We start from the raw sequence: 243,793 nt of genomic DNA, 5'->3' as shown, positions 1-243,793 counted from the left end.
AGCACCACCCCTCCAAGTTGTGAGAACCAGAAGTGACTTCAGACATTGCCCCAGGTCCCCTGCAGGCCACAGTCACCTCTGGCTGAGAATCACCGGATTAGATGAATAAAATACCATGTCCTCTGTATCCTATACAATAGATTAAAAACCTCTTTTCCCTAAAACTTAAGTGACGGGGTTCCTAAATCTTCTATCACTTGATTATAAAAAAAAAATCTATACAAAGCAATCAAAGACTGGGTGTATAAATACAATATGAATCATAAAATATGTTCATTTTTATATAGATCACTTTTTGAAATTCTAACATACCTGGAATAGACAACAGTACAGAATAATAAATTATGCATGGGTTTGGGGTTTTTTTTTTGCTGAAATTAAAATATTCTTTACCTGGAGAAAAAGCTATTTACATTTTATGTACCATGAGATACATACAACATAGCATTATAATAACAAGCTCTCATTGTGACACCAGAGTTTCATGTCCCTGCACAAATTAAAATGATCCCCAAAGGCAGAAAGTACACAAGCTTTATTGGGCAACAGCAACGGGCCACGCTGGCAGACAATGAAAATAGAACCGCTCAGAGTCTCGCAGGATCACATGTGTGTCATCACAGGATCAAGAATTTAAATCATCTGGGAGCTCCTGCTAAATTAAAGCTCTGTACTATCACTTCCCTCTAATCAAAAAACGCTGTCCTGGTGAGTATTTGCCATGAGGATTACAGATAATCTACTAATGAGGAAGTCAAGGAGTCCCAGAGGAATTCACAGTCAGCCCCATTGCAACAAAATAATGAGCCACAATTTTTGTTTTTTGCAAATACCACGCCCCCCTCCCCACCTGCCCCCCAGCAAACACACTATTCACTGACATCGCCCAGCGACACCAAGAGACCGTGTCGCCAACCATACTGTGACGGAGAAGACAGATTCCCAGGAACGCCGCGCTGGTGTGAGAAGATGCTGAGCATCTCCAAGTACTGCAGTGCTGCTCACATGCTTATCGGTTCCATCCAAGAGCATAATATATATATTTTTTTCCAAGACACAATGGACTTAATTAATGGAAATATTTCCTAAGACATATGTATAAATGACCAAATAAAAAGCTTTATGTTAAAAGAAGGGGGGAGAAATAAAGTCTGTTGTCTTTGCAAAGCTCCTGGTATATTTCTTAATGAAAAACAAAACTGTGAGTGATAGGATTTTAACGCAGTGAAAACCAAGTATGTCTTCAAAACACTTGAGGTGACATCATATACTCACACATACACACATTGCAAACACACCAAAAGGATCCAAATAAAAATGGCTGATAGGTGTTGGCCTTAAGTACGATGGAGCAGAAGAAGATGCAGGTCCCATCTGCAATTTTGGCACAGGTTTAATATGCTGCCCCACGAAGGCGCAAGGGCATTCCCACCCCCACCCCGGGAAAAACAAAACAAAGAGTAAAAGCAAAAGTCTAGAGAAAGAAAAATAGGCATGATCGTGTCCATTTCCAATGAGCACAAAAGCCCAAAATACATTCAAAAGTACTGTCAGCATAACCTAAATTTTCAGTGGAAAACATACGGAGGAAAGGGTAAGCAGATGTTGGTATTTAAGATCACTGCTACGAAAAAGGGTTTCACTTAAGGGAAGCGAGTCTGGGATCTGGCTATAATAAAGCTAAAAGTGGGAGGAATCCCAGCTCTGGGCCTCCCAGCTCCAGGTGGCTGTAAACAGATGGTTTGCTCCGATCTCAAGATGCTCCTTGGGATGACCTTCAGCGCTTTAGGGTGAAGTCCTCCACCCCAAGGAACCCAAATAAGTGCAGCCAGTCTCATGGAGCACCATAAGCAACACACACATGCACGTGCACACTCTCAAATTAGCATTGAAACGGGCAGATACAAGAAATCACTCAAGATGGAGACACTTGTCTCGTCATTTTCCTAGAGAAAGGGAGGGAAAAAGAGACACCAAACACATTCCTCGCTTTCCCCCACACACACCATCACCAAAAAATATAATAAAAAGAATCATCAAATAATAAAATTAAGTTACTCTGACAGAAACACCTAATGTTGTCAACGGGCAGGGGGAGGTGTAATTTTTACTTTGAGGAAAGTATTTAAACAGTGCTGATTGTGGGCCAGGGGCCTCTGGCTGTCGGAGTCTTGGGGCCACTGAATTCCAAGGCGAGGGGACCTCCAAGGTGTCAACGGTGTTTCCTAAGTTCCTTCCAGACTGGTGAACGGAATCCTTATGCTTTTTGTAAATTCAGCAGTTTCCTTAAAATGGCTTGGATTTCTCGTCTGTGTCTTTGTCTTCTCCCCACAGCTAAGCTAACACGGGAAGTGCCTGTGTACGCAGATCCTCTGTCGGGATTATGGGCTGATGTGTGCACGTCAGGATCGTGTACACTCAGCTGACTTGTGGCTCCCGCCACGTGGGTCTCTAGAGTTTGAGAAGCACACGTGTGTTTTCCTAGACACTCCGGACCCCGGAAGGCGGTGGGAGCAGGCTGCCCCCTGGCAGGGTGGCTCTACAACACGGTCACGGTCCCCATTTGCATTTTAGTCCCTCTCACCCTTGGCTGCCTCCACCAGGGTACGGTCGAAAGGCAGAACGAGGGGGTCTGTTGATGGCACAAATGCACCTGCAACCTCCAGGCGCAGCTTCTTCTGCTCCTCTGGGACGCTTTCTCCCTCCCAGATGCCAAGCAAGAGTTTAGGTGTTGACTTTCAAAGTCAACCCAAGCACCTCGATCAAAACTGGGAATTAAGGAAAAGACCAAAGAGCCTATCTTCATTCCCTGTCACTGCTGGAAACACCTAAAAATTGCCATGAGACCTACCTGGAGGAGCCATCACCTGTCTGTGAACAAGGTCAAGTTCAGGGTTTGAGAACTGGGAGTAGAAATACCTTTAGACTTCCGGTTATACAGGCTGACTTCCAAGAAGACAGACAGGAACCAAAACGCTGAGCACAACGTCCTCTCACTCCGCCTCTGAAATCACATAAAATCACCCAGCAAAGATGTCAGACCTGCTCGCCCCTTCTCAAAGTTTTGGACAAGGATCCTCTTCCTGAATAACCATCCATTCAATACAACATTTACGTCCTGTAAATGTTTTCTGTGGGGCAGAAATGGCCGGGACAGAATGGGGAAAATCCTGCGAAACTGCAGAATCTTAAAACTAAAATAGAAGTGATGTCATAGCCAATTTCTCAGTGCCTGCAACTTAACTGTCCTTCTATAAAGTTTTAAAAGGGCAACAGAAATACGCGAGCGTATCAAGTGCTCCAAAGTCAAGGGCCTCGTGTCCCCAGCTGTCCAAGAGCAGGCCGACCCTGGGGTGGCAGCCGTAACTTACATCTCTGAAGCACATGAAGAAGAACCAGGCTGAAGGACTGGAGGGTCTGGACTCATAAAGAATTCATCACAGATCTAAGATCTCGAGCACGATCAGCTCTTGCAGACCCACCAACCTAATCCTCTGGCACACACATGTGGCTTCTGCCAGGAGAGACTTGAAAACCCAAGAAAGCTTTGCCGGGCCACATCCAGCACTTGAAAATTCTCTTCTTCCCCTGAAACAAGAAGCCACAGCTTTATAGGAAACACACATGCGTGGGCCCCACCCTGGTGGGGAGAGGAATCTCTACTCCTGGCTGCCTTCCAGCGAGTTCCCCTTGAAATCTGTAGGCAGCGCAACGGAGCCCAGACCCCAGAGCTGCAACCCGGGCCTCCTTCCACTGGGGCTCCTCGCTCAAGGCTGCCACCCATGGATGGCAGCGGGCTAAGACGCCTCTGCCTTTGTCACTGTGTCCTCAGTAATTCCTCCTAACAGGAAACAGATTTCTGTGGACGTAAAGAGCCCCAGTCCCTGACCTTTCCACTTTAGACTCAGAGGGTCTGAGTCACATGTGCTACGGTGCCTAAAGAATTAGCTGAGTCTCCTGTCACACTGTCGACACATTTAGGGGCCGTTTGGTGGCACGTTTCCTGCTAAAACAACTCTGCTGAAAATGTCTCAGGGTGTCCTCAGATAGCCAGCCACAGGCTTTGTAATTGTTACCAGATCCGAACAAAGCAAGATAACACCTTTGAAATTCTTTTACGAGGTGACAGGTGATGTTAACTCCAGGCCACAGATGCTGAATTGCAGGAAGGATAACGGACCGGATTTACGGTTCTCTCTCTCTTCTGCTCGCTTCTCATGTGGTTTTCTGTAATCCTAGGAATCCAGTGCCGCTTCGATAAGCAGGGCTGCCTTAGAGAGGATATTTAGCATTTCCAAATTGAGATTATTGTCTGGTTAACTTTTTACCAAATGTCACCGTCTTTTCCCCAAAACCTATACTGAGAGCTTTATCTTTCTCTGAAACCAGTTTAAGAGCAGAACGACGTAAAAGTGCACACACACTAGGATTGTTTAAAACAACAACCAAAAAACCCTCTACAGTCTTCGACCAGACAGAAACTTTTATCACATGACAACAAAATTCAAGTCATAAGGAAGCCTGCACAGTGACCCACGAATAAATCTCTCGGCTGAGTCACTGGTTTTCACACAGTCACATTCACTCGACTGTGAATCACCAGGGGCTTAGACAGGCCCACGTGGGGCCCTCTTAGGCGCCTCCCTCCAGTTTATTCGGTGTCGGGCTCCGTGGAAGCGCAGAGCCTCTTCATATCAGAACCGCACGTGGGAGCCACCACTGCACAATCCACGGGTGGTGGTTAATAGAAATGCAACTTGATCTCTGTCCGCCAGGAGAGTGCAGAGACCGGGGTCCTCTCCCGAGCGCACGGCCTAGGACGTGAGCTTCGAGTAGCTGGGAGGGGAGAACCGCCTTCGCAGGTACTTGAGGACATAGAGGGGCAGACAGCTCACCAGAGTGATGACAGACACTTTCCACAAGAAGGACAATGTGGCAATGAAGTACACGTCTGCAAGCAAACAGAAGACAGCGGTGAGCGGGCGGGAACGTGCCGCCCAGAGCCGGCGGGGCGGCAGGGCCATCGGAGGGGACGCGGGCTTCTCTCCCGCAGGGGATGTGCTGATGGCACCCAGGCTGCCAGCCTGACTTCCCTTCCCTGTCTCTCTCCTCCTCTCCTGACCCGCTTCTGGAGCTCCCGGACCTTCCATGAAATGCTGTTTTCAACAACTCGGAAAAGAAAACTATGGGCAAAAAAATGCCCCTTCCAAGTGTTTTTGATTTGGAATCTGACAGCTGGAGCTTTTCCTTCTAAACCCAGCAGAAAGCGACGCTCAAACACACAGTTCTTCCCAGCAACGTTTCCCCCCTTCGCCTCAGCAATGGTCACAGAAGCCAGAGCCGGGTCTGAGGGTGGTGCAAAGCGGGGCGGAGACCCCTCGTCAGGAAGAGTGTGACCTGGAGGGACGGGGAACTCCCTTTCCTGCCGCCACACAGTCAGGCCTGCAGTTCCGAGGGTTTTGCAAACGAGGAGCGACAGCTAATGACTTTCAACAGTACCGGGAGTGGATGCCGGGCAGCCGCCTTCCCTGCCTCTTGAGCACAGGCTGGGGGAAATGCAGTGGGCACTGAGTAAGCACCTACTAAGTGCCAAGCCCAGGGCCCCAACCATGGGCCTAGTCCTGACTGGTCCACATCTAAGGTGACGACCAAAGCTTCTTGAGGGCAGAGCTTGCATCTTCTAAGCCTCTGTGACTCCCTGGCCTCAAGCCACTGAGCGCACAGTAGGTGCTCACAAAACCTATTCAGAGAGACTTTTCAAACAAGTGTGAAACTGTTCTAAGACTTCACTTTTCACGGGAATGCTCCTTTTTCCTTTATCAAAACCTTCTTAAAGAGCGTTTACTGATACAGAAGAGGCGTGATAGAAGATGCTTTCATGACAAGGCAGAGTTTCTCAAGCTAATAACACTGCTAAGTCCTGCTAGACTGTCATTTACTCTCTGGATTCTCACCATCTCCATAGCTCCACGGAGCCCAGCACAGTGACCAGCTCCCTGGAGAAGCCCACTAGGTCCTTGCAGGACTGAACGAATCCGCTTCTAAGCCAGCAGGCACGGCGTGGTTTTAAAGAAAACACTCTACATTAAGATCATGCCCGCGAGCCTCAGTTCCAAGAGGCTGATTCTCAACTGCCACTTGTCCCAAGGGACGCCAGTGAGAAAAGGGCGGGCAGCTGAGTACAAAGGCCTGCTGGTGAGACCCCTGGACCTGATGGGCGGACCCTAAGTGCAGGGGGGGTCTTACCGATAAACTCGTGGAGGAAGACCAGGGAGGCGATGTAGCAGGCCAGGCTGAGCAGCTCGGCCACCGTCATAAGCCAGTGCCAGGTCTGGATGGTCAGGGCCACCATTAGCAGCTCCGTGAGGATCAGCGACGTGAAGGAAATCGCCACAATGTGCACGAATTCCGACTCAAACAGCAGCAGCGCCCCGTACATGATGGTGCTCCCTGCAAAGGCGGAGGGAAGTCTGGGTGGGGAGGGGCTTCTGCTGGCCACGCAGCCCTCCCTGCTGGGAGCCGATGCTTCCTCCTCCTTCCCCACCGAAGGCTCACTCTGCTCACTCTCATCTTGTCCTTTTGTTTTCCCCATTCAGACATGAAAGGTACCATTTGTTAAAGGAGGTTAATGAGTGGTACTTTATGGAGGTTTGAAAGAGGCATCACATCCTAGTTTTCCTATGTTCCCTTTTGGCTGTATATAAGAGAGTTTATTTTTATTTTTATTTTTTTTAACATCTTTATTGGAGTATAATTGCTTTACAATGGTGTGTTAGTTTCTGCTGTATAACAAAGTGAATCAGCTATACATATACATATGTCCCCTTATCCCCTCCCTCTTGTGTCTCCCTCCCACCCTCCCTATCCCACCCCTCTAGGTGGTCACAAAGCACCGAGCTGATCTCCCTGTGCTATGCGGCTGCTTCCCACTAGCTATCTATTTTACACTTGGTAATGTATATATGTCCATGTCACTCTCTCACTTCGTCCCAGCTTACCCTTCCCCCTCCCTGTGTCCTCAAGTCCATTCTCTAGGTCTGTGTCTTTATTAATAGAGAGTTTATAACTGGATAGAGAGGAAGAGGAAGAGATAGAGAGGAAAACAAGGAAAAGAGGCAGAGAGAGCAACTATCTGGATTGGGTGGAACAAGAAATAGACGTTTTTGTGTATTATTTTAAATGACAGACGCAGTCAGCCACAGAAGAACAAATACTGTACAATCCCATGTATACGAGGGATCTAAGTAGTCACATTCATAGAGACAAAGTAGAATGGTGATTACCAGGAAATGTAGGGAGGAAGGAAAGAGGCGTTTGTTGTTGAATGGATACAGAGTTTCAGTTTTGCAAGATGAAAAAGTTCTGTTTCACAACAACGTGAACATACGGGACACTACTGAACTGCGCATTTAAGAAGAGTTAGATGGTAAATGTTATGCTTTGTCTCCTTTACCCCCGTCCCTGCCCCCGAACACAAAAAATGACAGGGGCAACCAAGAGAGACCCTCAAGGAATTACGCACCTGCAACTGAGGAGAGAAAGGGAAGTGGGGGAGGGTCCAGGTAAGTGCATTTTCATCCAGAATCGCAGGAACTCAATGGGGAATGGCTCACGTTGATCAAAAACACTAGCTACATGAGATTCCTGCTCAAGAGCAGGGCCAGGAGACCCTAAACCCCCAAACTCCTCAAATGACTGCCTGTTACAACAGTACTGGGGATGCAGGGGGTGCAGTGAAGCACCACTGCTTGTTATTATGAACTTCCATGCAGGATTTGCTTTCTTCGACCAGCTACATACATGTCACTTCGCTATACTTCTCAAAAAAAAAACAAAAAACCCTCAAATTGTTTCAATGATAATTTAGCCTCCTAACAAATTCAACGGTCTACACTTTTTGACCACACATCCCATCAGAAAAAAACACTAAGAATGAATCCCTAATGGACGATGTGGATTTGTAAATATCCATGTGTGCCTCTGCAGACAGACACAGAGAAGTAGCAGGACCACTGTGCCAATGTATCAGGTGCATTATAAAACATACATGACAAGAGAAGTTCTAAAAAGAGGAAAAAACGAATACGAAGAGAGGTTCTGACATTTCCTTTTCATATTCCAGTAAATCATCTTACAAAGCCTGTACAGTCTGAGGGACCCTCTCTGGAGGCCACAGAAGTAAATATGTTGTTCAAGAACTACAACTTGACTTCAGAAAAAGTATCAGAACATTCCAGAAAGCGACCACTTTTTGTCATGTCTTGAACACCCCAGCAGGGTTTGATTAGTATTAGTTGTACTTTTCTCTGACTTTGTCTCAGTTAAGCGGACGGCACCACCTCACATGTGTGACTCTGTGCCTGATGGGCAAGGCCTGAGAACCCGAGGAGGGGGGCCCCCTCGGACACAGCGCCACACTCCTTACTGCAATCTCAGGATTCCAGCTGCTTCTCTTTGTGTTCTACAGACAATAGAATGGTGAAGTTGACCCTGGGGCCAAGGCCAGAGCATAAGACAACAGGTGGTTTCACCCGTCCTTACCTTGATAGATGCTGATCAAAACCCATATCAAGAATGTCTTGTAGGACAACGGCCGCCCCTGAATGAGAGAGAGGAAGACAGAGAGGGCTAGCGTGCGGGGCTCATCCAGGGCACGAGCCACCGTCAGGCTACCCTCCACCAACCAGACAAGGCAACCTGCCTGTTTTCATCAAAACAGTGGCTCACACACATCAAAATACATTAAAGAAATGACATTTTTAAAAGAGAATTGATATTAGATGGAAATATTGGGTTGTCCCAAAAGTTCGTTCGGGTTTTTCCGTAAGATGTTACAGAATAACCTGAACGAACTTTTGGCCCAACCCAATAAATCTGCTCTTTATCAAAAATCCCCTGAGGACCAACAAATGCAATTACACACACACATTTTTCAGGAGTGTACACAAAAGCATTTCCAGGAACAGACACAAGTTGCAGCTACAAAATGGAACTGTCAGGGGCTTTTTAAAAAGGCATTAGAAGGTTTGTTTTAAAAGTTGACATATCACTGTACAGTTTAATATTCTTTACATGTGCATATCGTACTTTGAGAAAAGACATATACTCCCACGCCTTCCTCTCAAAAGAAAGCCACCAGTTCAAGTGCGTTCACATCAGACATGGAGGGTCTGTGTGAAATATGTTAAAAGAGGGAGGGAGGGAGGGAGGGAAGAAGGAAGAAACAATGGATAAGGAGGAAGGAAGGAAGGAAAGAGGAAGGGGCTCAGTGAACCTTGAGGAGATCCTTGTAGAGCTCAGGGTACAGCATGGCAACTTCTGACTTGACATCTTTGTCCAGGACCAGAGAAAACACAGGAAACATGGTATAGATGGTGGAGTACCTTGGAGAAAAAAAATCACCACAGGTAATATCCAGCCAGTGGAGTACGAGCCATGTGCTGCCCCAGCCTCTGGAGCCCAATTTCCATTCCTTCGTTCAACTACTACGTACTGAGCACCTGGTATGTGCCAAAGCCAGTTCGAGCAGTTGGAGATTCAAGATGAAAAGCAGACCACAACGCCTGCCTTCGGAGAGTTTCCGTGCTGGTCGGTGAGTCAAAAAACAAATTCAGTAAACTATACCGTGTGCTGTGTGCTGGAGGTAAAGTGCTGAGGAGGGAAATACAACGGGGAAGAGGGAATGAGGCATGGGGTGGGGTGGTGCAATTTTAGAGAGGGTGGACAGGAGACGGGGCATTTGAGAAAACACCCGCAAGAGGTGAGAGGGAGGCCATGCCAATATCCGAGGGAAGAGCATTCCAGGCAGAGAGAACAGCAAGTGCAAAGGCCCTGAGGTGGAGGCGTGTCTGTCCTGTTTGAAGAACAGCGAGGCTGCCAGTCTGGGTGGAGCTGAGCGGGTGAGGGGGAAAGCGAAGAGATGAGAACCAAGAGGGAAAAGGGGACCAGATCATGGGGGGGGGGGGCACATGGAGCACAGTTCAGGGAACCCCTGGTTCTATTCAGGCATGTTCTGCCTCTCTTCCAGGACCTGACAAAGGACAGGCCATTTTTCCAATTAGAAGCAGGCAGAATTCCAGTGCCTACTTTCAGGCTGAACATAAGAAGATGGAAGGCATACTTTTTAATAAAGACTCCACTGGGACCAGTCAGCCTCTCTGTGCTTCCCACCTTGGTAACCAGGGGAGCGCCCTGCCAGCATCTCTATCTAGGGCATGTGGTAACCAAACTCCACCTACCTGGGGAATTCAGAGACTGAGCACATCCTCTCAAAAGGTCAAAAGGAACGTCCTAAATTCCAGGTCAGGAACGGGGGGTGGGTTTGATAGCAAATGTAGCAAACATCCAAGGGACAGCATGCCTCACAGGTCAGTGGCACGCAGTGGCCAAGCTCTATCGGGGTAACCTGGAGAGAGCACGGCTCTGGCCGCCTTAGAGACCCACCAGCAGGATGGTCCACTATGGGCGGCCATGGCAGAGAGGGTACTTTCCAGATGTCCCTTCCACTCTTTCTAAGACCCCTCAGTGATTTCCTAAGAAATCACCGTCTGTGAAGCTTCACTCTTGCCTGGTCTATCAATCAGCTAACAACCTCAGGCTCTCGTGGGCGAGCATTCTTCAACCATCAGGTATGAGTGGACCACAAACAGATCGGACTCTGCATCCGCAATTTGGCTAAGGGCTTACCAGTTCAAAAACGTATTCATTCAAGAAGGTTCTACACCAGACTGCCAGACCTGCCTTGACCTGGGGACTGAAGGGTCTTCACATGATGCTTCCTCCTTCTTCTGTGGCATGTTAGGGAGGTTTCATTAAAAATTAATACCTTGCCTGGACTTCCTTACCCAATGATGAGGAATCCTTGATAGAGAGGAACGGAGGCAAAGTAAAACACGGAGGAAAAGACAGCCTGTGCCGAGGAAAAAGGAGGATGTTACCAAAAACCATGACCAAAGCCCTTGTGTTTGTATCAGAAAAATAACAGCCAACGCTTACAGAGCACTTATTTTACACCCACACGGTTACGGTGCGTTAAGTACATTAGCTCATTTAACTACTATAGCAACCCTCTGAAGGAGGTACTGTTATCATCATCCCCATTTTACAGATGAGGGAAGTAAGGCACAGAGAGGTTAAGTGACTTGCCCAAGATAGCACAGCTCATAAGGGACAGAGCCAGGAGTCACACCGGAGAGTTTAGCTCCAGGGTCCACTCTCAGCTCTGCTGTGAACATTTATTAAGTTACACAAGCTGGACCCGGAAATACTTTGTATCTGATCTCAGTGAATCTCCAGAAGATCAAGTCCTAATACCCCCTACATTTTACAGAAGGGGAAACTGAGCACCTAAATGGCCCTGCGGGACTCAAGCCCAGTTCTGTCTCCAGAGCCCACACTCCTGACGGCTCAGAATTACCACCTCTCTGGGTGTACAATCGATAAACGAGTTGGTGTATGTATTGGAAACAGGTAGGGAAAAATGGCCTCCACTGTGAGGATATGCACCAGTTAGTTACCCTGGAGGGTAGGACCGCAGAGAAGGCTTCACTTCTCAGATTACATGTTTCACTCTTCTTGGAAATTTTTACAAAGAGCCCACAACCTGCTACTTTTGCAATTAGACAAAAGCAATAAAGATATTTACGAACCCCTACTGAAATGTCTGCTTCCGGATTTGGAAAATATTAGCTACTGGCAGTGAGAAGTAGGCTAGGGAGATAAAATCAGGCTTGATGCTCTGTGACTTCCTTCTCTGAACATCTAGGGGCCAACAGAAGCAAAGTGACCTCAAAGCTAATTTCTATCAGTATAAAACGTACGGGAGGCCAGGGATAACTGTTGCCTAAAGGCTTTTTAAAAACCGAACGTGGAGGAAAAGGCTGGGCCAGGCTAGTGGTTAAAAAGAGCGTGGGACAGAGACCCCTTCCCCTCATCACCCGCTGTGGGTGTTCGCTTGGCACAGAGCTCAGAACACAGGTGGCACCTAGAGGCATGGTCATGGGCAGCCCTGGCCACACCCGGTCGTGATTTCAGAACTGAAAGGTGAAATCTGTTTTTCAAATGACTTCTCACCCAGGCTGGGCCACTGCACAGGAAGGATGGTTATAAAGACGTCAAGAATCTGGTGTTCAGTTTTACAGAGCAACACCAGGAGCCTCTTTCTCTAAAAGGGCCAGACTGACCATAAAGCTTTCACCCCGGAAAGAGCACTGTGGTATGTCTTCATCTCCCTAAGAGCCCACTACTCTCAAGGTGCAATTCGAACGGGACTTGCTCTCAGCCAGTCACTTTCAGCACAGTGGACAGGGTTAAGGGCGTTTTTTTGGCTTTTTTTTTTTTTTCCTACAGCACAAAGAACAATTCCTCATGCTAGAATTTTTTTTCTGAATCGATGTTCATGGTAACATACAGGCATTACAGAAGTCAGCTCACCCAGGCCAGCTTTTGTGTGTTTGCCCAGGGACAAGCTGATTAATCTCCCAGTGATTAAAACCATGACATTATCCAGGTCAGTTGATGAGCTAACATAAAATAAAAGTACAGATGTGGTCCGATGAACCGTAGCAGCTGTTAGCGTTTAGACTGTGTTGATGAAAATCACTGTAAGGCTCCTTCACTCATAAATGCAATAGATCCTGAAAACATAAACCCCCCACCCCACCAAAGGCACGGATGAGCCAGTGGAGGGTGAATTCTCATGTACACCAGGAAGCACCACTCAACCCTTTAAGGCAGGGTGTCTTTCACGTATGGTTAAACACCTTTCCCACAAATTAAAACATCACCTTAGGTTTATACATTAGCCTGTTTTGTTTTTATTAATAATGGTAAGGACGCCTTCAGCACTTGATGCCTTATAAAACTCTCTGCTTTTCAAAGTAGCCCTGTCTGAGGGGCAAGGGCCAAGATGCTTGGATGGAGTGATGGCGAAGTCTGATGCCCACTTTACAGGTGGAAAGACTAAAGCCCAGAGTGGTAACGTGACTTGCTCAAGGTCTCAGAGATACCTGATGATATGGGTTCCAAGATGTCCCATTCCTATGGTTCTCACCACTTAACTGGGGGTATTTTTCACCTAAACGCCCAAGGAGGAAAGTCAGCCAATAGTTTTTCAACACCCAAAATGCTTCCTTTCCCTCCCTTTGGCCTCCTTCCTAATACAACTTCATTGCCACAGCCTGATGACAGACTTTGAAGGAGCTGGGGAGAGAGAAGATGGGAAAATACCTTACACAGTCTAGAATCCTTTTGTGAAAAAGCAAGATGTAACTCCCTGAGAGGACTGACAATTGGGATAACTACACTGGACTCCCAGCCAGGCTGCACTGGAGGCAGAAGCGAGACGCCCTGGGCTGCGCCGCCCTCGCTAAGCGCCCCCCTGCATGTGGAAGCAGCAGCTGGCCCTGTGGATGGAGGGCTGAGGGGCACACCTGCATTAAGAGCACAGGTACCGGAATCCCCTGCCTGGGTAGACTAAATCCCTGAGAGATACTGCATCGATTTCTTGCCCACACTGACCCTCAGCCTCCCCATCTGCAGAATGGGCACAGGCTACAGTGAGGACTGCAGGTGAGCCCGCATTGTGAACACTTAGCCTGACGCCCAGGGTACAGGAGGCACTCAAGAAAAGCAAGTCATTCTTCTTTTGTGGCTGCTCTCTGTAGGTCCTTGCTTCTGCGTGTGGAAAACTCAGGGCCAGAGTATTCACTCGGCATTTAACTCTGCATCTTTGCCTCTGGCCAACTAAGGATAACAACTCACCCCAATATGAGCACCCGGGTCATTTACACTACCGCCCGCTTCGTGCCAAGCCCTGGCAAGGCACCACTGCTAATGCTCACATCGGCTCCACACAGCAAGCACAGCCTTCGCCCCCAACACAGGAAGGCTTCGGGGCGGCCACTCCAAGCTCTATCGCCCAGAATGTGGCGGGGGGCGGGTTGGGGGGGTTGGGGGAGGGGCATTAAACCAGCCAGGCTGGGGCAACAGCTCCAAGGTGGAGACTAATTCTCAGGTCCATGGCAACCACACAGCCGTGTGCACCTGCCCACCCACCTGCATGGTGCTGATGCAGAGGCTCCTGTGGATCACAAACTGGCTGAGGGCGGCCGAGCGCTTGTAGCTATTCCGGCCATGCACCATGAGTAACCGGCCAAGGTGCTTGAACTGGGTGATGGAGAAGTCTGCAGCCAGCGAAGCCTGTTTTCCTTCCTAAAATCCGACAACATTGGGCACAGTCAGGAGCACAAGAGGTCAAGACACTTTTTTTTCTTTTAATTGAAAAAGCAAGAAACTGTAAGGAGATTTTTGAAGAACTTCAATATAGAGGTTCTTTGGTTTCCAGCTATACACGGTTGGTGGTCTGAGTCTAAATTTAATTTTAAAAGAGGAATTTATTTAAATAAAAAACATTCATAAGCACAGATACTCATAATTGGGAGGTCAAACGGATCTAGTATTAAGCCTTGGGGGTTAGGCCCAACCCATAATGTGTATCAGAAGCAAAGAATCATTCTAAGATAGGCATTTAGCACTCAGCTCCGTTCAGAGTTAAACATATGGGGGAGGGGGCACAGCTCATGCTACCAACAATACTAAACTGAACATTCCCGAACATACAGCTCTGCATGTTCATAGAACTGGAAATAATTTATAGTGCAGCCATATTATGGGATTCTCCTTTTTTTTTTTTTTTTTTTTGCAGTACGCGGGCCTCTCGCTGTTGTGGCCTCTCCTGTTACGGAGCACAGGCTCCGGACGCGCAGGCTCAGCGGCCATGGCTCACGGGCCCAGCCGCTCTGCGGCATGTGGGATCTTCCCGGACCGGGGCACGAACCCGCGTCCCCTGCATCGGCAGGCGGACTCTCAACCACTGCGCCACCAGGGAAGCCCTGGGATTCTCTAATTTTAAAAGGTACATGACGGATGCCTCTGATGGGACACATGGACATCACAGCCTCCTGGTGTGACGCGACAGGAAGACAAAAACTCCCCTTATGTGCTCCGCACACCCAAAACGCAGAACCTGAATCAGATCCATCCGACCCGCAGACGTCCTGGGATGTTCCACAGCTGCCCCAAACACCTCCAAAACATCAAAGTCGTGAGATACACCGCCTCCCCCGACAAAAGAGGTGAAGAGAAGTGTTCTCCATTAAAGAAGAGGGAAAAGACATGAAGACACGGGAATAAATGCAGTGCCGCGATCCTTCACTGCTTCACGGAGATTTCTTTTTAAACACCTTGAGGACAACTAGGGAAATGAGACCATGAATATTACATAATATTATCATATCAATGTTACGCTTGGGGTGATGCTGTTATTTTGCTTATGCAGAAGAATACACCTGTTCTTAAAAGAGATCCAAGCTGAAGTATTTAGGGGTAACATATCCGCAACTTACTTTCAGCTGATTCTGAGGAAGCAGGGAGAGTGAGGGGGAGGAAGAGCAGAGGGAGAATCCTGCAACTGTTTACAACTGGTAAATTACAGCAAAGAGTAGACAGGTGCTCACTGTTCTATTTCAACTTTTCTGAAGGAGTTACATTTTTCAAAATACAAAAGGTGGAGGCAACGTACAAAATGGTGGATCTACATGTTCTGATGTATAAAGAAATCTAAGATAGAACAGATTTAGGCAAGCTGCATTTTAAAAAAAGCATAGTATAACGTTTTAAATTTTACATTCTACGTGGAAATAATGTATACACATGTGTAAGATGTGTGTATGCATATATATGTATTTATGTGTGTATATATATAATATTATATATATATACCCATAACTACTAGTATAGAAATAGACAAAAATTCTGGAAGAATAACCAATGTTACTAGTTTTATACCTCCATCTAAAAGAAAGGATGCACTTTATCCATTTCTAAATTGTTTCAGGGTTTTTTTTTTACAGTGAGCACTTTTTACTTTTAGACTCCAAAAACCAAAGGAATCAGAATATAATTCTGAACAGAAGGGAAAATAGTACTAATATCAGCATTGTGTGAAGAATTCCATCTATTAAACTCAAGTGTGCTTCTTAAAACCTGCATTAAAGGAATCCATACAGATTTCAGACATAACAACTCCTTCAAGGATCACTTAACTCTGCAATTTCAAGTAACTGTCAACTGGATGAGAACCAGGAAACCAGGAAAAAAAAAAAGGGGGTGGAAAAGAAAAAACATTTTTGGAAATTCCAAATGCAGCAATGTATGGAATGAAACACATAAGGGAGCATCTCCAGCCCTCACTCACGGCCTCTGTACTCTTACTCTACACACTGTGCTAACAAACGTGGTGACCAGCCTCCTTGCCTACAGTCACCGCAAGATCACAAACGAGAGAGGGCAAGGTAAACTATACACAGCTGGCACACAGTTGACAGGGAAGGAAAGAGGAAAACTACTATACTGTAACACACAAACTTAGCCTTTTAATGATGGGCAGGACTTCCCTGGTGGCACAGTGGTTGGGAGTCCGCCTGCCAATGCAGGGGACGTGGGTTCAATCTCTGGTCTGGGAGGATCCCACATGCCACGGAGCAACAAAGCCCGTGCGCCGCAGCTACCGAGCCTGCGTGCTAGAGTCCGCAAGCCACAACTGCTGAGCCCGCGTGCTACAGCTACTGAGGCCCGTGGGCCTAGAGCCCGTGCTCCGCAACAGGAAAGGCCGCCGTGGTGGGAAGCCCGTGCACCGCAACGAAGAGTAGCCCCTGCTCACCTCAGCTGGAGAGGGCCCACACGCAGCAAGGAAGAGCCAACACAGCCAAAAATAAATAAATTTTAAAAAATAATAAATTTAATGAGGGGCAAACCACGCCACATTCTTCCATAATCCCAAGAGATCACCCCACAGTGTGATAACTAATGCTTTTACTGACAACACTCCCAGGAAAGTGTTTGAAGTACATTCGCTGCACCCTAAGAATGTAGCAAAACACTTAAAAAAATTCGGTTTTGGCAAGCAAAGACTCAGCATTTGTCTGTAAGAAAACAGTGATAGGGATCTGTGACTTGCAGATAGTAATACTAGGTAATTATGATACATGATTCCTTATGCTCTGTAATTGTAATCTAGAATTTCCAGAAGCATTAAAAGCTGTGTCTTGGAGGGAAAATGAAACTCCAGCTGGTGGAGCAACTCCCAGCTAACGACACAACCACTTCACATCCTCACGACAACCACTGGGCAGAAATCAGCACACACGCCCCCCACCCCACGGGCTCACCTTTCCCTCGACACCCACACCGCAGTCCGATTCTTGGATCATACTGACGTCGTTGCCTCCATCACCTGCGGGTCACCCAGACCAGAGAGAAGAGCCAGGAAATTAGGGAGAGGCAAGAAACATAAGCTTGCTTTCCACTGTTACTTTAAATAACCACACACGTGCTGCCTTTCACGCACGCTAAGTGGCTTTTCTGTTCTGCTCCGTAATCGCTCCAGCAACCTGCAGCAACAGGTTCTTATTTTACAGGCAGAGGAGCTGAGAGTCAGAGGAACCAGGTGACTGGCTGAGGGTCCTAGCCATTGAGTCACTGAGCAAGGAAACTGTGTCCATGCCACGTGGGCACCTACAACACCGCACGCCCTGCCTCCAAGGCGTGGGTGTCTCGTCATTATCAGCAATGACAGACGTTGCACGTAGGGCACGCTTACTGTGAGGGCAGCAAGCACTTCTTAAAAGCTACCGCCCCTCGGAATCCTCATAAGCACCATCTGAGAGAACCACTGTTACTCTCCCCTTCTACCAATGAGCAGACAGGCTCAGCTGGGGGAAGGAAGCCCTCCGGGACCCTCAGCTAGGAAAAACCAGCAGTTTGGACCCAGATTCCTCTCCGCAGTGTGGTCTTAGCCCCCAGGCATTGCTGTGTCCCATGTCACTGGCAAAGGAAGCGCAAGCTAAGGAGGAAAGCCCTCAGCATGCTTCTCGACTCTTTCTCAAAGCAAAATACTTAAAAATAATAATAATAATAACAAAAATAGGGTCAAAGGGGGAGGGGGTGTCAATGTCACGGCCTGAATAAAGTGGCCTGGGAACCTGACCACCAGGGCAGCAGGACCCAATCACCCCTTGGGAAGGTCGCTCTGCGCAGGCGCGGCAGCCCCTACCTACTGCACACGTGAGCTTGCCCGTGCGCTCCTGGAGCAGGCGAACGATCTGGGCCTTCTGGGTGGGCGCGCAGCGGCAGCAGACCACGGCCGGGCACTGGCAGGCCAGCTCCATGAACTCGTACTCGTAGTACTTGAGGCAAACCTGGCGGGGTCAGGGAGAGGTGGTGCGTCGGCCAAGGCCCCTCCCACACGGCAGCTCCCGGGAGGAGCCTGCTGGCGGGGTTGCCCGTGCCCACCTCCAGGGAGTCTCCGGAGATGACCAGGGCACAGTCGTGCTTCCTGCGGAAGGCGTTCAGCTCGAGGTGGGCCTCGCCGCGGTTGGTCACCTGGAAGGAAAGACAGGAGGAAGGAGGCCTTGCTCTCCGGAGCTGGTGGAACAACAAACAGCGGCTTCCTGCAGGCTCGTGAAGACCATGGCCGCCGGCCCGGGACCCCACCCCTCCCCTGCCCCCAGAGCCAGAGCCGAAGTAGATCCTGTTTGCTGTGACTCTGTGGGAATCCGGAGGGCCTGTACGCCAACCATCCCCTCGCACTTCCCTCAGGATGGCTGTGACCCACATAATAAAAATAAGAGCACAAAGCCACTGTGCTTTCATTCTGTGCCAGGCACTGTGCAAATAAGCACTTTTCAAGCATTTTCACCCCATTTGTTTCTCACAAGGACTCTTCGAGGTGCATGATGATAATAGTTCTACTTTACATCTAAGGAAACTGACACAGGGCAATATTTGTTAGCCTGGCTACCATGTCACAGCCCATCCACTGCAGAGCAGGCCTTGGAAGCCAGGCATCAGGCAGGGGCTTTTCTAAGAAGGACCAGGTGTTAAATATGACACGCTTTGTGGACCATACAGTGCCAAAGCAGCCACAGACAATACGTAAACAGATGGGTAGATCTTGTGTTTAAATAAAACTTTATTTACAAAAACAGGTGGCCGGCACACGGGCTATAGTTTGCAACCCCTGAATTCTAGAGCATACAGTGTGTTCTCACTATGTGCAATAGTTATGTCCGGGAAAGTTGCTGTGAATACTGAAGTAGTGATTTTTAAACCACTGCTCCTGGGGGAGGTACAGGGCTGGCTAGGCTCCTAGGAGCCTCTGGTCCCAATATTTTTGTCCATCAGTCAATACATAACCTCATTTTCTATGTGCCTCTGTTTAAAGACATCTTTGAAAATATGTATTGTTGAAATAAGTCAGAGAAAGACAAGTACTGCATGATATCACTTATATGTGGAATCTAAAAAATAAAACAAACTAGTGAATGTGACAAAAAAGAAACAGACCCACAGATATAGAGAACAAACTAGTGGTTACCAAGTGGGAGAGGGAAGCAGGGAGGGGCAAGATAGGGGTAGGGGATTAAGAGGTACAAACTACTATGTATAAAATAAGGGGCTGGCAGAGTCAAGATGGCGGTGTGGGAAGACACAGAGTTTGCGTCTCCCCACAGCTAGGGAACCTGCTGGACGCTGGTGGGGGATCTCAACACCCCGAGAGACAGGAGGAATGCTCAAGTGAACCGGTAAGATGTGGGGGGACTGAGTGGGGAGGAGAAGTGGAGGCCAGACAGGACCAGCACCCCTGAGGGGTGGCTGAGAGGGGGCAGGGGTTCCCACGCCTGGAGGGACCCTCAGGAGCTCAGATGGGGGTGGAGTGCACCAAGCGTTTCCCCTGCCCAATCGGCCAGGGAAGTCTGCCTTGCTCTCAGGCCGGGTCCTACGCCCTCAGAGGCCCCCTCCAGGCCCCATTGGTCCTGGGGATGTAGGAAGGAGGCTGGGGGAGAACAGGAGAGGCAGGGGGGAGAGGCCCTTGGGGACTGGAGGAGAGCAGCAGAGGGCGTTTGCCCCACCCACTCGAGCCCTGCTGGGCTCCCAAGTGGGGTCCCCCACCCTCTGAGACCACAGGCAGGAGGCACACCTGGGCCCCTTCTGTTCTGTTGAGCCTAAGCCCCACCCCCTACACCCCCAGGGCCTTTTCCAGCCCTGGGGCTCCTAAGCATAGGCCCTGCCCACCACCAAACCCCACCCCTGCTTAGGCCCCACCCTCCACAACCAAGGCCTTTTCCACCTTTTTCTTTTTCCTTCTCCTCCTCTTCTTTACTATTGTGGTTCTGTTTTACCTTTCGGTTGTTGTTTCATCTATATTTTTATTTTTATATTCTTTCTAACATATCTGTTAGTTTCCTAGTCTAATTTTATTTTTTACTTTGTTATTGTTTTCCTTTTTTTTTTTTTGGCCGCCCCACACGGCTTACAGGATCTTGGTTCATGAGCCAGGGGTTGGGCCAAAGCTCCTGTGGTGGGAGCTCCAAGTCTGAACCACTGGACTAACAGAGAACCCCAGACCCCAGGGAATACTCATCGGAATGAGGTCTCCCGAAAGTCCTCATGTTGGCACCAAGACCCAGATCTACCCAACAGCCTACAAACTCCAGTGCTGGAAGCCTCAGGCCAAACAACAAGTAAAACAGGAACACAATCCCACTCATCAAAAAAAAAAAAAAAAAAAATGAGACGGCAAAAAAAATATGTCAGAGATGAAGGAGCAAGGTAAAAACCTATAAGACCAAATAAATGAAGAGGAAACAGGCCATCTACCTGAAAAAGAATTCAGACAGTAAAGATGATCCTGAATCTCGGAAACAGAATGGAGGCACAGACTGAGAAAACAAAAGAAATGTTTAACAAAGATCTAGAAGAACTAAAGAACAGAGTTGAACGACACAGTAACTGAAATGAAAAATACACTAGAAGGAATCAATAACAGAATAACTGAGGCAGAAGAATGAGTAAGTGAGCTGGAAGACAAAACGGTGGAAATAACTGCTGAGGAGCAGAATAAAGAATGAAAAGAACTGAAGACCATCTCAGAGACCTCTGGGATAACAATAAATGCGCCAACATTCAAATTATAGGGTCCCAGAAGAAGAAGAGAAAAAGAAAGGGTCTGGGAAAATATCTGAAGAGATTATAGTAGAAAACTTCCCTAACATGGGAAAGGAATTAGTCACCCAAGTCCAGGAAGCACAGAGAGTCCCATACAGGATAAACCCTAGGAGAAACACACCAAGACACATATTAATCAGACTAACAAAAATTAAATTCAAAGAAAAAATATTAAAAGCAGCAAGGGTAAAGCAAAAAATAACATACAAAGGAATCCCCATAAGGTTATCAGCTGATTTTTCAGCAGAAACTCTGCATGCCAGAAGGGAGTGGCAGAATATACTTAAAGTGATGAAAGAGAAAAACCTATAACCAAGATTACTCTACCCAGCAAGGATCTCATTCAGATTCAACAGAGAAATCAAAAGCTTTCAGATGAGCAAAAGCTAAGAGAATTCAGCACCACCAAGCGAGCTTTACAACAAATGCTAAGGAAACTTCTCTAGGCAGGATACACAAGAGAAGAAGCAGACCCACAAAAACAAACCCAAAACAATTAAGAAAACGGTAATAGGAACATACATATCGATAATAACCTTGAATGTAAATGGATTAAATGCCCCAACCAAAAGACACAGACTAGCTGAATGGATACAAAAACAGGACCCATATATATGCTGTCTACAAGAGACCCACTTCAGACCTAGGGACACATACACACTGAAAGTGAAGGGATGGGAAAAGATATTCCATACAAATGGAAATCAAAAGAAAGCTGGAGTAGCAATACTTGTATCAGATAAAATAGACTTTAAAATAAAGACTGTTAGAAGAGATAAGGAAGGACACTACATAATGATCAAGGGATCAATCCAAGAAAAAGCTAAAACAATTATAAATGTTTATGCACCCAAAATAGGAACACCTCAATACATAAGGCAAATGCTAACAACCATGAAAGTGGAAATTGACAGTAACACTAAAATAGTAGGGGACTTTAACGCCCCACTTACACCAATGGACAGATCATCCAAACAGAAAATAAATAAGGAAACACAAGCTTTAAATGACACAATAGGTCAGATACATTTAATTGACATTTATAGAACATTCCACATGAAAGTGGCAGAATACACTTTCTTCTCAAGTGCACACAGAACATTCTCCAGGATAGATCACATCTTGGGTCACAAATCAAGCCTCGGAAAATTTAAGAAAACTGAAATCGTATCAAGCATCTTTTCTGACCACAACATGATGAAATTGGAAATCAATTACAGGGGAAGAAAACTGTAAAAAAACATAAATACATGGAGGCTAAACAGTGCACTACTAAATAACCAAGAGATCACTGAAGAAATCAAAGAAGAAATTTAAAAAAAACATAGAAACAAATGACAACAAAAACACAACAACCCAACACCTATGGGATGCAGCAAAAGCAGTTCTAAGAGGGAAGTTTATAGCAATTCAATCTCACCTCAAGAAACAAGAAACATCTCCAATAAACCATCTAACCCTACACCTAAAGCAACTAGAGAAAGAAGAACAAAGAAAACCCAAAGTCAGCAGAAGGAAAGAAATCATAAAGATCAGAGCAGAAATAGATGAAATAGAAATGAAGAAAACAATAGCAAAGATCAATAAAATGAAAAGCTGGTTCTTTGAGAAGATAAACAAAATTGATAAACCCTTAGCCAGACTCATCAGGAAAAAAAGGGAAAGGATGCAAATCAATAAAATTAGAAATGAAAAAGGAGAAATCACAACTGACACTGCAGAAATACAAAGGATTATGAGAGACTACTACAAACAACTATATACCAATAAAATGGACAACCACGAAGAAATGGACAAATTCTTGGAAAGGTACAATTTTCCAAGACTCAATCGGGAAGAATTAGAAAATATAAACAGACCTATCACAAGTAATGAAATTGAGACTAATTAAAAATCTTCCAATAAACAAAAGTTCAGGACCAGATGGCTTCAAAGGCGAATTCTATCAAACATTTAGAGAAGAGCTAACACAGATCCTTCTCAAACTCTTCCAAAAAACTCCAGAGGGAGGAACACTCGCAAATTCATTCTACAAAGCCACCACCCTGATACCAAAACCAGAAAAAGATATCACAAAAAAAGAAAATTATAGACCACTATCACTGATGAACATAGATGCAAAAATCCTGAACAAAATACTAGCAAACAGAGTCCAACAACACATTAAAAGGATCATACACCACGATCAAGTAGGATTTATCCCAGGGATGCGAGGATTCTTCAATATACACAAATCAATCAATGTGATACACTATATTAACAAATTGAAGAATAAAAACCACATGATCATCTCAACAGATGCAGTAAAAGCTTTTGACAAAATTCAACACCCATTTATAATAAAAACTCTCCAGAAAATGGGCATAGAGGGAACCTACCTCAACATAATAAAGGCCATATATGACAAACCCACAGAAAGCATCATAATCAATGGTGAAAAACTGAAAGCATTTCCTCTAAGATCAGGAACAAGATAAGGATGTCCACTCTCGCCACTCTTATTCAACACAGTTTTGGAAGTCCTAGCCATGGAAATCAGAGAAGAAAAAGAAGTAAAAGGCATACAAATTGGAAAAGAAGAAGTAAAACTGTCACTGTTTGCAGATGACATGATACTATACATAGAAAATCCTAGATGCCACCAGAAAACTACTAGAACTAATCAATGAATCTGGTAACGTTGCAGGATACAAAATTAATGCACAGAAATCTCTAGCAATCCTATACACTAACAACGAAAAATCAGAAAGAGAAATTAAGGAAACAATCCCATTTACCATCACAACAAAAAGAATAAAATACCTAGGATAAACTGACCTAAGGAGGCAAAAGACTTGTCAGAAAACTATAAGACACTGATGAAAGAAATCAAAGATGACACAAACAGATGGAGAAATATACCATGTTCTTGGATTGGAAGAATCAATATTGTGAAAATGACTGTACTACCCAAAGCAATCTACAGATTCAATGCAATCCCTATCAAACTACCAACGGCATTCTTCACAGAATTAGAACAAAAAAATTTTACAATTCGTATGGAAACACAAAAGACCCTGAATAGCCAAAGTAATCTGGAGAAAGAAAAACAGAGCTGGAGGAATCAGGCTCTCTGACTTCAAACTATACTACAAAGCTAAAGTAATCAAGACAGTATGGTACTGGCACAAAAACAGAAACATAGATCAATGATACAGGATAGAAAGCCCAGAGATAAACCCATGCACATATGGTCACCTAATTTATGACAAAGGAGGCAAGAACATACAATGGTGGTTCTTCAATAAGTGGTGCTGGGAAAACTGGACAGTTGCATGTAAAAGAATGAAATTAGAACACTCCCCAACACCATACACAAAAATAAACTCCAAATGGATTAAAGACCTAAATGTAAGACCAGACACTATAAAACTCTCAGAGGAAAACACAGGAAGAACACTCTTTGACATAAATCACAGCAAGATCTCTTTTGACCCAACTCCTAGAGTAATGAAAATAAAAACAAAACTAAATAAATTGGACCAAATTAAACTTCAAAGCTTTTGCACAGCGAAAGAAACCATAAACAAGATGAAAAGACAACCCTCAGAATGGGAGAAAATATTTGCAAATGAAACAATGGACAAAGGATTAATCTCCTGGGCTTCCCTGGTGGCGCAGTGGTTGAGAGTCCGCCTGCCGATGCAGGGGACGCGGGTTCGTGCCCCGGTCCGGGAGAATCCCACATGCCACGGAGCGGCTGGGCCCATGAGCCATGGCCGCTGAGCCTGTGCCTCCAGAGCCTGTGCTCCGCAGCGGGAGAGGCCACAACAGTGAGAGGCCCGTGTACCACAGAAAGAAAAAAAAAAAAGATTAATCTCCAAAATATACAAACAGCTCATGGAGCTCAATATCAAAAAAAACAAACAATCCAATTAAAAAATGGGCAGAACACCTAAATAGACATTTCACCAAATACGACATACAGATGGTCAAGAGGCACATAAAAAGATGCTCAACATCACTAATTATTAGAGAAATGCAAATCAAAATTACGAGGTATCACCTCACACTGGTCAGAATGGCCATTATCAAAAAATCTAGAATCAATAAATGCTGGAAACGGTGTGGTGAAAAGGGAACCCTCCTGCACTGTTGGTGGGAATATAAATTCATACAACCACTATGGAGAACAGTATGGAAGTTCCTTAAGAAACTAAAAACAGAACTACCATATGACCCAGCAATACCACTACTGGGCATATACCCTGAGAAAACCATAATTCAAAAAAAGACATGTACCACAATGTTCACTGCAGCATTATTTACAATAGCCAGGACATGGAACCAACCTAAATGTCCATCGACAGATGAATGGGTAAAGAAGATGTGGCACATATATACAATGGAATATTATTCAGCCATAAAAAAACCCGAAATTCTTTTTAGTGAGGTGGACGGACCTAGAGTCTATCATACAGAGTGAAGTCAGAAAGAGAAAAACAAATACTGTATGCTAACACATATATATGGAATCTAAAAAAAAAATGATACTGATAAACCTAATGGCAGGGCAGAAATAAAGACGTAGACATAGAGAATGGACTTTAGGACTTGGGGTGGGAGGGAGAAGCTAGGGCAAAGTGAGAGAGTGGCATGGACATATATACACTACCAAATGTAAAACAGACAGCAGCCACATAGCACAGGGAGATCAGCTCAGTGCTTTGTGACCACCTAGAGGGGTGGGATAGGGAGGGTGGGAGGGAGGCTCAAGAGGGAGGGGATATGGGGATATATGTATGCATACATCTGATTCACTTTGTTGTACAACAGAAACTAACACAGTATTGTGAAGCAATTATACTCCAATAAAGATCTATTAAAAAATTAAAAAATTAAATAAAATAAATAAGCCACAAGATATATTGTACAGCACAGGGAATATAGACAGTATTTTATAACTATAAATGGAATATAAGTTTTAAAAACTGTGAATCAGTGTGTTGCACACCTGAAACATATAATATTGTACATCAACTACACTTCAATAAAAAAATTTTTAATTAAAAAATATATTTATTATTGATTCATTAACACTAGACTCATGGCCAACAGGACCATAACTCATGCCTGGAAGAAGCTTATCTCCAGGAGGCTCGTCACAGCCTTCCTGTACTCAGGGATATGGTCAGTACCCAGCTCTGTGCTGGGGGCCATGTTAAACAGTGAAATTGCTAACAAAAAACCCCACAAAAATGCAAAAAACGTGGCATTGAGTAGACTGAAAAGGACCCTTGCGTCCGCCTGAGAGCTGAGACAAGAAGGCAGAGGAGGCTTCCCTGGTGGTGCAGTGGTTAAGAATCCGCCTGCCAATGCAGGGGACATGGGTTCGAGCCCTGGTCCGGGAAGATCCCACATGCCGTGGAGCAACTAAGCCCGTGCGCCACAACTACTGAGCCTGCGCTCTAGAGCCCACGAGCCACAACTACTGAGCCCACGTGCCACAACTACTGAGTCTGTGCTCTAGAGCCCACGAGCCACAACTACTGAGCCCACGTGCCACAATTACTGAAGCCCACGCGCCTAGAGCCCGTGCTCTGCAACAAGAAAAGCCACCGCAATGAGAAGCCCGTGCACCGCAACGAAGAGTAGCCCCCGCTCGCCGCAACTAGAGGAAGACTGTGCGCAGCAACTCAGCCAAAAATAAATCAATAACTTTTTTTTAAAAAGGCAGAGCACCGCCCCTCTCCACCTCAGCTGGGAACTCACTCGTCAGATGACTCAGACTTTCCACTGCTGTGCGTGCAGCCATATAGGGCTCTGAAAGCACCTCGAGTATTGATTTTCGGGTTACAAACAAGTTTTAGTGAGCGGGTGAATTTGCAAATACAGCATCCATGAACAATGAGGATCCACTGTATCTGTCTCCACACGATGCTGGTTGTGCTAGTCCCGAAACTGCTGAATTTCATAAAGCTTCAACGGGCTATAGACCAAAGGCAGGGGTATGGGGGGAGACCCCCAAAACATCTAGATCCAGTTGTTTGGCTCGGTAGCTCTGATGACAGATAAGCAGGACCACCACATCTGGCCCCAGAGGGGACCTAGTGCCCCTCCCAACTCCCAACTCAATAAGGCCAATCACAGTCCTTGGCTTCGAGCCCTGCAGCAGCTCCTTGTGCCTGCACTGTTTGGGCCAAGCGCTGGCCACCAGGGCAGGGAATTCATTTGCCACCCAACACGCCTCCTTCTAAAGGTTCCTCAAGGGTTTCCTTCAGGAGGGCAGACAGGCCAGTATCTGTGATCTGGAACTGATTTCCTACCCAAGGACTTGGCTTTGAAGGGTTCAGGGAAATCCCAGACTTGTACGAACAGTTTCACGTGTATGAGCTCATCTGCATCCTTCACGCTGATCATGCCTAACTCCCGTCAGCTCCTCAAAGGGACCACAGCCAGCACCGGGTTAGGAACACAGGTTAGGGGCGGTAACCAGGTGCTCCTGCACCACCACCAGCAGGAATCGTTGAGCCTCGCCTGGGTCATTCAGTGATCCACCCAAACCAACGACGTGAGCTCCCGCCACCCCCCACCCAGGGGTCCACGCGAGGCTGTGAGGTTACAGGGCACACGGCAGCATCAGCCCACAGGGCCCCAGAGCAGAGAACGCTTTACCAGCCGAAAAACGTGGATGTCTTGGTTTCTGGTCACCAGATGTGCATTCTTTGCTGTGCATGTAGCTGTCTCCAGCTTGTCCCCCGTCAGCATCCAAACCTGAAATTACCGCATGGAAGGGGTCCCCTTGGTTAGTGTTTGAGGCTAGCCTGTCGCCTGTGTCAGCCGAGTTTCCAAACACATCGAGCTGAACTTGATACGTTCCATTTACCTCCTTGAGGCCTACAATGTCCCCAACGAACCACAGGAAAGGGCCCAGTTCAAGGGTTTCAAGACCTTGGGCGTCCACCGCTGGTGGCAGCAAAAGCTGGTGTGGCACTTCAGAAAAACTGGCCGCATGCTGCAGTAGACATCGTAAAACTCAACCTCTGCCCTCCTAATCCCCGTTCTGGAAATTTTTCTGAAAGCAATAAATAATCTCAAAGAAGGGGAAGGCTGTATGGACGAGGGGTCACTTCCATGTCCCACAGGAAACACTGGTTTGTCACGTCCCATAGGGTCTTTCTACGCGGCCGGATGGCCCCCGAGCAATCTCAGGGGGCTGAACCCTAACTAAAACGCCGACAGTAAACGTGCCAGGTTCTTCCTCGCCTCATAACTGAGCACTGTGCGTCTCACTGTTGCAGGCTCAGAGAGGGCAGGTGACTTGCCCAAAGCCACAGAGCTAGTTCCTGTCCCAACCAGGCCCAGAACCCAGGTCTTCAGAGTCTAAACGGATGTGCTTCCTACCCTGCTGATTCACCCATTAACCCTCTGTTCTCTCTGCTCCCAGTGGGGAAGTGGGGTGGGGGCCTTAGAGTCATCGGACAAAGGAAATCTTGGCAGCAGGGCAAGCGCAGGAAAGAAAATAACCACAAAGGTCCCCCGAGTGTTTACCGTGCGGGGCACCTGTTAAGTGCTGTGCATCGTTCCTTCACAGTAACTTTATGAGGTGGGAAACGGAGGCCCAGGCCTCATCCGTCCTGCTGACATCGCCCCGCTCACGGGCACTCCTGCCAGATGCGGGCCCAAGGACGCAGCCTAGAGCTGCTCTGGGCAGAGGCAGGCAGCTTAACCTACATATTTTCAGGAGCTTCTAGCCGATGAGTTTGCTAATCCCTTGCTTGGGTCCGCTGAGATGCAGCCCGCTCCCCAGACGCCCTCTACTGGCGTCTCCGGATTAAACTACTAGATATGTATTTTTTGGCCCCAAACAAAAATGTAAATATGGCAGTTTGTTGGGGCAGATGGTCACTCTGTTGGATGGTCATTCAGTTACCCAGACCAAAAGACAGACGGTTGGCCGGCCGGACACTCAACAAGAATATAACAAACACTGCATATGCGCGGGACACAGCTGGTCCTGAGAGCTAAGGAGATGCTCTCGGTCCTGTCTCCATGGAGCCCGGCATGCAGAGGGGAAGCCGGCAGCAAAAGCAGACACACAAGACGTCTTCCACAGCTGTCAAGGATGGGAGGGCTACAGGTCACTGTCCGAGCCCGGTTCCCTGTCACTACTTCCATCCTCAGCCCCGCCTCCCCCCATCTCTAATTTTCACCCTCCGCTGACGGGATCACTGGTCTAAGTCTGGAATTCACAGCCATGCGGCAACCTATTTCAGCAGTGGGTCCAGGCAGGCTCACCCTACCTTGATGCCGGCGTTCCTCAGGGTCTCCAGGGTGGGCCTCACGTCCGCCTGGAGCTGGTCCTCCACCCCTGTCAGGCACAGCAGCTCCATCTCCATCTCCAGGCTCTCGATCACTGTGGCCACTTTGAGGGAACGGTCGTGCACACTCAGCTTGGCCTGGACATAACGGGCCTGGGACACACCAGGGGACACTGTCACTGCTTAGGATGGGGAGGTGCAAGGTGGACCAACTGGCAGTGGGAGCGTCTCATCCCCCCCACACAGGGCAGGGACCCCAGCACCTGGGTGAACCTCAAAGGGGTGAAACTGAGACCTCCAGCCTCCTTCCCAGTTCATCAATCCAGACGCTGGAGCTGGACAGACCGGAGCTCCACCCTTTGCTCTACACTCACCTGCTGTGCAACTTCTAGCAGGTCACTTAACTTCTCTGAGCCTCAGTTGTTTTCCTCCCCGAAGAGGAAATAACAGCCCCAACCTCACTGGGTTTTTACAAGGATTAGTACAACTCAAGATCTCAAAAGACAGTAGGTTCTCCCCACACAGCATATGCTCTGTAACCAAGAACTCTTGACCACCAGGTTGTCTAAAGACAAAGTCTTACTTCCAAAGACCATCGACCCAACCCTTCTGTTTATCCCCTCTTTACGGTGTTAACAAAGATACAGCTGTCACAAAGCATAAGCCTTTAAAATGGAAAGAAAGGTAGAATTTTATCAGGGCTAGAACTCTCGTTAAATAAAACTTTACAAAGAACTCAAGCACATAAAAGAGACAGACCCAAGCACGGTTTCTCTGGGTGGAGCAGGACAAGGGCCGCAGAAGCCTTTCCCCGAACCTGGTCTCTTTCCCCTTCAGTCATGTGTAAATACATTCATTCAGCTTTGTGCCAGGACTGGGGTTACAACAAGGACCCTCCCCTCAAGGAACACACAACCCATGGGACGAGATGACAATTAACAAGACATATTTATACTGGAAGCCTTGGTAGTGAAAGTCAATGATTGAGTTCACATCCAACATTTTTTACAGCTTAAAAAAATTAGGGCTCCAAGAAGGTTTACAATTTCAAATTTGAAGGTTTCACTTCAAATTTTTCAGAAGGTTTACAATGACTATCCTAAGTGTTGGGGTACAAGGGCAAACCAAACTGATAAAGTCTCTGCTCTCAAAAAGATTTTAGGGCCTCCCTGGTGGTGCAGTGGTTGAGAGTCCGCCTGCCGATGCAGGGGATACGGGTTCGTGCCCCGGTCTGGGAGGATCCCATATGCCGCGGAGCGGCTGGGCCCGTGAGCCATGGCCGCTGGGCCTGCGCGTCCGGAGCCTGTGCTCCGCAACGGGAGAGGCCACAACAGTGAGAGGCCCGCATACCGCAAAAAGAAAAAAAAAAAAAAAAAAAAAAAAGATTTTATTCCAGAAAGAAGCTATCAAAAAGAATGTGAAAATACATACATAAACAAAGTCATTACAGCTGGTGATAAATGCAATGAAGAAAGTTCAACAGGGTGACGATGGGGCGTGATGAGGTGGGGCTGCTTTAGATGGGGGAATCCAGGAAGACTTCTCAGAGGAGGCGGCATTTGGGCTGAGACCCAAAGGAAGTGAGGGAGGGGGGCCTTGGAGCTCTGTGAGGGAGGAGAGGACCAGGCAGAGAGAAGAACCTGGTGTGCTCAGAAACGACGTCAGTCTGGCCAGAGCAGAATGAGGGAGGGGAAGATGGAGAGGTGAGTGGGGCTAAAAAGTAAAAGAAAAGTCACAGAACCACTGACCTCAAAGTCTTGATACTGCTCCTCTGCCAGAGATTTCTTCGCCACCACAAGCACCCGCAGCCCTTCCCGGGCCATGTTTCCACACTGAAAAGCAAACCCCGGTCAGCGGAGAGCCGCACTAAGGGCTCTGTATCCCGGACTCTCTCTGGGGAGGGCTGGAGGCTCAAGTGGATGCCCCTCCCAAGGGGACAGTGCAACGGCAAATCAGATCGCTGCTTTCCCCTAAAGCAGTCTCTCTCAGCAAACCTTCCAAAGGGGTCTCAAAACTTAAGTCAATGCAGTAAGATCTCAGAGACTAATCTGGGTTTCTGGCTCGTTGGAAAAACCGAACCTTTGACGAGAGCACTTTCCCAAATGACCACAGCCAGTGATACTGAAAGGCGGCTGTTTCTACACGGTCCCAAGAAACATAGCTGTCAAGTGAAGAATATTCCAACACGTTCAACGCACAAAGTGTGATGCTGTCAGGAAACACGTCCCGGCCCGTTTCATTCACCTCAGTTACCTGCCTGGCCCCTGTCGGCATTTGGGTTTATTACTCACTAACTGGAAATATGATATTACTGAACATAAAATGTGAATTCTGCACCTGGAGATGGGAGATGAAACAGAAATGGCCTGACAGACTGGAGAGTTCCTTCCCTCCCTGCTGCAGCCAATTCCCACGTCACAAACTGGGACAAGGCAGCCTGTGACGGGGCCCCACGATGCCCGCCTCCTGGTACCCACACCCTTGTATGTTCACCTGCCCTGAGTGTGCACTGGACCCAGTGCCTTGTTCCTAACAGACAGAATGTGGCAAAGTAAAGGGAGGTCATTTCCAAGAAGGTCACTTCTCTCTGTTTCATCTCTGTTCCCACGCTTGCTGTCTCAGATGAAGCCAGGACCACCTGTACGCTGCCTTATGGAGAGACCCACATGGCCGGGGATGTGGCTGCCTCCAGCCTAGAGGCACTGAGGAGCTGAATCCTGCCCATGACCACTAAGTGGGCTGGGAAGTGGGTCCTGCCCCAGCTGAGCCTTCAGATGAGACCCCAGCCTCGGGTGACCCCTTGACCAAAGCCTAAGAGACCCTGAGCTGAGGACCCAGCTAAGCTGTGCCTGGATTGCTGATTCGCAGAAACTGTAAGAAATAACACGCGTCCTCCTAAGCTGCTAAATTTGGGGGTGATTTGTTACATAGCCCCAGAAAACGCATGCAGGGACCCATCTCACTATTCCATGCAAGGGACCGACTCCAGGACACGCATCCGAGGCCCCGTTTCCACACCCCACGTCATGCTTACCTCTTCCTCCAGCCAGTCGTTGTACTGCACGATGCCAGCCATGACGACATCCGCTCCCTTCATGTAAAACGTAATCTCCCCAGTCGATTCATCCTAGAGGGGGGGCCGGGAGGAATGAACACCCAAGAGGAACACTTGTGTTCCGCTCCAGTGGCCGCTTCCCATGAGATGCTGCACAAAGTGTACTCAGTGGACGCCCGTGTTTTCTCACTTGGCCGAAGATGAAAAGTGAGAGGGGAGCCTCACTTTGGGGCAAAGGCCACAGACAACAAGAAAACTCAAAGCATTTGGAAAATCATTAACTGATGAAAGCAAGATCAAAAGGATTGAAGAACTCTGTTTTTACAGTTATTGCTGTTCTAAGGGGAATATCTTACAGTGTGAGGACTGACCCTCACACTGTAAGATAATTTTCAATTTATACGCGGGGCTGCTAGTGTTGCCAAAACGTGGTCTACCGGAAAGAGGTGGGAAGTAAGATAATTCTCGAGATCAGGGCTGCTCAGCCTTGGCACTGTTAATATTTGGGGCTGGAGAATTCTTTCCCATGACGGGGCTGGACTCTGCATTGCACCATCTCCTGCGGCATCCCTAGCCCACTAGATGCCAGCAGCAATCCCCATGGTGACAACCAAAATGTCTCCAGACGTTAACAAATGTCCCCTGGGGGACACATTGCCTCAGTTGACAGCTACTGCTCTAGACAACGTGGGACCCTTACGTCTACCTGAGGACTTAGCTAGAGAGCAAAGTACCCCGATTTTCTGTTCACACTGACCAGATTTTCTGGGGTGACATCACAGCACAGACATCAGATGCTTAGACCCGGCACCAGCTGCCAGCTGTGTGCACCTGGACAAGCTACTTCTTTTCTCTAGACCTCAGTCTCCTCCTCTGTAAAATCGGGATCCTAACAACTCTTACTGTATAGCTTGCTGGGGCTTAAACGAGATCATCTACATAGAGCAGGTAGCAAAGGGCCAACATCCACAGAAAATGCTCAGCCAGTGTTATTATTCCTGTTGGGGTGACAGTCACTCCTCAAGACCCTCAGTCGCACTGTTTGTAGAAAACAAGGTTTAAGCCGGGGGTCTGAATGGGGGTGGTTTTGCCCCCAGGGGACTTCCGACAATGTCTGGACACATATTTGATTGTCTCAACTGGGAGGTGCTACTGGCATCTAGTGGGTGGAGACCAAGGATGCTGCTAACCGTCCTACAATGCACAGGGCAGTCCCCGCAACAGGGAATCATCCCGCCCCAAATGTCAATGGTGCTGAGGCTGAGAAACCCTGGCTTTAAGGAATGATGGTGAAATCGTCAATTCTTATCCCATGACTCTTTCCTCACAGACCTGCATCACAGGGAGGCTGGAGGCAATGGAAATGGGCAAGGCTAACTGAGCATGGCCATCACCACCTTGGGCCTAAATTCTGCTACCCCAGGAGGCCCAGAATGCATGCCTGTAAGCTCTTCATCCAATAGGAAATAAATACCCAAGGCCAAATCAGTGGTATAGTTTCATCTACTAAAGTAACTTCTGAACGCCTCTGATCACGGACTATCTTTTAGAACAAGATGCTTACTCATAAAAGCACCCACAGGCCACGAACAGGCACCTGCACTTTAAAAGCATTAGAACTGCAGGCTGCTTCTTTGATGGATTACATCTATGCCTGCTAGTGACTCGGGCCAAAGATAGCCGTGGGGTCTGAACATGAAAGCATCCGAGGTTTCTTTTTCCTTTCGCCTTCACCCAAATGCTGCTCTGGGAAATAACGTCCCCCTCCCCAGCTTCCTCTGCTCCAGAAGGGGCTCAAGAGAACTCGGACATCTTGTCCAATATAAATACTGTACCTACTGTCTCCTCCCGTTAGTCATTTCCTCCCACCAAGTTCATCACAAGGTTACTTCGTTCCCATATTATGGCAAGATTACGCTATAAATTTACAGAGATCTGCCGGTTGTGCTGCATTGTTTTGGGGCCTCATCTTTTTCCACTGTGGTCTGACTCTGGCACCTGTTCAAAGGCCTCTTTTATTCAGACAGTGACAAGGGTATGATCTATACCAATGATCCGACTGCAGCACGCCAAGGGGGAAGGGTGAGGGGAGGGCAGGGGAACATCTTGTAACACAACAAAAACAAAACTGGCGACACAGAGACAAACACACAAGCCCCAATGAAACCGGCTTCTCTAACCTCACTGACCTTCTCAGAAGAGAGATTCACACAAAGACCAGACCTTGCTTGGTGAGGGGTAAGAAGATGCTGCACAGAACCGTCCACGAGCTCACACATGTTTAAGAGGGTTGATGAGCCAGGTGAGAACAAAACTATAACTGTCAACCGTCATTAAACCAGGTTGAGAACCATTTTATAACTGAGGGAAAACTTCCTCACATCAGGTAACTGGGCAGTTACTTTCAAACAACAGACAGAAAAGATGGCCATATCAGAACAGAGTCTCTCAGCCCTGGCACGATGAACATTTGGGGCTGGAACATTCTTTGGTATGAGGCTGTCCTGACCTCTATCCACTAGATGCCAGGGGCACCACCCTCTGAGCTGTAACAACCAAAAGTGTCCCCAGATGTGTCCCCATGTCCCCTGGGGGCAAGATGGCCCCAGGATGAGAATCACTTCGTGAAAGGAGAACAGTGAGATTCGTGCTAAGTGGAGAGCTAGCTCCACAGCCCCGGGCATGGATTTGCACCCTGCAACACCGAAGACAGAGAGGGAGACAGGTCAGAAAACAAAACTATTAGCAAAATAATATGCATCACATTAAAGACAGCCTAACAAAGATGGATGTGCACAGATTCATTGTTAGTAGTGAGAGATGGAAAACAACCTAAGTATCCAAGAAAGGAATATTTGATTAAATAATGCTACATTTTTTCAGCAAAACACCATGCCCACATTAAAATCATAAAAATCGTGTTTTGATGATATGAGAACATTTTCACTATACCTATTGTTCAGTGGAGGGGGTGGGAGTTTTAGAAAGCTTTAGGTGGAGTTGGAAGCCAGTTTTATAAAATTGTGTGTGGCTATTTACACTCATTTATGCTTAGAGGAAAAACTGAAGGGAAATTCCCTGAAAAGGCAAGAGGGGCTGTCTCTGGGTGATGGAAATACAGACGAACGGTTCTGACCCCCTTCTATACATACTTATCTGTTCCGAATGCTGATTTCTTAAAAATATAACCTGGGAAGGGTGGAGTGCTATTGTAAAGCAATGATAGATTTGCACACCCAACAGGATCCCATACTCCCAGACACAGATCCTGTTCTTGCTGTGGGAAGATACAGGGGTCACATCTCATAAAATATGATGCATGTCTGGGAATGATAGCCCTTTGCAACTAAAGGAAGGGTGACGCACTCAGCCCACTTATTCTAGAACGGCTGATATCGGGACTATTTGATGATGATTCAACCCTCAAATGACTCCAGCATAGTCCATGGCCCTAGAACTTGGAAAAATAAAGGCTGGAACAAAATGAGAGTAATTCCATCATAGATAATGACTCTAATTCCCCAGGAAACACCCACCCACAGGATTCATGTGGCTGCTTCCAGGCCATGGATGTTCTTGACATCAGACATGCACTCAAGATACAGTTTAAAAGCCACGGGGCAGGCTAGGCACAGATCAGTGGGAAAAGCAGCAGCTGCATGGGAGGAAAAGCCCCCATCCCACTCAAAAACTGCCAAGGATATATGTCTGATAGAGTCTGAAGACTACTGGCATCAGGGACATAAAAATCCCTTAAAATGTGTAATTTTCAAGGCACATTCGTACTGTGTGTCACTGGACCATCAGTACTGCAGCTCATGGAGCTGTTTCTAACTTTTACCTGGAGAAACAGCCTCTTCAGTGACTCCCACTTTCCCCACCTCCTGGTGTGTTCACACCCCTGGGTGATCCAGGCCCACCAAGTGGTGGGCTGGACCCAGGGACCTGATTCTAATAACAGAATAAGGCGAAAGTGAAGGGAGGTCGGTTCTGAGATGACGTGCCTTCTGTCTTGTTCACACTCTCACAGACTCACTTGGATGAAGCCAGCTGATGTGGGAGCTGGTGTATGGAGAGGCCTGTGGGGCAGTGGATGAGGGTGGCCTCTGGCCATCAGCTGGTATAGAACTAACGTCCTCAGCCCAACAACTGCGAGGAACTGACTCTTGCTGACAGCACTGATTTTACCTGGCAGTGAATCCTGCCCCAGCTGAACCTTGGATGACTGCAGCCTATGAGAGATCCCGAGGCACAGGGCCCGGCGAGGCTGCCCCCGGACTCCTTGGGGCCCAGAAATTGTCAGATAGCACTTCCTGTTGTTTTAAGCCATCACATGCGGGATAACCTGTCACAACGCCATATGTAATTAACACACTACCTCAACATTACCACGGGTGCTCTGTGAGCTTTTCCACATCCCTCTCATCACACCCAAACTCCCAGGGCCTGGCGAGAAACAGCATAACCTGGGAGCCAGACAGCCTCGGGTAGAGGCCCAGCTCCACCTTTTCTAACTATATGAACTTGGGGAGGTTTCTTCTTCTCTCTATACCTCAGTTTTCTCCTCTGTTAAGTGCCAACTGCAATGGTATCATGAAAATTACATGAGTTGTTTTATCAAATCATTTACAACAGTGACTAGCACCCAGTAAGCACCATTTAAATGTTACCTCTGTTATTATTATTGTTCCTAACTCTATTCCTATTACTAGTGCTGCTAGTACTATTACTAATTACTCCTATTACTAATTCTATTATTACTAATTTACTACAATAGAATCTACAACTCTGACCCCTAAGGCATGAAACATTTGTGTAGATAGGGCGGAGGGGATCCTCATTTGTTTAAACAATGAGAGAGTCTTATTCCAAAGATTCTCATGATATGGGGCAGCATTTTCTCCAGCCAAGCCAAACAATGTGAAGAACCTTTAAGAACACCAGGGAACCATCTCAATACCAAAATAGGACTGGGACTAAAGTAGTCTGCAACTTTTAAAGCTCCTATGGTTAATTCTGATGATCAGCCAGGTTTTGTTTGTTTGTTTGTTTGTTTAGATCTCATTTGACTTATTTTTGGCTGTGCTGCGTCTTCGTTGCTGCGCTCAGGCTTTCTCTAGTTGCGGCGAGCGGGCGCTGCTCTTCGCTGCCGTGCATGCGCAGGCTTCTCATTGTGTTGGCTTCTCTTGTTGCGGAGCACGGGCTCTAGGCACGCTGGCTTCAGTAGTTGTGGCACACGGGCTCAGTAGTTGTGGCACACGGGCTTAGCTGCTCTGCGGCATGTGGGATCTTCCCGGACCAGGGCTCGAACCCATGTCTCCTGCATTGGCAGGCGGATTCTTATCCACTGTGCCACCAGGGAAGTCCCTATCGGCCAGGTTTAAGAACTGCTGAGCCGAGTGGCTTATGAACACAGGGCTTCCAGGCTTCCCAGAATGGAAAGTGTGAGTAAAAGAGCAAATAGGAAAACAAGGTATTAATTCAGATTGGCAAGACTTTAAAAGTCCGACACTATCAAGCGTTGGTGAGGATGCAGAAAACAGTGGGACTGAGATTAGTATAAGCACTTTGGAGAAAAAGTTGAAAATACCTGGTAAAGTTAAAGATATATATATTCTACCACCCAGCAAGTCCACCTCTGGGTGTAGTCCACAGAAAAACACGGACATATGTACAGTGGAGACTGCAGCAGACAAGGCTACACATGGCAGCGGTCTTTCTATCGGCAAAAAAAGTGGCAATGACCTAAATGTGTATCAGGAGGGAACGGCAATAGATGGAAGGAACTGAGGTATATTTGCACAATGCAACACAAGTCAGCTAAGAGAAATAAAGTGGGATTACGTGCATCAACATAAATAAAGCTTTTTGTAAAATGTTAAACAAAAATTAGGATGTGGAATAATAATATATATACTACAATGACACTTTATAGAGAGAATAAAAACGTGAAAACCATAATACATATTATTTATACCCAATGTGTCTGATACTAGTATTTTAAAATTCATAGGAGTGATAAACCTGGGGTAGGACTGGAGAGGAAGCACATCTAGAAAGGGCAGATGGGATTTCAATTGAATGCACAATGTTTTCTTTGTTTAAAAAAAATTTTTAACTATAATACATGCAGAAGTGTGGATCAATACATAAATATAAATTTGAGCAAACGAACTCAAACAAAAAAGGGTATCTACTGTACAGTTTCCTTTATATAAAGTTCAAAAATCAGTCAGTGGTAGAAATGGGACAGTGGTTATATCCTTGTGGGAAGGAAGGATGCAGTAACCAGAAAGGGGTACGAGGGAGCTGCTGGGGTGATGGTGGGAGGGATTCTGTTCCTTGCCTGGGATGTGAGTTACACTGTGTTAACTTTGTAAACACTTGAGCTGTACACTCATGAAGTTTGCACTTTTCTCTTTGTATGCTGTACTTCAATAAAAGCTTCAAAAAATATAAAAAGAAAATCTGAAATATTAATGCCAAAATGACAATGTTGAGTGATCGCGACAATTTTTTCCAATAACTTTTGTGACTGTATGAACGAAAAACCATCGAAAATATCTAATTACAAGGGTATTAAGGCTATTCAATGGGAAAACAATAGTCTCTGCAGCAAACGGTGCTGGGACAACTCTATATCCACACACGAAAGAATGAAGTTAAAACCCCTAACTCACACCATATATGAAAATAACTCAAAATGGATCAATGATCTAAAGAGATAAAACTACAAAAACATTTAAAAGAAAATATAGGGGTAAGTTTTCATGACCTCAGGTTTAGCAATGGACTCTCAGATATGACACCAAAGTCAAGAGCAACAGAGGAAAAAAATAAATTGGATTTTCATCAAAATTAGTAACTTCTGTGCATCAAAAGAATTTTATCAGGAAAGCAAAAAGACAAGCTACAGAATGAAAGAAAGTGTTTGTATATCATATCTCTGATAAGGGTCTAGTATCCAGACTACATAAAGAACTCTTACAACACAACAATAAAAGACTACCCATTTCAAAAGTGGGCAAATGACTTGAACAGACATGTCTCCAAGGAAGAATACAAGTGGTCAATAAGTATAAGAAAAGATGCTCAACATCATTAGCTATTAGGAAAACGCAAATCAAAACCATAATGAAATACCACTTCACAGCAACTAGGATGGCTACCATGAAAAAAAAGAGGGAAATAACAAGCACTGATGAGGATATGGAGAAACCAGAAACTTCATACACTGCTGGTAGAATGTATTGGGCTGGCCAAGAAGTTTGTTCAGGTCTTTCTGTAACATCTTACAGAAAGACCTGAACGAACTTTTTCGCCAACCCTATAAATGGTGCAGCATTTTATAGAAAAGTCTGGCAACTCCTCATAAAGTTAAAAGATAGAATTATCCAGCAATTGGGAAACGGACCCAGCAATTCCACTCCTAGGTATCTACTCAAAAGAACTGAAAACAGATACTCAAATCCTTATACACGAACCTTCATAGCAACACTATTCACAACAGCCAAAAGGTGGAAACAACCCAAATGTCCACTGATGGATGAATGGATCATCAACACGAAATATTACTCAGTCATAAAAAGGAATGAAGTATGTATATATGCTACAACATGGATGAATCTCTAAAACATTATGCTAAGTGAAAGGAGCCAGGTACAGAAGGTCACATATTGTGTGGTTCCATTTATATGAAATATCCAGAATAGATAAATCCTAGAAGAGAGACTGGAGGTTTCCAGGGACTACGGGGAAGAAGGTAGGGAAAGTGACCGCTTAATGGATACAAGGTTCCCTTTTGCAGTGATGCCAGTGTTTCAAAACTTGAGGAAAGTGGTGGATGCAAGACACTGTGAATGTACTAAATGCCAATGAATTACACATTTAAATGATTGATTTATGTCACGTGAATGCCACCTCAATAGAAAATAACATTTAATTAAACGAAAGAGTATACAGTGAGAAATGTACTATTACCAAGAAATGCTCAATCTACACTCATTAGACCTTTCACACTGGAAGTGAGTTAACCAAAAGCTGAGCAGCTATCTGAGATCTGTCCAACTGATGACCTAATTCTTTCTTCTGAGGGAATTATATCCTCTTGTTAGTCTGAACGACAGGCAATAATACAATAAAGAAAGGGGTAAGAAAGAATGTCCAGACACAGGGACATACACAGCAGACTTAGGCAGGTTTTTTTTTTTTTTTAACCATTTTAAATCATAAATAAAAGACAACTCACCCTCACGATGATGCCCATGCGTTTGCTTTCGTAGGTGAAAGGGAAGATCTGCAAGATGGTGAAGTTCAGGATCTGGTCACCAGGGGTCCTCAGCTGCATGGAAGACTGGTCACGGCCCACCAGTGTTAAGCCCACACTTTCGGTCCACTGCACCAGGGCCACCTAAATGTGACAAGGGTCGAAGGTCAGATACACAGCCGAGGATCCTGGTTCACAGGTCAAGCAAATGAACGTAAAGGTGGACGGGGGAGCAGAGACAGGTGAGGTTGAGCAGGGCCTGCATCCCTGGGGGAGGTCTTGCTGGCCGCACCCGCCTCTCTAGGCCTGCGGGGGCTCTGCGCTCACAGCTGCCCTCACAGCTGCCGTCTCTTCTGGGCCCTAAAGCAGGCCACGCGCCAGAGCTGTGGCAGAGAGAACCGCACAGGCTTCAGGATCAGCACAACCAGAGATGACGTCTGGAAGGAGCTGCATCAGGCAAACCACAAACACGGGGAAGCCAGGAGCACGGCGCCAGGGTGGTGACTCACTCACCTCCAGGCTCCCTGTGAAACTCACACACGCTCAACCGGGAGGGGATCTACGGCAGTTCTCGACTGGTCAGCTCTGCCCCCCAAGGGGCACATGGCAACGTCTGGGGACAGTTTTGGTTGTCACAACTGAGGAGGGGGTGGATATTTTCTACTGGCATCTCGTGGGTGGAGGCCAGGGATTCTGCTAAACATCCCACAACACACAGGACAGCCCCCATGACAGAGAATCACCCCACCCCACATGGCAGGCGGTACTGACAGGGGGAGGACGCTGGTCTGCACAGATGAGGAAACTGAGGCTTGCGGAAGCTCATTAAGTTGCCTGAGGTGATGCTCCGGGGCAACGGCCGGCTAGGCAGGAACCTGGATCTACCTGGTGCACAGCCAAGCCTTCCACCACCCGCTACACTTCCCAGGGCCACCAGCTGGAATCGTCTCACAGCCCGAGCAAGGCTTGCTTCACTTCCAGTCAAAGGCATGGAGGATGCAAATTCCAAGACAGGGGCCAGACCAGTGGGAGCTGCGGCGGGCAGGAGCCAGTGCCCCCTCTGAAGGAGGCTGCCCCGCGGGAATGTGGACCCAGGGTGGCCAGAGCTTCCAGTTTCTCAAGAAAAACCAGAAATCTGACCTTGTCCCTGAGATCTCTCACTTTTCAATGTAAGCCACTAAGCTGCATGTTCTAAACGCCCATGAAGAAAATAAAACACGTCTACAGATGAATCTGGTCTGGGGTCTTCAGGGAAGGAAGGAAATAGGAGTGGAAAGGGCGGGGACAAAGGGGGGAGCTGGGGAGGGGAGACCACCAAGACCTCACCGCCACTGCCACAGGAAGGGGGCCGCACCATGGGTGGGGGGGGAGACAGGGCTAAGTACGAAGAGCCTACGGCGTACGGACCACAAGGTCATCGTGTTTACCTGTCAGCACAGCCCATGGAGGCAGGAAGTGCCAAGCAGCTCTACCCGAGGGACGAAGAAACAGAGTCAGAGAGGCCAGGTGAGCTGCTCTCGGCAGGCAGCTGCCATGGGCTGAGAGGAGATCGAATCCTGTGTCTAGCTGACCCAAGTAGCCCAAAGGAAAGTGCCAATCCCGGGCCATCCAAATGCCTGTTCTCTAAACACGGGTGCACACACATCAGTGCATCCTTAGTGGGTGTGCCCAGTCACCCCTGACTCACTGTCACCGTTAAAGAGTTGATGGGGGGCGTGGTAGGCATAGTAACAGCCCCCAAAGGTGCCCACCTCCTAATTCCCACTGATCTCCACCTCCAAAAGAAAGAGCTAATCAAGTTTGGTTTTGTTTGTTTGTTTGTTTTGCTATCAACCTGCATAAGTCTTTGGAAACTCATTCATAGAGTTGTTTCACCTAATCACTCTGAATTTCAATATGGCCTGTCCTATCTTCTAACCATCTTCTTCCCAAGTTTAAAATGAACAAATCAGTAAACACTGATATAAATTTAAAAATCCCATCCATATAAATATTAAAAACCTTGGGGGCTTCCCTGGTGGCGCAGTGGTTGAGAGTCGGCCTGCCGATGCAGGGGACACAGGTTCGTGCCCCGGTCCGGGAAGATCCCACATGCCACAGAGCGGCTGGGCCCGTGAGCCATGGCCGCTGAGCCTGCGCGTCCAAAGCCTGTGCTCCGCAACGGGAGAGGCCACAGCAGTGAGAGGCCCGCGTACCACAAAAAAAACCAACCAAACAATAAAAACAAACCTTGCGTACATGCACTAAAATGCTTATAGGATGATACACATGAAGAGAAATCACTTCACTCTTCTCTCTAAATACTACTGAAATAGTTTAGTGTGTACACGTACTTCTTTAATTTTTAATATTTTTAATTTTAATTAAGTAAATAAATATCCCAACACAATACGAGATTATTACAAATACGTGCTTGACTACATTTACATCCTCCTTTACATAACAGTTTAGTAACAAAGAAAAAGGAAATTCTTCTTCGGATGCTTTCCAACATGACTGCTAGGGAAAAGCTTTTTTCATCCTTGCTTTTAAACAGCCGTTGGTTCACCCCTTAAAAACATATTTAATTGCTCTGAAAAGATGTGAAGAGTCTGTGATACTGGGCTTCAAGGAGATACACGAATTCCCCCAAAGTCTGTTCTTAACTTCAATCAAGAAAAGGATCTGAAACTCCAGAAGGGGAAGTGGCTTTCAGGGCCGTAGAGGCGGTTCTGGCCTTGGCCAGCCTGGGTCCCCCTGCCGCGGACCCCACAGGACTGTGCTGGAGGGAAAGTTGAACCATGAATCTGAAATGATCAACAGTGACAAGTGTTCCCGGGGAAGCATGAATTACAGCTAATAGAAACATCTTCTAACCATGCTTTCTTCTACAGCAAACCCCTCGAGGGAGTTAAGGAACCTACTCTGACTGTGCTGGTTGCCCCGCCTCCCATCTCCCACCCCTTGGGTCCAAGGTCCTAATCAAAACCTCACAAGTCCCCTTGGGGGCTGATTCCAACAGGATATGAGCCCTGCAGGGGGGCCTTTCTTTCTCACCTTACAATCCCACTCCCTTATTCCGACTTGAACATTAAGTCAGCTTTAATTTAAAGCTGCTTTCTACCAGAACATATAAAATCGCCCAGGTCCTACTGAGAAGAGAGCAGTTTAGAACTGGGGAGCTCACTAACCCTTCTCAACAGCAGCAGGGACAAACATTTCAGCGGTCAGGTGGGACGACTCCATCCCTTCCTAAAACAAGATGATGTAAAGGAGGCTACTTCTGCTAGAGGGTCTGAGCTTCAATTCAAAAGAATCATCCTGTATTGCCAAATCAGAAAGGCTTTCAGGGTCTTTTTTTTTTTCTTTTCTACGCCGCACGTGGGATCTTAGTTCCCTGACCAGGGATCAAACCCGCAGCCCCCAGTAGTGGAAGCATGGAGTCTTAACCACTGGACCGCCAGGGAAGTCCCAATCTCAGGGTCTTGAGTCTCACTGTCCTTAACAGCTGGAGCTGGGGTCTCAGGGGGCCTCGGGTCAGACTATCCGGAGGTCAGAGAGCAGCAGAAAAAGAAACCTCGTAAGGTAAATGAATGAACAAGTAAATGAGAGGCAAAAGCAAATGCTGGAAACCAAGAAAGGGCCAGAGCGGGGGATCTGGGCTCCACGAGTCAGCTGTGTGTCTGGTTTGGGTCAGGAAATTAAAAAAACAGAGCCTCCTACTCCACCCTTCCGCCTCCAAAAAAAAAAAAAAAGCCTATCTGAAGAATTCTTGTCAGAGCTGTCCATGAAAGGGCTTTTTCATCATTTGTTGGTCAGCAATGAACCACCTGTGACAAGCTTTAATAATCTTCCCTTTGTACCTGGGAATGTGTGCTTGGGAATTACGCCAGACAGGCTAAAGAGCCTTGAATTCCTGTCAAAAGCAGGATGCATATGAAATACAAGAACATGCATGAATCTGCTATCTGATTAAAACGGTTCTTTGGGGGCATTCAATCAGATAAACACCCAGGCTTACAAAGAATGGCCAGTCTGCCCGAAGCCAGCCTTTCAAGCTTATAAATATCCACAGACCTAGGTATTCTTTACTTTCTTAAGAAATAGGTTCCAAAATGTGCCACATGGTGGTTGCAGGTTTGAATGACAACAGGAGCAGGGCAGGCAGCAGACAGGGGCAGGGCCGGCCACCTAGGGACAGGGTTTGGGGGAGGGGGTAACTGCTGCCAGGTTGAAACTGGGCCCAGTCTTTCCAGATCTGATCTTTCTCAGGAGAAGCTGATTTTTGTAGAACACTGAGTGATTTTTAAATATTGCTGTTTTTCTTTTAAACACAGCATGGGGCAAACAAAACACAGCCTGCTACTTTTAAGAATCAGTGGACAAGGTGGTAGAATAAAAGGCCACTCCCTGATCCAAATTTCCTGATCCTATACTTGAAATTCAGCCTCTGATAAAAACAAGTATTTGAAAAGGAAGAATGGCATCATCTCTATAAAAATTTAGCCACTTACAAACGACTATTTACTTAAGTCTATTCTGGATCAATACTAATGTGATATGGGACAGGACTTTTGCATGTATGGCCGCGGATGAGCTAATACCAAGGAAGGCTCATTTGACAGTTTTCTACAGTGCCCCCCAAATCCCATAGTTCTGCCTGACACAGGACCCCTATCTTCTGAGCAACCAAAATCTTATTTCAAAATTCTACCCCAGTGGTTAATACATAACATTGATGGTGGATTTCTTCCTTAAGTTCCCGACCGCTGTTCTTTGACCTCACCCTCAGGTCCAAGGGCCTGGCAACGTGATGGTGGAGCCCCACCAGCCTCCTAAGTCTCTCTGGGTCAACACTCCACACTCCATCGTGCACACATCTGAATGCTGGCATTGTCCGAGGCCTGGAGCTGAGGCTCAGACACGAGGAGGCATTCAGGGGACCGACAGGGATGTGGTTATGGAGGAAAAAGAAACCCCAAGGCTGCAAAGGGACGGGAGATTGCCGGCTCCCGCTCAAGGCCACGGGCTTACCTTTCCCCAACGGTTTTTATCCTCACTCTTTGCAACAGGGTTAAGAAAATGCAAAATGAGACAACTGGGACCTTCCATGCATGCTGAGAGATGTACAGAGAGACTGAATGAGCGAGGCTCTCCATCATGACATTATTTATGACAGCCACAAGTGGGGGACCACCTAAACGTTACACTTGGGAGACAGAGGAAATAATCTGTGGTGTATCTAAGCAGCAGAATAGAGCAGCCACTAAGAATATTCTTACTATAGATAGTTACCGGAAAGGGATAATGCAAGGGAACAAATCAAGTTCATAGAACATATATTGTATATATACAGAAGAGAAAGAGGTAGGAAAAACACCAAAACATTTTTGGCTTTTTTTTCCTGGAATTTTTTTTCTTTTTCTATAACAAGCTAATGTCACTCTTATAATTAGTGCGGGGGGGGGACTAAAAATAAAATCTGCTTCTAGATTAGCTGTACCTTCACTGTATACCCCTTTTTCTTATATCACCCCTGTCTGCATTACTCCCAGCTTCTGACACTCTAATGGATGCAGGAATGCTCTCCATCTACAGACTCTGATGTCTGGAGGAGAGACCCACTCCCTCTTTGCCCATCTCTCACAGCCCCTTGCGAGCGGGCCATTTCAAGGGTACTGTGGACTAGAGGAGAAACACATCCTTTTTTGGTTTTCCCTTCTAAGGGCCGGATCTGAAGAGATGGTCGGTGAAGGCAAGACACTCAGAAGGTAGGCTTCCGGGGGCTGTGCCAGAAGGTGATTATTATCACCAAGCTTGGAAGCTTATAAGATGAGAAAAGAGGGAAGGGACACACACGGAAGGTGCCACTGAGTTTTGGAGCTCCCAGACACAACGCTGGCTCAGTGCAGGTGTCCCAAGGGGACCGGAATAGGTAAAAATAATTGGACACTCTGGAACTTCACCCAGTATCCGCCCTGAGCTCCCCAAACGCAAGGGCTTTCACTCTCTGCAACACTTGTGAGTTGACAAAGCACTTTCAAGCCATCATGCCATGGGTAGGGACGTGGTCCTGTGGGGTTACGAGCCCCACCCCTGGACATGGGCTGCCGGTTTTAATCTCGCCAGCTGTGTGACCTTGGGAATATTCCTTAGCCCATCTATACCTCATTTGCAAACAGCACGATGACAGTAATTCTGGGTGGTAAGGGACGCCCCTGACGCAGTGGCTGGCACAGAGCAGGTGACCCCTCCTAACCACTGGCAGCATCACCGCTACCCTCACTGCTCCCTCTCTTCTCTAAGGGCCATGAGCTCCGTGTGATGTATCAGCCCCTCTTTACCTACGAGGAGGCTGAGTGCAGCTTAAAATCACACTGCTAGTCAAGTCCGCCCTGGCAGTGACCCACGACCCGCAGCGCCACCGCGGGGTAAGGAGGGGTAGTGCGATGCCCCCATCTTTCAGAAAAATTAGTGGAAACGAAGGTCTTGAAATGCCATTGTGAGAAGACAGAACACACAGCAGCCCAACATTTTAGCAAAACTCAGCTGACGTCCCACACAGCGACACCACACACACGGACATGCTTTAGAAGGACGAGTAATGCAAAGCAAGGTGCAAAACTTTACCTATAATTTACAGTTGTGCTCTTAAATTTTTAAAATAGGTTAATAATTAAAGGGTGAGGAAAATTCTAACGTATGCAAAGAATTATCTCTGCAAAGGTACTCAGAAATTGAGAACAGTGGGCGGCTCCGAGGCAGAGGTCAGGGGAGGGGCCCGGTGTAGAGATGGTGAGAAAGGAGGGGGCGGGGTGCCTCAGGGGAAGATGGAGATAGACTTCTCGCTCTGCGCCCTGAGCAGGGGTGGCCACACAGAACATTCTACACATTACCCAGAACTTGTAACTAAGGGCTCTGAAATCACTGAGGTACTCAGGGCACAGCTACATACAGCAGGCCACTTTCATTCACACACACACACACGCACACACATCCATGCACGTCCACACGCCACATACGCTCAAACAGCAGCCGTGCACACAACACGTGCACATGTGTTCACACCCACACTCGTGCACATATGTACACGTGCCCACATGCACACGCACACATAAACCCTACAGGACCATGAAAACCATCTGGCTTTCTCAAGGATGTGACTTAACCCACTTCACCCTCCTTCCTTCCTTGTACTATCGTGTGATTCTGTACCAGAGAAACATACAACTGTAATTCTACATATATGCCCACATTTAGGAAAAATCTGGGTAACTCTACACCCGAACATAAACAGTGGTTATCACTACCTAGTGAGAATTACAGGTTATGTTTATCAACTTCTTTAGACAAATGAACGAGTCCCAGGGTGGATTCTATCTGCTCCGAGGAGAGCACTTCCTTGACCACTCACGCCAAGAAGGACGCGTTGAAAGTTGTATCACAGTGACCCCTCCTCCACTGCACCCCCCTCCAACACTGTCAAATCTCCTGCAAACGATGGGATGCTGTCAGGGCTGAAGCCTGCTCGCCCGAGCATCTTAGGACCACTTCTCTCTGGCCAGATTACATCTGTCTCATTTCCCCTGGGAGTTTACTGTACAGGCGGGGGGTCGGGGGTGGGGGCAGTGCCCCCCAGGCTGTAATCAATAGCTGAATAAAGACACTTCAAGGCTTCCCAGGCGGAATGTGCACAGGAAACAAATTTAGGAAATCCTGCTTTCTGTTACAGGAAATGAATCCTAGGCCAACTGGTAAAAATTACTCCAGGAGCTCCAAAGTAAAGAGGACACTGGCTTCTGTATGTATTCCATCAACTGACCTTGCCCGCACCAGCCAGGTTTTATTGATATAGAATTTCAAAGGTAGGATTCTAGACCCAGCCACTCCTACGTGGAATCCCACAGGGATCTGGAAACAGTATAGCTTTCTGAAAGATTTCACTGGAACTAGATTTAACCTATTTTCGGTCAGACGGTATATTTCCATAAACAGATTTATATTTTGAGGTACGTATCTTTTGAAGTAGTTTAAAAGGCTAGTGAGTAAAATATTAACAGTGGTTACACCTTCGGTTAGTAGGATTATGGTTTACTTCTTTTTCTTCTCTACATTTTCATATATTCTATCATAAACACAAAATGACTGTGTAATAAAAAAAATAAAGCTGTGGAGAAAAGGAAACCAAGAAAGTAACACCGACCTCTGTGAAGACACCAAAGACCAAAAGAAAATACCTTTTTAAAAAAAAAAGCAAACTGCTATTCAGAATCTTAGAAAAACAAAACAAATCTGAATCCAAAGGCAATTAATGGACAGCAGAGATAAAGGGCTCTTCTCTTTAACAGAGGAGCTGAAAAGCACAAAGCATTCCATGGAAGATTTACCTTCATGGAAAAATCTTTGCACAGCCCTAAAACAAATATATCAAAGCTCAGTGGGAACCAGGGGTGTGGGACAGGCAATAAAGACCGTCACATATGCATGTCAACAGCCAATCGGAGCCCAGAGGCACAAGTGCTGATCGGCTCAGCAACATTTAATTTAAATTCTATGAAATACCCACAAGCTACTAGTCCCCAGTCCGTAACTACCAAGAATCTGGTCCTTTCTCACATGGACCATTCAATGGTATCCTCCTCCCATTCCGAAACCGAAAGGCAAGATCAAGCAGACTAACCCTGGTTAAGACACGGTGACAAATATGACAAGCTTCTGGTTCCAGGGCACAAGTCTCAGTAGGGCTCCTCCATACCTATCCCCCACCTCCCCCTTCTCTCTGCACACAATTCCCATCTCAGAATTTGGCCAAGGGTTACCATGTTTTTACCCCTAAAAAGCCTGGTTCAAATATCAATGGTCAACAGATGAACTGGGCTTCACAGCTTAAGCTCTTCCACAAACACCAAGCAGGTGAGAAGGAGTCGTCTCCCAGGGGACACATTCCATTGCCCCAGAAAAGGACAGAAAAGGAGGAAGAAGACACTGGGCAGGGAAAGACACACCCAAGTGTCCTGCCATTTCTGATCTTTCGAAAAGTTTCTTATTGTGCCACCCTCCCCCCGCCCGCACGATCACATCAACCACTGGTTCACGGATATTCTCAGATGAGTCCAGACCTCCAAAACACTTCACGTACCAAAGAAGCCCCTCCCTCCTTCTTAAAGTGAACAAAAATCATCATCATCATCATCATCCTAACTGGGAGTCCTTGCAACATTGGTGGAAGAGTAAAATGGTTAAAAAAAAAAAAAAAAAATCCCAGGAAGCACTCTGGTAATTTACGTCATAAGCCTTAAACATACTCATTCAGTTTGACCCACAGGATTTACTGACCACATACGAAGGGCCTCACAACACCCTCCTGTGGGTCCCCTGTCACAGACACACAGTGAGGATAAGGAACCCGCTCAGGTAACTGTCTCACTCCTGCCGCCCCAAGGGGTGTGAGCTGCTGCCTTGTTTAACGTAGACTCCACAGTGCCTGGCCCATGGGAGGCACTCACAAGTACCTGGTGAATTAATGAACCCCATCACACCATTTCTAGAAATAGCAAGTGTAAGGATACTCACTGCAAATGTTTATAAATACTGTTGCTCAAAAATAGAAATAACCTAAATTCCAATAATATGAGAACAGTTGAAGATATTAGGGTCCATACCGTAGGCAGTGAGTCTGAAAAACTGTGTTTTAATAACGTTCAAGAAAATTGAGAAACAGGTATGATAAAATATTAGTGAAAAAAGAACAAATATAGGCAAAACCCATAACTATAGTAAAATGCTCATTTTTTTACCAAAAAAATACATGAAAACCTAGTGGAGGGGCTATATATCAAATTAATAAAAATTAATATTTAGTTGTTTCTGAAAAATGGTTTAGTAAAAGGATTAAGAGTTTGGGCTCTGAAAACAAACTCCCTGGGTTAAAGCCCTGACCCTGTCACTTAGGGGACTGGTGCTGTAACGTTAAGTCAGCCACAGAAAACGGCAACTTTAGCAGGAGGAAACCTGGGAGATACCACCTTAGCCAAGAAACCTAAGTTAGCATCTCCGAGACCTACACACGCCAACATCATGAGTCTCCGGATACCCTGCACCGAGGACAGTGCCAGAAATGCATAACCTGAGTCAACATCATAAGAAAATGTCAGACAAATACAAACTGAGGGACATTCTACAAAACAGATAACCCGTATTCTTCAACAGAGTCAAGGCTGTGACGGTCAAGGAAAGCTGAGGAACTGTTCCAGGTTAATAGAAACGCCAGGTGGTCCAGTGGTTATGACTCCGAGCTTCCACTGCAGGGGGACGTAGGCTCGACCCCTGGTTGGGGAACTAAGATCCCACATGCTGCACAGCTTGGCCAAAAAGAAAAAATTAATTTAAAAAATAAATATAAAAGAGACACCAGAGGCGGTACAACTGAATGTGGTGTGTACTCCTGGATTGGTTACTGATCTGGGGAAAATATTTTTTTCTTTTTTTGTAAAAAAAAGTGAGTGGGACAGTTGATGCACTTTTAATAAGATCTGCAAGTTAGATAACAGTACTGTATCAACGTTAATTTCCTGATTCTGATAAATGATCTTGTTTTGTAGGGAGATATTTAGGAAAGTATTTTTAGGAAATATTTAGGAATAATAAAAGGGGATCATGCCTGAAGCTTACTCTTCAAAGGTAAAGATAAAGCAAAAGCAGAAAAGTGTTCACATCTGAAGAATCTAAGTTTTGGTAAAGGGGACTTTTCTTTGTGTTAATTTTACAACTTTTCCAAAAATCTGAAAGTATTTCAAAATTAAAAAGTCTAAAAAAAACATCCAGGGAAGATATAAAAATGTAATGTACAGCACAGGGAATATAGCCAATATTTTATCATAACTTTATATGGAGTATAATCTCGAAAAATATCAAATCACTCTGTTGTACTCCTGAAACTAATATAATATTGTAAATCAACTATACTTCAATTTAAAAATAATAAGAGAAAAGAAAAGCCACTATACTTTGAACTCTTAAAAAAAACCCAAAAAACTAGGAACTTCAGGCTAAATATTTAATCTCTCTGTCCTTGACTTTTCTCTTCTGAAAATGGGGATAATCATAGTACCTCTTAGTTGCTGGGAAGATTTAATGAATAATACACAGTACGTCAAATGGGACCTGATGTGTACCAAGTACTCAAGGGAAGTTACCTATTGTTATCTTTTATGAGTGAAGTTGCAAATAACCCATTTCCCTCTTTATATTCTTCTGAAATTTCCAAATTTTCCACACTACAAAAAATTGCTTCCATAATCAGAATAAAAGTTTTTTTTAAGGAAAGAAAAAAGAAAGGAAGGAAGACTGGAAAGGAAAAAAACCCCAAATGTTAACAGACTAGTAAAACACGGACTGTGTCTTAACTACACTCAAGTCAGGGGGCAAAGGATATGATACCATTTTCATGCTGGGCGAGGGAGTTCTCTGCCTACACCTACACAAAAGGCGTTCCTATCATACGGCACCCTAAGAGAAAAAGCAGTTAGGGGCTTCTTACAGAAAACACTACACAGGCAACTGTATTACCAGGTCCTATGCTCTTGAACACAGAATTAAGGGAATCCTTTCAGCTTTAGCAAGAGTTGATGCTTAGATACAAAAATATGTGGCTTACTAGACTTCATCAAAATTTAAAACTTCCACGTTTCAAAGGACACCATCAAGAACATAAAAGATAGAATAGGAGAAAATATTTGGAAATCATATATCTGATAGGAGGCTTTTATCTCAAATACATAAAGAACTCTTACAACTCAATAACAAAAAGACACATAACACAATTAAAAGTGGGCAGAGGACCTGGATAGACATTTCTCCAAGGAAGATACATAAAGGGGCCAATAAGCACATAAAAAGATGCTCAATGTTATTAACCTTTGGTATCAGAAACACAAATCAAAACCACAACGAGATTTCACTTCACACTCACTAGATCGGCAAGAATCAAAAGGAGGGACGATGACAAGTGTCGGCTAAGATGCAGAGAAACTGGAGCCCTCATACCTTGCAGGTGGGAATTTAAAACGGTGCAGCCACTTTAGAAAACAGTGTGGCGGTTTCTCAAAAGGCTAAACGTAAATTTAACATGACCCAGCAATCTCTCTCCTATACGTACACCAAGAGAAATGAACACATATGTCTGCGCAAAAACCTGGACACGTGTTCATAGCACAATAGCCCCCACCAAAGAAAATACACACATATATATATATTATATACATAGAAAATATATAAACAGTCCAAACGTTCATCAACCAAAGACTGGATAAACAAAACACAGTATTATCCATTCAATGGAATATTGTTCATCCGTAAAAAGGCATGAAGTATTGATACATGCTACTACATGGATGAATCTTGAAAATACATGCTAAGTGAAAGAAGTGAGACACAGAATGTGTGTGTATGTTTCCATTTGTATGAAATGCCCAGAATAAGCAAATCTACAGAGATAGAAAGTAGGTCAGTGGTTGCCAGGGGCTGGAGGGAGGGAGGCTGGGAGTCTGTGGGAATACAGGCACGGAGTGCTTCCTTTTGGGTCGACAAAAGTGTCACAAAAATCGATTCTAAAATCGACTGTGGTAATGGTTGCATAACTCCGTGAATATACTATTTAAAAAACCCACTGACCTGTATGTATCTGTCACACAGGCGATTGTATGGTATGTGGATTATATCCTAATTAAGCTGTTTTTCAAAAAAAGGAATGTGGTTTTATGGGACCTGTGCCCCTTATGTGCTGGCCGTCTGAACCACAAACAAGATCTCTTGCTGCTTCCTAACTCAGGATGTATCTCAAGTCCAAGGCTACTCCTTCTAGAGGAAGATCAAGGGCTGCAGGCATTTGCCAGGCTGTTTCCCTAGCGGCCCAGCGTCACCCTGGATCCTGCTGCCCTGACAGGTGGCCCCACCTGGAGCGGGTGGGGAATGGGCAGGGCATCCCGCATGCCCGGGGCTTACCTCGTCCGGGCTGGACGCCTGGTACACGCGGCAGGAGTCCTCGTACTGCTTCTCCGCCTCGGCCTGGTCGGTGACACCGTTGGACTCGTATACGGGGGTGACGTTGTGGCACAGCGCGATGGCCTTGACGGCTTCGTGCACGCGGCTGCTCATGGTCCGCCGCACTTTAGTGGTGAGCGCGGGGCCCTTCTGAGCGGGCGGGTCCTGGGATTGCTATGAGAAGAGGAAACCAACGAGGAAGATGACCAGAGACACGGAAGGACCTCGAGAGGGAAGAAGAACGACCTGCGGAGTCGCTGCTTCTCTTTCAGCTGCTCTAACACACGTCACTCTGGGGGTGCCTCCAGTAACACTGCCACGAGGGCGTGCAGGTCAGGGATCCGGTCACGGGCGCTCAGGCAAAAACAAAAATGCAAAATAAACAGAGGAAAAAAATGACAGTTTAGTGAATGTGGGTGATGCTACCTGGGAACCTGGGAACGTGCCTTCCTTTGGGTGGTGCTGGGGGCCTCTGACCGAGTGGGGGCCCCATTACACTTCAAGTGACGCTGCTACTTCAGACCAGGGCTTCCGGACCTCGGCACTGCTGACATTTGAGGGAGATAATTCTCCGTTGGGGCTGGAGGCAGGGGGAGAGTCCTGTGCATAGTGGGATGGCTAGCAGCTTCTCTGGCCTCCATCTACCAGATGCCAGACGCAACCCCCAGGTGCAACAGGAGAACAAAACTGTCTTCAGATGTTGCCAATTGCCCGTGGAGACCAAAATCATGCCCGGTTTAGAACTGCTGTTTTAAATGTACATTCCTCTCAGTTTAAAATTGAAGACAGGGGACTTCCCTGGTGGCGCAGTGGTTAAGAATCCGCCTGCCAATGCAGGGGACACGGGTTCGATCTCAGGTCCAGGAAGATCCCACATGCCGCAGAGCAACCAAGCCCATGCACCACAGCTACTAAAGCCCACGCGCCTAGAGCCCATAATCTGCAACAAGAGAAGCCACCGCAAGGAGAAGCTCACGCACCGCAACGAAGAGTAGCCCCCGCCCGCTGCAACTAGAGAGAAAAGCCCACATGCAGCAATGAAGACCCAACACAGCCAAAAATAAACTTTTTTTTTTTAAATGAAGACAACAGTATGGATGGGGGCTCTAGGGGGTAACAAGCAACCAAGGGCAGGTCCGGCGAGAATATCAGTAACAGCCAGAAAGAAGCCTGGCTGGCTGAACACACTGCAAAATGGTACCTAGAAGTCCACTTAGGGTAGATTTTCAAGAGTAAACTTAAATGTGCTCAAGCTGTGCCTTCCACACTGGCCACGGACCCTAACTCTTGTCTAAGAAGCGGTTCTGTTACTTACACAGCCCTCATCCGTTCCTTCATTCATACCTTTCAACACACGGCTTGGCCTCCTAATGGGTTAAGTTGGGGAAAAGGTTTTGAGCAACATGGTAAAAAGAGTACTGAAGGCTGAGAAATCTGAGCCTGATTCTTGGGTGGGTGTGAACAGCTGTGTAACTTTGAGCAAATGCCATCTGCCCTCTGGGCCTCGGTTTCCTGCAAATGAGAGGAGTGGGCTAGGGGGTGGTTTTCACCCCACGAACCGAGTAGAGAAATCCTGAGAAACCCACTCAGCACCATCAAATGTGGAGGACAAGCAACCCCATACCCATCTGTGTTACACACTGGGTACCATGAAGGCCTAGCTTGGAATAAAGGGGTTCTACTGCCTTAACATACAATAAAAAATTAAGACTACTACAAAGAGACCACTTGTCAACAGTCTATGAGTTAGTGTTCAATAAAAAACACTCAGGTGCCCTGCCATGACCCACCTGATTAGCCTCTCTCTCCAACCTCCTTCCTGCCTCAGGGCCTTTGCACGTACGGAACCCACTTCCTAGAACACTGTTTCCCACATCTCTGCAGAGCTAGCTCACTCCACCTCATCATTCAGGTCTCCATTCAATGTTTCCTCCTCAAAGACACCTCCCTTGAGCCCCCTAATCCACGCTGCCCCCTGTGCCCACCCCACTGGGAGCCACGCTTCGACGTTACCATGTGTGTTATTGTCTCCAATGGCTAAAACTGGATTCTTTACCTGATAATTCTCCCGTTAGACCATGAGAACAGAGAGCTTGTCTACTGCATTCTAGTACCAAGGGCAGTAGTAACTAGCAACAGATATTTGTTGAACAAATGAACAACTTAATATTCCTAAGATACTGGTTAGAAGTCCTCATTTGTCATGAACTTTTTTTCCATCTCTAAGAAGAAATAAATATCACATTGACCAACATCAGTTCCAGATTTTAAGTCACAGTTTAGGACAAAAGACCTACAATAGTCTTCCTGCCTCTACAACTGAGTCTCGGAAGCTGGAGATGTTTGTGAAGTTACTGAATGCTGTGTTCCATTAAAAACATATTTTATCCAACAGAGCAGAAGCCTTCCGATCTTTTAGAATGAATCACGTTTCATACCCATGAACACATGGTTGCCCAAAATAGAGAACAGATGGGTTATGAGCAACAAGAAAATGACTTTCATTTAATTTTTTAATACTATTTTTAGCAGTGGCATTATACTCTTCAGGTAATTAGACAATTACTAAATTATTCTGGTCATGCAGGCATACACACTGCTCTGGCTTCCTGCTCTGTTAACCTTTGGTGTCAAGAGGACACGAGTTTCACTTCCAGGCCAAAGGGCACGGCATGGTAACAATAATTAGAGTAATATATCAGAACTACAGTTTAAATGAATCATTATTTGCCAAGTGCTTTTAATCATAAAGAATTTAACTTTAAAATTATAACGAGGACTGAAGATTTACAGAAAGGTTCCCTGTCCGGGAGAGACTAAATCAAGAACATTTTTTCTAAACTCTATAATTTATGTTCTAGCCATGGACGCATGTCTTCATTTTTTTGCCCACATTCCCCAGCACCTGGACCAAATTATTACTTAACATTAGGAGCAATAACAAGACCTTTGACAAAGTAATTGCTCTGGCTGGCAAGTTTTAGTAACAGTGGATTTGAATGAAAGGCTGAGTTCAGGGCATCTTCCACAAACCTTCGGATTTTATAAGCAATCTGATTCTGTCTACAGAAGTCAAATATTTCCAGTCGTATTTCAAATGTGGGATAACACAGAGCTTTGGGGTTTTGCATTCCAGGTGAAACCACACTAGGGCAAGGCAAAAAAGAGAAACACAGCCCAGATTTTTGCAAAGACCTCACTCTCAGATCAGGGAACCATTTGACAACAAACTAGAAAATGACGGTGATTGAACTGGACCAACATCACAGGCAGACACTGGTTTACTATCTCCACGTTCATTTCTCTCTCTCTTAAACTGATACTTATCCCACTTTCCTACTGTTTCAGGGAAGAGGGGTCATAACCACTGATTCTGAAATTCTCTATTAATTTGCAAATAAAAGGCTCATCCACACACCAAATGGCAATCCACATATATCATGAAGGCACCGGTAATTACCAGGAGCTCAGCTAGTATTCGTATTGAGGCCCAGTCCTCAAACATCCTCACATTCCCCATATGGAAGAGTTTCACATTGTACAGTGTTTATCTCTAGCCTCCTCCCCATAGGCCCTTTAACCTACACACATTTCTTCTTACTTAAAAAATACCAGGGGAAAATAAAAACAGATGTGGTAACCACAGAGACAGGTTACAACTTTTTGCCCTGGGGGGGAACCACTGGCCCTCTTAAGGAAGGAGGGCAAAATAGCCTCACGTGAGGTCAGAAGTTGGGTGAGGAATCAAGATCTCCGTACACAAAGGCCTCTGACTTGGGCCCTTCGGTGGATATCTCACACCTTGTGATGTTTTGGTCATTCTAGGGCAGCCCAGCCAACAAATGAGACACGGAGATACAGTGAAAAAACAGGCCTCCATTTCTCATTAATAATCCATGGCGGGGACATTTGCCAGTGAGAACTCCAGCCTGTATTTCAGGAAACAGTAATACAGAAATTAAATGCCGAGCCACCATGAATATCAATTTTCTTTCCAAATGCAATGAAAACATCACCACTTATGAACATTCATAATATTACCAGATACGATGGATGGGTTGCAACTGGTAAAAATACACTATTGAAGAGAAGGAATTCCTGTTTCAATAGGCCCCCTTCACTCTCCAAATTGAGCTCAGAGCTGGTAACTCATTAACCTCAAAGGTCCACCTCCACAGAGACAGGCTTAGAGCTACCACTTCCAAGTGAATCAACTGCCTTACACGCTAAGTGACTGCATAAACACGACGTTTACTGCTTAACAGTACACATCTTTCCGCATGACAGAGGCAACAAATTTCAATTCGTTGAAACTGAACCACATATTACACAGGGGTTCTCAACTTGGGAGGGTTTGCCCCCCACTGGGCAGTGTCTGGAGATACTTGAGGGTGTGACAAAGCAGGTGCCGGAGGCGTGTGCTACAGGCATGGAGATGGCAGAGGGCAAGGATGCTGCTAAACACCCTACAGTGCACAGGGTGGTCCCCACAGCAAAAAATTATCCAGCCCGGATGTCAACATGCCAAGGCTGGGAACCAGACATGAAGCCACTGCCACCGTAAAACCGGGGTTAGGATGCTGAGGCCAAATTATGTGAATGCTGAATTGGATACTGTCAATTTAAGATTTGGATTTTTCCCATTCATTTTGAGTTTTGTAAGTACTGCACTACAGTGTGATTTGTCTTGATGACGGCGTTTTCTTGCCATGTCAATAAATTTTGCTCCCTGGGTGCATGCCTCACTCTCCTTAACCCTACCTAGTCCTAGCCCTATTATAAAACCATTAAAAAGGATCATAATCATGATATATGTGAAAAGAAAGAAGCTGGACAGTGTTATTCCAATAGTGGTTCTTAACTAGAAATGACTCTCTGAATAACCAGTAAAGATTTTAAGAAGTATATATACATGCTTGGGCCCCTGACACTTAAAGAATAGAGTAGGGCCCAGGCATATATACATATTTTTAAACTTCACAGTTTTTTTTTTTTTTTTTTTTTTTTTTTTGCGGTACATGGGCCTCTCACTGTTGTGGCCTCTCCCGTTGCGGAGCACAGGCTCCGGACGCATAGGCCCAGCGGCCATGGCTCACGGGCCCAGCCTCACGGGCCCAGCCGCTCCGCGGCATGTGGGATCCTCCCGGACCAGGGCACGAACCCGTGTCCCCTGCATCGGCAGGTGGACTCCCAACCACTGCGCCACCAGGGAAGCCCTAAACTTCACAGTTTTGATGCTCAACTCTAGTTTAAAAGAATTACAAAAATACGATGCCTTCTTGTTGAAAAGAAAAAAAGGAACAGAGAGAGAGAGAAAGTACACATCTCCACAGACACACAAAGGCAGAGAAAAAGCTTGGCATTTTATACACCCAGGTGTTAACACTGGCTATCACTGAGTGATGTGAATACAGGTGATTTCAGTGTTTTTTATTTGTACTTATCCATGTTGTTTATTTTTTCTGCAGAAAAAAAAATGTATCCTAAGAAAGTATTAGGAATTTTTTAAATCAGTAAAAAACAAAGTAAGCTCTGTGTCCCAGAGAAAAACACACAGATGAAAAATTCTTCCTCGAGAAAACATAACCTTGTCTGTTTCCTATGGATGCAGAAAGCAAGAGGTACACTATCTGGGACACAGCAAGCACTGACAACCGAATGCATCCTGTGTGTATATATCTTGTGCAGGAAAGTAAACCACAAACTCACACATTCACCAACATACTCATTAAAAAGAAAAGGAAAAAAATGCTCAGTAAATTCCAACTCTAACAAATACTAAAACAATATCAGAGACAAAACGTTAAGTGAAAAATCACAGTTCACAGATCAAAATACGTGAAATAATGTGAACTATGTTTTTTTGAAAAATAAGAATTCACATGTACAAAACAGCCTAGAAGAGCGCTCTTGGTCTTGGTCTTCTCTGACACAGGACACCACGAGCCCCCCACTTCCCACAGTCATCCATTTTTTTTCAGATACATATATTAATAAAAGTTAAAGATATTTCCACCTTTTGAGGGGAGTAAAATAAAATAGATGACTACATATTCCAGGTACTAAAGAATAGTCATCTCAAAATACTTTGAACGTGTTGAGAAGAAATTTAAGTACCTTCCATACATGTATATTTAAATTGTATAAATATTGTATTGTGCATTATGAAACAACAAAAAAAATTCTAAAATGATATGATAAAAATGAAAAGAGCATATTTCACAGAATTAGCTAATACCTCAAAATAACATATACTCAGGGTAAGGGGCACTGAGAATTATAAATTTTAAATGATAATGATGTAAATTATTTAAAATTATAGATTCAAACTGTCATATCTGTTATAAGGGGCATGAAGCGCTGGCATGTGCTGCAACCTTGGGGATGCCATGCCAAGTGAAATAAGCCAGGTGCAAAAGGTACTGATTGATTCCCTTCATCTGAAATGTCCAGAACAGGCAAACCACAGAGACAAAAGTAGATGGGTGGTTGCCAGGGGCTGGGGGAGGGGTGGGCGTCTAAGAGATAGGGGGTCCCTCTTGGGGTTGGTGAAAACCTTCTGAAACGAGATAGCAGTGACGACCGCACACTGTTGAGAATATACTAGACAACGCCGACCTGTACACTTAATGGGTAAATGTTATGGTTTGTGAATTCTCTCTCAGTTTTGTAAAGGTGCCAATAAGTGAATGAATAAGCCAGAGGAAAAATCATCACACCTCCTTAGCCTGTCATGGGTTTATCTCATAATGTGTTGGCCATTTCCTTGTGGTTTACTTGGGCTTGTATTGATCATCTGGAGTTTCCCTGCAGGAATCTTGTAAAGCCACCTGCCCTCTTTCCTCTTCACGAGATTACTTTAGTTAAATAACGTCCCTAAAACCAGTCACCTGGACACTCATGAAACACAATCTGAATTTCAAGGTTCTGAAAATAAACAATCGTAGAATTCCAACTCCTTTCACAGGACACCTCAAGGACTGTGCCTGATAAAAGTTCATCTGATATGTGGAGTGGGGGTCCCAGGGTCAATCTTAAAGCTATTAGTAAAGTTTAAATTTTGCTTTAATTTTGAAGATGAAAATGAAATGTGAATAGACATTCTAATCTTTTCCTCTTGCACCTCAATGGGTCTCCTTGCAAACTCTGTTTTGGAGTCCACAGATTTAGACACTGACATTCTGAAAAATAAGGACGCACCTCAGATGTGCGGTAGCTGTTCTCAAACTCTGTTTTACTTTGGAATCACCTGGTTCACCTGTTAAAACTGTAGGTCCACGCACCACTCCTAGAGATTCTGACTCTGTCCCTAGAGATCTGAGCCAGGAGTTCCAAATACTCTACCTTAGGAGACACTGTTATAACATCCTATTATTAAACTCTAAAAGTCAGATGAATGGCTATAATGGGCTCGGGAGAATCATCTGGGGTGGTGGTCTAATACTGGATTGTGGGGATGGTTCCACAACTTTGTAAATTCACCTAAAAAAATCATTGAATACTACAGTTAACATGGCTGAATTTTATGTATGTTATACCTCAATAAAACCAAAGGAAAGCCTTTGTACTTGTCATCACAAAAGTAGTCATGTGTTTACCGCAGGGCTTTTCGATGTCCCGAGAGAAGGATGCACGTGGCCCCAGGGGGTGGAGTGTGCACACCAGCCTCGGTCTTTCCCCATCACACTCAGCTACTTTAAACCCAAGGCCGGGACGGGCAAATCAATTTATGAGCTTCCGCTGAGGAAGGGTGATGAGTTAAGAGTCCATGGTAAGGATTTCCTCAGTGGCGCAGTGGTTAAGAATCTGCCTGCCGATGCAGGGGACACAGGTTTGATCCCTGGTCAGGGAAGATCCCACATGCCGCGGAGCAACTAAGCCCGTGCGCCACAACTACTGAGCCTGCGCTCTACAGCCCAAGAGCCACAACTACTGAGCCCACGTGCCACAACTACTCAACCCCGCAAGCCTAGAGCACGTGCTCTGCAGCAAGAGAAGGCACCGCAATAAGAAGCCCGCACACCACAACGAAGAGTAGCCCCGGCTCGCCACAACTAGAGAAAGCCCATGCAGCCAAAAATTAATAAATAAAAAATTTTTTTAAAAAGGAGTTCACGGTAAGAACTTTTAAGACTTTACACAGTGTTATCTGTGCTAAACCAAAAATGGGCTACAAAAGCTGAACTACACAAATATCCTGAGAAAGGATGGCTTCTGTCAATACCACAAGCTCTTAAAAATACCACCAGCAGTGGGCTTCCCTGGCGGCGCAGTGGTTTGAGAGTCCGCCTGCCGATGCAGGGGACACAGGTTCATGCCCTGGTCCGGGAAGATCCCACATGCCGCGGAGTGGCTGAGCCCATGAGCCATGGCCGCTGAGCCTGCACGTCCGAAGCCTGTGCTCCACAACGCGAGAGGCCACAGCAGTGAGAGGCCCGCGTACCACAAAAAAAAACCCACCAGCGTGGGCAGGGGTGTGCTTCCTGCCAGGGTGCACCCCAAGGTCTACGAAGCTGTCTAACAGGACCGTCGGCAGCCGGCACCACTGAGACAGGGCTGAGAGGCAGGCGGGACTCGGCCAGGTGCTGAGAAGCACAACTATCCACACAGTGGCCCCTCAAGAGGGGCCCGGGAGGCATTGGGACCGATGGTTCAGAGGGAAGAATATTCCAAGACACAGAAACGAGGCTGCTCACCTTGCCCTGAATGCTGCAGGCAGTGGCGTAACGGGGTGAGCGGGAGGGGAGAGTGAACAGCGGGAGAGGTGGCAGCAGGGGATGCAGGCCTTGCTGGACCACGTGGAAGCCTCAGACCCTGCGAGGGACCTGCCAGTACGAGGGCGACCCTGTGCTCCCGGGAGGGAAACAGGGAAAGCCTGCAGGGGGGTCACTGCAGACAGCCAGGCAAGGGAGAGTGTAGTTCCTGCCTAGTGAGCGAGAGGGGATGAAGACAAAAGGCCAAACAGGTGATCTGGGGGGAGCAGGGCCACGACTGAAGGCAGGTGGTCACGGGGCAGGAAGCGGGGGCACTTCCCAAATCCCTGGACGGAGCTAACAGGGTAAATGGGAGTGGCTCTTACTAAAACAAGAACAGCTTAGAGAAGCAAGTGTACGGGATACAGGAAAAATGTCGGGATGGTGGGTGCACCGTCCTCATGGCCCACAAGCAGTGATGCCAAGTATGCAGGTGTATTCCAGGCTAAAGCTCCTGGTCGGGCCGACACAGACATGGGAGCCATCAGCTTCAATAGGGTGACAGAAGCTGGATAAGAGTGGAACCCCCTAGAGTGTGACACAGAGAGCCCAGCACAGACACCACATCACCTCCCAGAGGAAGACGGGTCAGAGAGAGAGAAAGGAACCAGGGGCTGACTGCGGCTTTTCCTCTCGGTCCAACCAAGTCCTTGTGATTTTTTAATAGTCTTCAAGTCCACCTTTGAAGAAGGACAATGGACCATTTGGGGACAAGCCACGATGCCCACACAGGGAGCCTAGACGAATGACAAGGGCTTCATGGCTGGTAGTAGGTGATGACGTGACATGGATCAAACAAACTGTTCTCCACTTAAAATCCACCCCCACTTCCACACTATGCCCTGCCCTGCCATTTTCAAGAGATACCCCGGAAATCCAGGTGTGCAGGCTAGCGAACATTCCGGAAAATCAAATGTCGACTATAATTGTATCACAAAGCACTTAGAGTCCACCTCTAACTCTTACACAAAAATACATTTTTAATTGGCCTTCTGACTATGGAATCATTATCTATTTGGACGAACTTAAGCAAAACATGGCCTTTTTATTCTATTGCCCCCAAACAAGTGTCATAACACGTAGCTGGTCTAATGCAGGCCATCTTAGCCCTGGGTGTCTCAGAATTAACCAAGGGATTTGTTTGTTTTGTCATCTTTCTTTTAAAACACAGGAGCCCAGACTCTCCTGTCATCTTAATGAGTCAGAATCTCTAGGGTACCAGACCCAAGTAAATGTCTTTTGTTTTTACTCTATTTTTAAAACATCACCAGTAATTCTGATGAGCAGCCAAGGTGGGGGACCCGCTGGTCTAATTTTTTAGGACACTTACAAGTAATACCTTTCTCTAAAAAAAAAAATGACCGGTTTTGAAAAACCTTGTAGGGGGCGGGAATCAGGAGCAGATAAGTTGACCATCATCTCTGATCATTTCTTCCATGAGACTGCTGAGTTGAAAAGAGATGAGGAACTAAAGCTGATTGGTTATACCGTGATTATGTCACAAGCAGCCCATTAATTATGCTGCTTTGGCTCATAACAGGGGAAAAGGAAAAAGTAAGCATGTTTGTAAACTTGAAGGAAGACCAACCATTAGGTTCTCAAAGTTCTTTCTAGCACCAGTTACTAGCAAATAATTTTTTCTTATGTTTTCCCCAGTATCCATTAGTATTTCAGTAGATTAACCCTGGGGATGAGGAAGATGGGGAAAAAAACCTCAAATGCAGCTCTATTCAAAATGTGAAGGATTAGTGGTTGCCAGGGGTTTGGAAGGAAAGGTGGGGTTGGGGGAAGTGAGGAGTAACAGACTGTCCATGGGTACAGGGCTTCCTTTTGGGGTGATGAAGATGAAATTGACTGTGGTGATGGTTACACAACTCTGAGTATACAAAAAAAAACACCGAACTGTACACTTTTAATGAGTGAATCATATGGTATTATGAATTCTTCTCAATATAGGTGTTAATAAATGTAAACCAATTGTTTGGGTATCAAAACAGAAGGCTTTACCTGGGTGTAAATACTAAAAATGTGGCTTTGTACTTCATCCATTGAGTCGAGGCCATAGGCCACGGTGCCTAGATGGAGCCGTTTGAAAACCATCTCATTCTGGGTAAGAGTTCCTGAAACATAAGACAAATCAGTAACTGCCTACATCCCGGAGCTCTTATTATTATTAACAGTAATGATAGCTATTTGGCTTTTTTTTTTTTTTTTTTTGAGAGTTTACTGTATGTCACAGACTGGTTTCAGCGCAGGATGAGACACCTGTGACCTTCTGTCAGCCCGGAATCCCAGAATTTCTTCTGAAAATAGAACCCCAGGTTTCCAGGGGGAATTATCACCCCATTCCCTGGGATGGTCCAGAGGGAGCGTCAATCAGGGTGCCTGACTCATTCCATTGGCCAAGAGGGCAGCACGTGACATACATGAGGCCAATCAGATTCTATCTTGAAGGAATCTAAACCTTGAGCAGACGGGCGTATCGACAGAGGATGAGTCGAGTCAAGTCAGGAGACCATCCCAGGGGTCCTGACGCTGATACAGCCGAAACTTTCCTGGTTCTTCTCCTTCCTGAAACCTAGTTTTGCTCTGATTTTCCGAATCTTTGCAACAGATTCCCTTTTATCCCGTTATCACTGAATGGCAGAGAGGAAGCTAAAACCCAGGTCTCCCCACTCCGCACTTGCTCTCAACTACTACGACAACCTCGTAACTTGACAGATGTTAAACTGTGGAGCAGTATTTTGAGGTGTGGTTTCAAGGTCAGGACTTGAAGCCAGACTGCCTGAGTTCAAAGCCTGCTTCTGCCACTATGTGCTCCTGACAAGTCACTTAACCACCAAGTCACTTAATACCCCCAAACTCACAACACCGGGGAAGGATTAAGTAAGTGACTATAAATACCCAGAACGGTGCTTTTGTACATAATTAGCATGAAGTAAGGCTTTGCTGCTATCATCATCATCATCATCACCATCAAATAGCCTGTCATCATCAAAAGATGAAGAAATAAAAGAGCAGCAGCATGCATCTCTAACACCTCCAGAAAGAGATTCCAAGCACCTTCCTCGACCTTGAATCCTGCGAGGGCCCCAAGAAACTCACCGGTCTTATCTGTGAGCAGGTAGGAAATCCTCCCCAGCTGCTCGGGAATCGTGCTGGAGCGAACCACGGTCCCGGGGATTTTCGAATCCCTGCGAATCACCCAGCTGTACACGATCTTGCCCATGTCCAGGTTCACACGCAGACTGTCAGAAAACCAGAGCACACAGGTTAACGGGATAAACATACGACTGCCTGTATCTCAACAAGGACTCTAAATGCACATCGTTTGTGCCATAACATCTGGAATCACCCCCTGTAGAAGCACACTGCTGGGGCTGAATCCACACATTCAACACCACTATCAAATTTCCATGAAGCGATTCTGTTACGGACCAAAATAAAATATAAAAATTTAAGATACTTTTAAAATATTGAAAAGGTAGTTGTTTTAGCCTTACTTAAAAAAAGAAAAAATAGTAGTCCTCTGAGCTGATGTATTTTTGATACCTTATTCATTTTTTACATTGTGGTAAAATATACATAACATAAAATTAACCATTTAAAGCATCTTAAGTGTACAGTTCAATGATATCAAGTACATTCACATTGTTATGGGACCATAGTCACCATCCATCTCCAGGACTTTTTCATCTTCCTACACTGAAATTTTATACCCATTAAACAGTAGTTCCCCATTTCCCCTTCTCCAGCCCCCAGCAAGCACCATTCTACTGTCTGTCTCTATGAATTTGACTGCTCTAGGGGTCTCGTACTGTGGAATCACACATGATCTGTTCTTTTGTGTCTGGCTTATTTCACTTAGCATAATGTTTTCAGGGTTCATCCATGTTGCAGCATGTGTCAGAATTCCCTTCTTTTTTTTCCCTTCCTTTTTAAGGCTGAATAATATTCCTTTTTATGTCTTATACTCATTTTTTTAAATTAATTTATTTATTTTTGGCTGTGTTGGGTCTTCATTGCTGTGCACGGGCTTTCTCTAGTCGTGGTGAGCAGGTGCTATTCTTAGTTGTGACCCACTCGCTTCTCATTGCGGTGGCTTCTCTTGTTGCAGAGCACAGGCTCTAGGCATGCAGGCTTCAGTAGTTGTGGCATGCAGGCTCAGTAGTTGCGGCACATGGGCTTAGTTGCTCCATGGCATGTGGAATCTTCCCAGACTAGGGCTCGAACCTGTGTCCCTTGCATTGGCAGGCGGATTCTTAACCACTGCGCCACCAGGGAAGTCCCTGTGTTATACTCATTTTTAAATATTTCATTGCAAACAATAAAAAGAAATCTTCAAATTCATTCATAATCCTATAAACTGATTAAATTGCTAACTATTTCACTGGCTAGCCCTGGCCCATATGCAGATTCAATGCACCGATTTTCAGTCATGTTGTAGACAGAACTTTAAAGACTACAATTATAAACAACATTACAGCACAAACACTCTTTTGTTAACAGTAAATTAGACTTATTTATTCTTTGAAACCATCATCCAGAGCACACTAGCTTGGGGTTCAATCTCCTTCTTCTAGTCATGTTGTTGTACCAAAACCACAATCTCTGTCTTCGGGAAAAGACAAGGTCTAGCTGGGATGATGTAAATACACAAAAGAGCAAGACAAAATACAGGGCAATAGATCAAGTGTAAGAGAGAGATTATAAGCACTGGAAGTCTGAGGGAAAAAGATATGGCTTCTTTTATAATTATTTACTGATCACTTATTATGGGGAAAAAGTAGAAACAAGCATCCAACAATATGGGTCTAAATAAATGATCAGGCATAGAATACATACTACAGCAGTTCTATTAAATGACGGTGTGCAAGTATATTTGATGTGAAAAGTTATTTGCAACACATCCTTTGTTAGGAAAAAAAAGTGGCGGGTGGGAGTGGATTTTTATGTAGAGCAAATTCTCCTTTTTCTAAAAAGAAAGCTGTCTAGAAAACATATATCCCAAAATATTAACAGCAATTATCACTTAGTTGTGAGATTAGAGATGATTTTTATTTTATTCTTTGGCTACTGTGAATTTTTTTCTACTATGACCATCTATTACTTTATTTTATATATATATATATATATATATATATTTTTTTTTTTTTTAACCATTTATTCAGCCTTCAAATGAGGTAGGTGAACAATTGTCTGGCATGTGCCACCAAGCTTCCACTGCTAATCAAGCACCATGAGTCCAGACTCAGGCTCAGAATCCTTCCCAACACAGCACTCCCACCAGTCACCACCAACCTCCTGGGGCTGGTAAATAAGATGAAATCTAAACGGCATGTCCAGTGTACACTGAGACTGGGCAAGGCCAGATCTTCTGAGCAGAGAGTAATTCCAGAAAGGATGGTTCAGGGAGGAATGTGCCCATCCAGTGCTCCAGCCAGAGCGCCGCCTACACTGCTGACCCTGCCTGTCCTTGGTCATCACTCTACAAAGGGCCCAGCTCCTTCTCAAAACCGCAAAACCATGACCTTTGAATGAAAAGAGAGAAGCAAATGTCGCAGCACTTAAACACAAGCTTGTTCTCTGCTTACCTGATGGGAATGATGTTGGAAAACAAAAGGAGGAAGCGGATGATTTGTAGGTACCAACGTCCGGCGAAGTGCTGGAGGGCGACCATGACCAGAGACACCACCACCAAAGCTCCAAAGAGGATCTTTGTTAAGCAGTTCACTTCCAGGTCAAACAGGCCAATCTGTGGGACAACGCACAGAGCGAAGCTTGTGATTAGCTGGTGCAACCCACAGCCTGCCCGGAGAACTGGTCCTTCCCCCACGAACACCTCCACCTCGGGCAAGACAGTGGGCTCCATGGATCCCCACATCTTTGGGTGAGAACACTGGGCTCCACAGGCTAACAGACACCCAAGGGACTTCAATGAATCCCATTTCGATTTTTGCTTAATGAATTTAGACTTAGCCTTGGAATCACGTAAGTGGGTTGCTGCTGCCTTCAGCGATGCCGCGCACCGCGTGGCCTCTACCATCCTCCACAGCGGCCTGAAAAATGACTCAGTCCTACAACTCTGCGCAGCGCACCACGCACTAATTCCCTATTGCCTGGAAATTCAGGGCACTCACCACTGGTGGCCCCTGATTTTTAGGTGCTGCATTCATGAACGTTAGTATTTTAATGACTATGTATTTATTTTAATGCATATTCTTTAACAATGGAACCAGCACATGAAACCCATCACTTTGCAGAAACACGGCCCCCGGATACAGCTGAAACATCAAACAGGTGACATTTACAGTTGTAATAACGATGGTCGTCATGGGGGTTGTAACGGCAGGGTGAAAGGACTGGCATCTGTTCACAGTATTGACAAAGAAAACCACTCTGCAATACTCTGACTCTAAGAAACTGGGGGAGGGGTGGAGCTGGGAGGGAGGGTGCTGGTGAGAAGGGAGCAGTAACAGGCCCAATCAGGCAGACCGCAGAGCTGACCCCGCTTGCCCTGCCACAGCAGCTCAGCGTGGCTTTGAAGCCAGGTCTACACAGCTTGGCCAGAGCGCGGTCCTTCTCCAGGCCATTTCTCCTCTGTAAGATGAGGCTGCAGAAGCACCTGTGCTCACAGGCTGGCGTAAGGATTAAATGAGGTGCACGTGAAGGATGCCGCACAAGACGTGGCAAACAGTAAGGACTCATCAGTTCATTCTAAAGGCTTTTAAAACGTTATGTATTCATTTACAAGCAGTCCTCGTTTAACTGCCGTGAGCTGTGCAGATACTGAGGTTTTTTACAAATTGAAGGTGTGTGGCAACCCTGTGTTGCCAGACGATAAGTTAGTATTTTTTAGCAATAAAGCATTTTTAAATTAAGGTACGTACATTGGTTTTTTTGACATAATGCTTTTACTGCACACGTAACAGACTACAGGATAGTGTAAACATAACTTTTAAACGTACTGGAAAACCGAAAAATTCGAGTCACTTGCTTTGTTGTGATACGCACTTTCCATGGTGGTCTGGAATAGAACCATCACCTCTCCAAAGGCTGCCTGTACATACGAATACATATTTATGTACTGTGCGTGGGTATCTATACATACACACATACCTATGCACATACACGTACCTGAAAAGATAGTTTGTATAAATGAAGTCACACTGTCAGGGGTTCCTGTTTTTAAATCTAGCTTCTCACCCCACCAACACCAATCATCAAACTACGTCAGGTCAGAAAGTTCTGGCAAGGAAGCACATCCTGTGACTCTGTACACACCTTACTTCGAGGATTTGAGGTATTCATGACGCTCCGGAGTTCTCTCCCCGTGTAAAGAACAACACCCACAATAGTACCTAAGGTGAGAAAAACAACCCAAAGAAATGTGAGTACAGACAGGCACGCTTACAGACAGAAGAGTCCTACCCGCTTGAGGAGGATGTTTTCTCAAACCAGTATCCACACCGTGAGATGCTGCAAAGTTTACATCGGGGCCAACCAAGACCTATGTCCGCACTGAGGGTAGGAAAGCCCCTAGACGCATGTAGCCATTCACATTTAAATACAATTAAAATTAAATAAAATACAGTCCCCCATTTTCACTAGCCACATTTCAGGTTCAACAGCCATATAAGGCCAGTGGCGGCCATACAGGGCAGTGAAGATACAGGACATTCCCACTACTGCTAAAAGTTCCAGTGGACAGCAGTGGCTTGTGGGGTCCGGCAGCCTCCGATAGCAGGAAAGGTGCTATAGACTTCCAGAGTTGCCTAGAACTTCATAAACAGTTACAGAAACTTATGAACACACCCCTCTTATTAGAGCACGTTCTTCCCAGGGAGTCTGATTCCTTTCAGATTCGGTGTGTAACTGGAACATCTGGGGGATGTCTGTCCAGATGACAGTTCTTTCCTGAGAACTTCCCCACCCGCTCTGTTCCATCCCCCCAGCATAATTTAAACTAAAAGGTATCAATTCTTGTAAACTATAGAAGAAACACAAATGACCAATTAACATCAGAAAAGATGCTTCATCTAGTGAAAAACCAAAGAAATGCCAAATAAATCATTTTTACTCCCATCCTATTAATAAAAATTCAAAAGATTGAGAACATTCAGTGTTAGCCAAGAGGTGGGGGAATGGACTCTGTCATGTACGCTGTTGGCTGAGGTGTCAACTGGAATAGCCTATTTGGGAAGGAAAATTGGCAATATCTATCAAAAATGTACATTTGTCTCCCCTTTCCAGTGTGTGCCAGGAAAACACTCCACACAGTGGGGAAGACGGACAGTCAAGAAGGAAAGCAGGACACCGGTAACCATGGAGAGAGGTGGGTGCCACGATGAAACGAGCAGAGAACAGACAGGAGGGGACCGGGGAGGCTGCCGGCGTGTGCTGCGCGGCCAGGGACGCTGTCTCTGAGCTGAGGACATCCGAGCGGAGACTTGAAACATGAGAAGGGGCGGCCCTGCCAAGCGCTCAGGAAAGACCCCAGGAATACAGACAATCTGGTCTCTGCTGGCCCCTCACTCTTGGAACACCAAAGAGGTTTAAACAGAGTTGGTAAAAGAGCCCAATGAAGCGCTGGGGCTGTGTCTCCTGGGGGGAGACACTGAGATTCCCCCCACCCCGACTTGACGCACACAGCGTTCTGCACAGTTCAATTCCCTTCCAGAGACGCACTGAGCAGATGGCGGGCCGGGGAGGGTGCCTGCCCGCTCCTGGGTGGCTGGCAGCTCCCGCGAGCGCAGGCCCATCCCCCCAGCAGATGGTCGGACGGTGCGAGCTGAGCCTGGGCGAGCTGAGCCTGGGCCGAGTAGGGACAGCCACACGGCCCTGGCACTCATCCCGGGGCAGACGTGGGTTGGTCTCAATTCCCAACATCCAGGGTTTGAGAGGGTCCTAATAGCAGGGGCCCCCAAGGGCAGTGTCCCCCACTTGGCACCGGGCAATCTCCACGCCTTCAAAGGCTACTGGAAATGCCCTTCCCTGCAACACCCTCTGTGCCCAAAAGCCAAACTGTCTCCAGGAGATGCGAACGCTGGCCTCAGCCACCCCGAGGGGGCACACCAGCAGCACAGAGCTGCGCTGCTTTGGTTTGCTCAGTGCTCTTAAGGTTTTGAATTAGGTGCCAACTTTTAAATGCAGAAACTGTCATATAAAGCATAGGGATTTCCGGCTTCTTCTGGAAAATCGGAAGACCTGCTGCCACTGACTGCTCGGTCCTCACTGGGTCACCAGCAGATGTTGAGCTTGGCCACTCCCTTTAGCCGGGCTCCTGTTCTCTGCTCATCACGGTCCCCACGTAGCCCTTGAAGACCCCCCGAGACCTCTGACCCCTCTTTCTAGGCTGTGCCCCCTGCAGTCCCCCCTCACCCTCACCACTCTCATCCTCACTCTCACCCGCTGCCGCCTGCCCACCATGGCGATCCTCTCCATCCTGCTGGCTGGGATCGCCCACCGGCCAGGCTGCTGAGGTCAGGTATTTCACCAAGTCCTTTGGAACCCTCCAGAAGAGGGTGGTGCTGGGGTCAGACCTACACTGTGACTCCTCTGACCCCATCCACAACAAGATAAACCATGAACCCCAGAGAAAGAGTGTTCGACACATTTACAGCAACTACACGCTGTTCTGACGTTCGAGCCTGCAATCCCGGGACAAGCCCCAAGGAACAGGGTACAGACCAGCTGGGCATTATCAGACCCACGTGGCATGACCTGCATGCTGATCACACAGCAGGGTCACAGATCCATATGCTACAGATTACAGGTGGGGTCAGGGGGACAAGAAACTTGTCCCCCTCCACAGAGAGTCTGAGAAGAACTGGGATCCATAATATCCAGGCTCCTTCTCTGCCAACACCCCCCCACCGGCCTCCCCCATCCCCTTCCCTATCTTCGCTCCAGTGACTCCTCAGCTTAGCAGCACAGTGTGGGGTTACCATGGCAACTGCATCCTCTACAGACTGATGCCAGCCAATGCAGCTGGACCCTTAGCATTGCCTGGCAAGCTTTTTTATTCTTTAAACTTCCAACTGATAACAGCTGAGTGACCAAGACACAGGAGTTAGATTCTAAAGGGAACAGAGAAGTGAAATCTCATATAATTAAGATTACTCTTGATGGCTGCTCCTGGAGTTGAGCCCCAGGGGGAAATGGCTTGCATATAATGCCGAGTTTACATTAGAAGCAGAGTGCAGTCAGACACCTACTTGGTGAGAAGCAGGGGAAACTGAGGCCAGCTAAGGAAATGGTAACTGCCCAGCTCCTCAGACTCACTCTAAAATATATGTTCACTGAAGGGCGTCGCAAGCAGTGCCACTGGATCAGGAATCACCACTCTCTCTCTCTTCCCACATCACCAAACACAAAGAGAAGAATTCAGACAAGTGGAAAAATGCATATTTTAACTTCACAGTACATTTCTGATGAACTGTTTGAAATCTTTTTTCCATCTTCAAGATCCCAATTTGCCTTCCATTCTCCTCCTCCCAGGAGATGATCTCTCCAAAGCTGTGTGACCTTAGGCAAGTCACTTGACCTCTCTGAGACTCAATTCTTCATTCCATTAAATGTCCTCATTTAATGTTGTGAGACCAAAACAAGAGAACAGAAGCGAAACACTTGGAAAATAAAAAGTGTCTGATAAATAAGACTTATTACTGTTAATCTCTGGAATTGAGGCTGAGAAGCCTCTTCACTCATTCCCTCCACCCTCCGAATTCCCCACGTTTTCACTAAATCACTTTCCTTCTCACTGGTTTCAGAGGAAATCCAGAGAACTCACTCCCACTTCCTCCCATCTCCTCTGCAATTTATATTAAGTTTAGAGTAAGCTATAAATCCATGAAGGTGGAGACAAGGGTCTTCTGGTATAGCACAGTACTAGGACCTAGCAATGGAGCTTGGCATTATTATAAATAAGTGCTCAATAAAGGTTTGCTGCATGGAAAGAAGGAAAGCAGGAAGGAAGGAAAGAAGAAAATTCCCAGAATGAACACCAGACATGTAAACATGTATTTCTTATCGAAAATTATCAAAACCAGTGCCTAACCAACCAAACCATCAGTCACCGCTACCCCACCCACCCAGAAGTAACCACTACCCTGAGTGCAAGAAATGAAGTGTGCACTGTTCACATTACTGCCTGGGAAGGAGGCGGGTATGTCACAGGCATCCTTGAATTTCAGTCCTGCCTCTGCCAGGTGCAACATGACACACAGCTTAAACCCACTCTGGGGCTTCGCTGGTGGTGCAGTGGTTAAGAATCCACCTGCCAATGCAGGGGACACGGGTTCGAGCCCTGGTCTGGGAAGATCCCACATGCCACACAGCAACTAAGCCCGTGCACCACAACTACTGAGCCTGCGCTCTAGAGCCCGCGAGCCACAACTACTGAGCCCGAGTGCCACAACTATTGAAGCCCGCGAACCTAGAGCCCGTGCTCCGCAACAAGAGAAGCCACCGCAATGAGCCCACGCACTGCAACAAAAGAGTAGCCCCCGCTCGCCGCAACTAGAGAAAGCCTGCGTGCAGCAACGAAGACCCAATGCAGCCGAAACTTAATTAATTTTTTAAAAAAACAAACCCAGTCTGTTCTGATTTCCATTAACACCTCTCTCTGCTCCACCTGAAGAGATGGGCGTTTGACACAGGATGTCCCCCTCCCAACATGCATGCTTTATCATGTGACGTCTCTGTTTCCCATCACACTGTCTCTTTACACAGGGCCACAAATACAACCTGGCACAAGTGTCCGGAGCTGGGGTTTGAGCTGAGGTAAGATCCCTTTGCTGGCTAGTTGTCCTAACATTACTCCTTAAACCAAGATGAATCCCAGATGGAGCAAACATTTTAATATAAAACCATATAAACACTCCAAGCAAACATTGGTGTACTATTAAATTGTTAGAGAGGGGAAGATTTTTCTCAGCATGTCACAAAAACCAGAAACCATAAGGAAAAAACATCAATAGGTCTGCCTATATAAAAATTTTAAACTTTTGTGCCAAAATACGAATGAGATCAACTGGGAAATAGTAATTGCAATTAAGATAACAAACAGAAGGACAATATCCTTATTGTCCTTATAAAGAGTTCTTAGAAATCATTTTTTCAAATGAACCTCTCAACAGAAAAATGGGCACAGGGCATAAACTGGCAGTTCGTACATATATTTTGAGAAATGCAAACAAACCATAAGCATGAAGAAAGTTGTTAAACTTTACAAATTATTTTTAAAAGGGAAATCAGTATGTTAGATATTTATTCAATGTCTATAGGTGGGCAAAAATTTTAAAGTCAAACAGAACATGGTGCTGGTTAAGGTACATTTATAAGATTATCAGAAGAGGGAAGTTTGCCCTGTGAATCAAAATGTACAATGTATACACCCTTTCACTTAGTAATCCCATTTCTATGAAAATGGTGACGACAGCAACACTGAGAAATTCTATCTGGAAAAACCAACCAAACAAAGCATATCACAGACAAAAACAAAAGACAAACAATAAACTGTGAGAAAATGTGACTGATGAGAGATGACAATTCGATACCCTTTCTTCTATAAAGTATTCTTACAAGTCAATAAAAAAAAGAACCTAGAAGGAAAGTAGATAGACCAAAATACTAAGAAAGGTCTTACATGTGAAAAGATGTTCAACCATACTCACAAAGAAATAAAAATTAAAACAACAACAAAATATCATTTATCACCTAACAGACTAGAGACAAATGAAAATAGTAACTTTTAACTCCTGCATATTAAATACACCACAAAATTTTTTTAAAGCCACATGACATATTTATGGAATCTAAAAAATAAAACTACCTAGTGAATATAACAAAAAAGAAACAGACTCACAGGTATAGAGAACCAGTGGTTACCAGTGGGGAGAAGGGAGAGGGAGGGGGAGGGGCAAGACAGGTAGAGGATTAAGAGGTACAAACTACCATGTATAAAGTAAATAAGCAACAAGGATATATTGTTCAACAAGGAATAGAGCCAATATTTTATAATTACTGTAAATGAAATATAACCTAACTGTGACTCACTACATTGTACACCTGAAACTTATATAATACTGTACATCAACTTACCTCAACTGAAAAAAGAAGAAATTTTGAAAAAGAAAAAAAAAAACAAATAATAAATTGGATGGGGGAAAAAGGATAGGAGGTTTAAGCATCAGAAATGAGAAACTCTTACAAATGATTAAGAAAAAGATAAGAACCATAACAAAAAAATGACTAAAGGACACACAAAGTAACTGACAGAGGAAGAAACAAAACAGACATACGCAAAGATGGCCAACCTTCCCGATAACCTAGAAAATGCAAATTGAAATTCTTTTTCAGTCAAATTATTAAAGATAAAAAAGAATAACTAATTACTTGTTAGCAAATGACTTCAAAGTGGAGAAAAGCTGGTGAGGAGGAGTAACAAGTTCAGAGAGACTCGGGTGGACAAGTGGCCAGGAAGAGGCACAGGTGAAAGGGCTGCTGCCTGCCTGCCCTGGGTGGCCATGGCCATGGCCTTGGTGTGGCCAGGCAGTGGGCAGTGCAGAGTACTAAGGACCAATTTCTTACATCTTTAGTCACCAGGGGAATTGAGAGACAATCTAGATTGTGCTGCAAATACAGGCTGAAAGTGGAAAAACAACACGGCAAAAAACGAAAAGGGAGAGTTCATCTCTGTCCACTGGCTTTAAGTGAGTCTGTGGATGGCAGCCTGTGTAGAGTCTGTGCTGCTCATTCCCCCTCCTTGTCATAGAGCATCCTGACTGAGCATGTTGTACTAAAGAACCACAAAACAGCATCAAGCAGAGGAAAATGGGTTGGTAGGAGAGAGAGGGGGAAAAACATGGATTCATCCCATGGTAAAGACAGAAAGCTGCCAGTAGTGGAATTACGTTATTAATAGCATATATTATTATATAACATATATAATATAATAATAACAGCTGCACACTGAGTTCTGCTTCTGGGACAAAGTGCCTAGGTTCAAGCCTCAACTTTGCCTTTCATGTGCTGTGTGACCTTGGGCAAGTTACTTAACCTCACTGAGCCTCGGTTTCCTCATCTGCAGAATGGGGACAATACTAGCACCTGCCCGCATGGTACTGTTGGGAGGATTAAGTGAACCACGTAAACACACAAGAAGGGCCCAGCCCAGTGCCTGACAGATTGGCGGCCCCACTGCTATCACCCCAGCTGCTGCAGGCCGTGCTCAGCCCCTGGAGCCCCTTCTGCTCAGCTTCATACCAGTGTTCAAATCTTTTCCTCCTGCACCTCAACAGGTCATCTTGCAAACTCTGTTTTGGAGTCCAGAGGTCCAGAGAATTTCTGTGTCATCTTGGAGTTTTCAACACTGAGGCTCCATCAGGCCCGTGGCCCTGGCGTGCGCACCAGGGCAGGACCGGCTGGGCAGCCCTCACGGACACAACGTCCAGCCCGAACACCCAGGCTGACCCAATTTCTGGTACAGATTAGGACGTCAATCTCAAGTGGCAATTAAGGGCTATTCCCAGAGCGGACGCTGTGGCCGAGTCCACAGGCCAGGGCGGCTTCTCCTCCAGACGTCTCCGATCATCCGAGGGGCAATTAGATGGCCGTTTAATTCCCCGGCGGTGCAGGAGCAAGTGGAAAACACCATTTGACCGACAGCTCATTTTCCCAACTGACAGATGATTATTCTCATTACACAACAGGATTTTCTTTCCTTTTCAAATTGTTAACACATTCCTCCGCAATCGCACCGTACCTGACGCGGTGACCGTGCCCGCCCAGAGCGCGTTCTCTATGCTCAGGCTCTCGCTGATCGGGGCGTCGCTGTCCTCCTGCAAAAGAACAAGTGGACACACGCTGACCCACCAAGGCCTGGGCAGGACCCGCTGGCTGTCTCCAGCCTGCTCTTCACAAGAAGGGAGGAGAGGATGACCCCCGTTTGGAAGCCAGCAGCCCAGCTGGGAGAGGCGGGCCAAACTCATAAACTCTTATCCTTGGCGTTTCCGCCCCGGTGAAAAACAATGGTTCACGATTTAAGAAATGCAGGCTTCTAGCACCAAAGAAACGTTTTACAAGGTAAGAACTGAAATGTAGAGGCAAATCGAACAGAAACAGCCCTTTGCTGGTCAGTCTTCGGGCTTCCAGAACAAGAGCAGGAACAATTAAATTTGGGTTCTATAAACCTATTACCCCACAGGCCTAAAATAATTCAAATCCAAATTTAATTTCTATTCTGAAAGGCTGGGACATGGCTTAAAAATTATAACCCTGGCAGACAGGACTTGGAGGAATCAAAGAGGACAGGGGCTCACGTGAAAGAGACACAAAGAGTAACTGCTTTCAGACCAGAGTTCATGTTCGTTACAGTCACACTGGCTCCAAGCTGTCAGGTGACTCAAGCTGTTCAGAGGCTGGAAGAAAATCCCAGCGGTGTTGATTTTACTGAGAAGCAATATGTCAGCTTTCCAGGTGGGACCTTCTGAAGGGATCGTCACCCCACCTGGCACAGAGCAACTCCCTGACAAACACCTGTCAGCACTGCGCAGCAGGTCCTCACCCCAGACGTGCGCCCCACCAGGCCGGATTCCACGTCCCACGAGGCTTACTTACTCTGGTGAAAGTCCCCACGAAGTTGTGAATGTCGATGTTCGGCTCCTCTGCATACACGTACGATCGAATCTGAAGAAGGTCCTGTTCAATGGGGGTGACATTTTGGAGGTAAAATGAAGTCACTGTATGATTAAAGGGATTTCAGGAAGCATCCACTGTTTTTCCAAAGCAAGTGTATTTTCCAAACAGCTCTCAAAACCACGGGGCAGGTGGAAAAAAAGAGGGAAACCTTCCAGCAAGTAAGTTTAGGAGTCACTACCTGCAATCTCCCAAGACACACTGAGACCCTAAAGGGAAGATTCTGTGTTTCTCTGTGTTTACCCAGCATTTCCAAAACTAAGTGATAGTGCAGATGCCCCTCTGCGACACTCTGGTTTACAAGAGTTGTTCATACCAATCAAAACACTCATTAGGGAGGGTAGGAGGGAGACGCAAGAGGGAGGGGACATGGGGATATATGTATAGCTGATTCACTTTGTTATAAAGCAGAAACTAACACACTGTTGTAAAGCAATTATACTCCAATAAAGATGTTAAAAAATTTTTTTTAATAAAAAAATAAAAGGAAAGAAATTCTGACACTTGCTCCAGCATGGATGAATTGTGAAGATACCATGCTAAGTGAAATAAGCCAGTCACAAAAAGACAAATACCATAGGATTCCACTTATCTGAGGCACCTACTGTAGTCATACTCATAGAGAAAGAAATAGAAGGGTGGTTGCCAGGGGCTGGGGGAAGAGGGGGAACCGGAAGCAGTATTTAGTGGGTCCAGAGCTGCAGGTTTCCATGATGGAAGTCTGGAGATGGATGGTGGTGATGGCTGCACAGCACTGTGAATGTCCTTAACACTGCGGAAGTGTCCGCTTAAAAATGATAAGATGGTCAATTTTATGTATATTCTGCCACAATAAAAAAGACGGGGGCGGGGGGAACCAAATCAAGTGGTCAGGCAAATTCAGGCCACAATGCCCCTTAGCCACAAGGGCCTGGAGTGGAGCAGAGGCTACTGGCCACGCCCTCAGCAGGCCCTGAGCTCCCTGCAAACCATCCAGGAGGCCCGTATGCACACGTGTGGGCAATGCGGCATCTATGTGCTGATAAATAAAAAAAGGCCCACAGACAGTAAGTGAAGGGAAAAACGTTTCAGAATCATAATTACAGCACAATCCCATTTATGAGAAACCGCACTCCACCAGCAAGTGTGCAGTTGTATATTTGTGAGAAACTGCACTAAAAAGGACCTGGAAAAATCACTACTGACTTCACAAGAGCCCCTGGGAGAGGGAGGTAAGATCTGGGGAGGAGGCTGTGAGCAACACTTTGCACTTGTTCCTCCAATTTGAGTTTCTTTCTAAATAGAATATACTCGCGTATTACTCAGGTAAATCTTTCCATACGATTCTTTTTTTTTCATCTATGACTTTGTCAAAACGCTGTTACCCAACTAGGCCCCTTCAGCCCACTGAGGCTGAAGGTACAGACAGTGGTACCTTATCTCTCTCTGGACGCCAACCCAGGCCTGGAGAAGACGAATGTTTATGAAACTGGGTGAAGTTTCCAAAGTGCACGTCGAGAAAGGAACTCAGAGTCGTGGAACCGGCGGGCACCTTCACGATTCTAGACTCTCCTGGACTGTCTCCTGAACAGAGTCCCTCAAAATCATGGGAGTGACGCTCGCTGGTTAGCCCCATCTCAAGGATTCCCCAGGGCTCCTGGCCACAGCTGAAAACTCACTAGAATTCCTGGTCTAAGCAAATAATAATAAGGATGGTGTTATTTCCTGTCTTACTGGCCATGAAAAATCATCAGTTCCGCGGGCACGTTTACTGTTACGTTCGCTCCACGGAGACACAGAACTGTCTCCTGCCGTCTCCCTTCCTCACGGGACGCAGTAAGGACTGGCATTAATCAACGTGGCCACAAGCCCAGGAAAAGCTTCTGCGCTCTGCTTAATCCTTTCAGACCACCCACAGGGCATGTCAGTCTCTGGGCATTTAAATTACATTTTGTGATTTGGTAACCTACTCCCCAGGCCTCATCCAGCCCAGGTGGCCTGCGTTTGAACTTCTTCTTTGGCTCCCTCCCTACCTCACTCTACAGTTTAAGGCATGAGCGACAGGGAGCTGGTGGGGAGGTATGAGGCCCCGGGGAGCTCGGAGGGCCTGTTGGCTCCAACTACTGTGGCCGCCCCCTCAGACAGGGCCTGCATGCTGCTCCAGGCACCGTTCGACACACTGTTCCATGCAGTGGGTGCACGGCAGTGAACACACCGACAGAAACCTGCTCTCGAAGACTCTGCCTTGAAGTGAGTGGGGTGGGAATGCAAGGAGAGGGTGGTCAGGAAACACCTCTCCAATCAGGGGACTCGTACACAAAAACCAAGATGGAGTCTGACTATTCTTGGTGGAGAAACTGCCAGGGCAAATGTCGGGGGGCAGAAGCATGCCTGATGGAGAGGCCTGTATGGCTGGAGCTGGTGGGCAGAGGGGAAGAGAGCCAGAAGCTGAGGTCAGGCCCTTAGCAGAGAGACGAGGACCGCAGGATCGAGTCTCAGGAAGCTGAGATGCCTGTGGAGATTCTGAGCAGAGGAATAACGTGCTCTGCGTTGGGTTTTACTTTTATGCCGGGTATCTGGTCAAGGTTTCTTAGAGCTGGAGCTTCCCTCAAAAGAGCACCCATCCCAACAGGCCAGGTCTGCGTTCACAAGGCCACACGGCCTGGAGCCAGCAAGCACTCGAGGCTCTCGAGAACCCCACACCCCCCAGGAGCCCCACCTCACACCTGACGGCCCGTGTCTGGCCCCTGAGGGGCCCGAGTTTGAGAGCCCTGAGGTGACACAGTCGCCAGTGGGGCTTCTGCAGGGACGGTTACTCACAGCAGCGGTGGGCAGCCTCTGAGTGCAGGCCACGGGGAGCCGGAGTTTCCAGTCCGTCTCCCCGTCCAGCTGATCCGTCCGCAGGAAGCAAGACCCTGTGGAGGGAAGTGAGGCACCGTCCGTTCACCTGCAATTCAAGAATCCTTCCCGTGGCAGCTCCGAGCAGCTCCGGCTCTAGTACTTGTAAAAACAGCCAATCAATGGCCAACGACCAAGAGGGAAAAATAAATACCCAATTTCCCATTTCCTCCAAAAGCTCTGGGGTCAGAAAGATCTGGGTTCAAATCCTCGCTCCACCACTCACAGTGGGAGCCTGGGCTAGTTTCGGGACCTTGCTAAGCCTCAGCGTGTCCTGTCTGCAAAATGAGGAGAAACACAGATCTCACAAGCCTGCCATAAAGGATTCAGTGGGGTGATCATACCCCCAGCACGGCGGCTGGCACGGGGTAACCAGCATTCGAGCCCATTTGGGGCAGGGGTTACGAGCACCTTCTCAGGAACCAGACCTCCTGGGTTCAGGTTCAGCCTCCATGACTCCCTAGCTGTGCCCTGAGGGAGTTACTTCTCCCCTCTGAGCCTCAGTTTCCTCCAGGGCACAAATGAGGATATCACAGTGCCGACCTCATGCTGCGAAGCCTAAAGAGCTGATCCATGAAAACTGCTCAGAACAGGGAAAGGACCACAAGGACCACGTTAACTGTCTGCCATGACTATCGACCTGCAAATCTGGTGGATACAAATTTGGTGGATTCAATCTGACCTGTACAAGTCTGAGCAATCAGCCAGCTCTGTATCTCACCAGACGGAGAATGTACTGAACTCCCTGACACCGCACTTAAGACTTCTGAGGACTTTCAGGAGATCCCTTCTAATTTTTTTTTTTTTTTTTGGCGGGGGGAACAAAGGGAGAACACATCTGGCACCCCCAATCCATAACACTCCATTTTCACGGACGAGGACACAAGAACCAATTTGAGGACACAGCTGCAGTGTTTAAAAGAAAACTGTTTTAGGGCCTTCCCTGGCAGTCCAGTGGTTAAGGCTCCATGCTTTCACTGCCGAGGGCCCGGGTTCAATCCCTGGTTGGAGAACTAAGATCCCACAAGCCGCGCAGCACAGCCAAAAGTAAATTAATTAATTAATTGATTGATTGATTAATTAATTACAAGAAGACTGTTTTAATGGAGTGCCTTCCACCCCCTCTCTGGATGATCTAACATATTATTAGTGTATCACGTCATCTGCACTTTTATCCAGTTCATCATAAAAGAGGGGATACAAATACGGACTTTTCCAGCGTTTGAAGATCTGATTATGCCTGATGGGCGAGAGAAAAACAGCCTTGTTTCCTCCAAACAGCTTAAATAACAACAAATAAAAAGAGAGGAGATTTGAGTCAACCGGCGGGGAGGGCAGGAGGCGGCGGGGGCGGCCACAGTGGGAAACGCAGCCGGGCCCCCCGAGCCTGCCCTGCGGATGCAGGACCTGCGGGTGCAGACGGCCGAGTGTCCTACGTCATTTTATATAAGGGACTTGAGCACCCGTGGATCTGGGTACCCACGGAGGTCCTGGAACCAATCCCCCTCGGACACCAAGAAACAACTGTAATCGCAAGGAATGGGATCTTGCAAGAGACTTGAGAGGTTCACTCAGGCAAATAGGCTGTAACGACAAATAAATCGATGGGCAGGGGTGACTACGGCCCCACCACTCGTGAGCCAAGGCGGGGAAAGGCCACCTACCCCTACCTCTCCCCCCAGCTTCTCTACCGCCCCGTCTCATGACGCTCTCCCAGTATTTTCTCAGAGGAGTTTCTGTTTGCTTCTGTTTGTTCGACACGCTTCCCAGTCCTGCCAACTCCTGCGGTTGAGCTTAATGCAGCCCAGCGGGGAAAAGCACAGCCACTGTGTGTGACTTTCCCAGCTGGGATTCAGCACGGGTCCGACTATCTTTGCTATGATCAAAATCTGTTGACCTGCACGCACCAAAAACCTTTTTTTTTTTTAAGGACTGCTCTATGAAAAGAAACGTTCTTGATTTGCCTCCATGGCTCCAAAATGATCATCTACTTCTGTTACATTTTCAAATGATTATTTTGCCAAATTACCACTGAAAGGTTAATGGTTATTTTCAAAATTGATCCCAGATGTTTACCGTTTTTTTCTGATGTCCTCAGGAAGATCATGTCAGCAGGGACCCGCTGGTTCTGCGTTATGAACAGAAAGACTGTTACCGTGAATGCCCCTGTGTGAGGTTTCCATCCCCAGGCCCCCGCCCCCTCGGTGGGGCGGGGAGCAACCCAAACCCACAGCCTCTTTTAAGTGTCTGCCTTTGTCAAAGACAGATCTGGGGATTTATTCCGTTTTGAATCTGAGAACTCCTGCACACTGCCGTTACGTTACTAATCTCCTATTGAGATCTTATCTCGGAAAGAGAGCTTCTAGTTTTCTGGCGAATCCAACCATTACCTCCTGAAATTGCAGCCAGAGGACCCGGGAGCCCAAAGCCTGCTCCCCTAGCTGGCGTTCTTCCAGGCTGTCTGCTGAAACTACAGACATACATACACTTGGCTCACGCTTTCCGCTTCTACCAATTTTCCGGCTTGATGTTTGGCTTCGAGTGGGATTTTAATAAGGAAGTCAAGTAGCAAGAAGCAACAAAAGCCGTTCTCAAAAAAAGAGGGAAGCCAACAGCGGGCCTCATGTAATTGTGAACAGGCAGGTATGTCATAACATAAAGCAGTTTGTGTGGGTCCTTCTGAGCTGCCACCCAGGAGAGCTTCACTTTACCCCAAATCAACTGTGAGCTCTTGGATTTAATCCTTTTAAAAGAGCATAGTTCACTTCCTGAAGAAACAAGTTAAGATGCAATCCTTTTCTAATCAAATGATTCCAAGACTCTCTAGGGCCACCCCCAAAATCCAACACCTCCCAAACATACACAGTAAGAAAAGCTATGAGTGCTGGAGTAACAAACATATCGACAGCGCTATCTTTAAAAATGCATTTGGGGCCTTTCTACTGTTCTCATGGTTCACTTAACCCCTACTCCCCATAAAATGACAGAGAAGCACAATGTTATTTAAGTCAAAAAATGTGAGCCAAAATTGTTCAAGAGGTAAATGACAAATATTTTTATGTGCTTATGCAGCCAGCAGACTTCTAGGAAAAACTTTATTATGATGGGTTTAAAAGAAGACTCCAGGACTTCCCTGGTGGCGCAGTGGTTGAGAGTCCGCCTGCCGATGCAGGGGACACGGGTTTGTGCCCCGGTCCAGGAGGATCCCACATGCCGTGGAGTGGCTGGGCCCGTGAGCCATGGCCGCTGAGCCTGCGCGTCCGGAGCCTGTGCTCCGCAACAGGAGAGGCCACAACAGTGTGAGGCCCGCATACCACACACACAAAAAAAAAAAAAAAAAAAAAGAAGACTCCAAAACAACAAGCACATCAAATAGGAAATCAAACCTTGGAATTGTGTTTGTAACTTGGATTTCTGGCTAAGAAGCACACAGAAACCATGAAAAAGATATTCTGTGTGTGTGTGTCTCATGGGAAAGAGATGTTTCTCCCCCAGGCAAAGCTTCTGGGTAGAATCCCAGAAAGCAAACGTCCAGTTCGGCCACCAGATACACGAATCACACGTCGCATCGGGATTCGTGAAGTGGGGGCAATGACGTCCCTCTCCCACGCGCCCACGCGGCAGCCGTCAGGAGCCGCGAGACCCCCTCACCTTCTCCACGATGATAAGATCTCCAACTTGGATGCTGGAGCTCTTCACTTTCACCGTCCCTGCAAAGAAACAGGCCCAGATACATCACATCTGAAGTCCTTCCAAGTCTGCGTACCTCTGCAGGGCGTCCGCGAGCCTGCGGACCCAGACGCACGTGCCCCTGAGCCCGGCAGCGGCATCTCTTGTCTCTCCAAGACAAGGTTCGCCTACCACAGAGGCCGCTCCAAAAATGAATCCCTGTTTTGCGGAGCACTGGAATGACTCACTCAAGTAAGATCTTCTGTCTTAACGGCACCTTAGAAGCTATTCTAAATCAGCACCATAAAAGATTCAACCTCACACATACCCACACACACACCCACACCCACCCACACACACACACAGAAATGGGGAAGAAAATTCAGAGTCAGATCCATGGACAGAAGGTCAACACTTAATTCCCAACACCATCAAAGAGAAAGCGGATAACCCAAAAGGACTGACGCTTCTTAAATCTGCGATTGCTCTATAGTGCAGTTTATATGATTATGATCAGATCACATAACTTTGGCTGGATGTTTATCTGGATAAACAATAACAGCTAACACTAACACCGTGCTAAGCGCTGTATAGACATTGACATCCTGATGGCTTCACCTGCTCCTCTCAAAGGCCACCAGAAAAATATATTATCTCCAGTTTTCAGACAAAGAAAGTAGGCTCAGAGAGGCCCCACCTTCCCCTAGTCTCACAGTTAAACCAGGTCAGCACCAAGATTCAAACCCTCATCTGACTCCAGAGGATGGAATAAAAAAGAGGGACTTCGGTTCAACTCAAAAAACATTTACTCAAGTGCCATGTTCTAGGAATTCGAAGATCAAAGACAGTCCCCTTGTCCTAAAAAAAAGCTCATAGTCTCATGCGGGCGTCAACAAACGTGTCCTATACAGAGCAGGAGGGTAGACAGTTTAGGTTTTGCAGCCAATGGACAATCTCAACTCTCCCAACAACTCTTCTCCCCAAAGGCAAAGAGTCTTCGTATATTTATATTTTAAAATGTAAAAATGTTCTTGGCTCCTGAGCCAAGATGGTGGGCTGAATTTGGCCCACTGACTGTAGCCTGCAAACCCATGAGCTGGTGAGAAAGACAGCAAGACAAATGCTGTTAGTGCAAAATAGTGTGTGAAAGGATGGGAGTAAGTCCAGTATGCAAAGGGAGCAGAAAAGGAGACCTCCCCCACTGAAGGAGGACCAAGAACAGTGCCCGGTACCCAGAAGGCTCGTGACTACTCACTCCGCATTCAAGCCCCCTTAACTGAATGTCTGCTGGAGGCCAGGTGTTCTAAGGGTGGGATGCATGGGACTCCCACTCCAGTGGCAGGAAGGAGGCAAGAGACAAATAATGAACGAACGGGCTGGGGTATGGGGAGGTATCAACAAATGCTTTACAGGAGAGCTGAGGTCAGAATTAACCAGGTGAAGGATACTGGTTACCAGCATCAGGAAAAAGGAAGGCATGAGATGGGAGACAGTGAAGTACATGCGTAGCACATGCATCTGTGTGGCCACAGGCTGGAACTCCTTTAACAAGGCAGAAAGCATCACACGGAACAGAAAATGAAGGGCTTGGGGGGCCAGGTGGTCCAGCGCCCCATAAATAAGCCTGTGGAGGACATGGGTCTTTATTCTGGTGACGGATCAAATTCCCACACAAGGGAGCAACCCCATAAAAATCTCCATGTTTTTGGCGTCTCGTAATAAGCCCGTTTAACTTACAAATGTTCAGCCAAGAGAGAAAATAATGATGATTCTCAGTCCTCCTCGACAAAGTATATGCCCCAGAGCAAAGGTGACCTGGGAGTTCTGAATCTGCTGTCCCCCACCGTGGACTCACTCCTCCAACAAACACCCACCACTCACCCACTAGGAACTGGTGCCCAATGCAAGTTATCTTATCATACACTTTTCACATCATTTAATGCCATGGGTCTTTTTAGTAGTTCACCACTAAATGAGATGTTTCAAAGCGTTCCAATGACTTCAACTGAAACAACTCTTTCTAAGGGGTTCCACAGGGTTTGACTTTTAACTAATGTTTGTACTTATTTAAATTTTGTCATGGTAACAGTGAGAAGACCTGGTGCTAAAAGGGAAGCTCTTGAACACGGACGACTTCTAGAAGACACGTGGCAGGTGGCTCTGAGGACGGCTAGACTCTCTCCGCCTAGGAAGGGAGCATCTGATGGGGACTTGCTTTCATAAAGCACGAATTCAACCCAATGGCCTGAGCCTGGGCATCCTCGGGACCCACTAGCCTCAAGCGTTCGTTGTGTCAATATATTGGCAGAGGGAATGGAGAACATCGGCGAGTCCTAAGAGTCAGCTCATTAGAAATGGCTGAATGAAGAGCGGGCTCCACGCAAATTCCCTTCCAACCTGAACAATTCTTCTCGCCCAATGAGGGGGCACCAGGAAAAATGCACACAGATACACTGCCCTCTCTGGACAGCTTATCAAAGCCTTCCTCGAGGGAAGATCGTGAATTCATCGTGCCCCCCACCCCATGAGCCTGTGAGCTTTTCCTTCGCCCGAGCTCGCCCCAACTTTCCCGAACATAAATTTACACGTTGTCTTTGGTTTTGTTACTGAAATTTATGCTGGTGGCCTGACCCAAACCGTCCCTGAGCCTGTGCTCTGATCTTCAAGACCTACTCACAAGTGTGCTCTTAATATCTAACCCTAGGAAGAGCACTGTTATACCTCTTATTAAATAACAGCTGCATATGGATATATGTGTGTGTTAGCGAGACAAAGGACACAATCAGGAGGATTACACTAAAAGGGTTAAGGGTGATTCCTTCTAGGGACAGAGGAGATTTATCCCTTTCTTTGGCAACAATGCTTTCTAAATTCTTCACAACAATTTTCTTATAATAAACATGAGGTGCTCTTCCAATAAGAAAAAGATATAATAAATTAAATTAGCTCAGACTTTTAAGTGACCAGGCCCAGATTTTTCCCTCCCACGGCAGGGTCCTGATTCACGATCGGTTAAGTTGAACTCTACCTCTCTGTCCATCTGCTCTAGCTCAACAAAAACCCTTTAATCCGCTGTGTTTGCAGAGCAGTTTCTGACTAAACCCAGCAGGCCGATCCCTCCGACAAGCCCTCCTACTGTAACCGGCTCCATCTCAGGAGGAGGGCAGCGGGGGCCACACCACCCTGAGGTCACTGGGGTTTCTCAGCCCCGGCCCCCTCATTAGCATTTTAGTGTTTGGCGGGGATGAGCCTCAGCTTTGCAGGTTCCACACAGGGAGACCCTCAGATTCACTCGCTCTATCGAGCCAACGCACGGTCCGGACCATACATTTGGACTTTTCGGGCCGCACGACCGTTTCTGGGTGATCAAAAATGTGTAGCTCAGGCCTGCACACAGAACACACATGTAGCATGTGTCTGTGCACCTGTGCGTTCTGAACAAGACAAGACAAATTAAAACCATAAGAATGAAAGGAGGAAAAGCGGCAGGAAAGAAAGAGAAGGGGAAGCAGAGACCAGTATTTCGATTCCAACATTTACTGGGGTTTTGGCTGCCGACGTCCAAATGAAACGCCGCCCCTCTCTAAGAAGCCCACGAGGAGGGAGGGAACGCACCGCTGGGGCAGGAGAGAAAGAGGACCAGAGTCAGAAGAGCTGAGCACGCAGTGGCTGGGATTAACTTCCAGAACGACAAGACTCTGAAGATTGTGGAAAGGGCCCAAAACACATAATTTCTAACCTTATGTGAACCACTGTTCTGAGTTTTCTACCAAGATTCTCGCAAAAAAGAGAACAAGAAACATTTGCACGGTGGCAGAGCTCCCGTCTTCCTAGCAGAAGAGTACGAGACGTGAAAAATAACACACGGACAGTGAGTATTACCTACCTGAAGCGAGAGTAGATCTCCCTGCAGTCCATTATCTGGTTAGAAGAAAATTCTCTCCCAACACCCCACTGAGAAGTTAGCAGACATACTTCCCAAGCACCCCTACTGTGTGTGTGTGTGTGTGTGTGTGTGTGTGTGTGTGTGTGTGTGTGTGTGTGTGTGTGTGTGTGTGTGTGTGTGTGTGTGTGTGTGTGTGTGTGTGTGTGTGTGTGTGTGTGTGATCTACCCTAGAGATTCCTAAAACTTCTAGAAGCAGAGTCCAACCCATGGGCATGTGACCTGTGTATTCACATAGATCCCCTCACCCTTGGGTGAATGACCTACTGTTTTCATCTTCAAATTCTTAATAACTTTTAAACAAGCGACCCCGTATTTTCATTTTGCACTGAGTCCCACAAATTACATAGCTGGTCCTGAACAGGAGTAATAATGCCCATTCGCGTTATCTTCTTTATGAAGTGCACAGGAAGATCTGGCCATGGTCTAAGATCTGAAGCCACAGAACTCCTCACTTTGCCCCCCAGACCTCTTTTTTCTTTTGGACCCTGTCACACCCAATCTCCCACCTCTAGGCTCTGGGATTCTTACTTATCTTTGCAGAAACTCTACAGAAGCTGGGTAAGAGATTTTTCACAGGTTTAAGTGGCAGATTCTCTGCCGGACACATCCTAAATCATAAAGCGCCTTCTATAAAATAAATGCATCCGTTCAGCTCCGCCGCTTCACCCAGGTCACCTCTGCGCTAGAGTTTATAACGGGGAACAAACTTCCAATTACTAGAGCTGTTTATTTCTGCAGAGATGGACCCCCGAGCCTTTCATAAGCAAACCCACTGAGCCCAAACCATGCTTTTCATGGATGAGAGCTTCAGAATAAGGGCAGTTTGTCTATACTGCAGAGAGAAACCAGATGTTTCCCTTGAGTCGAAACAAGCAAATGACAATTCAGTCACACTGCAGAACTGCCCAAAAAAAAAAAAAAGAAGTAAATTCCGGAGCACTAGTACGTGTGGGCCAATTTTTTGACCTCCGAACACCTCCAGCTATACTTCTATTTTTCATTGTGCCTGCAGGACATTGATTGCCTTTGCAGGTCTTTAGCAGCAAGCTCCATGCACTAACCCTGGTTAATGTATAACTCTTTAACTCGAACTCTAATCTGACTGTGACAGTGATGAGTTGTAAATTCTACAGCATGTGTACATTTCCTGGGCTTGACAGGAAAACGCCTTTGCAGACCCGGCAGAGTTCATAGGTTTAAAGTTGAAATCTTCATATTCCGTTCAGGTTGTCTGCATTCCCCAAAGCCTAAGAAAAGACTGTTATTTGAAAACAGGCAAAGGGTGGAAGAGTATTATTATAAATTCCACGGGCCACTTCCTGGGGCTTTTGTTTAAATTAGCGGGAACTTTAAAAAGAAAGGCTGAAGTTTAAATGTAACAAGTGTATACCCAACAGAGGCTTTTAAAATAAATACATAAATGGCCCTTCCCTGCTTCTGGTGCCCAATAATGATGAAATAGGCCAACACCCCCGGCAGGGGGGAAATACCTTTTGGGAAAGATAACAGTGCAATTTGCATGTGAGTTTTTTTTTTCAGGGTTTTTTTTTTTAATTAGACAATAGATCAGTTCACCAGCAATTTGTAATAAAGTCAAATTGAGTAGTTTGAAAGAATAAAAGGAACCTTATGGGTCTGAAATAACAAACTTCACATCTGTCAGAGAATTATGGGAAAGTGTTTGGCAAGACCTATTTTAAGACTTGTAAAAGCTAATGCTCTGAATCTTAATGAGGAAAGCCTGGGAAGGGGAATACTTTGCTTACTGAGCTGTATTTGAGATCCTCGGTAAAGACCTTTGCAGTACTTCTGCGGCAGTAATATCAAAAAGACCATCACTGAGCAGATGCAAACTATTATACATAGAATGCATAAGCAACAAGGTCCTGTTGTATAGCACAGGGAACTAGATTCAATACCCTGTAAGAAACCACAGTGGAAAAGAACATGAAAAAGAGTATATATATACATGCAACTGAATCACTTTGCTGTACACCAGAAACTAACACAACATTGTAAATCAACTATACTTCACTAAAATAAAAATTTTTTTAAAGACCATCACTGTAACCCTCATCTTTTAAAAAAGTATAAAGCAGTTTTAGTGTTATCCTAAGTCTGAAGAGAGTTCATACTTTGAAAACAAACGGTACTTGTGTTTAAGAATACAGCGTTTTCCTTTAGCTAATTATTAGCTAAACAACTCCCCATTAATGAACACATGTTCCCTGCACTATCCTACCTTCTCCTGATGAACTCCAACAGAATACAACGCCCTAAAAGAAACACATGTGTGTCCTTAGACCTCAAATTTTAGTCATATTAATTGCAATCCTAAATAATGGTGCAAAGTGGATTCTGAACTAAATTGAAAAAAAGATATCACTCTCAAATGGAAGTGAGATCCTTGAGGTTATTCTGTAACTGGGAAAGGGTGAACAGGGCAGCGCGGAGAACAATCCGAAAAGAACTGGAGAAGAGGAAAGATATCCATTCCGTTTTTTACACCACATATGTACTAAAAAGCTGAAAATAAGAGGGAGTCTCTCCACTTTGCACAGACCTTTGGCTTACAACTTACGGTTCACCATGTGCCCAGATGTCCCCAGCAGGAAAGAAGCATCAGCAATTGTGTTAATTATGCTTCTGTTTGCACTTTCCTTCAAGGCTAATTATCCACTTGCTTCATTTAGCCCTTGATCACAAGTTAGTCTGAGAAAACATTCCTGGTATGAAGACCCCTGGAATTCATCTGGTAAAAATGCAAATCCAACTGCCCTTACTACCTGTGATAAGCAAGGCAGATTCCCCCTCCAGAAGTAAAGTTTTGGTTTGGTAAGGACAAGGATAAAGAAAAATAATTCCTTGACTAATGACTCTTTCCTGACCCAATCCAAATCTTTCAAGTAACAAAACAAAGTTTTGCTGGGTCTGTTACTACTTCAAGACCCTCTCTTCTTCGGCTTTGGTGTTTGCAGTGCCACTGAATGCTATTAATTTGGAAAGACAGCTCTACAATTAAAGTCATAGAACGCATAAAAGTCCAATAAGAACCTCTCAAGTCTCTGATCAGGTTTAAATGTGGATTCCAAGTAGGAGGAGAGGGGATGCTTATTTATCTAAAAGCATCATTCCTACTTGGCTTTCAACAGTTTGTTCATCTCAGAATGAGGGGGCTGGATTGATTTCTTTGGACTCAGAAATGTGTTTTGTCCTACTGTACAGCAAAAGGAACTATGTTCAATATCCTGTAATAAACCAGAATGGAAAAGAATATGAAAAAAAATGCATATATATGTATAACTGAATCATTTTGCTATACACCAGAAACTAACACAACATTGTAAATCAACTACACTTCAATTAAGAAAGAAGTGTTTTAAAATGGACTTAAATCTAGAAGCCCTCCTGTAGCATATGTATTAAGCCTGAACGCCATGGCAATCATTGAGATATTCTATGGGAAAGTGTGAGCCTCAGCTCCAGGCACAGAGTGGAGCCTAGACTTATAGGCTAAGGTTTTACATTCAGACAAGCCGGGGTTCACATCAAGCTCTACCCCTTAACTAGCTACATCATCTCAGACACAATACTTAACCTCTACGAGCCTCAGTTCCCCATAGGTAAAAGCTACCTCCATAAGGCTGTTTAAAATAATTACAGACCAGACCTTGTCCAGCACCTGGCTGGCTTATAGTAGGTAAATCTTTCTTTTTTTCTCTCCTGCTTCCCATTCTGGACAGCGTTTTTCAAACAGTTCCAATGCCACCTTCTCCCTGTAGCATGCCTTGATTACAGATTCCTGGATCACAGAATAAACTTTCCCAGAGTCTCAGGTCTTCACTGGCCAATATGGTTTTTTCTTCTATTTTCCCAGGAAGGGGAGGCTCTGGAAACAAGGCGGAATTGGGAAGAACAAGATGGAGCCAGAACCTGGGGTTCTGTACCCCACACTTCTAGCCATCCCAGCCTGTGACCTTTGGAGAACTCTTTACCAGGAACACTTCATGGGCATGTGATTCCAGTAAAGGCACAGGGCCCTGCACTCAGAAGGGGCCATTACTTGGTTTCATGCTCTGCTGCCGCCATCTTGAATAATTTTTGAACAGGGGCCCCAAGTGTTCATTTTGCATTCAGCACCACCAATCATAAAGCCAGTGCTGCTTTCTTCCAACCTGGAAGACTCAGGATGCAGGTCACCTCTTCTGGGAAGACATCATCAGCTCCTCTCTGATGGGCTCCCGTAACCTCCCATAACCTCTGGCTCATACCTCCATTAACTCACCCACCAATATTTAATGAACCCCTGCTACAATACCACCAGCACTGCCTTTCTTGGGCACAGACCAAATCCCAGCACAGTGCTAAATTTTTCTCATGCAAGAGTTATATTTACGGCAACTCTCTAAGGTAGGCACTATTATCCCCAATTTACTGACAGATTAAGGGATCTGTCCCCACAGCAGGGGGGCAGGCAGAAGCAGGACTCTTGAATCCAGGCAGAGCACAGACGCAGAACCACTACTCTCCTCAACCACCAGGCACTGTGCTCAGAACCAGGAACGTGGTGGTCACGAAAGGGGATATTCTTTATAAGGACCACAACACTCATGCCACTAAAGTATAACTACTAGTTACATTTTGTAATCATCCACTTTACGTGCCTGGATACCTTGCTGGACTATTAATTTCCCGAAGTCCCAGCCCCTCAAGTTTATCTCTGTAATACAGAAACCTATCACAGACTTTGGAAAGTGATGGAGTTTCAAACATCCTTGAAGAATGAATAAAAGGTCATTTCTACATGTAGGCTAATTTTATTATCAATATTCAAATACTTCAAATACTTCTTATTAAACTATGACAATTACATTAAAAACTAATCCACTGATGTGTTGTTTTAGGCACACCTTGAATGATATAAGATGATCTAAACCACTGGAAGCAGCAATTAAAAAAAAAAAGATCATCCATTTTTTTCTCCCAATGGTGAATTTCTTATTTCCAGAGTTTTTAATTCACTTGTTTAAAATCAATTTTTTTCCTCCAAGTTCGAAACTTGTTCAATTCGATTAACATAATGCCTCTACAACTTGGGTAACATCCCAGGATCTGTGCCACCATTGGCATTCTTAAAACGACATAAATTCCTGCATTGTTGTGAATCTCATTTTGAGACCTCGAGCAAACAGGCATTGACGGACAAGCTACAAAGTAACTGGCCTAAAACTGGCCTGTCCTTTTCAAAAATGTCAAGGTCATAACAAAGAAATCCGGAGAACTCCGCCAAGTTAGAGGAGATTAGGGAGAAAGGACAACTAAATGCAAAAGGCAAACCTGTCCTGGCTCCTGGACAAGAAAAAGAAAAAAGCTATAAAAAAAATTTTAGGAACAAACGGCGAATTCTGGGTAAGAAGTATAGATGAGATTAATAGTAATGTAATGATAAATCTCCTGATTTTGTAATTATACTGTGATATGTAAGGAGAACATCCTACGAGGAATTCAACGCTGATGTATTTACAGGTTAAAAGGGAATCGTGTAGGCAACTTAATTCTCCAAGGGCTTAGAGAGAGTGAGGGGAAAGGATGAAAAAGGCAAAAGCTTAACAACTGATGAATCCGGGTGAAGGCGAATAGGAGTTTTCCACATGATTTCTGCAACTATTTTGCTAGTTAGAAGTTATCACCCACTCCCCCAAATATTTAACTATATTAGTACAAGTACTGCTATTATTAAACAGGAAATGATGCAGAATGCAGATAAGTATAATGGCTTATAATCTCTTGATCAAGGACTCGATATTTTGGTTTCCAAACTTTTTTGAACTCCAAAAACAGTGTTGAAAAGTACATTTTAAGATGCCATGGGGTAAAAAGAGAAAACAGTCCTGCGTGGATATACATACACGTATCTGTTTCCCTTTGCTTTTGAACTTACTAAATGAAGATCTTGGTGAAAAGCCTCACTCAAGAAAATATTATTAAATCATCGAATGGTAAGGTAAAAAAAAAAAAAAAGGCTTCTTTCTCTTCCCCTCTCTGAAATCCTCCAGTTTGGGCTTCTTACTTGTGCCCTTCCCCCCACAGTGTATCAGATAACTAACCTCCTCCCCTCCTTCACTTTCCAGGCTGACCGTTTTCTTCGGTGCCTTTTTGGGGCTTTCAAAACAAATGGCCGAGCCAGGGTCTGGGTTAATATTCAGAACTCGGCTAGGTCTTCCCCTACTGTTGGATTGGCATGACAATGGAAACCACGGGCCACAGAAGGAGACCCACAAAGGAAGACAAGTTTTTAATGCTACAGCCATCTGCCAGTTCTCCTCAGGATCTTTTCAAGAACGGAGGGAAGCTAAAGCAGGGGCTGAGAAGGGGGTCGGGTCTGCAGGGGAGGCCAGAAAAATCACTCACAGGAAAAGCAATTGCAATATGAAAAGAACCAAAGAAGGCCTGGAGCCTGGATGGCTGAATGAATGGGATCCCAGGGCCCCTCCTCCTGAGCTCTAAATAGACCCACCGCACCCTCTCGATGGGGCTTTTGTCGGTTGCCAAGCATTTTAAATGTTATCGTCAGAATATGTTATTAAGGGAGTATTTAATATACACAAACCACAAAAAAACAGACTCCGGAGGGGGCTTCTGATTACCCACATGGAAGGCCCAAGCCACCTGCCTCTCCAAAGACTACGCTGGGTTTTCTTTCTTTAGGTAGCAAAACGTCCTAAATACAGTAGTTTAGCAATAAGAAAGCATTTCTATACCAACTCTAAATCCCCTCTCCTCCCAGAGACTTGCAACTTTTTAAGACCACCAACCATGAAAATCTATTTCAATGCATTAAAACAAGACACGTTCATGCCCTCACAGGATTATACTTTTTTTAAAAAATTGGGAGCCTTAAATAAATTTCTCCAACATTTTTCCGAGAAGGAAAATTCTACTCAAACCCCTGAAACCACGGACGTGACTGCTTCCTCAGAAGACTAACGCACTTAACGTAAAGCAGTTCACAACCTGGCTGGCTGCAAGGTCCCTTGGGCATCTATCTTATCTCCTTCCGAATTCTCAATTTCCTGAAGGCAAACCACAGTTTTTATTCCCCTCGGCCACTCCTAAAACATTATTAATCCCTGAATTGGATCAGGAATCTTCGGGAACTTTAAGTAACATTCTCTCAAGTCTGAATACAACCTTACAGGAAATCTAGGTAGAATTTGTAGTTGGAAACAGAAGTCGACATTGGCTGGGTTGTTTTGTGGGTTCTCAACCGTGTGTTTGAGCAGGTTTTAAAAATTCCACCATTTCAAAAATTCAAATTAAAGGTTACCTAGTAATTTCTCTTTGGGTCAGAATTAGTCACTCTTCCGTTTTGAGGATTATAAGATGCCTTCAAAGAAACCTTCACAGATGCAGCTTTTATTATATTAAGTCTGGTGCCTTCTTAAAAACTCACATTGCAAAGCTGTAACATTAGTTTTGTAATGTTGAAAGAGTATCTTTTAAAGCTGCACTGCCTTGGAAACCTGTGTGGGAGGATGTCAAGCCCACAGAATTAAACTCCAGGTTGATGAGGCACAAGTCAGATGACAGGACTGGCTCTAAGAGGGCAGTGGCAGCCCAGGGATGGGGCTGGAGTAACCCCAGGCCCTGGGGCAGACGCTGGCCTCCCTTGTGCCGGCAACGAGTGACTGCCCTGCCACGGGGCACCCACACACCCGCCGGCCCCGGGCCTTGAACTCTGCTCCCTGACTGTCAGCGGCCCATGATTGAGTTGCAACCCTGTGGGCCACCCCCACACACACACCGGGGGCCCTGCTGCAGGAAGTGGACCCACTGGGGCCAGGAGGCTGACCTCTCGCTGTGAGCCGGCTGTAGACCTGCGAGTTGACTTCCTTGTCTCGGACGTAGCATCGGATCTCCTCCACTGCCTCCCGGATGATGGTGACGGCCAGCACAAAGCCCTGCACAGAGACAGAGAGAGGGTGAGCCCTGGTGGAAGCCACCTTCCTCTCCTGGGGCCGGGGACAGAAAAGGCCAGAGGCCACTTGAGGGCATCAGGGCAGGACCTGCTAATTATTCCAAGTGCAGAAGCCCCAGCAAGCCCACTTCTCTGAATCTCATGCGCCAGAAAAACTCTCACTGACACACACGTGTACAGGGACGTCCCCAGTCACCACCACCACAGGGTTCCTAAGAGTGAAAAACACAGAAACCCCAGAACCGTCCGTCCACAGGTGAGGGCTGAGTGATGGTGACCTCTGACGTCTGCAGCTCACTCGCCACGTGCCAGGTGCCGTTCAAAGTGCTTTCCACCCCTTAGTGCAGTTCGTGGCTGAGATCACCACACCACCCGTGAAGAAACTGAGACACACAGGTTGAATAAGCTTGCTCCTAAGTGATAATGCAGGGGATCTAGATCCAGAGTCTTAACTGCCACAATGTTCTGCCTCTGGAGAAACCTGGGTAGGTGGAACCAGTAAGATGGGCCACCAGGACCCAAAGTGAAATGCATCCCTGTTTGTATTGACTTGTCAGTAGGGAAATTAACTTTCCGGAACATAACAATGTAACACTGTTCAAATAAACACCAACAAAGATTCTCCTATACTGCTAAAGATTTTCCACCATCCTCAACTATTGGTTCAAATAAACACCAACAAAGATTCTCCTATACTGCTAAAGATTTTCCACCATCCTCAACTATTGGTTCAAATAAACACCAACAAAGATTCTCCTATACTGCTAAAGATTTTCCACCATCCTCAACTATTGGTTAGATTCCTCTGCAAGGTAAGGGGCTAAGATGGGATGGGGACTTCAGTCTTTCCTGTAATGTTTTAAACTTCTATAAAGAAAACATCTTAAAGTATTAATTGCGTATGTACACACTCATAAAAAGAAAATTTTAAACTGCCTTATCTTCCCAAGTCAGATACCCCAACTCATAAAACCTGGTACAGAGGTTATACTCACAGGTATGTGAGTCACCCATATCTAGAATCTATTTTCATCTGGATTTTTCCTCTTGTATCAATAAAGGCAAGAACCGATATTCATTTTTTCTTACAAAATACACTTGTCACCCCTCCTTTTAAAGTCTTTTTTTTTTTTTAATGCAGAGAGCACAATCGCCCCAAGGTTAGCAATAGTGAATTCTTTGAGGCTTTCATCTTCATACTGTTTATCCCATGCAATATATTAAGTTAGATTCAAAGGACTTCAAATCTCTTATGTAAATTTAGCCAGAGATGTGCTGCTCTGTGAAACTCCTCCAAAGGCCCACACATCTTTACAATCAAAGGATTACTCCTGTTTCCACTCAGATGTAAAGTACACACTGAAGCCAAAGCAAAACTGGTACATTTCAGAAAAAAAACGCATAACCAGACCACATACAGAGGTGAGAGAAAACCCATTCTGGAAAAGCACGGCCGGTTTGCAGAATCCCCACCCCCTCCCCCAGGCTGCTGTTTTGTTCTGGGCCGTAACCCACGTTTTTTGTTGTTTGTTTTTTCAAATGTTCCAGTTTCTATTTCTCTCTGCGTGGGCCTGGCTAAATCCCATTGATGTTAATGGAAAGTGTGTGCTCATCACAAAGACAGGAGGCGCTAACCTCCCAGCTACAAATAAATACCCGCTCCTAAGTCACCGTATCTATGACCCCCAAACACACACACACACACACACACACACACAAATGCGCGCGCGGTCCTCATCAATCCCAGGGGACGTGCCACGTCTTAAGCTAGAAACTGCTTTACAAAGAGCTGCAAATGTAGTCCAGAAATAAATTCCACCCGTCCAACTTCGGAGGTCCTTAAGAGCCACAGGTACTGAGAAAGAGGCTTGAATGGGAGTGGGGGGGGGGCGGTTTCTGAGCTTGTAAGGAAATCAGAGGTGGTGACGGTGAACAGACTTGAAATTCTGAAGGGGCTAAGACTCTTCTATAAAGTTGTATGTCAAAAATAGATTTACTAAAGCAAAATTATGAGAGAAATCAGAAAAGCCGTTCCCTCTGGTTGGGGAGGGGGCTGACTGGAGAGGGGCAAGAGGGAACTTTCCGGGGTGGTGGGATGGTCTTGACCAAGGTGGTGTTGACATGGGTGCTGACCAATGTCAACACACAGTGAACTGAAAACTTAGTATCTGTGCATTTTATGGCATGTAGATCGCCATCTTAATAACAACCAAAAAAACTAGGTTATTTGGTCTTCATACAATTTTATGGATTATTTCAGCAGTCACCTGAGGAATTTCTCCCTCTAACATATTACTATCAAGAAAAAAGTTACCAAAAGCTAAAACGTAATCCACAGAACAATGGCACTAGTACCAGAATTTTATTTATTTATTTTTTTTTCGGTACGCGGGCCTCTCACTGTTGTGGCCTCTCCCGTTGCGGAGCACAGGCTCTGGACGCGCAGGCTCAGCGGCCATGGCTCATGGGCCCAGCCGCTCCGTGGCATGTGGGATCTTCCCAGACCGGCGCACGAACCCGTGTCCCCTGCATTGGCAGGCGGACTCTCAACTACTGCGCCACCAGGGAAGCCCCAGAATTTTTTAATTAAAATGAGAACACTTCCCGAGAATGTTCTATGCGTCAGGAGCTGTTTGAAGCATTTTACTTGCTGTACTTCACTGAACCTCCCAACAAGCCGAGGGAGTAGACGTGATCGCCCCTATTTTATAGGTGAGGAAACTGAGGCTCAGACAAGCTTGTTCCAATTACACAGCTTCTCAGAGAAGTTGCAGCAAGAGCTCAACCATCTGGCCACACCGCCCTCATTTTGAACCACTGAGTTCACGGCTGGGTTTGAAATGAGAGGACTCTGAGGGTGGCTGGAGACATTTCAAAATGTACTTTAGCCAAGAACAGGAAATTGATTCTCTACATAAAAATCTAGGGGATTTAGGGGAAATCAGCTACAGTCTCCTAGAAACAGATGCTACCTAATTTGTCTGACCCCAAACTCCCTTCTCGGCAGCCCCTGGAAAGAGAGGAAGAACTTGTACAAGACAAGTATCCCCTCCTGTCTCTGAACCATCACAGGAAACTTCGGCTATAAAAGGGGTCACAAGCTAGTGAGAAACCTCAGGACTGGGATGTCCCTGGTGGCGCAGTGGTTAAGACTTGGTGCTCCCAATGCCGGGGGCCCAGGTTCAATCCCCGGTCAGGGAACTAGATCCCACACGCGTGCCACACTAAGAGTTCACATGCCACAACTAAGGATCCCATGTGCTGCAACTTAGAGGCCAGCAAGCTGCAACTAAGGAGACTGCCTGCCACAACTAACACCTAGCACAACTAACTAAATAAATAAATAAATAACCTCAAGACTGCCAGAGGCTGCTGGTAACCCACCTGTCTTCTCTCTACAGCCAGAGTCCCAGGGAAACCAGGTGATTCAGCTGCTTACATTGGAAGTCAGGCCTTCTGGCTTCTCCTGGAAATTCTGAGCGTCATTTCAGAGAGGAGACGTGGGCTAGGACTGGGGTCGGGGCCTCTTTTAGAAGGGTGGCAGCCCTCCAGGTCATCCCGGCCCCCATGGTTCACCCCATTGCATTTCCTGAGACCCTGGAGTCAGCATCACTGGTGCTAATGTACAGAATACATACTAGGAACAGAAAAGGGAAAAGTACCTACCATCAAGTTGCGTTCAACATTTTGATCCTCGGTCACCAGCCCCAAGAACCAATGTGGCCTCCCCCTGTGGAGGGAGCAACTCTGTTCTGAATGGTTTCAAACACCCTGAATGCACGTCTGATCTATGTAGCTTCCTATACCTTTCCAACTTCCATAGAGGCACACTGAGGTGACTTAAGACAGAGGTCTCTGCACATAAAGATAAAAAACACTTAAAAGAATAAAAGGCAACCCCCAGCTCCAAAGATAAACACTAGCTTCGGTGAAGAACCTTCCAGACCTCCATGTATTTACCTGCACAAGTGTGCAAAAATACTTCTTGTTGGGGAGAGGGTGATAAAAATGGGAGTATGCTGTCCATGTTATCCTGAAACTTACTTTTTTCACGCAAAGAAAAAGATGAGTCACACCGTGTCGTGTCAACATCACTGGAGTGACTGCATCCTTCCTGACTCCGGGGCAGCATTCCACAGTTTTGCTGGACCAGCGTTCAGGTAACCACCGATGGACATTTGCTTGCTTCCAGCGTCTGAGTAACATACACCATGCTGCAAAGAATATCCTCGTACACACACCCCACACACATCCCAAAGCCTTTTCGGATATTCCAAAGCCCAGTCCTTAGAAAAAGAAAACGGGTGTCCGTCTCTGTGGGGCTTCACATCCACTCCACACCCTAGCATGATCTCAAGCAGGCTCCTTATGCTCCTTTGCCCCATGTTCTTCTTTCTCGAGTGAAGAATCTTTTTTCTCTACCCGTCTGTTTTGCCTCCAGTCCATGGGAATCTCCAGTAACCACTGTGGAAAATTTCGATAGAGCTGATCTCATTTCCAACCCCACTATTTCTCCTGCATAATTCCGTCTTCTCTGAGTCATGCACATGACTCTTGGTTAACAGAATGAAACATTTATGCCCAAGATGGCCAACGTTCCCTCCCCAACACACGTGCCAACGCCAACGCGAACAAGGTTGTAGGGGTGCTAGGAGGTCTGCACCCCAAAAATCGTTCGGACGATGGGTTTATATGACAGGCTGGGCAGATAAATACCTTGAGGGGAGAGAGCACAGACCAGATATCATGCTTGAGATGGTAAAGGCAGGGAGAGGGGGAGACACACAGCTGCCTTCTCGAACACCTTAGGGTCCAATTGCACTTACATAATACATACTTGACTATAATGTTAAGTTCGAGTGTATGTAAAACAGGCACGTGTAAGAAGAGACTGAAAGGAAACAGATGGGCCATCTCAGGAGGTGGCTGCACAGGTAGGGATTTTTGCTGTGCTGCTTCTCCTTCAAATTTTTCTCCAAAAATAATGAGTCCCGGGTGACTTCCCTGGTGGTCCAGTGGTTAAGAATCCGCCCTTCCAATGCAGGGGACATGGATTCGATCCCTGGTTGGGGAACTAAGATCCCGCATGCCGCGGGGCAACTAAGCCCTCGTGCTGCAACGACTGAGCCCGTGCACTCTGCAGCCTGCGCCACAACTAGAGGGAAGCCCACGCGCCGCAACTAGAGAAGCCCGCATGCCGCAATGAAGATCCTGCATGCTGCAACTAAGACCCGATGCAGCCAAATAAATAAATATTTTTTTAAAAAAAGAATAAGTCCCTTTGTAGAGTCCCTTCGTAGTTGATAAAGGAAAAGAAAAAGGAACAGAGGGCGTTTTGCAGGCAGTAAAGCAGCACGATCTGGGGTTTGGGGAGAACCCAACAGACAAGATTTGAGGGGTGGGATCTGGTCATCCCACACTCCCAGTCGAGGGTTCCTGAGCCCAGAAGGCACCAATATGAGGTACCAAGGAAACCCGTACAGCCTCAAGCAGAGCAGAGACTGCAAACCGGCAGCCTGCAGACAGACCACCAAGAGAAGGGGTGTGCTCACTCCACACAGTGCTTTAACATTTTGTAAATGAGTTAGCAACATTTGAAAATCAAGGGAAAGAGATGCTGGAAATTAGAAAAAAAAGATTCGGCACTGTGTATATCTTGTAACCTTTTTTCTAAAAAGGAGCGTTGGGGAGCAGGAAAAGACAAGATTTTTAAATTTATTTTTATTTTTATTTTTATTTTTTTTTTTTGCGGCACGCGGGCCTCTCACTGCTGTGGCCTCTCCCATTGCGGAGCACAGCCTCCAGACGCGCAGGCTCACCGGCCATGGCTCACGGGCCCAGCCGCTCCGCGGCATGTGGGATCCTCCTAGACCTGGGCACAAACCCGTGTCCCCTGCATCGGCAGGCGGACTCTCAACCACTGCGCCACCAGGGAAGCCCAAGATTTTTAAATTTAATGTTGTATGTCAATTATACTTCAATTTTCAAAAATTATGGTAAATGGTAGAAGCCAGTCCAGAAAAAATTTATTCATTGTTTGTAAACTTTGGAAGAAGGAAAAAGAAATGAATGACAGTGTTCTGGGGGTGGAACTGGATAAAAGGGAGATTTTTCATGAGGTACCCTTTTACACGTTTCCTGAATCATGTGACTGTATTACCTTTCAAGTAACTATACTTTAAAAACGTAATCAGTAAAAGGCAGGGTGATAGATGGTATTTTATACACATTGCAGACTAACTTTTCTTAAATAACTGACTTACAGTTTGACTTTATATAGGTATGTAGCAAACCCCTGTGGAACTAAAAAACTAAATAAAATTAGGGTATTTCCAGTAAAACTCTGAAGTTTCTACCTCTTGGGCCTGGCAACTCTGTTTGCAGCTGATGGAACAAAGCAGCATCTTCCACTTTGAGATGGGACAAGAGCCCCCCACTTCTATCAGCCTGGCCTCTGAGTCAGCGACACTCACTGTGTAAAAGCACACACCCTGATGCAGACAGGAATGTCTGTTATCCCAACATCCTACCTCACCCACAAATGACTCAGAGCAGAAAAGAACAATTTCCGCATCCCAAAAGCACCTCCACCGCCTGTGTGGAAGAAATGAACCACCCTCCTTCCCAGGGCTGGAACTGCTGACACGACCTGTCTGATTAACGTAGCACCGATGGCGTGTGGACCCCCGCTCCCGGGGCCCTTGGCATCCACTTCCTCTGCTCCCTAAGTGCCTGTGCACCAAATCCTTACCATCCAAAAGAATGTGTGTTTTTGTTTCCTTAAGGAGGAAACATCTTTTCTACTTTAACAATCTTCTCCCAATGAAAAATTTAACGAGATTTGTGAACAGAGAATCCGAGTGTTCCTTCCGAGCCCTGCGTAATGAAAAATAATTATATAATATATATATAATTATATTTCATAATGTCTCTGGAGGAAAGGAAATGTCAGTTTCACCCTCTCTGTGCCCCAGATGTGCTGGGCTTCTTTCTGTTCTTCAAATACTCTAAGCATGTGATGAACGCAGGGCCTTTGCACTGCTGCTCCCTGAACCTGGGATCCTCCCACCCTCCTCCTTTTCTTCCCATCACCTCCTCAAGAGGCCTTTCCCGGCCACCCTGGCTAAGACTGCCCCTCCACATCTCCCACCTGCATCCACTCAACAAATACTAACTGTGCCTGGGATGCCCCATTTGCCCTACGACCTTCTACTACCTTCACAGCAGTTTCACAACTTGAAACAATTACGCTCAACTGTTTACTGTCTGTCCCCACTGTAAGTCAACTCGGCGAGGGCAGGAATTTTTCTACGTTTCAGTCACTGCTGCATCCCCAGTGCCCAGCACCGTGGCTGGCACACAGCAGGTGCTCAATAACCATTTCCAAAAAGGCAGGAAGAAAGAAAAGGCGGCACAAGAAGGATGGAGGGGCGTCGGGCCTGTCACCCTCCATACACACTGAAGCATAGAATCTGTTCCTCTGTCAACCCTGCACGCTGAAGTAGTCTACATAATAAACAGAAAACAATTCAAAGAGCACAATGCACAGAGTCGGAGGCTTTGCCTTTCTCATGACCGCTGGAACCAAGTGATTCATGATAAGCATGCAGAAACTATTTGCTGAAACAAGAAAAGACTGAACAGCTGACAGACAGAAGGAATGAGTAGCACAGGCATCACTACAGTTGACCCTGGAAGTGGGAGAAACGGAGCTTCACCATGAAGACCTCAGGGGTTCCCAGCGTGTTGGCCTGAGGGTGTCCTCTCCCTTGAGAGGCCGAGTCCCATTCCAGGTGCTTGGAGGACAAAGAACCTCTGCCGCCCAACCTCTGCTGTTACTGAACAGACGACCCAACTGACTCACCAGGGGAACCCAGTAGGTGTACAGTGCTCCCAGTCGCATTTCGGGGACGAACTGGGAGCAGGCGAGAAGTAGGAAGTAGAGGTTGAAGAAGTATTTGAACTGGTTAAACAGCACCTGGAATGGAGAGAGAGGAGAGAGAAGACACTTGAGGCTGGTCTGATGCAGATGGGCGGGCTTAGAGGGAGATGAGTGACATTTCAAAACACTCCCCCGGAAGAACAAAACTCCCATGGTACCTGCACATACGGTTTACACACCTCTACATGTTGTATAGGAAAATACACCTGGGCGATGAAAACATGATTTGTCAAAGTAAAGAAGCAAATAATACACGTGGGAATTATAAACACCAGATTCAAGACAGTGGGGACCTCCGGGCAGGGAGGGTATGCTGGAGGCTTCGGCTATAGTTGTGAGATTTTATTTCTTAAACTTTTTTTTTTTTTTTTTTTAATTTATGGCTGCGTTGGGTCTTCGTTGCTGTGCACGGGCTTTCTCTAGTTGTGGTGCACGGGCTTCTTGTTGCCGTGGGTTCTCTTGTTGCAGAGCACGGGCTCTAGAGCGCAGGCTCAGTAGTTGTGGCACACGGGCTTAGTTGCTCCGCGGCATGTGGAATCTTCCTGGACCAGGGACCGAACCCGTGCCCCCTTCACTGGCAGGCGGATTCTTAACCACTGCGCCACCAGTAAAGTCGGAAACTTTTTTTTTCCTAGTTTTTGGCCACGCAGAGCAGCACGTGGGATCTCAGCTCCCCAACCAGGGATCAAACCCACGCCCCCTGCAGTGGAAGTGCAACGTCTTAACCGGTGGACCGCCAGGGAAGTCCCTTCTTAAACTATTTTGTAAGTACAGGAAAGGGCACTCAAAATGTTGTTGAAGAGGTTTTAGTGGGAAATGCTTATGCTTAAGACTGAATCAAACGAGTGAGATAAATGGATACCTCCATTGTATGATCTCAATGCCATACAATAACTACAGCAGATGTTCATCCCATGTGGCAGGAGGGTTCTGGCAGAGTTTCAACTGCCCCCACGTGCCCTGGAAGTGACACTGATCCCCCTGGCTCGTTTGGCCATTGGGCAACGAACAGAAATGACGTGTCCCTTCGGAGCACTATCCGGCCCCTCGCTCTTGCCCTGCCATGGAGACGTGGGTGCCCACGTATTCCAGATGGTGTAGCTGTGAGATGGAGGAGAATGGCCTGATCTGCCTCAGAATTTCCATGAACGAGAAATAAAGCTTGTGACTTCCCTGGTGGCGCAGTGGTTAAGAATCCGCCTACCAATGCAGCAGACACGGGTTCGACCCCTGGTCTGGGAAGATCCCACATGCCTCGGAGCAACTAAGCCCGTGTGCCACAACTACTGAGCCCACGTACCACAACTAATGAAGCCCACACACCTAGAGCCCGTGCTCCACAAAGAGAGAAGCCACCGCAATGAGAAGCCCACGCACCACAACGAAGAGCAGCCCCTACTCGCCACAACTAGAAAAAGCCCACGCGCAGCAACAAAGATCCAACGCAGCCAAAAATTAATTAATTAATTAATTAAAATTTTTAAAAAAGATACTGAGCTTTAAGGGGCTGGGGGAGGGGGGTAAGCCAGGCAGCAATAAACGTACTCAAAATCACCCTTAAAGAAACATTCAGGGTGGGCTTCCCTGGTGGCGCAGTGGTTGAGAGTCCGCCTGCCAATGCAGGGGACACGGGTTTGTGCCCCGGTCCGGGAGGATCCCACATGCCGCAGAGCGGCTGGGCCCGTGAGCCATGGCCACTGAGCCTGAGTGTCTGGAGCCTGTGCTCCGCAACGGGAGAGGCCACAGCAGTGAGAGGCCTGCGTACCGCCCAAAATAAAAAAAAGAAACATTCAGGTTGACCTTAAGCTACAGTGTAAGGTATTTGCATTTCCATGTTCTCCCTCAATAAATCAAACAGTGATTTTTTTTTTTCTTCCAGCTTTGGAACCGATTGCTGCTGCTGCTTCTGAAGTCAGTCAGCGTATTTTGGAGGCCACAGTAGATAAAAATAGATGTTTAACTTAAGGGTGTTTTAGGGGCGAGGTTTTCAGAGTACTTGTCCATGGATTTGTGTTAGTTAACGAACAAAAGGGATGACTGCAGAGTAAAATACTACGCAAAACATTAGCAAACGGGCTTCCCTGGTGGTGCAGTGGTTGAGAGTCCGCCTGCCATTGCAGGGGACACGGGTTCGAGCCCTGGTCCGGGAAGATCCCACATGCCGCGGAGCAACTAAGCCCGTGTACCCCAACTACTGAGCCTGCGCTCTAGAGCCTGCAAGCCGCAACTACTGAAGCCCACGTGCCACAACTACTGAAGCCCGCGCGCCTAGAGCCCGTGCTCTACAACAAAAGAAGTCACTGCGGTGAGAAGCCCGTGCACCACAAGGAAGAGTAGCCTCCGCTCGCCGCAACTAGAGAAAGCCCGCGTGCAGCAATAAAGACCCAATGCAGGAAAAATAAATTAAAAAAAAAAAAGTGACTTCAATTGAAAAAAAAATTAGCAAACATGTTAATAGAAAGTCTCTCTGGATGATAGTGTTAAAATTTACCTTTAAAAAAAAAATCTCTACACTTTTATCTCCCAACTTTCCTGTTCCAAATATGTGTTTCATGATAATGAGGGGTGGGGGGAATGTAAGCACTGATTTTTTAAAAAATAAATTTATTTATTTTTGGCTGTATTGGGTCTTTGTTGCTGTGCGCAGGCTTTCTCTACTTGTGGCGAGCAGGGGCTACTCTTCGTTGCAGTGTGCGGGCTTCTCATTGTGGTGGCTTCTCTTGTGGAGCACGGGCTCCAGGCGCGTGGGCTTCAGTAGTTGTGGCTCACGGGCTCTAGAGCGCGGGCTCAGTAGTTGTGGCGCACGGGCTTAGCTGCTCCATGGCATGTGGGATCTTCCTGGACCAGGGCTCGAACCCGTGTCCCCTGCATTGGCAGGCAGATTCTTAACCACTGCGCCACCAGGGAAGTCCTCTCCTGACTTTCTTTTTTTTTGGAACAAAGCTACGTCCTCAAAATATCTTTTTCACTCTTAGGTCCAACACACCAAATAAATGTGAAGTTATTCTAACCAATCAAGTGGAGTCTCACAGCCTTGCAGACAGAAGGCAGCCCCCTTCCAGGTGCTCAGGACCAGGGAAGATGAATGGCCAGTGGCTGAGGTGACATGGAAAAGACGGAGTGTTCACAAAATCTGCCACAGGGACTTCAGTCTTCTAAGACTGGTACCACTGCATACATTTGGTGTAGGAGGAAGAAAACGATGTTGCCCCTGCCCGTACATACCCCAGGCAAAAAGGTGAAGAAGTTGTACTTCTGATTGTTGATGACATTTCGAGGGTATCTCTGGTCCCTCTTCTCGGGGTGCCCCAACCAGACCGTGCGGGGCCTGGGCTCCCCTGCACCACAGCATCTCAGCCACTCGCAGCACCTGTGGGAAAGACACACCCACACCGTCAAGGCCACGCCCACACCCACCCACTCTTCCCAGAATGTCTTTCTCTAAAGCATCTTCACTGGGTCAGAACCACAGCCCCACCTGGGGCTTCATCCTTCAATGAGAGGGGAAAACACAGCTGAGGCGTCTAAGACGCTGTGGTCCAAATCAAAGATGCTTTGTCCCCAAGCCCAAATTATTTCAAAAAGTAGGATTCGTTTTTAAAATAAGATTTAAGTTAAAAAAGTAAATACAGAGCAACAAGTACTGTTATCACTTTGCCATTCTGCAGGTGAGAGAGGAAAGCTCAGGACAGCTGAATAAAGCACCCGAGTTTGCCAAGATGTGAGAAACCGCTGAGTCTGGCTTTGAACCAGGTCCATCTTATTCTGAAACCCAGTGTCTTCCCACCCCACATGCTATCAAGGGTGCTGGTCACACCAAGATTACTATACAAAAAGAGAAGGGAAAGAATCTCCTTCCACACTCGGCTCCCCGTTTTAGCAACATGCTGGAGGAACACGCCAGGAAGATGGTGACTCGGCGCCCCGCATAACCTGGAGACAGGCCAGCGTGCCAGCTGTAGGCAAACTGACTCCCAGGGCCGCCCCCGGAGGGCAGCTCACCAGGCACGCCTGCCCTCAGGTCGCCTGTGTGAAGCCAGGGACACCTGCCCGGCTCTGGCAAAACTCAGCTGCTCTGAGACACACACGCCCATCCTCACTCGTGACAAAAAAAGGCAGCCCATCCTTCAGGAGCGGCTCTAAACAGGCATTTTGAGAATTACAAGCATTCGTTAAGGGTCTTTCGTGGAAAGACCCCAGGCTGAACTGTTCACCTCCCCGCCCCCCCCCCACAGGCTGGGAGGAAGGAACCCCCGCCCTACCAGCCCCTTGAGATGCTGCCAGCTGAAGGCAACCCATCCAGACATGGCCATGACGACTTACATAATCACTTGTCACCTGCGGACCCACCATCTCCCCCTCCTCCTACGGGCCAGGTAGGCCCTGCCCAGGTACTGGGGTGCAGAGCTGAGCACACACAGGCCCTGGGCATCGGGACTCTAAAGATTAGCAAGCCAGCAAGTTGCCTGCTCAGATGCTCAAAATTTCCAGGATGAAACACGATGCTCTTTCTTAAAAATAGCATTCTGGTTCCGGTAAACCAGTGCTAGGGCTGGGGTGGGGAGGATGGCGGTAGCTCTCCCGAGAATGGGTTTCACTTCTAATAACTCATTCCTGTTGGCGAGAGACACACACAGAAACCTTGAGGTGTCCAGCCCCATCCCTGCTCCTGGGTGTGCGTCACCCAAGCTGGCCATCCGTGGACGCAAAGCACTGAATGAGGGAGGTAGGATGCATTTGACGGAAGCACACCCTTCAATCTGCAGATACCTACCCATGGTCACTGACTTTTCTGTGAACCAGCCAGTCTCTCCCCATCCTATGTTAATCCTGTAATGACGACTCCCAGAGCTGAGTGTTTCTAATGAAAGCTGACGAATGAATTTAAGAGAGTGACATACCGTCAGGCTGTTTATGAGTTTTGTCTGTTTTGTCCTGGCAGAAGGCTCCACACAGCCAGCTACCAAGTTAAACTCTCCGTGACTGAACCGGCAGGCGTGCACGTGCACAGGGGCAGGTCATTCAGGGCAGCCCGCACGTGGTAGCAAAGACTGGAACCCCACCTAACCGGTCTTCAGAGGGCGGCTGGTCAAATAAGCAGGGAACATCCATACAATGGAATGCTCAACAGTCTTTGAAGAAGGAGATGGAGCTGTATGCGCTAAATAGCCCCATTTGCAAGATATGCTAAATCAGAAAGGAGCTGAAAGGTGTGTCCAGGATGCCATTCTTTGCATGAAATCAAGAGGATAACGTGCAGACTATGCTCGCCAACGCAGAAAACCTCCCTGACAGCTGACACCACCGGTTTCCTTTGGGAAGGAGGCAGAAGGAGCGCCCTTTCCTCCTTATTCTTCCGTCACACTGTACGTATATTACCTACGGGACTAAATGTGCATTTCTTTTTTTTTTTTTTTAGCTAAATCCATAATAGTAAGCATTTATTAAGTGCTCGTCTGGTCCAACTACGACTCCAGCTCCTGTGGGGACCTAACTTTGGAACAGGATCCTTCTCTTCTACTTCCTCACAATCTCATTGCAACAAAGGGTAATAAGCATTTGGCACAGGGTAAAATAAGGACTTTGTGTCACCTGAGCCCAGTGTCACTAGCCCCAAGCCCATCTCATTTAATCACCTTGATTGTCACCTTGTTTATTCACTTTCCACCTGCGCTGGATATAAGCTGCACACTTTCAATGACTTTTAGATCAATAGTATTTACTGAGTATCTAATAATAACAGTAATAAGACAAGTGATCATTGCTCCCTTTTTGTCACACATTCATTCACCTAGAATGTCCTGTGCACTCACAGGATGCAGGTCCTCACCTAGGGCATTCAACAGTGAGCAAGACAGACAAGGTCCTCCTCCCATGGGGAGGAAGAGAGACAGTGAACAGCTATCCAAAATAAAATAAGGCATGGGATAAGAGAAGCAGTGGGGAAGGGGTGTGGCTCAGGGAGACTGGGTGGTCAGGAAGGCTGGGGTGACAGCTGAGCTGAGTGACAAGAAGAAACATCCATGCAACCAGGCAAGGAAGTGCCATCTAGGCAGATCAGAACCGCAAGGGCAAAGATCCAGAGGTAGGAAGCAGCCTGACACACATCTGCAGGGAAAGAAGACCAGTGTGGCTGGAATGCACCGAACACGGGGGAGAAGGTAAAAGATGAGGTCGGGGCTTCCCTGGTGGCGCAGTGGTTGAGAGTCCGCCTGCCGATGCGGGGGACACGGGTTCGTGCCCCGGTCCGGGAAGATCCCACATGCCACGGAGCGGCTGGGCCCGTGAGCCATGGCCGCTGAGCCTGCGCGTCCGGAGCCTGTGCTCTGCAACGGGAGAGGCCACAACAGTGAGAGGCCCGCGTACCGTGAAAAAAAAAAAAATGAGGTCGGAAGAGAAGGAGAGGGCAGATGACACAGGGCCTTGTCACCAGGGCAAGGAGTCTGGATTTTACTCCATCCACAGTGGGGATCACTGAAGGGTTACAAGCACAGGGTGGCATGATCTGATTTAATATTTTTTGGCCATGTCTCACGGTTTGCAGGGTCTTAGTTCCCCAACCAGGGATCAAACCCATGCCCCTGCAGTGGAAGCACAGAGTCCTAACCACTGGACGGCCAGGGAATTCCCGAGTTACATTTTTTTAAAGGTCCTTCTGGCTTCTGAGCAGAGAAGACACTGCCGTGGGCAAAAGGAGAAACAGGTAACAGGTGTGAGGCTTCTTTGGGGGATGGTGAAGTGTTCTAACATTGTGGTGATGGCTGCACAACTCAATGAATATACTAAAAATTGCTGAAATTATATACTTTAAAGAGGTGAACTGCAGGGTATGTGAACTATATCTTAATCAAGCTGTACATTAACCAAAAAAATTGGAAACAGAAGGATCATTTAGAAAGCTGTTGCCGTCATCCAGGCAAGCAAAGACTAGGGTGGTGGCCGTGAGGGGTGATGAGAAAGATACAGATTCTCAAAATGTTATGGATGTAGAAGTGTATTCTCTTTAAAAAATAATGTCTTACTTCACTTAATGTTCACAACAATCCTACATAGTATGTACTAGCATCATCCCCATTTTCATGATGGATAAACTGAGGCCCAGAGAGGACTCCGTTACCTGCTCAAGATCTATTGCTACATCAGCTCCATCGACTACCGAGTGGTGGAAGCCGACTTTAAGCCCAGGTCTGCCTGATCCAGATCCTGAGCTAAGAGCCTGAGAGTACTCTGCACAGCCATTAACAGCCCCATCAGCACAATTATTTCACGGCTCTATTTTTTTTTTTCTAGTCTCTCTTCATGACATAAAATTGGAAAGATCCTTAGGGGCCATAGAGAGTGAGGGCTCTCAGGTTGCTCAAACCGGAGCTCTTCTGTGTGCACATCAGCTGCCCTGCCCCCACACTCATGCATTAATCTTCACATCAATGCGTTGGCTCCCAGCTCCCCAGTCACCGTGCTTCCATGCCCGCTCTGGGAGGTGGACAGACTCCTTTCTGCCTCTCCTTTACAGTCAGTGAAATGCTAACCCTTCTCAGTAGAGGGCGCTGGAGGGACACCACCGGAGGAAAAAGCTCACCTGTGGTTTCCAGGCTGTGGCACAGTGGGCGGGTCAGCAGTGCGCTGAGTGAGGCCATCGAATGGTGTTCTGGCCAGCCAGGCGCCCAGCACATGCTGTACCTCGAAGCTTTCAAGCCCCACTGTGGCCCAGGGGTCACCTTCCCAGGGCCCTCTTGATATGGACATCCCATGCCCCAGGCCTCCTCCACACCACTGCCTTGATCCCCTCACCCCCAGGTTTGTCTCCCAAGGTCCTCCTGTCACTGTGGCCCTTAGTGTCCCACCAGGGACACTGTGAGCTCCGGTGCCCTCACTCCCATTGTACACCCAATGTGTCAACCATCAGCTGTGCCTGCCACCCCATCGGTACCCCTGGGATTGCTTTCTGGCTTGTCCCACCTGCAGACCAACTCTGGTCCTGCCATCCAGTGGCCTGAACTATACTGTCTCCAACCAGGTCTGCACCCCAGCCTTAGGGAGGGGCCCCCGTCCAAGTGTGTCCCACCTCAGATTCAGTCCCTTAGCCTAGGCTACCATACAGTTTTCTTCTATAGCCTACAGTTAGTTACTCTTGTATCATAATTTAATAAGTCCATTTCCCTCCATCTTTCCACCTGAGGCCAACCCCACCTCTGAGCTCCAGGCATGACAAGCCCAGGATCCAGGCTTGGCCAAGCAGAGCCCTCGGCATGGTGATGGGCTCAGAGAAAGGGCCAATGAGAGGCCTGGCTGGGATTTTTGCTAGAAATTCCATAAAAGACATGCTCTTCACCCTGGGGTTGTTAAGGTAGCAGAAAACAAGGCTGGAGTTGCAGGAAGCCACCTTGCTCCTGTTTAGGGAGAGTCTGCCTGAAAATGGAGTCACAAGGAGGATGCAGAGACCATAGGAGGCTCCTGCCCACCTCGGGGGCGAGTGTAGGTCTGTCGGTTCCCTGGGCTTCTCAAGTCTTAGGCACCAGTACACTGGTTTTATTTTACTTTGCTAAAGCCCATGTTAAGTGGGTGCAGTTAACCACTGCCCCAAATCTCCTGTCTGATAGTCCTGTCTGCCACGTGGTTGGACCGTCCTTAAAGATGCATTCCTCTTGGTTTGTGTGTCTTCACTTCTAAGCTTTTAAAGCCTGCAGTCTATCATCCTGACGTCTGCACACTGATTTCTTTAGAGCTGTGATGTCCAACATGGTGGCTTTACATTTAAGTTACTTAAATAAAAGAGTTAAATTCCTCATTCTCAGCAGCCACATTCTGAGTGCTCCATGGCCACAGGTGGTCAGTGGCTATGGACTGGATGGTACGGATGCAGAACATTCCAGCATGGCAGAGGTTTTACTAGACGGTGCTGCTTTAGAGCAGCTCTTTCAAGTCATCTCCTTGAAAGGCATCTCGCTCTTGAACAAACCTCAATGCCACAGGAACATCAGCAAGTGGACCCCACAACTGAAGGCAATTTGCCTAAAGAGTTTCCCAAACTTCAGCCCTTTTCACACACACGGGATTTCTACCATATCCAACTAATTCTACTTTCTAACTTCATAAGGTTGCCTCAATTTGCATACCTTAAATCAGCGATTCTCAACAGGGAGAAGGGGGTTAGTTACTGGTATCTAGTAGGTAGAGGAGGCCAAGATTCTGCTAAACATCCTACAAAGCCCAGGACAGCACCCACCACAAAGAACAATGCAGCCTCAAATGCCATTGTGCCCTGGTTGAGGACTCCTGACTTGCATTTTATTTATCAGTACGTAAATGTGTCTTAAAAGGTAACCACTATCATAAATGGAAAATATAATTTATGGCCAGTATCACTTGCCATAAATAGAAGGTAAACATCAAAATCAACACAATGAGAAGCAAATGTTACTAAATTCCAGATACAGTGGCTCCCAGCCCCCAGCCCGCTGCCTGCTTGCCAGTTTCTTCTGCTATTCAAAACTGGGCCCTGACAGGGTTAAAAGGAAAACTGAAAAAGGAAGTGTCTCGCTATACATCTCAACGTGATTTAGTTCCTGTCCATGAGTTACTTAGGATCACTGTAGCACCTGGAGCCATCATCTGCTATTTGGGGAACTACTGTCCTGCAGTAGAAGCCTTGGGCTTGGTGGCAAATTTACAAATGACGAAGTCCTGCCCCGGCCCCCAGGTCAGTTAAAGCAGAAGAGACGGCAGCCAGGCTCCCCCGTGACATCTGGATTTATACCCACGACTCTTTTTTCTTCTATCAGCTGCCGCCACACCCCGTCTGTCCAGGGGTGGACATCAGCACCCTGGAGGTCCAAGCGGGGGAGCTGCCTGGAGCTGTGGGGTGGCAGCTGTCACCCTGCTGTTGCTTCTCAACACCAAACTGAGCTGTCACTTTCCCAGACAAATTAACTCCTATCCCACATTCTAGACAGGCTGGGGAGATGGGCTACCAGATAGAGCCCCCGAGTGCGAGAAATTAATGTAGAGGCTGAAAAAGAAGTAACAAGCAAGAGTCACAGTTTCAGAACAGCAGGACCACGTGGGCTAGAGGAATAAACACCAGCTTTTAAACCAGATGGGCCTGTGCGCAAATCCCAGCCCCGCTCCACACCAGCTGTGTGCCCCTGGACAATTCATCTTCTGTGATTCCCACTTTCCCTATCTGTAAAATGACAGCAAGACCCGCCTTGCTGAATTACTACCAAGACTACGGATTTTATATATAAAGGGTGTAAGACAATGCCTAGCACATAACAGGCATTCAATTAAAAGTAGATATTATTTCTCTTCAGTTATTTTTCCAGATTGAAAAAAGAAAACATGAAAATTTTCTCACCTGAATAGCAACAGCTATTCAACTAGGTTAAGATGTAAGGCTAGAAATAATCTAGTCTACACTGCTTCCAGCTTAGACAATTTAAACAAAAGGAAACCAAAATGGACTTCCTTATGACTTGACTCTAAAACAAACAAAGGTTTTGATAGCCAATAGCCTGCCAACCAGATGTGCAGTGTTTTCACACAATCTGGCCAAATGAAAGGAAAAGCAAATATTAGAGAGGGACACGCCAAGGGAACAATGTTTCTGGAGAACGTAACTACTGCGACAAGGAGTTGGCATCCAAAGAAATGATCGTCTCCGCCCTGGTGCCACTCAGCAGGCACTCAGTAAATATTGGCTAAATTGCCTGCATGACGTAGCCACCTTCCCTGAAGCCGGAGTCCAGGAAGCTAGAGTCTCAGTGTTGACGGCGGGAAGATCCAGGAAGAAAGTAAAGGAAAATTAAAAGCAACATAGAGAACTCACAGATACAGAGAACAAACTAGAGGGTGCCAGTGAGGAGGGGAGAGACGGGGAAGGGGATTAAGAGGTGCCAACTACTATGTATAAAATAAGTAAGCTACAAGGATGTATTATTGTACAGCACAGGGAATATAGCCAGTATTATATAATAAATACAGATGGAGCACAACCTTTAAAAGTTGTGAATCACTAGGTTGTACATTTGAAATTTATATCATAGTGTACATCAAGTATACCCCAATTTTAAAAAAAGCAATATAGAGAAAATAGTCTGCAGCAGTAGCTCTCAACGGGGGTAGGGGGTGAATTTGCCCCTGGGTACACTTGGCAACGTCTAGAGAGATGTTTGGCTGTCATGACTGCAGTTCCAGGGAAGGGAAGGGCTACTGGCATTTAGTGGGTAGAAGCCAAGGATGCTGCTAAACATCCTGCAGCGCACAAGACAGCCCCACACAGAGGATTATCTGGCCCCAAATGCCAACCGTCCCGAGTCTGAGAACGCTGCTCCAGAGCGGGACTGTCCCCGACATTTCTGTGCAGAGGGAGATGTTCTCTAGCTGCACCATCGAACACACCAGCCATTAGCCACACATGGTTGTTGAGCGCTGGAAACACACATTTTAAATTTTAGTTCATTAATTTAATGAATGAAAACAGCCACATGTGGCTAGTGGCTACCACATTGGACGGCAGGTCTAGAAGGACGTGACCCAAACTGTTAAGTACAGATGCCTGGGGGCAGGTGGCGGGGACTGGAAGGAATGGAAGGGAAGGTATGAAGGGAAACTTCTGCTCTTTGTTCTAGAAACAGGGAAGTGGCTAGATTTTTTTTTTTTAAACCGGGAGAATATAAAATCTAGGATCTGAAAGAATGCAAAGAAGGAAGTAGTTCACTGAAGTCTGAAGTATCTCTGGCCACAGGAATGCTACTGTCTGGAGAAGAAACAAGACTATAGTTGTCCCCCTTATCCAGGGGATACGGTCCAAGACCCCCCCCAGGGGATGCCTGAAACTGAGGATAGCACCGAACTCCATCGGTACGGTGTTTTTCCTATACACAAACACCTGTGATAAAGTTTCATTTATGAATCAGGCACAGTAAGAGATTAACAACAATAACCAATAATAAAACATAACAATTATAACAATATACTGTAATAAAAGTTATATGGACGTGGTCTCTCTCAAATACCTTACTGTACAAATTTAATGCCTTTTTCATCTTAACTGAAGTACTTATCACACACTGTGGCCATAAGTTTTGCAGTTTGAGGTGCACGAAAACTAGCACGGATTTCTTTTTCCCTCTTTGTAATTTCACTGATATAAGATCCATTCTTACCGTGGATCTTAGCAACCTCAGCATACGATTTTTTTTCTTTCCTTTAAGTCGAGAACTTTCACCTTTTCACTTAAAAGAAGCACTTCACAGCTTCCCTTTGACATGTCCGAACTGCCAACATCACTATTTGGGGCCATTATTAAGGAAAATACAGGTTGTTTGAACACAAGCCCTGTGATACTGGGACAGCTGATCTGATAATGGAGACCCATCCAAGTGACGACTGGCAGGAGTGACGACTGGCAGGAGTGACGACCGGCAGGATATGCGGGACAGAGGCATGATGATTCATGTCCAGGGCAGGACTAAGGAAGACACACGATTTCATCATGCTACTCGGAACAGCGGACAATGTAAAACTGATGAATTGTTTATTTCTGGAATTTTCCATTTAATATTTTCAGGTTCATTACGGGTAACTGAAACCATAGAAAGCGAAAGCGAAAGCTCAGATAAGGTGGGACTACTGTTTACCAATGAAAAAAGCCAAGTCAATGTAGCAACTTCTTCAACCGTAAAGCTCAGATCCTCTGGCCTAGCAAGTCTACCTAGAAGGACACAAATAGTGGTACTGGTGACCAACGGGAAATGCACTAGGAGGCCGGCAGCAGCAATACAGAGAGAGAGCAAAACCCTGGAAATGACCAAATGCCCATTACAGCAAGACCCCTGTACAGCGGACTGTAGTCTGGAAAGAATAAGGTAGAGATGCACACACTGGCAGGACAAGATCCAAGTGATAAAACGGAAGGAAAAAAGCAAGCAAAAGATAAGCAATTTATTGTGCTATATTTTAATAAAAATAATATATGCTGATATACGCATGGGAAAAAATACTAGGAAACACACACACACACACACACACTGTTAACTCTGGTTCTCTGGGGTAGGGGGCAGTCACGGATGATGGAAACTGTCGCCTCTCCCTATTTCTCGTGCCTTAAGTCTTCCCCTATTGGTCTCTTTCTGCTCAGAGCACATGAGACCTCTCACATTGCATCCAACCCCACGATTCAATAATTATGAACTCAAATTCACCCCGTTACCTTTTCATCCCAGGTCCTCACAGTCAAGCCACCGATTGCAGCCAAGGCAAGTGAGCTCCAGAACTCTGCACTTTTAGTTCTTCCCTGGCTGTTTCACTTTTCTCCAACTCGCAACCGCTGTGCAAGACTCATCCACACCAGACTTGCTCAGGCAAGCCCATCACCCAACTTCTACTTATCCGTCAAAACCCAACTCTGTTATTCCCGAAGAGAAGAGGAAGCAGCTCTGTTCTCCCTTAGACTTACTCACCTGTTTCTCTCTAGACCAGGACTGGCAAACTCAAATCTACAGAAGCCCAGCAAGTAACAGAAAACAATAAGTGAACAAAAATAAACACAGGATCCAGTGGGGTGGGGCACACTGAGGAGACCAGATCCCATGGGAAGGAAGTAGCTGCCCCCAGATCCTACCAGGATACAATTCTACATAAGCCCAGGAGACCATCCAATTCTTCAAGACAAAGACAAAACATAGATTGTGAGATGCAAACACTCAGTTTTTAAATGTTGGCAACTGATTCAATTTTAAAGTACTAGGCAAAACTAAAACCACACTGAGATAATTTTTTTACTTAGCACGATGATGAAGATCAAAGAGCCTAACAACACCTGTGCTTGGTCAGGATGGCCAAACAGGCAGCTTCACTGCTGGGAGGGGCCTAAATCAGTGTTACCCTGAGGGAGGGAAACCTGGCGACAGCTATCAAAATTACAAATGGACATTCATTTTGACCCAACCATTCCCCTTCGAGATGTTCCATATGTTCCAAAATGGGGATAAAGACCATTCACCATAACATTGCTAGTAACAGCAAACTAGAAATAACCTAAACCTCATCTGTAGTAAACTGCTTAAAGTACATCTATTCGATGGAATCCTATTAAGCCAGTTTAAAGAAAAAATTTAAAGGAATAAAGAAGCTTTTTATGTCCTGATATGGAACAAGCCCAGGGTGTATTGTTAAGTGAAAAAAATAGGTTGTAGTGTGTAAGGTGTACTAACAATTGAATAAAAAAGGGAAACATCCATGCATGTTTGTCTAGATAGATAGCTATAAAATACTTGTACTTTTTTTGGTAGATGGTTAGTTTCTCCAGAACCACACTGAAGAAACTGATGAGTGGTTGCCTGGGGAGGGGCACAGGGTAGGTGAACCGAGCGGGTGGGAGGGAGGCTGAGTGTGTAATGTACGCACTTCTGTACCTTTTAACACTGAACTGAGACTTCCCTGGTGGCACAGTGGTTAAGAATCTGCCTGTCAATGCAGGGGACACGGGTTCGAGCCCTAGTCCAGGAAGATCCCACATGCTGCAGAGCAACCAAGCCCGCGCGCCTAGGGCCCGTGCTCCGCAACAAGAGAAGCCACCGCAATGAGAAGCCCACGCACGGCAATGAAGGGTAGCCCCCGCTCGCCGCAACTAGAGAAAGCCCACGCGCAGCAACAAAGACCCGATGCAGCCAAAAACAAACAAATAAATAAACTTATAAAAAAAAAAAACACTGAACTATGTGACCCTGTGATTAAACTTTTTAAATTTAAAACCAAAACCAAAAAAAAAAAACAAACCCCACACTGCTACCCAAACAGCACACAGCTCTCAGTCTGCAGCCTTAAATCTCAACCACAAGCTTGTGGGTCAGAGACCAGATACTGCTCGCCTCTCACCTCAGGCCTGGTATACAGCAGGTGCTCAGTCGCTCTGCGTGGATCCCTTCACATGCCCCAGGCACCCAGCACGCAGGGACCCTACTCACACGTGGACACTTTCGCTAGGCCATCTGCCCACGGGTTCTAGAAGAGGGCTGGTGTGGCAGCACCCAGCAGCAGCCCACAGAATGCCAGAGAACTGAACAGAGCTAAATGATTACATGGAAGGCAATTCCCCAGCTATCAGAACAATAAGCAAGAACATGTATGAAGCGCTCAGTGTGTGGCGGCTGTCAATGTGAATTACTTCCCTTGACCCACACCCCCACTCCGTGGGCGCGCTCATCCTCCCCCTCCCACACTGAGAGTCCTGCAGCTGGTGGGGGGCAGGGTCAGCTGTGCGTCCAGCAGGTGGGCCCGAGAGCGATCGCTCTTAACCGGCGCCTGAAGACCTCACACTACAGCAGACTCCAAGAGCCACCTCTGAATTGTTCAGACGACCACCTAGGGAGGAACCCGATGACAGAGACACAGCAGGACACACGGAGGGTCCCCAGTGCCACCGCCCAGGCCTGCATGGCTCCTCCCTCCACCCCACTGTCGTCCTTGACAACGGCTATCACTGCTACTGTAATTCCCGGGGGGTCTCACGCTTGGGATCTAAGCACCTGACACGCATCAGCTCCTGCAGTCCTCACACCCCCCACCGAGCACTGTCATTGCACCCATTTTTTGTTTGTTTGTTTTGGTTTTTTTTGGTACACGGACCTCTCACTGTTGTGGCCTCTCCCGTTGCGGAGCACAGGCTCCGGACGCGCAGGCTCAACGGCCATGGCTCACGGGCCCAGCGGCTCCGCGGCATGTGGGATCTTCCCGGACCAGGGCACGAACCTACATGCCCCGCATTGGCAGGCAGACTCTCAACCACTGCGCCACCAGGGAAGCCCTGAACCCGTTTTTCAGAGAGCTGGACTCTCTCGCCCAAGGTCATACAGCCAGTGAGAGGAGGAGGCCAATGTAGACAGAGGCAGCCGTGCTTGAATCCAGGCTCTCAGCCCCTCAAGGTCCTCGGCAGCCAAGCCAGGCCGCGGGGAGCCAGCCCTCCACCAGGAACCCGCCTCCTAACCGGACTCAGCTCCATCCGTGCTCCCCTGGAGACCTGGGCTGCAGCCCAGCCAAGGCGCTGCCCCACCGGGTGTGGCTCTGGCACCGAGACAGCCCTGGGAAGGCCATGGGGGATGTTTCCCAGGGGACCTGTAAGATGCCAGAACTTACAACACCTGTCGCTTAGGAGGAGTTTACCTCTGGAAACAGGTGGTAGAGGGGCTGAGGGGCCGGCCCGAGGGCAGCTCAGGCGTGGCAGGGCCCTCACAGGGAGCACTTCACACCTCTCCTAAAGATGCTGCTGCAGGGGAACGTGACCCCACTACAACCCTCAACCTCCTCTGCAGGGAAGCAGACGTGCCCTTGGCCCCGCTGTCTACACACAGCTTTGTCACGAGAAACTGGATCTAGAAAGCCTTTTATTCGTTCAACAAACATTTACTGTATGCTTGCAGACTCCATTCTCTCGCATAGCCACCAAACACACACCACTGCGAGGTGTTCGGTTCCCCCAGTCCATCCACAGAGCGTGACCACGGAGTAAGCCTGTCCTCAATCGACCACAGGCCCCTTCTGCCCTCCAGCTCCACCTGGCTCACACATTAATAAACAGGAAGCCTGATTTGTGGTCGACAAAGAAAGGAAAAAAAGCATGTGTTTTTACTTCTTTCTCTTTTTTTTAAACTTTCCCAATCTCGGGGGTATGCGCTAGGCAAAAGGCAAAATTATCCTGACCCTGGAACAAGGGCCATACTGGCTTTCATGGGGTGTAAAATGGCAGAGCCCTTCCAGAAATTAATTGTCCAAGATACAGCAAAAATTTATGCATCAAGATAGCCTCTAGGGACTTCCCTGGTGGTCCAGGGGTTAAGACTTCGCACTTCCACTGCAGGGGGTGCGGGTTCCATCCTGGTCAGGGAGCTAAGATCCCACATGCCGCATGGCATGGCTAAAAAAAAAGAAAGAAGAAAGATAGCCTCTGTAGACTAAGTTCTAATTTCTTTTTTTTTTTTTTTTTTTTTTTTTTTTTGCGGTACGCGGGCCTCTCACTGTTGTGGCCTCTCCCGTTGCGGAGCACAGGCTCCGGACGCGCAGGCTCAGCGGCCATGGCTCACGGGCCCAGCCGCTCCGCGGCATGTGGGATCTTCCTGGACTGGGGCACAAACCCATGTCCCCGGCATCGGCAGGCTGACTCTCAACCACTGCGCCACCAGGGAAGCCCTAAGTTCTAATTTCTAACAGCAAAAACCAACGAAAATAATGTCACCCAACAGCCATCTGATAAAATGATAGATCAGAAGGAAACATACCTAAATGTTAATAGGAAGTCGGGCTTTAAATTCTGGCTACTGCATCTTTAACCTTTCTCTAAGAGAAATCACTAGTTTTCTTTAACAGAAATTATTACTTTTATACTAGAAAAAATAAAATGCTAGTGTTTAAAAGTCCCGTGTGGGGTGCTTCCCTGGTGGCGCAGTGGTTAAGAATCCACCTGCCGATGCAGGGGACACGGGTTCGAGCTCTGGTCTGGGAAAATCCCACACGCCGTGGAGCACCTAAGCCCGTGCGCCACAACTACTGAGCCTGTGCTCTAGAGCCCGCGAGCGCCACAACTACTGAAGGCCACGCGCCTAGAGCCTGTGCTCCGCAATGAGAAGCCCGTGCACCACAATGAAGCGCTGCAACTAGAGAAAGCCCCCGTGCAGCAATGAAGACCCAATGCAGCCAAAAAAAAAAGTCCTGTGTGGGGCCCCAGAGCTGGAGAGGGCTCTGAGCGGGTCAGGTACCTGCAGGGCCGCAGCAGCTGTCTCCGGCTTGACTGTACAGGGGCTGTTCTCTAACAAGCCCTGGTCCCCCAGGCCCCTAGTTCCATCACTGGGCACAAAACAGCCCAGTGCTGCTCAGGGGATATTAGTGACCGACAAAGGCTCAGCCCCAGTTAATGCAACAGCCTGGAAACACAAGAAACCTCAGTGATGCAGCAGGAAGCAGCTGGGAGGCAGAGAGGGCTGAAATGAGAGCATCTCCAGCCAAGGAGCAAATATGAGGTCACCATGACCCAGGCCTGGGCCTCCCTCAACTTTCCCTTTGTGTGTCTTTGGCGTGCCTCTGCTTTGCAGGGCTAGCGTCCAGAATGAATACATTATTTATCAAGTGACAATAAGAATCAACTTGTAAAAATACAGGGCCCTGGTTATGTAAATTAAAGGTGTCTTCTCAAAGAAATAATATGTTGCCACTTAAAGTGTCATTTACAGAGCACATCATGATACAAAAAAAAAGCCTTACATTAAAATGCTGAATGAAAAAAAAAAGCAGGAAATAAAAACACATGTGCTACATGGTTATAATTCATCAAACAATGTACACACGGAAACAAGACAGGAAGAAAACAGCATATGCTAAAAGGTTTGTGTTAACTGTGGTTGCCTTTGAAGGGAAAGTTACATCAGTAACTCATTCAACAGTTTTCTCTGTTCTCCAATTTTTAATACACAGGCACTCACTTTACAATTAAAAGAAAGTAAATTTTATACTTTTTTACTGTCTCCCTTATGATGAAAACTACTCAAGAAGAGGGTGTTTGGTTGTAATGTATGCAGAAATAGAAATATAATGTCATTCAGATGAAACTTACATAATGCTACAACCCAATGTTACCTCAATTAAAAAATATCAAAAATAAGAAATGCAAAAAAAAAAAGGAAAGGAAAGAAAGATCAAGCTGCAGAATATACTGGGAGGAATCAAGGTAGAAACAAGGATTTGTGTTAGGACAGAGACTGCAATCTTTGAGCTAGTGTGAGCTATGGTGCAAAGTTATCATGAGGCAAAACAAAATCAAAGTAAAAATAAAAAGAGAGTACTTGGTCAGAAAGGCAAGGCCGCTGTGATGCAATCATTTTGCCACGTTTAGGTTCAGGGTTACCATGATGTGGCTATCCTATACGTCTAAAACTTGACTTCAGAGCAAGAAAATGAAGCCTCTCTCAAGTAAATTTTTTTTCAAATAAATATTTTTAAAAAATAATTTCTTGGGCTTCCCTGGTGGCGCAGTGGTTGAGAGTCCACCTGCCAATGCAGGGGACACGGGTTCGTGCCCCGGTCCGGGAAGATCCCACATGCGGTGGAGCGGCTGGGCCCGTGAGCCATGGCCGCTGAGCCTGCGCGTCCGGAGCCTGTGCTCCGCAGCGGGAGAGGCCACAACAGTGAGAGGCCCGCGTACCGCAAAAAAAAAAAATAATAATAATAATAATAATAATAATTTCTTGTGATACTACTGTGCTCCCATGAGGATGGCTAAAATGAAAAATGACAAATACCAAGTGTGGACAAGGATGTGGAGCATCTGGCACTTTCTCGGCTGGAAAAGCATAAATTCGTACAATTTGGAAAACTATCAATTTCTACTAAAGCTAAACACAAATATCCCCAAGGGCCCAACAAAGCCACATAATACATGTCCTCAAGATAAGCTCAGGGAGGTCCACAGCAGCACCATTCATAAGACCTCAAGCTGGAAACGTCCCACTTGTCCATCAGGGAGAGATGGGATAGAGGGGTCACAGAATACAGCTGGCCCTGGAACAACATGGGTCTGAACTGCACCAGTCCACTTACTTATATGTGGATTTTTCTCAATAAATAAAGTACCTGTATTTTCATTTTACAGATCTTTAAATTAACTAAGTTTGGGGAAGTTTGTGTTTGATTAGAGATCACAATATGTAAAATCAAAAGAACTAGGGTTTGAGTCCTTATTCTATTCAAACTGTTTGAGCTTCTGCTCTTGGGTGAGTCATTTATTAATTCCTTTGTTTTTGAGGCAAAGATAGCAAGCAGTACCAGTACTTGGATTTTTGACTGGTTGGGGGTCAACACCCCTAACCCCCTCCCTCATTGTTCAAGGATCAATGACTTACTCATACTCTGACTTCATATGGCGGACAGAAGTGAACAAACTACAATAAACATGCAACACGGTCAACCCTTATGAACAAAACATGGAGCAAGAATTAACAGGCATGAGTGAGTACCTGCTACATGACTGCATTTACTTAAAGGTCAAAAACAGGCCCAGCCAATCTCTGTTAGAAGTCAGGATATAGATCAAGACGGGGGAGGAAGGAGGCAAGAGGAGGCTTCTGAGGTCAGAGCCTGTTTATCTGCTGCCAGTTACAGGAGTATGTTCACTTCATGAAAATTCATCAAGCTGTGCGTTTATGATTTGTGCACTTTCCTGTGTGTGTATATATATGTATGGATGTGTATATATGCATAGTTTTTTAAGCAGCTTATTTAGGGAAAAAAACCCTGCGAGGTGGGACAAGTGGTGTTATCTGTTTACTGCCTAGTCCTTTGATTTACCAGGACACAATTGCGTCATTCCTTGTATGAGAGCCTCTAATTGCCTTTAATCTGGAGAACAGAAAAAAGAGGGGAGAGGATGGGGGCGGGGGAGGTTCTCCAGTTTTAAATTTTCTTTGCACTTTCATGGGGACTGACTGTATAAAAGCTAAAAAGTATTCAGATTCAAATCACTTCCTTTTACAGGGTGAGTACACACATTTTAGAAATAGATGTTCTGCACTCCCCCCCTCATTAGCATGAATGTCTCTCCTACAGAAAGAGTGAATTTAAAAAAAAAAAGGATCAATATGGAAACTAACTCTGAAAACAGATATTATGCTTCTGATGGATTTACAGTGATTGGGATAATTTGAAGTTTCCAGAATTTTCCTCTGTCACATCTTTTCTGTTCTCTGCTTCTACCAGGAACAATGGAGTACACACATATTTACCTCCAAATCACTGAAGGCTCACAAACCCCCAATTCCTCTTCCCTCAACAAAAATCACTTCCTCTAAATGGCCATTACAAAAAAACTCAAATAGGAAAGAAAGGGCATAGAGACAGGTTGCAAAATACAATTTGCTGCAGAAATTCAAAGTAAAATGAGCCTTTTAAAAAAACTGAAATGAGCTTTTAAGTTTTCTAAACCAAAACCGTTTTCAGTTTGTCACCTGTAAAGTAGGGCTGTCAGGAGGATGAAATGGGATGATCCACGTAAAACTCTTAGAAGAGCACTGGACACCTCATCAGCACACAATAGGGGGTAGCAACTATTATAATTCTCATCAAATTAATCTAGCACAATCCAAGTGACAAGAACTAACAAACCAACCATCCAAAGCACAACCTGAAATGTGACCCCTGTAAACTCTTTAAGCAAAAGGAAACATCTGGGGACAGCGCGTCCACCTTATGGAGCATGTGGCATGTGTTTTAGGTTGCAGGGGGTGGGGGGTGGCATTCAGCTCTAGTGGACATGACTTTGCAACATGGAGAACGCTTTGCTTATGGAGAACTCTTGAGACCGGACTGTCTAAAGAAAAGCACTGAAGAACTCATCATCAGTTTAAAATAAAGGTTTACCAAAAACACCGAGAGATTCCTCACCTACCAAAATAACCACACGATGCTTCGTATGTTAGCCTGCTCAGGCTGCCATAAGAAAACAACACAGGCCGGGGGGCTTAAACAATGGAAATTTATTTTCTTATAGCTCTGGAGTCTGGAAACTCCAAGATCAAGGTGTCAGCAGATCTGTTACCTGCTGAGGCCTCCTCTCTTGGCGTGCAGACGGCCACCTTCTCCCTGTGTCCTCATGGGCTTTCCTCTCATGCCTGGTATCTCTCTTCGTGTCCTAATCTCCTCTTCTTAGAACACCACTCAGATTAGTTAAGGGCTCACCGTAACAGCCTCGTTTTAATTTAATCATCTCTTTAAAGGCCCTGTCTCCAAATACAGTCACTTTCTAAGGTGCTGGGTTAGGACCTCGACATGTACATTTGGAGAGGGACACACGTCAGCCCGTGACACTTCCCAAACGCTTTCTTCCAACAGCTCAAGACTTCCTTAGCGGCTAAATGAGAAGCTGAACTCAGAGTTAAGAACATAATCCAAACATGAATTTCTTGCCCAGCAGGTTTTTCTTTTTTCATTCTTTCTTTTTTTTTTTTTTTTAAAGACAGGATGAGTCACCTTAAGGACAGTAAGGGGTATGGCTTTTCATAGCATGTGCGCATTCCACTCATCCAGGGGGTCCTAACAGCTGCCCACTCCTACTCCTCCCACCCCCCGGGGGACATGGCAATGTCTGGAGACAGTTTTGGTTGTCACAACTGGGGGGAGGGTGCCACTGGCATCTAGGGGGCAGAGGCCAGGGATGCTACCCAACATCCTACAGTGCACAGGACAGGCTCCCAAGGCAGAGAACTGTCAAACCGAAAATATCAATAGCGCTGAGGCTGAGGATCCCTGAGGTCTAAACTGGCCAAACCCTACCTCATCTTGTGTCACAGCAGATGGCGCAGCAAAGAGAGGGAGAGCCTACCAGGCCCCGTTCCCTCCATAGGCCTCTTCTTCCTCAGGGAGGGCAGCCAGCAGGCTCTTCCCTGGCACTGGGCAAATGCCACAGAGATCTAATTGGAAGAAGGCAATAGTCTCCAGCCCACCCAGCTTTCCAACTCACACAAGAAGCCTTTCTTTCCACGGGGCCCCTTCCAACTGTCCTCTCCCACAAACCTCTCAAACTTTAGACAATGATTAAAGCAACGTTAAGGTCCCAGATGAACTAGGTAAACTAACCATCGTTTAAAAATCATGTTTTTCATGGACAACTTGGTAAAATAAAAAGAATTTTTAAGTCTACAAATAACAAATGCCGAGAAGGTGTGAAGAAAAAAGGAACCCTCCTACACTGTTGGTGGGAAAGTAAGTTGGTGCACCCACTATGGAAAACGGTATGGAGGTTCCTCAAAACACTAAAAATAGAACTACCATATGATCCAGCAATCCCACTCCCGGGCCATATATCCGGACAAAACCATAATTCAAAAAGATGCATGCACCCCAATGTTCATAGCAGCACTATTTACAATAGCCAAGACACGGAAGCAATCTAAATGCCCATCAACAGATGACTGGATAAAGAAGATGTGGTACATGTACACAATGTTATTATTCAGCCATAAAAAAGAATGAAATAATGCCATTTGCAATAACATGAATGGACCTAGAGATTATCATACTAAGTGAATAAGTTAGAGAAAGACAAATATCATATGACATTGCTTATATGTGGAATCTAAAACATGACCTAAATGAACTTATCCATGAAACAGAAACAGACTCACAGACATAGAAGACAGACTTGTGGTTGGTCAGGGGTTGGTGGGATGGGCAAGGGATGGAGTGGGAGTTTGGGGTTAGCAGCTGCGAACTATTATATACAGAATGGATAAACAACAAGGTCCTACTGTAGAGCACAGGGAACTGTATTGATATTCTGTAATAAATCATAATGGAAAAGAATATATATATGCATAACTGACTCACTTTGCTATATAGCAGAAACTAACAACATTGCAAATCAACTATACTTCAATAAAATAGTTTTTTTAAAAAAATAATTTTTAATCTATTAGCACAACCAGCTTATCCCTTTTCTTTCCCCTTTGTAACAATAACATTATATTTTTAGACCAACAGCACCATGTTATTAGCACAGGCCACCACCTCCTAAATGTCAGGCATGACGTGGGCACGTCTACAAACCTAACGAACTATTACTGACTTCATACTTTTAAATGAACTCTGTGTTTTTTACTGAAATGTATTCTAAAAGAAAACTTCCTGTCACTACTACAAAGAGAAAACAAGTATCACTTGGCACAAACAGAAGGAACTATAAACATATTTGCTAACCTTTCAATGTTTGGCCACGAGCCACCTAAAGTGATCTCTGGCTAAGCTTCCCGCAGGCCAAGCTCTGAATACCCAAATCAATCTTTCAAAGTCACATGAATAAAAGATGTTAGCTTTAAAAACAATCAGCACCATTCTATCTCTTTAGGTAAAAGTCATCGAAAAATATGTTACAATGAATCTTTTTCTTTCTAAATTAAACCATAGCTTTAAAAACAATCAGCACCATTCTATCTCTTTAGGTAAAAGTCATCAAAAAATATGTTACAATAAGCCTTTTTCTAAATTAAACCAAAGTCCACTCACGTTTAGGAGGGAAGCTCCAGGCACTTCATGTCTATTCCCAAAGGTGGCCATCAAGTCTGGCCAGCCCTAGTTAATGACTTTCATCACGTGCATCTGGGTAGAGATATTAAAAGAAACTTCTGTTCTGAGAAATAACAGCCCAAAGTCCAAAGACGGATCATTCGACACCCCGCCTCCTCCTTTCTACTTGTTGCATGGTTGGCCGAGGTCAAGGTCAAATGGCCACCCTGCTTTCTTAGGGACTGGCACCCAGGTGGCTCACTGGCCTTCCTCAGGGAAGCCCCGGCAAGAGTGGCGCCTGTATCCAGGCTCTACCCTTCAGCATCTCCACCTGGGTTTGTAATTTCACATCTGGTGTCACTGCCTGTGCCTGGCATGGGCAGGGAGCACCTGGTCCGGGTTTGGTCAGTACAGGCGAGGGCCCACGGCAGGGATTCTGTAACAGGAAGTGGATGGCACAAGTGCAGCTGGGCTGGCAGAGGATGCATAGAACACTTCCTGATGGGCCGCTACCAACGCCTGCTCTGACTGTACTCATCCAAGGGAGCAGAGAGCTGTTAATGCAACTCTCTACTCGTCACAGAGAGGGGACGGGCTGGGGGCCATGCATTTCAGTCACCAGCACAATCCCCCGATATGCTCCCCCCAACACACCCCACCCCCCAATATTAATACCTAATGTTAGGTATTAGGACTGCATACCTAATACCACGTCCACCGTGCCAACAGAAAGACACTGAAAACACACGCACCCCTACATACAGCCCATCCTTCTGATTTGTGATATTTGTTTTTGCCAATTCACCTACTGCCTAAAATCCGTAACCTCGAAAATCAATGCTCACGGCATTCTCGTGGTCATTCAGACATGCTCAGAGCGGAAAAAACAATCCGAGTCACCCACACACATTCCCAGCTGAGGCTGAACAGGGCGAGGATGTGCCTTCTCGTCTCCGCTCTCATACTGTACAAAAGGGTCCTCTTCATGGCCTGTTTAGTGCCATGTGTCCTGCATTTCTGTGCTTTTTGTTATCTATTTCACTGTTTAAAATGGTCCCAGCACTGTCAGCATTCCTAAGAGCAAGAAGCCTGTGTTGTGCCTCATGGAGAAAAATACATGTGTTACATATAAGCTTCCTTCAAGGCATGAGTTGCAGTGCTGTTGGTCATGAGCTCAATGTTAATGAATCAACAACATATTTAAACACCGTTTCTTTCAACAGAAATATACCTAACACAATGTTCTCTACTGATGAGTCAACTGAAATGTTGTAGCCCGAGGCTCACAGGAACCTAACCCTATATTTCCCCCTAGGAGCTGTGGTTCACTGTTCGCTAATTCAGTGCTGGCAGGGACTTCACAGAACAGAACTACTGCAAGTAATGAGAATCAACTGTATTGCATACCTAATACTACCCTCCATGATGTCAAGAGAGACAGGCATTTTAACATCACAAATCAGAAGTGACAGCTTCAATAAAAAGTTCAGAACTTCCCACTGAATAAACACATCCGTATAAAGAACTCCCTACGCGGGCACTGTTCTTCGTCCACATCAACAGCGAATTCACATCACTGATGCACCCTCGTCCTGGCATGGCATGAGCACCTCTGCAAAGGAGCACGTGGCCTGCAGCGGCCCTGCCACTACAGATTTAGTCATTTGAGGTCTGAGAGAGCTTCTGGCAGAGTCAAGTCCTCTGTGGCCATTTTCTGGCCAGAGTTCTTACTCAACCAGACTCTCTACAAAGTTCTAGAAAGAAGAGGAGATCGTGTTACCCAGTGCAAGAGTCCGCATAAGGCTTGGTCCCTCTTCCAGGCTGTGCAAAGAACAATTTCTGACGTTCTCTGAGGGCTCATATCTACTCTGCATATATTATGCCCAACCACATGGGCTCTTACTATGTCGCCACTTTACGGAAGAGGAAACTGAAGCACAGGAGGGAAAAGACAGTGGTCTGGGACTTCCCAAGTGGCACGGTAGTTAAGAATCCACCTGCCGGACTTCCCTGGTGGTGCAGTGGTTAAGAATCCGCCTGCCAATGCAGGGGACACGGGTTCCAGCCCTGGTCCAGGAAGATCCCACATGCCACGGAGCAACTAAGCCCGTGCGCCACAACTACTGAGCCTGTGCTCTAGAGCCCGCGAGCCAGAACTACTAAGTCCACGTGCCACAACTACTGAAGCCTGTGCTCTACAGCCTGTGCTCCACGACAAGAGAAGCCACGGCAATGAGAAACCCGCGCACCACAACGAAGAGTAGCCCCCGCTCGTCGCAGCTAGAGAAAGCCCATGCTCAGCAACAAAGACCCAACGCAGCCAAAAAAAAAAAAAAAAAAAAAAACCTCACAGTAGACAAGAGAAATAAAAGCATATGTCTATACAAAGACTTGAATGTTCTTAGCAGTGTTATTTACAATAGTCAAATACTGGAAATAATCCAAATGTCCATCTTGGTGAACAGATAAACAAAATATGGTATATCTACACAATGGAATTCTATTAAGCAATAAAAAGGAACTTTAAAGCTATTGTGCTAACAAAAAAGGAGACACACACATGGAGAACAAAACTAGTTGTTACCAGTGGGGGGTGGGGGGTGCTAAATAGGGGCTGGGGAGCAAAAGGTACAAACTACCGGGTGTGAGATGAGCTCAAGGATGTACTGTACAACACAGGGAATATAATCAATATTTTTTAATAACTGTAAATGGAAAGTAACCTTTAAAAATTGTATAAAAAAATTAAAAATTAAAATTAAAAAAAATATGCTGTGAAAAAAGGCAGATACAAAGACAACATATTTTATGATTCCATTTATATGAAATTTCCAGAAAGGGCAAACCTATGAAAACAGAAAGCAGATCAGTGACAGCCTGGGATGAACTGCGAACAGGCACGAGGGAACTTTTCGGACTGATGGAAATGTTCAAAAACTGGATTGTGGGGATGGCTGCACAAACTCTATAAATCTACTTTAAAAAAATCAGTTGAGTTGTACATTAACAGTGGATGTATTTTTATGTGATGTAAATTATACTTGAATAAAGTTATTTATATTTAAAAAAAGCTGAAATAGACTGTACCTAAATAGTCAGCTCTTTCTTAACCCAATTCATCCACAACTTCCTAATGCCCCAAGTCCAAATACATCAAAAATCAAAGCAGCCTTGTCCAATTTGGCCACAAAACTCCGAATTATTACTAAGAGAAGGCAAAGTCTCAGTTCTGCCAGAGCTGCTTTCGACAATATCTATCACACCAGGGCGTCTACATACCTGGATGGAATAGTTTATGTAGTTAATCATTTCCTGGATTTGATCAGGAAGGAGCAATGAAGTCAATAATATTTCTTTACTTGCTACCATCAAAGGTCCTTCCTCTCAAAGGAGCGTTCCGGAGATCCCCCAAAGCAAACCTTACACAAAGACCTAACTATCACTAACTGTCCTAGTAAAGACCCAGGATGTACTAAGCACTTCGTGTTCCAAACTTAACATGGATTAAGTCTCAAATCAATCCTAGGAGGTATACATAATTACTGTTACTCCCACTTTACAGATAAAAAAATGAGACCCAGAAAGGTAAAGTAATTTCCCCAAGTCACACAGCTAGTGAGTGGAAAACCCAGGCTCTCCAATCCTACGCCCACGCTCCTAACCAATCTCTTGTGTTTCACCAAGAAGAGAACTTCATTTAGCCAGAAGGAAAGCGCATGATGTCAGAAAAATGGCTTCCAGCAACGTGAGGTAAATGCCTTGTGTCCTAACAAAACCACTGTAATAGTTTTCTCAACATCAGGATGTGGTAACTTTCTCAAGAGAGAAAAGAGCTCTGGGTCTACGGGATTCCTCCGGCAAATAAATTGCATGTCTTGGCGACATATGCTGAGTGACCCCAGCATTAATTATACTCTGTCTCCTGGGACCTGTGGCACCTATGTTTTTGGTTTTTTAACCACAAAATCCCCCAACCATCCTACAGCTTTGAGCCATTAGGTAAAAAGAGTTGATCCACCTCCTCACACTGAGTATCCCTATGACCTCCAACAAATTATTTAGCATCACTGAATCTTAGTTTCCCTGTCTATAAAATGAGGAAACTAACTCCAAAAATTCACACAGTTGTTATGAGGATTTAAACACAGCCATTTATCTCAAGTGCCCAGCAAAGAGTCTGATCCATCACAAATATATTTCTTATTCCTTTATCTCCCCCCGCCCCGCCCCCCACCCCACCCCCGCCTTAAACTACAGGAAGCCTGTCCATCTCTCTGTGCTTCCAAAAGCGTTTTCCCAACACCAAGATCCGCAACTTGACAAGCCTACTCCTAAAAATGCAGATTAAATACTAGAACATATAGGCAAATACCTGGAATTCCAGATACATGATTTGAATTTGAATCCATGTCACTGCTTAGGAAATCAATTAGTTCCAAAGTGGCAAATTCTAAAGGAGGAGTGATCTTCCATGCCAATAACAAACAGAAATCTTTTTTTTCCAACTGTCAGCACCACTCCCTCTGGGCCCCTGTAACAACGGTGCATATTTCTATCACGGTAATCATCACTTTTAAATAATTATTTGCATTTTTTTCTCATGCACTGAGTCAGAGGTTCTCAACTATGCCAGCGCATTAAAATCATCAGGGGAGCTTATAGCCAGGTCCCACTCCCAGACTCTTATTTCAAAGGTCTAAAATGGGGCAGGGATGGTAATTGTTTAAGCTGCCCCAGGTGATTCCAATGCAGGGTCAGGAGGCGCGCACCTGTGGTCAGGGCTTGTTTAATTCGTATATGCACCCCCAGACACCTGACACAGCCCCCCCACACACACACAGTAGGCATTTTATAATTGTTTTTGGCACAAATTAATAACTAGAGGAGCTTCGAGTCCACTGATCATATTAATTCATTAAAACACTTACTGAGAAAAAAAACATTGACTGAGGGTGTATGCTTGGCATAGGGCTCAAGTTAATTGTTACCGTTCTTTAGCCTTGAGTGGTCAGGGTTACAACGCGCGCGAACAGTGAAGGAAGGGGTGGAGAGCTGTCGGTCTCTGGAGTCAGAGAGCCTGAGCGCAATCTGCATTTTGCAGCATCTTCCCAGCAGTCCTCGACCTCGCTGGGCTCGCTTCCTCCACTGTGTTCTATCAATGGGGCCTCCTCACCGGGAGATTTAAGGAAGACTTTAAGAAGACAGGGACAAAGACCTCACAAAATGGCAGCTGGCAGCATTCTTCATTTTTCTTAATTCGACGGACACCTGGGGAAGCCAGCCTACTTGTTCACCCTCCTCACCCCCTCCATCAAATATCTGACGCCGCAAAGAGCGGCCGCCACAGGGAAAAGGCCCAGAGAGAACAGGACGCCAAAGGGAAGGGCGGGTCCGAGAGGCCCGGCCCCGCCCAGCTGCGGTTCTCAGCCTTCACCCGTCAACAGCCTCACCTGGGCAGCCTCGGAAAATGCACATTTCCAGGTCCCACCCCCAAGAACTGACCGGCGGGTCTGGGCGGGGCCGCGGAATCTGCATTTTAACCAGCTCCCCTCAACCTTCCCCCCGCAGCTAACTGTCGCAGGCGATGCCACAGACCCTTAAAACCTCAACAGGTCATTGCCATCCTCCGAATAGGAAGACGGCAGGGCGCAAAACATCCGCCCGTCCTCTCTCCCCAAGTGAGGGAAACCCTCACCAGGCTGCCCAGGGGCCTGCCAATGCGGGAAGGCACAGCAGGTGGCAACCCCTACGTCTGCCAGGGGGCTCCTTCTCTCAAACTGTGGGGAACCGTGGAGGGTGGGGGTCTCCTGTCGACCAGCAGGAGCCCTTCTCGCCCTCCTGCGGCTACTAGTTCGGGCGCAGCCGGGGCCGGGAGGGGAAGGCGGCCATCTGGGGGTTGAGTCCCGGAGGCACTGATGGGGAACCCCCCAGGCGGGTCTGCGGAGGAAGCCATGCCTCCCCCGACAAATAAACTGAGCATATCCGGGCTTCCGAGGACTCCACGCGCAGAGCAAGGTTTGATACTGACCGAATCGGAATTACAACGACAAAGAGTAATCAGGAAACAAAATGGTTAAGAGGCAAGGCTGATCCCAATTCCACGCGCGTGTAAACAGCGCTGGGCAGGCCCGGCTTCTCGGGGTTTCGAAAGGAAGGTGGGCATCGGTGCGAGGCAGCCGGGCACTTGGGCCCAAAAGGGACGCGATCGCGCCGGGGGCCCGGGCGGGGGCTTGAGCTGAGCCGAATTCCCTCCTCCCCGCCCGCCCGCCTCCCAGGCCCGGCCACCGGCTCATGGCGCCGGCCAACCTGTCAGGCCCGGCCCGCCCTGCCCGAGCGCCAGGCTCCGGCCGCGCGCGGACAAAGGAAGGCGGCCAGCCCCGGGTCCCGCTCACCCGCCGCGGGGCCTGCTGTCCATCCGCTTCTTCTGGCGCACCGGCTGCAGAGGGATGTTGTCCGTCATGTCGCTCGCGCCGCCCGCCTTGGCCGCCGTGCCCCCCGCGCCGCCTGGGCCGCCGCCCGGTCCGGCCTCCGCGCCACCGCCCGCCGGCGCCGCGCCGCCCCGGGGGAGGAGGCGGCGGCAGCGGGCGGGCCGGGCCCGCAGCGAGGGGGCGAGCTCGCGAGCGCCAGGCCACGCGCGGAGCCGCCCGCGCGGCCCGACCGACGGACACGGGCGCACCATGGGCCCGAGCTACGCGCCGCGCCCTCTCGCCCCGCACCGCGCCTGCCACGGGGGGGCGGCCGGCTGTGTCCGCGCCGCCGCCGCCGCAGTGTCCCCGCCCCCGGCCCGCGCCGCGCGCCCCCCACGCGCGCCCACCCGGCCACGCGCCCCCCGCCCACGCCCCGCCGTGCGCGCGCGCGCCCGATCCCCGCCCCCAACCGACACCACTTTCACGCTCACACACTGCCACGCTCCCTCGGCCTCCATCCTCTCACGTGCTCACCCTTGCACGTTCACACGCGACCCGCACACACACACACACACGCACACTCACTCTCAACTGCTTACTCCGCACCAGCATCCGACCTTCACAATCACACACGTACACCTGCACGCACACACCCTGCTACACTCACGCCCATGAGTCACCTTCGTCCGCCCTGGATCTCAGGCCTCACACACGTGTGCCCCCAGGAATCAGTCACACCGGGGCCCACACTGCCTCACTCCGCTTTCCGGACTCCCTCACCCACCATCCTTCACCATCCCCTACCCTCACTCTCCCACCTGGACCCCTGAGATTCACAAGCACAGCATGCACTTACGCACCTGCACACCCTCGTTCTCACACACACTCCTTCACCTACCTCTGGGGCTGACACACGTACCGTCTCAGTCACCCAGACCAACATCTGCACCTACAGCCTCTCCTACAGTGTCCGGGATCCACTAACTTTCCAAGGACTCGATAAAATTTTAAGAACAGAAAGAAGATGAATAGTGGTGAAGGAAGGAGGGAGAGAAGTTAAAAGTCCATATGTAATGAAAGAGCCTCAAAATGTAACACCGTGTAAACTAACCTACTGCAACTAAAGGAAATCTTGAAGTAGCTACATCTAGTATATTTCATGCGGGATGCGGGTGCTTTTTGTTTGCGATGAACAAGGGCAAAGCCACCAAGGTCTGTGTCTGGGGCCTTGGGCGAAGTGGATCCCAAACCAAGAAGTGTGACTTATCTCATGTTCCGATGAAGTTCCTCAAGAAAAGCATGTCATTAGACGTTGCTGCATGGCACCTTTGAAGGGAAAACAGCATTCTTTGGCTAACTGACTCCGTCTGCTTTGCATCCTGTACCTAGGGCAGTGCTAGGTGCACAGCATGATACACAGTCAACTCGCAGTAAAGGCTCATTAAGTGGAGGAAATGTAAACATGCTGACCCACCAATTATGACATCAGAGGAGGCCCCACCCCCTCCCACCTGCTCCCTTAAGGTCCCCTCTCAAACCCCACCCACCTCAGACCCCTTTCTCCACTCCACTACCACACAAGGTCACAGACAAGACCGAAGAGATTCTGGCCCTTTAATCCAAGTTCCCCCACACAGCTGGTGTTCAGTAAATGTGAGCTCTTGTTTTAATCAAGCACCTAAAGCACACGTGGAGTCCCACATTTAATCCTCCCAGCCCTGCCAGCTGAGTCTAAATGGTCACACCCATTTCACAGGTGAGGAAACAGAAACTCAGAGTGGCCTGCACGAAGCAACGTGATTAGGAAGGAACTCAGCTGGGCTCCCAGGCCCGGTCTTTCCTGATCCAGAAGGCAGGAAAAATGCCCTCCAGTGACCAATGGATTCAGTTATCATGACATTTCCAGGTACCTATTAATCCTGATTCCAAATATCTTCCAGCTCCCTCTGATCCTTGTGGAGCCCACCTGTGGCCACCCTTGTCAGGCTGTGCCCTCATTGTCTAGAATATGCAGTAATAATAGTGGCTCCCTCATCTGAGATCCTGTATCCCTTCCACCATCTCCCAACTGTAGAACCAGAGGCAACTTACAAACTGCTGAGGCTCAGTTTCCTCATCTGTAAAATAGGGATAGTACCAGCCTCAGAGGATTGTTGGAAGGGTTAAATGAGCCAATCATGTACATAAAGCAATTCGAAGAGTGCATACACAGAGGGAGAAGGTGGGCAGTTCAGGATTGTTGGAAGAATTCAGGGCAATAATAGGAACATGTAAAGCACTTAGTGCAGTGCATGCCACAAGGTCAATTCTCATCAAGGTTAGCTATTAAAATTTCTTGTCCTCCTCCTACAATGAATATTATTATTTTTTTCCCAATTAAAGAAAGAACACCACAGTGTTATCAAATGGTGGTCTCTGGACAAAAAGATTCTAGGTAGATTCTTGAAATATAATTCAGTCACTAGATTATTTTTTGTAGTAGTTAGTACAGAGAGCTCCATATCCCATCCCATACCTACCTTACCTCATATCCACCCCCACCCCAAACCCAGCAGTCTCCCTTATTAACATTTTGCATTACTGTGGTACATCCAAGTGGATCTTAAAATTTTCCTTCTTTATGTTTTGTCTATACTTTCTGCTTTTTCTCTAGTGAACAGGTATCACTTTTACAATGTCTTTCTTTAAGTAAATACATTTTTAAAAGACCAAAGAGCCCCCTCAATCTCCAAAGGTAATAACATTTTCATATGAAAAGAGAGGCCATTTTTATTGCCTTTGCATTTTCCAAATTTCTTTCAGTGCACTTTTATAATCAATACAGAAGACATTTTAAAAGACTCCCTTCCAGCAAGGCAATCCCTCAGGAAAGGAGGCACTTAAAGGCTTTCATCTGTTCTTGAGAGAGATCCAGATGCTTGCGTGAGATAGCAGAGAGCCTGTGGGGAGAGCCGCAGAGCTGGGGCGGTGATGGGATGACGATGGGAGGAGGGGCACAGCATCCCTCTTCCGGGCCCAGCCCTGCCTTCTTCTCCCTGTGGTCCTAGGAATGGTCACCTCAGGGTCCTGCTTTCTGAGGAGCTGCCCCTTTTGTGGCAGTTGACAGCCATCTCCATCCAAGAGGCCCCGGGTACAAGAAGCCACTGACCCCTAGAAATCTGGAGCAGAAAGATCTTTGACAGATGAACCAACCTAGTCTAGCCTCTTCTTTCCAGAAATCAGAGAGACTGAGGGCCACAGAGGTCACCCAACCTCACCAACACATGTTGGGCCCAGACCATAATCTATCTTGAGACTCAGTCCAGCCCACGCTGAACCCTCATTTTCACAGATCCCCAAGCTGGCTGCAGCTGTTTACAGAGTGTTGGTGGTAAGAAGACAAGAAGTCAAGGGCACTAATGGGTGAAACGGAGTCAGGGTAAACAGGAACAATGACTTAAAATGTTTTGGGGAAACTCAGGCTGGGGAAAGAAGAAGTTCTTTTGGTGCCTAGAATCTTCTCTCTGAATGAATTCTCTCTGAATGAATGCATTCATTAGGTAGTCCCTAAAACAGTTTCTCAGCCTCAGCACTACTGACATCAGGGCTGAATATTTTACTGTGAGAGGCTGTCCTGTGCATTGCAAGATGTTTAGCAGCATCCCTCATCTCTATCCACTACATGCCAGTAGCAGCTCACCCCCTCCTCCCTGGTTGTGACCTCCACTGATGTCTTCAGACACCGCAAAATGTCCCTGGAGGGCAAAACTGTCCCGAGTTGAGACCCACTGGGCTAGAGTGTGATGTTAAATCATTTCTAAATCTCTAGTAAAACTGCGTCTCTAACACTAATCTTATCTCCCCACTCCCCCTTTTTGGGGAAAGAACTTTGTAAGTGCTTTCCACAAGCACCTATATCTAGCTAGGATTTAATAACATTACTTTGTTTGTATGGTACTGTTTTTACCTCCAAAAAGACACAGGAAGTTTAGGGAAAACACCACTGAACAATTCATTCAAGTCATCTTCACCAAGGACCTACAATATTCCAGGCCCTGGGGATACAGTTAACGAGACACACAATCCCTGCTGCCTAGGGCTGGGGGCTCTGCTGGCTACTAGAGGTAAGACTGGTCATCTTCAGCAAGATGACCAGATGACCTGTCTGGCACCCTCTTCCGGGTCACCTGTGTCTTTCCTTGTCTTTGAGCTCTTTTACAACTCTCTAACTTGCAGAAAACCCAATAGCAACACAAATGATTCTTCTCCATAGAAATGCAAATGAATTTTGTCCAATGGAATGCAGTTGATTCTAGCCCTGTGGATACTGACCATTTTTTGCCTCTTTATGTAAATTCACTTCAACTTTCCTGACTGCCTGAAATTGGGGAGTTCTTTCAATTCTCCTTTCAATCAGTTGTAAAACTGTTGATACAATCTTAGACACGTTCATTTTACATTTGTAGGAGTCCTGATTTCCCCCTTCTAAAGTGTTATACTTCAACAGGATAGACAGAAAATAAATAAGCAAACATTTCAGAGAGTGCAAAATGCCATGTGGATAACAGAACAGGGCAATGTGAAAGAGATATTGTGCTTTTGTTTATCATTCTTACTTGATAAAAAGTTGGCAACCCTAAGCAATTCCCTTCTATTCCAGGTATATCTACAGCACTTACCACCAGAGAAGGTCATTTGTTTCACTGTTTTTAATTTAAGGACCCACAATTATCCCTTCAGGATAAAATAAACCTTCGTATACTTTGTTCCACACCTTGTCTTTAGAACACTGGCATTTCTTTCAACTTACTTCTTTCCTTAAAACAATAGATTGTTTACAAAGGGTTGGAGAGTGCAAAATGACAGGGGAGGGGAAGAGAGGGGAAGAAATACAAGTCATTTGGGATGTTCATTCTTCTCTCAGAAAGGTCACTTTCAAATATTTAGACTTTGAAGTGCAGAGCTTGATGCTTCTTTTAAACACATTTGCGAGGTCTTACCTTAATACCGCGATTGCAACGTCCACTTTTGAGAGGTAAGTGTACTTATCCTCATTTTGGCCTAGCTTAGCTAATTCTCCATTTTCCTTTTATTTGGAAATAGTTGGATTTAAAAAAAAAAAAAGAAATAGTTGGAATTAGTCACAGAAAAGTGATAAGGAAGGACCTGGGTTTTTTTGGTGTTTTGTTTTTTTAGGCAAAAGTCTTGAATTTCCATGGATGCCAAGAGCAATAAACCCCTCAACCAAAAGCAGTTGCTTCTTTGAGCACATTACGAGACTTTAATAACTTTGAAAGTTAACTCATTTTCTTTGAAGAGAAATAAGCATTCCTTATTTAAGTAGTTAATGATTTTGTTTGGAAACAAGAAAACAAAACTGGGGGAATAGCTAGGCCTGAGAATAATTACTCCACAAGAAGTATATGCTTTCTCCTCTGGAAAAAGTGCCCCTTTAAATGATTTACATGGTTACAGAATCCATAAAATCAGTGGTGCCAAGGAGAGAAGAAAGTAAAGGTATGAATTAGCTGCTGTGGTGTTTAGGTCTCAGTCAAGACAAGGTCGGAGTCACAAGGTTAGCCAAATATAGCTCTTTGATGGATTCAACATAGGCTCCCAATACCAAGAAAGTGCCTAGAACCAGCAAGGTTCTGCCATTTTGTAACTTCCAACCACAGGCATCCAAGTGTCCTGGGGTAATTTGTCGAAGGCGGTGGTGGAGAGGGGGTAAAATGTACAGGTAGGAACCAATGAAATTGTAACTACTGCTGAAATACCATTGCTCATGTATCTATATTTGAAGAAGACACGCAGAAAACCCACCTTAGAAATTACCCCACCAGCCTACTTTTTTTTCACATTTCATTAATCAGAGAATGATGATGTATGTCATTTCATGCATGTCCCATGTGTTATGAGCTGCAAAGAACCACATCACCTTGAAGGTAAAGGAGCTGCCCACCGCCTGGGGGCTTCTGACCCACGTGACTTCCTTCCTCAGTCCCAACAGATTGAACCAGGAGACTCCGCCTGATCCAGAGTTGGGACAAATCATACCCAACTAAGTAGGATAGTGTTGATTTTCTGAACTAAATGGGAAACAGTGATGGCTAACTATTTTACACTTATTACTATGTCTCAGATTAGATGAGCATAAAAATGCATCACCTCGCCATTGTCTTATGAATCAAATATCATCCCCATTTTGCAGACAAGATATCCAAGGTTCCATGTTATCTTGTCTTAGGGCAGGCACCCCGCCAGTGTTGAGCTGGGACTTCTTGCCCAAGTGAAGAGCCAGTGTTCTCATGATGAACCCTCCTTTTCCCCAGATTTGAAATGTACCTGTTTCATCTAACTCCTGGCTAATTTTGCTTCTGGACTTTCTATGTATCCTGACATGTAAGTTTCCTGTTTGGGCTCAGGGATCTGCTGAGTTGTAAACAACAGGCGTTCCTTTTGAAACTCTATTGAAGGGCTTCCTGTAACTGTGCAGATTTTCAACACCTTCCCTGATGTTAGGGTTTAGCTAAACTGTCACCTGACTCGGTGGCTCTTGGCAAGTTCTGCCGCCATAAAGGTGCAAGTTTTCCACCTGGAGGTGGGCCTCTCCCAAGCTTTCTCCAGGCCCTCTGCAAATGCATGTTCCTCGTGCAAAGCAACAAATCCTTTCCCAGAACACTTGTCTTTAAGCAGGTTCTGGGCGTGCCAACTGAAAGCGGAGGGCCAGCAGGAAAGGTGGAAGTTCTTTTTTTTCAGCTTTACTGAGATATAACTGACAAATAACGGGAAGTTTATTCTTAAAGTCAAAAGGCTTTTGGGACTCCCTCAAATCATCCATCAAGTATCAAAAACTGTTGTGAATACACAGAACCCATAGAAGAAGACGCAACGCAGCCAGGTCTCAAGTTAAAAGAATACGTTCTATGGCCGCTGTACTGCTCACAACCTATTCTTCTGGCTTCAAAGATTAAGGCTGAGAAAACAGCCACACACACACACACACGCACGCACGCTTATGAAAACAACTGCAAACACACGTGGAAACATTCATCATCTTTGTCCTAGCAATCCTTCAAGGAGGAATTCACCCTGGAGTCAAGTGCAAGAAAAATTAGACCACAAAGATGATCAAAATCAAAGTCTGAAGGAAACATGAATACTGTCTAGCAATAGCTGATTAAACATTTTTGTATTATTGCAGATATTTAAAAAGGATTAGCCAGAAATGTGCTTTACCTTGGAAAGACGTCTCTAATATGTGAGAAGAGGAAACATATTTTTCACTTAAGTAAAATAATTCTCATACATTTGAATCTAGAAAGACATACAACTTAGCTGTAGGGTAGTATCAAGTGTGAGAAAGGATGAAAATTCTAAATACTTGGGACTAGGGCATATTAGTTTAGATCAGCGGTCCCCAACCTTTTTGGCACCAGGGACTGGTTTTGGGGAAGACAGTTTTTCCACAGACAGGGGTGGGGGAAGGGTCAGGCGGCAATGCAAGCTACGGGCAACGGCCGATGAAGCTTCGCTTGCTCGCCTGTCACTCACCTCCTGCCGTGTGGCCCGGTTCCTAACAGGCCGTGGATTGGTACCAGTCCACTGCCCAGGGATGGGGACCCCTGGTTTAGATCCTTCCATGTCAATTATCTAAATGATTGGGTTTACCTTGCTCTCAAGAGTGGCTGCTTTACCCTAAATTTAGATGAGTTGAGGTCAAAGAACATCAAACCTCGGGGAGGAGGGCATCCACCTGCAAAGGAAGTTGACACGCAGAGCTCACATCAGGTCAAAGGCGATACGGACACAACTCCTAGACTTTTCCTGGATGTCAAAAGACTCCTTTTTCCAGGATGCTGCGGTACCCACATCCATTACATCATGAGCCTGATGCTGCCGTGTCTTGCAAAGACACAACACAGCACAAGAGGGTACTGTGCCAGGAGGACATTACCATGGTCCTGCCCTTGCGTCTCTCTCAAGGAGCACTTTTCCCACCACCCTCTCTAAGATTCTTCCCTTGGAATTAAATCCCACCTCCTATGTGATTCTCAGCCCATCCCCTTCGAAGCAGCCAGCCTGTAAGTATGAGATGATTAAAATACTGTCTCTCTGGGAATTCCATGGCGGTCCAGTGGTTAGGGCTCTGCACTCCACTGCAGGGGGCACAGGTTCGATCTCTGGTCAGGGAACTAAGATCCCGCATGCTGTGTGGCATGGCCAAAAAAAACAAAAACAAAAAACCAGAACCTGTCTCTCTGCCCAGTGACGTGTAACCAGGTGTGGATGGGTTGAGATGTGGGATCGTCTAGGGCCTGATAAATTTTCCACAGTTACAAGCGAACACAAGCAAAGTTCTCTAGAAGGAGAGGACTCTAATCAAATGCCTTAAAAAAGAAAGATACCAACCAGCAAGTAGTTAGTTGTGTGTGCTTGAGTAGTGGGTCAGGCACAGATGTAACCAGATGTGCAGCTTCAATTTCAGGACTTAGAGGGTCCCAAGGGAGCTGGAAATGATTGTCAATTAAGGATTCTCAGGGGTTTTTTTAAACAATTTTTTGGCTGCGCTGCGCAGCATGTGGGATCTTAGTTCCCCCACCAGGGATCGAACCCTCATCCCCTGCATTTAAGGCGTGGAGTCTTAACCACTGGACCACCAGGGAAGTCCAGGATTCTCAAGTTTAGAGCAGAAACTACCAGAAAAACTTACATACACGCCTGGTGGTGAAAAAAAGAACCATCCAAAATTTATTCTCCAACAGACAGACAGCATCAGCAGGTAAAAACTACAGGGGTTTCTCCGTAGATCATACATTCACAAGGCATTATTAGCTTAACAAGTGAGAAAGCCTCTGGTGTATTTTCTGTAACAATATCCACTTCACAGTGTAAACACGTACTATTATGTGTTCACTTACAATTCCAGAAGGAAAGGCACAACTTGGCAAAACAAAAAAAATTTTTTTTGGATCCTAAAGTCAGGTGCAATTACCGAGAGACAGACTTGAGAACAGTCGCAATCCACTTTTCCACATAGAGGGGCAAAGACTTCACCCAGAAATGTGGGTCTTTCTTTCTCCTTCCTTGTTAAATCCTCGAGAGTAACGAACGCTTCATCGTCTGCTTAATATCACATACACAAAAGGGGGATTAAGAAAAAAAGAATCACAACAGGTTGAACATCCAGCTGCTCCCACCAATACATCAACTCTTAGGTTTACGACAGGGCCTAGGAACACTTCAGCGGTCATCAAATAAGAAAATAGAGACTATAGCTACAAAAATAACACATGAATGAGGTAGATAAATTAAAGCTTTCACATCCAGGACTTGCCTGTTCCAACTTGGTAGCCTTCATGCAATACTCAGAAAAAAAAAAAAATCTTCATAATTACTTGACAGAAGTCACAATCAAGGAACTTCTGGTACAAATTAGTATAAGAAGTTATTAGTATATAATAAGAAACGCCCTTCCGGTGAGTTTGTTTCTTCAAGAAAGGACACCCAGCTCTTCAGAGTAGGCACCGGTGGACTAAATTAAGTCACCTGAGACTCCCTGCTCAGGTGCTCACCTCTCCTGGTTTTAGGAAGAAGGGCATCTGGAAAGCATAGGGAGGACACCTTGGCACTCTTGGGGCTCCAACTGAACTGTATTTAAATAAGCAGCAACACACACACCGACTTTCTAAGGACTAAAATCTGTCCACTTGAGGGCATTCTACTTAAGGTTCCAAGGTTGAAAAAAAATTTGGAATTCTACAACCTTGGTTTAAAAAAAAAAGTACATTCAAAAAAGAAAAGAAAAATGGGTGTAGGGTTGGGAGAATACCAAACAGGTCCCTAAACAGACGACAGACCTTGTCCATTTACCCGCATACAGTCACCGCAGAAGTAAGTATACTGTACCCACCCACCCCTCCCCCCAACCCCCAACCAGGCAAAACAGTTGTCTTCTCCATGGTGGTTCAACACCTTCCAACTTGAAATCGGTGACAGTCTTTGGAAACAGTTACTCTAGGTTGTACAAAGGTTTTATGTATATAGTTTGTTGCAAGTAACAAAACTACTTTGCAAGACCCGCTTCTTTCCAAAATTAAAAAAAATACTAGTCTATATTTGTTTTAGTATGAATTTTTTTTGTTTGATTTTTCTTGTTTGTTTGTTTTTGCAAAGCAGCATAGCAACATTGTGATTGTAGGATGTGCCTGAGGTTGTGGTCACAACTGTAAACATTATTTGCACATCAGGAAGAAAACTGGAGGAGATGGGGGTCTTTAAGAAAAACAAACAAAAAAGGGACAGTTCTAGAGAGATCACTGCACTGCTCCTTCGACGTGCGTTCTCCTGTAGCTTAGCTGACGGCAATCTTGTTTTCCTCCAGGAAGTGAGGGAACTGGTGTTTGGGGACGCTGTCGGCAGCTCCTGGCTTCTCCACCTCGGCACTGATGGCCGACTGGGAGCCATCCATCTTGGAGGTAGCGGTGTTATTCACCACAGAGCTGGCCCCCAGGGACACTGGGAGGGTGGGAATGCCACCACTCTGGATCACAGAGATTTCGTTGGTCTTCATGGCCAGACCACCATTGAGCATGGTGGTGTACTGATTCCACACAACAGGGTCCACGTTCACCGAAGGGGCCAGGATTTCCTTGGGAAATATCTCGGGGACCCTCTTTCCGTCCGTTCCTAATAGAGCCATGGTGTTCTCGATGGCCAGCTTCCTGCCACGGCGTGCTGAGCTATTGTTGGCCCCATGCGTCATATAATGGACCTGTGGGAAGAGGGACAGAAAGGTTTCCACCGAAACAGAGATGGTATTGCATGTGGGCAAACCAAAGTCAAGTCTGCCTAGGGGTTTGGTCTATCTAAACGTATATTTTAAAATTAGATTTTATGTTTAAAAAATCCAGATATTGGGCTTCCCTGGTGACGCAGTGGTTAAGAATCCGCCTGCCACTGCAGGAGACACGGGTTCCAGTCCTGGTCCGGGAAGATCCCACATGCCGTGGAGCAACTAAGCCCGTGCGCCACAACTACTGAGCCTGCGCTCTGGAGCCCACGTGCCACAACTACTGAAGCCCATGTGCCTAGAGCCTGTGCTCCGCAACAAGAGACGCCACCGCAATGAGAAGCCTGCGCACCGCAACAAAGCGTAGCCCGCGCTCACCGCAACTAAAGAAAAGCCCTGGTGCAGCAACAAAGACCTAATGCACCCAAAAATAAATAAATAAATTTATTTTAAAAAAAGAAATACAGATACCTATTCTCTTACGGGAAAAAAGAATCAGATCATCTGGCAACCATGGATCTACATTCCTGCCTAGAGGCAAGTAAGGGCAACCGAGGTGGGGAATACACATTCCAATTTTCCCCATACCACTGTTCACATGTACAGTTGTTGTCAACACCTACTACATAGCAGTGTTGTTTCCAGTGCTAGGGTTACAACTTGTGAACACACAAACTTACACAGTTACCAAATGGTACGGAACTTAACACATACAGACACGGAGCACAAGTAAAATGGGAAAATCTATAAGACCAGTAGGTTACATCAGTGTCAATATCCTGGTTATTATTTATTCTATAGTTGTGCAAAATTCTATCACTGGGAGAAACTAGCAAAGTGGGTAAGCATCTCTGTATGACTTCTCCCTCTGCATGAATCGACAATTACTTGAATAAAAATTTGAGTTAAAAAAATAATCTTTGAACAAAACAGACCCTGGCCTGATGGAGCTGACATCCTAAATACATAGTGTCTCAAGAAGAGTAATCACTGCTGTAGAGAAAAATAAGCCTAGTTGGGAAAGGTTACACGAGGCCACGGGGAATGAATGTTATTCCATCTATGGTAGCAGACAAGGCAAGGACTCTTGTGAAGAGGAAAGAGACCCTACCACTTACTGCTTCTTCAACCTGGCCGGCCTCCTATCTGCGATTATTTTCCTGGTCTGGCTTTTGAGTTTTCAAATCCCTTTCTTTATAAAGAGTTGAAGAACGTGGTGGGTACTGGGTTTCAAGCGTTCTCACATCACTTCACTGACATGCTTAGAAGTTAGTAGTCATCCCAGCGGGCTCAGAAGTGACTTGATCTTCATCACTCCAAGAAATTATTAAGATGTTCCTGGCATCATGTGAAACACTAATACTACTCAATTAATCTCCAAGCAACCCTGAGGTCATTACCATGATCCCCAAGCCTGAGAAACCGAGGCACAGGAGCCACCTGCCCAAAGTCACTTATGCAGCAATAGCAGCTCCAAACCTTCCCCAGACTGATTCCAAGGCCCCTGAACAAATTTAAGCTTTATATTTCTGGAAGTTGGGATTACAGATTAAATTACTTCTATGTTCCTCCCCTGACATTTCTGCCACCTAGACTAAAAAATTCAAAGAATATAGTTTTTTTAATAAGTACTTTTAATTTCTAAAATGATATGAGGTCTTCTAGGTCAACTTTAAGATGAAGTTTCAACCTTTATTCTCACTACAAAGAATTCAACTAGTCTACTCACTGGGGAGCTAGCTAGAGAAAAGAGGTCCAGAGAAACACGCCTGGAACAAAGCAGAGGCAGGACCATGAGGGAAACCCAGGTTTCCCATCCTGTGTCCTTACACAGGCCACTTTCGATCCTTACATGGGACAGTCTCCCAGGTAATATCTTAGGTGGAACCAACTTTTCCTAACAATAGACACAGGATATTCCTTGGAAAAACCCAGCTGTTCAGTTTCAAAGAAAGGCCAATAAACCTGGAGGCTTTCTTCCTTTAACTCCAGTGGCACTACCTACATGTTTAACTCGTGGTATTTATTTCAACCTAGCAGGCCAGGAAAACAAAAACCAACGTACAGGATGGTCATCAAGGCTGAAAGCACAGGCAAATCCGTAAAGGATTTACCGACACTACATTACAATACATGACAAACATCATCTGTGTTTCTAGACTTGAACGATTTCATGCAGGCACTGACTACAATGAGCATCCCAACTTCAGAGATGTTGTAATGTGAGAAAGTCTCTTTCTTCTTTTTTCGTTTTTTTCTTTTTTGACTGCACTGCGAGGCTTGAACTCACCTTCAAGTTGCCCTTGGTGGTAAAAGCTCGCCCACAAATGTTGCACACGAAAGGCTTCTCCCCGGTGTGAGTCCGCTCGTGAATTTGAAGCGCGCTGGCAGATGAGAAGTTCTTCCCGCATCTTGTGCAGCCGTGATGCTTGGCCTGTCGTCGGGGCTGGAGGGCTAGCAAAGGTGTCATGCCTGGGGACATGGTCGCGGGACCAACAAACGCACCAGGAACTTCAACTTTGACATAGGCTGGATGGGCTCGCATAAAGGTCGGTGCGCCACTGCTCCGACCTGGTGTGCACAGAAAAAAAAAAAATCCCAAATTATCACCCTACAGTCATTCGTTCTTCAATCCAAAAAAGAAAGGAGCTTTGACCACAACTGCCCAACTGTTTGACAGCCTGGAAATAGCGTTCAGGAAATTGACACCTTGGAAGCAGCTTTCCTTTTACTTGTTTATCTGCACGGAGAATGACTCCAACACTTCAGAGAAGGTTACTGTTTTGGCTTTAAAGGTATCGGCAACAGTCACAGGCAATGCAATTCCAAGTTCAAATTCCTGCATACAGTTACCTTTATAAAGTAGGCCCTGGCACTATCTTTCTGATTCTACGATGTTGCTATTCCCCCATTTTTGCCATTAATGCCGTCAATAGGCACCCCTTTTATATGGGGTGGTTTTAAAATAGGTTAGATTCTTTTCTCTCCCTCAAGAGTTATTAGTTTGTGAACTTTACATAAGGGAGTGGGATTTCAGAATCAAGGAACTATGGCTTATCTCATTGGCCAAAAAGCAGTGCCCCACTTTCTCAAATGCTCTTTACTGGAGCATTTACTTAGGATTACCCATGTTGCCCTCACAGGGCTCAAACACGAAAATAAAAACCCACCAAAAGTAAGTACGCTGTCCACACCCAGCTTGCAAGAACCGTCGTAAATAAAAGCATGTCTCTACTACGACAGAGGTAGTTATTATTGCCCTCTATCCAGAAGTACCCACAGAAAGGCTAATCGCCCTACAGAGGAGCTACTTCACATATACCACACTCTCCATTTGTCAAGTTCAACCCAGGTTCCTTTTGGATGACTCTGTGCCCAGAATGGACCTAAGTTAAATCCAAAGCTCTATCACCTTCCGTCTCAGTGCGGCTGTTCTCGGAGCTGTCCACTTTGCCACCAGCATCAGGAGACTTGGACTTGACACTCTCTGCTTGGCTATTGGCTGGGGAGACTGCCTGGAAGGATGTGGTCTCCAGGACATCTGGACTTCGGCTCGGATACTCCTGGTCCCCCATCACTGAGGAGGAAGAGTCGTTGGTCAAGCCATCACTCTCCACTGAACCATTTTCTCGGCTGCTCTGTCGGTGCAGGACAAGACCAGCGAGACCTGCCTTCCCTGGGGCATCTAGGGAAGCCACCGAGGCCAGCCCTAGAGTAGGTGATGCCAAGTGGATGCTGGGAAGGGGCATGGGGACCTTCGAGGAGCTGCCAGGGGCCTCCTGGGAGCAGACTTCATCTACATCGATGCTTTCGACATCATCATGACAGACAACGCTTGTACTGCCATTTTCACCGACCATCATTGGCTCGGGACCCGTAAAGTCACAGGGATTCTCCGGCAGAGGCGTGTTGGGAATCTGACCGCCCATGTGCATCCGAATATGCTGCTGCAGCATGACCGCGTTGGTAAACTTCTTCTGGCAGATGGGGCACGAATGCTGCGTCTTTATGGACGTGTTTGTCCGGTGCACCCCGAGGTGCGTCTTCAGGTTGCCTTTGGTGGAGAAGGCTCGACCACAGATCTTACACTGGAACGGCCTCTCCCCGGTGTGGGTGCGGTAATGCATCTTGAGGGAACTTTGGCAGCTTAAGACACGGTGGCATATGAGACATTCGTTGGGGTCGGTGGTGGCCTTGTCGATGTTCTCCACCAGCTGCTGCAGTTTCAGGGTCTCTGACCCCGGCTCGGGTGTCCCACTCCCTTGGAAGCCACCAACCCTCGGGGAATTATGGTTGGGCCCCACCCCAGGTAGGATGGATCCATCCACACTTTCCGGAGAAGGCCCAGGCTGCAGGTCATTGGGCAATGGGCCACCCATGAGGTCCTTGGGGTTAGTCCCCGAAGAGAGATTCTGAGATAGCCCTACATTGGGGGTCCCCGTCGCAAGGACGGGTTTGTTGTCTAAGGAGAGCCCGGATTCATCTACGGGGACAGGGCCAGAGAGCGCGTAGGGAAGGCCACTGCCTGCCGCCATCTTGTCGTGGAACTCGGCAAACAGCTGGGGGTTTGCCTTCACCTGGGGATGCCGATGAAAGTGCACCTTGAGGTTGCCCTTGGTGGTGAAGCGGTGGCCGCAGACAGAGCACACGAAGGGTCTCTCTCCGGTGTGGGAGCGGAGGTGGATCTGCAAGGAGCTATCAGTCCCAAAAACCTTGCTACAGTACTTACACTTGTGCTTGTAGAGGACCTCGTCCTTGGGTTTGACATCTACCGGGGAGACACTCGGTGGCTTCCCTTTCCCTTTCTTGGACGGGTCTAACGCCACCGCGGAGAAGGGGCTCTGGAAGAGCACAGAGCCTGGGGCCTGAGGTAGCAACGCCCCCGGGAGACGCGACAGGACGCTGGGGAGCACCCGGGTCCCATCTGGCTTCAGGGCGAACGGCGTCAGCCCCGGGGACACGGAGCTGGCAGCGGAAGGGATGCTGGTGTGAGGTAGCTTGGCTGGCTTCAAGGTATCCAGGGGCAAAGCCGGGCTCCCCGCCTTCTGGCTGAGCAGAGCCACAGCCGCCGAAACCTGCTGGGACACGTGGCCGCCCAGTGTCTTCAGGGAGTCGGCTCCGGCCACGCCGCTGGAGTGGAGGGCGTGGGAGGCCCACAGGTTCACCTGCACGCGGATCTGCTCCGTGAGCTGGATTTGCTGGAGCTGCTGCTGCTGCAGACACAGGATCTGCTCGAGGACCCAGGGGATGCTGCTGGCGCCGGGCAGTGGGGCTGGGGGCGCGTCTGCGCCCCGCTGGTTCACGGCCACCTTGGTGCCCCGTAGTGCTTGAAGCGTGACGTTGGTGTTGGCCACTTTGCCTTTGGGTAAATAGCTTATGTCCTGGGGTGTGGGTGGCAGGGCGGCCTCCGTCTTTAAGTACACGACGGACTCTGCCCCCGGCTTCTCCCTCGTGTCCCCTGAGCTGCCACCGTCCTCTCTGTGACCGTCCTTCCTGCTTGGGCTGTGTGGCTGGTGGCTCAGCACAGCCCCAGAGAAGTCTTCTGAAGGCACCGGCCCCTCACTGTCGTTCATGATGAGGACAGGTGGACTTTTAGTGCAATTTTTCTTATGGTCTAAGAACTCCGAGAAACTGAAGAACTCGGCACAGCATTTCTCACAGATGTGAGTCTCCTCCCGCCGAGGCCTCTTTATCCCTGCTCCGTCCACGTTCACATCATCGCCACTCCCTGGGGGGTTCATTGGAGTACCTGCGACAAGAGAGAAAAAGCTAAGAACTCTACCCAAGAAAGGATGTGGGGCGATTTCTTGGGAAAAACCACAGCTCACAATCCACAGGTCTTCGTGATCTGTGTCCCAACACGTACAAAACTGTGTAAGGGAACAAGGCATCCAAAGAGTCTCAAGTGAACCAATCACTTAGGTAGTGGGGGTCAAATCATAACCCCCCAAAATGTCCAATCCTAACCCCTGCACCTGTGCAAGTGACCTTCTTTGGGGTAGGGGGGGAAATCTTTGCAATTGTAATTAGGGTGGGTCCCAAGCCCAGTATCTGGTGTCCTTAAGGAGAAAAGAAAGGGACCCGAGACAGAATAAGGCCATGTGAAGCCAAGGCGGGAGTTAACGTGGCTTTTATAAGCCAAGGACGGCTGGAAGCCAACAAAAGGTAGGGAGGAGGCCTGGTACAGACTCACCCTCAGAGGCTCCAAAAGGAACCCTGCAACTCCTAAATTTCAGCTGTCCACCCTCCAGAACTGTGAGAATAAATCTGTCATAAACCATCTAGTCTGTGCCAACTTATTAAGGCAGCCCTGGGAGAAACGCATACAATTCATTAAAATAACCCCCTTGGAGCTCTGGCCCTCACCCTCAGCTGAGAGCTGGCTTGAAAGGCAAATGGATCTCATGCCACCATAAAATGATGTTGGAAACCTCTTCAATTCATGGCCGCTTATCTCCATCCTGGGCCCATCGAAAGTGAAATTGCAGTAAGTCACTCATTCAGACAATGTGGTAAGTGTACCTTCCCACCAGGGACAATAAAAGTTTAAAGGTGCTAAAAAATTATGAGAGCAGTAATAAATTCACCTAAAATATGGAGAACCGTACACGGGAAGATGAAGCAGATAGTCCGAGGAGTATTTTCATATAAGAAAAAACACACTGAGAAAAAAGGAAAGATTGCATGTCCAAGAAAAAAAACTTCACTGACCTTCCTGATTATGAAAAACCTATAGAAATGCCTTAACAGGACATTAAAGGATTAATAAGCCATTAAACAAAGAAGGAAGCCCAAGAAAGGAAGGAAGGGATGGGAATGATGGACTTTATTCCTCACCTTCCATTTGCAACTTCTACTCTGTTACACAAAAATCAAACAACCATCCTATTCTGGGTAGTTCTATTCCTGAAAATGAGTGGTCCCTGGACTTCTTTTGCAGTTGGGTCCTATGTCCTTCACAGTGACTGCTAGTCTGCACGTTACAATGCCTGTCAGGGGACTGTGCTTTAGCCAGATGCCTGAGTCTTGGCGGGTGGCGAATCTCTAAGCTACTTTATTTTTCTCATTTCCTGCCTAACCTATTATATGTACACCTTACCACTGAGAAGTCATATAGGCACACCTCAGACCCAGCAACTCCAGGTGCACAGATCCAAACCACAGACGTTTGCACACGTATACAAAGATCCGTGGAGAGGACTTCCCTGGTGGCGCAGTGGTTAAGAATCCACCTGCCAGCGCAGGGGACACGGGCCAGGAAGATCCCACATGCCGCAGAGCAACGAAGCCCGTGCGCCACAACTGCTGAGCCTGCGCTAGAGCCCGTGAGCCACAACTACTGAAGGCTGCACTCCACAACAAGAGAAGCCACCACAATGAGTAGCCCCCGCTCGCCGCAACTAGAGAAAGCCTGCGCGCAGCAACAAAGACCCAACACAGCCAAATATAAATAAATAAATAAACGTATTAAAAAAAAAATCCATGGAGGAAGAAGGATATTTTTCACAGAAATGTTTAGAGCCACAAAAGAAGAAAAAAAAAAAAAAAGGTAAATTTTGGTTTACCCACGGTACAAAAATGATGCAGAATTTCCGTATGTCCTGACATGGAGACAGAAGTTAGGTGGAAGTAGGTTACAGAATAGTTTGTAAGGTGTGTCCATTTTTGTTTAAAACAAAACCTATTTGAAATGTACAAATGCATGGGGGTAAGACCAGGCAGTATCCACTTATCTTTGAAATAAAATGATCACTTTGTAAAGCCAACTAACCCATTTTGCCTCAATTCCTTGGGTAATTACATTTCCCAACAGCATGGGTTTTTGCCTGAGGAGTCAGTCAACAATTTGGGGAGGGGCTGATCTTGCAACAAAGTGTATTTCTCTTGAGAAAGATCTATGCTTTCCATCAGATTTTCAGACACTGGTTCTTTTACATTTCTGTAGCACGGCCTTAATAAATTGACTTAACTTTTCCTAATTTCAGACTAAATCATCAGAAGTTCTGCAAGGTGTATGTGGGTTGGAGGTGAGCCAAGAGAAAGCAAACAGGTCAGGATCAATCCATGGAAAACAGGTTTGATACGGTGGGCTTACCCCTCAGGATTTCTATTAAAGGTGTAAAATCATGACAACCACGTAAGTTAGATGCCTGTGTTAAGTGATGTGATTAATTTAACAAATGTTTGTTGAGTGCTGACTGTAAGCCTGGCACCATCCTATGACCTGAAAGTGCAGATACTGTACATATTCAGGGAACATCAGTTTCTCCACCTTTTCTATTTCGGTGGCTTATCTGGTTACCTGGGCAACTAGGGCTGCTGAACACAATAAGGCTTGTACCAGTCATTTAAAGCCTCACTCATTTAACAATACTTCTCGCCTCCTACTGAGTACAAGGCAGGGGCTAAGGGGGCTGATGAAAAGATGAGCAGCCCAATAGCCTCCTGTAGTCCAGACTAGAACCTCCAGGTGCCCCGTGCTCCATACTATACTCTTCCAACCCTATTAAACATCAGCCCCATTTACAGATAAGAAAAACAGACTTGGAGGTAATGTGACTTATACCCAAGGCAACACAATGAAAAATCTAGTCATAGATAAACTTTTGAGCGCTTACTATGTACCAGGTGTAATTTACATGTTATTAACCACTCGAGGTAGAGACTATTATATTTAACAGAGGGAGAAACTGAGGCACAGAGGACATTAACTTCCCCAAGGTAGGGCATGTGGTAAACTGCGGAGCCAACACTGAAACCCAGGCACGCAGGACCCAGACCCTCCCTTTGAACTCTTCCTTGATACACTTCCTCCCAAGCATATGTTTCTTCTGTTGAGACTGGCGACTATCTTTCCTCTCACAGAAACCCCAGGAGGGACAGGAAAGCTTGAGGGGTCAGGTTTGGGGGTGTGGGGAGGTTAACTTAGGACACAATACACGCCTGCTACTTCCATGTGGAGTGTAGCAGGTAGGTACCTCCTTCCTTCTGGCTCCACAACTGCTCCAAAGCAATCATATTTCCAAGAATCAAGTTAAAGATATTCGTCGGGGCTTCCTTGGTGGCACAGTGGTTGGGAGTCTGCCTGCCAATGCAGGGGACACGGGTTCGAGCCCTGGTCCGGGAAGATCCCACATGTTGCAGAGCAACTAAGCCTGTGCGCCACAGCTACTGAGCCCACACACCACAACTACTGAGACAGTGCTCTAGAGCCCGCGAGCTACAACTACTGAGCCCAAGTGCCACAACTACTGAAGCCCGCGTGCCTAGAGCCTGTGCTGCACAACAAGAGAAGCCACAAGCCCGCGCACCGCAACGAAGAGTAGCCCCCGCTCACTGCAACTACAGAAAGCCCACGCGCAACAAAGACCCAACACAGCCAAAAATAAATAAATAAATAAACCAATTAATTAATTAATTAAAGATATTGATCAATTCCCAGAATCCTTAAGATAGTATCTATTGGTACACTTTCCCAAGACTTCTAATGGGTGTTTTCTGGGGTGTGTTGTTAAACTGGCACAATCTTTCTGGAAGTGCAATTTTGGCAATTATGTGTCAAGAACTTTAGAAGTGGAACTTAAAGAGTTTCTCTTGGGAGGGAAATACACCAGTAGGCTGGTGCCTATAAATACATACAACTTCTTCAGAGCACAATCCACCATCATCATCATTTTAGTGTAATTCTCCTTCTACCCAGGAGTTTACTTTCTGTGATACCAGGATACAGGTTTCATAGAAACAAACAGCCTAAAAAAAAAAGGATGCACTCTGGTCCGTCAGTACGGTTCTGATTCAATAAATCAGGGTACACGAAAAAGATGACTACTTTGTAGCCTTCAAAAATAAAGTGGGTCTTTATTATATATGCTTGCTCTGTAAGACAACCGCCCAAGACTGATTTCAAGAGGAAAAAAAGTGTAGAGAACAGGATGTACAGATAATGTGCTCCCCCCTCTTTGTGTCTGGGGATAAAGATATAAGTATGTACGTGGGAAACTTTTGAAATAATAGATGCTGTGGCTGGTCCCTGCCTCTTGAAGCACAGGCCTGGGGTGGAAGAGAAACTTTAAAATGTATACACTTTTGGGACTTCCCTGGCGATGCAGTGGTTAAGACTCCACACTTCCAATGCAGGGGACGCAGTTTCGATCCCTGGTCAGGGAGCCACATGGCGTGCAGCCTGACCACAAAAAATAAATAAATAAATGTATACACTTTTGTACTTTGGCTTCTTTTTAATTAGCATGTTACACCCCTTTTCTCAGCCATTCTACTTCTGGAAATCTCTAACAAAGCTCATGTACAAATGCTTGTTAAGGGCCAAAGCAAAACTACTACCATCCTCCACAAACTGCAACAAAGCACTCACTTCAGACTCCTTCCTATACCTTAACTCACTTATCTTCGTAGCCACGTAAACAAGCATCTTTGTTCCCAATTTGCAAACATGGAAACTAAGGCTCAGAAATAACTGCCTCAAGGTGCCATATGGGTAAAACACAAGAGCAGGGATTATAGTCTTAAATACTATTGAAGAAGAGAACTAAAGTTAGTGGCCTAATTTATAATTGTTTCTTCTAGAGCAGTTTCTTCAACTTTTTTTCATTTTACCCCTCTAGGAAGGCTTTTAAAGCTTTTTTCCCCTAATCACCCCCTCCTCAAATTTTAATACCACCAATATACTATATTATCTGTTTATGCACTATGGTCCTTTGGAAGGCCACAAACCATTGTAACATCAATAAACATTTTTGCCCCCCCCAAAAGAAACAATTTTCACCCCCTTGGGGACAATATTCCCTTACTGACAATGCAGGTTTTAAAGGAGATAACTCTTTAAACTGGGGCCGATGAAATTAGACAGGAAAAAAAAATGGCAACCTTATTTTCACTCAGCTGAATTAAAACTTAACATTTCTTTCAATTATGAGCGTGGGGAACATACCTCAGCGGTATTTGCAGAACCCATGCCTATGTCATCAACAGAAAGCATGTATTTTCCTATGTCAGCGTGGTCGCATTACTGGAAATTCTGGTTACCTGACTGACTGCTAGATCTCCTTTATTGTGTTCATAAAGAAGCACATGTTACTATATCACAAATGTTTTCATTTTTACTAAGTGTTATCTCAATGCAATTTATTTCCTTGGTATTTCTATGTATCTTATTGTATGCATTTAAATACATTCTGTTGAGAAGGGGTGAATGTGGCACAAAAAAGGTTAAGCTCCCTGCCCGAGAAGGATCCAACAGTTCCCAAGAGTGATTTACAACCTGAATACCAGCTTGCCTGCACTGTATACACAGGCTTGCCTCTTCTGTAGCCTCCAAGCAATACCGGCAACATCCCACTTGAGTCTTCAAACAGCAGGAGCTCTGTTTGCTGGTGCAGTAAAAAGTACTTCGACATCCAGACCACCACTGGCAAATACTGAAAGCGTATTTGCCAAAGAGTAAGAGGACTCTGTTATGAACAATTGCTGGGTATGCTTAAGTTAACCCTTCCCAAAAGGAAAAAGCAAAGTTCAGAGGGATTACACAGCAACTAGATCTTCCTTCCTTCCACCCCACCCCCACTCCGAATTTTAGGAATGTTATCTCTCAGCATCTAGTTATCCAATAAGTTGGAAGAATGCAGTAAACCCAGCAGGGGGCTTAGATTCAATCACTGCCAAATGGATAGAAAATACTCTTACTATTGTATAGGAAGAAAGCTCATCTGCCAGAGGCCAATCAAATTCTGGAGCCAGTGAAAATGCTTAAGAAACAAACCTGTGTATCTTGAGAAAAGCATTATGCCTCAAGCTTATCCCCCCCCCATTCCTATATTAAAAGAACTACAATGAGCAGATTATCTAGAGTACATAAACATCTTCTACCCCACCCCCACCGGCAGGATAACTGCTTACCAAAAAACAAAAGGAAATTGAGATGTCCTTAAATGCTGAACCAGTTCAAAGAAACTGGTTTACCAGTTTAATTTTACATCTGAATTCAGCAATCCGGGAAACACTTAAGGAACAGCCCTTAACTCAATTTGTAGGTGGCAAATTAGAGCAGTAATTAACTTTCTATTTAATTAAGGTACAAAAAAAAAATTGTTCCATATGGTCTTGGATCAAAATTCAAGTCTGCTGAAAAGGAAAAAGTAAAAGAATCCAAGTTTCTTTGTGCTAAGGTGTGCGAGCTCTGCTATTTACACTATAGAGATACGTCCCATATTGCCTCAACTGGAGCTCATCTTTTAAGCAATTTGTAAAAAACTCCATGAAGGCAGGAGCTTTTGCTGCCTCCTTCCCCAGATCCCCCTGGAACAAAGCCTGACATAGACTTGAAATCTAGAAAAAAAAATAGATGGCATCGATCAGAGATGCAGTTCTTACATGGAATTAGAGCTTTTAAAATTTTTAGATGCTTTTTTAAACAATCAAAAACACAGTAGGTTAAGGATGATGAAAAAGGGAGTATCTTGAACTCTTCCCATCATTTTTTCCAGGGCAGTAAAGCCCAGAGCACCAAATGCAAACTCTGCTTTATTTTCGACTTGCAGGACCTCTTATTCTAAAGCCTGCAAAGGCACATCTCAAAAATTAAACGGGAGGAGGAGAGATAACACACAACCAGCCGAACACTCACCATACCTCCCTCATCTGATAGAAAATCCCATCCCATAACCAACTCTTCTAAAACCACGATAAACACAGCTTCTTGGATTTAGAGCAAGGCTCAAATCAAACAGGACAAGGCAACCCTGGGCAAGCCATTGCAACCAGGAGTTAAAGTTTACTCTAAAATGAGTAAAAATGAGGATTACAGATAATGTCGTTGACGTCCCCAGCCTGGTGTCTGGCACACAGTAGGCTACAGATAAAACTGCAGAATTATCTCAACTTGGCAGTTCAGTGCCATCTTGGCACAATAAAAAATAAAACATTGTTATTTTGAACAAAATTAATTACTGATCACATTTCCAGCACACAGTGGGTCTTGTATCGTTGAAACTATCTAAATAAACAGCATGCTTCATCTCCATGGTACACAGGAAGAACCCAAAAGCTCAGAAATCAAGGTTACACAGCTGAAAGTCATACAACCAGATTGGAATGTACACCTCACTCTAAAATCTTACCAAAACCTAACTTCATTTTAAAAGAGGAAGCATTAACTCTATCCCTCCCTCCCAAGATGGCTCCCCAACTCCCCACCGTGAGGAAGGCAGCAGAGGCTTGAAGGACCAACTAGCATTGACTTGTGCAATTTCTTTTTAACGGAACAAAAGCGGTGTGGGCAAGTTGCAGCCCCTTTCAGAAACTCAGATGAAAACACAGAAAGTCGGCCTGCAACATGAACTAACACTTCGATCAACAAGATTTCCCTCTCCCTCTATTAAAATATAAGCTCCCAAGTGCCCTATTCTCAGAATCCTTACCACCAATGTAGGTCATTTCAGTTTAGAAACTGGGGCTAGGCAGTTATTTGAAATTTGGGAATCTTAATCGTTGATGGCTGTAATCCAGTTTAGCACAAAGGGCATTTGAAACTCTTTTGAGAAAATGCTAATTTTCCTGTATGTAGCCTGAGTCTCCTGACCACCTGCAGATTTTCTGATCTGCTAATTTTTTGCCGGACTTCATTTTCCTCCCTCAAAAAGTACATTCTTTATAAGTGGGTCTCAAATTGGCTTTGCAAAATAAGACCAGTCTAAACTGGATTTTTAAAATGATACATACAGGCTGCTCAAATACAAAATGCATCAGTTAAAATGTACTGCTTGGGAAAACTACCTTCTGTCCTATGGTGGCAACTGGGGGACTGTGCAAACACATTCGAGGATCGAAGAATTCTTTCCAAGAATTCCAAAGACTTGGCAAAGAAAACCCGGCACAGCCAGGGATAGCTCAAGCAACCGACTGGAGTCCCTAGCCTAGCCCAGCCCAGCGCTCTCCATCCCCCTGCCCCAGCCTGTCCCACCCATCAGGTGTGAGCCGGTACCTGCGAAGGGACCCGCCTCTCAGCAAAGGGCGCGGTTCCAGGTTGGGCCTCCAGGGGGCGCCCGCGCGCAGCTCGACCGTCCACTCCAACCCAAGCGATCAATAGCAACTCCCCCTCCCAAATCGTGGAGGGAGCGCACAGCCAGGCCAGCGATCCTAACCAGCTCGGGTTAACTGATTGCAAACTCCAGCTAGCGTTAATTTAAGAAGCTCCCCGTAAGGTGCCAAACGCCACCAAAAGCCCCACTTGAGCGCGCCCACCCAAAATGAAGCGGGTAGGGGGAAGGGGAGGTCAGCGCAGGACCAGGGGAGGGGTCAGAGGCAGGAGCTCGCCCCTCCTCTCGGGAGGAAGCGGGCGGGCAGAGGGTTAACCCTTTTGTTCCAGGTGGGCCAGGCAACGAAGCCTCTCCATTCTCCCCCGCACTCCCCCTCCCAAGGCACAAAGAGAGTCCACCCTCCTCCGACCTTGGGTGCACGCTGCCCTGACCATCGGACGCCCGAAAACGCACAGCCGCCCCCTCGGTCAAGCCGATCTCTTTCATTTGCCCTGGAAAAATGCTATTTGGGGGGAAATAGGGATTTACATTATATTATAAATTTAGGAAATTTACCACATTCCCTCCCCGAAATAAAAGGTACGGTAACCAAAACGTAGCAACCGTTTTCCCATCGGAGTTGTGGCTCGGAGAGTCTGGGGTTGCCGCGCACACCCCCATCACGGGCTGGGAAATTAGAAAGCAGGCGGCGAGGAGAGAAGCCACCAACAAGGCCCAAGAGGACGTTAAAAACGCCCCCTCCCCCCACGCGTACGCGAAAAACTTATCAGGCGACAATTTGGCGGGCCAGGACGGAGGGGAGATAGTGGGAAATCGACTGGCTCCTAAAGCCCCCTGGGTTACATGATTAGGAGGAGAGGAGTTTGCTTGGCCGCTCCCGACCGGGCTGGGGGGTCCAGAACTCCTCCAGACCCTAAAGACGCGCGGCGCGGAAGCGTGGGCCGGGTCAGCCCCCCGAGCTCGCCCTGGCCACGACCGCCCGGCCCTGGCCCGACCTCTCCCCTCTGGCCCCCGGGGCGCGCGTTTGGAAAGCCGGGCGCGCTAGAAAAGCCACGCAAAACGCCAGGCTGGTGCACCCCAGCGGGGCTGCTGTGCGCCCGCGACCCCCGCCCCTGGGGGCCCGCACCCCTCCCGCCGGCCGCGGTTTATTTTTAGGAAGTCGGAAATCAAAGATGGCTGGAGGTCAGGCCCCGAAAGGTTAGGGCGAAGATCGGCAGGCGGCGTAGCCCCGGGAGAAAAGAGGAAAACCAAAAAAGAAATTTTTTTTAAAAAGGAAAATACTGTGCTCTTCTCCTCCACCTCTTCGGGCCCTCCAATCCCCTCCGCAGCGCTGGTGGCCCGCACCCCAGCTCCTGGGGGTGGGGAGAGGTCGCGCCCCCTCCCCCCTCTTGGCCCGGGAGGGGCGCGTGCAACAAACAGATCGTGCTCCCCCGGGAGGTCTTCCTAGGGTGCGCCCCTTCCCCAGCTTCCTACAAAGACCCTAACGGGTGAGGGAAAGAGTGGGGACCCACGGGGTCTTTCTTTTAAAAAGCAGCGCCAGGGAGGGAGGAGGGGAGCCTAAGTTACAAGTTGGGGGGAGGCTACTAGTGAGGGGAGTGGAACCAATTACGAGGAGCAGAGGACAAGGAGAAGGGAACCTTTCAGGAATGAGGGACACAGGAGAGGCTGGGGGTCAATTTTACAATTAGAGCGAGACCTGGGGGTGAAACTTACACAAGAGGGGGGAAGCGATAAAAGGGGAGAAGTGTAAAATTAACGAGGGTGGGGGTGGGGAATGAGGCTGCCGCTCTCCTCTGGAACTAACTGAGCCCCCAGATCTCGGTTCCACAGTCTGCGGTGGAAGCCGTTGGCTCCCCAAAGTCCGCGCCTTCGAGGGTCCCGCGAACGTCCCGGAAACTGCCCGCCCGGGGCGTGCGCCCCCAGCCCCACTCACCCGGCTCCCCCGCCGCCGGCGCCGCTGCGGCCGCATCTGCAAACTCCGGGGCCGGCTGCTGCGGCTGCTGCTCGCCCTGGTCCTCCTCCGAGTTGATGTGTTGGGGTTTCGCCTGCTTGCGCCTCGACATGGTGCGAGCATCGGGGCGCCTGGAGAGCCGCGGTTATTTGCCCACTCCGCCACAAATTCCTGGAGTTGGGAAATTTACCCCCCTTCGGCCGGAACGCGCATGTCCCAGTAATTATTATTATCAATAATGCATTGCGATTTATCATGAGCCCTGACAGCTGATTGGCCTGGGTCCAAGACCTCAGAGATCATTTAAATAAGACCTCATTGATCAGGGAGGGGCGAGGCATTCTGGGCTTTGTAGTCCGGCCCTACAAGCGACAAAGGCGTGTTCATCGGGGGAGAGCAACTAATTAGCATCCGGGCTCAGATTGGCTGGACCGTGGACGAAATCCGAGGGGGACCCATCCTCGCTTCAGCTATCTGAATCCTCGGAGAGAACAAGAAAAATGATTGTATATTTACTAAAAACTTGGAGCTTCCGTAACAGTTTTGGAACGAGCGTATTTGGTAGTGTGCTCCAAAAATTACTTTTGTAAGGTTGATATCCTCGCAAGCCGGGGAGGAAGGTCTTTTCAGTGAAATATTTTGGCTCAGTGTTTACCTCTACCAAAAAACAAAAAAAAAAACAAAAAACAAAAAAAACAAAAAACTGAGATTTGACCCGTGTCTCCTCCCATCTCCTTTTTCACTGAAATGTTTAAATTGATTCTGGAGGTATCTGAAGAATGGTAAATGGTGGTATATTCAACCTTCCCACCCCATTTCAACTCTTAAGGTGGCCTTCAAATTTCCCAAATTTCAGATTATCCCCTCACCATGATTTATTTCCTTTAAATGCTAAATAATAACCTCCAGGATTCATACTCAAAAGGTTTGGTTTACTGTCACAGTGCAGACCTTGATTTTTGGTTTTGGTTTGGGTTTTTTTTTTTTTTTTTTAATTTAAAATGACTGGATACTAAGTATAGAAAAGGTAGATTAAAAGCAAGTATAGTCAGAGATAATATCAAAACAAGGAGCGACTGCACTTTTTCCCCACAAGCCATAAATGTCTGATAACATCATTTTATTACTGAGACAATCCTCTTACATCTCCCATGGATCAGCAATGGGCATTGTCATAGTAACTGGGTGTTGCCAAACTAATCATTATCGGAATTTTTTGCAATATGGACTTTACTATGGAAAAGATGTGTAGTTCAAAGTGATTGCAACATCCTGACATGGAGATGCCTGGAATTTTCTAAAATTGTGTATGTGTGTATAATATTACATGTATACACACCCGTACAGTAAATCTCTATGTATTTTATTCCATTAACTGCCTTGCATGATGTAAATGCTCAATAAATGTTGAATAAATGATGAAATCTTTAGCCTTCTAAGTCTTTGATTAGTGTTTCCCTGGTGCCTCTGGGCATGCGTCTGTATTTAGCATTTACTTCCTTGTAAGGAACTGTGCAATTATAGACCCTTCCTCCACATTTGTGCATTGCATTTTCTTGATTAGTTATTCATCAGCTTCCCAGCTTGTTACAGTTTCTTGTAAACTGCATCGGGAATGCAAGCAAAATAGAATGCTAAGCTGATAAATATGTTCACCTGGGTGTTTGGACAACCCAAGGCAGAAAATAAATCAGCTTGATCATCTTTTTGATATTCATGGCCATCAATAAAACTTACTGAAGGAAAGAAGGTTAACCTCCAATTTTTGAGTCTTTGTTTGAAAATGCTTGGCATTGTTTTAAGTCCCCTAAACCAAAAAAGATAGAATTACAGTCAACAGCCCAAGTTGGAAAAGTAAGAATTTGGTTTAATAATACATGGAAGCTGTTTAGAATTCTCATACTGAGTAAAAAAGTCAATTAACACCTGCCTCACTGACTAATCTGTTTATATTCCCAACACCTTTTCTGTGTAAGGCAGTGTGGTAGATGTAATTTACCAATCTAAATGCATGTGCACTAGGTTTACAGCTCAAGAAATGTTAGTGGTTTAAGAAAAACTTAATTTAAGATATAGTTGTTTATACTTATTTTAGTTGGTGATAGTGAAAACACGATGCCGTTTCTGCTTAGAACAAGGTATTAAAATTATGCCACTTGAGTCTCCAAGTGATAATAATAATGATTGAGCTCCTGGTATGTGCCACAGGCTGCACTAAATGCACACTTTCTCCTTTTATCTTCCAAGAGAGATTGGCATTGTTTTGTCCATTTTGAAAATGAGGAAACTGAGGTTTAAGGACATGAAATAACTTAATTAGGAAGTGGATGAGCTCAATCCCTAAGCCCGATTTCAAAATTCTTTTATCACATCCCAATGCTTGTCGTTCAGCGGTAGCTGAATATGGACAAAATAGCTAAACAAGTAAAAATTGTGGTAAAAGAAAACATATGTTAAATTAAGCCTGTCCTGAAAAATCCACAGTCTGTGGAAATAACGTTTACAGAGAAAGTCAAAAAGAAGTTTTCCCCAAAGGAAAACCTTCCATGAATATTATATTAAGAAAAGAAAGGCACAGTACACTTTTTGAATCTACTTCCAGCTGATGAGCCAGGAGCTAGTAAGCCGGAGGTGAAGTAAGACCCTAGAACAATGTGGGGGGGGGGCAGTAAATGGAGCATGGCAGGGCAGAAGGCCAGTCCCTAATCCACGGTAATTTTTTGGATGATTTAATATTCCCTAAAATCAAAAGACCTGGGTGTGATCACAGTCAGGGGGAAAAAAAAGATCATTGTAAAGGATGGTATTAAACTTTGTAATGCCTTTTGTTAGGTGACTGGGTTTATGTATAATCCAGTCCTTCTCACTGTTTGCCCCAGGCAGAAATTGTCAGGAAATTGACTTCTTGTTCTATCTTTCCTCAAGCAGTTTATGAACATTGAGGCTTTACTGTGTCCAAGGGTATCTGGGATACATAATCCCATCTCAGCCTTATTAAAATCCTTTTTTATTCCCATTTCATCCATGGCAAAACAAATTCAAAGCTCCCATCAGCGCCTCGTGGGTACTAACAGTTGTATGCTGAATGTATGAATTCAGGAACTTTCCAGTTAAGGGTATAGGTCTCTGTGGAACTCAGACCTTCCAACTGTCCACAAAATCCCACCTCTGCTCTGTTCTGCAAGGAACTTTCTTCCCTTCTACTCTTTACCCCTCTTCACCTGCCCACTTCCACTAAGCCTCCAGTCTCAGTTCAAATTTTTCTTCCTAAAACCAGCTTTTTCTCATCCAAATTAGAACGGTCTCACCTATTAGTGTTGATCTTCTAGAAGCTGGTTCTTTCCTTTTATAGCACAGTTCAAAGTTTATAATTATAGATTGAATGGTCTATGTATTTATTACTTGTTTTCCACACTGCAGGCTCCACGAGGGCAGACACCTTTACCACTATGTCCTTAGTACTTAGCCACAGTAACAGAACACAGAAGTCACAATAAATGAATTTGGAGAATGACTTTGGAGACCTGAATATAAAATAGATTATTAAGGGACTTCCCTGGTGGCTCAGTGGATAAGACTCCACACTCCCAATGCAGGGGGCCTGGGTTCGATCCCTGGTCAGGGAACTAGATCCCACATGCATGCCACAACTAAGAGTTCACATGTCTGCATGCCGCAACTAAGGAGCCCACGAGCCACAACTAAGATCCAGTGCAACCAAATAAATATTTAAAATAAAATAAAATAGAGTACTAAAAGGCAACTACTGTTGGTGGTAATGTAAAATGGTGCAACTGTTGTGGAAAAGAGTATGGCAGTTTCTTAAAAAAATTAAACGTAGAATTACGGTAGGATCCATCATTTCCACTTCTGGATATACATCTGAAAGAACTGAAAGCAGGGACATGAGGAGATACTTGTTCACCCAAATTCATAGCAGCATTATTCACAAGAGCTAAAAGGTGGACATAACCCAAGAGTCCATCAACTAGTGAGTGGATAAACAAAATGTGGTGTATACATACAATGGAATATTATTCAGCCTTAAAAATGAAAGAAATTCTGGGACTTCCCTGGTGATGCAGTGGTTAAGACTCCATGCCCCCAATGCAGGGGGCCCGGGTTCGATCCCTGGTCAGGGAACTAGATCCCACATACATGCTGTAACTAAGAATTCACATGCCTCAGGTAAGGAGTTAGCGAGCCACAGCTAAGACCTGGTGCAACGAAATAAATAAATAAATATTTTTTTTTTAAAATGAAAGAAACTCTGACTTGCTACAGCCTGGATGAACCTTGAAGACATCATGCTAAGGGAAATAAGCCAGTCACAAAAAAGACAAATACTGTGTGATTCCACTTCTATGAGGTACCTAGAGAAGTCAAATTCATGGAGATAGAAATTAGAGGGGTGGGCTCCCCTGGTGGCGCAGTGGTTAAGAATCTGCCTGCCAATGCAGGGGACACAGGTTCGAGCCCTGGTCTGGGAAGATCCCACATGCCGCGGAGCAACTAAGCCCGTGAGCCACAACAACTGAGCCTGCACGTCTGGAGCCTGTGCTCCACAACGGGAGAGGCCGTGACAGTGAGAGGTCCGCGCACCGCGATGAAGAGTGGCCTCCGCTCTCTGCAACTGGAGAAAGCCCTCGCACAGAAACGAAGACCCAACACAGCCAAAAATAAATAAATTAATTTAAAAAAAAAAAAAAGAAATTAGAGGGGTGATTGCCAGGGGCTGGGTGGAGGGGGAAATGGGGAGTTACTGTTTAATGGGTATGGAGTTTCAGTTTTGCAAAATGGAAGGAGTTCTGGAGATTGCACAATAATGCGAATGTTCTTCATACCACTGAAGAGTTCACTTAAAGATGGTTAAATGGTAAAATTTTATGTTATGTGTATTCTACCACAATTGGGGAAAAAAAGGCAATTACAAACTGATGGTTGCCTAATTATATACATTTATTAAAAATCACTGAAATGTACCCTTATAATGGGTGAATTTTATGATAGGTACAGCATATCTAATGAAGTTGTTTTTGGTCAGAAGAGCTTTCATCAAAAAGTCTACAAATAATAAATTCTGGAGAGGGTGTGGAGAAAAGGGAATCCTCATACACTGTTGGTGAGAATGTGAATTGATACAGCCACTATGGAGAACAGTATGGAGGTTCCTTAAAAAACTAAAAATAGAACTACCATACGACCCAGCAATCCCACTACTGGGCATATACCCTGAGAAAACCATAATTCAAAGAGTCATGTACCACAATGTTCATTGCAGCTCTATTTACAATAGCCAGGACATGGAAGCAACCTAAGTGTCCATCGACAGATGAATGGATAAAGAAGATGTGGCACATATATACAATGGAATATTACTCAGCCATAAAAAAGAAACAAAATTGAGTTATTTGTAGTGAGGTGGATGGACCTAGGGTCTGTCATACAGAGTGAAGTAAGTCAAAAAGAGAAAGACAAATACCGTATGCTAACACATATATATGGAATTTAAGGGGGAAAAATGTCATGAAGAACCTAGGTGTAAAACAGGAATAAAGACACAGACCTACTAGATAATGGACTTGAGGATATGGGGAGGGGGAAGGGTAAGCTGTGACAAAGCGAGAGTGGCATGGACATATATACACTACCAAACGTAAAATAGATAGGTAGTGGGAAGCAGCTGCATAGCACAGGGAGATCAGCTCGGTGCTTTGTGACCACCTAGAGGGGTGGGATAGGGAGGGTGGGAGGGAGGGAGACGCAAGAGGGAAGAGATACGGGAACATATGTATATGTATAGCTGATTCACTTTGTTATAAAGCAGAAACTAACACACCATTGTAAAGCAATTATACTCCAATAAAAATGTTAAAAAAAAAAAAAAAAACAGAAGGCAATTGGGGGAGTTCCCTGGTGTCCAGTGGTTAGGACTCGGCAGCTTTCACTACCAGGGCCCAGGTTCAATCCCTGGTCGGTGGCCTAAGATCCCACAAACCATGCAGGGAAAAAAAAAAAGGCTATTAGATATTTGGTTGTCCCTATAATTGAAAGGGCCATAATTACATGTGTGGTTTTTTTTTCCTATGTGGGATTCCCAGCATCTTAAGCTTGAAAAAACTGAAATGGCAAGGCTGGTGTCCATAAATCATGTTCTGCCACTGCAAAAGTATTGCCCCTTTGGGTCTCTAATTACTCATGCCAGGAAATGGTCAAGTGGACCGATGTGGTAACCGCTGCTGCTTTAATTTGGGAAATACACAGTTTGGATTCGGGAAGTATAAAGAGTGGCTTTTTTCTCAACGTGGACCAACCTCTTGGAGGCTATGGACTCATCGATTTGATATCTTTCTGCCTCAAAGAGAAGGCTTTATATGTCTGGAAACAGCTGCTCAAATCTAGAGATTTAGAAGTTGAGCTAATATTGCTTCAGAAATCATGCTTGTAATTCACTGGGAGTGCTTTCTTACGGGGCCAAACGTCCACTTTTCTGAGTGTCCTGGCCCAGAGCCCTTCTACTGGGATGATTTATAATTGCAAAGTCTGGCTAATTGCAATCATCACCACTTAACTGATGATACCGCCTCCTCGTTTTGATATCTCTCTGCTTGTTGCCATTTTATCACTCCCAAAATTTATACTGAACAATTTCTAGCTCCAATTAGTCTTCCCAGTTAATATAACCCCTGATATGTTGAAGCCCACAACTGTGTACTCAAAAAGAGAAAAAAAGTAAAACTATTCCAGCAAGTTCATTAAAACAGGAATGAATTTCCAGACATGAGAATTTCTCCTGCAGTTTCTTCAGTTGAAGAGAAGATGGACTAGGAATAAAAGATTTGAGGCTACTGGGTTTTTTTGTCCCTCAGTCCCTTGCCGGGCTCACTGTGGTCCATGCATGCGGGTCTTTAGGTCAGTCTGGAGCACTCACATGCTGCAGAGAAGGTTGACTCTCTAAGTCCATGGCAGTGGTTCTCAGTGGGGAGCAATTTTACCTCCTCCCCCAACTGGGGACATTTGGCAACACAAGAGTGCTAGTTATATACGAGGTAGAGGCCAGGATCATGCTAATGCCCTACAATAGCCCAGGACAGCCCCGGACAACAAAGAACTATCTGACCCAAAATGTCAGTAGTGCCGAAGTTGAGAAACCAGGTCTATAGGTAACACGATTTCAAGGCCATATTAGCAAATACCTAATCCTTTTTTTTTCCCCAATAGTAAAATACTTTCTAATAAAACTAGGTACTAAATCACAATCAAATCCTCTTATCTGGACTTCCCTGGTGGCACAGTTGTTAAGAATCCGCCTGCCAGGGCTGCCCTGGTGGCGCAGGGGTTAAGAATCTGCCTGCCAATACAGGGGACATGGGTTTGAGCCCTGGTCCGGGAAGATCCCACATGTCCGGAGCAACTAAGCCCGTGTGCCACAACTACTGAGCCTGAGCTCTAGAGCCTGTGAGCCACAAGTAATGAGCCTGTGTGCCACAACTGCTGAAGCCCGCGTGCCTAGAGCCCGTGCTCCACAACAAGAGAAGCCACCGCAATGAGAAGCCCGCTCACCACAATGAAGATCCAATGCAGCCAAAAATAAATAAATAAAACAAATAAATTTAAAAAAAGAATCCGCCTCCCAGTGCAGGGGATACAGGTTCGATCCCTGGTCCGGGAAGATCCCACATGTCCGGAGCAACTAAGCCCGTGCGCCACTACTGAACCTGCGCTCTAGAGCCTGCGAGCCACAACTACTGAGCCCACGTGCCACAACTACTGAAGCTTATGTGCCTAGAGCCCATGCTCCACAACAAGAGAAGCCACTGCAATGAGAAGCCCACGCACCACAAGGAAGAATAGCCCCCGCTCGCGGCAACTAGAGAAAGCATGTTCGCAGCAACAAAGACCCAACGCAGCCATAAATAAATAAATAAATAAATAAATAAATTTTAAAAGTCCTCTTATCTTCTATGGAGAACCAACTAGCGGTTACCAGTGGGGAGAGGGAAGGGGGGGCGGGCAATAAAGGGGTAGGCATTAAGAGGTACAAACTATTATGTATAAAATAGCTACAAGGACTGTAAATCAGCTATATTCCAATAAAAAATTTTTTACAAAGCTACAAGGACATACTGTACAACACAGGGAATATAGTCAATATTTTATAATAACTATAAATGGAGTATAACATTTAAAAATTGTGAATCACTACATTGTACACCTGTAACTTGTATAATATTGTACATCAGCTATATTTCAATTAAAAAAAAATCCTTTTGGTTTCTCCAGGGGAACCTTCCTAACCTCCCCCGACTAAATCAAAGCCCTGCATTCTGGCCTTTTCTCTCAAAGATTATACAGTCTTATATTCACTCATTGGGATGATTTGAGTAATTTTTCTGCTTCTTCTGCAGATGAGAGAAAGATAACATTTGAGTGAATTTTCTTCTGATCTTTTTTTTTTTTTTTTTTTTTCTTTTTGCGGTATGTGGGCCTCTCACTGTTGTGGCCTCTCCCGTCGCGGAGCACAGGCTCCGGACGCGCAGGCCCAGCGGCCATGGCTCACGGGCCCAGCCGCTCCGCGGCATATGGGATCCTCCCAGACCGGGGCACGAACCCGTATCCCCTGCATCGGCAGGCGGACTCTCAACCACTGCGCCACCAGGGAGGCCCTCTTCTGATCTTTCTTCCATGAATATCATAACTTTTACAGAGTTGAGATGCATTTGAAAATACATCTTTGGCATTCTGTTTCTTTCACTTGAACAGGATATCATCAGCCTTTTCTACCTCACTAAAAACAAATCTTTGTTAATGTGTTTTACCATGTAATTTTTTTCACTTGTGGATGAACCTTTAATCTAGTTAACCAATCCCTGTTATATATCTGAGTTGTCTTTATTGTAGAGAATAAAGTCCATGAACTTTCTGTTCACACAGCTCTGTCCAAATTTTGGATTTCTTTTCTTAAGACCTCGTGTCATGAGTCTTTCTGCAGTGAATGTTGGTGTTTTACAAATTCACAACCCTTCAAGAGCTTTTGAAAATACTCTCTTATTCCTTTGTGGGCTCTTGTGCAAGACATGAGCCTGGGTAACGTGAGTGATCAAGCTAAAAGGGTAAAACCATAAACATGCTTATCGGGACATTCACATATTTCGTAACTGGACCGGAGAAATGTATAGATTTTCAAAAACAAGTTGAAGGTTCAATTGATTGAACAATTTTTCTGCTAAAAGCGCTTTCCACTGCATTCCCTTTTGTAGCAGTTGTGATTCATTCTTTAAACATTTCTGTACTGGCCCCTGCAACCTTTCCTAAAAGTTTTCTCTTGCTTTTTCTTCTTTCTTTTTTTGATTACCTACCAGACACACATCCTGCCTCCCCCTTCCAAAAAATACCTATTCTGAACTTGTCTTTAAAAAAATATCACCGAGGAGGCACTTCAGTCCATTTGCCACGAGCGTTCTTTATTATAACAAACCTTTAAGAGCTAAAAGCCCAGCACACAGGAAAGTTTACTGTCATAAATATCTATCTGTCATTGCAATATAAATTATAACTGAAAATAAACTTTTCGGAGAACTCTGCCCAACACGCAAAAAGTGAGCCAGTGAGAGCGAGGCAATTAAGAATGTTAATTGTCACAGAGAGAAAAGCAAAGGACAGTCATTGTTAAGATAACTGGTCTATAAACACCTAAATGGATTTTGTGAAGGGGAAAAAAGAAAGGACCATCTTTTGACCATGAAAGGGAATATAAAATGTCCCTTTCTTGGTTTTAATGTGCGGAGAGATTTTTGACTTCTTTTCTCAGCTCCGACTCCCAAATAAACAAATGACTTGGCTCTGGTCTGGTTACAGAGACTGAGATGAGGTACCTAAATGGAGAGAAAGAGGGAAAAGCAGAGAGCAGAAAGAAGCAAAGGTTGAAGAAGAAAAATAGGAGGGAGAGGGAGAGGAAGGGGTGAAAAGTGTAGGGGAAGAAATACAGACACCAGAAGAGAAGGAATCAAACTCCTGAGAAGCAGAACGAGAGTTAAGCCCAGGGAAGAACAAGAACGGTTTTCATCTATTTTCCACCTTTCAGGTGATCTGAAAGTTGTTGTTTTGTTTGTTTTTGTTTTGTTTTGGGGGCTTTTGGGGGGGGGTTGTTTGTGTGTTTTTGTTTTTGTTTTTTTCCGGCTCTGCCATGCAGTTTGCAGGATCTTAGTTCCCCGACCAGGGATCGAACCCAGGCCCCCAGCAGTGAAAGAGTCCTAACCACTGGACCACCAGGGAATTCCCTGAAAGTTCATTTCTTAAACTGGGCAGTATGGACAAGCCAGGGTGTGGGTCCTGCCTTTGTAATTTCCCTCCAGCCTGTCTCAGTCTCTCCAGACCTTGTTTCCTTCCCCAGTAAATGGGGAGACTAATCTCTATTTGTGGCATTGCCCCGAAAATTAGAAATGATTGTTGTAAAGCCTCTGGCTTAAACTGGTTTTCAGGAAACATGTATCATCATCATACACATTTTTTCAGGCTACAGCAGGAATATTTATCTAAGGTTTTTATCTCATAATATTAAGTAGATCTGCAACATACATGATAGTTTTGGGGCCAGAGTTATTTTATTTACTTGGCCATTCATTCATTCAACAAAGGATTATTTTGTCCACTAGGTACCAGGCCTTGGGCTGGGTGCTGAGGATTTTAGCATGAAAAAACTCAAGTGGTCACAGTCTAAAATGGGCAAAAGGGAATTCTCTGGCTGTCTAGTGGTTACGACTCTGTGCTTCCACTGCCGAGGGCCCGGGTTCAGTCACTGGTGGGGGAACTAACATCCCATAAGCCAAGAGGTGTGGCCCAAAAAAAAAAGGCAAAAAAAAGCTAATGTCAACACTATTGGGTCATGCAAAAATGGTGGTCTAGGGTACATGCACTCTGCCTAGAGCGGGGCTGGGATGGGATGAAGTCGTGAAAGGCATAAGTCGCCTTGCAAACTAGTCACTCCATGACAGAAGGGGCCCTGGTCACCTCACTCGCCATTTCGTAAACAAATACCTTTAATATGTGTCAGCTAGAAGTGAATGCTATGAAGACAGTGAAAGCAACAGAGAACGTCAGAGGATGCTTTTTTTGTGGAGTAATGAGGAAAGATAAGAAGACATGTGAGCGGAGACATGAAGGAAATGAGAGCCACGTTGATATCTGTGGGAAGGGCATTCCAGGCAGAGGTAACAGACAGTACAAAGGCCCTGAGGCAGGAATGTGTTTGACATGTTTGGAGAACTTTAAAAAGGCCACTGGGGTTGGAGTGGAGTGAGTGAGAGGTAATGGGGGGGCAAGCACATGTATGGCCTTAGAGATAGTGATACTAATTTTTTTTTTCAATTAAAAAAAATGGTGGTGGGCTTCCCTGGTGGCGCAGTGGTTGGGAGTCCGCCTGCCGATGCAGGAGACACGGGTTCGAGCTCTGGTCTGGGAGGATCCCACATGCCGCGGAGCAACTAAGCCCGTGCGCCACAACTACTGAGCCTGCGCGTCTGGAGCCTGTGCTCCTCAACGAGAGAGGCTGCGATAGTGAGAGGCCCACGCACCACGATGAAGAGTGGCCCCCGCTCGCCGCAACTAGAGAAAGCCCTCGCACAGAAACGAAGACCCAACACAGCCAAAAATAAACTAATTCATTAAAAAAAAAAAATTGTGGTAAAATACATATAACATAAAATTTAGCATCTTAATAATTTAAAATTATATAGGTCAGCAGTATTAAATGCATTCACATTATTGTGCAAACACCACTACCATCCATCTCCATCCCTCTTTTCATCTTGCAAAACCGAAACTCCGTACCCATTAAACAGCAACTCCCCACTTCTCTCTCACCCCAGGCCCTGGCAACCACCACTCTACTTTCTGTCTGTGAATCTGACTACTCTGAGTACTTCATACAAGAGGAAGCATACAGGGACTTCCCTGGTGGCGCAGTGGTTGAGAGTCCGCCTGCCAATGCAGGGGACACGGGTTCGTGCCCCGGTCCGGGAAGATCCCACATGCTGCGGAGTGGCTGGGCCCGTGAGCCATGGCCGCTGAGCCTGCGCGTCCGGAGCCTGTGCTCCGCAACGGGAGAGGCCCCAACGGTGAGAGGCCCGTGTACCGCAAAAAAAAAAGAATCCGCTTGCCAATGAAGGGAACACAGCCTCGATCCCTGGTCTGGGAAGATCCCACATGCTGTGGAACAACTAAGCCCGTGTGCCACAACTACTGAGCCTGCGTGCCACAACTACTGAAGCCCAAGTGCCTAGAGCCCGTGCTCCACAAGAGAAGCCACCGCAATGAGAAGCCCGCGCACCACAAGGAAGAGTAGCCCCTGATCGCTGCAAGTAGAGAAAGCCTGCGCGCAGCAACAAAGACCCAACGCAGCCAAAAATAAATAAGTAAATAAATAAAAAGAGGAATCATACAGTATTTGTCTTTTTGTGACTGCCTTATTTCAATTAGCAGAATATCCTCAGGTTCATCCATGGTGTGGCAAGTATCAGAATTTCTTTCATTTTTAAGGGAATAATATTCCTTTGTATGTATATACCACATTTGACTTATAGCTTCATCCATCAGTAAACACTTGGGTTGCTTCCACCTTTTAGCTATTGTGAATAATGTTGCTATGAATAGAGTATAGAAATATCTCTTCAAGATCTGGCTTTTAATTCTTTGGGGTATACATATACCCAGAAGTGGAATTGCTGGATCATATGATAATTCCATTTTTATTTTTATTTTTTAATTTTTTTTAATTTTTATTTTATATTGAAGTATTGTTGTTTTTGTTTCAGGTGTACAGCAAAGTGATTTAGTTATACATATCTATTCTTTTTCAGATCCTTTTCCCATACAGGTTATTACTGAGTATCGAGTAGAATTCCCTGTGCTATACAGTAAGTCCTTGTTGATTATCTATTTTATATATAGTAGTGTGTATAATTCTATTTTTAATTGTTTAAGAAACTGCCGTACTATTTTCCTTTTTTTAAAAAATTAATTTGTGTATTTTTGGCTGTGTTGGGTCTTGTTTGCTGCGTGCGGGCTTTCTCTAGTTGCCGCGAGCAGGGGCTACTACTCCTTGATGCAGTGCACAGGCTTCTCGTTGCGGTGGCTTCTCTAGTTGCAGAGCGCAGGCTCTAGGTGCACGGGCTTCAGTAGTTGTGGCACGTGGGCTCAGTAGTTGTGGCTCCCGGGCTCTAGAGCACAGCCTCAGTAGTTGTGGCGCATGGGCTTAGTTGCTCTATGGCATGTGGGATCTTCCTGGACTAGGGCTCGAATCCATGTACCCTGCATTGGCAGGCGGATTCTTAACCACTGCGCCACCAGGGAAGTCCTGCCATACTATTTTCAACAACAGATGTACCACTTTATATTCCCACTGACAGTATGCAATGGTTCCAATTTCTCTGCATCCTCACTAACACTTGTTATTTTCTGGTTTCTGATACTCACCATTTACTGGGGGTGAGGTAGTTTCTCATTGTGGATTTGATGTGCATTTCCCTACTGATTAGCGTGTTGAGTGTATTTTTCTAGGTTTGTGTATAGTATATATCTTATCCCAAATAAAAGCTGCTATTACCTCTGTTTTCCTTCCCACCATTTATATTTTTATTTTCTTTCCCCCCCTTCCATTTATTTTAAATGTCGTATCACAGTGGCACCTTACCAAATAGATACCCAAATAACTGCCAGGACATTTCAAAGTTGTAAAGAATAACTCAAAAAGGGTAACTAGCAGAATGCGTAAGAAACTCTTAATTGTCCTGCACCAAAAACACGTAAGAGTCGAAATTTTTAGATAGGCTTCATCTTTTTTTTTTTTTTTGGGGGGTGGGGTACACGGGCCTCTCACTGCTGTGGCCTCTCCTGCCACGGAGCACAGGCTCTGGACGCGCAGGCTCAGCGGCCATGGCTCACGGACCCAGCCGCTCCGTGGCATGTGGGATCCTCCCGGACCGGGGCACGAACCCGTGTCCCCTGCACTGGCAGGCGGACTCTCAACCACTGCGCCACCAGGGAAGCCCCTAGGGAAGCCCCTGGGCTTCATCTTCATATGACTGCTAAGACAATCCCAGTAAAATAGCCCTCCCTTTTTAAAAAGAACATTGCTTTTTGTCTAGTGAGATGAAGAGTCGTTGGAAGGTTTCGAGCAGAGGAATGATGTGACTTTCCTTAGGTTTTAGAAGGAGAACTCTGAATGCTGGGATGGACTGCAGCTCGAGGGGAAAGGGCAGTGGAGACTCTACAGCAATAGTCCAGGAGGGCAAAGATGAAGGGTTGGCTCAAGGTGGGAGAAATGTTTGGACGGGAATATATTGTGATTGTGTGGCTGATAGGACTTGCTGACAGACTGGATGTGGGTGGGAGAAAGAGAGGTCAAGGCTGATTCTTAGGTTTTTAACCTGAGCACCTGGAAGAAAACAAGTGCCGTGTCCAGAAATAGGGAAGGCTGGGGGAAGTCAATATGGCTGTGGAGGCTTCATTACTCACTTGGGACTTGTTATGCTGGAGATGCCAATTGTAGATTCAAGTGGAAACGTTAAAGCAGGAGTTGGATAGACCAGTCTGGACTTCAGGGGTGAGGCCCAGGAGCCTGGAGACATCTGCATGGGTAAGGTGGGATTTGAAGCCTTGGGACTGGTTGGGATCAACTAGGGAGTGAGGGGAGATAAGGAAGAAACAAGGGCAAAGATGAGGCCTGGGGAACCTTGGGGTTTAAAGGGGGGGAGGTGAGGAGGAACCTACAAGGGGGACTGAGAAGGGCAGTCATCTCCTGAATCAGAACCAAGACTGAGCCATCCAGGAGGCCGAGAGAGGAAAGTCTTCACAGTGGAGGGCGTGATCCACGGTCTGAACACAGTGCTGCTCTGTCGAGGCAGGTGGACCTGACTGGTGGTTAGGTTGGGCAACGTAGAGACGGCTAGTCATCCGGAGAGACTCCAGTGGGGCCGTATGGGCAAAAGCTGATGGGAAAGGGTTGAAAAGGAATGGGAGGAGGTAGTGAGTAGGACCAACCCTTGTTTTTTTTTTTTTTTGCGGTACGCGGGCCTCTCACTGCTGTGGCCTCTCCATGTCCCCTGCATCGGCAGGCGGACCCTCAACCACTGCGCCACCAGGGAAGACCGGACCAACCCCTTTGAAGATGTTTCATGGTAAATAGGCGGAGGGCAGGGTGGAGTGGGGCAGGAAGGGGGGCTTCAGGGGGAATATGAGTTTAAGGGAGGTATTATAGCAGGTGTTGGATGACGGGAGCAAGGATTCAAGTGAAGAGGAGTTCTTGATGATGCAGGAGAGAAAAGGAACAATTACCGAGCAGTGATCTAAAGGAGGTGGGGAGGGATGTGGTGTTGGCCTATGATATGGTCCCATACAGTCCATCCATAACAGCAGAGAGGGAGAACATTTGGGCCCACACCAAGATAAGTGGGCTGATTTAGCTTGGGGGGGTGGTGGAAGTCCTCCACCAACAAGAGTGTACAGAAGGGGAGAGAGCGCTGAGTGTCAGAGGAGAGAAAGGAGGGGTAGAACAGCCCTCCGGGAGAGATGGAGAATGAATGGGAGAGGGAAGTGTGGGGGGCGGCCTGGCCCCTGCTGCGGGTCATGCAAGTAAGAGAAGCCAGTTCTCATGGTTGTGAGTTTTCCCCCAACCTTCTTCGGCTGTTTCCATGCAGGTGCAGAATGGGCTAAGAGTTGCGTTTCACCCAGAATGGGGTTTTAGCCCAGAAAGTCCACAAAGCAGGAAAAGAGCAGTGGCATCCCGGGTGAACATGAGGGGGGTATCATGATGGACCGTAGAGCCCAAGCCTGATAGGATGGGACAGGGCTGTAGAAGAGTGAAACAATGACAGTCAGTAAATGGGGAGGTTACAGGAAGGTCAAGGAATTGGTGGACTTGGGGTCCCCAAGGGACTGAGCTAGAAAGGTACTGGGTCAGAGAGGGAGGTGTTTGACATTGAGCTGGTGGGGGTGATGCCGCTATTGGAATCGAGGAGAGTCTGAGCCCGGGAGTGCGCACTGCGACGGGGTGTGGACAAGATCCCTCATGCAGGGTGGGTCGAGGAAAGGAGCAGCTGGGAATCAAAAGGGTTATCTTCACAGAGATGGAAAACGTCAAGAATTATTACAGGTGAGTGAGATACTGAGCCTGGTAACAAAACCTTCAAAAGCTGAGGAGCAGGATCTCCAGGTCTGCAGAGGACGCAGTGAGAACAGGGCTGAGGACAGGAAAACCTGAATTCCGGGTCTCCAAGGGCTGAATGGTTTGAGGAGAAGAGAAGCAAAGAGCTCAGGTAGCCCAAGTCCAGGCTGGTAGACTTGGGTGTCATAGGGAAGAAGCCACCCCTTGAGAGAGCCGGAGGGGAAGCTGTGTCCCCAGGGGAAAACCCAGGGTCAGTTGGAGCAAAATGATGCGGGGACATTCAGAGAAAGGGGTGAGGATAAAGGAGGCTTTGCCACGAGGGACCAGAAGGCCCTGGAGGAATGTTGGGGGTATTGACGATGGGGCTGGAGATCGGGTCGAATAAGTACCTGGGTTTATGGAATTGGTTATTCAGGACCAGGCACTGTTTTAACCACTTTGCATGTATTTAATCATGTACCCTATGGGGTAATTACTATTACTATCAGACTAATTTTCCAGGGGAGCAGATTGAGGTACAGAAAGGTCAATGACTCAACCAAGGTCTCACAGGGTTAGGGCCAACTTTCAGAACTAAGCAACTTCCTCAGGACCATGTCAGCAAACCACAGCCCAAAGGCCAAATCCAGCCTGACAATGGTTTTGTATGACCTGCAAGCTAACAATGGGCTTTACAGAGGGAACCTTCACCATCTCGTTGAGGATAAGAAACACTTACTTTGAACTCCAATCAAGCAATGTTATTCTCCAAAAGAATTCCATTCTTCTCACTCACAAACCTATATTGAAAAAAAAAATTATAATCAAGTATGGTTATATTTGGAAGTTCATCAATTAAAATTTTGTTTTTTCTCTTGTGTAAGTATCTACATAATATCCTTAGTTTTGCCTCTTGGTCCGCAAAACCTAAAATGTTTCTATCTGGTCCTTTACAGAAAATGTTTGCCAAACTCTGTATTCTATTCCAATCTCTCTCAGGAGAGGAAATGCTCAACAAATGTCAAGTCGTTATTGCTGATGTTGTTATTTTCATCATCTTTGGCACCTAATTCATAGGACTGGAAACAACCTGGTTGTAAGTTATCTTGTGGGTGGTGTCACCCAAAAGGTATTAAAAAATAAATGTTAGCTATTGAATGAATGGGAGAATGAATGAATGAGTGGGAGGTGGGAAGGAGGCAAGAAGTGGGGGTGGGCATTGATAGCATCTTTCACCAAGACAGAGAGCATATCAAGACGGGGAGGGTCAGAAGTGGTGAGTTCAGTTTCAGAAACTTTATTGGAGATGAGAGTCGATTAGGTCAGCGTAAACCCAGGGAGTGCTAATTGAATCTAAGCAAATCCACCATTGTCCTCGGTATCTGACCCCTGAGAGAAAATTCCATAGCTATGCAGAAAGCCCTGTATACCTCTGGGATATTTTTATAGGGAGTATAAAAGAACTGGGTGTGGTTGGGCAGATGGGGGGAAGATTCTGGAAGGCTGGACCTTTGAGAAGAGTTTATCAGGAAAGACCAGTATTTATCGGGTTCCAACTAAATTAAACACAATGTGCTGGGGCCCTTATGTAATTATCCTCACAATTCTGAGAAAGAGGTATTGTTATTCCCATTTTGCAGATGCAGAAACCGAGGATGGGAATAACTGTAACCTGTCTCAGGGCACACAACTCGGAGGCAGCCAATCCAGGCTTTCTATCAGCTCCTCTGACTGCCGGTCACCCATTTGCTCCTTCATGCAACCCACGGGGCAGGCAAGGTTCTAGGCCCCAAGATTCAACAATGAAGGGCCAGCTTCTTGGAGCTCAGAGCCCAGTGGGGAAGACAGACAATAGGCACGTAACCAACACACAAACACATGCTGTGAAGGGTAAGATAATTAGAGAGTGACCAGAGATGGAGACCACAAGAGTTGGGAAGTTCTGATGTGGAAAACCATTTTTAAATTCTTAATTGAATTTGTTACAATATTGCTTCTGTTTCATGTTTTGGTTTTTTGGCCGTGAGGCATGTGGGATCTTAGCTCCCCGACCAGGGATTGAACCCGTACCCCCTCCATTGGAAGGCGAAGTCTTAACCACTGGACCACCAGGGAGTCCCAAGAGTTGGGAAGTTCATGGGTGACCACTCTGAGTCCAGAGCTGATGAGCTGAAGGAAGAATGTTCTAAAAACAGCAAGGGCCCTGAGGCGGGAATGAGCTTGGACAAGTTGAAGATCAGAAATGAGGCCGCCTTCCTTGGACAACACCCAACAGGAGAAAAGGTACTCCCGTCTTGTCAAAGGAAGTGCCCCCAGGTGGAGTGAGCTTCGTGTCAAGGTTTCAAGAAAGGTTGAAAGCTGGCTGGGACTGGTCTCCTTTGGGATGGATCTTTTTTTTATTATTCGTAATCATTTCTTCTATGCCATTTTTTTCCCTCCTCTTCTTTTTCTTTTGTGTTTTTTGGCCCTGAGGTCTCACTGGTTATAGAAGAATAATCCATGTGGAAATGAATTGCTCTGGGAATTCCCTGGTGGTCCAGTGGTTAGGACTCCACGCTCTCACTGCCGAGGGCCTGGGTTTGATCCCTGGTCGGGGAACTAAGATCCCACAAGCCGTGCGGCACGGCAAAAAAATAATAATAACAAAAAATAAACGTCTTGAAATGAATTTCTCAGTTGTCAGGAAAACATAATATCTGCTTTTTAAAAAAAAATTGCCACATAGTTGCCAAGACTTTGAACACCATTATTTATGGAAATGAGGACCTTGGTGAAATTAAGGGCTCATAACCTCAGTCTTGTATTCAGGAGTTGGGTCCCTGGATGACTGAGCCTCCTGACCACGTATAGCAAATCTGGTGCATTTTCCTGGCGAGAAGCTCTCCTGAGATTCTCAAAGGGCCTTTGTGCCCCTCCCACTGTCCTACATCTAAACTCTCCATCAGGGTTTCTTAAGCTTCACACTATTGACAACTTGGGGGTGGATAATGCTTTGTCCGGGGGCTGTCCTTTGCATTCTGGGATGTTTAGCAGCATCCCTGGACTCTACTCACTAGACGCCAGTAGCACCCCGTCCCTTCAGTATGACAACCAAAAATGTCTACAGACATTGCCGCATGTCTGCTGGAGAGGGGGAGCAAAAATGGCCACTGGTTGAGGGCCTCCCTGGTGGCGCAGTGGTTAAGAGTCCGCCTGCCGATGCAGGGGATACGGGTTCGTGCCCCGGTCTGGGAGGATCCCATATGCCGCGGAGCGGCTGGGCCCGTGAGCCATGGCCGCTGGGCCTGCACATCCGGAGCCTGTGCTCCGCAACGGGAGAGGCCACAACAGTGAGAGGCCCACATACCGCAAAAAGAAAAAAAAAAAAAAAAAAAAATGGCCACTGGTTGAGACCCCCTGCTCTAGATGGCTCGTGGGGATACTGAGGCATGAAATGTGACAACAGCTGCCAGCCCTGATGCATGTCGGCCCTGTTGCCCTATAGCACTGTTCCCCTCCCCGCTTTCAACCAGTCCTTCCTAAGCCACGGTCCTTCCCAGAGGGCCCCTGACTCAGACTAATGATGCTTACTTTGACCCAACCGAAAGAACTCTTTAAAGGATCCAAGGAGATCCTGTACATGCCACCAAACGTGTACTATGAGCACTAAGGGCACTAGAGGAATCATGATAAATGTCATTGTCACCACAAAGAGAAACTATTTTAATAAACATTTGTAAAATATCGATCCCATCAATCAATATTTTAGACCGAACTCTTCTTAAGTGCGGGGCAGATGACACACTCTGTACCTCATCAGTCTCCTTGTACCACTACAACTTTATACCTGCTCAGCAGCTATTTCCTGAATACCTGCTATGTGCCGAGCCCCGAGATCCACAGGGCAACCCCGCAGTGAATGGCACCCCCATCCTTTGCTGTCTTTATTTACCCTGCTCTGTTGTTTTCATAGCAGAAAATTTTCATACCAGACACTGTATTCTTTGCATATTTATTTGTCTCGTCCACTAGCAAGAAGCTGGGATTTTGGACTGTTTCTTTCACTTCTAAATCCCAGCCTTTAGAACAGGGCTTGGCTCACAGCAGGGATTTTTTTTGGAGAAGTCTGTTGGACCTTAAACGGGAAATCTGGGGTGGAGAGAGAACTTGGGGAGACACCGGTGAACAGGTGGTTTAGAACCTGCAGGAGCAGATGGGCCCCGGGGAGAGAGTGTTCAGTGAGAGGTGACAAGGTCCTTGGGGCTTTCGATGTGGTCCCAGCAAGGAGGCGGAGCCCAGAGGGGTGAGTGATGGTTAACGGAGGGCCTTCTCCAGAAGGGAAGCAGGACTTGTCTACACTCCTGAGTATCTCGATGCTGCTGAGAGATGACGATAAGGGCTGGAGAAAATGCCTATTGTATTTAGAGATAAAGGCCAGGAGGCCAGGCAGCGCCCTTGGTGACATGTGTAAGGACAGTTTCCACGGATAATGGAGACCAAAGTGAGGGGAAGTGAGGCTATGGTAGCAAAAGCCTTTTGATAAGGAGGATATTACGGAGGGGAAAGAGATGGAACAGTAGCTGGAGGGGAATGGGGGGCAAGGGAGTATTTTTTTTGAATTTTTTTTTTATTATTATTTTTTGCTGTACGCGGGCCTCTCACTGCTGTGGCCTCTCCCGTTGCGGAGCACAGGCTCCGGACGCGCAGGCTCAGCGGCCATGGCTCACAGGCCCAGCCGCTCTGCGGCACGTGGGATCCTCCCGGACCGAAGCACGAACCCGTGTCCCCTGCATCGGCAGGCGGACTCTCAACCAGTGCGCCACCAGGGAAGCCCTATTATTTTTTTTAAAGATGGGAGAGATTTAAATGTTGGAGGGAAGGATACAATTCAACAGGAAAGCTCGAAGGACTTCCCTGGCGGTCCAGTGGTTAGGGGTATGTGCTTCCACTTCAGGGGGCACGGGTTCGATTCCTGGTCAAGGAACTAAGAAAAAAAAAAAAAAAGGAAAAGGAAAGCTTGAGTCTTCAAGAGGGAGGAGGAGTAAGGAAGGTTCTGAGATGTCAGGAGGGGCTGGGAGACGGGGTTGGTCTCAGGTGGAAGGTCCTTTAACAGGAGGAGAGAAGCTGAAGACCTTCCAAGGGTGTGAAGTCCCTCCACGGTGGGTCCCTGCCTCTTCTCCAGCTCATCTCCCGTCTCCCTCCTCGGCCTCTCATCCACTCTGCCACCTGCTCCCTTGCCTTTTTTCAAGTCCTCCAACCAGGCTCCTCTGTCTCGCTCTTTCCTCTACCTGGGACATGTGCAGAGATCCATGGGGCTCAGTCCTTCACTTCTTCGGTCTCTGCAGTTCCGTCCCTTTTTCAGAGATCCTTCCTGACACCCCCCTGCCTCCCTTGGGTATTGGCATCCTCCTGCTATCAAGGTCCTTGTTATCTTAAGCATCATGCCCTTGTCCTGCTCGGGTTTCTCAGCACAATCCAGCAGTGTAGCATGCATTTTACTCACATTTATTCCTTACCTGTCCCCTCTTAATGCCTTTGTCCTGTTTACTAAGGTGGGGTGTAGCCCCACCGCCTGGTACGGTGCCAGGCAGATATGTCTGAGAATGGATCTAGGGATAAGTGGTTTACGTACTGGGCTGGGGCAAGTTGGGGGTGTCCCCTTCTGATGGAGTCCCCTTCCCCCACAATAAAGGGCATGAGATCGTGACTTGTGGTGATGGGGTGTGGACTGGGGAGCAGCTAGTCAGAGATTTGAGGACTTGTGAGACTAGGTAGGGAGAAAGTGGAGAGTTGGTTTAATTTGGGGCTGTGCATCAGCGTTTGGGGCAGGAAATTCATAAGGGTCTTGACGAGAGCGTTGTTGGAATGAAAGTCTCTGCAAGCTAGGTGAGGAAGTGTTAGGGGAAACACTGACAGAAACCGCCCACCCTCCCCAGGCAAAGACAGTAATCATTTGCATGAGTTATTTTACAGAGGAGATCCTGGTAAGGAACAGGGAACTAACAAGCCACCACCAAGTGGAAGAATTCGGGAAAGGTCAAAAGGAGAGAGGAGACACCAGTCCACATGTCCTACCAACGTCCCAGAATCCTTCTCCCTGGAATCCATCTTGGCTGAGTGATGCGTGCACCACCAGAAAGGACCCTGAGTCAGAAGATTGGCCAGAGACAACCCGGAAACTAATCCCATCACCGTAAAACCTGAGACTGCGAGCCACATGGCAGAGCCGTCCTCCTGGGGTCCCTTATCCTTCCGCTCTCCACCCAGTTGCCCCTTCCCAATAAAGGCTCTTGCTTTGTCAGCACGTGTGTCTCCACGGACAATTCATTCCTGAGGGTTAGACAAGAGCCCACTCTCGGCCCCTGGAAGGGGTTCCCCTTCCTGCAACAGAAGGATGAAAACTAGTTTGGCAGAAATACCAGAAAACCCCAGAGTAAGCAAGAAAGGAAGGAGGAGAGGGTGGGTGCTATGTACTATTCTCCCCCTTTTACAGATGAGAAAACAAAGGCACTGAAATGTAAAGTGACCTTCCGAGGTTCCCAGAGCTGGGACCCAGTCTGCATTGGAACCCAGATCTGCCACATTCCATAGCCAGACTCCTCAGCCTTGGCTTTAAGGCATGATTTCAGGCCAGTTACCTAAAATGATTCTGGTTTCTGAGCCGGAAAATCAAAGGGAAGCATCCCCAGGTGGGGTTTTAGGTGTGTTCTAAGGTGGGACAAAACGATCTCTTTTTGGGATTTCAGGTCTCTGAGATCTCTTTTGTTATGCTTACATTTCAATATCCTCTGGATTATTTCTGTCTCCTCCCCACTCTCTATTTTTTAAATTCCTTTAGTGTTTTGCTTGAGGTCTGTTGGGTGTGGCTGAAAAAAAATCTAAACTGGAGGCGTGGAAGCTTCTTGCTCAAGTTATCAGGTAACTTAATATCACCAGTTATTATGATAATAGTTTCTCCGTCAAAGCCCTTTACATGTGTAAATGAAGCTCTTCTTTAAGGCAGCAATTTTTAAGCTGAAGTCCAAGGTCTGTGGATGGGACCATGAAGCCTTTGCCATGGTATAACAAATTTTGTGCATACCGGCATATCCTTCTCTCAGGGAAAGAAGTCATAACTCTCATCAAATTTTCATGACCTCCCTACTTTCACCTCCAAGTCTCCACCAGCTTCTTTTCAGATCTTCTCCCTACCACAGGGCCTTTGCGCCTCCCTGCCTGGAACCCTCTGCCTTCCCTGATCTTGTTAATGACTCAAACTTGAGCCCTAGCTCAGGCATCTTGTCTTCAGTCCTGTCTCCCCTTCCTCCCTGACTAATTCAGGCTCCCTCACACATGACCCTTGGAGAACCGGATACCTCTCTACTAGCGTTTATCACAGCTACAATTTTGCTTCTTTGTGAGTTTATATGACCAAGATCTATCTCCTCTAGACTAAAGGTGCCACCTGAGTAGGTGCCACAACTATTTTACCCAATCTTGTATCTCCAGTGCCTGGTAGAGTGTGCCAGACACCTTGCAGGTACGCTAAGCTGTAGTCATTGGGCATACTCATGTGTCAGAAACATGGCTCAGACTGAGTTCCATATCTGAAGACTGAGGTTCAAAATATATCATCCGTACCCATTTATCGTGTACCCAAACCCATGCCATACACATTCGTTACCACCCTATTTTTCCAAGAATATCTTTCATTTATCGAGATGATATCACATAGAGGTTAAGAGTGTCCTCTGGAATCAGACTGCCTGGATTTGACTCCTGGCTCTGTCTGCCATCTATGTGGCCCCAGTCAAGTTGGTTCAGCTCCCTCTGGGCCTCACTTACTCATCTGTAAAATGGGGATAATAATACATACATTATACACCCATTACGAGGATGACTGCAATCGCGTACACATGGTGTGTACTCAAGTTAGCTACTCTTTCCATGTACCAGGTTTCACATTAAGCTCTTACTGAGTTTTACTCTGAGCCCCTAGAGATTATCATCCCAAGTCTCAGGAGCATGCGTCTCTATTAATGTCTCAGAAAGCTTGAATTGGAGGTTGTAGGCACAACGCCTGAACAAAGTGCAGGAACCTCTCTTTACCGATGCACCTCCAACTGGCTGAATTCCGCTTTTCAAAGAGCACTAATTATTTGCAAGAGATGGACGGCAGGAAGTGAATGAAGGAATAGATACAGTCTCAAGATCCAACCACAGCTTGGACATCTTGGGGGCTGAGTGGGTCAGGGGATGAATTTATTGGCTTCCATGTCAGATGCTCTGTGGGTCGTGAGATGTGCCTTTGGTCCTGATGTCAGCTAAGAGTGAATCTTCTGCAGGATTTGTCTGTCAAGAACATTTGTTGAAACATCTTGGCTTAGTTACATTTATGAGTTTTAAAAGCATGTAAAATATTTTATGTGGTTCTTGCAAAAGGGTAGCAACATAAATAACCAGCAGGAATAGGACGATTTTCAAGAGATGCGGTCTGTTGGCTCCCAGTGTCAGCTCTGCAGACATCCCAAGTGTACAGAAGATTCCATTTTCTCTTTCCTGCTCTGTGCCAAGGAGGCTGACCTTCGGGGACTGTAGTCCCTGGCTCCTGTGACATCTGGGTTTTTGTTGGCTTCAGACAATAGTGAGCAGGGGCTGGAGATGGGAGGTCAGGAGGTAGTGAGTTTGGGGTGTTGACCCTTTGGCCGGCCATGGTTCAGCAGTGGCTGTGTCCCTCTACTGAAGGCACAGCTCCTGTGGGGTGGCCCTCTCCTGCAGCTTTTGCCAGGTGCTTCTAACCTGGCAACCTTCCTGTTGCCTTTTCCAGCCTAGAGGAGGCAAGAGCCCCCTGCTATTGATAGCCCCAGCGTGCTTCCCTACCCCTACTGGTTTCTCTACACCTGCCTGCACCTTTGTAAATACGCCCTTCATTAAACTCTCCTGTTAGCCTGTTGGAGTGAGCCATCTAATTCTTGTTGGGACCCTGAAATGGGCTTACTTATTAAAATCGGATTAAGGTTAGAAATCAAACCCTTAGAGGAGCTTGAACTTTTCTGTTGTTGTGGCTTCCTGACCCAAGGGAAAGAAAACGCTTCCTGTAGAGAGGCCAAGCTCAATATTGTAGCCAAAACCCCCAAATCTTTCATATCTCTCAGGTGCCTTGTACATAGGAGGCATTAGAGGTGCAAGCTCTACGTGATTTCAACTGTCCAGGAAACATCTACTTTAGCAGAGAAGACAGACAACTCAATAAGAAATCATAAAATAGGAGGAGCATGCCTTCGTAGTTAAAGAGTACTGGCATTAGAGTTTGCTAGGGCTGCTGTAACAAACCAGGTGCTTTAAACAGCAGAAATGTATCATCTCACAGTTATGGAAGCTGGAAGTTCAAGATCAAGGGTCGGCAGGGCTGGTTCCTTCTGAGGGCTGCAAGGTAAGGGTCTGTCCTGGGCATCTCTCCTTGGCTTGTAGATGGGCATCTTTTCCCTGTGTCTCTTCACATCACCTTCCCTCTATCATTTCTGTCTCTGTGTCTAAATTTCTCCCAAATGACATGAGTCATTCTGGATCAGGGCCACTCTAATGCCCTCATTTTAACTTGATTACCTCTATAAAGACCCTATGTCCAAATAGGGCCACATTCTGGGGTGGGGGGAGGATGACAACATATCTTTTTTGAGGGGACACAATTCAACCCATAACAAAGTCCAACATAGATGAGTTCAAATCCAGGCTGGAGCACCTGGGACAAGTTATTTAAACTATTCAGTGTTTCCATCTCATCATCTGAAAAATGGGGATAATGCTGTAATCACTTTGCAGGATGACAGCAAGCATGTTATGAAATAATGGGTGGGAGAATGCTTCAGAAGTGCCTGGCACATGAACAGTGTTGACTAAGGGTGGGCTTTTATTACTCTGCATATTCTGAATTTATTCCCTTCCTTCCCTCTCTCCCAGTTAGATCACAAAACAAGTCATCAACATCCTCTCTCAGACAGTAAATTCAACAAAACAGTGGCTTTGCCTTCTATAACTCATCCTCTATATAGGAGCCAAAGGGGTCTTTTCAAAACACGGATCACATCATATGATATTGCTCATATGTGGAATCTAAAAAAATGGTACAAATGAACTTATTTACAAAACAGAAATACAGCCACAGATGTAGAAAACAAACTACGGTTACCAAGGGGGGAAGGGGGGGGAGGGATAAATCGGGAGACTGGGATTGACACATACCCACTACTGTATATAAAATAGATAACTAATAAGAACCTATTGTACAGCACAGGGAACACTACTCAATACTCTGTAATGACCTATATGGGAAAAGAATCTAAAAAAGAGTGGACAGCACTTCCCTGGTGGCGCAGTGGCTAAGAATCTGCCTGCCAATGCAGGGGACATGGGTTCGGGCCCTGGTCTGGGAAGATCCCACATGCCACGGAGCAACTAAGCCCGTGCACCACAGCTACTGAAGCCCGTGCCCCTAGAGCCCGTGCTCCGCAGCAAGAGAAGCCACGACAATGAGAAGCCCGTGCACCGCAACAAAGAGTAGCCCCTGCTCACCACAACTAGAGAAAGCCCGCGCGCAGCAACGAAGACCCAACGCAGCCAAAAATAAATAAATAAAAAATTTAAAGAGTGGATATATGTACATGTATAACTGATTCACTCTGCTGTACAGCAGAAACTAACACAGCACTGTAAATCAACTATACTCCAATCAAATTAACTAAAAAAAAAAAACCAACATGGATCCATCATGTCTTTTCCTTCTCAAAACTCTCGATGATTTCCCACTAAAATTAGGACAAACTCTACCATTCCTTGCTCTGGCTTCCCAGGCCCTAACGAGCTGGCCTCTGCCTGCCTCTCCCTCACGAGTCCCTACAGCTCTCCCCCTTGATCACTACATTCCAGCCACATGGGCCTTCTTGCTCTTCCTCTATTACAACAAGGAGATCCAGCTTCAGGGCCTTTGCACATGCTATTCCTGTCACCTAGAATGCCCTTCCTAGAATTTTGGCTTTCTCCGCACTCCATTCTGGCTTCTGCTCAAATATGACCTCTTCACAGAGGTCTTCCTTGGCCACCCTTTCCTGATGATGTTGGCTCTTCTGCTTGCTCCACTTAACTGTATCATTTTATAGTTTTTTCCTCATAGCACTTACCCTCAGGAGTTACCACATGTCTATACTTGTTTATTTATGGTTTGCCTCTGTCATCAGAACGCAATTTCTCTATCTAATAGCTGAGAACTCCCTTGCTCACGGCTGAATCGCCAGAGCCTAGAACAGCGCCTGGCGCCTGATAGGCACTGAGTAAACCTGTGTGGGGAGGGGGAGGGGAAACCAGTACAAAATGATAGGCCTTTCTCTGCTCCCTCTTCCTTCCCCCCTCCTCAGCCCCCCCACGGAACAAAACCAGCAGCAGAGGAAAGAACCAGCTGTCTGAAAGAGCTGTCAAGATTCTTGCTTTGGAAAGATGGCTAGGGGCTGGGAAGCCGGGACCGGCCTAGAACAGGCACGCATTGGCTCCTGAGAACTGCGGTATCGCACGAGGTAAAGCGTGGGTGGGCTGGGGTGACAGATCCACTCGGGGTGGAGGCCGGGAGCACTGCGAGGTGTTTAAGCCCGTCAATAAAAAAAAGTGACCGCTGCTTTGTATCTGCAGCTACTCAAGGGAAATAAAGCCGTTTGCTTATAAAGAATTTCCATAAACATTTCTGAGGATGTGTATTAGGGGTAATCTTGGGATGTGCATTAAACTAAACAGGGTAGTGTAAACACAGGAACAGGCTGAAAGAGGGAGAATAAATGGCCCAGATTTGCCCTGGCCCGATGGCCTCAGGCAGAAACCCAGAGACTTCGGTTCTTTATTTAAAGCAGGCGGAGACGAGGAGGGGGAGCCCAGGGCACCCCCCACCACCAGCAGATTCTTGAACAATCTCTGGAATTAGACATATTTTTTTCTTTCTCCTAATGCTCAGTGCTTTGGATTCCTGAAGTCATCTGTGTTGAAACACGAAGAGGTGGCGCCGTTAGGAGGGTGCTCTGTGCCAGGCCAGTTCTAAAAGGTGCGTGTGCACAATCTCATTTCAGCGTCCCGATACCACTACCTGGAAGGTCACGCTATTGTCTCCATTTCACAGATGAGGAAACTGGGGCACAGAAGTGTGATGATTTGCTGAAGGTCACAAAGCTAACTGAGCAGGAGTGGGGGCTCCAGAGCCTGAGCTCTTCCAAGGATGCTCTAGTGAAGGAAAGAAAATGCACACTGATATCATCGTCTGCATTTTATCACTGAGCCTTTGGATTTATTCTGAGGAATCCAGGGCACACAGTGGAATGCATCACATGCCTCCGTTCGGCATTGTTGGTCTGCGCATGAAAATGCTTCTAAAATTATTTATTTAAAATAATAATAAATGTATTTATTTACTTATGGCTGTGTTGAGTCTTTGTTGCTGCACGTGGGCTTCCTTTAGTTGCAGTGAGCAGGGGCTACCGTTGGTTTGTTGAGGCGCGCGGGCTTCTCATTGCAGTGGCTTCTCTTGTTGCAGAGCATGGGCTCTAGGTGTGTGGGCTTCAGTAGTTGTGGCGCATGGGCTTAGTTGCTCCGCGGCATGTGGGATCTTCCTGGACCAGGGATTGAACCCGTGTCCCCTGCATTGGCAGGTGGATTCTTAACCACTGCACCCGAGGAAGTCCCTAAAATTATTTATTTATGTAATCAATGCATGAATGTGTTAGCAAATTTAAAAGGTTCAAAAGGCGGTAATGGGGATAGAAGGTCTCCCTCTCCCTTACCCTCTCTCTCAGCCACTCCATTCTCCCTGCCCCAGGTCCCTCTGGAATCAGTTTCTCTGTGTCTTTTTTGAGAGTGAGAATTCATGCACAGGTAACAAACATGCATATGTTCACACACATGCTTTTCTGTTTACACACTGTCTTACTTGTTTTTTCTGTTTGTTTAACAGTGTATTTTGGAGTTTATTTTGTAGCCCCACCTATAGATTTACAACCTTCTTTTTAATGGCTGCATAGTATTTCACCATATGGATGGACCATGATGAAGGTGGTCAGAGCCCTAACTGCTACCTAAGTATTTAGGCTGTTTCTAGTACTTTGTGATTATAAGCAATGCTCTGGGTTGGTGAGTGTGGGGCAGTGTGTGTATAACTTTGTATATATGGATGTGTGTATGTAATTTCATACATGTGCCAGGATAGCCATAGGACCAATATACAGAAGTAGAATATTGGTGCCCTTTACAAATTATTTTACAATTTTCCCCTTCATCTCCATCTCCAATCGCATTTCCTTTTCTGTCATGTACAGCCACCCTTGTGTATTTAAAATGAGTCCTTCAAATCCATTTTCTGTATCTTCTATTTATGTTGTATATCTTTAAATATACACATATGTATGTATAGGCATATACAGTACTGTTTTACGTATGTTTCATTTATATAAATAATGTTTTGCGAAATATTACAAAGATTTCTCTATACCTTTCACCACTTTTCCCTTTGGTTAATGTTAATATCTTATATAACCACTCTGCAACGATCAAAACTAGGAAATTAACATTGGTGTATTACTATTAACATTGGTACAACACTATTAACTGAACTACAGACTTTTTTCAAATTTCAATAGTTTTCCCAATGATGTTTTTTTCTCTCTGTTTCAGGATCCTGTATAGCAGCTGTGACAGTTCCTTGATCTTTCCTTGTCTTTCATAACTTTTAGAGAATTCTCGTCAGTTATTTTGTAAAATGCTCCTTAGTTTGAGATTACCTTATGTTTCCTCATAGTTAGATGCTACGCAATTTTGGCAAGGATACTACAGAAGTGATGTGTCTTTCTCAGTGCTGCTACTTCTTTTTTTTTTATTGGAGTAGAGTTGCTTTACAATGGTGTGTTAGTTTCTGCTGTACAGCAAAGTGAATCAGCTCTATGTATACATATATCCCCTCCTTTTTGGATTTCCATCCCATTTAGGTCACCACAGAGCACTGAGTAGAGTTCCCTGTGCTATACAGTAGGTTCTCGTTAGTTATCTATTTTACACACAGTAGTGTATTCTTAGTGCTTCTTATTGAGGCCTTTGTGTTGTCAATGTGTCATAGGATTTGTGATGTTAACCTTCATCCCTTGGTTAAGGTATTATCCTTATCATTTTCAGTTCTATTGATGATACTAAGTGTGATTCCTTCCTCATGACTGCTGCAGAGAATTCCTCCTTTTTCATATTGTACTTATCCTTCATCATATGTTGAAAATTTTATTCCTTGTGAAATAAATTATTTAAAATCTTTGGCCAGATCGATTGAAGAAGGGTTCAAGAAAGTGTGTTTCAGTCACACTGTGGAATACTATGCACTATCAAAAAATAAAACCAAGTTAAAGAGTTAAAACTATAGATAAAGATAGGGGGAAAATGCCCAAGACGTATTATTATGTTTAAAAAGTTGCAGAAAAATTAATATTTCCAATACAATGTTTACAAAAATATTCTCAAATTATTGGAATATATTTGGAATGCAAAAAGGTCTAGAGGAACTGCCACAGATTTACAATAGCCAAGATATGGAAGCAACTAAGTGTCCATCAACAGATAAATGGATGAAGAAGATGTGGTATATATATACAATGGAATATTACTCAGCCATAAAAAGAGTGAAAATTTGCCATTTGCAATAACATGGATGGACTGAGAGGGTATTATGCTTAGTGAAATAAGTCAGAGAAAGACAAATATTGTATATTTTCACTTATATGTGGAATCTAAAAAATAAAAAAATGAATGGATATAACAAAATAGAAACTGACTCACAGATACCGAGAACAAATTAGTGGTTACCAGTGTGTAAAGGGGTGGGGGAGGGCAAGATAGGGCAAGGGCATTAAGAGGTACAGACTACAAGGTATAAAATAAATGAGATATAAGGATGTCACATACAGCACAGGGAATATAGCTTATATTTTATAATAGCTTGAAATGGAGTATAATCTATAAAACTATCAAATCACTATGTTGTACACAATTTAATATAATATTGTAAATCAACTATACTTCAAAAAAAAAACCAGAAGAACTACAAACTATTAATAGTGGTGAGTTAAAAACTCCAGACAGTAAGAACTGGGACTGGGAACAGATGCAGAGTTTTTACCTTATTCCTTATATACAGTATACATTTATGTACATTATAATGTGGTCCTTTCAAAGAATGAGGAAGCTCCTAGGAAGAGGTATGAAATGATCTTTAAGATAACGTGATTAAGAGGAAAAAAAGCAAGCTGCGGGGGGGGGGGAATGTGTACAGTATGCTATCATATGTAAAAGAAACAGAGGGAAACAAGAATCCATATTTGTATTTGTGTAGAGATATTTTGCAAAAATCTAGGGCTTCCCTGGTGGCGCGATGGTTGAGAGTCCGCCTGCTGATGCAGGGGTCACGGGTTCGTGCCCCGGTCTGGGAGGATCCCACATGTCGCGGAGCAGCTGGGCCTGTGAGCCATGGCCGCTGAACCCGCTGGTCCAGAGCCTGTGCTCCGCAACGGGAGAGGTCACAACAGTGAGAGGCCCACGTACCACAAAAAAAAAAAAAAAGAGTCTATAAGAAATGATGGAAGGGGACCTGGGTGGAGGAGGAACAAGAGCTGCGCGGGGGTGGGGAACTCTTTCCATTTTGCCCATTCTTTTCAGGTTTTGGATCATGTGACTATATTACCTACTCAACAATTTGAATTATTTTAAAAAAATCTTCCGTGGAGATAATAAATTTTAAAGTTTTTTTAAAATGTGATGCAGGGACTTCCCTGGTTGCGCAGTGGTTAAGACTCGCGCTCCTAGTGCAGGGGGCCCAGGGTTCGATCCCTGGTCAGGGAACTAGGTCCCACATGCATGCTGCCACTAAGAGTTTGCATGCCACAACAAAGAAGCCCACGAGCTGCAACTAAGGAGTCCGCCTGCTGCAACTAAGAGCCGGCACAACCAAATAAATAAATAAATAAACAAATAAATAAAATTTTAAAAAATGCGATGCAAAAAAAATTTTTTTAATAAATAACAGGAAATGAAGGAAAGCATTCAGGAATGCAAAGGCAATATGTCCCAACATTTTATAACAGCATAACCTTGCTTCTGATGCAAAGGTTAATTGTAGAACTAAATTAGATGGCAAGCAGGTTGGAGCAGGATGAACACATTGATGAAGTCGCCCCTCCTACTGCCTTATCTACACGGAAATTATCTTCATCAGGGAGGTCAAGCAGTTTTCTCTGTCTCTTCTCCCACTTGCCTACATGACCTACTTCACAGTCCTGGTGCCTTAAAGACAAATATAACTCCTTCAAGTGTTCTGGGAAGAACTGCAGAGGACAGAGGTGGGGTGGGGGGGCTCCAGAAAGGCTGAATATCTATATTATCGCTGATGTTTTGATGATCATCATGTCTGTTTCCTGGGAGGCAAGGATCAGAGAAACTCATCCAGTTAGCCTGAGGCTGCTCAAACTTGAGGTCAAAACACCTGGGAGAAGAGGTCAACTCAAAGATCTGGTGGTTTCCACATACCTGGATTCATTCATCTGACAACTATTTACTGAGCACCCACCATATGCCAGGCCAGGGTGGGGACTAGGGTGAGGCAAAGAGGGTGCCTGGGGCATCCAAGGTAAGGGGGCTCCCTTGCTCCATCCTCATCCCTACACATGCCAGGCACTGTTCTAGGCACTGTGGATATAGCAGAGAACAAAACAAATACATAGGGAGGAAAAAAAAGCTGAACAAATGATCAAGTCTTTATATTTTAGGGCTCTATGTTATGGTGGTCAGTTGGTTCTGTTAGAAACAGAAGTTTTGCCCACCCTTCCCTTTGGAGGTACTAAAGGACCTCATGCGCAGTTTTGCCTTGGTTGGTTTTTCACTCTGCTTCCCCAGGTTGTTCTTTGTGGCTCACGACTGGCTCAGACAATGGGACATCCCACTTCCTGAGTGCTTACCAATGCCTGGTGCTATAGATGCGTGGACCACTCTAATCTATGTGGCACCCCGTAAAGTGAGACCCTTGACTGTCACCATCTTTCCAGGCTGAGGTCACGCATGGTTGGTGTGTAACCTGGGAGAGGTTGCAAAGTGAAAGAAGACTGGCCAAGACAAGATTTGACCTTGGTGTGGATCCAAATAGCCCCTGGGTGGGTGCTCTTCCCTGCTACACATTGTTACTTAAGATTGGTTGAGACTGGTTGACTCTTACTTCCTGGTGTGTGGACAGGAGGTCAGGATATTGCCTTGAAATGCAGGCAGGGGCTGTTCTTTCTCCCTGTCAAGTGCTAATCCAGGTGAGCCTGAGATGCTACCATTCCCCACCATCCTTCCTTTTGGTCCAGCCGCAAAGAAACGTTTTAGCTGAGCTTTCTGGTCCCTTCCACCAACTCAACTCAATCTGCCCCAAACCGTTACCTCCTTTCTCAGAATCTTCACCAAGTCACTTTAGCTACAGCGTCCACAGCAATAATAACAGCCGACGTGCCATGAGTCCTCCCTCCTCCCTTCCTTCGAACAACAGAATTATTACGTGACCATCTACTATATGCCAAGCCCTGTGGTTAGCACTGAGACACACCAATAAACAAAAGTGGACATGGTTCCCATCCTCATGGAACCCATAGTCTATTGGAGGGAGACCGATCTCAATCAAGTAATGGCTCTCAAATATTTAGAGAGATACCATTGCACACTGGCATAACTGGTATGAAGAAGAGGTGCAGGGTGTTACTGGGGGAGTGGGTTAGTCCAAGGGGGCTTCTTTGAGGAAGGGAACTTTGAGTTGAAACCTATAGGATGAGGTAATTGGGTGAAGAGGGCAGGAAAAGCATTCCAGGCAGAGGGAACAGCGTGGTCTGTAGGTAGCTGGGTGAGTAAAAGGAACTGAAGCCCTTGGTGCTGGACGATGCTGAGCAAGGAGGAGGGTCCAGTGATGAGGCTGGAGAGGAAGAGGGAGTTCTACGTGGGAAAGGCCTTGAGGTCAGTCTACAAGCCTTGATGGGGCAGGTCTTCGGGGTCTTACATAGGGAATTCATTCATTTTGCATTCAGTCAAGTCCACCCTGGCTGCAGTTGGAGAACCCACTGGAGGAAGTAAGAGTGGATGGGAAGGAACTTCCCAGGCGCTCCAGTGGTTAAGACTCCAAGTTTCCAGTGCAGGGGGCACGGGTTCCATCCCTGGTTGGGGAACAAAGATCCCTCATGCTGTGCGGTGTGGCCAAAAAAAAAAAAAAAAAGGAAGACCATTGAGGAAGTTCCTGCCAATCTACAGCTGAGACAGTGGTGGGGTCAATGGAGGTGCAGACGGATGGGTTCCTGACGTAGCATGGAGGTTTGGCGATAGAGCGCAGCAGGGGTGAGCAGGGGAGTGAGGGATCCCCGGCCTCCGGCTAAAGCAACTAGAACAACTGTAGATCCTGCAGCAACCTTCCAGTGACCTTCCCAAATGCAAACCATCCGCCCCTCCCTTGCATGGATGAGAAATGACATAGGAGACTATTCGTTGAAGAAAGACTCTGTGGTCCTCTTTGGTTTTCTCTATGTTAATTAAAATGCCCAGTGGAAACTGGTTTTGGCCAGTGACATGAATGATGTTGAGAAACTAGCGTTTCCTTCTCTTTGTGTCTGTTGCATTCTCAAAAGACACACTATCAGGGCCAAGATACAAGATTGAACCGATCAGAAACAATTCTCAAGTCATTTGAGGCTTACTTTCATCAGCAAATAAAAACTGCTTCTATTACCACCCCTGATGCTTGGAATTCAATGGAATCAATTTAGGAAGGTCTCAGAGGCTTCCCAGGTTGAAAAATCAATTAAAGTGGGTTTTCTTTCATAAAAGTTGATAGTATCAATATGCATACACTGTTCATTAGGTTCTCAAGGCCTTATCCGTGTTACCTTCCCAAATGGCCTGGCCAGGAAAAAATGTGACTTCCAAAACAATAAGTAGATATGCTTTCCCTTATAGAAAAACAAAACAAAACAAAACAAATAAAACCCAAAAAGATACCCAAATTCAGCAGTATCAGCATCCTCTAGGAGACTGTTAGGAACGGGGAAGCTCAGATCTCACCCCAGACACACTGAATTAGATCCTGCCTTTTTTTCCCCCCTCTTTTTTGGCTGCACCATGCAGCTTGCAGGATCTTAGTTCCCTGACCAGGGACTGAACCCGGCCCAGCAGTGAAAGCGCCGAGTCCTAACCACTGCACCACCAGGGAATTCCCTCAGATTCTGCATTTTAACAAAATCCACAGGTGAGTTTTCAGCACATAAAAGTTTCACAAGCACTACGGTAAGCTTTTATATTTATATATACATATATGAACACCTATTTGTGTATTCTATCTATCTATCTGGACCTATATAGAAATATGTAGGTGAATAGAAATGTAAATGCATAGACAGGTCTGGAATTACATGCACTAACTCACAGTGGTTAACTTTGAGAAGGAGAATTGCTTTTTTTTTTTTTTTTTGCGGTACGCAGGCTTCTCACTGTTGTGGCCTCTCCCGGTGCGGAGCACAGGCTCCGGACGCGCAGGCTCAGCGGCCACGGCTCACGGGCCCAGCCGCTCCGCGGCATGTGGGATCTTCCCGGACCGGGGCACGAGCCTGTGTCCCCTGCATCGGCAGGCGGACTCTCAACCACTGCGCCACCAGGGATGCCCGGAGAATTGCTTTTGAGAAGGAGAATGTGGAGGTGAAGGGTAGGGCGTTGAGAATTCAAAGAGGACTTTCACATTTTACCATGTATCCTTCTGGATTGTTTATTTATTGGTTTAAGCTACAGGGGGAACAGTGTTAATGTATTATTTGGGTAACCTAAATGTAAATATTAAGGTAGTGAAAAAAAGAAGGCAGGAAAACCTAGCCCTATAAATAACAACGAACATCTCAAGTCTTCCCTCTCCGCCTACGGGCTAATAACACACTCTTTGACCCACCATTTCCACTTGGAGGGCCGCCCCTGCAGAATTACTCACACGTGTGTGAAATGATGTCCCATCAAGATCAACCAAGGGAGCACTGTTTGTAATAGCAAAAGATCAAAGGCAACCTAAATGCCCATCAATTGGGGACGGTTAAGGGACGGTTAAATACGTTAAGGTACATTTACAGTGGAACAGTATGCAGCCATAGAAAAGATTGATGAGCTCTCTGCGTACTGAGATGAAACAATGGCCCAGATCAATGTGTCGTCCGTGGGAGAAAGTGCCAAAGAATCCATAAGATACGTTAACACTGCGTAAGAAAAGTTGGAAAAGGAATATATATTTATATTTGCTGATGCACGCACATCTCCGAATATTATAATGCACAAAATAAGCTAGAAGGGGTCGACTCTGAGAAGGCAAACGGGTGACTGTAGAACAGTAGTCAAGAGAGACTTTTCACTGTTTGTTATACTCTGTGATTTTTGAACCACTTGGAAGCATTACCTCGCCAAAACTTTACTAAAACAAGAACAAAACAAAACAAACAGAAGCCTCTAGGGTTCTCTTTATTCCTCTGAGAATCCTTACTCCTGGGAACTACATCTGGGGAACTCATTGTGAATCTAATAACCCAGGGGCTTGGTTTCTCACGAAAAGAAGGCTGCTTTGCATGGAAGAAGAGGGATGGTCTCCATCCTAACGGGACACGCACATCCCCCAATGCCCCTTTTATTACCATTTTGTCCTTTGCTTCTCTCATTTTATGTGACTCAACCTTTTTTCTTAAAGGTCCCACTAGTTTTCTTTAAAGAGAGCACCCCAAATAAAAAGCTTTGTAATTTTCCTCTTAAACCATCCCCCCATCTCATTTAAAAAACAATAAAGGTCTTATTCTAGGATTAAAATGATGAATAGGAAATAGCTGTTTTCATCCTTCTTTTCCCCACCCCTCAACTATGGGAATAACACTAAATAAAACTAAAAGTGAACAGAAACAGCAGACAAGGAAAATATGTCAAAATCAGGACGTTTCATGTCCTCTGTAGCCCACAAACCTAGTACCCAGGGAAAAAATTCTATCGAAAAATACAATTTTTTAAAAAGTGGCACATGCTTGTTACGAAAACACCTCAATCCTTTTCAGGGTAGAGGAGCCAGAAGTACCTCGTTGTTTTGCCAGCAATTGCCTTGTCTTTCTCATGCTTTCCTGAGATCTGAATTATGCTTGAGAAAAAGAAGAGAACAAGACAGAAAATAATGCTTGCTTAGGTAAATATAATCAGCCAAGGAAAACTTCCTAGAAGGAGCATAATTCACTGAGTCCCAGTTTATAGAGGGAATCCCCAAACAAAGGACTTTTGTGAGGGGATCAGTCTGGAGCCCACCATAACTTAGCATACAATGGGACAGCTTCATAAAAGAGCTTTCCAAGTTCCATCCTGGTTATCAAGGAGCATGCAAGTGGGGGAGGGGAGAGAGAAAGGAATAAACATCTGGAATGTTCCCAACTATCTTCCTAGTTAGCATTCATGAATGCATGAAAGGTTTCTTATCAGCCTGAGTTCCACGCATTTTTCAAAATAAGAAGCTTCTGCTATTTTCTTCTGGATCAAGAGAGGTCCAGGGCATTTGTAAATTCATGTAAATACCTTTTCAATGAATGTTAGCATTTCAATGAATGTCTCATTGTTTGTGTTAAATGACCAGGTGTAATAAACAGCCCTGTAAATTTATATATATATATATACATATATATATATATATATATATATATATAATACACATATATATACATTTAATTTTTGAAATGTTCAAAAATTAAATGTGCAATTATCGATTTTGTTAAGAACCTTTTGCTCTTGGGATTGAAAGACTCCTAAAAACTAAGTCCAGGTCAGTGGCAGGTGCCGGTTACCATAATGATACATTTTGTACCCATTTTTTAATGAATTCTGTATTTTCTTTAGCTGGTGCAAAGCTCTGTGGGTTCTTCAACCTAGTGCCCCAGAAGCCTATAAAAATATCCCTGAAAATTCAGGCAAAGCAACCCTTGGCTTTCTAGTGAATCTGACCCCACCTGCTGTCCGGTTCCATTTGCTATTCATCTTAAGGCACATTTCTGATTTCTCCTTGTCATTCTGTCCTTGGAGCCTCAGGAGGTGAGGGGGAGGCTCAGAGGGTGGGTAGGAGTTTGGCTCCAGGTGTGACAATTAATCTTCAAGTATTTCTTAATCTTCCACTGTATGCAAATACTCTATGTGATAAAAAGAAACATAAAACAAAATCCCTTCAGGAGATGGCAAATGAATTCTGTGGATTAGGTTAGTAGGCTGTATAAGAGAAGATTCTTGACCTAGGCATATAAGAAAAATGCAAATATAAATTATTATGAGATATCTTTTTTTTCACTTATCAGATTAGCAGATATGAAAGTTTGATAACACCGTCTTTGCAAAGCATGGGGCCATGGGCTCTCATACATGGCCTTGGTGGGTGGGAGGCTGGGAGTAAACATTGGTTCAACCTCCTTGGGGGTGTATTTGGAAACATTTACTAAAAGAAAAGATGTACATATCCTCTGACCTAGTAATTATTCTGCTGGAAATTTATCCTACAGACCCTCTATTCAACACATGACAAATGATATATGTTCAAGGAAATACATGACAACATTGTATGTAAAAGCTAAATAATGGAAACAACCAAAATGTCCATTAGAGGAAACTGTCAAAATAAGTTATGGTCACCTATAACATGGCATTGTATTTCTGCAGCTGGAGGCATCTGTGTTTGGACTGATATGGAATATTCTATCCGTGGTGGAGTGAAATGAAAAAGTGAGCTGCCAAACCGTGTTTTGGATGCTACCAATTCAGTTGAGTGGAAAAAAAATATTAGGCTGAACCATATGAAAGTGCCAATATTAGATCATTTTTGACATATAAACACAATTCAATAAGATTCAATACTATATGTATTTTTAAATATATTTATATATTTATATAAATATATATAAATTTATATATTTTATATGTTTTTTAAACAAACTTTCAGTTTTGAGATATGTGTAGATTCATATAAAGTTGCAAGAATTAATACAAAGAGAACCCAAGTACTTCCCATAATGGTAACATCTTACAGGGCCTCCCTGGTGGCGCAGTGGTTGAGAGTCCGCCTGCCGATGCAGGGGATACGGGTTCGTGCCCCGATCTGGGAGGATCCCATATGCCGCGGAGCGGCTGGGCCCGTGAGCCATGGCCGCTGGGCCTGCGCGTCCGGAGCCTGTGCTCCGCAGCGGGAGAGGCCACAACAGTGAGAGGCCCGCATACCGCAAAAAGAAAAAAAATAATAAAATAAAATGGTAACATCTTACAAAATTTTAGTATAATTATCACAGCCAGGATGTCGACATTGATACAGTCAAGATACAGAACGTTTCCATCTGTTCTGACAAGGATCCTGTATGTTGTCATTTTATAGCCACACCCACTTTCCTCCCGCCTGACCCCCTCCTTTTTTTTTTTCTTTAATTTTTATTTATTTATTTGGTTGCATTGGGTCTTAGCTGCAGCATGTGGGATCTTCGTTGTGGCATGTGGGATCTTTGTTTTTCGTTGTGGCACACAGGCTCTTCGTTGTGGTGCTCAGGCTTCTCTAGTTGTGGCTCGTGGGCTCCAGAGCGTGCAGGTTCAGTAGTTGAGGCTCATGGGCTTAGTTGCCCTGTGGCATGTGGGACCTTTGTTCCCCAATCAGTGATTGAACCCGCATCCCCTTCATTGGAAGGTGGATTCTTAACCACCGGACCACCAGGGAACTCCCCCAACCCCCTCCTTAATCCCAGGCAACCTCTGATCTGTTCTACATTGCTACAGTTTTGTCATTTCAAGGACATTAAGTAAATGGAATCATATAGGATGTAACTTTTGAGATTGGCTTTTTTCATGTATATAATCCTCTGGAGGTTCATCCAGGTTGTTGATTGTATCAAGAGCTTGCTCCTTTCAGTGTTGGGTCCTGTTCCACGGAATGGATGTACCAGTTTAACCATTTACTTGTTGAGGAACATCTGGGCCTATAGTGAATAAAGCGGCTATGAACATTCAGGTACAGGTTTTTGTATGAACATAAATTTTCATTTCTCTGGGATAAATGCCAGGAGTGCCTTGCTGGGACATATTGTGGTTGCATGTTTAGTTTTTTAAGAAACTGCCGAACTAATTTTCTGAAGCGGCTGTAACTTCTGACATTCCTACCAGCACCTTATGGGTGAACTAGTTTCTCCATATACTCACTGGCATTCGGTATGTGGTTTGGTTTTTTTTTTTTTTTCCTTGCTGTTGTTGTTTTTTTGGCCATTCCCATAGGTGAGCAGTGATATTTACTTGTGATCTTATTTTGCATTTTCCTGATACCTAATAATGTTGAATATCTTTCATGTGCATGTTTGTCCTCTGTATATCCTCTTTGGTGAAATCTCTGTCTTCTGCCCATTTTCTAACTGGTATGTTTATGTTAGTGTTGAGTTTTGAGAGTTCCTTATATATTCTACCACCACAGAGAGCCTTCACATTGGATACTACTGTCAGGTATGTGATTTGCAAATATTTTCTACAGGCTGTAACTTGTCTTTTCATCCTCTTAATAAGGTCTTTTACAAAGCAAAAGCCTTTACTTTTAATGATGTCCAATTTATCACTTTTTCCTTTTATGGGCTGTGCTTTTGGTGTCAAGTCTAAGAACTCTTTGCCTACACATAGATCCTGAAGATTTTCTCCCATGTTTGTTTCTGAAAGTTTGACGGTTTACATTATTTCCCAAACATGCTCTCCAGAACATCTAAAGATGATGGCAGAGCTGGCAGCAGGGGATCTTGAGGGGACCAGGTTTGGCCAAGTCTCCATTTGTATCATGGAGGGCAAGGAAGCATATGTGAAGTTAAGAAGAAGTGATTCCTCACCTCTTCTTTCTTTTTGACCTTGTACTTTGTAATTACAATAGATTGTTCCAGAAAAACCAGCAAGTTCCCTTCAGGAAGATAGTTCAGACTTCTTCTCCGTATTACTAGCAGGCAACAGTGTTTGGAATTTCAAAGGACAAAGGTCCTTTCAACACATCGCCTTGATAACAGTGGTAGGAATTAAATAATAATTATAATATAATTATTGATAATGTAATTATTATTATTATTTTTTTTATTTTTTTATTTTGCCGTACGCGGGTCTCTCACTGTTGTGGCCTCTCCCGTTGCGGAGCACAGGCTCCGGATGCGCAGGCTCAGCGGCCATGGCTCACGGGCCCAGCCGCTCCGCGGCATATGGGATCCTCCCAGACCGGGGCACGAACCCGTATCCCCTGCATCGGCAGGCGGACTCTCAACCACTGCGCCACCAGGGAGGTCCGATAATGTAATTATTAATACTAAGAATGAATAATAATTATCTTTGTCCAACATGTCTCAGTTATCACACCAAGCACTTTGCACCTACTCTTATTGGGGGCTCCAGGAAATCCCAGGAGGAATATGCTATTAGTATAATTCCCTTTCATAGCTAAGGCAACGAAGGCTCTGAGAAGTGAAGTGGCCTGCAAAGGTCACAACCTGTAGTGGGGGAGAATGGGATTTTGAATCGTAGAGTACAGGAGGAGGTGTTCTTCAACCTTTTCAAGCTTCAGAGGTGCCTTTGAAAATCACACCTGAAGAGTATCCACAAAATTTAGTATTTGTCCTGGGACATCTGGCAATCTATATCCAAACAAATGGACCTTTCCCTCACACCATATACAAAAATTAACTCAAAATGACGCAGTGACCTAAACACAGAAGCTAAAACCCTAACAATTGTGGGAGAAAACATGACCTTGGATTTGGCAATGGATTCTTACATGTGACACAAAAAGCATGAACAACAAAAGACAGAATAAATTTGGACATCATCAAAATAAAAAACTTTGGGCATCAAAGGACATCATCTAGAAAAAGACAACTCCAAGTCCTGACGGCCTCATCTGTGACTAGTTTAGGCCTGGGCATGTCATGAAATCCTGCCTAAGGAGGATGAGGTGACTTCTGCTGGGAATGGGTGCTTCTGTAACAGAGATTCTTGCTTAGAGACTCACAGAAGAAATATATTTCTTCTAGACATCATCATGTTTGCATGTGATTTCTAGAACAAGGGTGGCTCTAGAACACTGGGCAATCGTGAGGTGAGCCACCAAGAGCAGAGCAGACACATATTACGTCAGAATTGGAAAGAGGAGAGAAACCTGGATCTTTAACCCATTGTTCAGATACTAAATTAGTCTTTTTTTTTTTTTTTTTTTGCAGTACGCGGGCCTCTCACCGTTGTGGCCTCTCCCGTTGTGGAGCACAGGCTCCGGACGCGCAGGCTGAGCGGCCACGGCTCACGGGCCCAGCCGCTCTGTGGCATGTGGGATCATCCCAGACTGGGGCACAAACCCATGTCCCCTGCATCGGCAGGTGGACCCTCAACCACTGTGCCACCAGGGAAGCCCTAAATTAGTCATTTTTGAGCCATCTTAACTTGGCATGTTCTTTTAATGTGATACAATAAATTTTCCTATTGTTAAATGGTAAAAAAAAAGAAAAGAAAAGAAAAGAAAACTCACTGAATGGGAAAAAATAATTGCAAATCCTATTTCTGGTAAGGGTCTAGTATCTAAAATATATTTTTAAAAAAACGCTTACCATTCAACAACAAAAAGATAAATATGGGCAAAGGACTTTTCCAAAGAAGATATACAAAATGGCCATAAAGCACATGAAAAAATGCCCAACAGCATTAGTCAGTAGGGAAATGGAAATCAAAACCACAACGGGATACCACTTCATATCCAGTAGGACAGCTGTCTTCACAAAAACAAAACACAAAAATAAAAATGGAAAATAATATGTGTTGACAAGGATGTGGAAAAATTAAAAACTCATATGCACCCCTGGTGGGGATGTAGAGTGGTTCAGTCACTCTGAAAAATAGTTTGGTGGTTCCCCAAAAAGCTAAGCATAGAATTACTATGTGATCCAGCAGTTCTGTTTCTAAGTACAATACTCAAAAGAATTGAAAACAGGCACTCAAATACATGTACATGCATGTGCATAGCAGCACAGTGCACGACAGACAAAAGCTGTAAATAACCTAAATTCTCATCACATAATGAATGGATAAACAACATGAGGGGGACTTCCCTGGTGGCACAGTGGTTAAGAATCTGCCTGCCAATGCAGGGGCACAGGTTCGATCCCTGGTCCAGGAAGATTCCACATGCCGCAGAGCAACCAAGCCCCTGCACCACAAATACTAAGCCCGCATGCCTAGAGCCCATGCTCCGCAACAAGAGAAGCCACTGCAATGAGAAGACTGCACACTGCAACGAAGAGTAGCCCCCGCTCCCCTCAACTAGAGAAAGCCCACACGCAGCCAAAAATTAAAAAACAAACAAACAAACAAAACAAAACGAGGGCTATAAATACAATGGAATATTAGTCAGCCATAAAAAGGAATGAAGTACTGATACATGCTACAATGTGGATGAAGCTCAAAAACATGACAGTAAGTGAAAGAAGCCAGACATAAAAAGCCATGTGTTATAGGATTCCCTTATATGAGATATCCAGAATAGGTAAGTCCATAGAGGCAGAATGCAGATTGGTGGTTGACAGGGGTTGGGTGGGAGGGGGAAACACAGAGCAATTGCTTAATGGATATGGGATTTTCTTCTCAAGTGATGAAAATGTTTTGTATTCGATAGAGGTCGTGGTTGCACAATACTGCGAAGGTACTAAATGCCCCTGGATTGTTCACTTTAAAATAGTTAATTTTTTTTTTTTTTTTTGGCGGTACGCGGGCCTCTCACTGTTGTGGCCTCTCCCGTTGCCATTGCGGAGCACAGGCTCCGGATGCACAGGCTCAGCGGCCATGGCTCACGGGCCCAGCTGCTCCACGGCATGTGGGCGCATCGGCAGGCGGACTCTCAACCACTGCATCACCAGGGAAGCCCTAAATAGTTAATTTTATGTCCTGTGAATTTCACATCAATTTTTGAAATTATCATTTGATTCCAGGGGTTTGGAGATTTGCTGCCCCTCACTGTGGATTTGTACTGTCTTCAGGGCAGGGATAAAAAAGGGAAGAGCAAAACGGACATATCTCCTATAGGAAAGATACTACAATGTATTTGATACTAATCTCTCAAGTCACTTGGCTTCCCATGTCACAGAGCTCTGGGCTTAGAACCTGAAGAAGAAATGCTTCCCAATATTTGACCTTGAGTGAGACACTTAGACTTTCTGAGCCACTGTTTCAGGGAGGCAGCCCCACTCCACTGGCAGCTGTGGGGTTTGGGAGGAAATAACGGATGCAGGTTGGATTGTTCCTTCTTTCTGTCATATTCCACAGGCTGTCAGGGTGCAGACATGGCTGCAAGCAGAGGGAGCATTGGCCCAGGGTTGCAGAGGCACCAAAGAACTGGTCGGTTCTGTCCATTTCATCCAGGAACTAGTCAATGGGGTGAAACCATCAGATTGGCCTTTGCCAACAAACAAGAGGTTGTCAGGTTCAGGGACTGCCAGATGTCTTGGCGTGGGCAGATGCAGCTATGACGACCGCGCCATTCAGGCTGCCTGTTCTCACAAAGGCTTTACCAGGACGGATGGACCCCTGGCCCTTGATGACAACAAGACATCGGATAAGAAGCTCTTTACATGTGACAGAGAACACATTTCAACAGCCCAGAGAGGTGGAATTATCACAGAGTGGTGTAAAAGAAGCGAAATAATTTTGGATAAACCATGAAGGAATTTTATTACCCAGTGATGTTATAAATCAACTTCTCTGTAAGTGCAATAAAACAATTGTTTAGTCTGCATGATTCATACCACAAACGTTAGGATTCTGGGTTTTGATCTTATGGCTGCAATAAACTGTCTAGACAGCAATTAACAAACTGTTTTTCCTTCAGATGTTTGGAGTGCCAGTACAGCGGGAATCGGCACTTAGAAATACAGGGGCTTCTTCCTGGCTCCTATTAATTATTGGGTTGGGGTGAGTGGGAAAAGCCCGAAATCGTCAGAATTAGCTTCCTAGAAGTGTCCTTCTCTCTTGAGGGTCATGCATCACCACATAACGCTGATTTATAATTGGCAGGAAATCTAAATATCCAGATTTTTTTTTGGCTCGTTATTTTAGTGTCAATTTAGAAAGAGGTTGCCACAGGGAGATCAACTCAATGCTTTGTGACAACTTAGAGGGATGGGATAGGGAGGGTGGGAGGGAGGCTCCAGAGGGAGGGGATTTGGGGATATATGTATCCATATAGCTGATTCAATTTGTTGTAGAGCAGAAACTAACATAACATTGTAAAGCAATTATACTCCAATAAAGATGTGAAAAAAAAAAAAAAGCAGCATGAAAAGTCTAAGCTAGGCGCCTCAAATCCTTTGGGAGATAGAAAGAGATGGGCTGTATTTTAATAGTGACATTCCGTGTCTATTGAGGGTCCCCCAAGGGGCAGGTGACCCGCACAGTATTTAAGTCAGCCTTCACAATAGTCCTATGAGGGGTGCAGCTGAGGGTATGAAAACTCTGAAGGAGAAGTAACTTTGCTGGAGGTGGTAAGACTAGGATGAAATAAACTCTATTTGGTCCTGCAGCCCACCAGGTCACATTGTCTAAATTGATGGAAAACAAATACACCAGATTCTAAAAGCAACGAAGTTTAAAGTCCCATGAGCAAAGGGCTTTCATTGGTTGGTTACTCTGTACCACATATGCTGCTTTCAAATTACTGATGAATGAATGTCCCTGGTACTGGTGGATCGGGATGTGGGCTGAGAGAGAAAAACTAGAAACCACCTAAATGTCAATCAATAGGGAACCAAACTATTAAGCCATGGGATATATCCAAACTCTAGCTAGAATAAAGAAATATTCTGCAGGAGTTAAAGAGAAAGAGACAGGTTTATATAGACTTGGGAAACTCTACATATATTACTGAGTGACTTAGAACAAGTTGCAAGACAAAACACAGAAAACACAAAACAATGCATAATTACGGACATGCATTGGAAAAGTCCTGGAAACCTACATTCCGAATGGATGGCTGGGGTTTCTAATGGGGGAGGGGAGGAAAAGAAGATGGGCAAGCAGGTCATCAAAGGGGACTTCAGTCTTATTTGGAATATTTTAGCTTTTTTGCAGAGAATATATTCATGTATTATAAATGAACCTAAAAATTAAAGAAAAGGAGAAAGTCCATCTATAGAAGAATAGCTACATAAACTGTAACACAAACCACCCATGAAATACAATGCAGCATTAAAAATAGTGAGGCAGATCCATGAAGACTCTGCAGAAATCCCTCCTTTACACAGAATGACTGTATTCATGGAAAAAGAAATTCTAGAAGGATATATACAAAGTGGTTACTTCTGGGGAGAGTAATGGCCTGTGGGGCACTAAAGGTAAGCTTTGATTTATTTATTTATTGTTTTTGAATTTTATTTTATTTATTTTTTTATACAGCAGGTTCTTATGTTATCCATTTTATACATATTAGTGTATATACGTCAATCCCAACCTCCTCATCACACTACCAGCACTCCCCCGCCACTTCCCCCGCTTTGATTTATTTTTAACTCTATATTTGAATAACTTTATTCTAAAATAAAGATGAATTACCTATGTAGCTTCAATTTTGTAATGAATAATAGAAACAAAAAAAATTTTTTTTAACATTTATTTATTTATTTTTGGCTGTGTTGGGTCTTCGTTGCTGCACACGGGCTTTCTCTACTTGTGGCGAGCGGGGGCTACTCTTCATTGTGGTGCGTGGGCTTCTCATTGCGGTGACTTCTCTTGTTGCAGAGCACAGGCTCTAGGCGCACGGGCTTCAGTAGTTGTGGCACGCGGGCTCAGTAGTTGCGGCTCGCGGGCTCTAGAGCACAGGCTCACTAGTTGTGGCACACGGGCTTAGTTGCTCCGTGGCATGTGGGATCTTCCCAGACCAGGGCTTGAACCCGTGCCCCCTGCATTGGCAGGCAGATTCTTAACCACTGCGCCATCAGGGATGTCCCAAAGGAATAAAAATTTTAAGAAAACAACAAGAGCTAACGTTAAATTGAGGTTACCGGTGGCCAGACACTGTGAGAATGTTTCCCAACCACCCTGTAAGATATAAATGTCTACTCTAATTTTACAGAGGAGGAAACTGAGGCACAGAGGTGAAATCAGTAGTCTAAGGCCACACAGAGTCAGAATCAGGCACCCAGGCGGATTGATTCGGAGGCTGCAGGCTGTCACTTCCCCATCACTGCCTCTTGGCACAGTGGGGACTCTGTCCTGTCCTGGCCAAGGGTGAGTGTAAATCTTAAACTGAACAGTCTGGGAAAAGGACTTCACAATCATCCAGTCCATGCTACTCACTGGACCCATAGGATTCTGAGGTCTGGAGAGCCCAAGTGAGTTCTATGGTCACATGGGGACAACGAGGGGAAGAATCCACTTTCTACCTAGGCTCTCTGACCACAGCTCCATCCATAGTTTTTCTAGCCCTTTTATGGTCAAGGGCCCCAAAACAACTTATAAGTTGGAATCTCCTTAAACACCCACACTATATATATTTTTCCTTCTTAATGCTCCAATCTCCATTGTCTGGTTTGCAAAGCAATGGGAAGAAAACTTTCCGTTTGTTGCTTTAAAAGGTAACAGTGGACACATCCGTTTTGTTCTTGTTTAGCTTTTGTATATCCTTTAAGAAAAGTCTGCCTGCAGACAAATCATTCATTCATTTATCCATCCATATATTCAGCATCAGGATATAATGGTTCAGCATGCTCACTCAGGGGTCAGGCAGAATTTTATGTCATTTTGGGTTTGTGACTTAGCTCTCTTGAAGCTTATTTTCCATATATTGAAAATGGTGGGGAAGATGAAATTAAATAATCTGTGTAAAGTTCCCGGCACATAATAAGGGCTTAAAAATGTTCACTATTATTGGCCTTCCCTGGTGGCGCAGTGGCTAAGAATTGCCTGCCAATGCAGGGGACACGGGTTCGAGCCCTGGCCCGGGAAGATCCCACGTGCCACGGAGCAACTAAGCCCGTGCGCCACAACTACTGAGCCTGTGCTCTAGAGCCCACCAGCCACAGCTACTGAAGCCCGCGCGCCCTAGAGCCTGTGCTCCGCCACAAGAGAAGCCACCGCAATGAGAAGCCTGCACACCGCAACGAAGAGTAGCCTCTGCTCGCTGCAACTAGAGAAAGCCTGTGTGCAGCAACGAACACCCAGTGCAGCCAAAAATAAATAAATAAAAATTTAAAAATAATTTCACTATTATTATCTGTCATCCATCCATCCATCCATGTATTCACTCACTCACCATCCCTCTATCCATCCATGTATCCATCCTCCCTCCCTCTGTGTCTCCCTCCCTCCTTCCTTCTTCCTTTTTCCTTTCCCTGCATCTACCCATCATTCCAAACTTCCTTCTTTCTCTTTCCTCCTACCTTCCTTCCATACACGTATCTCTCCATCCAACCATCCATCCATCATCCACTCATTCATGCCTCCCTTGCCTGGTGCTCTATGCCAGATCGTTGAGATTACAAAAACAAATAAAACATAACCCCTGACTCCGTGGAGATCCCAGCTTAGATGAAAAGACAGAATTAGGCCTCTGGCTGTAGGGAGTATTTCATCCTGAAGGGAACAGAGAGAGAAAATCTGGGAAACTGTTTAACTTCCATCCCTGCCCTGGCAGTTGTTTAGGAAGATATGTGATACCCACTCATCTCCCAGGGCTCTGGATGGCTAAGAGCTCAGTGGATGAACATGGCTTAATCAACACGGTCGGTAACAGTGCAATGCTGCACCTTTTGTCAAAGAGCCCCCACCAAACAAACAAACAGCATAATTTGGGTTCAAGGGTGACAGTCTATCACGCTCTTCAAAAGTAAAAGGCTCCTCTGGCTTTCTTCCACATCTTCCCTGCTTCTCTCCACAAACTCCCTCACCTCCATTTTGTACCAAATACCATATGCATTGAGAGGATACTGCCCAGGCCACCCTGGGGATTGTTGCCTTATTTATAGAGAAAACAGGACTCCTTAGATTAACAGGATTTGTAAAGGAAAGCTCTCCTAGAAAGGAATTCCAGGTTTCTCTCTTGAGGGCCGAGCAGCAGGGCTGGGGGCCGCAGTAACTCTCCAGAGAAGCTGACTCTTAAGTTTCCCTCCTGGCGACCATTCAATGGCAGGGAAGCATTTCACAGACCGTCTTTTGCCTCCGCCTCTAGGAGCTGCCATTTTTCATCCTGGCCCCTAACACGGCCTGGACACTGGTCACTGGCCCTGTCCTTATGAGACTCAGTGTCTATAGGAGAGACTGAAGAAGGAAGCTTGGAATTACCATGAGCTGTTATTAAGTATCTGAATGTGAGGTATTGGGCCTGTTTTATTTTGGGGTTGTAAGTGACAGAAACAGATTAAGCCAGACAGGGGTTTTTAACATTATAAAACTGGTTGAGCATGAACTAATCCATCTGACCTTCACAACGCCCTGTAGGACTGCCTCCCTCCTCTACCCACCTCCCGCTTCTACCCTCGTAGCCCACAGTCTGTTCATGCAGCCAGAGGGATCCTGTTAAAACCCAAATGAGCCTGCATCCCTCTTCTGCTCCAAACCCTCCCTGGCTCTCACCCCACTCAGAATAAAACCCAAAATCTCGACTATGATATGCAAGATCCATCCCCTCTCTGATGTAATTTCCTGGTAGTCTTACTCTTACTCTCTCCAATTCCATCACACTGGCCTCACTGCGGTTCCTTGAAGCCTCCATGCATGCTCCAGCCTCAGGACCTTTGTACTTGCTGTTACCTTTGTGGTTCCTTTCTACCAGATATCTGTATGGCTTGCTCCTTACTTCCTGCAGGTTTTTACTCAAAACTCAGCATCTAGGGACTTCCCTGGTGGTGCAGTGGTTAAGCATCTGCCTGCCAATGCAGGGGACACGGGTTCGATCCCTGGTCTGGGAAGATCCCACATGCCGCAGAGCAACTAAGCCCGTGCGCCACAACTACTGAGCCCACGTGCTGCAACTACTGAAGCCCGCCCACTCTAGGGCCTGCGTGCTGCAACTACTGAGACTGCGGGCTGCAACTACTGAAGCTGGAGAGCCTAGAGCTCATGCTCTGCAACAAGAGAACCCACCGCAATGAGAAGCCCGCGCACTGCAACGAAGAGTAGCTCCCTCTCACCGCAACTAGAGAAATCCTGCGTGCAGCAACAAAGACCCAATGCAGCAAAAAAAAAAAAGATGTGGGTTTAGCTGCTCTGACAGAGACTCACAATAACAAAGGTTTAAACTACAATGTTAGTAATTTCTTTCAAACGTAGCAATGTCCAGATATAAGCAATTCAGGACTGGACTAGCAGCTCCATTGCCTGGGACACTCCTTCCCTCTTGCTGTCATGCCTGAGGTGTTGCCTTCATCCCCATGGTCCAAGCTGGCTCTCCTCCACATCCTCCAGAAGGGGAGAGGGAGGAGGGAGGGCGTGATCCTGAAGGAAGGGCCTGGGAGGATGGGGCGTGTGCGCATCACTTAGGGTGGCTGGAGCTTATCTCTTATTTCTGCTAAAAAGTGGACGCAGCACTAGCTGACTGTGTCACACCCTCTGTGGACTTGATGGCAGCTCATGCACCCTTGTGTGGATGTCTCAGTTTCTTGTTTTTCTGCTCCTTTTTCTGTTGCGAACACAACTCCAGGGCTGCAAAAGGGGTGGTGCATTGAGAATCTTCATGTTGTGCCCCAATGGCAGACCCTCTGGTTTTTCAGCGGGGAGGAGGTGGGTCCCTGGGGAGAACTGTGGGAAGACCCAGGGCTGTCTCTGAACTTTACTAATTCTGGGTCTGGGACCTTGGACTCAGCAATGAAAAACCTCTGAGCCTCAGTGAAGGGGGTAAAAAAATAAATGATTTCCACAGAGTTGTTGAGAAGGCCAAATTGCATCACCAAGTAAAATTTGAAAGGGAAAAAGTCCTATAAATTATTGTCCACTTTGTCATTATTGTTACCATCCACCTATCTATCTATCTATCTATCATCTATGTTATCCATCTATCGACCGGTCTTTTGATCTATCGATCTATCTATCTAGTTTTTTGTCGAGCTAATATAGCTGGATTTGCATAAGTATAATGGGTCCTTACAAGAATCATAACATTTTATGTGGAGAGAAAGGTATAATAGTCTTTCTCTAAGCTTTACTAACATACTATTCTTTTTTTTTTTTTTTTTTTTTTTTTTTTGTCCACACTGCACGGCTTGCAGGATCTTAGCTTCTCTACCAAGGATTGAACCCAGCCCCGCACAGTGAGAGCGCCGAGTCCCAACAACTGGACTGCCAGGGAATTCCCTAACATAAGATTCTTTTCAAAAATATTTTAAATACTGTATTCTTTTATTTATTTATTCATTCAATTATTATTTATTTTTGGCTGTGCTGGGTCTTTGTAGCTGTGCGCGGGCTTTCTCTAGTTGCAGTGAGCAGGGGCTACTCTTAGTTGCTGCACGAGGGCTTCTCATTGTGGTGGCTTCTCTTGTTGCAGAGCACGGGCTCTAGGCATGCGGGCTTCAGTAGCTGCAGCACGTGGGCTCAGTAGTTGTGGCGCATGGGCTTATGGGATCTTCCCGGACCAGGGGTCAAACCCGTGTCCCCTGCATTGGCAGGCAGATTCTTAACCACTGGACCACCAGGGAAGTCCCATACCATTCGTTTAAATTAATGTGAGCTCCCTCTGAATGTATTGGCCTGGACCTGAGGCTCAGGTCAGGGTGGGGAAAGATTCTCTGAACAGGTCGTGGGTTGGTTGGTGAGATACTTACAAGCCAGGACCACATCTGATCACAGAAAAGAAATCAAAGGACAGTAGAAGTTCCTTTTCCTGGAAAGGCCATTATGTCTCCAGGAATGGCATAAATATTCCCTGGAGAAGTCCTCATTCCAGGGAACAGCACTCCTCAGGACAAGACAAGGAGTGTTGCCTTGTCCCCAGACAGATGCCCTTGGTGCTAAGTGGTCTCTCTTGCCTCCAGCTTGCCACCCAATCTCTACCTGGGATGCTCTTCTCTGACTTTTTCTCTCCTTCCCACTTTCATCTCAGCAATACTGAGTCCCCCACTGATAGGAGTAACCAGAGGCTGAAAACTTCCTGGTGGGGATGTGACAGAGGTGACATGACCTTTAACATCACCTCAAACTCTGAGCTTCAATGGCCCAGTGATTCTACTGTCCTCAGAGTCAGTAAATTCATCCATCCATGGATACTGATGAGCTCCATGCGAGAAGCTCAGGAAGAGGAGATACAGGGGCAGATGAGATCTGACAAATGGAGAGCAGGCTACAAAGCAGACCTTGTGGGCAATGTGTAGCGTGCCCAGGACGCTCTTCAAAATTCTTCTCCTCTTTACCTTTATTTGTTCCCATCAGAGGTTCTCAACCTCTGCACTTTATTTATTTTTATTTATTTATTTACTTATTTTTTTTGGCCACCCCGTGCAGCTTGTGGGATTTTAGTTCCCGGACCAAGGGATTGAATTCAGACCCTCGGCAGTGAGAGCTCGGAGTCCTAACCACTGGACTGCCAGGGAATTCCCTCAACCTCTGCACTTTAGAATCACTCAGGAAACTTCAAAAAATCCTTACGCCTGAGCCTCACCCCCAACAAATTAAACTGGAATTCCTTTGGTGGGACCCAGGCATGAGTATTTTTATTTTTTCTAAATTTATTTATTTATTTATTTTTGGCTGTGTTGGTCTTTGTTGCTGCGTGCGGTCTTTCTCTAGTGGTGGCGAGCAGGGGCTACTCTTCATTGCGGTGCACGGGCTTCTCATTTTGGTGGGTTCTCTTGTTGATGAGCATGGGCTCTAGGGAGCATGGGCTTCAGTAGTTGTGGCTCAAGGGCTCTAAAGCTCAAGCTCAGTAGTTGTGGTACACAGGCTTAGTTGCTCCGCAGCATGTGGGATCTTCCCGGACCAGGGATCAAACCCATGTCCCTGAGTTGGCAGGTGGATTCTTAACTACTGTGCCACCAGGGATGTCCCTGTCCTATGTCTTCACCAACATTTGATGCTCTCAAATTTATTAGTTTTTGCCAACCTGGTTATTTTAATTTACATTCTCTTCATTATTAATGAGGTTGGTCATCCTTTACCCATTTATTGGGCATTTATGTTTCTTCTGAGAAGTGCCCATTCAAGTATTTTGTCCATTTTTCAGTTAAATCTTTGTCTTTTCTTATTGATTTGTAGAAGTTCTTTACATATTCTGGATAATCTTCTAATAACTATAAATGTAATCTTCTCCTAGCTCATCTTTTCAATTTCTTTGTCATGTCCCCTGATGTAGTTTTATTTATCAATTCATTGGATTCTAATGTAGTTGTATTTACCAATTTTTTCTTTATGAATTGTCTTTTGTTCTTACATAAGAAATCATTTCATAACCCAAGCTTATAAAAATATTTCCTTATATTATCTCCTAAATATTGGCTTTTCACATTTTAGTCTTTAATCACCTGGAATATATTTTGGTTTTGAGATTATAATTCACATACTATAAAATTCACCCTTTGGAATAGATTTTTATGTCTGGTATGAGGACAAGATCTAATTTTATTTTTTTTCCTGTGGATAACTAATTATCTTGCACCATTCATTGACTCTCTTTCATTCCCCACAGAGGTACACTATCATCTTAATAATAGGTTAAATCTCATTATAATTAAAATTTTTCCATGGCTGTATTCCTGGGCTCTTTGCTCTATTCCACTGGTTTTGTTTTCTCTCCCTACACCAATACTATATTGTCTTATTAACTATAGATTTAGAAAATGATCTTTAATATTTGGCAGGGTGCATTTCTCCCAAGTTGTTTTCCATGAGAGTTTCCTTGGCTGTTTTTGGCCACTTGCTCTGTCATAAAACCATTAGAATCAGCCTGTTATATTCTTTTAAAAATCTGATTCTACAGGTTGAGCTCATTTTCACAAGTTATATTTTCCTAGGATTTAAACCATTTCATCCAAGTTTTCAAATTTATTGGCATAAAGTTGTTCCTCATGTCCTTGTGCTTTAAAACTTTGCTGTATGTATAGTTACCATCTTGTGATATTGTTTATTTGTTCTGTTCTGTTCTTTTCCTTGATATTTTAGCTGGATATCTGTCAATCTTAGACTTTCAAAGAACAAATTCTTGACTGCGTTGATCCTTTCTTTTGTATCTCTGTTTTCTATTTTGTTAATTTCTGCCTTTATTTTTATTATTTCCTTCCTCTGTTTTTTTGAGATTATTCTGCTATTTTTCTGACTTATGTTCTTAAGCATTTAATTCCCTCACAGTCTTCTAGGCACTGCTTTAGTTGCAACCCCTAAGATTTGTGTAGCATTTTGATTATTGTTGAGTTATAATAATTCCCAAATTCCATAAGGATTTTTCCTTTAGCCATGACTTTTTCAGAATGTGTTTTAAATGTTCCAAATGTGTGGGGTTTCCATAGTCATCCTTTTGCTATTGATTTCTGACATTTTAATCAAAGGACATAGTATGAATGATAAAACTGAAACTTCATGAAGTGTGCCTTATTTTTGTAGTGAAGAATACAAAATGGTATCTTTTCTTTTCATAAGTATATGTAAGTAAAAATCATTAAAACATCCATGAAAGAGAAACTCTAACTTCAGGCTGGGGGTTTTCCCTGGGGGAGGGATAGAGGGAAATGAGCTCATGAAAGATGGGTGGAATGTTAGCTCTATCTGTTATAATATTTTTCCTTTTTTTTTTTTTTTTTTGCGGTACGCGGGCCTCTCACTGTTGTGGCCTCTTCCGTTGCGGAGCACAGCCTCCGGACGCGCAGGCTCAGCAGCCATGGCTCATGGGCCTAGCCGCTCCACGGCATGTGGGATCTTCCTGGACTGGGGCACAAACCCGTGTCCCCTGCATTGGCAGGCGGACTCCCAACCACTGCGCCACCAGGGAAGCCCTATTTTTCCTTTCAAAACTGTATAAAAAGATTTTTGAAACTAATCTGATAGAGATCCACAATATTCCCCGTGGAACCTGGGGCATCCCCTGTAATCAAACACATTGCTATATTTGCAACAAAATCTCTGTATTTCAAATTAGGTGAAATATTAGGATTATACATAGCCTTCCATCAGCTACAGGTACTGGTTTTCAGGGCTTTTTATATTCTGTGAGTGTAAAGAATCATGGACTTGTAGGTATTAACGTTTATTAAATCTGGATGGTGTAAAAACAGGTTTATCTGTTCCATTATTTGTTTGCATTTCTCTGAATATTTGAAATAGTTCCAAATGTACGATTATTAAAACTTTTGTTAAAAGATAAGAAGGACTCTTCTCAAATTGCTTTCCTCCACGTAGTAAATGAAAATCTATATTAAAAAAAAATAGAGTCTATATGCAATGTGGTTTGCTGGGTTGGCTCTTGGAACAGAAAAACTGGTGACATCCAAATGAAGTCTGTAGTTTAGTTAGCGTTATTTTACCAGTGCTAATTTCTGAGTTTTGACAGATGCACAATAACACAGTAATATGGTAACTTTGGGGGAAGCTGGATGAAGGACATAAGGGAACTCTGTACTATATTTGCAATTTTTCTGTAAATTTAAATTATTTCAAAATAAAACATTTACTTAAAAGAAAAGAGGGGTAACACTCAGTGTTTTTGTAAAAATATATATATATATGTGATATATATAAAAATATATTTTATATATATATAAAATATATATATAAGTGATTTATATATATATATATATATAAGTGATTTTCCATAAACACACATACTTTTTAAAATGTATGGAGAAAAAAGCCTGAAATAATTTACAGGTGGTATATATTGCTGTTCACTTTTCACTTTATACACCTTTTTAATTGTTTGAATATTTTCTTCAATCTTTAATACAAGATGCAATCATTCTGTAATTTAACATTTTGATAATGTTTTAGCAAAAACTTTTCTGAGGTTTAATTCATTCTAAGTGTTCAAATTTTCTGTTGACCATCACAGGTATGAAAAGCAAAGCAAAGCTCCAGTGACCTGGTTCATACCTAACCTTGAGTTGATGTGTAACTCTGACATGACCAGCACACATAACATTACAAAAGCATAGGACCACTGTTCTGATATAGTTGTTAAATTCCCTCCATACTTTTGGGATCTGAAAAGGAAATTATAAGCACAGCCTTCACAGTGATATTTTTTATTGTAAATCTCTGTTTATTATTTTAAAACTTTACTGCCCAATATGGTAGCCACCAGCTACATGTGGCTCTTTAAAATTAAATTAATTAAAATGAAATAACATTAAAAATTTAGATCCTCAGTCACACTAGCACCATTTCAAGGGCCCAAGAGTCACTTTGGTTAGTGGCTACCATCTTGGATGATGTAGATTATAGAACATTTCCGTCAATGTGGAAAGTTCTATTGGACAGTACTGGTTTAAAGCACAACGATATACAAACATTCTTGTTGTTGACCTCACTTGCTAGGATTTTTACTGTGGGAAGGCATTCTTTGTTTTAAGCACCCAGAGACATCCAGGGGAAGGTAGTTCAGTGGATAACTTCTCCCTAAGTCCCCGCTTTTGAGAGCAGGTCGTGTGCCACCCTAGGCCCTCTGCATTTCTCCATGCATTTAAAATATCCCAGTAGATCCTATGAAGTATTCCCATGTTCTGGTCACACTGGTTTATGAAACCACGATTGGAGAAGTCCAGTTTTGCAGGCGGCAGGGCCCTGCCTTTGTGTGGCCGTAATAAGGTTATTTATGGAGCATGGAGACGACTCTCAGAGAAGATGAAAGGTTCGATGGTAAAGGGAAGCAGAAGCTCGGAGAAGCAGGTTTCTCCTTATAGCAATGGCTCCCCAGATAAGATAAATCACCTGGGACCATTAAACCATCAAGAAGAGTGCTTGTAAACCTCCCCTCGAAACTAACAAAGCATCTTCTCTCCTGGAGCCGCCCATGTGGTGAGGGGCTCACAGCTTTTCCCAAACCACCAGCTAGTCACAGTGGTACCCTACTGGGCTCTCTACCCAGGACACTGAACCAGAAAATCACTTTCGAAGTCATTCCTTAGGGTGGCCAACTGTCCCTAGTTTGCTAGGTACTGAAGAATTTCCTGGCATTAAACCTGGGAAAGTCACAGGCAAAACCTGGGTGGCTTGGTCAACCTACTTCCTCTGTGCCTTGAGGACAAAGCAATGCCTGGGACTCAGCAGGGCAACAGATTTTTTTTTTTTCATATTTAGCTACCATTTATTGGGTTCTACTGTGGGTTAGGCCAAGATAGCTCTTTACTTGCTTTTTCTCCTTTAATCCTCACAACCAAATGGGGGTGGTGTTATTATTATGATTCCCATCTGACAGATGAAGAAACTGAGCCTCAGAAAGTGGAAATGACTTGCCCAAGGTCACACTGAAAACAATATCCATGTCTCCACAGCCCATGCTCTGAATTGCTCTATTTCTCTTTCCTCTTGTTTCTTAATTGGCCTCCTGCACAAATGGGGATCTCTGGGGTTTCCAGAAGCTTCCCACCAAAAAGGACTTGGAAGCAAGCATGCTTTCCTCGTTAACCAGGAGGGCAGGAGCAGGCCCCAGAGGGTCAGACTTGCACCTGAACTGTGTTTGCATGTTCAAAAGTCAAGTCTACTTTTCTATAACTGTCTGGACCTTTTCACTAGCAAAGGCCAAGTTGGAAAGGTGGTCAATAAATCACTCACAGATGTACCCTGGCCATGGCTGCACAGACCCCTTCCTGCTCACCTCACCGCCTGGGTGCTCTCGAGACAGGACAAGGTGAAATTTCCCCACCAAATTCAGCATATCTTGGAGTTCAGAGCACCTGTGACCAACGGGAAAGTCTGGCTACACCAAAGTCCCCTCCAGAGGTGAGAGATGAAAGCATCCCTTTATTGAGGCTTACATGCTCCAGGCAGGGCTTTATTTCATTCCCTTCCCACATCTCACTATCTGTGAAATAGATAAGATTGTTATTCCAGCTCAGACATGAGGAAACTGAATCGATTTTGTCCCGAGGGGACACGTGGCAATGTCTGGAGACAACTGTGGTTGTCGAAACTTGGGGGGAAGGTGCTACTGGCATCTAGTGGGTAGAAGCCAGGGATGCTGCTAAATGTCCTACAACGCACAGGACGGTCCCCTTCCTCCCCAACTAAGAATTCTCTGCTGTGCATGGCAATAGTGCTGAGGTTGGGAAACTCTGGTCAAAACCAAGAAAAGGCCCACGGTTTCTGATGGATCCTGTCACCCCAGAGCTTGAGGGATTCACCTAGAATCTCACGCCTTGCAAGGGGCACAGTAGCTATTAGATCCCTCCTGCCCTCAGCTTCCCGTACCTCGAAGAACAATTACTCAAAGGTCAGTTTAGGGGCTTCCCTGGTGGTGCAGTGGTTGAGAGTCCGCCTGCCGATGCAGGGGACACGGGTTTGTGCCCCAGTCGGGAAGATCCCACATGCCGTGGAGCGGCTGGGCCCGTGAGCCATGGCCACTGGGCCTGCAGGTCCGGAGCCTGTGCTCCGCAACGGGAGAGGCCACAGCAGTGAGAGGTCCGCGTACCACAAAATAAATAAAGAAAGAAAGAAAGAAAGAAAGAAAGAAAGAAGAGAAGAAAAAAAAAAAAAGGTCAGTTTAGGAGGGTACAGATTTTGTGTTCATCTGATGCTGGAACAGTGCTAGGCATGAAATAGGTGCCCAGGAAATACATGTTGCATGCATGAATGAATGAATACCAAGTACCATTCATCGAGGGCTTTCTGTCTGCCAGGCTTCATACCAAGTGTATTACCAGCATCATCTTGTTCAATCCTCAGAACCTATCTCAGAGGTAGGCATTGCGACTCCCAGTCTTAGATTACAGAGCAGGAGACAGGGCACAGGGAGAAGAGGTCCCGTGCCAGGGTCACACAGCTGGACAGTGACGTAGTGGGTCTCCAATTCTACTGCCTTGTGTCATGCCACAGTCTCCAGAAATAAGAACAAATTCTGGGGCTCAGATGCAGTAACTTTTCTCATTGTCCTGGGATTTATGAATATACCCCTCTTTGTAGCACTGACCTTTTTTTTTTTTTTTAAATTCGTTTTGGCCCTAATAGGTGCCATAGAATATACAATAAATAAAAGAACTTTGGAGACAGCTGAAGAAAAGGCCCCATTGGCAAAGCTGTCCTGTGATCAGAAAGAAAAAGTTTGAAATGATATTTCTCAGTTGGAGATGAAGCCATATTGGGATTACAGGCCTCTCTGGCCTTTCATTTCTCCAGAGACTGGAGGCCCCTTGACCAGGAGGGCAAGACAGTTTTCCCACCCAGGGGTCCAGCCTTGACTTCCTCAGATTTCTGTCAACACCAACATTTTAATGAGTCTACCCAAGATGTGGGCTCTCCATTGTATTTCCATTTTATGACATCTTTTTATATTCCAGAGGAGAGGATTCTGAATAAAAATGAGCCAGGCTTTTAGGGCTCTTTTTTATTATTAGCATTTGGTAAAAAACAACCTTAATGAGGTGTTAAGAGTCATCCTGCAGCCTATTGTGCAAGAGGCCTGGGAGCTCATAAAATCCTGAAAAGCCACAGGGCAATTTATGATCCTTGATACCACCCCTTCCTGACAAAGCTTCCGAGGGCGCATCCTTAGTTCTGGGGTGCTTCCGGCAATTTACACGCCCAAGCTGCTTCAGCTACAAGCTGAATTAAACCTTATTAAATGCCTGCGAGGATTCTCCTTGGCAAGCTGCTCACTGCAGAGAAACTCAGCTGGGTCCACCCGGCACGAATTCAGTGTTACATTGAGTTTGGACCAAAGGACCCTAGGGATTGACTGTTCATGTTTCTTTCCTCACTGGTGAGGGACCGAACAGTGATGCTGCTAGAAAGAAAATAAAAGCAATGCCTTTTGCTTCTCAACAAGGAGAAGAATTCCTTGGCAAATAAATACAGTGATACCTTCCTAATCAGTCAACATTCTTCCTGAAATAAGCTTCATTTAAGGCTGAGGGTTTGGGTGTTTTTTCTCCCGCCGCAGAAAGATATGTTACCTATTAGTGATGAAAAACATATCAGGGGACTTCTCTGGTGGCAGTGGTTAAGAATCCGCCTGTCAATGCAGGGGACACGGGTTCGAGCCCTGGTCCGGGAAGATCCCACATGCCGCGGAGCAACTAAGCCAGTGCGCCACAACTACTGAGCCTGCGTGCCACAACTACTGAAGCCCGCATGCCTAGAGCCCGTGCTCCGCAACAAGAGAAGCCACGGCAATGAGAAGCCCACGCATCGCAACCAAGAGTATCCCTGCTCGGGCCTCCCTGGTGGCACAGTGGTTGAGAGTCCGCCTGCCGATGCAGGGGATACGGGTTCGTGCCCCGATCTGGGAGGATCCCATATGCCGCGGAGCGGCTGGGCCCGTGAGCCATGGCCGCTGGGCCTGCGCGTCCGGAGCCTGTGCTCCGCAACGGGAGAGGCCACAACAGTGAGAGGCCCGCATACCGCAAAAAGAAAAAAAAAAAAAAAAAAAAAAAAAAGAGTATCCCTGCTCATCGCAACTAGAGAAAGCCCACGTGCAGCAACGAAGACCCAAAACAGCCAAAAATAAATAAATTAGTTTAAAAAAACCCCAAAAAAACAAAAAAAAAAACAAATCAGCCTCTGGAATGGGAAGAGATACCTCAGGTTTAATCTTGGAGTTTATAATTTGAGGAAAAAGGAAATAATTTAATCCTTCATATCCTTCTCATTTGGAATTTCTTTTTCTTTAAAGAAAATCCTATATATCACAATATATATTGACCCTTCCTAACTTTACTCAGTTAAACCTTATAATTGGTCAATAACACTGTTTTATATACTTCAAACGTGCTAAGAGACTAGATCTTAAATGTTCTCATCACACGCAAAAAGTATGTGATGTGACAGAGGTATTAGCCAAGGCTTTGATGGTAATCATATTGCAGTCTATAAATGTATCAAATCAGCATGTTGTTGTTGTACACCTTAAATTTACACAATGTTATATGTCAATATCTCAATTTAAAAATCTCATAATTGAATCTTAGATTGATATTTTTTCATTGCTATTAAATTGTACTATCAGTATTTCACACAATCCCGATTTGATTTTCATAGTTCCTTTCAACGGAAAACCATTTATATTTAACTTGAAAACATATGTTTATAGTTCCCTTGAGTGAAATATAAAGAAAAAGTGTGTGACTTATTTTGCCATGCAAGATTTTATGGTGTTTCCAGAGTCTGACTGAATAAATAATTCATAGGTGAACTCTATGTTTGTTTCCTAGGTCCTCTGGGGAGATTTATGGGGGAAAAACCCCACAAGATTTGATGTTGGAAGACTAGAGTGAAAGTCTTGAAGTGACACTTAGCAACAGTGTGGCCTTGGGACTGTCCCGTTACTCACTGTCACTGACCCCAAATGTTTTTATTAGTAAAATGAAACCATTTGTAACTATGTCGTTGGTTGTTAAATTACTATTATTTATTTTCATTTACAATTATGTAATTGGGTATAAACCATGAGCAAGGTGCTGTGAATGCATTACGTCACTTAATTTCCTAAATAACCTAAAAAGGGGGACAGTTGTTAGTACACTCATGTAACAGGTAAGGATCCTGGGCCTCAGAAGGGTTAACTGGCTTGCCCACGGTCACACAGCCTCCAAGTGGCAGAGCTGGGATTTGAACCCGAGAACATGTGACTGCAGAAACTGCCCCAAATCACTCAACTGCCTCTCTGGGATGATGTAAATGAGATTGATTGAGAGCTGTAAAGCCATCTCTAAACGCCTGGTTCAGAGAGATGTGGCCAAGGCATCACAGACTTTCGAGAAGAAAAAGGCACTGGGAATTACCTAATTAAATAACCCGATTTTAGAATGATGAGGCTGAGAGCCTACCTTAGGTTGCAAACTAGGAATGAGATTTCAGATGAGAAGAAAGATCCCCAGCTGCCCCCGAGTCTCACTGCAGTGTTGTGATTAAATACTCAGACTTGGGATCCAGAAACCTGGCTTCTAATCTGAGCTCCATCATTCACTAGCTGTGTGATCCTGGACAAGGTTCATAAATTCTCTATACCTTAATTTCTGCATCTATAAAATGGAATGGAATAGAGTAATTACAGAAGGACTAAATGAGTTTAAAACATGTAAAATGCTTAAGACAGTGTCTAATACGTGGTGACTTATATACATATAAATGTATCATTATTCTAGCCACAACTAATATTTGTAAAAATCATACCATTCCTAGTTGATGAGTTGAACATAAAGAGAAATCCATGGGGTACCATTATCAACTCTATCCCTTGGTAAACAGCTAAGGATGAATGAACTTGTACAAGTCATCTTTTTTCTTTTTTTCAAATTTTATTTATTTATTTTTGGCTGCGTTGGCTTCAATAGTTGTAGCACACAGACTCAGTAGTTGTGGCTCACGGGCTCTAGAGAGCAGGCTCAGTAGTCGTGGCGCATGGGCTTAGTTGCTCTGCGGCATGTGGGATCTTCCCAGACCAGGGCTTGAACCCGTGTCCCCTGCATTGGCAGGCGTATTCTTAACCACTGCGCCACCAGGGAAGCCCTACAAGTCATCTTTGTAAAACACTAATCTGATCATTTAACTGCCTGATTAACTCTTTGCCATAAAATATTTGCAAATCATATATCTGATAAGGGATGAGTATCTGGAATATATAAAGAACTCTTGCAACTTAAAAATTTTTATTATTTTTAAGACAAATAACTCAATAAAAAATGGGCAAAAAGTTTGAATAGACATTTCCCCAAAGAAGATACATAAATGGCCAGTAGGCACATAAAAAGATACTCAACATCATTAGTCATCAGGGAAGTACAAACCAAAATTATAATGAAATACCATTTCTCACCCTCTAGGGTAGCTATAATTTAAAAAATGGACAGTAACAAGTGTTGACAAGGATATAGAGAAAGTGGAATGCTCATACATTGCTGATGGAAATATAAATGGTACAGTCACTTTGGAAAACTGTTTGGCAATTCCTCAAAATGGTAAACATAGAATTTCCATTGACCAAGAAATTTTACTTTTAGGTATATTGTCAAGAGAATTGAAAACATATGCCTATGCAAAAACTTGTACATGAATATTTATAGCAGCATTATTCCTAATAGCCAAAAAGTGGAAACAATCCAATCATCTACTTACTGATAAATAGATAAATAAAATGTGGTACATTCATACAAGGGAGTCATAAAAAGGAATGAAAAATGGAACAGAATAGGGCTTCCCTGGTGGCGCAGTGGTTGAGAGTCTGCCTGACGACACAGGGGACGCGGGTTCGTGCCCCGGAGTGGCTGGGCCCGTGAGCCATGGCTGCTGAGCCTGCGCGTCCGGAGCCTGTGCTCCGCAACGGGAGAGGCCACAACAGTGAGAGGCCCGCGTACTGCAAAAAAAAAAAAAAGGAACAGAATAGAGTCCAGAAATAAACCCGTTATATGGTCAAATGATCTTCAAAAAGGGTGCCAAGATAACACAATGGGGAAAGGATAGTCTTTTCAACAAATGATGCTGGGAAAACTAGATATTCACATGCAAAAGAATGAAGATAAACCCTTATCTTACACCATATACAAAAGTTAACTCGAAACAGAATAAAAATCTGAACATGAGACCTGAAACTATAAAACTCCCAGAAGAAAATATAGGGGAAAAGTTTCATGACATTGGAATGGGCAATGATTTATTGCATATGACACCAAAGGTACAGATAACAAAAGCAAAACATAGACAAATGGGACTACATCAAACTTAAAAACTTCTGCACAGGAAAGGAAACCATCAACAGAGTGAAAAGGCAAACAATGAAATATTTTCAAACCATATATTGGATAAAGGGTTAATATCCAGAATATATAAAGAACTCCTACAACTCAATAACAACGACAACAACCTGATTAGAAAATGGGCAAAGGACTTGCATAGACATTTCTCCAAAGAAGATATATAAATGGTCAAGAAGCATATGAAAAGATGCTCAACATCACTAATCATCAGGAAAATGCAAATCAAAACCACAAGGAGATATACTTCACACTCGTTAGGATGGCTACTATCAAAAAAACCCCAGAAAATAACAAGTGTTGGCAAGAATGTAGAGAAATTGAAACTCTCATACACTGTTGGTGTGATTATAAAATGGTGTAGCTACTATGGAAAAAGTATGGAGGTTCCTCAAAAAATTAAAAATAGAACTACCATATGATCCAGCTATCTCACTTCTGGGTATATATCCTAAAGGATTGAAAACAGGATCTTGAAGAGACACTTGTACACTCATATTCATTGCTACGTTATTCACAATAGCCAAGATGGTAACACTCTAAATGTCCACCAATGGATGAATGGATAAATAAAATGTGGTATATACATACAGAGGAATATTATTCAGCCTTAAAAAAAGAGGGAAATCTTGTCATATGCTACAACATGGAGGAACCTAGAGGACATTATGCTAAGTGAAATCAACCAATGACAAAAGACAATTACTACATAATCCCATTTATATAAAGTATCTAAAGTAATCAAACCCATAGAAATAAAAAGCAGAAGGGTGGTTGCCAGGTTTAGGGTCGCCAGGCACCAGGAGGAAGGGAAAACAGGGAGTTGCTATTTAATAGGTGTAGAGTTTCAGCCGAACAAAATGAAAAAGTTTTCGGACTTCCCTGGTTGTCCAGTGGGTAAGACTCTGCACTCCCAATGCGGGAGGCCCGGGTATGATCCCTCGTCAGGGAACAAGATCCCGCATGCACGCTGTGCAACTAAGAGTTAGCTTGCCGCAACTAAAGATCGCACGTGCTGCAACTAAGACCCGGTGCAGCCAAAATAAATAAAAAATTAATATAAAATGAAAAAGTTTTCAACATCTGCTGTACAAGGATGTGCCTATAGTTAACAATACTATAACGTCCACTTGAAAATTGTTAAGAGGGTAAATTTTAAAAACGCCAAAACAAAAACAAAGAAGGAGAAACTGATAAAAACAAAAAAGGAATGAAGTACTGATTCGTGTTACAACATGGATGGACCTTGAAAATGTTACGCTAAGTGAAAGGAGCCAGACACAAAGGACTATGTTCTGTATGATTCCATTTACATGAAATGTGTCCAGAATAGGCAACTCCACAGAGACACAATTAGATCAGCAGTTGCCAGGGGCTGGAGGGAGGGGACGACGGGGAGTGACTGCTGATGAGTACTGGTTTTGGGGGGGAGCTTATCTAACACGTGTGTTTTCCCCCTAAGGCACATCACAGCCTCCTGAGCTTAGGAATGGTAGGTAGCCAGCACTTCAGCCCTGCGCTTAGGGACCATTTTGAACAATGAAATCAACAAAAAAAGCACAAGGATGTGAGAAATATGGCACTAAATGGATGGAGAAAAGGACACCGTTTACAGTATGAGAGCTGAACCGAGAAGGCAGAGCATGTGTCTGGACAGCTCTGCACATGTCTGCAAAAGACCGAGAAAGAACTGGGAGTGTTGATTTGGGGGTTACAAATACATTTTAGTTGGCAGGCTAAAATATGCACTTCTGGAATGATGAGAATTGACTCTCTTTCAAGGACTACCTTGGTGTGAATGCAGTCAGAAGAGGCAGCCTCCTCATTCTGATGGTCAAGGTTTCAGGGCTATTACTGGAGGGTTGAAATTTCTCACTTATGTTCAGCTGAGAGTCTCCTAGCTGACTCAGTGCCTCATATTTCACCAGAAATTATGCAGCAAAGTCAGTGTTTTTCCTAGCACCCAGAAACAAGAGATTTCACACACTCAAGACGAGTTACAATTTATTACATAGAGTTATCAGTGGCTGGGAGATTCTAATCAAGAGATGAGGAATGCAGAAGTCCTTCCCCAGGACAGAAAAGCACATCTTATTATTATTTCCCTACCTCTAGTTTGTAAGGCCTGGCTCTTTAAAAACTGACACCAGTATATTTTGGTCCCAGGGTGCTCTGGAAATTTTACATGAGTTGCTAAAGTTCATCTAATAGCAGACACAGATACCCTTTTTGGCTGCTTGAGTTCTAACCCTAACTCTATCACATCTTAGATGTGCACTGTTGAACAAGTTAACATGCCTCAGTTTTCCTCATCTGTAAAATGGGGATAATAGATGTAACACTGTTGTGAGGATTAGAAACGTTCCAGGCAAGGAAGAAATGTCATAAAAGGTCATAAAAGGAATGCTGGCTTTTAAGAAGAGCAGCTAACATTCATTAGGCCTTTGTTCTATTCCATTGTGTACCGTGTCAAACAATTCACATTGCAATTTTAATTTACATATCGCTTGGAGAGCCATCTCTAGAACATCTGATCTAAAAGAGAACCTCCCCCAACCTGCTTTTTCTATTGCAGAGAGCCCCTATCATGACTTCCAATTACTTTACTTAAATTTATATTTTTCTCTCTTCTCATCACTAGACTGAAAGCCCCATAGGGACAGGAACTGTATTCCTCTTGTTCATCTTGTATCCTTAGCACAGTGCCAGACATTTTAGGTGCTCAATAAATCGTGTTGATGGAATAAATGAACGAACGTCAGAATCAGTGTCTGACTCTAGTCCCTGCTCCTAACTCAAAGCCGTGCATTCTCTCCTGTCCTACCTTGGGGTTGGGCAGGTGGGCGGTGGTCACGAGTTAGAGCAGCACATCCAATACAGTAGCTGCTGGCCACACGTAGCTACTTAAACTTAACTTTAAAGTAATTAAAGTTAAATAAATTAAAACACGCAGCTCCTCTGGTGCACTAGCAAATTTCACATCTCAGTACCCACAAGTGTCTCATAGTTAGTAGGCAGTCCAGATATAGAACGATTCCATCACCACAGAAAGTCCCACTGACAGAGCTGATTTAGATCAGTGATTCTCCACTAGGGAGGATTTTGTCCCCCTGGGGGTTATTTGGCAACAGCTGGAGACATTTTTGGTTGTCACAACTTGGGAGATGCAACTAGCATCTAGCGTGGGTAGAGGCCAGGGATGCTGCCAACATCCTACAGTGTACAGAATGGCCCCCACAGCAGGGCATTATCTGGCCCCAAATATCAATAGTGCTGAGGTTGAGAAACATGGTTTACAGGAAGGCACTTGGGTGACAGTTCTCTGTTTGACCAGAATGCTAAGTTTCCTAGGATTTGGATGGATTAATTTGTAATTAAAAGCCCGGTGAGGGGCTTCCCTGGTGGCGCAGTGGTTAAGAATCCGCCTGCCAATGCTGGGGACATGGGTTCGAGCCCTGGTCCAGGAAGATCCCACATGCTGCAAAGCAACTAAGCCCGTGCGCCACAACTACTGAGCCTGCACTCTACAGCCCGTGAGGCACAACTACTGAAGCTCGCGCGCCGTGCTCCACAACAAGAGAAGCCACCGTGATGAGAAGCCCACGTACCGCAACGAAGAGTAGCCCCCGCTCGCTGCAACTAGAGAAAGCCTGCACGCAGCAACCAAGACCCAATGCAGCCAAAAATAAATTAAAAAATAAAAATAAAAAAAGCCCGGTGAGGACTTTTCAGTGTATGTGGCATGAAGTCCAGTTTCCTGGCTTAAATTCCTGGAATTCCTCACTACGTTTTTGAATAGGATATTAAAATCCAGAAATCATTGTCCAGCTGTGTTGTGCCTGTGACAAGAGCAAGACCCATCAAACATGAACGACATCATTCAGACCAAAAGGGGTTTCCAAGGCCAGATTCTTCTAGATCAAGGGTCTGTAAACTACAGTCCCTGGACCAAATCCACCCATGAGCTAAAAATGGTTTTTACATTTTTAGATGGTCGAGAAACAATCAAAAGAATACTACTTTTATGACACATAAGAATTACAGAAATTCCAATTTCGGTGTCCATAAAGTTTTATTGGAACCCAGCTGCCACCGTCATTTACTTAAGTGATGTCTGTGACTGTTTTTATTCCACATACATTGGTGGGCAGTCTCACCACAGAAACTGTATGAGTCGCAAAGCTAAAAATATTCACTCTCTGCCCCTTTACAGAAAAAGTTTGCTCACTCCCGCTCTGGATACTATAGATCTTGGTGGATTTTTCTTTATTTTTTTTCTTTGTTCTTGCTTTATTTTCTTTCTTTTCTTTTCAGGTCATAATTATCCTGATAAATTGCAGGTGGAGACTCAGACCAAATGACCAAATGGACTTTCTTTGGGAAGCAGAGTGCAGGAGGGGATTAGCAGGAATGCAGGGGCGTTCATGTGAAAGATTCCTCTTAGATGAATTTAGGGAACAAAGACCCCATAGTCAATGATTTCTGTGGGTATAAAAGTAGAAGAGTGGCTGGCTCCTTTTGTCAGTTTTGCAGCACAAATCATACAGTTACTGAATACCCCCATCCGCAGTAGTATTCTTTTAATGCTTAACTCCGTGACCTCACAAAAATAATTGCTGGGAAGCAAATTTACTTAGCTCTCTGCCTTTATTTGCTGACCAAGAGGCTTGGCCCGATAGCCATATTGTTTATGGAAATGCTGGAGGGGGTAGGGTGTGGGGAGGAGAAAGAACACAATTTGGCCAGAGAAGTTGGATGTATTGAAAGGATTGAGGGGATTTTGTTTTTGCTTTATAATTGGAGTCAGGATTTCCCTTCAAGACTGCAGACTCAAAATCTCCCTGGGCTTCTCAGCCCAAAAGTCCTGTTAAGCTCTTTCTCACTGGGTTGGCATCTGGCTTTTAAAATCCGTGTCATTTTTATGATTATAATGAATATTACAACTTGTCCAGTGAATGGGCTTTTCCAAATGCTGAGAATGTCTGTAGTCAGAAAGAAAAGAAAAAGTTGATTAAAAATGATTAGTATGTTTTGGGGGCAGTTGAGAATTTTTTTTTTAAGTCCCCAAGAATTTTCACTTTAGGAGGCATTGCCAGTGGCTCTCAATTCAGCTTAGAATTTTCCTTTTAGAAATGGAAGATTTCATCTTGAAAGAAAGCCCTAAAAGAAACTTATTTTGTCCCATACTCTCATTTTAGAAAACAGATGACCCGTTATTACAGTGGCGAGCACATTCAGTGATTTGGAGATTGCCTTGGTGGGCAAAATAATTGGGAAATTTTCCAGCCCTTCTAATTTGTAAAATCAAAACCCGTGTTGGCTGCAACTGATCAGAAAAAAAAATTAGTACACCAAAAGCAAAAGTTAGAAACCATAGCTTTAGGAGGCGAGAACCAGTTTGTTAAGCCCCTCTGAAGGCAATACTGAAAGTGGCTTCCTCAGGAAAATACTTAACCACCCAATCGGTCAAACCATCTGATAACTGCTTATCTTCCCTAATGCGATTGGGAGTCCGTTTGATGCCCCTTTGCATTCCAATCACAAAGCTCATCTTAGGTAAGCACCTTGAGGAGGAAAAAAAAGAAAATTCATGAGTCTCTGTTTCTGCATTCATGGAATTTTCTTTTCACAATAGAAGGAAGCATGTTAAGCTGGGTGGGGGCAGGGTGGTGGTGCTGAGGTAAAAATCTTGGAAAGGGAGGGGTATGGTGTTCAACTGAGGTGAAGCACTTTATTCTGGCCAAATGGTTGAGAAGCAATCAAAAGAAGATTATTTCATGATACATGAAAACTACATGAATTTCACATTTCAATGTCCATTAAGAAAACTGTATTGGAAGGCAGTTTCCAGCCTCTAGAGCTAAAACGCAAAGCAACGCAAAGCAAAGCAATCCTCTGAGAGAGTCGTGGAAGATGAATTGGCTACTCTATTCTCCATTTTTAGCTATCCAGTCACACAGGAAAAATTAAAGATGTGTATAAGCGAAGATTTCCAGGATTTGTGATAAGCGTAACCTGCAGTATCTGCCCTCCCTGCATTCACACTCCCTTTTATAATCTGCTAGCCCAGAAGTCTTCTATAAAATGGGAGAGAGGCAGAGTGCCTCCCTCATGAGAGTAAAAAGTTAATAAATGAGAATAGTATGGCACATGGTAGGTACTCAAAAAAATCTTAGCTATTATTCTTTTTTAAAAAATTAATTTATTTTTGGCTGTGTTGGGTCTTTGTTGCTGCGCGGGCTTTCTCTAGTTGCGGCGAGTGGGGGCTACTCTTCGTTGCGGTGCACGGGCTTCTCATTGCGGTGGCTTTTCTTGTTGTGGAGCATGGGCTCTAGGTGCACGGGCTTCAGGAGTTGTGGTGCATGGGCTTAGTTGCTCCACAGCATGTGGGATCTTCCCGGAGCAGGGCTCGAACCCGCATTCCCTGCATTGACAGGTGGATTCTTAACCATTGCGCCACCAGGGAAGTCCCTTAGCTATTATTCTTATTCTTATTAGGTTATTGCTAACAGCAATTGTTCCTTTACCCCACCATCTCCCCTTGACAGCAGTTAGGCAGGATCCATCAAATTTTTAATCAATATGTACTTTGACCCAGCACTTCAATTGATAGAAATTTATCTCACAGATAAACTCCCAATGTGACAAACAATTCATATTTTTGTTTGTTTTGAGTTCCATACTATGTACCTGTATTATTCTTTCAGTTCTGTGTTATTAAGGATATACAGATTTAGGATTATGTCATTTGGTGAACTGACCCCATTTTCATTTTGAAATGTCCCATTTAATCCCTGGTAATACTTCTTGTACTGAAGTCTGCTTTGTATGAAATTAGTATAGCCACTCTGCTTTATTTTGCTTAGTGTTTGCATTGTGTATCTCTTTCAATTCGTTACTTCTAATCTCTATATTTTTATATTTAAAATGGGTTTCTTGGAGATGGCATATAGTTGAGTCTTGCCTTTTTTTTAGCATGATGTATTTTTTTTAAATTTATTTATTTTTGGCTGAGTTGGGTCTTCGTTGCTGCGCGCAGGCTTTCTCTAGTTGCAGTGAGTGGGGGCTACTCTTTGTTGCCATGCATGGGCTTCTCATTGCGGTGGCTTCTCTTGCTGCGGAGCACGTGCTCTAGGTGCGTGGGCTTCAGTAGTTGCAGCACATGGGCTCAGTAGTTGTGGCTCATGGGCTCTAGAGCACAGGCTCATTAGTTGTGGTGCACGGGCTTAGTTGCTCTGTGGCATGTGGGATCTTCCCGGACCAGGGCTCGAACCTGTGTCCCCCGCAATGGCAGGCGGATTCTTAACCACTGCACAACGAGGGAAGCCCGAGTCTTGCCTTTTTATGTAGGCTGACAATCTCTGACTTTTTAATTGGAATACTTAGGTCATTTACATTTATAGTAATTTTTGATATGACTGGAGTTAAGTCTACAATCTTGCTCTTTGTTTTCTATTGTCTCATCTTCTCTGTATTTCTTTTTCCCTGCCTTCTTTTGGGTTAATTGAGTTTTTTTTAGGATTCCATTTTAGCTTCACTGTTGGATTATTAGCTATATCTTTTTATTTTTTAGTGGTTGCTCTAGGGTTTATCATATGTATTTTAATTCATTGCAGTCCACCATCAAATACAATAGTTGTAGTAAGATATTTCCATTTCCCCCACATGTCTTTTGTGCTTTATTTGTCATAAATTTTGTTACTACTTTGGTTATAAATGTTAAAATACTTTGACATTTTTGCTTTAAACAGTCAATTTTACTTTAAACAGTAAAAACAGTATCCCCCATTATTAACATCTTACATTAGCATGGTACATTTATTACAATTAATGAATCAATATTGATACTTAATTATGAACTAAAGTGCATGCTTTATTGAGATTCCTTTAGTTTTTATCTGATGTCTTTCTTCTGTGCGAGGACCCCTATTCAGGATATCATATGATATTTAGTGTCATGTCTTCTTAGGCTCCTCTTGGCTGCCACAGTTTTTCAGACTGTTCATGTTTTTTCATTCTGACAGTTTTGAGGAGTACTGCGCAGGTATCTTGTAGCATGTCCTCAACTGGGATTTGTCTGATGTCATATGTTTGTGGGAGGAAGACCATGGCAGTAAAGCCATTCTCATCACATCAAGGGTATGAACTATCAACACTGTTTATGTTAACTTTGAGTGCCTATCTGAGGTAGTATTTGTTAGGTTTCTCCCTTGTAAAATTTCTTCTTTTCCCCTTTATCCATGTTGTACTTCAATGATCTTTTTTTTTTTAATGATCTTTTAAAGACATTAAAAAGAGAGGGGGGGAAAAGTATTTTATGTTTATCCACATATTTATCACTTTTTTGGCATTTTTTTATTCCTTTGTGTAATCCAATTTTCTATCAGGTATCATTTTCCTTCCATTTGAGAAATTTTCTTTATCATTTCTTGCAGTGCATTCTGCTGATGACAAATTCTCTCATTTTTGTTTGTTTGAAATGATCTTTATCTTGCATTCATTTTCGAAAGATATCTTCACTGGGTATTGAATTCTAGGTTGACAGTTTCAGCACTTCCATTGTGTCTGACTTGCATAATGTCTGACAAGAAATGTAACTCTTTCTTCCTGTATATTCAATGACTTTTTTTTTCTGCTTTCTCTTAAGGTTTTCTCTTAGTCATTGGTTTTCAGGAATTTGTTTTTTGTTTTTGTTTCCAACAAAAGATTCTCACATTCTCTGAGCCAAACTACTAGTGCAGATAAACTAAAATAGAGAAAAATCATTTTCCCAATAAAATACATCCAGTTGTCCAGATAGTAGTGGTTTTCAGGGTGAGATGGTAAGATGCAAATGACCTTGATTCAGCATAAATATGTGTACCATCTCACGTGTGATTCCTTATAGACCCAGCTTGGCTCTTCTCCAATGTCTCCTTTTGGAGTTGTACCTGATTTTATTACCAGTTTTCAACCAAATCCACTGAGGAATGGGATAATTCTGCTTTTTCTTGACCAGGAATTACTTGATCCTGAAAGTCTTGTGAGAAGACATGGTGAGAACAGAGTCGACCGCACACACCAGAATGGTGGAGGAAAACTTCAGGAATTTGATTATGATACATCTTCTTGCGGTTTTATTTTATCCTGCTTTGGGTTCATTTAGTTTCTTGGTTCTGTGAATTGATAGTTTTCACCAAATTTTGAAAAAATTTGGCTTTTATTTCATCAAATATTTTTTCTGCATGCCTCCTTCCCTCCTCTTATTCTGAGACCTCAATTACACATATGTTAGACTACTTGATATTGGCCCATGGGTCACTGTGACTCTGTCCATGTTTTTCAATCTTTTGTCTTTTCTGTCTCTCAATTTGGATGGTTTTTATTGCTATGTCTTCATTCATTGAGCTTTTCTTCTGCAGTATCTAAAAAACTGTTAATATCGTACAGTAATTTTTCCACTAGCAGTTCCTTTTATTTCTTTTTAAAAAATAAATAAATAAATTTATTTATTTATTTATTTATGGCTGAGTTGGGTCTTTGTTGCTGCACGTGGGCTTTCTCTAGTTGCCGCGAGCGGGGGCTACTCTTCACTGCGGTGCATGGGCTTCTCATTGAGGTGGCTTCTCTGTTGCAGAGTACGGGCTCTAGGCGTGTGGGCTTCAGTAGTTGTGGCTTGAGGGCTCCAGAGCACAGGCTCAGTAGTTGTGGTGCATGGGCTTAATTGTTCCGCAGCATGTGGGATCTTCCCAGATCAGGGCTCGAACCCGTGTCCCCAGCATTGGCAGGTGGATTCTTAACCACTGCACCACAAGGGAAGCCCTCCTTTTAGTTCTTTATCTTTCATTTCTCTCCCCACTTTTCATGTTTTCCTTTAAATATTTGAACAGAGTTATAATAGCTATTTCAATGCCCTTGTCTGCAAATTCCCTCATCTCTTCTATTCTGGGTCTGTTTCTATTGACTGATATTCTTCCTGGTTATGGGTCATATTTTCCTCCTTATTGCTTGTCTAGTAATTTTTTTATTAGATGCTGGACATTGTGATTTTAAATTGTTGAATATCTGTATTTCATTGCCTTCCTCTGAAGAATGTTAGACTTTGCTCTAGCAGGCAGTTAAGTTACTTGTAGTTCAGTGTGATACTTTTGAGGCTTGTTTATAACCTTTGTCAGGAAAGAACTAGAATAGTCCAGGGATATCTAGGGGTAGTTTAGCCTCACTATTAAGATGTGGCCCTTTTGTGGTCTTTACTAAATATCCTGAGTGATCAATGAGAGCTCTCCAGTCGGGATGGCAGGAATTTGAAAATATCCAGCTCTGTCTGAGATCTGAGAATTGTTCAGCTTAAAGCTTCCCAGTCACTCTTTGCTCAATATTGTGGACACATGTCATAATATTCAGCAAAGACTGAAAAGGATTCCTTATGTAAGTCACTAGAGCTCTTTTTCTGTGTTGTTCCTTTCTTTCTGGAATTCTGTCCAACAACTTCCAGTCACCTCAGACTTTCTGAACTCCAACATCTGTCTCCTTAACTTAGTGAGACAGCCATGCTGTTGAGGATATTTTCCTCTGTGCTCTGCATTCTTTTTTTTCATTACTGTTACATTTCCTTTATTTGTAAAAAAGGTTACATGTTGCTGAATATATTTTCATGATTGGTACTCCTTAATTTGAATCATCTACTTATGACATGCATCCAGTTTTATTTGGGGTATTAGTAGTTTTTATAACAGCTTATTACCATTTTATAAAATAAAAACTTTGTCCAACATGTTTGAAAAATTCAAGTGAAATTAAGATTTTTTTTTAAATTAAAGGGATGGGGGATCTCTTCCCTTATTTACTTTCGTTTTTTAAAAATTTATTTATTTTATTTATTGATTTTTGGTTGTGTTGGGTCTTTGTTGCTGTGCATGGGCTTTCTCTAGTTGTGGTGAATGGGTACTACTCTTTGTTGTAGTGCGTGGGCTTCTCATTGCGGCAGCTTCTCTTGCTGCAGAGCAAAGGCTCTAGGCACGCAGGCTTCAGTAGTTGTGGCACGTGGACTCAGTAGTTGTGGCTTACGGGCTCTAGAGCGCAGGCTCAGGAGTTGTTGCACACAGGCTTATTTGCTCCACGGCATGTGGGATCTTCCCAGACCAGGGCTCAAACCCATGTACCCTGCACTGGCAGGCGGATTCTTAACCACTGCGCCACCAGGGAAGCCCAAAATATTTTAAGATGGATAGAAGTTGAGATGGGTTATGAATGGCAGGTCTACTGGTGATGAAAGGAAAGGGGAATCTTTCTCCTCTGAAGGCACCAATACTGGAGGTGAACAGATTTACAAAATGATAATGAGCACCATAAATGGCAACATGTGGACACAAGTGTAGGTTCCACTTTAATTCTTTAAAAATTTTTTAAATTTAATTTTTCTTGTTTTATATTTAAGTGTATTTAATATTTACAATATTAAATTTTTTTTAATTGAAGTATAGTTGATTTACCATGCTGTGTTAATTTCAGGTGTACAGCAAAATGATTCAGTACTATATATATATTCTTTTTCAGATTCTTTTCCATTATAGGTTATTACAAGATATTGAATAGAGTTTCCTGTGTTATACAGTAAGTCCTTGTTGTTTATCTATTTTATATATAGTAGTGTGTATCTGTTAATCCCAAACTCCTAATTTATCTCTCCCCACTCCTTACCCTTTTGATAATTGTAAGTTTATTTTCTATGTCTGTGAGTCTGTTTCTGTTTTGTAAATAAGTTCATTTGTATCATTTTTTTAAGATTCCACATATAAGTGATATCATGTGATATTTTTCTTCTCTTACTTCACTTAGTATGATAATCTCTAAGTCCATCCACGTTGCTGCAAATGGCATTATTTCATTCTTTTTTATGGCTGAGTAATACTCCATTGTGTATGTATGTATATATATATACCACATCATCTTTCTCCATTTATGTGCACTTAGGTTGCTTCCATGTCTTGGCTATCGTAAACAGTGCTGCCATGAACATTGGGGTGCATGTATATTTTCAAACTAGAGTTTTTGTCTTTTCTGCATAGATACCCAGGAGTAGGATTGCTGGATCATATGGTAACTCTATTTTTAGTTTTTGAAGGAACTTCCATACTGGAACTCCATAGTGGCTGCACCAATTTACATTCCCACCAACAGCATAGGAGGGTTCCCTTTTCTCCACACCTTCTCCAGTATTTGTTATTTGTAGAATTTTTGATGAAGGCTATTCTGACCATTGTGAGGTGACACCTAATTGTAGTTTTGATTTGTGTTTCTGTAATCATTAGTGATGTTGAGCATCTTTTCATGTGCCCGTTGGCCACCTGTATGCCTTCTTTGGAGAAATGTTCTGCACTCTTGACTGTGCCTCCAGGCAGAAATCCAGCAATCAAAGTTTCACTCATTTGTTTCCTTTTTCTCAGACAACCTGTCATGATTTTCTTATTGCCCAATGTCTGAAAAGGTAGGCTTCACATATTTAGTGTGGTTCTGTTTTTTAATTATTTAAGCACTGAGGATAAATCTAGTCTCTGTTATTCCATCATGGCCAGAAGTGGAAATCTGTGTATGTACAATCTATTTGAATATTCTAAAATAGTGAGTGGCTTGAGAAGCATTGTGTTATAATACTGGATTCATTAACAACATTTTATGATCGAATGACTATTGACTTTCTTTATACATCTGGCTTTCCTGGTGCTATGTTTATTTCTTTCAGGCAGTCACTAAAGGGATATTGTCTAGCCAGTACATTTTTGGGAGTCATGGACCATTTTGTCTGGAAATGTGTTTGGGAGTTTCAACCTACTTATTTCATGGATGGGAAAATTGATAGCCAAAGTGGGGCCTTTTCTTCATCTGGCTTCTGGCCCATTAAACATTCAGTGCTTCCTGCCACAGAGGAATGACAGGCTATGTCGGACTTATTAAGAGAAGGTACGACGTTTATTTACAAGTTAAGGGATTTTTTGAGGGCAATTTTATGACTCTATGTGTTTTTTACCTTCCACACGGCTTTAAAACTAAATTTCCATTTAAGATGCAACTTCACAAATTGTACTGCTATAATTTGTGGATAGTAAAATTACCCAAAGCCACAGACCATTTTCCTTTCTTCTACCTTATATTGATATATAATCAGACAGATTAACCAATAGAGACATCTATTCTCAGTCTCAGCTCCTGGAGAACAAAGGTTTTATTTTAAAAACTGAAAATTTAAATTGAGTTTTATAACTTTTGACTGAGCATTTTCACTGCTGGGATTTCATTCTGCAGAGTCAGGGCACAAGTGAGGCACAGTTTATGTATGAGGATGTATTTTGCAGCATTGTTTGCAACTGTGAAAAACTGGAAACAAACTCAATGTCTATCAGTAGAAATGATTAAGTATATTGATGTATATTCATACAAGGAAAAATGATGAGGTAAAAAAAAGAATGAAATAGAAAGTCTATAGATGGACATGGAAAGTTATGTAGAGCAGTGCTATCTAACAGAACTTTCTGTAATGATAGAAATGTTCTATGTCTGCCCAATATGGTAGCCACTTGCCACCTGTAGCACTTGAAATGTGGCAACTGTAACTGAAGAACTAAAGGTTTAATTTTATTTAATTTTTTATGTATTTAAATTTGAATTCCCACATGAGGCTTATAGTACTGTACTGAACAGCACACATCTAGAATGTATTGTTTAGGGAAAAAAGCTAGTCAAAAGATAGTATGAAGAGTATAATTCCCTTAAAAGATAATAATATATGTTAATTTATACATTTAAAAAAATGAATGGAAAATACACCAAACTAGTAATAGTGGCTTTCTCTGGGACATGGTGTAGACTTTCACTTTTATACCATATATTTCACACAATATTTGAATTTTCAAATAATGAACAGAATTTTTTTGAATTTAAAAAATAAATACATCCCACAAAATAAAATCAAATTCTGAAATTTCAAGTCACATCAAGCTGGATGAACAGGTAACATGGTTGGAGGACAAATCTGAGAGAATCTTCTGGAGGAATTATCAGAATCTCAAGCACCCTGAGGAAGAGGATGGGGCTGCCAGGTTTGAAGCCACTCAGGTGGGGCTAACAGGCTAGCATGGGGGCTCTTGGTAGATGCGTTTAGAAAATAATTTTTTCAGCTAATGACAAGGGAGAGCTGAACTCTAATTCTCTGCTGTTCTGGTGGGTTGAAAGGCCTAGGTCAGTGTGTCTTCTTACTGTTGTACCTCTAGTGCTTATCACAATGACTAGCACAGAATCACTGTGCAATAGACACGAATGAAAGCATGAGAGAATGATTCAAACCCTTCAATTACCAGGAATTCAGCATCCAAATTTAAACATGGTCTTTGTTGATACCAATGTGCAACCAGGTTGTTTGTTTGTTTTGTTTTTGTTTTTTAAAAAGAACACTCTAAATATAAAGGAAGGAGGCCAATACTTACTTTTCCCTTATAATTGCCAGCCCCTCTCCCTCCCAAAGTCTAATATCTGATATATGTGAATCAGCATAGTAAGGATGGGCATTAAGGGGAGGGACAGAGATCTGTTTTTGCCTTCAGGACGATGCAATTAAGTAGACTGACTCTATCTGGGACAGAGGTGGAGGTGAGGATAACATGATTCTAAAGGCACCTGATTTGGGAAATTTTCCTTAACTATTTATTTTTTTTTTTTAATTTTTTGCTTTATAACAAATTAAATCAGTTATACACATACATATGTTCCCATATCCCCTCCCTCTTGCGTCTCCCTCCCACCCTCCCTATCCCACCCCTCCAGGCGGTCACAAAGCACCGAGCTGATCTCCCTGTGCTATGCGGCTGCTTCCCACTAGCTATCTACCTTACGTTTGGTAGTGTATATATGTCCATGCCGTTCTTTCACTTTGTCACAGCATACCCTTCCCCCTCCCCATATCCTCAAGTCCATTCTCTAGTAGGTCTGTGTCTTTATTCCTGTCTTACCCCTATGTTCTTCAAGACATTTTTTTTTCTTAAATTCCATATATAAGTGTCAGCATACAGTATTTGTCTTTCTCTTTCTGACTTACTTCACTCTGTATGACAGACTCTACGTCCATCCACCTCATTACAAATAGCTCAATTTCATTTCTTTTTATGGCTGAGTAATATTCCATTGTATATATGTGCCACATCTTCTTTACCCATTCATCCGATGATGGACACTTAGGTTGTTTCCAGCTCCGGGCTATTGTAAATAGGGCTGCTATGAACATTTTGGTACATGTTTCTTTTTGAATTATGGTTTTCTCAGGGTATATGCCCAGTAGTGGGATTGCTGGGTCATATGGTAGTTCTATTTGTAGTTTTTTAAGGAACCTCCATACCGTTCTCCATAGTGGCTGTACCAATTCACATTCCCACCAGCAGTGCAAGAGTGTTCCCTTTTTTCCACACCCTCTCCAGCATTTATTGTTTCTAGATTTTTTGATGATGGCCATTCTGACTGGTGTGAGATGATATCTCATTGTAGTTTTGATTTGCATTTCTCTAATGAGTAAAGATGTTGAGCATCCTTTCATGTGTTTGTTGGCAGTCTGTATATCTTCTGTGGAGAAATGTCTATTTAGGTCTTCAGCCCATTTTTGGATTGGGTTGTTTGTTTTTTTGTTATTGAGCTGCATGAACTGCTTATAAATTTTGGAGATTAATCCTTTGTCAGTTGCTTCATTTGCAAATATTTTCTCCCATTCTGAGGGTTGTCTTTTGGTCTTGTTTATGGTTTCCTTTGCTGTGCAAAAGCTTTTAAGTTTCATTAGGTCCCATGTGTTTATTTTTGTCTTTATTTCCATTTCTCTAGGAGGTGGGTCAAAAAGGATCTTGCTGTGATTTATGTCATAGAGTGTTCTGCCTATGTTTTCCTCTAAGAGTTTGATAGTTTCTGGCCTTACATTTAGGTCTTTAATCCATTTTGAGCTTATTTTTGTGTATGGTGTTAGGGAGTGATCTAATCTCATATTTTTACATGTCCCTATCCAGTTTTCCCAGCACCACTTATTGAAGAGACTGTCCTTTCTCCACTGTACATTCCTGCCTCCTTTATCAAAGATAAGGTGACCATATGTCTGTGGGTTTATCTCTGGGCTTTCTATCCTGTTCCATTGATCTATCTTTCTGTTTTTGTGCCAGTACCACATACTGTCTTGATTACTGTAGCTTTGTAGTATAGTCTGAAGTCAGGGAGCCTGATTCCTCCAGCTCCATTTTTCGTCCTCAAGATTGGTTTGGCTATTCGGGGTCTTTTGTGTTTCCATACAAATTGTGAAATTTTTTGCTCTAGTTCTGTGAAAAATGCCAGTGGTAGTTTGATAGGGATTGCATTGAATCTGTAGATTGCTTTGGGTAGTAGAGTCATTTTCACAATGTTGATTCTTCCAATCCAAGAACATGGTACATCTCTCCATCTATTTGTATCATCTTTAATTTCTTTCATCAGTGTCTTATAATTTTCTGCATACAGGTCTTTTGTCTCCTTAGGTAGGTTTATTCCTAGATATTTTATTCTTTTTGTTGCAATGGTAAATGGGAGTGTTTCCTTGATTTCACTTTCAGATTTTTCATCATTAGTATATAGGAATGCCAGAGATTTCTGTGCATTAATTTTGTATCCGGCAACTTTACCAAATTCATTGATTAGCTCTAGTAGTTTTCTGGTAGCATCTTTAGGATTCTCTATGTATAGTATCATGTCATCTGCAAACAGTGACAGCTTTACTTCTTCTTTTCCCATTTGGATTCCTTTTATTTCCTTTTCTTCTCTGATTGCTGTGGCTAAAACTTCCAAAACTATGTTGAATAAGAGTGGTGAGAGTGGGCAACCTTGTCTTGTTCCTGATCTTAGTGGAAATGGTTTCAGTTTTTCACCATTGAAGATGATGCTGGCTGTGGGTTTGTCATATATGGCCTTTATTATGTTGAGGAAAGTTCCCTCTATGCCTACTTTCTGTAGGGTTTTTATCATAAATGGGTGTTGAATTTTGTCAAAAGCTTTCTCTGCATCTATTGAGATGATCATATGGTTTTTCTCCTTCAATTTGTTAATATGGTGTATCACGTTGATTGATTTGCGTATATTGAAGAATCCTTGCATTCCTGGAATAAACCCCACTTGATCATGGTGTATGATCCTTTTAATGTGCTGTTGGATTCTGTTTGCTAGTATTTTGTTGAGGATTTTTGCATCTATGTTCATCAGTGATATTGGCCTGTAGTTTTCTTTCTTTGTGACATCCTTGTCTGGTTTTGGTATCAAGGTGATGGTGGTCTCGTAGAATGAGTTTGGGAGTGTTCCCCCCTCTGCTATATTTTGGAAGAGTTTGAGAAGGATAGGTGTTAGCTCTTCTCTAAATGCTTGGTAGAATTCACCTGTGAAGCCATCTGGTCCTGGGCTTTTGTTTGTTGGAAGATTTTTTATCAGAGTTTCAATTTCAGTGCTTGTGATTGGTCTGTTCATATTTTCTATTTCTTCCGGATTCAGTCTTGGCAGGTTGTGCATTTCTAAGAATTTGTCCATTTCTTCCAGGTTGTCCATTTTATTGGCATAGAGTTGCTTGCAGTAATCTCTCATGATCTTTTGTATTTCTGCAGTGTCACTTGTTACTTCTCCTTTTTCATTTCTAATTCTATTGATTTGAGTCTTCTCCCTTTTTTTCTTGATGAGTCTGGCTAATGGTTTATCAATTTTGTTTATCTTCTCAAAGAACCAGCTTTTAGTTTTATTGATCTTTGCTATCGTTTCCTTCATTTCTTTTTCATTTATTTCTGATCTGATTTTTATGATTTCTTTCCTTCTGCTAACTTTGGGATGTTTTTGTTCTTCTTTCTCTAATTGCTTTAGGTGCAAGGTTAGGTTGTTTATTCGAGATGTTTCCTGTTTCTTAAGGTGGGATTGTATTGCTATAAAC

General features: G+C 45.2%; 3 protein-coding genes and 1 pseudogene across 4 annotated transcripts; 1 reads left to right on the top strand and 3 right to left on the bottom strand.

The window, feature by feature from the left end:
* Positions 1–520: 520 nt before the first annotated feature.
* ATP9A (ATPase phospholipid transporting 9A (putative)) lies at positions 521–135,147 on the bottom strand. The gene is made up of 28 exons (XM_060119944.1): positions 135,006–135,147; positions 107,797–107,941; positions 104,494–104,607; positions 96,504–96,612; positions 84,688–84,746; positions 83,113–83,164; positions 80,959–81,053; positions 78,082–78,162; positions 77,228–77,303; positions 69,745–69,821; positions 68,055–68,215; positions 65,566–65,708; positions 64,468–64,580; positions 53,669–53,881; positions 40,670–40,831; positions 32,401–32,493; positions 31,115–31,198; positions 29,349–29,519; positions 27,721–27,819; positions 18,352–18,441; positions 18,113–18,257; positions 17,229–17,293; positions 14,056–14,211; positions 10,845–10,909; positions 9,275–9,383; positions 8,542–8,599; positions 6,247–6,450; positions 521–4,951 (listed from the first exon to the last, which is right to left on the bottom strand). The coding sequence occupies exons 1-28, from the start codon at positions 135,071–135,073 to the stop codon at positions 4,815–4,817; spliced, it is 3,144 nt and encodes a 1,047-aa protein (XP_059975927.1). The 5' UTR covers positions 135,074–135,147; the 3' UTR covers positions 521–4,814.
* On the top strand, positions 135,072–135,850 carry LOC132476889 (proline-rich protein 2-like). The gene is made up of 2 exons (XM_060079159.1): positions 135,072–135,546; positions 135,723–135,850. Exons 1-2 carry the CDS (start codon positions 135,072–135,074, stop codon positions 135,848–135,850), a joined length of 603 nt encoding a protein of 200 aa, XP_059935142.1.
* A 9,503-nt stretch (positions 135,851–145,353) lies between these two features.
* On the bottom strand, positions 145,354–161,905 carry SALL4 (spalt like transcription factor 4). 2 transcript variants are annotated; one of them, XM_060078350.1, is made up of 4 exons: positions 161,776–161,905; positions 149,204–151,540; positions 148,082–148,362; positions 145,354–145,773 (listed from the first exon to the last, which is right to left on the bottom strand). In XM_060078350.1, exons 1-4 carry the CDS (start codon positions 161,903–161,905, stop codon positions 145,354–145,356), a joined length of 3,168 nt encoding a protein of 1,055 aa, XP_059934333.1. The 2 variants fall into 2 exon arrangements, with proteins under 2 accessions (XP_059934333.1, XP_059934334.1); XM_060078351.1 differs by having other exon boundaries at positions 150,521–151,540.
* Positions 161,906–234,733: 72,828 nt separating this feature from the next.
* On the bottom strand, positions 234,734–234,886 carry LOC132476761 (large ribosomal subunit protein eL39-like; annotated as a pseudogene).
* Positions 234,887–243,793: the final 8,907 nt, after the last annotated feature.

This window comes from Mesoplodon densirostris, chromosome 16 (assembly GCF_025265405.1).
Source record: "Mesoplodon densirostris isolate mMesDen1 chromosome 16, mMesDen1 primary haplotype, whole genome shotgun sequence".
In the NCBI taxonomy this organism is placed as follows: Eukaryota; Metazoa; Chordata; class Mammalia; order Artiodactyla; family Ziphiidae; genus Mesoplodon; species Mesoplodon densirostris.
The sequence above is the reverse complement of the archived record's forward strand: the minus strand, read 5'-3'. Positions and strand labels throughout refer to the sequence as shown.

Excerpts from the sequence above, each read along its gene's own strand:
- ATP9A (XM_060119944.1), bottom strand. The coding sequence starts at position 135,073 with ATGACGGACAACATCCCTCTGCAGCCGGTGCGCCAGAAGAAGCGGATG. Across the intron at positions 84,747-96,503 it reads CAGCCGGCTCACAGCGAGAG|GGACGGTGAAAGTGAAGAGC; the intron begins GTCAGCCTCCTG and ends GTTTCTTTGCAG. Across the intron at positions 78,163-80,958 it reads AGAGGCTGCCCACCGCTGCT|GACCTTCTTCAGATTCGATC; the intron begins GTGAGTAACCGT and ends CCCATTGAACAG.
- LOC132476889 (XM_060079159.1), top strand. The coding sequence starts at position 135,072 with ATGTCGCTCGCGCCGCCCGCCTTGGCCGCCGTGCCCCCCGCGCCGCCT. Across the intron at positions 135,547-135,722 it reads CTCGGCCTCCATCCTCTCAC|GCCTCACACACGTGTGCCCC; the intron begins GTGCTCACCCTT and ends CCTGGATCTCAG.
- SALL4 (XM_060078350.1), bottom strand. The coding sequence starts at position 161,905 with ATGTCGAGGCGCAAGCAGGCGAAACCCCAACACATCAACTCGGAGGAG. Across the intron at positions 148,363-149,203 it reads CAGCCGCACTGAGACGGAAG|GTCGGAGCAGTGGCGCACCG; the intron begins GTGATAGAGCTT and ends TGTGCACACCAG. Across the intron at positions 145,774-148,081 it reads CCACCAAGGGCAACTTGAAG|GTCCATTATATGACGCATGG; the intron begins GTGAGTTCAAGC and ends CTCTTCCCACAG.